The sequence below is a fragment of the Prionailurus bengalensis genome, chromosome E2 (genome assembly GCF_016509475.1).
Source record: "Prionailurus bengalensis isolate Pbe53 chromosome E2, Fcat_Pben_1.1_paternal_pri, whole genome shotgun sequence".
Classification (NCBI taxonomy): Eukaryota; Metazoa; Chordata; class Mammalia; order Carnivora; family Felidae; genus Prionailurus; species Prionailurus bengalensis.
Genome location: NC_057352.1, coordinates 13522813 through 13798718, shown reverse-complemented (window position 1 = coordinate 13798718; position 275906 = coordinate 13522813). Strand labels below are relative to the sequence as shown.

Here is a 275906-nt window from a genome sequence, read left to right as displayed (position 1 = left end):
AAATCACAGAAAGACAAATAGTATATGATTTCACTCATGTGTAGGATTTAAGAAACAAAGCAAATGAGAAAAGGAAAAAAGACAGAGACATAAATCAAGAGACAGGCTCTCAGCTAGAGAAAACAAACTGATGGTTGCCACAAGGAGGAGTGGGGGGATGGATGAAATAGGTGAAGGGGATCAAGAGTACACTTATCATGATGAGCCCTGAGTAATGTAAAGAATTAATAAATCACTATATTGTACACCTGAAACTAATATAACACTGTATGTTAACTATAGTAGAATTAAAAATATTTTAATTAATGGGGCACCTGGGTGGCTCAGTCGGTTAAGCGTCCGACTTCAGCCAGGTCACGATCTCGCGGTCCGTGAGTTCGAGCCCCGCGTCAGGCTCTGGGCTGATGGCTCGGAGCCTGGAGCCTGTTTCCGATTCTGTGTCTCCCTCTCTCTCTGCCCCTCCCCCGTTCATGCTCTGTCTCTCTCTGTCCCAAAAATAAATAAATGTTGAAAAAAAATTTAAAAAAAATATTTTAATTAAAATAAAAACACACATCTTAATGCAAAAGAAAGAAAGAGAAGAGAAAAGAAAAGAAAAGAAAAGAAAAGAAAAGAAAAGGAAAGAAAAGAAAAAAAAAGAAGAGAAATAAAGTCAACTGATTCAGTTCTCCTGGAGCTATTGACATTTGGTCAAGGAAGTCCTTGTTATGTCAGACAGTCCTGAGCCTCTTACTGCATTATTCCCTCTTGTCCCCACACTCTAATTTCCAGAAGGCCTGTCAAGTCACTTATGGAACCAAAATACTGTCCCCAACTCACATTTCCAAATGCTCTGAGTGCCATCCCCAGTTGAGAAAACCTTCTAAATCTTTAACAGGTCTGTGAATAAAGAGGGGTCTTCCCTGCATTTGTTCTTTTTCTTCTGCTCATGGGGATTTTCTCTTAGCAGGAATTCACCTGAAACTCCAGGCCTATTCTTTTCTTGGGCACACAGGGAAAATATTATGTCTAAATTATCCCAGCCCCCCCCCCCCCATCCCTATCTCCTGGGAGCGAGTTGTGGTGGTGGGATACAGTGGGGGGTAATATCAACAGGAAAAGATGAGATTCACAAGAGACCCTACCCACCCAGCCAAGAGAGCGCTTGGCTGTCCTCACATGGCCCTGGGGACCATGGGACCACGGACAGTTCCCAGCCTTTTTCCCTTTGCAAACTCAAGTAGGGACACAGGAAAACAGAAAACGGGGCCAGCTGATGTCCACACAAATATGAGCAAAGAAGGAGACACATCGTGGGTGTGTCTTCTCTCAGCCCCCTCTCCCAGTGTCTTCAGCCCTCCAGTCCAGGCTCTGATGGAAAGACCCAGAAAACACACCAACTCTTCAGAAAAGCCTCCATCTTGCCTCACCCCGCCCCTGTGACCTGCTCCTTGTAATCCCATCTGCACACATACTGCCCCTCATAATTCTTGCTCCTGCCTCCATGTATTCGCTCAAACAGTCCCTGCCTGGGGTGCCCTCTCCCCCTTTCTTTATGAATCTGCTCCTTCCCCTTCTCTATAGCCAATCTCATTGGCCATCTTGCCATAAGGTCACCCCAACCTCTACAGGTGGACACAATAAACCCCCTCTGAATTCTCACCTCTGACTCTGTTCTTTTGTGCTGTGATAACACAGTCAGGTACAGTTACCTACGTTCACATCCTATGTCCTACAGATCCCCAATTTCCCAAGAGAGAGACAGGGCGAGCCTACTTTCTCAATGGCCCCATCACAGGAAAATGGCTATCGTGTTCAGAGAATGAATAAGGGAAAGAAGGGTAGATAAACGGGGGGACACCTGCTTCTGCTCTCACAAAATCACTATGGGCATGCACAGCAGATGAAGAAATGGACACCCACATGCATTCCCAATCGTGGATTGGTGCCAGTTTTATATAAGGTAATGTGTAGGTTTGTTTCCTAAGTTTTTTGCTTGTTTTGAGATAAAATACATATAACCTAAACTTTGCCATTTTAATCACTTTAAAGTGTGGGGCCAGGGGAATGTGGGCCATCCAGTCCTACCAGAGTTCTACTGTGCTGCACAATAGACCCAGGGTGGCTGGAGTCCTGTACTGATTGTCCCTGCAGGAGAGGGGTGAGAGCCCATCTCTGCCCAGGGCTCAACGTCCAGAGCAGTGATCTGAACCCTAGTCAGATGCCTGGTCCTAAGCCTGACAGAGAGTACAGAATCCCTCATGTCCACCACAGGGCAACATCAGGACAGGCACAAAATGTGGTTCTCTCTCTCTGTCTCTCTGTCTCTCTCTCTCACTTTCCCTCTCTCACTTTCCCTCTCTCACTTTCTCTCTCTCTCTCTCTCTCTCTCTCTCTCTCTCTCTCTCTCTCACACACACACACACACACACACACACACACACACACGAACCACATGTCCTCAAGTACCCTTGTGCATGGAGTCAAGGAGTCAGGGTGATTTGGGGAGGAGAGTGACCACCATTCCTAGACAAAACGATAGACGTGCCTTTGGTAGAAAGATGACCCTGAGCCCAGGAGAAATGACATCACGTTCCAGGTGTACTTCCCAGGGAGAGCTATGCTGAGGAGTCATGCATCCTGCCTGAATGAAGTAGAGGCGAGTCTCCTATTAGTGAAAACACTGTATATTTCATTCTCCCTGTTCTTCCCCCACAGATGGGCCCACCCCAGGAGCCTTAGCAATTTATTCCTGATGGGGCCATCATGGGCATCGTGACTGGGGCCCGGGGTGAGCTGACTCTGAACTGGAACCCCTGGATATCTTCTGCATCAAGAAACCAGTGGGGGTAATGGAGCCCTTCAGATCATGTTCCTCCTTTGCTTAGGGGGAGACAGAGGGCTTCCCTCATCTACAGATGAGTCTCCCTTCCCCTCCTCATCCCTCATCCACCATTCTGACATTTTCCTGCCCTCAGCTAAAGAGGATGACTTTTCAAAAAGTCTTTGGCCAAAGCAACCCCAGACACCCAGAACTTCCCTTAACTCTGTCTGGGGATAAGGGCTCCAAGGACACCCATGTCCTCTATCACTTACCTCCCTGCACTGGCTCCTCTCTCACCTGGGTGTGAGTTCCCTTCAAATCAAAAGCCTCAGCGCCAAGTACCTCATGCTCATGCCAAGGCATAGGACACTCCCAAGGAACACAGACACCCTAAGAGAGGACACCCTCCAGACTGACCATGTCTCGCCTGACCAGAGGGCCCATATCCCTGGGTATTTCCTCACCTGGCTCACTCCCCTCAGCTCCCTGGGAGAATATGAGACTCCATGTGGAATATTCTCACCCTCACCTGGGGTTCCATGGGCTGGGACACCTCTCTGAATAAAAATACCTCCAAATACTCCCCCACTCAGCTCACCAGGTCACTGTTAAGTTTTACATCTGTATCTGTTCACCTTGACAGACCCATGAGGTCTCTGCATCAGAGAATAGCCCTGAGACTCAGAGAAAGAGGAAAAGATCCAAAGACTAAGGGAAATTGGAATGTGGTATGGACTTATCATTTAAGACCTACTCATCCACCCTGGGAGAGTCCAGAGGACACACCTTTCCCTTTCATGACTGAGGTGTGAGCTTATAAGGGAGCCCCAGCACACTTAAAGAGCTCTGTGATTGTTCTCCTCTGTAGGTCAGAGGGAGCTGCTGCCAGTGAACTGGGAAACGTATATGCAAGGAGGGAGATTGGATCCCAAGGAGGTAGGGCCAAGAGGTCATATTAATCACTGAAAGTGACTTGGGCCACAGTCATCATGAAGGATAACAGACTCAAAGCAGATAACAGTCTCATTCACAGAGACCAATGACATTGGCTAGTTGATCATGGTGTTCCTAGAAATGAAACAGATGGAAAGCCTACTGAATTCTTACTTAGTCTATATAAGCGGGAGAGTTCTAGAAAGTCCATCTTGAATCACAGCAACTGAGTGTTATTGCCCCTCAATTAATTCCCAGACTTGAGCCAATTTAAAGAGCCAGAACCCCTTGAATAAAGGAGAAGCTGGGTCCCCTTGAGGAAGGACCCAGTATGCTGCCAAAAATTTATACAATGAACCTTTCTCCCACCCTTCCCCAGAGGGACCTGTGGCCTTTTACCAGGATGACTGTGCACTGGGGAAAAGGAAATAGTCAGCTCTTTGGGGCATTACTAGACATGGTCTCTAAACTGAGGACCCAATGTCACAGTGTGGCCCAGCACCAATCAGAGGAGGGGCTTATGGAGCTCAAGTGGTCAATGGAGTTCAGCACAGGTTCATCTCACAGTGAGCCTGGCGGGGTGGGGGGGGGGTGTCCCTGAACCAATCCTGTTGTTTATTTCCCATGTTTGGCATAATTAAACTAGTCATACTCAACAGCTGGCAGAATCCCCACATTGGTTCCCTGCCCTGTGGAGTGAGGGCTGCTACAGTGGGGAAGGCCAAGTGGAAGGCACTCGAACTGCCTCTACTTAGGAAAACAGTAAACCAAAAGCAATACCACATTTTACTGGAGGGACTGCAGGGATTAGTGCAGCATCAAGGACTTGAAGGATGCAGGGACCTTGGAGAGTGACAGTGGATTATCATAAGCTTAAGCCGGTGGTGACTCCAAGTGCAGCTGCTGTGCCAGATGTGGTTTCCCTGCTTGAGCTGATTACTGCCTACCATGGTACCTGCTTTGAAGCTCTCCCTCTGGCAAATACTTCTTTCTCCATACCTGTCAGCAACGACCTACCAGAATCAGTTTGCTTTCAGCTGGCAAGACCAGCAAGGCACCTTCACTGTCCTAGCCCAGGAGTACATCAACTCTCCAGCCCTGTGTCCTAATTTAGTTCACAGGGATCTTGGTGGCCTTTCCCTTTCACAAGACATCATTCTGGCCTGTTGCATTGATGACATTATGCTGACTGAACCTAGTGAACAGGAAGTAGCAACGACTCTAGACTTACTAGTAAGACATTTATGTGTCAGAACATGGAAAATAAATCAAACAAAAATTCAGGGGACTTCTCCCTCAGGGAAATTTCTAGGGATCCAGAGGTGAATGGCATATCAATCTACCTCTTCTAAGGTGAAGGATAAGTTGTTGGATCCCATCCCTCCTACAACCCTGCTCCTCCTTCATCTGTCCACGGATCCAACTCCCAGCATTCCAGCCATACACACCGCTGCCACCCAAGGGCACACACAGTTTAACTTACTGGAGACAATATGCACTGATACACATCCTGTGAAATCTGAGTTTGGTGACATTTCATTGAGGGAAGAGGTACGGACAATGCACTTAGAGCAACAGATATTGGGACTCTCAGAGCTGTAATATGATGGAGTGTTAACATGATATGTGATCCATGTAAAATGTCTACAGATTGATGATGAATAAACATGCAGAGCGGCTGAGCACGGTGACTCTGCCTTCTACACTTCCCTCCTTTTCCACCAGAGGGCAGCAGAGATACTCCGCAGCCTGGACCCTTGGGGGGGGGGGGGGGGGGAGGCGCTGCTGATCCCCCTCGGCGCGCCCACTCCCCAGCAGGGTCTGACCCTCCCCAGCCTCACTCAGTCACAGTCCTCCTCGCTCTCCAGGCTCCCCACACTGACCTCCGTCAGCCCCTCCGGCCAGTCGGGTGTCTGCCCGCTGAGACAGGTCCCTCTGTAGGCAGCTCAGCCCTCCACACCCTCTGTCCTTCCAGGGGCAAAGGCCCACTCACACTTCTGGTCTCAGCCAAAAGATTACTTTGTCAGGAGTGCTCCATGTGACAGCCCCTCCCCGACCAGCTGAGACCTGTTACATGCTCCTGTCACACCAGACACTTTCCCTTCATGGACACTTTCTCTATTTTATTTTATTTAAAAAAATTTTTTTTAACATTTATTTATTTTTGAGACAGAGAGAGACAAAGCATGAACAGGGGAGGGTCAGAGAGAGGGAGACACAGAATCTGAAACAGGCTCCAGGCTCTGAGCTGTCAGTACAGAGCCCGACGCGGGGCTCGAACTCACGGACCATGAGATCATGACCTGGGCCGACTGAGCCACTCGGGCGCCCCCCTTTCTCTATTTTATATGTTATGTTATGTTATGTTATGTTATGTTATGTTATGTTATGTTATGTTATGTTAGAAAGAAAATGGGTAAGGGGCAGAGGTGGGAGAGAGAGAGAATGAGAGAGAGAGAGAGAGAGAGAGAGAGAGAGAGAGAGAGAGAGAGAGAATCCTAAGCAGGCTCCACACTCAGCAGGCAGCCGACAAGAGGCTCAATCTCACCGCAGAGAGATCATGACCTGAGCTAAAATCAAGAGTCGGACATTAAATCAACTGAGCGACAGAGGCTCCCCACCTTCCCTCCATTTTAAGTGTGTCCTCAAAGCCATGATTTTCTCTGAGTGCCTGTGGCCCTGTTTCAGGATCCGTGTCTGTCCTGTTCTCTTTGGAGTCCCCAGGACTCAGCGCTGTGTCCCGTGCCTGACCCTGTGCAGGATGGGACAGGAGAACCCAGGATCTACATTTGTTTCCATCTCAGAGGGGCTGAGGGTCTCCTCCCCTGTAACAGAGGAAGCCCTGGGAACCCTCAGCTGCGTCTCCAGGTGGGCTCTGTGGGGAGGCCTAGAGCAAAAGCAGGGACACAGATGACACGGATGCAATCCCCCCCCTCCCACCCTGTGCTGTGATGAGGAAACAGGGCATTGTGGTGTCCAGCCCCCTCCCCCCAAGCCAGTGCCTCTTCCAAAGTCTCAAGAGACTCTACTGAGTCATTCCTTGAAACCTCAAGGACAGAGTTCCTCCTAAGGGAACACATCTCTCTGGGTGGACAATTCTCCTGACTCAGGATCTGGAATCTTCTGGACCGTGCCTGTCCACTCCCTGGGCTCACCCTACCCTGAAATGGAGTCAGGCAACCCAGGACCCACAGGGACCAGGACCCAGGCTGCCCAGGGCTCAGGGCCCACGCATCCTTTGGAGCCCGGTCAGGATCCCTGACCCAGCATTGCCTCCAGGGGGCAACACCGGGACATGCAGGCAACACACAGGGAATTAAAATGTGAAGCTGGCTTTGTTTGCCTAAGGAGGTAGAGGAGCCTGATTTCGGTCTCTTTCCCCAAGAGACCCTTCTGAGTCCCTCCCATGTGGCTGTTCTGTCCTGCCCACTCCTTCTAGGGGCCGAGGAGCACCCTGATCTGTCAGGGGTCCCTGTGCAGCCCCCACTCCTTGCCTGGCACCAGCCATGGGGGAGACAGGGTGACCACAGGAAAGTCCCTCAGACAGAGCACACGGGCTGCCCAGGACGCTCAAGGAGCACACGGTCAGCCTCTCGGCCACAGTGCAGCCAGCAGACACGTAGAGGAAGGGTCTCCTTACGATCTTCCCTCGAGGATCAGGGAACCTCCCGCCACCGGACCTCCCCCCACCTCTTCTCTTCCCGGGACACACAGGAAACCGCCTGCACACCTGGAACCTGAGCTCCTGAGACACTTGGTCCCGGGTGTCGGTCCCTGGAAGCAGAGGCCGGGCTGGGGACACCCAGGGATGGAGAGTGGGTCCCTCACCAGTCATCTGCAAGCATCCCTCACCCTGCTTGCCCTCTTCTCACCCTCAGAGCATTACTGTGACCTTGCTGCCAGGAGTCAATGCAACTTCCCCAGAGCATTTGAGAACACTGGGGGGACCCCGTGCCCCGCTGGGCTTCTCTGATACAGATGGAAAGAATCCCCTGGGTTTGGGGCCCCTGGGGCTCTGTGTGCGGTGCTGACAGACTGGAGGCCAGGACTCAGCAGAGGCCAACTCGGAGTAGGGAGGAGGCTCGTCCTCTGAGAGAACCAGGTCCCCGTCAGCCTGGCTATTCAAAGTGTGCCTGGCCCAGGACAACCAGCCTCACCTGAGAGCTTGTTAGATGCGGACTCTCAGGTCCCCACCACACTGCTGAGTCAGAATGTGCATTTTACAGGCTCTGCAGACCCTCTGTGGGTGCAGGAAAGGAGGAGGTGGCCCCACTCCCACATCCTGGGGTCTCAGCCTGGCTGGCCATCTGCTGAAGCAGCATTTCTAGGGGTCACCAGGGCATTCGCGATCTTTAGAAAGTTCCACAGGTGATTCCGATGCCCGGTGCGGGTAACATCCCTGTGACGAGAGTTCCTGGGGTAGCCCCTCGGGCTCCTGCTCTGAAGAGAAAAGCCACATGGGGAGGAGAGAGGGCTGCAGGGGGCTGACTGTGCGCCCCGACCCTGAGCTGCGGGGAGCGCCCAGGACACCAATGCCACAGGCTTGGGCTTGTGCACACAAGGGCATTGTGTGCGCACTCGCATATGGTGGGAAATCCCAGCTGAAGAGGGAGAGGCCTCAGCAGTTCGCAGGGAACCCAAACGTAGACGAAATGAAAGGGGAAAGAGACCAGGAGGGCAGGAGTGAGGGGAAGGGAGGGGAGGGGAGGGGGAGGGACCGGGCAGAGACCCCGCCCCTGCCCACGTGACCCGGCCAAGCGCTCCTGCCCCCAGAGGCGGCTCAGCACAGAGGGAGGAAGGACCACAGAGCCAACTTGTCGTGACAGCGGTGCTCCTGAGCATTTCTGGAGCCGAAGCTCTCCTCACAGAGGGAAGGACAGAGCAGGCAGCAGGCGGCATGGAGCCCCCCTCGGCCCTTCCCAGAGGAGGGCGTGTTCCCTGGCAGGAGCTCCTGCTGGCAGGTGAGAGGGACGATCCCCTGGGTTAAGGGTCAAGGGAAGAGAGAGACTGGCTGCAGTCTCCCAGGGGAGGATGGGGCGCCGAGAGGGGACATGGGAACAGGGCAGGGCAGGGCAGGGCAGGACAGGGGTTCCCGGCTCAGCAACAGGAAAATCTCATGATCTGGAAGAGGCGAGCGAGTGACGACGTGTTGTGTCCCAAGTTACTCATCACTGAGGACTGAATTTTGGAAACGATGTGAGCAACCAGGGACCCTAAACGCTGCCCCTCCCACCAACCTGAGATATTGACAGATCAATGCTGGGCCCTGGGAACACTCATTCATTCATCCACAGGTATTTGCAGCCGGCCCCACCACTGGGGCACAACACAGATCAGAGTCCCTGCCCTCCCTGAGCACACTTCTCTGGGGAGGAAGACAGACGAGCAAAGACACAGAATGGGAGGTCGGGCATTGACAGGCCATGAAGGGAACAGAGCAGGGAAAGGTCAGAATGTGAAGACAGAGGGTCTTTAGAGGAGGCGGTGTGGGCAGGCCTCTCCCAAGGACCCCCTGAGTGTGAGCAGGTACCTGAGGGCAGTGAGGGAGTGAGCCCACGGACATCTGAGGGAGAGTACTGGAAACAGAGGAAATCACAAGTTCAGAAGCACTGAAGTCATGGCGGTCGTGCCGCTGACCTTGACCAGTAGGACACACACACACACACACACACACACACACACACACACACGCTCACCCCTGGGCCCAAGGCTGAGCGATTAGGACCTGCTCAGTCTCCAGGGCCACATCTTTCCGTCCCAATACATAGGCCAAATATTGATCCAGGTCTTCTCTCTTCCCTCCTAGTCTCACTCCTAACCTTCTGGAACCCTCCCACCACTGCCCAAGTCACTATTGAATTGGTGCCGCCCAATGCTGCCGAAGGGAAGGACGTTCTTCTGCGTGTCCACAATCTGCCTGCCAATCTTTTAGGCTTTGGCTGGTTCAAAGGGACAACTATAGATCCCCGTAGGGAAATTGTATCATATGCAGTAGACTCACAAGAAATTACCCCAGGATTTGCACACAGCGGCAGAGAGACATTATATCACAATGGATCCCTGCTGTTCCAGAACATCAGCCTGGAGGACACAGGATACTACACCCTACAAATCATAAAGAGGAATGTTCAAGTTGAAAGAGTAACTGGACAGCTCCGTGTATATCGTGAGTAATTCGTCTGTCACCTCTGATGTCGGGTGGAGTGAATTCTACCTCATACACACAGGATTGACAGGCCTGGACTGTGCCTCCCTTCCCTTCTGCACTGTGTCCCATGTGGGGTTTGAGCATTTAGTGCAGGACATACACAGTGGACACAAACTTCATAAGATCGGAATTCCTTCCTGGATTCTACCCCTAGCAGACATTCACTGCAAAAAGAAGGACCAGTCTGATGGGAGTAACTCAGCAGAGCCAGACTGATTCAGTCCAACCCCTTGGGCTCCTCCCTGTGATCATGCCTCTGAGAAAGACCCTGCAGGGCTCAGTCCAGGCCAGGCCTGAGGGGCCTCCTGGGTTCCTCATAGAGAAGCTCAGCTCAGAAAGCCCCTGCCCAGACCCCTGTCTCAGGGCTCCTGATTGCAATGATCATGGGGAGTCCGTGCCAAGGTTGGGTTTTGGCTTCCTGGCAGGGCTGACTGGGAGCAATGATTTCCTGCTGCCTGAGTCCTGAGATTCCTGAGCTGGTCACGAGCCAGGGCTCAGTCCCAAGAGCCACATCTGGGGAGGGGTAGAGCCTGGTCTTTCACCTGAGAGTTGGGGTGGAGAGCAGAGGTAGGCAAGGTCCCTAGGCCATTGTCTGACTGCCCTGGAGCTGTAGGAGACTCCAGAGGAAGGTCAGCACCCCCAGGGAGGAACAGAGGAGAGAAGATGCTCCTGGGTGCTCCTCCCGCACCAGGGATCAGGCCCAGGAGCTGTCTCTCATGAAGGCAAATAATAATAAATGTTTATTTGGGAAGCTCCTCTATACCAAGCCTTAGGCCAGGTAAGTGTGAAATATTTAAGGTTAATTACAGACAACATGGCAAGCCTGAGACCATTTACTTGACTTTATTGAGGGGAAACTGAGGCATGGGGTGATGCAGACATTGAATCAGAGTCACACAGACCATGAGCGGCAGGCAGATCACAATCCTATGAGGTTTGTCTGTAGCCACAGCCTGGACTTATCCACCCAGGGGGCCTTATTAGGCATCTGTGGACCCTGAGACCAGCTATTGGATCAGACCTTTCTTAGGGATCCACAGCTCAAAGTAGATTTTCTGGTCTGGGAAGTGAGAGCAAATGAGGAGTTAATCTGTTTTTACTCAAGAACTAAATTACCTTCATCAACAATCAGAGTCAGTGCTGGGAATGCCCAGGCCTCCCCTCAGGTGGCCAATCCACAGCTCCCTACTTTGGACTTGGAATCACTTATTTGTTTCCTGTTATGTTGATGTCACTCCCATTGGAGTGTGAGGGAAAGGACTCTGCCTTCTCCTCCTACTGTATACCCCTAATTGGTACAGGCCCAAGAACTCCATTGCTGTTTCAGGAAGGAAGGAAGGAAGGAAGGGAGGGAGGGAGGGAGGGAGGGAGGGAAGAAGGAATGATTATTAGTCTCTTCAGAGTCTAGAGCCTGGATGCAGAGTCCTAGGAGGTTCTGGACAGGTTCTATTCCCTGTCCCTCTAGGGGCTGAGACCCATGTTCTATCCCTCTGACCACCAGCCCCCCGGGGCCACTCCCAGAGAAGAGTCTTTGGTGTTGCTCAGCCATGAGAGTGTTTGCAGGGATATGCTGGTCATGCCCCTGGGTCAGCTGTGGACTCTCAGTGCCTGGAGTCTTTGAAGTCACTTGTAACCCCCACTGCTCACAGCCTTGGATATTTCTGGTTCTCTGTTCCTTCTATGTCCCTCATCTTCTTCCTCTTCCTCCTTTCAGCTGGGACTCCCCCTGATCTGCATAACTTTCTTTACTCTTAAGCCTTCCCTGGATTCTTCTGCTAACATCTGTGGCCAGGCCCACCCTCCCAGGCAACAGTAAAGGATGCAGAAATCAGTCAGAACAGCAGCCTGATCACCAGGAGAAACGAGCTTTCACCGTTCCCTCATCCAGGTCTCTTTCTCTCCATGATGCCAACAAGTGGAACACACCACATGTCAGGGACGTGTGACCCCTTGATCTACTTTCTTCTACATGACTCAACCAGGAAGTCAAAGACAGAAGGGCAGGTCTGCAGTCCCCAGCTCATGGGCTCATTTCACACTTTTTACTCCTGACTCACATCTTCATCCTGGTGAGGCTCCCGTTCCTCCCAGTGCTTCTTCCCAGGTGGGGCTGGCCAGACCCTGTGCCATCTGACTAGTTTACTGCCTATTTCACATGCACCTGGGTGCTCACGTGACACTTTTACCGTAGGGTGGGACCCTCTCACACAGCGAGACCTACCAGTCACTGTCCTTTCACTTGGATGCTGCCCAATTTGGATAAATTTGATCAAACTTATGTTTCCTGAGATCAAAAGAAAGCCACATGCAAGTATGGGTTTCTTTCCATTTTGCCTGACTGTCCATAGAAATTGGTGGCAAGGACCTCTTTCCTAAATTTACTAACATAACACATATCATTTCTACTAATTTCGTATCATCCCTCCCTTTATATAAGAGAGACACCGCAGACTGTCTCCCAATCAATTCTGTTTCTTACCAGGACTCACATGCCTTTCTCTACCCAGGGAGTCACTGATTTTGAACCCGCTAGAACATCTTCCTTTGATCATGATGCGACCCTGACTGACTGCAGAACTTGGTCTACAACGTACAGTGCTCTCTAGAGAGATATTCCTAGAGAAACTGGTCTTAGATTTTTCGGGTATTAATAGTGATTTTCATATATGAAAACAATTTAACGTCTCAATTTTCCAACTCATAACTGTGTTTACAAATGGTCCATGGGGCCAAATACCCCCACCTCCACCCCACCATCTCCTACCATTCACCCCTTCTGCATTCGAAAACATCCACTTATATTTCAGGAAAGACCAATATGGTCCTCACTGCCCTCTGCAGTGGGAAAAAAAGACTTTAAAGACTGAGGGCAGAGCACATAGTTCTCTGCCAAAGCCAGCCAGGTCCTGCCTGTCCCCCCTTACTCTTTTCTGGGTCATTTCTAGTCTTGACTCTGCTCTACCCTGTGTGGAGTCACTGTCTCATGCCAGTCACCATGGAGCACTTCAGCAGGACTGCCTAACTTTGTGGCCCTGCAGCCTTAGTACTGGGCTGACCTCCAGGCTTGCCCCTGGTGTCCCTGGGTGTTACTCTTCTCAAATACCCTGTTCCAGGCCATGCTGCCCAGTGTTCTCCAGGGTTTCAAATTCTGGGAAGGCCCATAATTACCCATCTCCAGGATAACTGTGGAAAGCACGGCCTTGTGGAAAACACACGTAGGTTGGTTGGTGTGGGTCTGTGCAGTAGAAAGGGCCTCAGCACCTGTACTTTCCAGGTGAGGCCTCTGAGGTTGGTCAGACAGTCCACTGGTTAGGGAAGAACCAGGAGAGATCTGGGGTGGTCTCTGACTCCCTATCCTGTGTCTTCCACAACCAAACCCTGAGAAAGTCTGTCCTTGCTCTCAGACAGAGAGCAGGGGCCCTATGTTCTCTGAGCCCTCACATCTTCTTGCATTTGTCTTGAGATACACAGATCTGCTTTATTCTTAAGGACTCGGGTTGGCAGACAGATGAGAGAAGGCAGCTCTGATTGAAGATGCCTTTGGAGGAATCACAGGTACCACACAGGGCAATGTTCTCTCTGTTGTCTACACAGCGGAGTTACCCAAACCCAACATCACAAGCAACAACTCGGACCCCGTGGAGAACGTGGATTCTGTAGTATTAACGTGTGAACCTCAGACTCAGAACACAAGCTACCTGTGGTCAGTAAACAGTAAGAGCCTCCCGGACAGCGCCAGGCTGGAGCTATCCCTGGACAACAGGACTCTCACTTTACATGGTGTCACAAGGAATGACACAGGACCTTATGAGTGTGAAACCTGGAACCCAGTCAGTGCCGGTCGTAGTGACCCATTCACCCTGAATGTTCTCTGTGAGTAACTTGTATTCCTACATGGCCCAGGCTGCCAGCCCAAATCCACGCTGCCAGAGGCCAGGCCACATCTGTCCTTCTGGGGTCTGAGTACCTGACTCTCACCTAGACACCCAGGCTGGCCATGGCTTCTTATCTCAGGCAAACCTGGGAAGGCCCAGCCTAAGCCAAGACTAGGAGGGAACAGGCTGCTCCTCCCTGGGAGGGTCGATAGCCTATGAGAGGGAAACAAGTTAATATCTCAGACTCAGGCTCAGTGAACACAGGGGGCTTATGATTAGGACTATTTATTTATTTATTTTTTAATTTTTATTTATTTTGAGAGAGAGTACATGAGCATTAGTGAGGTAGGGTCAGAGGGAGAAGGAGAGAGAATCCCAAGCAGGCCCCACCCTAACAGCACGGAGCCCTGACATGGGGCTCCATCCCACAAACCATGAGATCATGACCTGAGCTGAAACCAAGAGTAGGATGCTTAACTGACTGAGCCACCCAGGTGCCCTGGTTGGGACTTTCTAAAACAGGGTTATGACCTAGCTCAGAGGGATACTGTGGACATTATACAGACCAGGATCTTCCCCTTCCCTTGGATTACATCACGTGTGGCTTTATTCTGTTTGCTCCAGATGGCCCGGATGCCCCCACCATTTCCCCCTCAGACTCCTATTACCGTCCAGGGGCAAACCTCAGCCTCTCCTGCCACTCAGCCTCTAACCCGCCTGCACAGTATTCTTGGCTTATCAATGGGAGCCCCCAGCCATCCTCACAGGAGCTATTTATCCCCAACATCACTGTGAATGATAGTGGATCCTATACCTGCCTCGCCTATAACCCTGGCACTCGCCTCAATAAGTTCACGGTCAAGACTATCACAGTCTCTGGTAAGTGGATCCCTGGAGCATTTGCATCAAGCACTGTGGTGGAGATCTGTCTGGTTTTCAGAAAAGAGCCTAGAAGAAGTTAATTTGCATTTGCTTGCGACACAGATCTGTCCCTGAACTCTCCCATCACGTCTACAGATACTTCCTCCCCTTGCTCTCTCGTTTCTCATGGCAGATTTTGAGTCCAGCCTGGTATGTGGGAATAGGGTTCTCTCAGCCCCATGTAGTGGAGGGGGCTTACAGAGGGAGAAGGAGGGTTCTTTTTGCTACTGGCTCGTCCAGTGACTGACTCTGCTGTAATGTCATCTGTGGTGGGACAGGAGAAGGTAGGTACATGAGAAGCCTCTCTGCAGTCTGGCCAAACTGTGCCACCAATTGCTCCAGAACCTCCCTAAGGTGAGGCTGCAGGGAAATGAGACAGAGCGAGCCTTGGTGCAGACGCCTCTGGGCTGTGTCCTGGTTCTGAAGTCTACCAGCTACATAACACTGGGTGACACCAGCACGTATGATACACCAAAGGAGGACAGTGAATAATGGTGCATAATTGAAAAGTAGGTGGATGAAGTCCCTACACGGGACAGAAGGAACAGTGCAAAAGTAGATCTTTATACATACAGCTAAGAGTACCAGCCTTTTGTTAACATGTAACCATTACTCTAAACGTCTCCTCCCTGTAATATTCAACCCACAGGCCAGGAAGTAAAAATCTTATTCAGACTGAGAAATCCTTTAGGTTGGAACTTTTCCAGGTCCTAAGCTCACAAAGACTAGCTAGGCTGTTCTCATTTTCTAATTAATTATTTAACAAAAGGGAAATATCTTCCCTTTCTATGTAAAGCTCCCATACTAAAAAAGGTGCCTGATCTTTTCAGAAAACTCTAGAAAGGGTCACACAAAAGCCACTGGGTAAAAAATTCCACCTGCTGATGGGGATGCTGGACATGGGCTAAGAGGTGTGAGGTGCTGATGTCCAGGCAGACCAGACAGATGACTGAGGGCCAGAAGGGGACCTGAAGGTCAGACGGGGAGGCACGGCCCCCTCCTTATAGATCGCCACCTGAACAAAGACACTCATTCTTCTGCAGACATCAGGGCCATCCTCTGGGGCACCTTTACAGAGCCCAGTGGGGCCCTCGGAGTGGCCGAGATCTTGGAAGAAGGAGCATGGCCCCAGGCCCCCTCTCATTCTGTCACCTCCTCTGTTTCTCCACAGAGCCAGTGTCCCAGCCCTCCATCAACATCAGCAACACCACAGCCACAGAACATAAGGACTCTGTGGTCCTGACCTGCTCTACAAATAACACAGGGGTCTCCATCTGGTGGTTCTTCAATAACCAGAGTCTAAAGCTCACGGAGAGGATGAAGCTGTCCCCAGACAACAGCACCCTCACCATAGACCCTGTCAGGAGGGAAGATGCCGGGGATTATCAGTGTGAGGTCTCCAACCCAGTCAGTTCCAGCAAAAGTGACCTCGTCAAGCTGAATGTGGAATGTAAGTGACACCTTACATCCGTAAGGTGAATGTAAGTAACACCGTGTTCCATCTTCCTGGGAAGAATCCTCACCAATGATGTGCAAAATGGATAGAAGTCACAGGGGGCAGAATAGCAATCAAGAGAGCATTTCAGTAAACAGAATGGCAAAGTGGTTAAAAGCTAAGTGTCTGAATCAAATATACTTAGTTTCTTATCCTGGGTCTGGCATTTACTCTTGTGACCTTGCACAAGATTCTTTCTTCCCCTCTGTTACCATTTGTGTGTGTGTGTGTGTGTGTGTGTGTGTGTGTGTGTGTGGCAAAATATACGTAAGGTTTACCATTTAACAATTTTAAGCATACAGTTCAGTGGCATTAGGACATTCATATTGTACAACCATTACTACTACCCATTTCCAAAACTGTTTATCTTCCCATATGAAAACTGTTCCCATTAAACAATAATGTCCCATGCCTGACCTTAACCCCAGTAACCACTATATCCTACTTTCTGTCTCTATGAATATGACTATTCTAAGTACCTTGTATAAATGTAATCATAACAATATTTGTTTTTTGTGTGTCTGGCTTTTTTCACTTAGCATAATGTCTTCAGGGTTCATCCGTTTTATAGCATATATCAGAATTTCTTTCCTTCTTTAAGGCTGAATAATATTCCCTTGTATGTATGTATCACATTTTGTCTATGATTTATCTGCCTGTGAACTTTTGCATTTTTCCACTTGTTGGCTGTTACAAATAATGCTTCTATGAACATGGGTATACAAATATCTGTTCGAATCCCTGCTTTCATTTCTTTGGCATATATACCCAGAAGTGGAGGTGCTGCATCAAATGGTAATTCCTTGTTCAATTTTTTGATGAACTGCCATTCCATTTTCTACAGTGACTGCACCATTTCACAAAGAATGCAAAGAAGTTCCAGTTTCTACACACCTTGTCAACACTTGTTTTCTGTTTTGTTTTGTTTTAAATAATAGCCATTCTAATGGGCATGAGGTGGTATCTCATTGTGGTTTTGATATGTATTTCCCTCATGATGAGTGATGTTAAGCATCTTTTCATGTGCCTGTTGTCTATCTGGGTGTCTTCTTTGGAGAAATGTCTGTTCAAGTCCTCTGACCATTTTTTAAATATTTATTTATTTTTGGGGAGAGCGTGAGTGGGGGCGGGGGGTAGAGAGGGGGACAGAGGATCTGAAGGAGGCTTTACACTGACAGGCTGACAGCAGTGAGCCTGATATGGGGCTTGAGCTCATGAACCACAAGATCATGACCTGAGCTGAAGTCAGACACTCAACCAACTGAGCCACCCAGGTGCCCCATCCTCTGCCCATTTTTTGAGTAGGTTTTTTGTTGTTATTGAGTTGTAGTTCTCTATTATGGATATTAACCCCTTATGGCCTATATGATTTATAAATATCTTCTCCCACTCAGGGGGTTGTCTTTTCACTTTGTTGATAGTGTCCTTTGATGCATAAAAGGTTTTAATTTTAATTGAAGTCCAGTTCACTTATTTTTTCTTTTGTGGCCTGTGCTTTTAGTGTCATATCCAAGATGTCATTGCCAAATCCAGAGTCATGAAGCTTTCACCCTGTGTTTTCTTCTAAGAGTTTTTATAGTTCTAACTCTTACATTTAGGTCTTTGAGTTAATTTTTCATATATGATATTAAGTTGGGGTTCAATTCTTTTGCATGGACATCTAGTTTTCCCAACACCCATTTGCTGAAAAGACTGTCTTTTCTCCATTGAATGGTCTTGGCACTCCTGTCAAAAATCCTGTGACCATGTATATAAGGGTTTATCTCTAAAATTTCTGTTCTGTATTATTGGTCTATTTGTTTGTCTTTATGCTAGTACCACACTGTTTTTATTACTGTAGCTTTGTAAGCTTTGTGGTAACTTGAAAATTGGGAAATATGAGTCCTCCAGCTTTGTTCTTTCTCAAGATTGTTTTGGATATTTGGGGTCCTTTGAAATTCCGTATGAATTTTAGGATAGATTTTATGCAAAAAAAATGTCACTGGGATTTTTTTATCAGGATTGCATTGAATCTGTAGTCACTTTGAGTAGTACTGTCATCTTAATAATATTAAGTCTTCCAATCCATGAACATGAAATGTCTTTCCATTTATTTATGTCTCTAATTTCTTTCAGCAATGTTTTGTAGTTTTTCAGTGTATGAGTCTCTCACCTCCTTGGTTAAATTAATTCCTAGTATTTTATTCTTTTAGATGCTGTGGTAAATAGAATTATCTTAATATCCTTTTTGGATTATTCATTGTTAGTATATAGGAATACAACTGATTTTTGTGTGTTGATTTAGTATCTTGCAACTTTGCTGTATTTATTAGTTATAACAGCTTTTTTTGTGGAATCTTTAGTGTTTTCTACGTTCATGTCCTCTGTGAACAAAGATCATTTTATTTCTTTCCAATTTGGACACTTTTTTTTTTTTTTTGCCTAACTATTGCTCTGGCTAGGACTTTCAATGCTATTTTGGATAAAAGTGACAAAAGCAGGCATCCCTGTCTTGTTCCTAATCTTAGAGGAAAAACATCTTACTCAATGTCTTTCACCATTGAGGAAGATGTTGGCTGTGGGTTTTTCATATGTGGCCGTTACCATATTGAGAAAGTTTCCTTCTATTCCTAGTTTGAGGGTTTTTATCATGAAAAGATGTCAACATCTTTGGCTGAATGCTTTTACTAATTCAATCTCCTTACTAGTTATAGATCTATTCAGATCTTCTATTTCTTCATGATTCTATCTTGGTCAATTTTGTGTTTCCAGGAATTTGTCCATTTCATCCAGGTTATCTAATTTGTTGGCATACAATTATTCATAGTACCTATAATATTTATTATTTTATAATACTTATTATTTCTATAAAATTGACAGTAATTTCCCGCACTTTCTTTTCTCCCCCCAACTTTCAATTCTGATTTTAGTAATTTAAATCTTCTTTTTCTTTTAAAGTCAATCTAGTTAAAGGCTTGTCAATTTTGTTAATCTTTTTTGAAGAAACAATTTTTGGTTTCATAGATTCTCTCTATTGTTTTTCTACTCACTATTTTATTTTCCTCATTCTAATCCTTATTATTCCCTTCCTTCTGCTAGCTTTGGGTTTAGTTTGTTTTTCTTTTTCCAGTTTCTTACACTGTACAGTTAGGTTATTGATTTGAGGTCTTCTTTTTTTAATGTAAGTATTTGCAATTACAAATTTCTTGCACAAGATTCTTAATTTCTCTGAGCCTAATATTCCTCAACTGAAAGTGGTAATAAGAGTACTTGCTTCATGGTATTGTTTTAAAGATTTAACGTAACAATTAAACCCTTAGCAAAAATGCTATGCCCAGAGGAAATGTTCCATAAGTGTTAGCTGCCATTATTACTACTATTATCATTAGCTTCTACAAAGTCAGGTAGTCCTAAAGTCAAATCCCAGATCCATTTTTTACTGGCCATATGACTTTGGATAAATTATTCACTACTCTCAGCCTCAATGTTTTTAATCTGCAAAATGGAAATAGTGTCTATCTGAAAGGGTTATTATATGAATCAAATGAGTCAATAGTAAAGTACTTACCACAGAGCCTAGCACATAGTAAGTACCCCATAACAGTAGCTAACATTTATATACAGGCTTGAGTTCACTGGTAAGGACAACAGAAATAAAAAAGAAGAAACAGATGTGAACAGTACTATATATGGGTATGGAAAGCATTATGCAAAAAAGCCATTGGGACATAGTTACTGACTGAACATGGAAAAGGAAAAAAAGGAGTTGAGTGCAAAGTTTCAAGCCTGTTATGTTAGTTTTTATCCCCTGAGATGCAGCTAAAGTGGGACTACTTATTTATTTATGTTTATTGAGAAAAATATTTACTTATTTATTGGGGAAACATGCCTGTGAGGGAAAAGTAAGCAGGAGTGGGTGGAGTCTGGTGCCACACCTGAACACAGAAAAATGTGCGACCATGAAAAGATGGGAAGTTATACAAAAATAGCAATCAATCTTTCTCACATTTCCAAGGCCTTCACAATATCTGAGTGCAGAAAGGCCAGGATGGAATTGAGGCAAGCCTCATCACCAGCCTAGAATACAGTGAGAGAAAAAAAAAATGACGGATGAAGTCAGCTAATCACTTCACAGCAAACTTCCCACAGAAAATGTATTCCTTGAAGGAACGAGTGGAGACCACTACATGTTAAGAGTTGTCCCCTGGGGGACCCCCACTGCCAAATAATGTCACCCTCATTCATTCTTCTCTCTTCTTTCCCTGACAGATGATTTCACACAACAAAGTTCTGGCCTCTCCGCTGGGGCTATTGCCGGCATCGTGATTGGAGTCCTGGCCGGGGTTGCTCTCATAGCAGCCCTGCTGTACTTTCTGTGTAACAGAAAGTCTGGCGGGTATGATGGCCCTTCCCCATTGTTCTGTTTTCTCCAAGGCTAACTGCCATGCTTGGGAGAGGGAAGGAGACTTCACCTCTGTCTCTGGGCCTGGATCTACTCCTCCTCCTTTCTAAACCCCTGCTTCTGGGCACTAATTCCTGTGGATCTCTTCTCCATGCTTCCTGCACCCCACTCTCTCTCGGACATGGTAATTCCCATCCCCATCTTGTTTAGAGGGGGCAGATCCCATTATACTTCTGTCTCCCAGTCAGGGAAGCCAAGGCCCAAGAAGGAAACAAATGAGAAAATGAAAGGAGGAACAGGAGAACGGGAGTCACATGCTCTGTTGACAGTAGTAGGAGGGAGGGATAGGACAGGAGGACAAGCTAAGAAGAGGTACAAACAGCCAAAGGCCTCTTTGGGCAATAAGTGAAATGAGACAGAAAACAGCATCTACCTACAAAAGAAGAAAGGTGTCAGCGTACAGGTAGGCTCATATGCAGTTGATAAAGAATGGACCTAAATGTGGACATCCAGCAAACAGGACAGGAGTAAAGCCTAGAGGGGACCGTGGGTACACAAGAAAGAGGCCCTAAGAGGGAAGGCAGTATAATCCAGGTATAAATGAACACTGAGGAGCCCCAAGGAATTACCTGCTGATGATGTCCTTCCTAATTCAAGGAGCAAAGATCCTATGCTTGGGAATAGCAGTCACACTGTCTGATATTTATTTAGGACAAGTGACCTGCGTGATCTCACAGAGCACAAACCCTCAGCCTCCAATCACAGTAAGTAAAGCCACTCACCCAGTGAGACCTGACATGTTCCACCACGTGCCCCGCCCCATCAGTGAATCCTGGATTCCCGAACTACTCAGTACCTTCTGAATTTTTAGAAGGGATTTCCATTTCCCAACCTTAGGTTGGCATAGGTCCTCATACCCTTCTAGCCACAAAAGATTCCCCTGAGACACAGCCCTGGGAGAGACGCTCACTTCACCTGGGCCAGGCAGGCCTGCATAAGATGGACATGTTTCCAGGAGCCATTTCCTCACCCATAGTCCTCCCCCTCCTGCCTCTATGATGGATGTGGGCATTCTCCTTTGGTGAGACTCTCCCTGTCTTGTGGTGCTCTGGGTACTGTGGGCCTCGACGTCCCTCCTTGCCACTGAAGCTTGTTGCTGAGAAATACATCTGGGCAAAAATCAAGGCCTTGTGAACTGGAAGAAATTTTCAGAAGTGAACTAAGGCCTTCTGGGCTCTACTCTTGCCCCCCCTCTGGTACTAATGCCCTGGGTGTGGACCACAGACACTGAGGAAGTGAATTCCTCAAGCCATCATAGGCTACCTCCTTGCCCTACCCTGCTCCCACCTGCCAGCTCCTTCAGCTAGAAATCATGAGAGCTTAGGAACCCCACACACATCTCCACCTTCCAACCCCTGTTCCAAGGCCATAAATCAGCTTTGCATTTTCATGGATTGATAACTCTTCCTTTGCTTCCCCAGGTCAGGACCACTCTGACAATGTGCATAACAAGGTAAGCACAGCCAGTTTCACTGGCTCATTTTCTCATGGAAATATCTCTGTGTAGAATAGGTTATTTTTTGTAATGTTCATTTATTTTTAAGAGAGAGAGAGACAGAGTGTGTGTGCACGTGCGTGCACTTGCCTGCACAAGTAAGGAAGGAGCAAAGACAGAGGCAGAGAGAGAAAATCCTAAACAGGCTCCTCGCTGTCAGCATAGAGCCTGACGAACCTGTGACGTGAGATCATGACCTGACTCAAAATCAAGAGTCGGACACTTAAATGAATGAGCTACCCAGGTGCCCCTAGAATGGGTTATTCTTGAAAACACAAATGTGAGATCAAGTTTGGGTCAAAATTCCTCAAAACGGTAACAAACAAAGGAGTACTGGTTAATTATTCCCTTGAGTCTACCTCATTGCCAGAACGTGGACTTTGGAATTAACCTCATCCTCTGTTTAAATCCTGGCTCTGACTCTCAGTAACTCTGTGACCTTGGACAAGTAACTTAAGCTCTCTGAGCCTTGGCTTTGTCATCTGTAAAATGGGCATGCTGCCTACTTCAAAGAGAAGTTGAAGGAATTAAATGAGATGGCAAATGGAAAGCACCCAGCACAATGCCCAGCATAAGTCACTAAGCCGTTCTCCCTCCTCTACCTCCACTGACCCTGCTCTTACCAACAAAGTACAGTGTCCATTCTGGTGGGTCTGAGGTCTTGGTTCTTTACTTTATAATAATTTTACCACATTTTTCTCATCTTAACCCTTCAGTAGAATATACACATATATCAAAAGGTGCTTAAAATCATAAATGCATTTTAACCATGTGTAAATTTTCATGAGTTGAACACAAGCAGCACCCAGATCAAGAAACAAACCATCCCTACCCCCCCCAAACACCCTCCAGCTCTGGACTTCTTCCAGAAAGTAACCACTATCCTCACTTCCAGTGCACTGGATTACTTTTGTCTGTTTATGCTCTTACATAATGAACAACACAGTATATCCTTGTATGTGTCTAGCTTCTTTCATTCAAAATTGTTTTGTGAGATTCATCCATATCCTTTTATGCATTTGTAGCTTGTCCATTCTCTTTGCTGTATCATCGCATCTCACTATGAATATTATAATCTACCTCTTCTAATGATCACTCCACAGGATGTTAGCAAGCAGAGTAGTAATGGGTAATAAAAGCCCTTCTCCAAAACTAAAGGTTTCAAAGTGGTGATAGCACGTGGTGCTCAATCACACGACACAAGGTGAGAGCCTGACCTATGACACTGGTTGAACTGACCACACTGTTCATGCCTTTCAGACTGATGAAGTTGCATATTCTTCCCTGAACTTCAATGTCCAGGCACCAAAGAAATCAGCGTCAGCCTCCCCACCCCTAACAGCCACAGAAACAGTGTATTCAGAAGTCCAAACGAAGTAATACCTTCTGTCCTGCTCTCTGCGCTGCTGACTCCTTCCCAAGCTCCTCATCCCCATCACTAGGAGACCCTTTTCCCCTCAGGGAAAAGGGGACGAAGCCTCTTTCCCCATTTCACTCCCTAACTGAGGCACCTGCAGGCTGCCTGGTTATAGCCCCTCCCTTCAGTGTCAATAGACGAAAAGGTACATCCGGGATTCCTAGGAAACCCAGCCTTCCTAGTCATTGAAATTTGGCAAAGCAGATCTTGGGCGGTTGCCAGAACTTTTGCCCCTCCCAAGTTTTCCTGACCTAAACTTGTTTTAAACTTACTTATTCAGGGCACAGTCATTCCTTCCCACCCCAGTCCTGTCCTATTGGAGTCTAACTTGAATTTGCCGTAACCTTGTGAATTATTTCCTGATCCACTGAAATGCATGTGCCAGAAAAGAAGAGAGGAAAGAAGTAAAAGTAAAAGCTTCTATCTCCCCAAAGCCCAGTGTGAACCCACCATACACGGGCAAACGAATATATAACCAATGCTGAACTGGCAAATTCTCCACCTTTGTCTACTATCAGAGTTGTCTACCAGGGCCTAAACACCTTGCTGCTTGACTAGAATGCCACCAAAGCCATTTGGCAAGCCTGTTTTCAGAGAACCCACTGGAAGCAATTAGGGAAATTATTTGCCAAGGTCCACAGGCGATTCCTAATGAAAATGCCCCACAAATGCAATATGTTTCACAACTTTATGGGCTTTATTCAAGGAAATATTCACAGAAGGAGGGCTTATAGCTTCAGAGAACATTCGCCTCTTAACAGACAATCAGCTGGGAATTTGGGAGAGGAGTCAGAGGAGCCACCCTTCAGAGATTATTTAAATAATTGTTAAAGAATGCCCAATTTGGCATATTGGGTTTTTTTTCCCTTTTCTCTGAGACATTCTGCCATTTTAGTTTTTGCATCTGCTAGTTTATGTGAAAGGGGCTATTTTTACTTAGCTTATCTATGTAAGCCAATCTGCCTGCCTTAGGGGAAAGAAGCCGCCAAACCCACAAGTCCCCTTGGCCAGGAGTTGCTCAAGGCATTTATGTCTGGGGCTCTTTTGTGGCTAGATGGGTCTAACTCAGTTTCCCCATCTCAGGCCAGTCTTCAACCACCATTCCATTCCACGGGGGTCTCTGCTGTGCGTGGTGTCTGTCCCACTCACTTTCTCAGGAGACCCGGCCTCTGCTAAGGTGCGTTTGGTCCTTGACAAGTGGGGATGCCCTGAAGGGAACACACTCAAGCCCCTGCTGGCATTGTTTACACCCTGGAAAGCTGCACTTGTGCTGATGCTCCTGGGAACCCGGGCTGTGAGAGGTTAGGACAGGGGAGGGTGGTAACTGGGCCAGAGGCTTCTTGAACAGCCTCTGAAATGTTTTCTCCCATGGGGTCAAGTCCCAGTGTGCAGAACAGAAAAGAAGAGCCGGAGGAGAGTCAATGCACTTCCCATCCAGCCTCCCTCTAAGCAGACGGGAGTCTCTTTGGGGCTGTTGAGAAAAGGCTTTTATTCTGTATTGATTACTTGATGTCATGCTGTGTCTCAGATGCCCCTCAAAGAGGGCTAGTGGGGAATTCTCTGTACTCAGGTACCTCTTTCAAGGGTTTTCTAACCCTCACACAGTCTATTTATACTTCCCCTCATCTATGCTACTCTGTGTTATTTAATTTTGCCTGGCTAGGGCCACTTCTGAATTATTTGTGAAACTTGCTCTATATTTATAATAAAAATTATCAATTAGACAAAAACATGCTGCCGTTGATACTTCTTGAAATAATATCTTCTTTACAGGAGGAAGAAAGACAAATTGCTGAGTCAGAGCAAGCCCAAGTCTATAGATATTTGATCTAGTGATCAGAAAATTAGCTCACGTCATTTGCATGCCTGCTAACAAAGTGAGTCTATCTAGAAACAACAAGCCATAGCTTCAACCTTCCCAGAAGAAACTGCCTATTTTCTTCTGGGTAAGAAGATGATTTCATGAGTCAAAGATCTCCCGGCCTCTTTATTAGGGACAAGTAACACTTCCTGCAGGGGTGTCTCCGGTGAATCAGAAGCAGCTGAATACAGCTTTTACTCACAGAGTCTCCACAGGCCCAGGCACACAGGCACCTCCAGAGTCCCTACTTCCTTCTTTCTGCCCCCTTGGGAGGTCAGAACTCTCCTAACCTGAATACCCTTCATTTACTAATCCCACTAAGTGTTAGCCTATTATCTCATTTCCTTCACTTCCAAGCCATGGAAACATGTGCTGCACTCCCCTTTCCTCATCATCTGGTTTCTCCTGGCCCCTCTGCACCCAAGACCTCTAGAGGCAGCATGAAGTCAGTGTCCATCCTTGGACAACTTTTCACTGTCCTCACATTGTTCACTTCTACAATGTCTAAGACCCACTTTTCTACAACACCTAAGGCATCACAGACAACTTTTCCTTCTTGGGCATTCTCTTCCTCCCACCCCCCACCCGTGCGTTGCACCCCACACCAGATCTAGTAGTGGGACGCCAACTGTCCACCTCCACACCACCCTCTTCCACAGCCTCGAGGACCTCTCCAGAGATGGCTCCTGCATCTGTCTCTCTAGCCCCTACTAGGGAGGGCTGTTTCCCAGATCTCATGACACTAACATCCAAACTCCTTATGAAATTCCCCCTCATTTAAACCGGGTCTCCCCCTGCCAACCCCACAGCTCACTCACCTCTCTCTGTGCCACCCCTATTTCCTCAGACCTTGCTCTTTTATTTCCCAGATTCGATACATCATCAAAGCCTGATGATTCTTTAACACCTCTCCATACCTTGTTCGCTCCATTCCCATGACCCTGAACAACCCAGACCATGTGAGCTCTGTTCATGCTCTTGAGGAGCTCCTTCAGGATCCCTGTTCTGAAGAAATAGCAAAAAAGCCAAACATGGTCCGTCCAAACTCAAAGTGAGATACCAAGAGACTAAGAACAAAAAACAGACAAGAAAGTCTGGCCCATTTCCTTCTAGCCTGTAGATGTCTGAGTCACAGATACTCTGATTGTCCTCACACCTTTAGTAACATTCACAAGCACTGATAGCAGCAAGCATCTGAGTCAGTCCCTAACTAAGGGGACCAGAAACCAAAAGCCACCCCAAGAAACCAACCAACTATGGCAGTAAGGTTACACGAATTCTACTTATGTGCATAGATTTCTTTTTTTTTTTTTTTTTAATTTTTTTTTCAACTTTTTTTTTTTTTTATTTTTGGGACAGAGAGAGACAGAGCATGAACGGGGGAGGGGCAGAGAGAGAGGGAGACACAGAATCGGAAACAGGCTCCAGGCTCCGAGCCATCAGCCCAGAGCCTGACGCGGGGCTCGAACTCACGGAGCGCGAGATCGTGACCTGGCTGAAGTCGGACGCTTAACCGACTGCGCCACCCAGGCGCCCCTCTTTTTTTTTTTTTTTTAATGCAAACTGTTCTTTTTTTTTTTTTTCAGACAAACTAGATTTTTTTTTTTTTATGAAATATATTGACAAATTGGTTTCCATACAACACCCAGTGCTCATCCCAAAAGGTGCCCTCCTCAATACCCATCACCCACCCTCTCCTCCCTCCCACCCCCATCAACCCTCAGTTTGTTCTCAGTTTTTAACAGTCTCTTATGCTTTGGCTCTCTCCCATTCTAACCTCTTTTTTTTTTTTCCTTCCCCTCCCCCATGGGTTCCTGTTAAGTTTCTCAGGATCCACATAAGAGTGAAACCATATGGTATCTGTCTTTCTCTGTATGGCTTATTTCACTTAGCATCACACTCTCCAGTGTGCATAGATTTCTGATGAGTCATTCATTCAGTAAACATTTATTGAGGTTTTACTATATGTCAAGCACTAAGCCAGGTGCTAATGAGAACACGGAGATTAAAAACTAAAGCCCTTATTTGGATTTTTATTCAAACAACTCTGCTTTAAAAAAAGGGGGGTGGGCAAAGGAAGAAATAAAGGAACAAAAACAGGAGAAGCAAAGAGAAGGAAAGGGAGAGAGAAAATTAGGAGATAATTACAGAAATCTGAACAGTGAATATTTTATGATATTGAAGAAGTACTCATTTTTAGTGCAATAATGGTATCGTGGTTATGTTTTTTGTAAAGATACCTTATATTTTAGTAATATAATTGAAATCTTAATAAAATTATTTGATGTCTGAAATTTGCTTCAAAATATCCCAGTTTGAGGAGGGGAGTATAAATGAAACAATACTGGCCATGAAATAATTGCTGGAGCTGCACAATGAGTACATGTAGATACATTTTATTATTAGCTTTATTTTTGCAACTATTTGAAATTTTCCATAAAAAAAAAAAAGTCCCTGCTCTCCAGAAGCTCGTAACACAAGGAATCAGATATTCCAACAAATACACTACTGTGTAGTTTAACAAAATTTGACAGAGTGCTATTCAAACTCCAAGGAAAGTGACTGCCCCCCCTGAGATAGGCAACAGAAATCAGAGAAGATGTCAAAGGAGCATCCTCTGCTTGACCAGAGTCTTTTAGAAAAAGTATTAGAGGCAAAAGGGCAAACAAGTGGTACAAAGGCATGCAAATGTGAAGCAGCAGAATTCCTGCGTACTCTTTGGATGACCATGTTACTTAGGAGCACATATTCTGGAGCCAGACCACCTGGAGGTCCTGCTCCTGAGGGCCTACTCTGAGACATCGGTCAAGCTACTTGTAATGTCTCTGTGCCTCAGACTCTTTACCCATAAAACAGGGATTATAACAATACATACTTCACAGGGCTATTGTCAGGAGTCAATGAGTTAGTACATGTGTAAAATGCTTAGAAGACAGTAGGCAAACAATAAATGTTAGCTGCAAGATATAAAATTAATATACAGAAATCTATTGCATTTCATTATAATAATAACAAAGTAGCAAAAAGAGAAATTAAGAAAATAATCCTATTTACAATGGCATCAAAAGGAATAAAATACCTAGGAATAAATTTAACAAAGGAGGTGAAAGACCTGTACTCTGAAAACTTTAAGACACTGATGAAAGAAATTGAAGACACACATAATTGGAAAGATAAACCACGTTCGTGAATTGGAAGAATTAATACTATTAAAATGTCTATACTGCTCAAAGCAATCTACAGATTCAATGCAATCCCTATCAAAATACCAATAGTATTTTCCATAGAACTAGAATACATAATTCTAAAATGTGTATGGAACCACAAAATACCCCAAATAGCCAAAGCAATCTTGAGAAAAAAGAACAAAGTTGGAAGTATCATGATTTCAAACAATACTACAAATCTACAGTAATTAAAACAATATGCTACATGCACAAAAATAGACACATAGATAAATGGGATGTAGTAAAGAACCCAGAAATAAACCCATGTTTATATGGTCAATTAATCTACAACAAAGAAGACAAAAATGGGGAAAAGACAGTCTCTTCAATAAATAGTGCTGGGAAAACTGGACAGCTACATACAAAAGAATGAAACTAGACCACTTTCTTACACCATACACAAAAAACTCAAAATGCATTAAAGACCTAAACTTAATACCTGAAACCCTAAAACTCCTAAAAGAAAACATAGCCAGTAATCTGTTGGATATTAGCATTAGCAATATTCTTCTGGATCTGCCTCCTTGAGGCAAGGGAAACAAAAGCAAAAATAAACTGTTAGGACTACATCAAATCTTTTGCACAACAAAGGAAACCATCAACAAAATGAAAAAGCAATTTACTGAATGGGAGGAAAATGATATATCTGATAAGGGGGTAATATCCAAAATATATAAAGAACTCATACAACCCAACATCAAAACAAAAACAAAAACAAAAACAAACAAAAAAAAAGTAACCCCATTAAAAAATAGGCAGAGGAAGGGTGCCTGGATGGTTCAGTCGGTGGAACATGCGACTCTTTTTTCTTTTCTACGTTTATTCATCTTTTTGAGAGACAGGGACAGTGTGAGTGGGGGGAGGGGCAGAGAGAAGAGGAGACACAGAATTTGAAGCAGGCTCCAGGTTCTGAGCTCTCAGCACAGAGCCTGATGCTGGACTCAAACCCACGAACTACGAGATCATGACTTGAGCTGAAATCAGACACTTAACCCACCAAGCCACCCAGGTGCCCCTGGAACATGTGACTCTTGATCTCGGGGTCATGAGTTTCATGAGCCCCATGTTGGGTGGAGAATTTACTTAATAAAAGAAAATAAAAAATAAAATGGGGAGAGGATCTGAATACGCACTTTCCAAAGATGGCATACATATGGCCAAGAATCACAGGAAGAGATGTTCAACATCACTAATCATCAGAAAAATGCAAATCAAAACCACCATGAGTTATCCCCTCATACCAGTCAGAATGGCTAGTATCAAAAAGACAAGAAATAACAAGCGTTGGCAAAGATGTGGAAAAAATGGAACACGTGTACTGCTGCTGGGAATGTAAACTGGTGCCACCACTAGGGAAAACAGTATGGCGGTTACTCAAAAACTTAAAAATAGAAACACTATATGACCCAGCAATTCTGCTTCTGGGTGTTTAGCTGAAGAAAACAAAACGTGAATTCAAAACGATATATGCACCCTTATGTTTATTGCAGCATTATTTATAATAGGCAAGATACAGAAGCAAACCAAGTATCCACTGATAAATGAATGGATAGAGACAATGTGATACACACACACACACACACACACACACACACACACACACAATGGGATATTACTCAGCCATAAAAAAGAATGAAACCTTGCCAGCGTGGATGCACCTGGAGGGTATTATGCTAAGTGAAATAAGTCAGACAGAAAAAGAGAAATACCGTAGGATTTCACTTATGTGTGGAATCTAAACAAACAAAACAGAAATAGACTCGTAAATACAGAGAACAAACTAGTGGTTGCCAGCCGGGGGAAGTGTGGGGATGGATGGGTGAAATAGGTGGAAGTAATTAAGAAGTACAAACTTCCATTTATAAAATAAATTAAGTCACAGGGATGAAAAGCACAGCATAGGGAATACAGTCAATAACATTGTAATAACTTTGTATGGTGACAGATGTACACTTGTAAGTGCACATTTCATAATGTATATAATTGTCGAGTTACTATGTTATACACCTGAAACCAATATAATCTTGTATGCCAACTATACTTCAATTTATAAAAATGTTACTGCTAGTAATGGTAGCAGTATCCCAGTCCACAATACCACACGTTTGAAAGTCTCATCTAATTTGTACTTGTTTTTGTTAGACTGTACACTTGTAAAGTAGGGACTATATCTATTTATCTCTATATCCCCAGAATCTACCCTGAGGCCATGCCCATAATAGCCACTAATTAAGCAACTGTCCTTTCAGGCACTAGAGAAGAGACCACCAAAATCCTCTGCCTAGCCTCCCTCATTCCCCTATAGATTATATCCTCAGTTCCTATAATTCTTTGGCTTCCTTTGGCTCCCTTTCTTGTTTCCACCTCCTCCCTTCCTCTGCTCCAGGGATGTTCATTCACTAATGGTGATCTCTGGTCTCATCCCTGGCAGGTGTTCCAATGCTTCCTTTTGCTCTCTACCCACAGCTATATTATCTAACCAGCCTCTGCATCACTTATTCTGCAATTAATAGAAGGGTGAACAGAGGCTGTATTTCTCGGCCACTGGTCTCATACCTATTTGTGAGAAGGAGAATTCTCTGGAAAAGAGAAAAACAGGTAAGATGGTAGCAAGAACACAAAGCCTTCAAACACAGCTCCCTCGTTAAGGGAATCCTGTAGATATATTTGTACAACCAACCAAAATCTCACTGGGGTTTGGGGAGGTTCAGAAACTGCTGGGGGGAAGATGGAGGCATGATGGGCAGGAAGCTCAGCTATATGTTAACTTTTATTTTGCAAATTTCAGGGTTTATTTTCCCCCCACTAGTAAACATCTTCATTTTCTCCCCAGAGCAGAAACTCAAAGAGGAAGAGAATATGAAAATCCTCAGAGCTGAGAAGATACAAGATCACAGGCAGCTACAGACTCGAAAATAAGAATAAGGTCCGATGCAGGCTGTTCTCAAATCACAGCTCTGTACAAAGTGCCCTCTACCCTGAGCAGCGGGGTGGGGCCGGAACATGATCCTTGTCTCCCCTAGAGGCGAACGAACTGCTGGTAAAACGTTAACTACCCAGGATGGAAGGAAATGGAGCCCTTGGAAGTACTTCTCCCTACTCATTTCTCCCCCTGAGAGGAGAACAATTCAAGGCCATATTCCCAGCCCTACTATTTTATGGGTTTTTTTTTCCTCTGAAAAAGGCTGAGGAGGGGATCACAAAGCAGAAATGGAACACTGGAGCATCTTAAGCATGCTTTGTTTAAAGGTCAAAGTCTTGTGAAACATACCAATCTCCCTTCACTGCGTCTCTGTGTCCCTATCTGAACCCAGAACTCCTCTTATTGGGGGGACTAGAGCAAGAAAGGAAAGAGGGAACTGGGAATAAATACAAGCAAATAAATACAAGCAGAGTGGGAGGCCCTTGCAATACTAGGTGTGATTATTAAGGGAAATGAAACTAGTCTTCTTGTAGGGATCAGACTGGTTTTGAGAGCAACTCTACATAATAAATAACCAAAATAGTTTAAGTAACAACAGAAGTTTTGGAATAAATGTACAGCCACCCAGGACAACTACTTTAAGGTGCCCGTATTTATCTGGATATGATATACTTATAAAAGGAATCCTAAAACTCACATGAGTCTCATAACTTTATTGTCTTAAATAGGACCAAGGAACAGTTTGACATGACCAGGAGAGTGAGGAAAAAACGAAAGAGCAGGGAGAAGACAGGAGTACATATGGTGGCAGAGATGATGGAGATGAACAAAGAAGAGCCAGAGACAGATGTCATACAAAAGGAACAGTAAGTTCTTATCATAAATACAGAGATGGAAGCAGTGATCTAATTACGGCGAAAATCAGTTCCTAGGCCAGCTTTCCCAGTTGAAGCTTTCCCGGGTGACTCCATCAGCCAGCCCTGTGTGGTCCAGGAGTATGGCAGAGTGGGAGTAGAAATGGGCAGAAACAGATACTAACTTCTCCCACTTCCGTTTAAACCCAAGAAGACCTTTATTCTCCTACACAGGAAAACTGGACTTTGCGCATTCGTTGGCTACTTTGTATCAGATAGAGAAATTTGATTAATGCCAATTCTTCAAAGAGTCAGCTGTAAAACTTTGCCTGTCAGTAAATAAACAAATTAAAGAGCAAGAGTTATTAGTGCTTCATGTGTTTTTGAGCTCATTGTGTAAAGCAGCCTCCGTTCTTAAGAATCCTAAGTCCTGGGGTGCCTGGATGACTCAGTCAGTAGGACATCAGACTCCATATCAGGGTCATGAGTTCAAGCCCCACATTGGGTGTAGCTGAGAAGGAAAAGAAGGAGGAGGGGGAGGGGGAAGGGGAAGGGGAGGAGGAGGAGAAGGAGAAGGAGAAGGAGGGGAAGGGGAAGAAGAAGAAGAACCACAAGTCCTCCATATGACCCAGCAATTCCACTCCCATATATATATATATATATATATATATATATATATACCCAAGAGAAATAAAAACTACGTCCACATAAGAGTTTGTACACAAATGTTCATAAACACCATTATTTATGCTAGCCAAAAAGGTGCAAACAACCCAAATATCCATCAACTGATGGATGGATAAACAAAATGGGGCATGCAATGGATATCATTTGGCAATAAAAAGAAATAAAATACTGATAAATGATACGACATGGATGAATCTTAAAAACATCATGATAAGTGAAAGAAGCCAGTCACAAATACCACAGATTGTATGATTTTATTTATATGAAATATCCTGAATAGTCAAATTCATAGAGACAAAAAGTAGATTACTGGTTTCCAGCGGAGGAGAGAGGAGATGGAGATGAGGAGCACTGCTAATGGGTATAGGGTTTCTTGTTGGCGTGATGAAAATGCTCAAAATTGACTGTGGTGATGGTTGTTCTACAATTCTGTGAACTTACTAAAAATCATTGAATTATACACTTAAAAAAAATTTTTTTAATGTTTATTTTTGAGAGAGAGAGACAGAGCATGAGTGGAGGCGGGGCAGAGAGAGAGGGAGACACAGACCCTGAAGCAGGCCCCAGCCTCTGAGCTGTCAGCACAGAGCCCGATGTGGGACTCAAACTAGTGAACCATGAGATCGTGACCTGAGCCGAAGTCAGACGCTTAACCGACTGGGCCAACCAGGAGCCCTGAATTATATACTTTAAATGGATGAATTGTATGGTATATGAATTGTATCTCAATAAAGCTGTTCTTCAAAAAAAAAAAAAATCTAAAGGTCTGGAATTGGACTATGTCAGCTAGCTGGAGTCTAGGTTTAACTATACTATCCCATAACCCCATTAAGACCCATAGCCAGCCAGTAACACTGCAAAAATCCAAACTTTTGCTTTAATTAAAACAAAACAAAACAGGGATGCGTGGCTGGCTCAGTCAGTAGAGCGTTATGAATCTTGATCTCGGGATCATGTATTCAAGCCCCATGTTGGGCATGGAGTCTACTTAAAAATATAATAAACAAAGAAACAAACAAACAAAACAAAAACTGACATTAAGGCCTTGGACCTCATTTGTGCTCTCTCCCTATGAGCTCTATATGACTTGTTCAACTGATTTAATAAGAAACATGTCCAAAGTAATTATGGAAATCATTCAATGATATCACAAATATTTACTGAACATCTATTATGTGAAAGGTACTATTCGAGGGCCTGGGAGTTTAACACGTCATCCCTGCCTACAAGATGCTTACCGTACATTCACCAGTCTCAAGAGAGCATGGTAAGTGGTACAAAAGGGGTAAGTGCTGGGGACGTTAGGGGCATAATCCCAGGTTGGTGTGTTAGTGTAGTAGATTACAGAAGTAAGGTATAAACCAAAGCCTGAAAGCTAACTAAAACTGATATGAAAATAAAGAGGCGTGACAGGAGTGTTCTAGGCAGAGAGAATAAGTACAAAGGCCCAAACTCATAGAAAGCAGGGAATTTCAGGAATTAAAGTAGTTTGGTGTGGCTGAGGCATCATGTGCAAGAACTGGGGAGGGGTGGAGGGCAGGACTGGGACAGTGGAAGCTGAAGAATACTGAGGTCTTTTACATTTGTAACGTGACAAAAAACCGGGGAGCCTTGCTGAAGAGATCAAATTGCAGCCTGAGGGCTGCTTTAGAGAAGGATGGAAGGAATTTAATTATGGAAAAGGATATGATCAGAACTTTGTTTGGCAAGGGCCACTTCGGCTGCACTGTGGACGGCAAATGGGAGGGGGCACGGAATTAATAGGCTGGAGCAAGGAAGGGGGTCAGAGAGAAGATGTAGCAGGAATCCAGAGGAGATGATGGTGGCCTGAGTTAGTAGCATGAATCAGGTTGGAGAAGAGGGGACAGGTTAGAGAGTTACATAGGAGTTGGCATTGTCATGACCCCAGACTGACCAGATGAGGGAATGCCAAAGGGAAGGAGAACGGTGGCAGGTTTGTGGCAGAGATCACTGTGGGCTACCAGCCCACATGTATTATTATAATAAGAATTATAATAATAACTATTATTATTTTTAAAGAACCAGGTTTGGAGGTAAGGTAAGTTCAGTATGGGACATGTTGCACATTCAAAAGCAGATACCCAACAGACAGTAGAGATCTACAACTCAAGAGTGATGGATTATAACTGAAGTTACAGACAGGAAGGCATAGAACAGGTCAGAACTCTAGAGACCAGTGACATTTATGGCACGAACAGATCAGAAGAGGTGGCAAAGAGAACTGAAGAGGAATGGTCAGATTGGTGGGGAACCAACAGAGTGAGGGCCATGGCAGCAGTTTGAGTGAAGTAGTGGCCAAGAGTGGCACCTGCTCTGTGACATTAGGTAAAACAAAGGTGCGAAGTACAAGGGAGCGGGGCGGGGCGGGGTGGGGGTGGGTGGGGGATCAACTCTCCAATGCTGAGGAGTGGATGGGAGATAAACAAATGGAGATACTGGCTAAAAACAAGTCCCTTTTTTAAAAAAATATTTACTTATTTTTGAGACAGAGAGAAACAGAGTGTGAGTGTGGGAGGAACTGAGAGAGAGGGAGACATGGAATCCGAAACAAGTTTCAGGCTCTGAGCTGTCAGCACAGAGCCCGACGTGGTGCTCAAACTCGAGAACTGTGAGATCATGACCTGAGCCGAAGTCAGACTCAACTGACTGAGCCACCCAGGCGCTCCCAAAACAAGTCTTTTTTTTTTTTTAAGTAGGCTCTGAGATCAAGAGTCAGACACTTAAGCTACTGAGCCACCCAGACAACCCTGAAAACGACTCTTTTAAGAAGTTTGTCTATACAAAGGAAGACAGTGATAGAGTGGAAGTCAGCAAGAGGAATAGGGTTCAAAAAAAAAGAATTTTTTTTAACATGAGAAAGATCTAAATATATTTAAACATGGAAATAGATGCAAGGAGTTTGTAGTTTCATATTATAATCATGATCTTTCCCCTAAATCCTCCCCCTCCTTCTCACAGGAAACCTGCAGGGAAGATCTTACAATATGCTAGGTGCTAAGTATTTTAAGCCAGAGCAGTTTCAGTGCAGATCTGACTAACCAACATCCTTGAAAACAGGGTACCTCTAATGCCTCCGCTGACATCTGCTCTCCTGCCAGCTCTTTAGCTCTTTATTTATAGCCACACATAATATAAGACTTCTGATTTTCTCATCATCTTTAAAACAGTCTAATTCTTCTAAAAATTTTTAATGTTTATTTATTTTTGAGAGGGAGACAGACAGAGAGCGAGCAGGGGAGGGGCAGAGAGAGAGAGAGGAAGACACAGAATCCCAAGCAGGTTCCAGGCTCTGAGCTGTCAGCACAGAGCCAGATGTGGGGCTTGAACCCACGAGCCATGAGATCATGACCTGAGCCCAAATCGGACACAACCAACTAAACCACCCAGGCGCCCCAGTCTATATTCTTCTAAAATGGGCTTTCCAAAACCATAAGTATTTGCTAACTTATAAAGATCCATCAGAGACATGCACATGGTTGCCCCCTCCCTCTTTTCTTGTGTCAGCAGCAGAATCTCCACTGCTATTTCTGTGGGAGCGCTTATTTGTTATTGTTTTGGGAGAAGCTGTGGTTTCAGAAATGGAAAAGAGAAGAATCTGTCAAAGCAGCAAGGGCATAGGAGGTGCCTACCCTCGGACTGAAGGTCAGGAGGGTTGTTCTGCCTGCCCACTAGGCAATTACTCAAAATGTCATCCCCACTCTGCCTACAAACCTCACCCCATTTTTTTAAACTACTTGATATTTCATCCAAGTCATTTAGCAAATAACTCTGAGAAGGTTAGAGAGCTTTCAGCTACACATGCATCACTTGAATAGCAGGCTGCTTCCCACCCCCCCCCCCCCCCCACTGCCCCGACCAACCTCAGACCTATGACACTGAGTTGGGGCTTTGATGGGGTGAGGTTGGCAAGAGGACTCAAAAGCAAGGAAAATGTGGGCCTTAAGTGAAGGACAGGGTGGGCGTTGGTCAGGTACTACAGTGGAGGGCTGATGGAAGCGTCCAAGTCCTATGAGCCTGAAATCTTGGAAAAGGAAGAAGAGTTTAGATGAGAAGCGTCTGGGAGATGAAAAGGTATCAAAGGGTAAACATCATTTTAAAAGCATGTCTCATGTTAATCCAATTCCAGGAAAGGTAGATCAAACTCTTTTCCTTTCTCTAGAGTATTTCTAAAATCCAGGACTTAAGTGTATTAGTCAGGGTTCTCCAGAAAAACAGAACCAATAGGACGGATATATCTAGATACAGAGGTTAGATAGACAGAAAGAAAGATTGACATAAAGAGATTTATAAGGAATTGGCTCACTTGATTAAAGAGGCTGACAAGTCCCCAAATCTGTGGGCTAAGTCACTAAGCTGGCGACCAGGGGAGCCAAAAATGTAGTTCTAATCCAAAGGCCAGGAGGCTCCAGACTCAAGAAGAGCCAAAATTTCAGTTCAAGTCTGAAGGCAGGAAAAAGCTGATGTCCCAGGCAGTAAGGAGGAATTCTCTCTTACTCAGAGAAGGATCAAACTTTTTGTTCTATTCAAGCCATCAACTGATTGTATGAGGTCTACCCACATTAGCGAAGACAACTTGCTTTACTCAGTCTACCAATTTAAATGTTAATCTCATAGGAGCACCTGGGTGGCTCAGTCCATTAAGTGTCCCACTTGGGCTCAGGTCGTGATCTCGTGGTTTGTGGGTTAGAGCCCCACGTTGGGCACTGCGGTGACAGCTCAGAGCCTGGAGCCTACTTTAGAGTCTGTGTCTCCCTCTCTCTCTGCCCCTCCCTGACTTGTGCTCTCTCAAAATAAATAAATATTAAAAAAAAATTTTTTTGATAAAAATAAATGTGAATCTCATATAAAAACTCCCTTATAAAAACACCCTCACAAAAACACCCAGAGTGATGTTTGACCAAATGTTTGACCAAATATCTGGGCACCCCATGGCCCAGTCAAGTTGACACATAAAATTAACCATCACACTAAGCTAGTAATACAGTTCTGTCACATGGTTCAGTCAACATTTACAAGTCCCTGTGCTATGAAATACACATAGCTAAATCAGATCCCTTCCTCCTAGTGGGAATAAGGCTGATAACCCATATATAATTATTGTAATAGCATTAAGTACCATGAAGGGGTCTAAAAGCCAAAAACATTCAGGATAGGGAGAGACTATTTCTTCCATAGGGTTTCAGGGAAAAGAGTGTAGCATTTCAGCAGGGAATTGAAGGATGATGATAATGGCATAAAGGAGGAGGGCATTCCTAATGAAAAAAAGAAACAAAAAAAATAATCAGGAAAACATGGTGAGTCATCTAGTTTAACTGTATTTTAAAGTGTATGAGGAGAGGGGCGCCTGGGTGGCGCAGTCGGTTAAGCGTCCGACTTCAGCCAGGTCACGATCTCGCGGTCCGGGAGTTCGAGCCCCGCGTCGGGCTCTGGGCTGATGGCTCAGAGCCTGGAGCCTGTTTCCAATTCTGTGTCTCCCTCTCTCTCTGCCCCTCCCCTGTTCATGCTCTGTCTCTCTCTGTCTCAAAAATAAATACACGTTAAAGTGTATGAGGAGCTGGGGCGCCTGGGTGGCGCAGTCGGTTAAGCGTCCGACTTCAGCCAGGTCACGGTCTCGCGGTCCGTGAGTTCGAGCCCCGCGCGTCAGGCTCTGGGCTGATGGCTCGGAGCCTGGAGCCTGTTTCCGATTCTGTGTCTCCCTCTCTCTCTGCCCCTCCCCCGTTCATGCTCTGTCTCTCTCTGTCCCAAAAATAAATAAACGTTAAAAAAAAAAAATTTTAAAGTGTATGAGGAGAAACCAAAGCAATCTGTATAACGGGAGATGGTAAAGAGAACGCAGAGCTTCCCAATCTTCCTAGTAGAACTTTCGAAGAACCTACACCCTTTGGCCAGAATCTTTCTGAACTGTTTCAGTTCAGCTTTCAAATATTTCTGGGAAGTAACTTACTTCCCATTCTGCTAACTCCTCCCATCTCCTCGAGTTCCTCGCCTCCAGTCTTCAGTATGCCCAGTTACCCATTAGGCTACAGGTTTAAAAGGCTTTTTGGAGTACCTGGGTGGCTCAGTCGGTTAAGCACCCCGACTCTTGGCTTTGGCTCAGGTCGTGATCTCACAGTTTGTGAGTTCAAGCCCTGCGTTGGACTCTGCACTCTGTTCCTGAGTTTGAGGCTTGGGTTGTGCTGACAGCGCAGACCCTGCCTGGGATTCTCTCTCCTTCTCTCTGCCTCTCCCCCACTTATGTTCACCCCCCCTTCTCAAAATAAATAAACTTAAAAAAAATCTAAAAGGCTTGTGAGGAGGAATCAGAACCTAATCAACATTTATTAACATGTTTCATAAAATACATTTCAAGTCCAAAACAATGAATCTCAAATTCATGGAACAAATATCTACCATCACCTACTATCACCTACTACTATCATCTATCATGCCCTATGATAAGTCCTGGGGATATAAAAATATGTTTCATGCCCTAAAGTGACTCACTGTCTGCTTTAATGTTTTTTATTTTTGAGAGAGGGAGACAGACAGAGCATGAGCAGGGGAGGGGCAGAGAGAGAGGGAGACTTAGAACCCGAAGTAGGCTCCAGGCTCTGAGCTATCAGCTCAAACTTGTGAACCATGAGATTAGGACCTGGGCTGAGGTCAGACGCTCAAACGACTGAGTCACCCCGGCACCCCTCTCTCTCACTGTTCACTTTAGAACAAAGACTCTCAGAAGATGGAGAATGTCTTTGGAGACATCTTGAGAAGGGCCATGCGAAAGATATCTTCAAAGTCAGTTCTAACCCAGAAAGCAATTTTGCCTGGTTTGTGACCACAGGAAGAAGGGTACCCACCCTATCTTCAAATTAGTGCTCAGCAGCTGCTAGCACAAGTCACAGTGGTGGAGCCAACCAATGTGCACCGAGCACCTCCAAGTGTCAGGCGTTGTATTAGGCTTGTGAGATACAAAGAGGAGGGAGAAGTATTTCTGAAGTGCTTCCTGTTAACCAGGTGCTATGGCAGGTTCTGGAAACACAGTCCCTCAAGATGGGAAGGAGTAACCTAGAGAAGCAGGAAGCAGCAATCACCTAGCTTACCTATCCTGTTCCCTGAATTGCCCTGGTTCATCTTCCTCCAACACTTTGATTCAACTTGTTCTCCACTTTGATAGTCAAAGTGATCTCCCTAAAATACAAATCTGATCATGTCAATGCCCGTACCATTACCTTGGGGATAAAATCCAAACTTCTTTACCTAGTATGCCAGGCTCTTCATAATGTTCCCTGCTTATTGCTAACCACGGTCCCTCTGTACTCCCTGTTATAATATACTCAACCACTTACAGTTCCCTGAATATACAGGTAGCCCTCACACCACTGACTTTGTACACACTATTCCCTCTGCCTGGGAGGCTCCTTCCTCAATTTTTATTCCTCCTTTAGAATGTTGTTCTTGAAAAGAGAAAAAGGGAAAAAAGCCTTGTCTGACTGATCTCAACACCTCCACCCTCATTCCAGATGAATTATGAGACCCTCCTCCTCTGTGCTCCTATAATACTCAATCTGTCCCTGAGTCATGACATTTGTCATCCTGCTCTGTAATTGTCTGTTTATTTGACTCTCTCATAAGACCATGAGCCCTTTAAGGACCACTAAAATCCTTAGATTTTATTCCCATTAGATGCCCAATATAATGCTTAGTATCTAGTAGTCATTCAGGAAACTAAATACCTCTTAAGAGACTGAATGAATGAATGAATGAATGAATGAATGAATTAAAATGTCAAGCATTTACTGGATTCTGTGTGTGACACACATGTTAAAACCTACAATTTAATGAATATTTATTGGATACCTATAATGTAAGTAGTTTCTTGACAGGTACTTTAATAAAAGTCCGAAACAAAGACACAGTTTCTAACCTTAAGTTGCTTTCAGAGGAGTGAGAAAAGTTAAATATGTACTCAGATAAAGAATAGGGCATACTAACAGTACAATCATGCTACTAAAGTTATCAAAAGGGCAATGGATGTCCATGGCCACCAACACATTGTTTTCCAGAATTGTTCTTACAACAACCCTAGTTAGACTGGCTAGGTAAGAATGAACCTTTTCTACTTAGTTCAACCAAGACTAAGTTTTCAGACGAACTAACAATAGGAACAAAGAAAGAAAAAACACAAAGGAATTTTTTTTTTTAAAGACAGACATTTTCAGTCAAGGATAGCCAGAGCCTAACAAGGAATTCTCAGTGGATACCACCTGCTGACATCTGAACTTCCTTGGACATCAGATCCAACTCATCAGGCCCCTAACTGGCTCACCAAGGATTTGGCCTGACTTAGTTTTCACTCCCTTTCAGGAAACCTTGGGTGGCACTTGCTGTGTTTAAGCTGACAAGTCCAGATCCCTGGGGAAGGAGCCCTTCCTTCCCTTTCTGCCGCTTCAGGCTCCTCTCCTGAACTTAAGCCTGGCCTGAGGTTAAAGGTGGCCACCCCTTTTGCCCTACCTAGAGATCATTCTAATTTTGAGACCCTAGAATTTCTCCCGAAATTCTGCCTGAAACTCACCTTTCTCTGTCTTCTTTTATTTTCTTATTTTAAAGTTTATTTATTTATTTTGAGAGAGACAGAGACAGCATGAGTGGGGGAGGGGCAGACAGAGGGAGAGAAGAATCCCAAATAGATTCTCAGTGTAGAGCTGGACACGGGGCTCATAAGATCATGACCTGAACCTAAATCAAGAGTCAGATGCTTAGCGGGGTGAGCCACCCTGGTGACCCTCTGTCTTTTTTTAAAATCCCATCTGGAATATCTGCCTCAGCCTGACCTTTGTCAAGGACGGTTTTACCCTTTAGGGTATCCAGCTGGTTTCCTCTCCTTCCGCTCAACTTATGCTACTTGGCCTCAACTCAGATATTTCCTGGAATGCCCCTCCACCTTCCTCCCAACCTTTGCAGGTTTGCCCAGTTCACTTGTTCAGGAAGCCTTCCCTGAGCAGCGTAGTCCACAGGGCAGCTCTCCTGCATATGAACTCCAAAAGCTCTGTTTGCTACACTCAGTGCTCTGTGTTTCATTACATGCAGTCCCAACTCTGATTTATAGGTTTACCTGTCTTATTACCTCTGACCACACCCAAACTGTAACCTTCTTAAAGGAAGGAACTGTATTTTATATTTCCCTCCTCCCCCAACTGCACCTACCCACGACTGAGAACAGTTACTGAGCACCTACAGTTACGTAAGTTACCACTCTGGTGCTTTATGTATGTTATTTCACTTGATCCTCACAATTTTCTCACACATGAGAAAACTGAGGGTCAGAGAACATGAATAAAAGGCCAAGGCTACACAACTAAAAAGTGGCAGAGCCATGAAGGGAATCCAGGTCCCCCAGCCCCCAAAGCCTTGTGGCTTCCAAACCCAGCTGGCACCGTGCGGGGCAGGCGTTGCTGACCAAGCTGTTCCCAGGCCCAGGCGGAGAGCCAAGGTATACAACCCAAGACAGCAGAGCCAGCTTGATACCTCCCTCCTCCAAAGCCCACATCTGGGTCTCCCTGGGTCCCTGCAGGGTCTCCCTGGCTTCCGGCACTAACACTCCACCCTGTGCCAATTCAGGCAACAGCCCCACTCTGTTCCACAGGTGGCTTATTGGAAGCCCTGATCAAATGCATAAGATGTCAGGAAATGAAAAGTCAAACTCCTCTGAAGCAGATTCAGAGAAGTGATCCCTGAGCACTGGCTTGCTGGGAGGGAGCCCCTCCCTATGGCCATCCAGTTTCAGCTCTTGTGTTTTCCTTTTGGGGCCTGTCAGGCAACTTTGGGATTACAGGAACAAGACTTTTGCCAATAAGCCCTGTCTAAAAGAGATAGGCTGGGGGGACGCCTGGGTGGTTCACTTGGTTAAGAGTACTCTTGAGTCTCTCTCTGCCCCTCCCCGCCTAGCTCGCTCCTGCATGTGCATGCTCCCTCAAAATAAATAAACATTAATTAATTAATTAATTAATTAATTTAAAAGATAGGCTGGAAGAAACCCTGATACTGTGTAAACCCCAGGTCAGCAGGAACTCCTGTCTCTTCTCCTGCCTTACCCTGACCCAGGGCCACACCTTCCACACGCCCACATGGAAGGAGGCCTCTCCACTTTGGTAGTAACAGGTACCATTTACTGAGTGCCTATTATGTGCCAAGCACTATACCCAGTGCTTTATTTTTTTTTTCAACGTTTATTTATTTTTGGGACAGAGAGAGAGACAGAGCATGAACGGGGGAGGGGCAGAGAAAGAGGGAGACACAGAATCGGAAACAGGCCCAGAGCCTGACGCGGGGCTCGAACTCACGGACCGCGAGATCGTGACCTGGCTGAAGTCGGACGCTCAACCGACTGCGCCACCCAGGCGCCCCTATACCCAGTGCTTTAAATGTTTATCTCAATGAATTGGTTTTTTTAACATGGATTTCTTGGGGCATCTGGGTGGCTCAGTTGGTTAAGCATCCGACTTTGGCTCAGGTAATGATCTCCCGATTCATAAGTTCGAGCCCCGAGTTGGGCTCTGCACTGATGGCTGACAGCTCAGAACCTGAAGGCTGCTTCACATTCTGTGTCTCCCTCTCTTTCTCTGCCTCTCCCCAGCTTGTCCTCTCTCTCTCGCTCTCTCTCTCTCTCTCTCTCTCTCTCTCTCTCAAAAATAAATAGGTAAACATTTTTTAAAAACATGGATTTCTTACCTTTTTAATTTTTTTTATTTTTGAGAAAGAGAACATGTGTGTGCACACGTGAGTGGGGGATGGGCAGAGGGAGAGAGAAAGAGAGAGAGAGGGAGAAAGAGAGAGAATCCCAAGCAGGCTCCATGCTCAGCACAGAGCCCAATGTGGGGCTCGATCCCACAATCCTGGGATCATGACCTGAGCCAAAATCAAGAGTCAGATGCTCAACCGACTGAGTCACCCAGGCGCCCTAATCTCAATGAATTCTTATTAACATTCTGTGAATACAAGGTCTAGTGCTGTAGTTGAAGACACAAACTCTGGGGTCAAACTGTCCAAGTTCAGAATCCCAGCTCCACCACTTACACATTGCATGGACTTGGTCCTGCTACTTAACTTCTCTGTGCCTCAATTTCCTCATCTGAAAAATGACAACTACACCAGCACTTAATTCCTAGAAATGTATGAGGATTAAATGAATTAATAACTGTAAGATGCTCAATGAATTTTACTGTTATAATAACTATTATGGTAGGCATCATCTCCTTTTGACAGGTGTAGCAACTGAGTGTTAAGAGAGCATAAATCACTTGCCAAGGTTCTTTGCCAAGGTCAAAGAACAAAGCACGAACTTAAATCCAGATCTGGTCTATCTGACTCCAAAGGCGCATGTACATCTAAGAAATCCCAGTGCTTGAAGTCTCTCTCACAGAGAGTAGCTGGGATGATGAAAGAGCTACACAAGGACCCAGGCTAGAACTAAGTTCCCAGGGCCCCATTGTTGCAGGGCCCAGAGGCAACCCCAAGAATGTAGGGTCTGGAAACATTTCACTCACTCTAACCCCAGTAATTTTACACAAGTGACCTCAGGCTGAAATGAATATATGAAAGGCAGTATTGAAGAGGCAAAAGTCACAAGAGGACATCACAAAGCCTTAGCAAAATGGTTTTTCCAGGGAGGGGAAGTCCTACCCAAGTTCACTTGGTGCCTTGCTAGGGTAGAGGGGATCCAAACTTAGTGTGAGAGTCTCAGAAAAAGTTTTGGCACCAATCAGTCCGAGCATTTTTGCACCCTGGTCTCTCTACCCCATGCTTTGCTACCACTAACCTCCTGGTCTGAATGGAGTGAAGTAATAGTAGTTCCCTAAAGATAATTCTTCAGGACCTCAAATTGCCCTTCCTTCTCACTGATGATGTTCTTAGAAGTAGCTAACAAATCTTGTTTCCAGGGCCCCAAGGCACAGACACTCATGCCCATCTCTGGGAATGCTTGAGGGCATGCTCTCGTGTCATGAGGAGCTGAGAGACAGGTGAGGGACCATCAGAGTTGCCATCCCCACCACCTTGCCCATCACAGGATTTCCGAAGGAGACATTTCCTACTTCCCATGGTCACTATGTCCTGAAAAGGAGAGTCAGACACTGCAAGGAGCTAGGCTCCTGCCCCTGTCTCCTGCATCAGCCATTTCCAGGATCAGCCTCGCTTGTCCGGTTCTGAGAGAGCTCTCAAAAGCGGCCTAGTAAGAGAGTTGGGTACTGAGGGAATTGGGCCCAGAGAGCCTTGTCCAAGAAAAGACCAACAATTAATAATCGGAACAGGGAGTGAATTTCATTTATCCTTGAAAATTCAGCACCTTACAGTTGGTAGTTAGGTGACAGTATCAGTGAAATTAAATTGTTCTTAAAGGTCAGAATGCCTAAATATTGGTTAGAAACAAGCCCCAAACTTGACCTGTTTCCTGTTTGCCAACTTGTCTCTAATTGTCCCAGGACAGGATAACACCTCTGTCATAGAAGCGCTCCGATCCTCTGGATCCTGCTCACAAATCCAAGGGTGGTGATAACTAAATAGTCAACATCCAATTTCTGAGAACTGACCTCGATTGCTCAGGAAGGTCTGATGTTTCATCCTCCACTTCCTCACACCCTTACACATTTCACATCAATAATAAAACAAAGTGAATTTCAGACCAGATTAAGGAAATTTCTAACATCTTTTTAATCAGCACTCTGACAACACATTACCACCACATTGCATTAAAAAGCAGAAACAGAGAGCAAACAAGCTCCTAAATCACTTCCTCTCAGCAACAATCACCTTGACCCCACATTCTGATCCGCATGCACACACAAGGCACTTGTAACACACACGTGCACTTTAAACTAAATGGCAGTGACACACAAGCCATTAGCATTCCACACACAATTCACAGAAATGTGCCGTGGGCCCCCAGGCAATATTAAGAATATAACCCCACCCACCCATCACTGCAGAGGAGCACTGGGAGCTAAAGCATGCACATGCATCTCTGTGCTCTGTGTGTTCTGTCAGGTTCTGCAGGGAAAGAAGAAAACATGAAGCGGGACCCTGATGGCTATGAAAACAATTTCCTGCTATTTGTTTCAGGGAACCACAGGCAGGAAAGAACCGGGAAAGTTATCTAAACAATCAGCCCACTATGGAAACCGAATGTGATGCTCACGGGAAAGTTGTGGAAGAGGTGGGAGAACAGGAAGGGAAGTCATATCAAACCAAAACATGAGAATTCTGTGCAACGGTAAGGAACCCCCCAACTAGGCCCTCCTTCCCCAGGGCAGAGGGGGGCTCCTGACTTCAAAGGCTGTCCCTACCACACCCACAGTGGACATCTTCGGGCTACTGAAATAATTCTCAACCTGCTCGTTGGGAGAAGGCAGGCACATGAGACAGAAGAAGCTTTCAGGGCTCTGCCACACCCGCCCTGCCTCCCAGCTGCTAATCACAGCATCAGACCTGAGGACAAGAAGGAAGGTAAAAGACTGTATCAGCCAAATTCAACTCCAGATAAGAAAACCCACATCCAGGGTAGGGGAGTGACTTTCTCAAGGAGTACTCAGCTCACACAGAACCAGCTCTCCTCACTTCTGGCTCAGGGCTCTCCCCTGACCTCTGGATCTCCTTGAGGCCACCATGTGGGAATATCTCCCAAAAGTGAACTGTATAAAACTCCCTTGTCCTCACTCACGGTAGGGGTATTAACTGGATCAGCCCTCCAAACTCATTAGTGGATGAGAGGAAGAATGGTATTTCCTCCTGTTTATCTACACTGCCTGGCTTGGAGCCCTTAGGGAAATCAACCCTCCACTTCAAAAAAACCCACTGCTATGGGTGACGGGGTCTCCACCTCACATCCCAGGCTGCAGCCCCACTGTCTGCACCCTCACAGGGTGAAGCAGCTAAGCTTCGTGGAAAACTCTACCTTCGGTGCAACTGCCCCTCTCAGGGCACAGCCCCCTACAGAGCCCTGAACCCCTCCCTTGTTTCCCATACTCCCCCAGTCTCACCCCAGAGGACAGACAAGAGAAGTGAAACCCACCCTGAGGGGAGAGAAGCAAATGAAGGGTGAAAGGAAAGTGTGAATAAAGGATGCTGCTTCAAAATGCCTCCCTATCATAAATGTCAGCGTGATTTCATCCATTCCCGGGATGGAATGTACCCTTCCAACAGCCCAGAGAAAGAAAGCAAGCTTAGGCTACATTGTCGATGCACAGGGGGATGACACCCAAACTGTGGGTGACTAAAGAAACCAAGATTCCACTGCCTTCCAGAATCCACACATCCGGCCCCCACTATCAGTGTTTGAGAAACTCTGCTTTTGCCAAAAAACTGCTAGAACTGATCCATGAATTCAGCAAAGCCACAGGATATAAAATCAATGCACAGAACTGGTTGCATTCCTATACACCAATAATGAAGCAACAGAGAGAGAAATCAAGGAATCGATCCCATTTACTATTGTACCAAAAAACCATAAAATACCTAGGAATAAACATAATCAAAGGGGTGAAAAATCTATACACTGAAAACTATAGAAAGCTTATGAAACAAATTGAAGAAAACACACACAAAAAAAGGAAAAATATTCCATGCTCCTGGATTGGAAGAACAAACATTGTTAAAATGTCAATACTACCTAAGGCAATCTACATATTCAATGCAATCCCTGTCAAAATAACACCAGCAATCTTCACAGAGCTAGAACAAACAACCCTAAAATTTGTATGGAACCAGAAAAGATTCCAAATAGTGAAAGCAATCTTGAAAAAGAAAACGGGAGGCATTACAATCCCAGACTTCAAGATGTATTAAAAAGCTGTAATCATTACGAGTATGGTACTGGCACAAAAACAGACACTCAGATCAATGGAACAGAATAGAAAACCAAGAAATGGGCCCACAAATGTATGGCCAACTAATCTTTGACAAGCAGGAAATATCCAATGGAATAAAGACAGTCTCTTCAGCAAATGGTGCTGGGAAAACTGGACAGCGACATGCAGAAGAATGAACCTGGACCACTTTCTTACACCATATACAAAAATAAACTCAAAATGGATGAAAGACCTAAATGTAAGACAAGAAGCCATCAAAATCCTCGAGAAGAAAGCAGGCAAAAACCTCTTTGACCTCGGCCACAACAACTTCTTATTCAACACGTCTCCAGAGACAAGGGAAACAAAAACAAAAATGAACTATTGGGACCTCATCACAATAAAAACTTCAGCACAGAGAAGGAAACAATCAGCAAAACTAAGAAGCAACCGACGGAATGGGAGAAGATATTTGCAAATGACATATCAGATAAAGGGTTAGTACCCAAAATCTATAAAGAACTTATCAAACTCAACACTCAAAAAATGAATAATCCAGTGAAGAAATGGGCAAAAGACATGAATAGACACTTCCCCAAAGAAGACATCCAGATGGTGAACAGACAAATGAAAAAATGCTTAATAACACTCATTATTAGGAAAATACAAATCAAAACCACAATGAGATACCACCTCACACCTGCCAGAATGGCTAACATTAACAACTCAGGCAACAACAGATGTTGGCAAGCATGCGAAAAAAGAGGATCTCTTTTGCACTGCTGGTGGGAATGCAAACTAGTGCAGTCACTCTGGAAAACAGTATGGAGGTTCCTCAAAAAAGTAAAAATAGAACTACCCTATGACCCAGCAATTGCACTACTAGGTATTTACCCAAGGGATACAGGTATGCTGTTTCAAAGGGGCACATGCACCCCAATGTTTATAGCAGCACTATCAACCATAGCCAAAGTATGGAAAGAGCCCAAATGTCCATCGATGGATGAATGGATAAAGAAGATGTGGTGTGTATATATACAATGAAGTATTACTCGGCAATCAAAAGGAATGAAATCTAGGGGTGCCTGGGTGGCTCAGTCGTTAAGCATCCGACTTCAGCTCAGGTCATGATCTCACGGTTCATGAGTTCCAGCCCCACATCGGGCTCTGTACAGACAGCACAGAGCTTGGAGCCTGCTTCAGATTCTGTGTCTCCCTCTCTCTCTACCCCTCCCTCACTCACGATCTGTCTCTCTCTCTCTCTCTCTCTCTCTCTCTCTCTCTCAAAAATAAATAAACATTAAAAAAAACAAAGAATGAAATCTTGCCATTTGCAACTACATGGATGGAACTGCAGGATATTATGCTAAGCAAAATTAGCCAGTCAGAGAAAGACAAGTATCATATGACTCCACTCATATGAGGAATTTAAGATACTAAACAGATGAACATAAGGGAAGGGAAGCAAAGATAATATAAAAACAGGGAGGCGGACAAAACATAAGAGACTCTTAAATATCGAGAACAGAGGGTTACTGGAAGGGTTGTGAGAGAATGGGCTAAATGGGTAAGGGGCAGTAAGGAATCTACTCCTGAAGTCATTGTTGCACTATATGCTAACTTAGATGTAAACTAAACAATAAATTAATTAATTTTTAAAATGTTTTTTTTAATTTTTTTTCAACGTTTTTTATTTATTTTTGGGACAGAGAGAGACAGAGCATGAATGGGGGAGGGGCAGAGAGAGAGGGAGACAAAGAATCAGAAACAGGCTCCAGGCTCTGGGCCATCAGCCCAGAGCCCGACGCGGGGCTCGAACTCACGGACCTCGAGATCGTGACCTGGCTGAAGTCGGACGCTTAACCAACTGCGCCACCCAGGCGCCCCTAAAAATGTTTTTTAAATAAAAAGAGAAATTCTGCTTTAAGTTGATTCAGGGTGAGACCTATAGATACTCAGTTTTCAACAAACATCCCAGATAATTCTGGTACAGATGATCAAGGACCATCTAAGAGAAGTCCTACCTCCCCACTGCCCCACCTGACACTGAGTGGCTAAGAGCATGTGTTGTGAAGTCCCCAGGACCTGGCTTCCAACCGACTCTAGTGCATGAGCTGCAAAGCCCTGAGCAGATGACTGCACTTGAGTCCCCTGCATCTGTAAAATGGGGCTTATGAAAGTACCCACCACATGTGCTGTTGTGGGGATCTAGCTATTTAAAGTGCTTAGCACACTGCCTGGCAGGTAGTACACACACAATATTTGCTGGGTACGAGTTTTGTTCTAGTTGTCAGTGGTATCATAATTGGTAAGCATACCATATTTGTGGTCTATTAGTATTTTATATTGCAATATGTACACATGAAACGCATTTCTCCCAAGAAATGGACAGATCAACTGACTTCTCAGGGTTTCTAGAGCTAGCAGCTTCATTATTAGCTTAATCCTAATTTACCTCTACCCTATGCCCTGCTAGTCTGAACAACCCCTTTCTGCCCCTGAACACTGGGCTCTCAATGAAAGTTTAAATTAAAAAAAAAAATTTTAAGTTTATTTATTTATTTGGAGAGAGACAGAGCAAGTTGGGGAGGGTAGAGAGAGAGGGAGACAGAGAATCCCAATATGCGCTGTCCGCACAGAGCCCGATGCAGGGCTCTAACCTATGAACCGTGAGATCATGGTCTGAGCTGAAATCAAGATTCAGATGTTTATCTTGACTGAGCCACCCAGGCACCACAAAGTCTGAATCTACATTGTGCTTTTTTATGTTTTATAATGATGCTAAGTACTTTGTAGGGTGTGTTCTGACTGCCTGCTCTTCTCTGTTAACTTTCTCCAAAGCCCTTCCTTGCCTTCCCCCTCTTTCTACTTTCCCCTCATCAACTCACAGCCCCCACTTTCCAGAAGACCTGTAGGCAGTTAATATGTGACCCCCAGTTTAAGAACATCCATCTGGGGGCGCCTGGGTGGCTCAGTCGGTTGGGCGTCCGACTTCGGCACAGGTCATGATCTCGCGGTCCGTGAGTTCGAGCCCCGCGTCGGGCTCTGTGCTGAGCGCTCAGAGACTGGAGCCTGTTTCAGATTCTGTGTCTCCCTCTCTCTGACCCTCCCCTGTTCATGCTCTGTCTCTCTCTGTCTCAAAAATAAGTAAACGTTAAAAAAAAAAATTAAAAAAAAAAAAAAAAGAACATCCATCTGGCGGAAACGTTGAAAAATCACTCTGATCAACAGAAAAGGCTGATGGAGAGTAGAGCTCAGGCCTGCGCACCCATGGCCTTGTGCTGAGGAGAACAGGGCCGAGCCGAGGGACAGGCTCTGGGCATGCTCCCTCTTCTCTGTCACTGCCTCCACCACTTCCTCACCCCAGCCTGGCCTCCCCCTATAGCTTCTCCCCATTGCCCAGACAGTATTTCCACCTGGACCATCCACAGCCACCTCATCCAAACATACCCCAAACTGTGTTTAGCATCTCAGTCCCAAGCCAGCCTATCCCTCAACCTCATCTCAGGGCTAATGGCACCTGAGCCGCCCAAGAGCCCAAACCAGACGCAGCTCCAAGTCATCTTCAGCACTCCCACCAACTACCACCCTCTTGGTCACTCACCAAGGCCTGCCAGTTCTTCAAATGGCTCTCCCACCCCTGCTCTCCCAGCTCAGATCTCAGACTCCAGGCCAGGCTCCCAGCGGCTGCAACAAACCAGCTGCCAGAGCGCGTGTCCTGCAATACAATCTGACCAGGTAGGTCACTTCCCACCGAAATCCTCTGAGAGTTCCCCGCTCACAGGAGTCCAAATTCCTTAGACTGGGTGTCAAGACTTTCACAATTTGGGAGGGCTCTACCCCTCCTGCTACCAAAGAGACCCCGCAAGTAAGATGAGGCCAAAAATACCCAACACTCCACTCTAACCTAAGAGGCCAGCCACTCAGGGAACATGACATCTGGGGGTCAGTTGCCTCTCACACAGACGTCAGCTAAATTTATTTTTATCTAATGGTAGATCCCTGGGCCCTGAAGGGATGATACACCACCACCACAGCCCAGGTCCCCCCGGCCCACAATTCTGCTTCTTTGCCAAGAGGCCTAAAAGACTCTCCCAAGCACAACTGTGTGGGATTCCCACAACCTGCCCTTTTTTCTGGAAGTAACTCAGGACCCCTACCACACAAGTCTGCAGATTCCCAGGTTACTTGGAAAGAACAGAAACAGGAAGGTTAGAGCTTTGGCACCAGTTCAGAGTGGAACCCCTAGGGCCAAACACAACGGCCTTTGACTATAGGGGGGGAAAAAAGGCCCCATTGTCTTGGTGGGTGGAACCAAACCATAACAGGAGCAAGGAAACCAGTTTTGTGGCCAGAGATGAGGACTTGGCCCTCAAATATCAGGGTGGAGAAAGGGAAGGGAGAAGAAAACAAAGGCAATTGCAACAGTTCTTACTCACTCCTGGTTTTTGTTTGTTTGTTTGTTTTCCCTCACAGAGAGCTCTGCAAGGCCTCTGAGTCCCCCAGGATCTAGGGGGACCAGGAAAAGGCGTGGCTCCCTAGGGGGTGGAGGCATCAATATGAGATTTAGATGGCTCCATTATGAGACTGTTGGTAGAGAAAGGAGCCGCTCTACCATTTCCCTAATTGCTGGTGAAAGAAACAAAAAACAATAAAAAAAAAAAAAAAAAAAAAAAAAAACTCAGAGCTACACATTCACCCCTCAACAAAGGAAACAAACCCTTCCTGAAAAATACAGGGGATGTATCAGGACAGGGAGCCCCTCCCCACCCTGGTACTGCAAGAAACAGGAGGAGGCAAAGAGCAGAAAAGCCTGAGCCTTAAACAACAAACATTTCATGAGCATGTTCTTCCCCTACAACAAGTCCAAAGCTACTTGATACAATTCCGAGCGGCTGGAATGTCAGTTTGCCCCATGAGAGGTCCCTGACCATATTCCTTGATGCCTAGAGATTCCTTCCTTTGGGTTTGATCCATTGAGATGACAGACCATTTAGATTGAAGTACAAAGTCTCATGCTTATCCTCAACACAAAGTCACCATTTCCAGACCGGGAGGGTTGGGGTGAGGGGCATCTACTGTTTCTCCCTTCCTACCCTTGCACCTGCTGTTCCTCTGCCTGTAACACCTTCCTTCTCCTGCCCGTGCACTCAGCAAACTCAAATGGTGTGCTCTCTCACAAACCTTGAAGGGGCTCCCACAGGCAGATGAATGCTTCCCTCTCTGTGCTCCCACGCACATTGAACTTACCTGTATTTGTAACTTAATGTTTTTATTTTTGAAAACTAAGCATAGAAGAGAAAAACATTCCCCATGTGTAATGTAGACTTATCATTGTTTAACATTTCAGCATATTTCTTCTGGTCTTTTCTTCCAGGTGACAGGCTATAACTTTCCAGAATGCAAAGACCAAATACTTTCTTTTTCCAGTTCTTACAGTTCTGGAGGTCAGAAGTCCAAAAGTCCCAGGTCCCACTGGAATAAAATCCAGGTGTTGGCAGGCTGGTAATCCTTCTGGAGGTTCAAGAGGCGGATCTGCTTCTCCACCTGATCCCATTTCTAGGGGCTGCCCGCATTCCTTGGTTCATACACCACCACCACCCCTGGCCCTCAAAGCCAGCAAAGACAGGTGGACTCGTTCACATTCTTGCTGCAGGTCTCTAACACTGGCTCTCCTGCTTCCTTTTCTCACTGACAAGGACCCTGTTGACTGCACATGGCCCACCAGGATAACCCAGGATACTCTTGCCGTCCCAAGACCTTCATCACATCTGCAAAGTCCCTTTTGCCAAATTAAGTAACTCCCACAGCATCCAGGGGTTCAAATGGGGACACTTGGCGGAGGCCATTACTCTGCATACCACATTTACCTTCTCTAAACTCTATGTAGAAATTTGCTTTGCCTTCCATCTCTTTCACTTTTCTTCTGACACACAGGCAGGAGCCCAAGCTTTCAGGGGAAAACACACCAGTCTGTCGTTAACTGGCTGGATGACCCTGGACCAGTCACTTCGCCACCCTTACCCTCTTTTGTTCCTCATCCGTAGCACAAGGATAACTCGCAGTACATTAGGAAAAGACAGTGAAAATGTAGGCTAAACAGTGTCTGGAATGTGATGAGCCCACCGTAACCATCCCTTTCATCCTTGCCTTCACCACCCCACTGTCTCCCCCTTTGTCTCCTTTCTCATCATTTAGCAAAGAAGGCCACACTACCCACTTCTTGTGATTCTGCTTCAGTGCTTCTTGGTATCTGATGATGGGGTTTTGAGGTGACGGTGGGGTTCAGAGCCAAAGGCCAAGAAAGAATTCTTGAAAACGTCTTAGGTGCAAAAATGTGATTTTATTAAAGCACAGAGACAGGACCCATGGGCAGGAAGAGCTGCACTGGGGTTGTAGAGAGTGGCCGCTTACATACATAGTGTGGAGTTTGGGGGAGGTAAAGTCAAGAGGAAGTTTCTTAAAGGGCTTTCCATAAGCTAAAGAGAATTTACAGATTATTGGAGGCTTAACTATTGTCAAGCGAAGGTTGTTTTTCCCTCTAGCAAAGCATTATCATTAAGACAGTAGGGAGTTCCTGGGGTGCCTGGGTGGCTCAGTCGGTTGAGCATCTGACTTTGGCTCAGGTCATGATCTCGAGGTTTGTGAGTTCGAGCCCCGCATCGGGCTCTGTGCTGACAGCTCAGCGCCTGGAGCCTGCTTCAGATTCTGTGTCCCCTTCTCTCTCTGCCCATCCCCTGCTTGTGCTCTGTCTCTCTCTGTCTCTCAAAAATAAATAAACAGGGGCGCCTGGGTGGCGCAGTCGGTTAAGCGTCCGACTTCAGCCAGATCATGATCTCGCGGTCCGTGAGTTCGAGCCCCACGTCGGGCTCTGGGCTGATGGCTCGGAGCCTGGAGCCTATTTCCAATTCTGTGTCTCCCTCTCTCTCTGCCCCTCCCCCATTCATGCTCTGTCTCTCTCTGTCCCAAAAATAAAAAATAAACGTTGAAAAAAAAATTTTTTTTAAATAAATAAAATAAAATAAATAAATAAATAAATAAATAAATAAATAAACAAACAAATGTAAAAGAAAAATTAAAAAAAAAAAAGATGGTAGGGAGTTCCTGATTAGGCTATTGATGAGATATTTGTAAACTGATGGAGACTATCAGTTTAACCATTTGTTTTCTGTCATTTCCTTTGTTCTTGGGCAGCCAGGAGTGCCTGAGGAATATCACACATATCCCACCTTGGTGGGGGTGTGGGGGAGGTGGTTGTGCTAGATTGTGCTTGGCCCTCAGCTTGCCTTATGGTCCCTCATCATCTGATATCTACTCAAGGACAGGTCTGGGCTTTTTAAAAGTCCATGTTTGGGGCACCTGGGTGGCTCAGTTGGTTAAGTGGCTCAGGTCATGATCTTGCAATTTGTGAGTTCAAGCCCTGCACCGTGCTCTATGCTGATAGCTCAGAGTCTGGAGCCTGCTTCGGATTCTGTGTCTCCCCCTCCTCTTCATGCTCTGTCTCTCTCTCTCTCTCTCTCAAAAATAAATAAACGTTAAAAAAAAATTTTAAGTCTTTTTATGTTCACATAAAACTTACACAGAATTCCTCATAACTTTCACATGACAGTCCCAATTCTCCCCTGTTAATCTATACATTCAATTCCTTATTTCATCCTTCTTCAGTCTTTCTCCTAACTCCTTCTAAAGGAGACAGTGCAGAGACAGGCGCGAGGCCCAGCCACAGCAGGGAATTCCTCTGGCAGAATGAATGCTGTTTGCAAGATGTCCCCTAAAGCCCCCTTCTAGGCTCAGCTTACAGAAAGACCACTGAACCCTAGGAAACATTCCCAGACCCCCAGGGACAATAACTGTGACAGAAGCCACACACCCTCTGGGGATCTTCCATCGGATTAAGACATTTTCCAGAATGTTGTTCATGAGTTATTGTGACCCAACCCTTCCACTCCCGGAAGTTGACTTTCTCCTATCATTTTCATCTCCAGCTGGCCTTCCAGGACGCTGGCTAAAAAGTGCCTCCCCACCCAGGTGACCAGGGTGGCACCTTTGCCTAATCCCATAATTGTAATGGCTCATACACACTCAACACTCATCCTGAGGGTTGTTACGTAGCCACAGTCTTCACAAAAAATCTCATGTTTTAACAGGTTAAAAAAAAAAAAACTGAGACAGAGAAATTAAGTAATTTATCCAACATCCCACAACTCATATTTTACCCTCACCTCCCACCCAAATAAATGTTAATAATTTAATCTGGGAAGAGAACACCTGAAGATTTCGAGGTCTCCTGAATGAAATCTACCTTCCAGAATGATTTTTGCTCCCCCACCCCATTTGCAGGATTCAACAGTCAGTATTTTGTTTTCTGTCTTGCCCTTCACTTATGCACATATTCCCTCACACCACCCTTGCAATGCACATCCCATAAAAGCATGCTTTTATGCACTTCAATCTCTTTGGGGAAGAAACAGAGTCAGGTTCCTGGCCCCCATGACAAGTCGTTCTTACTGAATTGTCAACCATTTGCATAGCTTTTCTCTGGCCACAAAAGTGGTGCAATAGGGAAAGAAGATGTAATGAGAAGCAGGAGGCTGGGAGAGCTCTTAGAGTGGTCATGAAGGGGAGGAGAGTCCAAATGCAGAAACAGTCATAAAACACACCCAGAATTTGTGGCCTTTGAACAATGGCAGCCCCACCTGTCTCTTTCCGTGCCTGTTGGCATCTGACTTCCTTCTCGGCCTGCCCCTCCTGGGCTTGTCTCAGACCAGTACTAGAGACCTGGGAGTGAGGTCAAACCACAGCACCCAGCACTGAGCTGTGTGGGTGGAGAGGGCAGAAAAGGAAGGAAACCATTCACTGAACAGGGGACCTGACACCTCTGTATACAGCACTTGGGCACGGAATGGATTAATAAGGGCTGCTTGGCAGGACTGGAGGTTTAAGGAGTTTAGTAGAGTCATACTTGCCCAGTGCTGTCTGACTGAGAGCAGAGGGGTGGGTGTGGGAGGCATCACAGCAATCTCCCATTTAGAAACCCATTGTCCCTCCCTTCTCCCTTGGTTGGGTTACATTCCTCTACCCAAAGGTCACTTGTTCACTGAGTTGGGTTCCAGGAAAAACAAATCTCCGTTGAATCTTAAAGACCCAAGCACTCAATTCAGCTCAGGAGTGTCTATCATCTTAGTGATGACCAGATGCAAATATGTTTTAAAGGCCCAACAGAACATTTTGACTAGAGCCTTTGCACTCAAAATCCCTTTGAGGATTGCTGAGCTACACACCAAGGGAGGAAGGAACCTGGGGACCTTTATGTTTATACCTCATCCAATACTCAGAATTGCCCTTTGAAGTAAGTGCTATATCCCTTTTTTTGCAAATGAGAAACCAAAACTGCAAGAAGTCAATTAACTTGTCTCCTCTCCAAGAACTGGTTTAGAAAAAAAAAAAATGGAACCAAGACTCAGACTCATATTTCTGAAATCTCATGACTTCACTCCACACCATCCTACCTACTAGAACTCAAAGAAAGGAAAGATGACTGCTTCTAGCAGAGATATTCACAAAGGGCTTCAGTGAAGAGACAGGGTCTGAGATGGGCTTTAGGATTGAACAATAATTCAGGAGGCTGAGCAGGAAGGCAAGGGCACTATAGGAATAAGGGAAAGAATTAGGATAAATTCAGACACAAGAAAGTAAACTGCAGTTGAACAAGGTAGCAGATTGGGGCCATGCTACAGGGGCTCTGAATGGCACTCTAAGGAATCTGAACTTATCCTACAGATGACAGGAGTAACTGGGAAGCTTTAAGAAAGTCAGCAACATCACAGGGGCACCTGGGTGGCTCAGTCGGTTAAGCGTCCGCCTTCGGCTCGGGTCATGATATCACGGTCCGTGAGTTCGAGCCCCACGTCAGGCTCTGTGCTGACAGCTTAGAGCCTGGAGCCTGCTTTGGATTCTGTGTCTCCCTCTCTCTCTGACCCTCCCCGTTCATACTCTGTCTCTCTCTGTCTCAAAAATAAATAAACATTAAAAAAAAAAGAAAAGAAAGAAAGTCAGCAACATCACAAAATAGCATTGCCAGAAAGAAGATTCTTGCAGGCAAGACGGGAGGCAAGATGACTTAGGGAGATGGTTCTCAACTCTGGCGACTCATTACTTCCCTAGAAGTTTTCTTTCTTTAACTTTTCATTTTAACATACTTTCAGACCTTCAAAACTGTTCCAAAAACAGTCAAAGTTCCCTCATACCCTTCACTCAACTCCCCCAAATATAAATGTTGTAGATAAGCACAGAACAATTACCAAAATCAACAAATTATCATTGACACAACACAATGAACTTATTTACAGATCTTGCTCAAATTCCATCAGCCTTTCCACTAAGGCCCTTTTTTCTGGACTAGGAACTGATCTAGGATCAAACATTGTATTTGGCATTTTTTTTTCCTTAGTCTCCTTTAATCTGGGTCAATTCCTGAGAATTTCTTTTGTCTTCATTAACTTAACATTTTTAAGAGCTTTTGCCAATTATTCTGTGAAATGACCCTCAGTTTGGGCTTCTTTAACATAGCCTCATGATTAAACTTAGGCTATGTACTTTTAGCAAGAATACCACAGAAGCGGTCCTGTGCCTTCTCTGTCAATCGTATCAGGCCCATGATATTGACATCTCTCGCATTACTGGTGATGCTTCGAACATCTGGCTAAGGTTTCTCTGTAAAATAACTTTTACTTGGGAGATTTTAAAAACTACAAATGTCTGGGCCATACCACAGACCAATCAAACCAGACTCTGTGGGGATAAGTCATAGACATTGGTAGGTTTTAAATGCCCTTCATGTGATTTTAACCAGCGATGAGGGCTGGAAACCACCAGTTTAAACAATGAAGATTAGAATACCGGAAATCAGTAAGGAAGCCATTCCTCAGGCCTCTCTTGTTAAAAGAACAGCCAATTCCAGGCACAGATAAATATATTTGGACTTTGGCATGGACTCATGGTAGGAGAAAGGAAAGGCCAGAAAATCCCCTGATTGAGAAAGTGATGGGTGAGTAGACTGGTCTCTAATTAAAAAAAAAAAGAAGGTGGGGAGCACCTGGGTGGCTCAGTCAGTTGAGCATCCAACTCTTGATTTTAACTCAGATCATGATCTCACAATTCATGGGTGGAGCCCCGCATCGGGCTCTGTCTCCACTGACAGATTGGGACTCTCTCTCTCTCCCTCTCTCTCTCTGCTCCTCCCCTGCACTTCTCTCAAAAATAAATAAGTACACATTAACAACAACAACAAAAAAGTCAGGATGCTAAGTAAAGTGTCCAGCCCTTTATATGTGCCCTATAAAGGCACCATATAATTTTACTGTCTTGAGCCTGACATGAGTTCATAACTGTCACTGAGGGAGGAAACTATAAATCATGTAATATAAATATACGACCACACATGAAAGTTGAGCACTTCCGGGTACAGTTGAATGGATTATTCACAGAATCTAAGTGACAGGTGCATGATCTCCCTTAAACAACCTTGCCCTCCCCACTTGGTCTTTGTCCTTAATCTCTTCTGAAGCAAGTAAGGACCCTGTTGTAAATTTCGTGAAATAGGAAAGTGTACAAAGCTCCTGTCACCAGGCTGTTGAAGCAATGATATTGTGCTCAACTTCCTTAGCGTTATTATCTTGAGGTTTCCATAAAGAGATTTCATCAACCCTCCCTTGGAGGGGCCATCTGATAACATGCAAAGAGAAACACAAATTTAACCCAAATAGAGGGTCAGGAAGGACCCCAATGAGAATTATCCCTAAAGTATTCACAAACTACCAGGATCTGGGGCTGCAGGAGGAGCTGCTGCTAGGCAATAAGTGACAGAAGAGAGGATACCTCTAACACTCAGGGAGGACTAGCTCTAACACTCAGGGAGCGCTACAAAAAGATTTAACTCAATTATCCCTCAACTGCTACAAAACCAGGTATCCCTCAAGTCTTTCTATGGGATCTCACTGAGAGGCTGGCACATAATTAAATGGTGAAATAATTTATAGAAGGGTGGGACAACTAGGTCAGGAATGGCTGAGAAAGGTTCCTTCCACAAAAGAGGCAGGATTCAGGTTAGGCCTCTGAATGGTCAAGTCTTAGGGAAACAGAGACAGGGAGACATGCAAGCATGGGGAACCAGGTGTCAGGCACTACTGAAGATGCTAATTTCGAGGGGGCTTTCTGGAATGAGAGCGGGTTTGCATGTTATTTTATTTATCGCTCCCAACCTCCCACCATTTATTTCAGAGGATGCTGAGCCTCAGAAAGGTAAAGTAACTCGCCAAGGTCAGTGGTGGATCTGGGATTAGCAAGCAGGTATGTCTAACTCCGAAGCCCAAGCCAATTCCACCACCACTGAGAGAAGACTGAACATAGTATGTTTTGGGAACAGGAAGGAGCGAGGAGAACTATGGTGGAAAAATGAGATTAAGAAATAGGGAAGTTAGGTAAGCTTGCTAAGATGGGACCATAATGTTGTAGAGCCATGAAAACTAGACAAGAGACATATGAATTTGATCTTGTAGTTACACAAGAGCCACTAAAGATTTTGAGTAAGAGAGTAATCCAAAGCGGTGCCTTGAGCAAAGACTGAAGGGGATAGTGGTGAAAATAGGGGTTCTGGGTTCTTACACCAAAGAGATGCCACTAACAACAGCAAAGAGGGCCCTGAGATACAGAGGAGTGAGAACTGAACTAAGCGTCAGAAGCTTGGGTTTAAATGTAAAAAGTTATGCGATAAAGTCATGACTTCATTAGGCAAGTCACGCACTCTCTCTGGACTTCAGTTTCTTCTCAACCAGAAATCAGGTGAAGTGAGAACTAATCCCTTAAATGACCTCTAAAGCTTTGCTACTCAAAGTGTGGTCCACCAACTAGTAGCAATGCATCATCCAAAAGTTTATTAGAAATGCAGAATCTCGGGGCGCCTGGGTGGCTCAGTCGGTTAAGCGTCCAACTTCAGCTCAGGTCATGATCTCATGGTCCGTGGGTTCGAGCCCCGCATCGGGCTCTGTGCTGACAGCTCAGAGCCTGAAGCCTGCTTCAGATTCTGTGTCTCCCTCTCTCTCTGACCCTCCCCCGTTCATACTCTGTCTCTCTCTGTCTCAAAAATAAATAAACATTAAAAAAATTTTTTTTATAAAAAAAAAAGAAGAAATGCAGAATCTCGAAGAGAGAGAGAGAGAAAGAGAGAGAGAGAAATCTCAGGCCCCACCAGAGGAATCAGACCTGTATTTAAACAAGGTGATCTGTAAGCAAATTAAAGTTTGAGACAATTCTCTAAAGTGTGTTCCAGTTCTAAAACGCAATGGTTTCTCTCACTTGACATGAAAAAAATTACCTATTTACTTCATTTCTGTCTAACTGATTTTTTCACTTTATTGTTTCCTAATTCTAACGCTGCCGCCACTACACACACACACACACACACACACACACACACACACACACACTTGCCTGAGCCTGAGAGTTCTTAGGCAACACCAGTGAGGCAGCGCTGCCATCTTGTGGCCATAACCAGTAAGTGCACTTAGTCCTACCTTCTTGCCAGGCAAGGGGGTGAGAGTTGGCAGACAGGGTGAAGTCCAAGTCACAGATTAGATAAGAGAATCACAACCACTCACAATGACTGGAAGGAACTATCAGAAAGAGGTCAGCCTGCATCATACAGTAATGTCGCATTTCAAAGGGTAGTTTTTGTAACACCTAATAAAATGTATTAGTGGGGAAACTGGGTTCCAAGCCAAGCTCTGTCCTTGTAATCTTAAAAAAAAAAAAAAAAAAAAAAAAAATCACTATGACACATTTTCAGACACATTTCAGACATTTACTGCCTGAACTCTGCCAGTAAACTTATAATTTTCCAAGGAAATTCACTTTGCTGTGATAGCTTTCTCATCCTGAGCCAAATGCGTCTGATGGACACTCACCAATCTGAATCCTACTCTCTGTAGGCACTGAAATACATTAAATACCTTTCACATGACAGACCTTTCCCAAATGATGATTCTGAAGTCCGTACACTCTCCTGCCCCTTTCCAACGGGCAAAGGAAGTAGTATCCAGCACAGGGGAAGTGTGTCCAGCACAGGAGCGTTCTAACCAGAGCAGCAGAGCCACAGGACCACCCACTTCCCCATTCTGGGCACTAGACCTGTGTTAGAAAGCCATGTACTACATCAGTTGATTTGACGACACTGGTTTTTCCTACTTGTGCAGCTGCTCAGTTACCCCACAACTTTGTTGGTGTATACATTTTACTCAGTTTTATTTTTTAAGAAATATTTATTAGAGGCACCTGGGTGGCTCAGTCGGTTAAGTGTTCGACTTCGGCTCAGGTCATGATCTCACAGTTTGTGAGTTTGAGCCCCGTGTCAGGCTCTGTGCTGACAGTTCAGAGCCTGGAGCCTGCTTGGGATTCTGTGTCTCCCTCTCTCTCTGCCCCTCACCTGCTTGCTCACTGGCTCTTTCCCTCTCTCTCTTTCTCAAAAATAAATAAAACATTAAAAAATTTTTTAAAAAGAAGTATTTATTAGAGCCTGCTATGTACTATCCACTAGAGACACGAAGATGAACCAGACCTGGTCCCTGCCCTCACTGAGCTCTGGGTTATGGAGACAACCCAATTCAAAGCCAAACCATCGGGGTGCCTGAGTGGCTCAGTCAGTTGAGCGTCTGACTTGCTTTTGGCTCAGGTCATGATCCCAAGGTCATGGGGTTGAGCCCCACATGAGGCTCCATGCTGAGAGTGGAGAGAGCCTGAGAGTCTCTCTCTCTCCCTCTGCCCCTCTCTCTCCTGCTCTCTCCAAATAATACTACTATTACTACTACTACTAATAATAATAATAAAATCTGGGCACCTGGGTGGCTCAGTCAGTTAAGCATCCAACTCTTGACTTCAGTTCAGGTCAGGATCTCACTGTTTGTGAGATCGAGCCCTTCATAGGGCTCTGTGCTGACAGTATGGAGCCTGCTTGGGATTCTCTCCCGCCCCCCTCTCTCTGTACCCCTCCCCCACTTGCACATGCTCTCATTCTCTCAAATAAAATAAACATTTAAATAATAATAGTAATAATAATAATTGGGCGCCTGGGTGGCTCAGTCAGCTGAGTGTCCGACTTCAGCGCAGGTCATGATCGCACAGCTCGTGAGTTTGAGCCCTGCACGGGCTCTGTGCTGACAGTTCAGAGCCTGGAGCCTGCTTGGGATTCTGTGTCTCCCTCTTTCTCTGCCCCACTCCACTCGTGCCATGTCTCTGTCTCTCAAAAATAAACATTAAAAAAATTAAATAATAAATAAATAAATAAATAAATAAATAAATAAATAAATATTTGGATGTTAAAAAAAACCAGACCACCACAGTTCAGCAGGAAATACCTCAATAGAGGTAAACAAAGACTTTTGGGGACCATCTCAGTAACCCCCTGTGAAAATCTTCCACTCTTGGTTTCTGGGCTCAGTTTTCTTCATTTCAAACTCAAAGTGAAAGAAAAAGAGTAATAATGCAAATGTCCCAGATGGTCCCATATGGTCATGGTTGGGCCAGGCATTTCCTTCTGGTTAATCCAAGGCATCTGCGGGCTCTTTCTAAATGTCCACTCTCTCCTGTTACAGTTGACCACAGCTGCACACAGACAGAAATTCAAGGAGGTCGAGAAATCTGAGTGTTAGTCCTGTGGCTTTGCAGCTAACTGACTACATGATGTTGTACAAATCATATAACTTCCCTGGGCCTTAATTTCCTCTCTGAACTGGAGCAGTTGGGTTAGCTCCCCGTGGGTCTCTAGATCTAGTGAGAGCCCCACAGAGACAGTTTTACACTTTCTTCTCAGTAGTCACCACCTAGCAAACACTGGACACACATTAGGTGCTCAAATGTCTACTGAATATATGAATGAATAGACGATTATTACAGCAGCATGAATCATGGAATCAATCAACAAATGATTCTGAATGTCTACTAAGTATACTGTGGAGTAGGTAAACCAAATAGTGACAGAATGGTATTTTCTCCCCACTTTCCCCTCACCTTCTTCCTGAAAGGGGAGCTTTGTAAGTTAGAGACACTGTGTTAACACAAATAATGTTCTCGAGATGGGCTCTAACTGGTTGCTAAAATGAACAAGAAACAATCTGTTTGTCTTGGGTGTGTTTTATATCAATGGACCTGACGGACCCAAAGCCCCCTCCATGGTACACAGGACCCGACACCACACCCCAAGTCCTTGGAGGGGAAAATCAGACAGAGGGAATGACAGGGAGCCAGGACAGAGGGGACCTAGAGGAAGAGCTGAGGAGGAGCTTCACTCATTCCCCAGCAGCCTGAGAGTGGACTGGTGGACAAATCTACAGGCAAAGGAAAGTACCCCCACAAGGTCCCTTGTAGTGCGTGACCATTCATAAGTGAAATTTTCTTTCTGGTAATGGACTGCACTTTCACATGCTTCCTACCATGCCAGTCCTAGTTAAAGTGTTACAAGAATATCACTGAATTCAACATTGATTCAACAAACATAGGCCCAAAGTGTCAGGCCCTACATAAGTTCTAGAACAAAAAAATGAACATAATAACCCCTGCCCTCAATGATCCCTGTCCAATTAGCTCCATGCTCCTTCTCTGCACTGCCCTCCTCTTGGCCCTCCACCAATCCAAATCCCACCCCACCTGCGAGAACCCCGTCCCCCAAGCCCCACCTACCCAGAGTCCCCGAGTGACACTGAGCCCACAGTGAACTCCTGTCACTTCTGAAATTTGGTTCCACTCCCACCTCTAGGTTTTATGAATATATGTCATTTCGCTAGTTAGATTTGAGCATCCTGAGGACAGAGACCATTGTTAGAATTTTCCAGAGAAAGGCGCCTGGGTGGCTCAGTCAGTTAAGTGTCCGGCTCTCAATTTCAGCTCAGGTCATGAGCTCATCCTTCTCCAGCTCCCCACTGGACATGGAGTCTGCTTAAGTTTCTCTCTCTCCCTCCCCCTCTGCCTCTTCCCCAGTCATGGGTGCACTCACTGTCTCTCAAAAAAAAAACCTTTTTTCCAGGGAAACCACAACAGTGCTTCATATCTGACCAAGCTCAGACCAAGCCCAAGCCTTCAACTGGAGGACAATCCCTGTTGTGCCTGGCTCCAGGCAGGTGCTTTATAAACTTTGTAGTAGCAAAGTCTACAATCAGCTCTCCAACATGTCGATAAGCAGTGATAATATGAAAATTGAGAGGGTAAGAATGATCATACAGAAATCAAAAAGGGTTTGACTCATGCCTTGCCTCTTCCCTCCTCTTAGGTAAAACAAAATCATGCCAAGTTTTCTCACTCCTGCCTGGGGGGTGCCAGAGAGGACTTCCTTGTTAATCTTCCCCACAGCCCTCACAAATATGACCCAGCATTCAAGCCCAGCCTCTCCTCTTTCTTTGAGCACATTTCCTAACGTCTCTGAAAGGAGTCAAGTTTAGTAAGTGCTGATGTTCCGTAACGAATGGTTACTCTAAGTAGTATTACTTTCTTCCCTCCTTGGGCTGTTTCCAAACAAGGTCTGGAGTCAAGAACCCTAAGGGCCTGGGCAAACACCCTTTAAGGGCTCCTTCCCTCCTGTGGTTCCCGTTTCTCAAACCCTCTTGGACCTGAAGCCCTGGGGATCTTCCACCAACACAGTTCCCTATACTTCAGGCTGCAACAACTAAGCCACAGCCACCTTCCTGATAAACTTCAAGGAGGCCGAGTTTGACCACTGCTTCAGGGCCAATGTTTTGAGCAGGGGAGAAATAACCTCGTCTCTAGTCACCTCTACTTCCCACCTTACTTCTGTGGCCACAGACATGGGAGGGAATTGCAAACACAGTAAAGACAGACAACTTCTCGAGCAACACTACTGTTGTGTGTACTGTGCCAAGGCCGGAGGCCCGGGGGACAGAGGGGAAACAGACCATGTCATCCTCTTTTCTGGCAACCCTTAGTATTCGCTTTCCTGGCAGATAGTAAGCTAGAAAGCACTGCCGAAAGATATAAGGAAATTCAAAGAACAAAAAGACCTGGGGAAGAAATCATAACATACTAGGGGGTAGGGAGGCGGGAAGGAGGAGGGAAGGGAACCAGTATTGTGGCCAAGTTATCAGTCACCTTCTTGTGTTCTTAAGAATGCTTCATTTCTTTTGTTTGCCCAGTTTTTCCTCCCAGATTCCTGTAAACCTGTTACCCAACAAGGTCAGCGTCACTTAGGTGTTCTCACCCTCTAATGGGAACACTGGCCAGGGATTAAAGCCCAGACCGCCATCCTAAGAAGTCCGGGAGCCTCCAACTGGGAACCTTCCACACTTTCTTCAGGCGACCTTACAGCAGCACCAACAATCGCAATGAGAATTCTAATCTCTTCCCTCCTTCTGTTGCTGCCACTAATGCTGATGCCTATGGTGTCTAGCAGCCGAAATCCAGGTAATAAGATTAATTTTCTATAAAGGGGAAACGGGGGGGGGGGGGGGATGTGGCAAAATAGAGAAGAAAATGTGGCCAAAAAACCAAAACAAAACATGCATTAAAATGTAGCCCCTTCCAGGGGCACCTGGGTGGCTCAGTCAGTTAAGCACCCGACTTCGGCTCAGGTCATGATCTCACGGTTCGTGAGTTCGAGCCCCACATCGGGCTCTGTGCTAATAGCTCGGAGCCTGGAGCCTGCTTTGGATTCTGTGTCTCCCTCTCTATCTGCCCCTCCTCTGCTCACACTCTCTCCCTCTCTCTGTCTCTCAAAAATAAATAAACATTAAAAAAATTAAAAAAAAAATGTAGCCCCTTCCAGCCATAGGGATTTGGGGCAAGTTAGCCTCCTCATCTACAAAAAGGAAAAAACTATACTTACATCCAAAGAGTGTTGTGATAGTGAAATGAGAGAGTGAGTATCAAAATGTCTGAACTGTAGCTAGCAAAATATATACATGTTGGCTCAATAAAGATTTGCTCCCTGGGACACCTGGGTGGCTCAGTCGGTTAAGCATCTGACTTTAGCCCAGGTCATGATCTCACGGCTCATGAGTTCAAGCCCCGCAATGGGCTCTGTGCTGACAGCTCAGAGCCTGGAGCCTGCTTTGGATTCTGTGTCTCCTCTCTGTCTCCCCCTCCCCCTCTCATGCTCTGTCTCTCTCTCTCTGTCAAAAATAAACATTAAAAAAAACTTTTTTAATAAAAAATTTAAAAATAAACATAAAAAAATTAAAAGAGGGGTGTCTGAGTAACTCGGTTGGGCATCTGACTTCGGCTCAGGTCATGATCTCACAGCTTGTGAGTTCCGCGTCAGGCTCTGTGCTGACAGCTCAGAGCCTGGAGCCTGCTTTCGATTCTGTGTCTCCCTCTCTCTCTGCCCCTCCCCTGCTCATGCTCTGTCTCTGTCTCTCTCTCTCTCTCTCAAAAAATAAACATTTAAAAAAAATTAAAAGATTTGCTCCCTTGACTTCTCCCTCTAATCCCTTTCCAGAAGAGCCAGTCTTGGTGATGGTGGAGTAAAGGTGTTGAAGGCAACTGTACATTTGAGGAAGAGAGAAGTCCTTGCTTATATTCTTTTATAGTGCACCAGATATGCCACCAACAATTTTTAACGCTATTTAATGATAAAGTAATAAACTAGAAAAATCATATTACCAGACAGCATTCACATTGGAAGTTTTAGCCATACTAAGCTCATCTCTTGGGAAGCAGGTCTTAGGTTAAGGGCTCCAAATAGGCTCCAGCTTTCACTACATCTCAAGTGCCTAGCCCTTAGCAGAACAACTGTGCAGAAGAAAGCTCATCCCATATATGTTTCTACTCGAGAGAACCATCTCCCCGAAGGCTACTTTGAGAAAGATAGCTTTGCTGCATACTTATCATCAACTTGGTCCTTAAAATAAGAAGTTCACCTCAGTCCACCCCAATTTCAAACTTCCCCTCCCTTGTAGAGAGAGCTCTCTGGAAGGTGCTGGGCCAATAGCATCAAGGTCTAGACCACCAGTCTGGAAGGGAAGGCTTTTCCATCATTGCAACAGACACCAAGGTTAGAGTCCTCAGCCTTGATTCAAAGCTCTAACCACAACCTGCCTTTCCCAATCCACCCCTCCACTCACTAACAAGTGCTCTAGGCTCCACCTAAACTAGACTGTTGGCTGTTCCCTGAACAGCTCTTATGCCTTCCTACTAGTTTGGCTTTGTTCATTCTCTCAGCTCAGAATCCACCTCCTCCTCACGGCCTCCCTGATTCCTCTCAAGACCAGATGTGAGCCCTCTGTCCTGTGAATGTGCCTGGCCTAAACTTGACTCTCTCTTTGCACTTGCCACATACCGTCTTATACCGAAGGTGTTGCTGTGCCTTTCCTACCTTCACCCCCCTGCCCTTCTAGACTGTAACCTCTTTGGTGGCACAATCTGGTATATTGTCTCCATATCCGTCACACTATCCAGCATAATATTTAGTAAATATTTGCTAAGTGAAAGAATAAAATGCTCATGGGGCACCTAGCTGTCTCGGTCACAGGAGCATGCAACTCTTGATCTCGAGGTCATGAGCTTAAACCCCACGTTGGGTATAGAGATTACTTAAATAAATAAAACATAAAAAGAAAAAAAGAATAAAATGCTCAGGTTTCTAAGTTCAAAGTGTTGCCCTTTAAAGACTCTACACCTGGATTTGATAGCAGTTCTGTTGACATTTGGGGCTGGACAGCGCTTTAGGGCAGGGTGTTATTTTGTGTTGTAGGGTGTAGAATGTATTCTGTGCATTGTAAGATGTTCGGGTAGCATCTGTGTGGTCTCTACCAACTATATGACAATAGCAGCCTCTTCACCTCTGTCCCCAATTAAGACAGCCAGAGTTAACTCCAGACATTGCCGATTGTCCCCTGGAGGGGAAAACCACTCCCCAGCTGAGAGTGCTGCTCTCAGCAATAGTTGCTCTATAGCAATAGTTCTCAAACCTGGCTACGCGTTCAGACTTACCTGGACCTGTAAACTCAGCCTTGAAGCCCAGAGAACCTAGACCTGAATCCTGGCTCCACCACTTATTTTGAACCCTAGACAAGCTGCTTCGCTTTCTGGAGCCTGTTTTATCATCTTAAAAGGAGTAAAATGCTACTTAGAATATATCATTGTTGTGAATATTATCTGTAATGTGTACCTAGCAAGGATTCAATAAATGGACTGAGTAAAATTCCTACAGTAGCTCCTAAAGAACAATGGCAATGAATTTGGAGAAAGCTTTATGTGCCACGAGGTGGCGCTATTACAGACACATCCGGCTCAAATTCATGTACCCCTGCCAAGGAGTTTTGCAGCACCCAAGTCTGGCTAGAAGAAATGACACCCCCCCCCACCTTCCCCTGCCAAAAAAATTCTCAAAATAAAATCTGATCTTACTTTATCTCAAAATAACCACATACATGTACAGTGTGTTTTTCACAGAAAGGGAGGAGAACAGATAAGAATATATGAAAATGTTAGGAAACAAATCACTTATAATAATAGATTAATTACTCATAATATCATTATTAACTATAAAATTACCTACAATAATAGCCGAAATGTATTAAGCAATCCTATGTGGCAGGTAATATTTAAACACTTCACACACATTGCCTCATTGTGTCCTCACAGAAATCTAATATATTTTTTAATTAATGTTTCATTTTTCAGACTTAAAAAAATAGATAAAAATAATGAGAGTTCCAATATATGCTCCATCCAGTTTTTTTCAAATAACATCTTACAACACCATAATATGATGATCAAAACCAGGAAATAGGCATTGATATAATACTATTAACTAATGTACTAATATTTAGATTTTGCTAATCATCCCATTAATGTCTCTTTTTGGTCCAATCCAGGATGCTACACTAAATAAAGTTATCACATCTCCTTTGATTTCCCCAAACTACGGTAGTTTCTCAGCCTTCCTTGTCTTTCATGATTTTGATAGTTTTAAAGAGTACTGGTCAGTTATTTTGTAGAAAGTCCTTCAAGTTGGGTTTGCTTGATGTTTCTTCTTGATTAAATTCAGATTATGCATTTCTGGCAAGAATACCACAAAAGTAATGTGTGCCTTCTCCATGCATCACAGCAGACGGCCCGTAATACTGAATTCCCAACTACTGATGTTAATTTTGAACATTTGGTTAAGGTGGTGTCTGCCAGGTTTCTCTAGTGTAAAGTTACTGGTTTTCCCACTGTAATTAATAAGTATCTTGTGGAGAGATACTTTAAGACTATGCAAATAGCCTGTTTCTTCTCATCATACTTTTGCCCATTAATTTTTAAAACCCATTGAGGATTCCCACCCACCTTCAACAAGTGTTAGTATGGTATTAGCCAAATGATGATTTCCTATTTCCATCATTCCTTCCACATTTATTAACCGGAATTCTACTATAAGAAAAAGCTGCTCCAGGCACCTGGGTGGTTCAGTCAGTTGAGCGTCTGACTCTTGGTCTCAGCTCGGGGCTCGATCCCCATGTACCGTTGAGATTCTCTCCCTGCTTGAGATTCTGTCCCTCTCTCTCTCTCAAAATAAATAAACTTAAAAAAAAAAAAAAAGCTGTTCCTTCTCTCCCATTTATTTATTGAATTTTTAATTTATTTTTTAATGTTTATACATTTTTGAGAGACAGTGGGGGAGGGGCGAGACAGAGGGAGACAGAGGATCCAAAGTGGGCTCTGTGCTGACAGCTGAGAGCCCAATGCAAGGCTCGAACTCACTAACCATGAGATCATGACATGAGCCAAGTCAGAGGCTTAACTGACTGAGCCACCCAGGCACCCCTTGAATTATTTATTTATATGAGTAAAGACTCATGGACATTTATGGATTATAACCCATTGCTACCATTATTTATTGTGTTGTTCATATTGTCTCAAAATTGACCATTGAGACCTCCTTCAAGCAGGCTTCTGTGTCGTTTTGACATATCATTTTTTAGCAGTTCTGGACTTTCTGATACCACAAGATGTTCCAGGCTTATCTTGTACTTCCCTGGCCCGCCTTGGAATCAGCCATTTCTCCAAGGAGCCCTGGTTCCTTTCATTGGAGAATGGTCCTCACAAACCATGAGTACTAAAGTATTGCCCATGGCTACTAGGTGCGAGTGCTTCTAGGCCCTCTAGTGGACAAAGCTAGGAAACAGATGCATGCATACACACACAAATGGACTATTATTAATCCTGTTTTACAAATTAGGTAAATGGGACATAGGAGTTATGCAATTTATCCAAAATAATAAAGCTAATATGTAGTGGAACTGGGAAGTCAAAATAATGACAGATCTACCACAAGTCCTAACAAGTGTACTAAGTAATTTCTTTTCACATACAGGTCACCAGAAAACAACAAACCTAACATTCTAGCATAGACACTCTCTTTGGAACTGAGTGATAGAAGTCCACAATAATAACCACCACAATAATCGTCATATACTGAACACCTACTTGGGCACTGGGCATCGGGCACCACTAGTAGCTCATTTATTCCTAACTCTGCAAGATGGATACTATGATCCTCATTTTACAAGCCAGAGAACCAAAGATCAAAGAAGCTAAGTGACAGAGAAAGTTGTTGATCCCAGATCATGTAAAATTGATGCTTATTCAACTATATCAGTATTTCCCAAAATTGATTTTAGGTAGGGCATAAATTAGCTTTTACTTTAATAGTTACACGTTTATGTTAATGCATGTTAGAAAAAAATCTACTTATGTAACAAACCCATAACCTCACAGATAATACTGCATAGGATGAAGCTGTTTTGTAAATTAAATGTACTTAAAGAAAAAGTATGAGGCAAATAATAGTAGAGGTGGTACAAGCTACAGCAAAAATTATAAAGGTGATCCAGAAATGTCTGAGGTTTGGGAGACATAATACTACAGTAACATGCAGCTTCATTTTAAGTCACACCGTGAATTAGGATTCTAAAGGCTGCAGAAAGAACAACAGACAAAGAAACTTGGACCTGGGTTTTAGCTTCAGATGTATCCCCATTACCTTTGTGAACCTGGGCATTCCATTTGCTCTCTCTGGACCTCAGTTTTCTCATCTGAAAAAAAAAAAGGCAGACAGTGATTTAGTTAATTCATGAAACCCTTTTAAAAGCAACTTAGTAATAATATCAGGCAACATAAAACTGTTCTTAACTCTTGACCCAGTAATTCCACTTTGGGAAATCTTGCCCAAGACAATAATCTAACATTTGGAAAACAGTAACAAACAGAAAGAATTTATCAATATCCAAAAATAAACAATCTGAATATTCAGCAACGGACAAACAGTTAAGTAATTTGGAGCACACACACTAGTTGGGAATGTTATGCAGCCATTAAAAATGTCTGTTATGGGGACCCCTGGGTGGCTCAGTTGGTTAAGCATCTGACTTTGGCTCAGGTCATGATCTCACAGTTCATGGGTTCGAGCCCTGCATTGGGCTCTGTGGTGACAGCTGGGAGCCTGGAACCTGCTTCGGATTCTGTGTCTCCCTCTCTCTGTTCCTCCCCTGCTCGCACTCTGTCTCTCTCTCTCTCTCTCTCTCTCAAAAATAAATAAACATTAAAAAAAAATTTTTAAGTGTCTGTTATGGGGGTGCCTGGATGGCTCAGTCAGTGGAGCATGTGACTCCTGATCTCGGGGTCACGAGTTCGAGCCCCACATTGGGTGTAGAGACTACTTTTTTAAAAAGTGAATAAAAATGTCCATTATGGAGATGACATAGCAACATGCTTATAAGATGAACCAAAAAAAAAAAAAGTGTTCACATACTATGGTTATCACTGTATAAAGAAAATCATATGTAGGAAACACACCAAAATACACCCAGATGATAAAAGTAAAGATTTTTCCAAATCATCTCTAAAATAGGTATATTACATTTAGGGTAGAAACACTTCTCAATAAAGGGATCTAACTAAATAATCTCCAGAATTCCTTCTGACTCTAATATTCTGTGGCTTTCCTCTGCAACTACAAGTAAAGGTCACATGAGAGTAAAATATTAGAAAAGTTTAGATGGCAGGGGCTATATTTGCTTGTCTAAATTATTTTAACAGCACTCAAAACAGAACATGAGAACATTTGAAAACTAGCACTTGGGGAAATGATGCAACACCTTCCATCTGTGTGGCAGAAAGGGCACAAGTCTGGGAAAGAGACCTGGATTGAACCAGATGATCTCTGAGGGCCCTCTCTAGACAACTCGTTCATTCACTCATTAACATTTACCAAGTGCCTACCATCTGTCAGCTGTATGTAGCTGAATGACTACTGAGCCACTGGTTCAGAGTCTGGTGTCGGAGAAAGATTTTTAGTTTGCTAGGGCAACCATAACAAAATGGCACAGAATGGGTGGCTTAAACAACAGAAATTTATTTCCTCACAGTTCTGGAGACCAGAAGTCCAAGATCAAGATGTCAACAAGTTTAGTTTCTTCTGAGGCCTTTCTTCTTGCTCACAGATGGCCACCCTCTTGCTATACCCTCACATGATCTTTCCTCTGTGCACATATATCTCTGGTGTCTCTTTGCCCAAATCTCTTCTTCTTGTAAGGACTCCAGTCGGACTGAATTATGTCCCATCCTAATGACCTCATTTTAACTCAATCATCTCTAAAGACCCTATCTTCAAATACAGTCATACTGAGGTATGTACCAGGGGTTAGGGCTTCAACATGAATTGGGTGGGGGTGTGTGGACACGATTCAGTCCACAACAGATATCAAACAACAAACTATATTGTATAACTGTGCATTAAGAGAGCTGCATGCAGATACAATGGGGAACCATGGGAAGGCATAATTAATTCTTACAGGAAATATCAGAAACTACTGTACAGACAAGCATCATCCGGGCCCAGTTCTAGCTCCAGAATCTCAAGTCTACAATCCACCATCCTTGATAGTCATAAAAATATTTTAAGTATCACAAAATTGGAATAAGACAGCATCAGGTGATAAGACAAACTTGACTAGAGGCCAAAAGAGTAATGGATTTGTTCCAGAGGCACAAAGGTAAATACCATCCTCTTATAGCTGAACTGGGATTATGGATTCAAATACAGGGAACTTAAAGGTCAGGTGAAGATCCCAACTAGTTTATATAATAATCTGCTCTTTGTTCTCATTCCTTAAGTCATGAGAATTTTAATGCATGTTGGGGTGGGGAGTATATTGTCAGGTCTTGATTAAACGCCCACCTTTTGTCCTTTTTTCCATCCAGGAGCCATTCTTTTTCCACCTACCTCCAGCTAAGCTTTCCAGATTTTATTTTATTGTTTTAATTTTTTTTTAACGTTTATTTATTTTTGAGACAGAGAGAGACAGAACATGAACAGGGGAGGGGCAGAGAGAGAGGGAGACACAGAATCGGAAACAGGCTCCAGGCTCTGAGCTGTCAGCACAGAGCCCAACGCGGGGCTCAAACTCACGGACCGTGAGATCATGACCTGAGCCGAAGTCGGACGCTTAACCGACCAAGCCACCCAGGCGCCCCGCTTTCCAGATTTTAAACCTCATTTCCTTATCCATTTAAAATAGTCGTCTCTCGAAGTACCCTAGGATCCCTGACTAAAACGGAAGGGAAAAACTCCACTAGGTAGCACAATGCTGGGGGAGCATTTCTGTTGGCCCCTTCCCTTTCCAGTGCCTGGAAGTGACCAGTTTCCTTCCACCAGGGGTCGCCAGAGGCCATCGGGACCAACGCCAGGCTCCTAGGAGGTGGCTCCAAGAAGGCAGCCAAGAATGTGAGTGCAAAGGTCAGTATCAACAATAGCAGTACACAGGTCACAATCCAGCTCTCCCCTGAGTCCCCCTGACGCCAATGCAGATATCTTCTAGGATGACTTCACCCACTGCCCTATCCACCAGCCCACCGCATGCAGCACCAACTCTTGTCTTCTTGAGTCTCAGGCAAGAGCTGAACCCCCAAGGTCCAGGGGGAGCTGGCTGAATCTCTGGCTGCCACTTCCCCCTTACACTTTTCCCCAAGAACCCAGGGCTGCCTTCCAAAAATTTCCTGGATCTTGTTTTCAACCTTGTTATATTCATAAATAAGACTGAAATTAGGCAAAATGCTTGGCCAAGGCAGACACCTAGATCTTTTCTTCACTTTTTGGTCTCCTTAATGATATCCTGATGCCTCCTCCAAACCTGCCATCAAATTCTTGCCAATACAGGTCAGGCAAAACAAGTCAGAAATCCTGGTGTTCACATAAATGGGTATCTCTACTGTTCTGTGTTGACTCTTTTCCCTGCTCCCACTGCAGTGTGATAAACTGGAAGGCAAGAAAGATGGCAAGTAAAGCCCTGCCCTACTCCCTACTCTGAAACACATTAATCTTCCCGTCTAAGCAGCAACCCTGTTATTTCAGACTGGTTCCTGAGAGCTCCTAAAAGAAAACTCATGACAGTGCCCGGGCTGCCAAAGAAGCAGTGTCCCTGTGACCATTTCAAGGGCAGTGTGAAGAAAACCAGTAAGTTTCAAAAGAATGACCTTCCTTAAACGAGGGTCACTGTGGAATCAACTAGAGCCGAAGCAGGGGTTGAGAACAGACAAGAGAAGTGAAATGAAGACCAAGATAATCACACCTCTCAGTCCTTTCTACTCAATGTCAACTCGTGGGGAAATAGGAAGAGGAAGGAAAGCAGGATACAATTTTCCTAATACTAGAAAGTTTCAAACAAATTCTTACATTTTGGAAGCCCACTGCCTATCAAAGTGGAAGGAGACAGGGCTATTGGAGACCTGGCCATTGATCACTGATCTCTGAAGATGACACCAGTGTCAGTGTCAAACAGAACTTGATTCCTCCCTTGAGCAGTTTTTAAATGTCATATTAAAAGTAAATTAGCGAATTAAACTGATTAGTATTATGATATTATTAAGAATGAGAGAAATCAGCATCCTTATCACTGCAGGTAGAAGTCAAATACAACTTGGTAGTATCTACCAAAAATTGAAATGTGTGTACCTTGTAACCCAGTAATCTCACTTCAAGAAATCTCCAGCATAGAATACTAGCATGGATACTCAAAGATATACACACAATATTAATTAGAGCAGTATTTGTATTGACAAACTGATGGAAATAAAAAATATTCATCAAAAGAAAACTGGGCAATTCAGTAGTTGTCAAAAATAATGAGTTAAATTGTTATGTGTTGATCAGAAAGATAACCACAATATATATAAAGTGAAAAAGAGATATTCCCTACTTCAAATGCTTCACGAAAATAAGTTTTAAGTACATTAAAGATATAAATTTGAGTAGCAAATTTACAAGGGAATATGAGAGAATATATTCATGATCTTGGGGTATGAAAGGATAAGCCATAAAAGAAAGGATCAATAAATATGATTTCACTGAAATTAAGAAATTCTGGTCATCAAAAGAATGAAATGACAATCTAAAAGTAGACAGTATCTGCAGCATATAAAACTGACAAAGGGATTAATATGCAGAATATATAAAGAATTCTGACAGACCAAGGAAAGGAAGTCAGGCAACACTACAGAAAAATAGGCAAAATATTTGAATAGGCATTTCAGAGACAGGGAAATCTGGTAACTGGAAAAATGCAAATTAAAACCAAAGAGATGTCACTATACATCATCAGATTGGCAAAAATTTTAAAGTCCTACAATACCAAGTATTGGCAAAGAGTAGGACAGAGAAATTCTCATATCCTGCTGATGGGAATAATTAATTGATAAATCACTTTGAAAAAGTGCTGGCAGTTATCTACTAAAGTTTAAGTTCTTTGACCAATAAATTCCACTCCTCGGTATATGCTCAAAAGGAAGGTACTCTTTTTTTTTTCAATTTTTTTTTACATTTATTTATTTTTGAGAGACAGAAAGAGAGCACAAGTGGGGGAGGGGCAGAGAGAGAATGAGACACAGAATCCAACAGGCTCCAGGCTCTGAGCTGTCAGCACAGAGCCCGATGTGGGGCTCGAACCCACAAACTGTGAGATCATGACCTGAGCCGAAGTCAGATACTTAACCGACTGAGCCACCCAGGCGCCCCAAAAGGAATGTATTCTTATATACACCAGGATATATGTACAAGAATTTCATAGTAGCATTGTTCATAACTACCCCAAACCAAAAACTAACCAATGGGGGCATCTGGGTGGCTCAGTTGGTTAAGCTTCCGACTCTTGATCTGAGCTCAGGTCTTGATCTCAAGGTTTTGAGTTCAATCCTGCGTTGGGCGCCACACCGGGTATGAAGCCTACTTAAAAAAAAAAAAGAAACTGACCAACAAATAAATGGTGGTATATTCAAATATCATATATCAGTGAAAATGAACACATAACAATGTAAATGAATCTTACAAATACAACATTGAGTGAAAAATTTTTTAAAAAGACACAAGACTTCAACTCAGGTCATGATCTCATGATTCATGGGTTCAAGCCCCGCGTCAGGCTCTGTGCTGACAGCTCAGAGCCTGGAGCCTGCTTCAGATTCTGTGTCTCCCTCTCTTTCTGCCCCTCCCCTGCTCACGCTCTGTCTCTCTCTGTCTCTCAAAAATAAATTTTTAAAAAATGTTTAAAAAAATAGGCAAAATTAAACTGAATTATTTAGGAATACATAATTAGGCAGTAAAACAAAAAAGAAAGTGTTTACTATAAAAGTCAGGATTACCTCTGTGAGGGGGAAAAGGAGGATAGAGATCAGAAAAGGAGGGGTATTGCTGGCAATATTCTATTTCTACTCTATTTCTTAGGCCTAGATAGCAGTTTCATGGATATCTGCTTTAGAACTATTAATTAAACTGCACATATGGGGCACCTGGGTAGCTCAGTTGGTTAAGTGTCTGACTCTTGACTTGGGCTCAGGTCATGATCTCACCATTCATGGGTTTGAGCCCCACATCAGGCTTACACTAATAGCATGGAGCCTTCTTGGGATTCTGTCTCCCACTCTCTCTGCCCCTCCCATACTTGCTCTCTATTTCTCTCTCTCAAAATAAATAAAAATTTTAAAAAAAGAAAAATCAAAGAAATTTTAAACAATAAACTGCACATGCAAGTTTTTATGGATTTGTATTGATATGTATATATAATATTTTGCAATAACATATGATTTGTTAAAGGTGCAGAGCAAAGCAATATGTATAGCCTAATCTCATTTTTGGGTTTTTCTCATTTGTTTGGTTTTTGTTTTGTTTTTAATGTTTTATTTATTTTTGAGAGAGAGAGAGCCCGCGCATGCATGAGAGAGAGAGAGAGAGAGAGGGAAACAGAGAATCCCAAGTAGTCTCGGGGCATGGTCAGCACAGAGCCAGACAAGGGGCTTAACCTACTGAGCCACCCAGGCGCCCCTCCTTTTTGTTTTTTAAAGTAAACTACTATGTTTACATACAAAAAGATATGGAAGGCTATATAGCCAACTATTAACAATAGTTAGCTCTGGGGAATGGGGACTGAAGGATATATATTTTTTATTTTCAATTTTAATGTTTTCCATTGGATTATCATTTTCCATTTTATATCATTTTAAAATCATTCATCAAAATTAAATTTTTAAGGGGCACTTGGGTGGCTCAGTCGGTTAAGCATTCAGCTTAGGTTCAGGTCATGATCTCACAGTTCGTGAGTTCAAGCCCCACATCAGGCTCTGTGCTGACAACTCAGAACCTGGAGCCTGCTTCAGACTCTGTGTCTCCCTCTCTCTCTGTCCCTTCCCCACTCATGCTCTGTCTCTCTCTCTCTCTCTCTCTCTCTCTCTCTCTCTCAAAATTAAACAAACATTAAAAATTTTTGAGAAAAAAACTAAATTTTTTAAATGTTTTTAACATTAGTCTTTGTTTTAACCCTAGGGCACCAAAGGCACCACAGGAAACCAAACAAGCACTCCAGAGCCTGCCAGCAATTTCTCACACGATGTCAGCTGGAAAGCTTTGCTCTGCCTTTATAGGAGCCCTGAGGGCCCACTCTCCCAATGCAACTGTCTCAGTCCAGAAGGCAGTGAGTGCACCTAGACGATGTTCTCCCACTTGCAGCTCTGCCTCCTTGTCCCCACTCTTGTTTTCACAAAGCATTTTCCCCAAGATTACTGTTCTCTCTAGTGCCCTCTTCTCTTCTTAGTCTTTTCCTGTACCCTACTGATCCCCGCCCCGCCCCGCCCCGCCCAACGCACACCTATTCCCTGGGCTTAACCTTAATTACCTGAAAGAAACCTGGAAACCTCAGTTTCTTAGCTGGTCCCAAATGACCCTAAACATAACCAGGCAAGTAGCAAACAGAAGCCAATAAATATTTTTAAATGCAATAAGTCAAATCATTTCTTTCAAATGGGGTCTGGCAGCTCATTCAATCCCCCATTTTAGCCTGTCTACTGCAAACTCTACCCACATTCTACACACACTTCTCCCCACCACCAGTCTTACTCTCTTCCTCTCCACTGCCCAACTTTTTATTTTTTCACTCATTCAACAAACCTTTTTGGGGTAAGAGCTAGGTGGGGCCAAGAAAGCAGGTATAGCAGGGCACCTGGGTGACTCTGTCAGCTAAGGGTCCGACTCTTGATTTCAGCTCAGGTCATGATCTCACAGTTTGTGAGTTTAAGCCCCACATCGGGCTCTGCGCTGACAGTGTGGAGCCTGCTTGGGATTCTGTGTCTCCCTCCCTCTCTGCCCCTCCCCTGCTTGCTCTCTAGCTCTCTCTCAAATATAAATAAACACTTTAAAAAAAGGCAGGATCTACTACAAAGCTGTAATCATCAAGACAGCATGGTATTGGCACAAAAACAGACACATAGACCAATGGAATAGAATAGAAACCCCAGAACTAGACCCACAAAAGTATGGCCAACTAATCTTTGACAAAGCAGGAAAGAATATCCAATGGAAAAAAGACAGTCTCTTTAACAAATGGTGCTGGGAGAACTGGACAGCAACATGCAGAAGGCTGAAACTAGACCACTTTCTCACACCATTCAAAAAAATAAACTCAAAATGGATAAAGGACCTGAATGTGAGACAGGAAACCATCAAAACCCTAGAGGAGAAAACAGGAAAAGACCTCTCTGACCTCAGCCGTAGCAATTTCTTACTTGACACATCCCCAAAGGCAAGGGAATTAAAAGCAAAAATGAACTATTGGGACCTCATGAAGATAAAAAGCTTCTGCACAGCAAAGGAAACAATCAACAAAACTAAAAGGCAACCAACAGAATGGGAAAAGATATTTGCAAATGACATATCAGACAAAGGGCTAGTATCCAAAATCTATAAAGAGCTCACCAAACTCCACACCCAAAGAACAAATAATCCAGTGAAGAAATGGGCAGAAAACATGAATAGACACTTCTCTAAAGAAGACATCCAGACGGCCAACAGGCACATGAAAAGATGCTCAACATCGCTCCTCATCAGGGAAATACAAATCAAAACCACACTCAGATATCACCTCACGCCAGTCAGAGTGGTCAAAATGAACTAATCAGGAGACTATAGATGCTGGAAAGGATGTGGAGAAACGGGAACCCTCTTGCACTGTTGGTGGGAATGCAAACTGGTGCAGCCACTCTGGAAAAGAGTGTGGAGGTTCCTCAAAAAATTAAAAATAGACCTACCCTATGACCCAGCAGTAGCACTGCTAGGAATTTACCCAAGAGATACAGGAGTACTGATGCATAGGGGCGCTTGTACCCCAATGTTTATAGTAGCACTCTCAACAATAGCCAAATTATGGAAAGAGCCTAAATGTCCATCAACTGATAAAGAAATTGTGGTTTATATACACAATGGAGCACTACGTGGCAATGAGAAAGAATGAAATATGACCCTTTGTAGCAACGTGGATGGAACTGGAGAGTGTTATGCTAAGTGAAATAAGCCATACAGAGAAATACAGATACCATATGTTTTCACTCTTATGTGGATCCTGAGAAACTTAACAGAAACCCATGGGGGAGGGGAAGAAAAAAAAAAAGAGGTTAGAGTGGGAGAGAGCCAAAGCATAAGAGACTCTTAAAAACTGAGAACAGGGGCGCCTGGGTGGTGCAGTCGGTTAAGCGGCCGACTTCAGCCAGGTCACGATCTCGCAGTCTGTGAGTTCGAGCCCCGCGTCGGGCTCTGGGCTGATGGCTCAGAGCCTGGAGCCTGTTTCCGATTCTGTGTCTCCCTCTCTCTCTGCCCTTCCCCCGTTCATGCTCTGTCTCTCTCTGTCCCAAAAATAAATAAACGTTGAAAAAAAAAATTAAAAAAAAAAAAACTGAGAACAAACTGAGGGTTGATGGGGGATGGGAGGGCGGGGAGGGTGGGTGATGGGTATTGAGGAGGTCACCTTTTGGGATGAGCACTGGGTGTTGTATGGAAACCAATTTGACAATAAATTTCATATACTGAAAAAAAAAAAAAGACTTTAAAGTTTCAATAGACCTCTCCAAGTAAATAAAGTATAGAAGTTATTATTATCCATAGGAGAAACCAAAGCAGAAGTACTGGGGAAAAGAAAAATAACCAAATTGTCAAATTAATAAAAAATTATTTATTTTTTCAAAAAAAAATAAATAATTAAAAAAATAAAAAATTATAAAAAAGGCAGGTATGGCAACAAATCAGACACGATCTTACAAAAGATAATACAGATTAAACAACAAGAAAAACAACCCTTGCACAGTTTCCCAGCACACAGAATGCCTTTAATATTTATGATTATTCTTATCATCAGCAGCAGCATTAATGGTCATTTTACCCTGTGAGTTTCCAGTCTAGTACAGAAAACATATACGCATAGCCATAGTTCAAAGCTAGAGACATGGTGTGGAAGATCTCAAATGCCACTGAAAAGGGCTTCAAACTGTAAAAATGGGAGGACATCATTTTTTTTTAATATGGGAATGAACTGATCAAAGCAGCAACACAGGATGTTAAACTGGCAGCCATTTTAAAGAATGAAGAAAGAGGAAAAGATTATTACAAGGGCATGAGGGTCTCCCCCATGACCCTTTCCTGAAACATCAGAAGTGTAAGGGAAAAGAAAAAAAAGCACTCATCCAGAATCTGGCTTCTGTCATCTGAGTTAAAACAAAAGACTAAGTTGGGATACTTGCCTTAAGAGAAAAAAACATTTTAACTGAGTGGTAAGTGGGGCGGGGTCCTATTTATGACACAAGAGGGCAAGCCCCTCCCCTCTGGTAGGAGAGTACTGGGCACACATCCTCCCCCTGTTCCTAATCCCTCCTCCCACAGCAAGAGGCACAGAAGTGCATCACTTGGCACAGAAGTGGAGGTCAGCAGTGCCACTTGCCAACTGCCTTAAAAAGGAAGACCAGGGATGCCAGGACGAAGGAGTGGGATCCAAAGGGAGATGCCATCATGAGGAATCAATGAGGAATCTGTAACAAAGGAGGCCTGGGGGGCGGAGGGGCCAGAAGGATGAAACCTGGGAAATCAACATCTCCCGAGAGGGAAATAACAACAGTGAAGCCAGGTTCTAAGTCAGTATCTAGTCCTGACTGGGAGCCTAAGCCACCCCAGACACCTATCACCCAGACAGAGCCCGGGCCAAAAGCGACAGCCACAGCCCAGCCAGAATCTAAGACTCATCAGGAACCCAATACTCAACAGGACCCTGCTCCACAGCAAAGACCCCTCACTCAGCAAGGGCCCCTTGCCCAACGTGTAGCTGAAGAGCAGCACAGACCTAGCATCCAACAAAATTCTGCTTTGTGGCAGGAACTGCTTGTCCCACAGGAACCTGCACCACAGCAGTCACCTTGCATTCACAGGGTGCCCTTCACTCAACAGCAAGCTGCCTCACAACAAGGACCTGGGCCACAAAAAGAATCTGAAACTCAACAGGAGGCAGAATTGAGAGGGGCACATGTAGCCGAGCCAGTACCTGGTCCAGTAGAGCAACCTCCAGAGCAACAAGAAGCTGGATCAACACCTCCAGCCCAGCCTACACCTGGACCCAAAAATGAATCACCTGCCCAGACTGAATCTATACCCCAAGAGAGACCAGAACAGTCAGACCCTACAGTCCAGCAAACAGATCCAGCCCAAGGGGCCAGATCCCAAGAGAGATCTTCAACCGACTGGAGATTTCTATCAAAACTGCACCAACTATCCACACAGCAACCAGCCTCAGAATGGAGGACATCTTTTGACTGCGTCACTGATTCTGACTTAGAATCAGATTTGGGGTCTCCAGTACAGAGCAATCTACCAGCCAAAAGGAGTAGAACAGTGGCCCTGGGAACGAAGCTGACCTTCAAGGGGAAGCATGAAGTAGCATCAGGATATGGTGGGAAAACAGCACACGGGAAGAAAACCACCAGCCAGAATCCCAGGGACACAGGTGAGTTTGAGGCCGGAGGAACCAGAGCCTCCCAGGGATGGTCATTCCTTCAGTCAGGGGTAACTAAGGACTGCCAGTATGTCCGGTTGGCTCAGGGGATCCCTCAACAGTCCCTCCAGACAAAGATCAAGAGCCCCACCTGATAGATGAGGAAGCTCAGGCGTGGAGATGCAAAGGCCCTTGCAGGAGGCGGGCAGATGGGGAGTGGCAAAGCCAGGGTGGGACTTCTTCCCCTGCACTAGGCTACCTCTCCAAGGACGATTTGGGAGGAAATGAGACAGAAGCGGGACAGGGCTCTGGGCCAGGGGCCAGGAAATGGAGAAGCCGCCTCCCTGCCAGTATTCAGCCATCGGTGCCCGAACACAGCCCTTAGGCCCCCGCCACACCGTGCTGCACATGGACACTTACCCCCGTGGCCTTTCCATGCCCACTAGGTGGAAAATACCTGCCTCGGCTATATTTGAGCTCTCCAGGTCGGCCACGGGCGGGCAGGAAGGCTCCTCTGCCAGGCCGTCCCCCTCACCCCAAGAGGCGGAGTTCAGCTGGGCTCGATGGCCTGGAGGTTATGTTCTCAGGAAGGGTGCCGTGGGAGAGGAACTGGGCCGTGGGAGAAGGGCTGCGCGGTCTGCCGAAGTCCCGGGCAAGGTTAAGGCTGGATGAAGGGAGAGTTGCGTGGAGCCGTATCGGAGGCGGCTGGGCCCCAGGCTCCGCCGGCCGCCATCACTGCCCCCTCCTCTGACGCAGGCAGCCGTGCCCCTGGGGTGGGGCGGAGGGGTTCCAGCTCCTCGGCGCTCAGGCCCCAATCCAGTCAGGCCGAAGCGAGCAGGCGAGTCTCATCCATGAAATGAGGGGCTACTTGTTGAAGCAGCCTGAGGGGAGGCCGTGCAGCCCCAATCCAGAAGCTGGGGGCTCCCGTGAGGGCCAAGTAGTCCCGAAGGGCCGGCCATGGTGGCTTCAGCCCAGAGGTCTATCCCTCCTGGAAAGGCTGGACCGTCTCTCTGAGGGCTGAGAAGAGGGTGTCTCTCAGGGCCACAGCTGGTCCTGTGCTCTAGGGGGGAGAGGAGGAGGAGCAGGATGGAAAGGGAGGGTTTGAGGTCTGCTTTTTCTGTCGCTGAGAATGAAGAGCTGCTTCTCTAGGCTCCAGAACCCAGTCTCAGGGGACGCCCTCCCCACACAAGACAAGGGGGCTTCTCGCGCACCCGGTAGGTAGTTGACTGTGTGCGCATGCCCGAGCCTCGAGCCTCTTCGGCTTCCCGCCATTCCCCAGGCACGCGTGGGGCCCTCTACCGCCGCTCGCGGCGGGCCCGTCAGCGGCTTCCGGCTAGTGCGCAGGCGCCGAGCATTCTCCTTCCCCCCCGCCCTTCCGTTCTCTGGAAGAGGGAGAAGGCAGAGAAAACCCCCCAGAAAAAGAGCAATAGGAGACAGGTGGGGGGGGCAGGAAGAAGGCGGGGCTTCCTCCTCAAACGGCTCACAGGCAGAGCCACGCCTCCAGTGCTGGCGCCCCGCCCTGGCTTTGAATTGCCAGGGGACCTGTCCGGCCCCGCCCGCCAGGCGGAGGCTCTGCGGCGCCCCGCTTTCCCCTTCCAGCAGGTGGGCCGGGTCGCGTTCTAGGGGATCCCTACGTGGGAAGGTGAGTGGGGAAGCGAGGCTGCGAACCAGCACGAGAGAAGATCGGAGCTTCCCTTCTGGGGTGTACTCCTGCAGTTCTCCCAACTAGTCTTGCCCGAAGGACACTTTTCGCCGCCTCTAGGGCTGCATTTTCGTTGGTCACGGGCCCTTTAAAGCGCGTGAAGGGGCGGGGCCAGGCCTTAGGCCCCAGAGGTTGAGGGCGGGACCCGGCTGTGGAGTGAGGCCCCGATTGCTCAGAGGGCGGGACCCAGAGGGGACCAAGCCCAGGATTGGGTGGTATGGGGGCCCGGCGGTGGTGTGCGGCAAGGATTGGCACTCGGGGCGGGGCCTGGCGGCTGGAAGAGGCCCCAACGCGGGGACGGCGGAAAATTGATGGAGTCAGTTTGGGGAACGGGGCCCTCCAGGGCGGCTGGGGCCCCGGCCTCGAAGAGGGCCAAAGACGAGTCCAAGAGTCGTAGCCGCCGGCGGTGGCGAAAAGGCAAAACCAAAGGTGAGCGCGCGGGGGCCGGCTGCAGAACAGAAGGAACCTTGGACCTCCTGCGAGGAAACTGGGGACTGAGTGGACTGACCCACTGTCCCAAGAAGTGGGGGAGCCCGTGGGCTGGCCCACTGCCGCCCTGCGAGGGGGTGCGGGGATGATCCATCGTGAAAATGGGTGATGTGGGAGCGGAATATTACCCTCAGCATAAAGACTACCGGATGCCCCAGTACCGTCTTGGGAAGAGTGTCCAGAATGCGATCCCCTAGACCAGGGTTCCCGGTCTGGCTCCGTACTCGCTGTGTGACCTGGCCTCAGTGTTTCCTACCAGGGAATGGTTCAAGCGCCTATTTTCAGGTCCCCAGCACTCATGAGAGGATAATGGAGACGCTTAGAAACTGTTGCCCAAAGAGGAGGTTTAGGGGTGAGTCCGGGAAAGGTAGGAGGAAGGGGTGCCCGATAGTAGGAAATGACCCAGGGCCAGTACGGCTCAAAACAGTCCATCCTGACATCCTTCATTCAATCGGTGCACCCATTCCTTGTCAGCCCACCTGCTTCAGCCCAGCACCACTGGGGTCTAACTTCCTGACCGCCACTCCTAGGACTAGGGGTCCCCGGGTAGACTTCAGACTGCCACACCCTCCCTGGGACAAAGAAAGGAGGGCTGTCAACTAGGTTCCTGAGGTGTCACATTATTTACAGATCTCAACAAGCTGGAGAAAGACTGACAGACCAACAGAGATGCTGAAAGCCTCAGGCAGGGGCACACATTAAGTCCTTGCTAGGTTATGAGTATTTGTGAATCCGAATGAGGACCTAGGGGAAGTTCCTGTGAAGGGAAGAAACTGACATAGCCCCAAAGCCTGGAGACCCCAGACTGCCCCTAGGCTATGTCATTAACCAAGGACAGGACTAGAGTTGGCTACACAAGCACACACCTGCACAGACTCAGACAGGCTAGGAGCTCAGATTGGGACCTGAGGGCATTCACCGTCACAATGCCAGACACAGCCTCACAAGCAGGATGGTGTGCCCAGAGGCAGTACAGACCAAAGTTAAGAACACGGGCTTTGGAGGCTTGGTTCCTGGAGTCATAAACTGTGGTGCTGGGCAACAGGCTTCCTCTTTCTGTTTCAACTTTCTGAGCTATAAAATGGACACAGTGATAGGACTCCCTGACTGGTAAGAGCAGTTGTGAGGTTTGAATGAGTGTGGCACATTTGGCACTGGCACACAGCAAGCGTGCATGAGAGGTGGAGGTTATTATTACTGTTACTCCCCATTACACAGTGAGTTCCCTAAGAGGGGGACTGTACCTGCCTTGTTTACCCGCACTTTCATAGCCTGATATCCCAGTCACAGAGGCACTGAAATATTTATTGAAGTGAAGGAATGTGTGAACTGTAACACTGGGATAATAATAATCGTGCTGCCTTGAGGGTTGTTGTGAGGAGTCAGAATCCTCCTGGGTAGGGCACCTTGCACAGGGCTGAGCCAGTCCTACTCACAAACCCAAAGGCCCTTATTCCCACAAAGGCTCATTCCACAAGCCCTGAGAGTCACCTGTCATTTCCTGAGGCTCTGCCCTGGTGCCAGGCCTCAGTAGGATGAATCAGACCCCGCCCCCGCCCTGAGGGCATCCAGGCTGGCTGGAGCAATCCTAGTCATCAGTTTGATCTTGCCAGTAATCAATGGTTCTAGTGTCATTATGATCACCCCATTTCTGAGGTGACAAAACTGAGACTCTGAAGAAGCAAGGTCACCTGGGCTTCCTTATCTGGCCAGTGAGGCGGAGGGATGGCCAGCCCAGCTTCCTGAGGGCAGGGGTGTGCGAACTCAAAACTGCTCTGTGCCCCCACCTTGATTATGGACCCCAAAAGCTCCAATCACATAGATTCATTCAACAGACATTCACCGAATGTTTACTTATGTCAGGCCTGGGCTCTCAGTGGTGAGGACAGACTCACATTTGAGCTGGGGACACAGTCATTAATCAAATAATCCCACAAATCATATATAATTATAAACTGTGGCAAATACGAGAGGGAAAGTGCTGAGAAAATGTGAGAGGGAGGCTTCCCAGGAAGGTGACATTGGACCCAAGGATGAGAAGTGTTGACTGCGGGCAAGAGGGGCAGGGAGGCCAAGGGGACAGCACAGGCAGAGACCTTGAGGCCCAATGAAGTGGCTCATTACAGCACAGAGAGAGCTCAGCAAGGGAGGGAGGAAGTGGGGGCTGGGTGGGCAGAGGGCCCAGATGGCACCTGGTTTGGGAGGCTGTGTCCAGGATTTGGGGCTTTATCCTGACAGCAAGGGTGGGGGTGTTGCAAGGTTAGGAGTATGTGCCCAGATTGAAGTCCTAGAAAGATCCTCTGGATGCTATGTGGAGAAGAGACTGAAGAGGGCAAAATCAGAGACACACAAAGACTTGTTACAAACATGTAGATGAGGGGTCCATGAAGGTGGGAGAAAGGCTAGATTCCAGAGGTTTCTAGAGGGGCAGAGTGGACAGGACTTCGTGATGCATTGGATAGGAGTGGGAAGTAGCCACACACACACACACACACCAGGACGCACACAAATATGAGTATACACGTCCACACATATACAGACACTTGCCCATGCAATCCCACAGGCCAAGAAAAATGCAGACACAGATAAACTCTGGGGCCAAGAAACATGGGCCATGACACATACATACAAACATGCCTTCAGACATACTGAGAAACATAAAAACACACAGACTGGGAAAAACATCAACACATCGTGCCCATCCACAAACACAGGCCAGGCAAACCCTAAGCATGACATACGTGTATGGACATACATATGTGCATCTGTCTGAGCCTCAAAGACACACTCACACCTGACCACCCAGAAGGTGGCCAGCCGAGACACGACAGAGAGGAGAAACACACACTCTGCAGAGACAAGCTGAGCCATCTTTGCTGGCCCTGTGACCGTGGGCAGTCATGGCCTTCTCTGCATCTCTGTTTTCTCATCTGCCGTAAAGGGGCTATGATGGTCCCTACACCATGGGTTGTGCAGAGAATGAAATGTGTCACTTCCTGAAAAGCACACGGAGGACCGTGCCTGGCGCACAGTGGTCAGGCTATACTTGCTGCCCCCCAACCCAGCATGTGCCCTGCACGCCTCTCCCCTCCAGAAGCCCTTGCCCCATCCAGGCCTCAGACCTGGCCCTTCCTCCTCCATCCTCCCCGAGCTTCCTTCTCTACCACGCTTCTCACCGCTGCTCAGTCCCTGGGGGCCCAAATCCAGGCTGGGTCCAGCTGTCCTGCGGCTCTTTGGGGCGAAGGGCTGGTGCCCAGGCAGCAGAACTCCTCAGTCCTACTTTTGACCCAGTCGGTACCCACAGGCAGGCCATGTGCCCCTGCCTCTGCCCCAGTGCCCTCTGCCTGAGATTCTTGGCGAGTTTCTGGCAACCTCAACATCCCGTCCTCCTGGTTCCACCCAGCTTAGCCCCCAGGGAGCTGCCTAGAATGGGGCGAAGGGCAGGGCCCTGAAGTCCAGAGGGCCTGGGACTCAGCCTTCTCCCCACCGCTCATCGAGGCTCATCCCCGCTCACCTAGGCTCATCCCCGCTCACCTGGCCACCAAGCTTAGAACCATCTCCAGAGGCCTCTGTCCATCTGTTTGTCTGCCCTGGGGAAGGGTGGTCCTCTCCCAAGCTCCCATTCACCTGCTTCTGCCCCCACTTTGACTTTCTTCCCTACTATGCACCAGACCCCCATGATGAGCCCTGGGGCCATCCCCTGCCCCAGTGGGGATGATAATCAAGGAGGAGAGACCCAGGGTTCACCTACATGCAAGCAAGTGTCACTGAGGCCTCAAGGCCTCTCGTTTGTGCAGACCCCTTCAGAGCCCTCTATCTAAGTTTGTGTTTGTGATTTTCTTTTTTTTTTTTTCTAAAGAGTTCCACCTCTACAATATAAGCTTCACAGCTCTGTGAAGTCTGGTTCTTGCCTGGGGGGAGACAAACAACAAACATGAGTAAACAAACATGTATAATTGCCAATGTGTAAATCCTAGGCAGAAAAACAGGTATGATGGCAGAAAGTAATGATGGGGGCGTGTGTTGTAGTTGGGGAGGAACGTCCTCTTTGAGGATGTGGCAAGCTGAGGCCTGAAGGGCCGGAAAGAGCTGGCCAGGCAAGGAGCACAGGAAATAAGATAGGTAAAGTATTTCTTGGAGCCTCAGCCTCCCATACGTGAGGTGGGAATGACAGTCAGAGCAGAATGGCCTGTGAAGGGGAAGTGGCAGGTATGGAACACCACACAGTAGGACCTATGGCGCAGAACCCCCAGCTGAGCTTGGCACTGCCCTTAATCGGCTTTTGTCCTCTCCAGAGTGCCAGGCAGAGCCGGCTACCCTATGTCTCCCCCCAGCAGCCGGGGCCGGCTGTGCCAGGGCCAGCCTGGGGGGTGGTTGCTGAGATCACTGGGCCTTTGCTCCCTGAATCCACCCTGGGGAGAGGGAGGGCAGCCTGGCTGGGTGAGCGGGGTCAGCTTGTTCAGGACTGAGGCAAAAACTCCTGGCTCCTAAGAGAGAAGAGGGTTGACAAGCTAGATAACTCAGTTTCTAACTGTTGAGGGGGTTGGGTGTGTGGACTCCTGGGTCCAAGGGAGGAGGGGCTGGGGCCTGGACTCCTGGTCTCCAAGGCAGAGGAGCCTGGGACAAGGACTCCCATTTGAGCTGGGCCTGGGAACAAGCAGAGGGGACAGGGAGTTGGGCTCCCTGCTGTGTTTACAGCACGTGGTCTCACTGTCCCTTCTGGATGGGAGGTGGAGCAAGTGGCCACACCCTAGGAAGGCTTGGCCTCTCCCCAGTTTATCGCCCCAGGCAGCTACCGGCACTAGCCACAGTCCGGCACTAGCCACAGTCCGTCGGGCCCAGCCGGCAGCTCAGCCTGGGGGAGCTCAGAAGAGGTCTGGGAGGGGTGAGTGTACCCTCCTGCTGAGAGACAGGAATGGCCACCATAAACTCCAGGGCCTGGAATGGAGGGGAGACACCTTCTTCTGGGAGCGGAGGGGGCCATCCACCCAGAAGCCAGGCAAGGTGCTGAGTGGGCTTCAGGAAGGAAATCTCTGGAGCAGAGGGCACCATTTCCACCAAAGGGGACAAAAGTAGTTGTCCAGGGCCTGAGTGACAGTACAGGGGTCCCAGAGGGAAAATCACCAGGGATCCTGAAGTGTGGGGAGTCGGACCTAGTCCAGGGCAAGGTTCGGGTTTTTTTCTTATTTTTTTAAACATTTATTTATTTTGAGAGAGAGAGAGACAGAGTGCAAGCAGGGGAGGGGCAGAGAGGAGGGAGACATAGAATCTGAAGCAGGCTCCAGGCTCCGAGCTGTCAGCACAGAGCCCGATGCTGGGCTCAAACTCATAGACTTTGAGATCCTGACCTGAGCTCAAGTCGGATGCTTAACCGACTGAGCCACCAGGCGCCAGGGCAAGTTTTTGAGGGCCATAACTAAAGGCCCAGGCTCCAGAGCCCTGGGAAGGAGACCAGTGTAAGTAAAGGCCCTCCACCCAGAGATCTGGGTTTGAATTCTGCGCTGCCACTTTCAATGCAAGCTTCAGCTCCTTGCTGAACACCTCTGAGTCTCGGTTTCTTTGTAAAATGGGGATGCCACCAATAATACTTGAAACGCAAACGGAGGCAGTCTGGGTCTCAGGGTTAACAAGCACTAAATGAGCACACACACACAGAAAGTAAGAGCAGGCCTGGCACAGAGTGGGCCCACAGCTAATGGCAGCGGTGAGTACTGCTGTTCCAGGCAGGGGAGTGGGGTTGGCCCGTGAAATCTAAGCCAAGCGGAGAGGACTGGAGGCCAGGGGACCCAGCTGGGGAGGAGCGGGACCAAGTTGTGGATATCCCACAGAGGGACAGAGAGGCAGCTAAGTTTGGAGGGGGTTCCACAGCCAGAGTTGAGGCACCAGGAGGGGGCAGGAGTGACTCCTCAGCTACAGGTAAGGCTAGAATTATGAACTGGGTTCAGGAAGAGAATTGGGCTTGAGACCAAGGTCCTGGGACACCACCAGGTAGATGGGGGGACAGAGGGCTGAGCTCTCTCAAATATTGGTGGAAGGGAAGGGTCTATGGGTGATGCCTGGGGCCTGAGAAGGAGGCGGGAAGGGGGCCTGAAAAAGAAGGGGATGGGGCCCCCGACTCCACCCTTGGGTCCGAGGGAGGAGGGGTGGTCCAGCCCTGCCTAATCGGGCCTCCCAACTGGCCCACAGCCTCACGGCTCACGCACAGCATGGACCTGCACACGATGACACAGTCGCTGGTGACCCTGGCCGAAGACAACATGGCCTTCTTCTCGAGCCAGGGCCCTGGGGAAACAGCAAGACGGCTGTCGGGAGTCTTTGCGGGCATCCGGGAGCAGGCGCTGGGGCTGGAGCCAGCCCTGGGCCGCCTGCTGAGCGTGGCGCACCTCTTTGACCTGGACGCAGAGACGCCAGCCAATGGGTACCGGAGCCTGGTGCACACAGCCCGCTGCTGCCTGGCGCACCTGCTACACAAATCGCGCTACGTGGCCTCCAACCGCCGCAGCATCTTCTTCCGCACCAGCCACAACCTAGCAGAACTCGAGGCCTACCTGGCTGCCCTCACCCAGCTCCGGGCCCTAGCCTACTATGCCCAGCACCTGCTGGCCACCAACCAGCCCGGGGGACTCTTCTTTGAGGGCGACGAGGGGCTCACTGCTGACTTCCTGCGCGAGTACGTCACTCTGCATAAGGGCTGCTTCTATGGCCGCTGCCTGGGCTTCCAGGTGAGCTCCCTGCCCTGTTCCTCTGGGCCCACAGGCCCCTGACCTGGCCCAATGGCATAGTTCGATACCCACAGTGGTCAGTATTACTGGGTTCTGGAAATAGTAGATTCAGAATGGGGACACTGTCTAGGGCTCGGACACGGCACTGGGGGTCTCAAACTTGTGGCCCCCGGGCCAATTCCACCGTGCGGTAAGAAATCTTTAACTCACATAGCTTTTTGCACCAGGATCCCCACTGCTCTCTATTGTCCCAAACTCAGGAGATTCGTTCACTCTTTTCCATGACCTATCTGGCCCCTGAAATCATTTGAGACTCCTTAGAAAGGTAGTTAATAATGTTCTCAAAGGCCTATTTATAAGAGCACACCCCGTTCAGTCATCCCCACTGGAGGCTGGGGCAGGAAGGAGGAAGCGCGCTAGCTCCCATTTTACAGAGGCTCAAGGGGCCTTTGTCACAGCTGTTCAGCTGGACCCTGGTTGGCCTGGGCTTTTTGGCTCACCTAAGGAGCTGTAGAATCAGGATTTTCAGGCCACAGGGAAGGCCGAGGAGCACATCTAAGTTGGTGACAGCAAGGAAGATCTCTCCTCCCTGAACCAGGGCCCTAACTCCCAGGTCTTCTCCCACCCTCTGCCCACCCCAACCAACCCCAGGGAGATACCACTCATCTCTGCACTGACAGGAAGGCAGCCTGGGAGCCTTTAGACTCATAGGAAAAATAGTTTGGGGACTGAGAATTGGGGGTCCTTGGGGCTCAAGAACAACTTGCTACTGTGTGAGGTCAGTACAGGGTCCCTCAGCCTCCAGATCCTTCAGATCCTCTCTGTGCCTCCCCCAAACCTGCAACTCCCCAGCTGATCTTGGCCGACCCTCAGCCTTCATCCCACCCCACCTTTCCACACTTCCCCACAGGGCGGCCTGTCCTCACCAGCCCGGCCTGGGTGTTCCTGGGAAATTCCTTTCACCTAAACTGACCCCACAAATATTGATCAGCCCAGCTGAGCCAGCTGGCTCCTCCCTGTGTCCCAGCCAGGACCTTGGAGTCACGGGAGAGAAACCCTGGGGCCACACAAGTCAGCATTCCAGCCACAATGGCCAGGCACCACTGTGCCCTCTGGCCCACTGGGCCCCTGGCCAGGGGCAAGGTCATGCCTGACAGCTATTCTCTAAGGGCCCAGCTGCTGTGCTGCAGGACAGCTCCCCCCCCTGTAAAATGTCAGCCCAGCAGGACAGAGGCCTCCTGTGTGGCTCTTGTTCAGCTCCTGTTCAAGTACTTAGCACACAGTAGGATATAGGCCAATATTTGTTAAATGAACAAAAGAACCCTGCTGGCCCCTTGCCCAGCTTCCTGTGGCTTTTTTCCCTCTGATCTTGTACCCAGCCACCCCCACCCCCATCTTGTCTTGGCTGCCCAGCTCCTCTCTCAGACGCATTCTCCATTTGGCTGTCTTTCTGCCTCAAGATCTCTGGCCCTTTCTGTCTCTGACCATCTCCTGTCTGTCTTCCTGCTGCCCAGGAACTGGTTCCCATCTGCCTGGCCTCCTCTCTGTCCTTGCTGACTTTCAGGAAATCCCTGCATCACCTTACTCCCAGCCCTCTATGGCTCCACCCACATCTGGAATAAATACAAATTCCTTAAGCCCTAAGTGAGCCCCCTTTGTTTCTCTGACCTCAGCCACTGCCCCTCTCCCCTGGTTCACTCTGCTCCAGCGACACGTGTTATCCACGCCAAGCACAGACAGCCTCAGAGCCTTTGCACTTGCCGTGTCCCCTGCAGGGAACAGCATTCCCTCACTTCCTCTGGATCCCTTCTCAAGTGCCCTCCTAGATACCCTAGTCATCACTCCATGTCCCCTCCACCTACTGTCTTTTCAAAGCATTAGTCATTAAACATAACATCATAAAACATATGCCTTTATTTGCTTATTGTCAGCCTTCTCTTTGACATCAGCTCTGTGAAGGCACCTAGAGCAGTACTGGAGCTCACTAAATGTGTGTTGAATGACCACGCCTCCCCCCAAACCACGTCTCTGCCCCTCACTCCTGCCTGCCTCCGGTCCCTCCTGGGCAGTGGGTGACACAGCGGCATCTCTCCACAGTTCACGCCCGCCATCCGGCCATTCCTGCAGACCATCTCCATCGGGCTGGTGTCCTTCGGGGAGCACTATAAGCGCAAGGAAACAGGCCTTGGTGAGTCCTGGCCGGACCCTGCCTGCAGCCTCACCTCCCTCCCTGTCCCTCCTCCTGCTTCCACTTCTACCCCTAACTGCCCCCTTCCCGCCAGGCTCCCTGACACCTCTCCCAACCCCTAGGTGTGACAGCCAGCTCCCTCTTCACCAGCGGCCGCTTCGCCATCGACCCAGAGCTACGCGGGGCTGAGTTTGAGCGGATCATACAGAACCTAGATGTGCACTTCTGGAAAGCCTTCTGGAACATCACTGAAATAGAGGTGCTCTCGGTGAGCACCTGTTATAAGATGGGCACACGGGCACACTGGGGCCCAGAGACCCATCCCAGGTCACATCAGGCCTCTGCAGGGCTCTAAGCCTGGGATGTGATGTGATGGAAAGGATGGGATGAGGGTGGGGGTCAGAGGGGAGGCATGAGAGGAACCCCCGCAAGCAGCTTCTCCCCAGTGCCCCTCCCGTCTCCTCCCGCCAGTCTCTAGCGAACATGACATCCACCACCGTGAGAGTAAGCCGCCTGCTCAGTCTGCCACCAGAGGCCTTTGAAATGCCGCTGACTGCTGACCCCAAGCTCACAGTCACCATCTCACCCCCGCTGGCGCACACGGGCCCAGGGCCGGTCCTTGTCAGGCTCATCTCCTATGACCTACGTGAAGGACAGGTAGGAGATACAGAGCCAAGGAGCACAGGCAGCCCCCTCCCCAGATGCCCTCCCACCTTTCACTGCTTACACCTGCCCCCCATCCTGTTTCTCTGAGCACACCCCCTTGGTGGGTGAGGCCTAGATGGGCCGCCCCAGCCTCACCCACATCCTCCTCCCTCACCCCCCAGGACAGCGAGGAGCTCAACAGCCTGGTGAAGTCCGAGGGTCCCCGGAGCCTGGAGCTGCGGCCACGCCCCCAGCAGGCTCCCCGTTCACAGTCCCTGGTGGTGCACATCCATGGCGGCGGCTTCGTGGCCCAGACTTCCAAATCCCACGAGCCCTACCTCAAGAGTTGGGCCCAGGAGCTGGGCACCCCCATCCTCTCCATCGACTACTCCTTGGCCCCCGAGGCCCCCTTCCCCCGGGCACTGGAGGAGTGCTTCTATGCTTACTGCTGGGCTGTCAAGCACTGCGCCCTCCTCGGTGAGCCCCAGCCCCTCACTGCACCCACCCCTGTCCCTGCTCCCACCCCAGCCTGCTGCAGCCCCCACCCCACACTGCGTGGAAAGTGGGCCATGTATGTGCCCAGGCCTCAGTCTTGCACCCCCTGCCTCCCCTCTCCTACCTGCTACCACCCTCCTACTCCTGCTACCTGTTCGCCCCCCTCCTGCCCCACTGCTCCCCAGACCCTCCATCTTAACCACTTCCTCCTTCTGCTTCCTGCTCCCTGCTTCCAGCCCTGACACCCCACCCCACCCCCCACTTCTCCATCACCTCTGATCTTCTCTCTTCTCCTGCTGTTTCTCCACCCCCCTGTCCTGCGCTGCCAGCCTCCTAGCCCTTGCTCCAGCCCTTTCTTCCATTCCTCTGACCTCCTGCTTCTGACATCTTCAGAGGTACCAGGCAGGGTGGGGTCATGCCCCAGGGCACAGGGATGTGGCTCTTTTGCAAGGTCAGCTGAACCCTGCCCTTCCATCTCCAGGCCTCAGCTGCACCCCTGACCTAAATGGGCCTTTGGTCTCCCCTTTCCCAGCATCTGGCCTCCTTGCTTCTGACCTCTAGCCTCTTAAGCTTCACAGAGCTTCCCGATCTCCACATCTCAGTCCACCTGATCCCCTGTCCACTATCCCCCCAAATCCACACCTCAGTTTACCAATCTCTAAAATTGCAGTTGGCTAGACTCTGGGGTTGGGGCCCCCATACCCCACTTCTGACAGTCCAGTGCTCCTGGCTCAGAGCTTGAGTTCCTCCCTGCCAGGCTGACCAAGCCCTCTCCAACCCAGGCTCAACAGGGGAGCGGATATGCCTCGCAGGGGACAGCGCAGGTGGGAACCTCTGCTTTACCATGTCCCTGAGGGCAGCAGCCTTCGGGGTGCGGGTGCCAGATGGCATCATGGCAGCTTACCCGGCCACAATGCTACAATCTACCGCCTCTCCCTCCCGCCTTCTGAGCCTCATGGACCCCCTGCTGCCCCTCAGTGTGCTCACCAAGTGTGTCAGCGCCTATGCTGGTAAGGCCACTACCCACAGAGCTGGGGGGCTGGAGGGCTGCTTGGATCCTGCAGGGACAGGGGCTAGAGCCCAGTGTCCTGGGGCTGAAGAGAGGAAATCTGAGTCTCCTTGTCCCTACTGAAGCCATCAGATATTCTTGGGTCCCTGGGGGCAGAGATGCCTCAAGTTCCGGGTGTTGAGACTAGGCCTCAGCCCCCGCATATACTCCACAGGTGGAGAGATAGAGGACCACTCCGACCCGAACCAGAAAGCGCTGGGCATGATGGGGCTGGTGCAGCGGGACACAGCCCTGCTCTTCCGAGACCTCCGCCTGGGTGCCTCCTCATGGCTCCACTCCTTCCTGGACCTGAGTGGGCACAAGTCCCACACGAACTCAGTGCCCATGGCAGGTGAGTAAAGCCCTCCCCTCACACACACATTCAGGGTGGGCAGCAGGGGCAGCCTGGCACACCAAAAGTCCTAGGGGAGGAAAGGGGCTGTGTCCTGGGGTGCTCAGGGAAGCAGAGATCACCTTCTGGCTCTAACCCCCTATTTATCCCTGGCAACTACCACAAAGCCTTGATTTTCCATGACGGTCCACATCCTAGAATTGCTAGGACTTCTGGTCTACCGGGTTATCTCAGAACTCCCGAGAACTATAGCATTTAGCTTTCCAAACAGTCCATCGCAGAAAAGAACACTGGGAAATGACTCAGAAGGCCTGCCACATGTGCTGATTTTCAATCCAGAGAATGCCACTCAAATCGCTTGGGCCTTGAGCTGGGAATCCAGCCTTCCTAGATTCTTTCCAGACTTTTAACAGAGACACATGGGGGTAATACCTCGCTCCAGGGGCTGGCCTAGGAGCCTGGGGTGGGGAGATCAGCAGAGGTTCCCAGCCTTGAGTGCGTGGCAGGATCCTCAGGCAGCCAAAACTCACTTCCATCCAAGGATCTATTTTTTCCCACCATTTTTTTGTTTAAACATTTTAATGATTTTAAAGTATAGCCAACTCAACTTATTTTCTATCTCCAGCAAACCAACAGTATTTTCTGAGTAACAGCGCAGATTCAAAAGTAGATACCATTCCTATTCAGAAAAGTATTCCAATTGAATGTGTTTTACTTTAACCTTTTAAATTTTAGGATATTCAAATGGATGCAAATAAATACACACAAAAACAAAAGAGATCTGGGACCACTGAACCCTGAGGCTTTCCTGGTAGGGTAAAGGAGACAAGTGCAGGCCCTAGAGGGACAAGCACCAGCCTAGCAAGCTGCTGTAGTGGGAGCTCGCTGCTTGCTAGGTGACCTGAGTGACCGGAGCGAGGTTCACTGTGAGCCTTTCTTTGCTCCTCCGTGAAATGAGGCACAAGAGTACCTGCCTCAAGAGGTTGTAGGGACTTCGCGCACCGGTTTGTGCCAAGCTCCCAGCCCAAACCTGACACACAGTAGGTGCTCCTAGAAGAGCCCAGCACCCCTGACAGGCTGTGCCCTGTGACTCTGGCCAGTAGTTCTGTTCCAGTGACCCCCCCCCCCCTGCCCTCCCCCGGGTCACAGAGCCCTTATGCAATCATTCTTATATCATCTCACATTGTGCCTTCATGGATTTATAGAGACAAAAAATAAGATAAAATAGAAACCTGAAAAATGCAGGGTCCCGGCCCTAGGGGCAAGCAGCATGGAGATCCTCAAATTAATGGAGTTGAGGCCAAGGTGGGGCGTACCACGTGGGTCGAAACGCACCTCGGCATCATCTGGGCACTTGCTAGGCTGGCCATTCAAAAGGAAGGGGTAAAACTAAAGGACGTGAAGGAACTGTGGGGAGCAGATCTACACGGCTATAGGTGTGGGATCCCTGGGAACTGAACAGGCTCCCAAGACTCTCTTTAGCTCCTCGTGAACACGGCCTCCTTTCAAGTCATGTGGGCCTGCTCACTACTCTAATTTTGATCTGCTCACGGCCTCCACGTTGAGTGGCTCTAACAAGTTGGCTGGGCCTCACGCTGGGGTCAGGGAGGTGGTTGGAACCAGGCACCAGGCCTAGTAATAAAACATGATACAGCACGACCTCCCAGCGGGGAGCAGTACCTCATCCCACTGAGTCTTTACTGCCTCCTAGTAGGTCAAGACTATTTTTGCTCTTTTTTTTAAGTTTATTTATTTTGAGAGAGAGAGAGAGTGAGAAAGGAGAGAGGGAGAGAGAGGATCTGATCTGCTATCAGTGCAGAGTCCCACACGGGGCTCGATCTCACCAACCATGTGATCATGACCTGAGCCAAAACCAAGAGTCAGTCACTTAACTGACTGAACCACCCAGGCGCCCTACAGGCGAGGACTATTTTTATTGCCTCTTTGTACAGAAGAGGAAACTGAGGCTCCCAGAGGTAAACTGACTTGCATTTAACCTTCCCAGTCACCACACACACCTCCACCTCCACAACCACGTGACTCCTTTCACCTCCCCCTTGGAGTTGCAGCTTGGGGCGTCTGGGGCTCCCTACCCATCCCCAAGGAGGGAGTGTGGGGGAACAATAGGCCTCCACTGCCCTAGGATGCGGCTCCTCCTCCAGAGGCCGCTGCCCTTCCCGTGATCTTCCCTGCCAGCCACTCACACACGCAGCCCACAGAGCCGGGCTGATACACATGGCCCCGCTGGCCACCTGACCCTGCCCCTCTTGCAGAACCAATGCGGCGCAGTGTGTCTGAGGCAGCACTGGCCCAGCCCGAGGGCCCGCTGGGCACGGACTCCTTCAAGAGCCTGACACTACATGACCTGAGCCTAAAGGGCAACTCTGACACATCGGGCAGCCCTGAGCTGTCACTGTCTGCAGAGACACTGGGCCCCTCCATGCCCTCCAATGTCAACTTCTTACCTGGCCCTGATGTACGCAAAGACGCTAAAGCACCAGGTGAGCTGAGGGCCAAGGACAGAGGCCAGGGCGTGCTTGCCAACTTCCCTGAGGGTTTCCACCCCAGGCGCGCCAGCCAGGGCCCTACTCGGATGCCCATCTACTCCTCACCCATCGTCAAGAACCCCTTCATGTCGCCGCTGCTGGCACCTGACAGCATGCTACAGAGCCTGCCGCCGGTGCACATTGTGGTGAGCGCCACATAGGGACTGTGTGCCCGGTGGGGGGGAGGGGGGGCGTGGCAGGTGGGTGCAGGAGCACTCGGGGAGGAGAGATCCGGGAGGGGAGCGGGGAAGAGGGGCAGGTGTGCGCAGGTGCACCTGAGGAGGAGAGACCGGGAGCAGCGGGAGGGGAAAAGTAAGCTGCCTGGCATCTGAAGGGAGAGGTGTGCCACCAGGAGGGCATGCCTGACGACGGGAGGGCTGAAAGGGAGTCAAGGCTGCCATTCCTTCTCGAGATCTTGTGGAGCGCCTAGGGGCAGCTGAGTAAGGGGAAGAGAGGGGGTGTCTCTAGGGGAAGGGAGAAGCTGGGCAGCAGCTCATTCTCCCATTCCCCGCCTCCCTCCCGTCTCCTGGCTCCTCCCCTCATTCCTCTTCCTCTGCCCCTTGCTGTGCCCCACAGGCGTGCGCGCTGGACCCCATGCTGGACGACTCGGTCATGTTCGCGCGGCGGCTGCGCGGCCTGGGCAAGCCCGTGACCCTGTGCGTGGTGGAGGACCTGCCGCACGGCTTCCTGAGCCTGGCGGCGCTGTGCCGGGAAACGCGGCAGGCCGCGGCGCTGTGCGTGGAACGCATCCGTCTCATCCTCACTCAGCCGGCCGCGCCCGCCGCACCCACCGCGCCCACCGCACCCACCGAGCCGCGGGTCTGAGCCAGAGCCGGCCGCGCGGGAAGATAGGGTTGCGGGGCGACACTAAAGGCCTCTTGTTTCCATCTAAGCCGGCCTCCGTGGTGAATACCCCCCTCCCCCCCCCCCCCCTTTAGGCGGCGGGGACCCCCGCGAGGGGCTTTTGGCCCATTCTGTCCTCCCTCCGGGTGGGGGGTGGGGGGTGGGCGGGAGGGGCAGGCTGTGCCTTAAGGTGGGGGGATGGCTGGGGAGGGGAGAGGGGAGGCGGGGCCGCAAGCTGAGACCCTGGCCAGGGGGGCGGGGGAGGGGGCACACAAACCAGTCTCCGTAGACAGCCAGAGCTGCACTCCATCATTGCCTTCTACTGCTGCTGTGGCCGACGCAGGGCGGGGGCCTGGCCCTACCTCGCCCGTCGGTTTGGTTTTGTTCCTTTGTAAATAAAAATGTATTTAATTAGTTTGGCCTCTTGCAAATAGTCGGGTGTCGCCCACCAGGGGGCAGCATCAGATGCTGCTGCTGGGAACCGAGAAACCTGGCAGTAGAAAGCTGGGTACACAACGTCTGGGTCCTGAGGAAGGGCCTGGATTCTCGGGTGCAGAGGGATTGGACGCTCTAAGCACGGACCCACCTCCCCTTCAGACTTAGTCCAGGTGGTGTGCCAAAGGGCTCTGGGTTCTCAGTGACTCCCCTTTACAAACCCTGTCTCAGCACCCACCACAAAAAGAAAACCCAAACTCCCTAGAGAACTGCAGCAAATAGAACAGGATACCAGAAACAAACCAGTCATCCCCAAAACTGGAAGCCCAAGCCCTGCCCAGCTATGACAGTCACTCAGTCCCTCAACTAAGACCCTGAGGCCTTGTCCTTTTGTAGGCCCTAGATTTGGAACAGAAATGATTTCTATCCAGGGCCTGCCCTCAAGGGACTCAGGGAGGGTAGGCAGAGAAACGCAGACACAGGCTGTCACAGTCCACACAGGCTCCATCTGTGGTAGACAAGGAGGGCTTCAGAGAGGAGGTGATTTGACCTTGACCTTAAAGGGTGAGCACAAGTTTGCTATGCAGAAGAACCATGCAAAGTTATGAGAGCCAAGGGGCAGTTACCAAAGCCTCTGCCTGGCCAGAAGGTTGGGTGCAAAGTAGGGAATGGCCTGAGAGGCTCGGGGTTGTCAGCAAGAGCAGATCTTTGAAGGGCCTGGGGTACAATCTGGACTAACTGGAGGGCAGTAGAAGTCACAAAAGGGCTTTGAGCAAGGGAGGGACAGGATCAGCTAGGGCACTGAAAGAGCCTGCTGGGACATTGGGGGATGGACTAAAAAGGACAAGACTGGGACCCTGGAGGCAGAGGAGGCTGAGGACAAGGAAGAAAAGGCACGAGCTGGGGCAGAGACCATGAGAGTAGGGAGTAGGAGTAAGAGCCATAACTGAGGCTGAAAAGGACTTATTGAGGGTAGAACAGATGTTACAAGAAACCAAGGGGATGAAGATGGCACTTGGACCTAGCCAGGGAGCAGATGGACAGTAAAACTGTGTCTTTACTGGGAAGAGGCTCAGGTATGTACAAGGGGAGTGGGGGAGAGGGGCGGGTACTGAGAGCTGTTTTGCACAAGGAGAGATCAAAAGGTCTTTGTGCGACACTTGGTGGGGCGGGGGGGGGGGGGGGGACATCCAGGAGGCAGCAGGAGGCAGGAGAGCGGGCTGGGTGCTCCCTTCTGGCAGGAACTGAGGAACTAGAACCTTTCTGGGAAGAGTGGATAGGTGGGATGAGCAGAGGGCCAGGACAGAGAGAGCCCTGATGAGCATGGTCCCCAGTAAAGGGGTAGGCAAGAAAAGGTGAGTCCTGGAGGTTCTAAGGAGCAGCCAGAAAGGAAAGAGGCTAACCAGGAAACAGGATGTATAGCGAAGGGGATTTGGGGTGGGAGGGAGTGGTCTGAGTCAGATGAGGATGGAAGTATCATCATGCCTCAGCAGGGAGGAGGGTCCTTGGTGACCTTGTCCAGAGCAAGGCCATGGGATGTAGGCAGCCAGACATGGAGGGCTCAGGAGGGAGTGGAAGGTAAGAGATTTAGCCAGTGGGTACCATAAGTCTTCAGCTGTAAAAGGGATGAGAAGTAATTCAAGGGAACTTGATATAGGTGTGTGTGTGTGTGTGTGTGTGTGTGTGTGTGTGTGTTTAGAGATGATAGAACATGTTTTTAATGCTTCCAAGGAAGGAAGGAAGGAAGAGAGGGAGAGAGGGAGAGACTGAAAATGCAGAAGCACACACACAAAAAATTTCCTAAGAGGATGGGCACAGGGGGACCCTAACCTCGGAGGCCCTCATTCACCCAGTAAGTGACTTCTATGATGGGGGAGGGAGCCATAGCCCAGAGTTCTCCCTGAAGGTCCTGTTCCCCCTGCTGAGCTCACAGGACCCCTTGTTCATCTCTCCCAAAACAGCCTTCCACCCACCAACCTGCTCCTGTTTCCTGTCCCCATGTCAGGAATGGCTCCATCGTCCCCCTGTATACCCCAGGTCAGAACTCTGGTTCTTGTCCTGGACACCCCCTTGTCCCATAGCCCATCAAGCCCCATATTCTGTAGTTTCTGCCTCCTGAATCTTGGCCTTATGCCTTCAGCCTCTGGCCTCATCCTCTCCTGCCTAGGTCCCTGCCCAAGCCACCTTGTGGGCTACTGGCTTCCAATCTCCTTTCTCCATTTCTGGCTCCAGCTCTGACCTGGTCTTCCCCTGCTCTAAATCCTTCCATGGCTCCCCACTACCACCCCACCCCAGGACAAAGTCTAAGCTGCTGAGGTTAGCCTTCTTCATCCGCTTCCAGTCTTACAGTTACCCCACCACAACATGGACCTGACAGGCCTTCTTCTTGGGCACCTACACATAGTAATACTCCTGCCTGCCTCCCTTTCTTTGCTTGTGCTTAAACACCCTCCCACACGCCCTTCACCTTTGCTTGACACTTCCTGTTCCTCCAAGATCCAGTGCCAATGTCCCCTCCTCTGGAAACCTCTTCCGGATCCAGCAAAGCCAAAAAAGACGCCTGGACTCCCCCACCTCTGGCACACCCTGCCCATCAACGTGTCTGTCCTCCCATCTGACAGGGGATCCTTGAGGGCAGGGCCTGGGCCTGACTCATCTTGGTCACCACCATCGCCCAGCATAAGGCCTGGCACCCTGGAAACCTCAGGAAGTGTTTAAGTAATAGGTGGCTGAGTGTGTGATGAGCGAGTGAGTGAGTGGCAATAGGAGGAAACTGGAAATCAGTGGGAGAATGACGGCAGGAAAGACACACGGATGCGTGTGTCGGCCGGGTCGGAGCAGATGAGAATCAGGTTTAGGGTGTGAGGAATGGAACGGAGGGACGAATGGGGCTGTGCATCCCGGACTCAGTTTCTCCAACAAGGCAAAATGCACGGTGAGGCAAAATGCCAGCTAAGCTGCCCCTTCCGCTTCGAACCCCACAAAGCCTCCCCGTTTCCCTTCCGAACTATGTCCAGAACCCCAATACTGGGCGTGCTGGAAAGGGCTTACCGACTGGACACGCCGAACCTGTTTCCCTCGCGAGCAGTTCCAGCCTCTGCGGTGCGCCGTGGGAATCCCACCCCGCAGCTGCCCGTCCTATTGGCAGACTGGCAGAGACTCGCGGAGACTGGCGTCTCCCAGAGCCTATCGCTGTCCGATTTAGTCTGTGGGCCCCGCCTGCCGCGGAACGTGCCTTGAGTGGCCCAGGGAGGTAGAAGGCGGAGAGTCTACTGGCTGGAGGATGGTGATTGACGTCAAGGAGGGCTTATCACAGCTAGCGTCCTTCAAGTCAGGCCCGCCTCGGGGGAAAAAACGCAGAGGGGTGGTAGCTGAGGGCGTGGTGGATTGCAAAAGGGCCCAGAATGTGGTTTCTGGCCACGTGCACCCGCGTCTGAGGGAGGAAGGTCTGAAGAACCTAGACTTCTGAATGGTTGAATCTTGAGGGAGGAGGGAGCTGGGAACCTGAACGGTCGGGGTGTAGGGACGGGTACTCCCAAAGAGTCACGGGCCTGCCCAGGGATGACAGATTTGGGGTTCAGGATCTTACGTGGCTATCTATGGGATTGGAGCCAGGCCTTGTCCCCAGGCAAGAGTTGTGGGTCTTGAAGTAGGGCTTGGAAGAGAGATGAAGAGGAGGAGGCTTAGGGGAAGCTCTGGCCTCAATAGGGCTTTTCCACATCCCCTAAAAGGGAACCCAGAGTGGGAGGAGACACATGGAGACGAGGAGAAAAACATAGATACCAAGAGAGATTAAAGTATTGAAAACAATAATTATAATAGAGCTCTCTTGTATGGGGTTCACTGTGACTCCGGTTCTATGCAAAGCATTTTATATAATTATCTCCTGTCTTTCTCGTTACAGTTCTAAGAGATCAGATTATTATTACTATAATCCCCATTTTACAAGTGAGAAAATTGATGCCCAGTGAGGAGGAATCAAGATGCAGATGTAAAGAAACAGGAGAGACACAAAACACACATGGAGATTAATAGACAAAGAGATAAAAGACAGGCCCACAGAGATTAGAAAAGGTAGACAGCAAACAAAGGAGAGGGGCTAAGAGCAAGGATTCCTGGGGGGAGGGGGAGGGGGCTGGGGCCTAGGACTCCTAGGTTCTGGGATTGGAAGGACCAAGGACTAGGACTTTCAGGCATTTCCTCTCCTGATTCCAAAATACCAGACTTGTCTAACCCTTCTCACTGTGGGCGTTGGGCCCAGTTGGGGTCAAAAATAGTGATTAGGAAGGGGCAGGTGTGTCATTATCCTATTAGGAGAGGATAAGAAAATGATTCATGGGGGTGCCCCCAGTCTGGGAGGGGACTTTCCCCCCATGGCCTCTGTTCTTTCATCTGGACAGATGAGGCCTCAGGAAGGACAGGGGAGGGGCAGGGTCCTCTCGGTCCCTCTCCATCACTGTGTCTCCATCACTCAGAACTGTCACTAAGCCCACTGTGGACACAGGTGGGCCACCCTGGGGCCAACAGCTTTCTTGGTAGGTCTTCATCTCTCTGGCTCTCTCTGCTTTCCCTCAGACCTTGAACCAATGCCCACCAGAGGTCTTGGCACATTGCAGGAGCTCAGCGAATGCCCCTCGAATGGATGGACAAACATCTCTCTGTGCAGCTCTTCCGCTGTCCCCATCCTGGCCATCTCTATCCCCATCATGTTTCTCAGCCTCTCCCTGGCCTCACCCATCTCCTCCCACCTTCCCTTTCACATAGGCATTTCTTCGGAGGCCACTGAGACCTCCCGCCCATCCCTAATAAGAAGAAACTGAGGCTCATTTTGGGAGGAGTCACCCTCCCAGGGTCACCTGTGGGACATGGAAAGGAATAGCTGGAAGAGGGGTTCTCAACACCCCAAATACAGACACGGACACATCCTGGCACCTCAGAGTCAGAAATGCAAGATCACACCAAACATGTGCCCTCATTACCTGCTCAGTGTGACCTTCATTTGCACCCACACAGTCAGAGAATCACAGGCACCACGCAGAGTCACCTACAAACACAAACATAAACATAAGCACACAATCAATCACCCTTACTGACAACACAGAAATATTCTATTTCACATGCAAAACAGACACCCCAGGTATGCAGTTACACGCCCATCCAGCCACCGAGAGGCCACTCACTCAGTCCCTACCAGGCCCACGAGCAGATGCAGACGTGGTTTCATTTCCTACTCCGTGACTCCAGTATCTCCAGAGACTAGAACAGCACCTCACCATCATCACCAGCATAAACACAAAATGCTTCCTGTGTGCGAGGCACAATTCTAAGCACTTTGCACAAGTTAACTCGTCCAGTCCTCTCAACCACTTCATTTGCAACAGCTCATTTTGCAGATGGACAAATGGAGTTCCCGGGAAGCTTAGTGATTTGCTGAAGGCAGGAAGAGGCTGTCAGAATTTGAACTTGGGTTTTCTGGCTCTAGAATCCATCACACAATCCATTCAATAAAGAACTCCTGCCTTCATCCAGTCAGGATTGGAGAACCATGACAACTGACCACACCTGAACAAGATGGACAGTGGGTAGAATCATAGAATGACAATATAGACACACAAATAGAAAAGACCCCCTCACGTGTCACGCCCCAGAGCACACTGAGACATCGTCACAACCCCCAAAGACACACAACACCCAGAAAGAGAGGCACATGCCACACCCAAACCCAGACACCGTGTCCCACCCTGAACTCCACTGAGTCCCTCCTGTTCTGCTCCCAGCCCCCTGGGCTGTTCCCTCGAGGAAGCAGCAGGAATAGGATGGGAAGAGGGGGCAACCTCACTTGTCCGCTCTGCCTGACTGGTTCCTCCAGGGCCATGGATGGCATCACCCGCCTTATGAAACCCACATTGGGCAACTGGACCCAGACCTGACCTGGTCGCTTGGATGCTGGAGAGAAAGGGGCTGGGAGCCTGGACTCCTGGGCTCTGAGGGAATAGGGGCTTGGTGCCCCCAATATGGATTTTAGGGGAGAACAAGAGGGGAACCGGAACCTGGACTCTCAGGTCCTGAGGAGGGAGGGCTGGGTGCCTGGGATCCTGGGTTCTGGAAAAAGAAGGGCCAGGGACTTGGATTCCTCTCCTCTGTCTTTGAAGGCAGGGTTCCAGATTTAGCAGATAAAAATACAGAACACCCAGTTGAATGTGAATTTCAGATGAACAACAAATACCTTTTCTAGTATAAGTATATCCCAAATATTGCATGGAACATACTTATGCTAAAAAAAAAAATTCTTGTTGTTGTTGTTGTTTGCCTGAAATTCAAATTTAACTGGGTGTCCTATATTTTTCTGGTGACTCCATTGAGGGGACGCATGCCAGGTCCCTGGAGACCACCATGGTCTCTCGTCAGCCCCCAGGCCTCTGTTCCTGCTCCCACCCTCCTCCTCACCCCTAAACAGGCCACCTCACAACTTCCCCACCCGATTTCCTCATCTTAGTGAGTTGCTGTCTAATTGCAGCCCCCACGCTGTGTCAGAGTGGAAGAGGAGACTTGAGGACAACTCAGGTTGTCATCCTGGGAGGCCTGAGGTCCTCAGAGATGACTGCCCCTGAATCACCTGCAGCCCATGGTCTGGACAGTTGGGGGATGGGGCCCTCTGGCTGCCTCCTTGCGGGGGGGGGGGGGCGGGCCTGAAGATGGAGAGAGACACAGAGATGGGAGGCAGAGACCCTGGCATGAGGGCAAGAGACACAGAGCTTGGGGAAGCAGAGACTCAGAGGTGGGGAGACAGAACCAGGGAAACTTGGAAACAGATTTGCAGAGATGAGGAAAGGGAGATCCAGAGCTGGCGAAACAAAGATGCAGAGATGGAGGCACAAGGACAATAGACCAGAGGTGGAGAGATGTTCCCCAGACAGTCAGCCTCCTGGACCAAGTGATGGACACATACCAGCAAAATGCTGAGTGCCGCCCATAAGTCAGGGGACAAGGACAGCAAGCCACCTGGGTGGTGCTGGGAGACCAAGGCTTGGGTCCTGGCACGTTGAATCAGGAGGTGAGGGAAAAGCTGGGATCCCAGGCGGACAGGGTGATCCGCTTGCCATCACTCCATACCCATTCCCAGTGGGGTGACAACACCACCTTCTCTGGAGGTGACACCCCAATTTTCCAGTGCCTCCTACATTTTTTGGGTGACACCCGTGCTGGAAACCCCACCCGGCTCTAATGCTGTTTCCCTCACTGAGTCACTTCCAACCACGCCAGGCCTGTTGGGGGCAGACTTTGGTGACTCAGGCATCCAGGTCCCTCGCTCTTTCACCCCTTAGGAGCCCAGCAGCCAAAAATGCCAGGACCCTGCACACCCCTGCGGTTTAGCCTAACCCAAGAGTCTGCACCCCCAGCCCTCCTCCCTCAGACCCAGAATCTGAGCCCCTCTCTGTCCTCTGTTAGGGGCCTGGATGAAGACCCCCCCCCCACCTGCTCTGTTAGTTACCCCAGTGTCCTGGGTCACATCCTTCTCTTTCTGGAACCACATCTTCTCAGTTCCCAGCCTCCTCCCTTCCCAATTTGAAGGTGGGGTGAGTTGTGTTTATTTACTTTAGTTTCAGCATGAGTCACCCCCAAAACACACTGCTCCCCCCATGTGCATGGTGGCCCCGAATGGGGGGACAATGCCCCCTCTTCCAGGAAAGTGGGAACCTCACTGAGGATGACAGCAGAAGCCCCCACGGCACTCTCCCGCATCCCCATCCCCTCCTCCACCTCCCTGCCCTTCCACCCCTCCACCTCTGTGCCTCCCTCTGAATCTGACTCCCCTTTGCCTGTTTCTCCACAGATGTCCTTCTTTGTCTCCGCATCTCTCTCTCCATCGCTCTGTCTTTATCTCTCATCATCTCTCTGAGTCTCCTTCTCTCTCCCATCTAGGCCTCCCCTTCTGTCTCTGTGTCCCCCATTCCCTCCCTGTCTCTCTGTCCTCCCTGCCTGTGGGTCTCTGTACTGTGGCCCCTTGCACCTCCCCTCTGCCTTTTCTCCCTACCCCCCCCCCCCATCTGTCTCTCCCTCTCTGCCCTCTCCCCTTCCAGCACCCCTGGCCCCCTTCCTGATTTCCTAGGTCCCACAAGAGCTTGAGGGGGAAGTGGGGGGATGGGGGATGGAGAGGGAGGGAGGGGAAGTTCCTGGGGGGGGGGGGAAGAGGGTCAGCCAGACCGGCTTGGCTCCCTGGGCACCTCTGTCGGAGCCCCGCCCAGGGCCACGTGGCCCGCCCCAATATAAGCAGCTACCAACCTGAGACTGAGAACTCAGTGTCCAGGTCACCCACACCTATCTGCCTCATCGCCATCGCTGTCCTGCAGGTATGAGCATCTGCCCACAGCCCTCTGCTCTGTTCTCTCTCTCCACTCCACTGACATCTCTGTCTCTTTGCATATCTCTGACCGTCTCTGTGGACATTGCTGTCTTTCTCCATGCCCTCAGTGTCCGTCCACCTTCTCAGTGTGAGTGGTGCCGGGTTGAATTTGGAAGCCCTGGGGCCCAGCACCCTTTCTACTCACCCCTTTGGTCTGGGCCATCAGATGTGGGGTTTTTCTCTTGACCTGTGGGAGCCTCAGTGTTCCATCTGTGAAATGGGCTTGCAGAGAAGTCAAAGCGCTAAGCAGGTGTGAGTGTTACTGGCGGCATCTCGATGGGCACCTGGCTCTGATCTCTTTCCCCCTTGTCTCTGACTCTGCCTGTCTCTGTTTCTTGGCCTCTCTCTCCAGCTCTGCCTCTGGTATGAGGAAGGTCCTCTGGGGTCTGTCGGGCAGCTGTACAGAGATGGGCGAGTTTCTCGCCCCTCCCCATACATCCCTACTCCATGTTTCTCCTAGCTGGCAGGCTGACTTGGCCTCTTTCTCCCCAGCTCCCTTCCCCCTGAGAACCCAGCCCCCAGTGCCCCTACTCCGTGCCTGCCCCTCCCCCAGTATCCAGCCTCCCTTGGACAGATTCGGCCACTGTCACCGCCGCTACCTCTGCCGCCCCCAACGCCACCTTCCCAGGGCCGGCAAGATGCAGTTTGAGATGCACGACAACGTGAAAGGCAAAGGTGGGATCACTGGATGAACCAGCAACCCTTCCAGTCCCGGAACCCGGCAGCTTCCCTCCCCTGGGCACCCTGGCTTCGAAGACAGATGGCGCCTGATCGCACCCCAGAGGCCCCTGGAAATGCAGGAACCCAGCACCCCAGGCCCAGACGTGGAGGAGGCAACACCACTTCTCAGCCCCACCCAGATGTGGCACCCACCCTTCCCCAGACGTTCATGAGTTCCCCACCCACAGCTCAACCAGATGTGCAGAAGGCAGTGGCAACGGGGACAAACTGGGGTGTCAGTGCCCAAATGTAGCAGAGAGGACCGGGGAGGTGCAGTGGTGTCCCCTCCGCGGGCGGCCTGGTGGCCCCGCCCAGACTGCCCGGCAGAGGAAGGGGCTCCGGGGGCAGGGATGTGGGGAGAGGCTGGCAGCCTCCCGCTCACTCCTGCCCGCTACCTTCCTTCGCAGCCATGTCCTACCCAGTGACCAGCCAGCCCCAGTGTGCCAGCAGCTGCTACCAGACCCAGCTCAGTGACTGGCACACCGGACTCACAGACTGCTGCAACGACATGCCTGTCTGTGAGTGCCTGCAGCTCCCTCCAGGAGAGGGGGAAGGTCACCTCCAACCCCTTCCCCGGCCCTACTAACCCCACTCCCCGCTCCCTTCCTTGGACCCCGAATTCCCACACTCTAAACCTCACCCCTAACTCCCACCTCCGACACTCCCTAGGATCCTAACCTCACACCTTCCAGCTTCCCCTCGGACCCTCAACCCCTTGCACCCTCAACTTTCCTTGTTGCGGCCCCAGCTCCCTCTCCAAACCCTATCTCCCAACCTCTAAACCACTCCCGCTGGGTCCCCGGATCCCCTCTGGGACCCTCGATTTGGCGGATTTGGCGCCGCGGACCATCAGCCTCGCCTCTCCCCGAGGCGGAGGGGGCCGGGGCGCCCGGTGGGCCCCCGCTCTGACTGCCCCGCGCCCGCCCCAGGTCTGTGCGGCACTTTCGCCCCTCTGTGCCTCGCCTGCCGCATCTCGGACGACTTTGGGGAGTGCTGCTGCGCGCCCTACCTGCCCGGAGGCCTGCACTCCCTGCGCACCGGCATGCGGGAGCGCTACCACATCCAGGTGCGCGCGGGGGCGGGGGGCGGGGCGCGGAGCAGGGGGCTGGGGGACGGGCCTCCTGGGACCCTGGCGGGACTCCTAACCTCTCTCTCCCACCCTCTAGGGCTCTGTCGGGCACGACTGGGCGGCCCTCACCTTTTGTTTGCCCTGCGCCCTCTGTCAGATGGCGCGGGAATTGAAGATCCGGGAGTAAGGAAGCCCCCCATCCCTCCTCCTTTTCTACCTGTCGCGCTGGGCCTCCTCTGCCCCTCCGCCCTATCCCGCTACCAGAAATACACCCACAATAAAAACCTGAAAACCAACTCCGCCTACATTATTTGTGTCCCAGGGAAGGAATCTGGGTGGAGGAGGTTTGGTGAGGGGTGTGGGGACACAGGGAAGATGCCTACGTGTGGAAGGAGGAGTTCCAGAGTCAGATCCTTGCCCCCCACCCCACCTGCTGCGTGTGACATTGGCAAGTCTTACCCCTCTAAACGAGTGGGTCATTAACAAAGTGAAACCACTAACCCCTTCAGCCGCCCAACTGAAGTTGTGTGCGGATCCTTAAAATAAGCAAAACCAGAAAAAGCTGCCTTGGTAGAGGTTACACGCCCAAAGGAAAAAATTGGGAGACCCACCCCCCTTCAAGTCAATACGTATGGATTCTTGGCCTATATACAATTCTAACATAACAGATATGGGAGTTCCGGGGCGGGGGAAGAGGGCTTAGGCTTTGTCTCCAAAGCACAGAACTGCCTGGTTTCGGGCTCTCTAGAGCTGAATAATCCTTAAAGATCATCTAGTTCTCTTTACACGAAAGCAACTAGCAGATTAGAAAATCTGGTCTCAAAATTGGGCAGACCTAGGATCCGATGTTGACTCTTGCCATGTTATTAGTGTTAGTGTCGTGCCGGGTTACTAGCCGTGTTGTCTTAGTGAATTAATAAACCTCTCTGAGCCTGTTTCCTCCTCTAAGGACAATCCCTAGTATGTCATGTGGCTACTGTGAGAGCAAGTGATGGAACAGATGGAAAGACCAGAGTGAGCTTAATAAACTTGTTAATAGTATCATTAGGTATAATTATATTATACTATCCTGGTATTAATATATCACTTATATTCTTTGCTGTTACTCTTTCTCTTTCCATTCATGTATCCAACCACCAAGTGACATCTTTGCTTGGAATATCTAATGGGCATCGACAAGTTAAAACCTAACTCCGGATTCCCTGCCCCCGACCTCCTCCTCCCAGTCTCCTCCTCTCAGGAAACAGCAAACCCCAGCCTTCCAGCAGCTCAGCTCCGGCTCCGTGGCTTTCTTACCCAATGGCCCATCTGTCAGCACTCTGTTGCTTCTAGTTTCAGAATATATCCAGAACCCCACTTCTCCCCACCCCGTTCTCACCTTGTTCCAGCCACCCTCCTCCTCAGCCTAAACTAAGGCAGTGGTTCCTCACTGGGCTCCCTGCCGTATCCCCACCTCTTTAGTTTCCTCCCGCAGAGAAGCCCTGCGAACACCTGAGTTAGGTCACATGCCTCCTGTGTTCAGAACCTTCTCACGGCTCCTCCTGCACAGAGCTAAAGCCAGAGTCCTCACCGTGGCCCGAGGACCTGCACAATCTGCCTCCGGCTTTTCCTTGATCTTGTCTCCTCCTTATTCCCACCCGCTCCTACCTGCGTGAGTCTCTTGGTTGGTTCTCTAAAATGCTAGTCGTGCTCCCACCTCAGGACCTTTGCACTAGCTGTTCCCTCAACTTGGAATTCTCTTCCCTCAGATGTCCCTATGGCTCATTCCTTCCCGTCTGCTCACAAGTCATCTTAGGAGCAAGGCCTTCCCTTCTACCTTATATTACATGGCAAGGACCAACCCCTCTTCTCCTTCACCGCCTTGTTTTTCTGGTCATATTTCAACATACCACATCATTTACATATTTATTTTCTGGCTCCCTGCTGGTTTGTCAGTTCCATGAGGGCAGGGACCCTGTTCCCTGCTGTGTCCCTAGTACCTAGAACTGCGTGGAACCCCTTGTGGGTGGAGATAGTGAATGATCACAGGTGGGAGACACTGATGCAGAAAAGGGACATGATTTTAGAGGTAACGGTGGGGGGCAATGGAGAGTCAGACAGGCTTGCATCAGAATCTGGGCTCACCTGTTAATCTGCCCTGAGTTCTCAGGCAAGGGACTTAGTTTCCAAATCTGCAAAATGGGGGAATAAACCTGTCCCTCCCAGCATCGGTATCAGGAAGACTAAAGGACTCAGGCTAAGCACCCAGCACACTATCGGAAGTGTTGTTGGCCCTTGGTGAAATTTCTCCCCTTTTTCTGAAGTCCCTAGGGCATTGATGGCCATACACAGACTAGAATCCAGACCTTCCACGTCCAGTCTTTCTCTCACACTCCCTGAGCCTCTTACATTCAGGTACGTGGATACCAGGGCGAGGAGCCAGCTGAGGAGCTAACGTGGAGGGAGGAGGAACACGTGCCTCATGCTATGGGGCATTTGTATAAGGGCATCTGCAAGGTATGGACAGGAGTTGGAGAGGCTGGCTCTGTGTAGCAGAGCAAGGGGCCAGTCACAGTGCAAACGCTCTGCTCAGGAAGGCACAGTCACAGGGTGGTGGTGGGGAAGAGACCTTACCAAAGATCTGATCATAATGCAGACGAGTCTTAGCTCCTTCCTGGTCATGCAGGGTGAACTCTCTCCTGGCTTGGACTCCCTTAGGCAGCATGTCCTGCTTCTGGTTAGCATCCCGGGTGGGAAATTGTGCCTTATCCCCAGCAGAAACCCGCCGTTTTGAACACCTGCCTCTAGTGCCTGCTCTGTGCTGGGAGAGCTCTCAGCTAGGTGGGCTAAGCACCCGCATGATCTCCCTTGTGCTTTCTCCCTTGTCTCCTCCTCCTCCCCCCCCCCCCCTTATTCCTGGGGGTTCCCTCCTCAGGAGGCTAGAGGGTCTGTGGTCAGGCATGTGGATTTGAGAGTCACATGGCCTGGGTTCAAATTCATTCAATGACTCAATGACATCTATGAACTTCTGTTTTCTCCCCTGCAAACGGGGATCACACAGTTACCTACCGCATAGGGTTGCTGGGCTGTAACATGGCAAGCAAACTGTCTAGCGCCGGTACTCAGTAAATACAAGTTCACAGTCACGTCTCGGAGGTTAGGCACTACCAATGGCTCACAAAGGCAAAACTCATGTGTGGGCAGAGTAATCCTTGAAAATCCCTTAAACTGCCCATAAATCCGAAAATACTAGGATTTTCGTGGACCACAGTGAAGACCCAACCCCACCCACCTCCCCCGGCCCCACTCCCCCTAAGTCCACCTCACTATCGTGTCTTGGGCTCACATCAGATGAGGCCTCAGGCGTGTGCCCATGGGCGGGCTGAAGAGGAAAACACGTTGTTTACCACTCTCGGCCAGACTCCCACGCTGCTGCTCGCTGCTCACTGCTCGAGGCCTACCGACCGAGGGCACACTTGCACCTTCTTCACCACTGCTCTTGCTTGCCCTGGGGGCCTGGAAGATGAAGCCTCCTGTGCTGCTTCCGGTTTGGGCCTTGGAGCCTTCTGGGATTAGAGAAAACTCAAACTCATCACGTTAGGGCATTTTGGTCTCCGTGCTGCCTCACTCTTATGTCAGAGGCCAGAATAAAACCCAAGCCTGGGACCAAGGCAACGTTTTCCCTCCGGAGACGAACTGGGGTCTTTCTGCGACAGGGATCCGAGGAAGGGCCAACAGTCTCGGTGCCCTCAGCTCCTCTAGGTCTGTCCCTTCTGAGGAACGAGGGCTTCTATAGTGGTCCCATCTCACCCCTGCTCAGGAGGGGCAGGGAGGAGCCAGGCCCAAGCTATACAGCTCGGAGGGGGGCCAAGGTAAGGGCACTGACTCGATTTATCCACATTTGGATGCTGTTCAGAGAAGCAAGACACCCATCTCCTGCAGGCAGACGGTGCTCAGACATTCGCCTTCCCCCCACTCTTTATTTGCTGCTTCAACCACTCCTCCCTTTCAGACGGCCCCTGACAGCACACATGGCCTCTTAGACTGAGGCCCCCAGCAGAGGAAAGGAGACGGGGCCCAGCTCCTTAAGGCCCCAAAGTACAGCTGGATGATGGAGTCTTGCAAAAGGAGTCCCAAGTTCAAGATGGCTAGGATGGGGGTGCGAAGTCCTCAAGGGGGAGAGGAGCTCAGAAGTCCAAGGTGGTGGCTGAGTGGGGGAGCGGCCCCTAGAGGGAACCCACAAGTCTTCAAGGCAGCACTGTCTGGGAAGAGAGATGCGCAGAGGACTCCACCATTTCCATCTCCAACACCCAGCGCCCTGGGGCAGCATCTGAGGCTTTGTCTCCTTGGATTCCTGCTGAGCCGGGTGGCCCTGGTCCTAGCATCAATTACACCATCTGAGCTTTGGCTTTGTCTGTCCAGCCTATAGGTGACAGCTGGCTCCTGGACTGCCTCACTGTCCCACCTCTGATCGTCTGCGTCCCTCAACAACACAGCCAATCCCCTGCGCTCAGTTCCTTCCGCTAAAGTACAGCAGTCTGTTTCCCTGGCTGGACCTGACTGAAGAGATGCCTAAAGAGAGCATCTTAAGAGTCTTAGACTGGACTCCTGGTTTTCCCCACAAGACCCAGGCTGCCCATCATGATAAACCACCCCAGTATCCGCCCACAGTTCAGGCCACAAAGTTGGGAGTCATCCTGGACTCCCCCCTCCCTGATCCCAACATCCACGCCATCGTTACCTCCTCCCACACACATCCTGCACCTGTCCCTGACCCACGCCCCCACCACTGCCCTCATCCTAATCATCGTCTCTTGTCCCTGGTCGCCTCTCTTGCCCCCTCCGAACCATCCTCCACACCACAGCTGAGTGACCTCTCGAATACGTACCTCGGATCCTTATGAAACTGTCCTTTGGCTTTCCCCGAGAATAAAATTCAAAACCCTATCTGGGACCCACACAGCCCTGGGTGATCCCATTGCTGTCTCCCAACTCATCTCTTCACACGCGGTCTGGGTCATGCTGGCCCTTTCTGATCCTTCCAATGAAGCAAGCGGGTCCCCACCTCAGGGCCTTGTCCTTACAGCTCCCTCTGCCTGAGACCCACTTTCTGAGAATTTCCCCACGGCCAGGTCCTTCTCAGGCTTTATTTAGGCCTAGCTTCTCGGAATGCCCAACAGACTCTACCTCGAAGTCCCTCACAGCCACATCCTGTTGATCCCTCGTGGCACTTCTCCCTCCCGGAAATGACCTTCCTCGCCTTTGTGTGTGTGCGTGTGCGTGCATGTGCGCGCGCGTGGGTGTGCACAGGCACTGGTGCACACTGATTGTCTCCCTCCACTGGAACCTAAGTCCCACGAGATCAGGGAACTCGTCTGTCTCAGTTCCTGCTTTGCCCGGTGACTTCAACAGTGCCTGGCATACAGTAAGTATTCAATAAATAATTGTTGAATGCAGAACGTCAAATGCCCTGTCTGGGGAGCCCCGGGGAAAGGGAGCCAGAGGTCTCTGAGGACACGGTGTCCAGGGGCCGCCAAGTGGAGGAGCCCTGAATCCAGGGTGGCGTTATCAGGGTACTCAGTCGCTGTGGCTGAGGACCACACCGTGGGTCAGAGGGACATGCTGGTGAGATTGTCCTGGCTCAACAGTCCCTTCCGGCCTGCGCCAGCCCCGTGCCCACTGCCCCCAGCACCCCCACCACCCCCACAGTATTCGTGCAGCCTGTGCCGCAGCGTGACGAGGGCCGACCCTAGGCAGGCGCCGTTGGGTGCTTGGGGTCCTCCGGGCAGCTGGAGCAGCAGAGTGGCCACACCGGCCATGCCATCTTCGGTGGGTTCAAGGGTGATGGGCCCGGCTCGCAGGCCGGCAGTGGTGGCCGGGACAGCGGGCGGGCAGCAGCCTCCTCCCACAGGTCCCCAGGGCCCCCCGGCCCCCGTCAGCAGCAGGGGTGCCAAGAAGGGTTCCGAACGGCGGAAGGTGGGTGGTGGGAGCCCAGCTGGCTTCCAGGCAGGGGCCGGGGCGGCAGGGTCAGGCGGGAAGCAGACGGTGACCTTGGCAAAGGGGCGGCTGGCCATCTTGGTCATCTCTTGCAGATGCCGGCGCTGTTCCTGCCGCTGGTCCAGGGCCTGCTTGGCCTTCCAGAGGAGCACGCAGAGTGAGAGGAAGAGAAAGAAGCAGGAGAAGAAGACAGAGAAGAAGACAAATAGGTCGATGTGGGCCTGGTCCTGCCGGAAGAAGAGCAGGCCCTGCGAGTCAGCTGAACCATTGGCGCCGGGCCCGCTCGGGTCCCCCACGCCCAGCAGGAGTAGGTAAAAGCGGCTGGACTTGAGGGCATGGTGCTCGTGCGGATAGGTGATGACCAGCCGGTCCCGCACACCACGAACCACGAGCACGGCCGACGGCTCTGTCACAGTCACGTAGGTGATCAGGCCCCGTGGCCACACCTCCCGCACCCTGGGCTCCACTGGGGCACCTGGCCCGCTCCCGGCCCCGGGTCCTCCTGGATCCCCGGCCCCCCGGGGTCCGCCGTCGGCAGGGGGTGGGGGAGGCGGTGGGGGTGGAGGTGGCTGGATATGCACGGTGTGGACGCCCGTGTCAGGGGCCACACGGACCACGAAGGTGTCGTAGGAGGTGGAGACATAGAGGTCCACAGCACCGAAGGTCACATCCAGCGTCAGGCGGATGTCCACATTGGTAAACTTGGGCTGCACGCCAAAGAGGACAGTGCGGCCGGGGCCCAGAGCCCGGCGCTTGGGTTCGTGGAAGCAGTTGGTCTGGGACGTGGGGTCCAGGCAGCACTCCTGCTCCACGGAAATGAGGCGGTAACACTGCTGGCCGCCCAGCGGGCTCCCGTGGAAGGACTCCCGGCACTTGGCGCACTGCGGGCAAGCGGTGGGGGGGGGGGGGGGGCAGTCAGGGCTGGCTCGGTGCCTGGCCACCCTCCACGCAGTACTGACGTTCAGTACCAACTGGTGAGCAGTCACTGCCCCAGGCTCTCTCAGTCCCCAGCAGCTTCCTTGTGACTGTTCCCCCTGCCCCCACACCTCCCTGACACAGTGTGGAGGCCACCAGGACCCTACCCTCTAGCACTGCTGTCCCTGGTGTCACCCCATGACCACAGCACCCTGATGTGGAGGCCTCTGGAACTCTGAGGCACAGTGATGAAGAGCTCTGCTGAACCTGGCTCTACCCCCTCACTGCCTGTGTGGCCTCAGACTAATGACTTGACCTCGCTGAATTTGAGATCCTTCCTCCTTACACAGGCAGTAAACAGAGCTCGCTCATGGGACTGCCGAAGCCACGGGCACAGCACGGGGCTGGGCCAGCCTCACCTGCCAGCCTTGCTGTTTCCGTAGGACGTTAGGTACGTCCTACCTCAGGGCCTTTGCACTGGGTGATCTATTGCCTGGCTGACTCTCTACTCACCCACAATCCCCATATGTGCCTGTCCTGACTTCCATCAGGTCTTTTCTCAAGTGTCACCTTCTCACGAAGGCTTTCCTTGGTCATCGTGTCTACTATTCCCACTCCACAACACTGGCCCTCCTTTCTCCTTACTGCTTATTGCTAACATACTGTGCATCTGACTTCTTCATTTGTTTGTCGCTGGACTCCTTAACGGGAAAGTAAATTTCCTGAGGACAGAACCTCTTGCCCGTTTTGTTCCCCGCTGCGTCCTAATGCCTCACACGCTGCCTGGCACACTCTTCCCAACTGTCAGGTGCTCAGTAAATATGTGTTGAATGAGTAAGTGGACCTCTGAGGGCGCGGGGCCCTTGGCTTATCTGCAACTCGCTTCTCCAGCCGCACCTGGTACTTGTAGCAGTCTCGGCGGTCACTGGGCGAGCTACCCTGGCACGTGCCCGTCTCTGTATTGTTCTGACACGGGCAGCCCGTCCCGTCCTGCTCGTTACATGTATCTGCATGGCCGTTGCACTGGCATCTGAGGAAGGGGGAGAAGACAGGAGTCAGGGGGCTCCCCTGACCTACCGGGATCCAGGCTGGATGCTGCCTATGTGAGCTCCGATGTGAGCAACAGGCCAGAAGAGGAGACGGGGGCTCACAAATGGTCAAGCCATTTGCCCAAGGCCACAGAGCCAGTAAGTGGCAAGGCCAGGATTTGGAGCCAGGTTGGAATGACTCCAGAGTCTGCTGACCATTCAGAAGGAAGGGCTGGAATGGGAGGCTGTCCTGAGGCCACACCCTCGGCAGCTCTCTCTCTCTGCCTGCCAGTCTCCACGGGGTGGTGCTCTGCGGCCTGCGTGTCAACACTGGCCTCTGAGGCCGGGGGTCTCCCACCTGAGTCTGGCTCATCGCCCCCAACTCTGCCTCAGCCTGGGGCCTCCCTGAGGATATTGTCCGCTTCTGATTGAGGGCGGAGAACTGGGGAGGGGAGGCTGGCTCCCAGAGCTATTCCCAGTGAGCAGGGCAAGGGTCCCAGGCCCCCCTTCTTCTCACTTGGTACACTTCCCATCCAGGAGGAAGTAGCCGTGCAGGCAGCTCTCGCATTTGTCCCCATAACTGTTATTCTGGCAGTTCACACACACAGCCTCGTCTTCACTAGGCCCCTCTGTCACCCAGTTTTCAATCTGACCAAAGAAAGACAGAGTGATCACAAAAAGGCCTGGACTATTCCCCCTCCTCCCCGAGACCTGGCCCAGAAGCCCTGGACTCCAGCCTTTTTACCTCCTCCGGATCCAGCGAGTACTTCTCTGGTTCCTTCCTGGCCATTTCGAGCTCCTTCCTGGAGACGCAGACGTGGCTATTGCCACGACAGAAGGCGTGGCAGGGCCGGCAGGTCCCGCCCCCCACAGCCGAGCCCACGAACAGAGGGAGGCACTGCTCGCAGTGGCTGCCCTGGAAACCAGCGACAGGGTGGTCAGAGTTGGTGATCAGTTGGGGGTGGGGGGACACTCTGAGAGCACCATGAGGGTGCAGCAGGGGCTCAGGCACTCGGTTTGGGCAATCCTAGCCTTTCTGCGACTTAGCCGCCTGCCTTCACTTGCACACCTCCCGTGACGGGGTGGAGGGTGGCTGAGTTCGTGCCCCTCCAGCCCGCAGTGGGGGGCTCAGAAAGCCCTTCCCTACACCATCCTAAATCCTCCTGCACGTGACCAGCCTCGCCAGTCCAGCACCGACTCTGTCCACGATGCTGGGGTAGCCCCTCTCTGACACAAATTCAGACAGCGTCCCCAGAATCTCCTCACACCTCCCTGGGTTAGGGCTAGGCCTCCTCCTCCCTGGGCCCGGCTTATCAGGGCTGGGGAGGAGGCTCAAGATGCCTGAGCGAGAGCTGAAGGCAGAGAAGGCCCTGTCCCTGGGGGGAGGGCCTGAGACCCCGGGAGGCCCACCTTGGTGTGGTTGCGGCACAGCAGGCAGTGGTCACGGGCGCCCACACCCGCGCATTCGCTGTGGCGGTTGCAGCGACACTCTGTGGAGCAGTTGCGGCCAACAAAGCCGAAGTGGCAGCGGCAGTGGTCGGGCTCCACGCATGAGCCATTCACGCAGCCCTGGGCGCACACCGGGCGGCACAGCCCAGTCATGCTGCAGGGGTGGAGGGCAGAGGGTCAGGGCGGAGCAGGGGGCTTCGTGGCTCCCGCCGGCCCAACACCCACTACACTGCCCTCAACCGGTCGCTCACGCCTGGTCTGTTCCATGGTCCTCATCCAGGGTCCAGCCTGCCACCCTCTTCCCAGGGTGCCCCATTTAACTCACCAACCCCTCCCCTCCACGACTGAGCCCCCACCTTCACCGCGTCCCGGATGAGTCCCACCACCTCACGCCCACTCTGGTTCCTGCCTCACCCTCTGCTGCTCCCACCCCACAGGTGCCTGGGCCACCGCCCTCGCCCCCTCACTTGTCCATGGTGTAGCCCGCCTTGCAGCTGCACTCGTAACCGTGTGGCCGGTCGTGGCAGTTCTGTGTCTCATTGCAGTCGTGATGTCCGTTTGCACACTCGTCTTCAGGGGGACAGGACAGGAAGGCCCAGGAGGCCCCAGGTCGCCCGCATGTCAGCCCTGGCCCGGGGATACAGAGCTTCACCTGGGTGCCACCCAGGCCCTCGCTCCACCTGTCCCTGATCCCCACCTCTGAGACAGCCTCCAGCGCCCCCCACGTTCTCTGTGCCAGACCCCCAGCCAAGGGTCAGTCCCCTCACCCCACGTCCTAACCCATCTCACCATCACGGGGACCGCTGAGTCCACCCTCCAGGCAGCGGCCACCCCCATCTTGGCCCCCCCAGGCACACCAGCCACAGTGGGGGCGCCGCAGGCACAGGGCGCACTGGGTTGCCTGAGCACAGCCCAGGGAGCAGCTCTCTGGTCCCCGGAGCAGCCGCCCACAGCCTCCGGCCATACATCGCAGGGGCAGGTAGGAGGGGCTCAGACACTGTATGGGGGAGGGGAAATGAGAAATGAGGTGGGGGTGAGAAAGAGGACCAAACACATCCTGGGTATCCTCCCCAACTACACCCCTTCCTCAGAGCTCTCGTCCCTCTCTGGCCACAGTCGATGGACCAAAGCGGACACCAGCTGACGTCATCACATTGTTCCCGTCAAGCATTTGCAACTAGGAGTCCACACGGGAAGTCAGGCTAGGGGCAACCTTGAAACTAGAAGATTCTGGAGACTGGGGCTGGCAGGGACATTTGAATGAGCAAATCACAGCAAATGAAGAGACCAGAGGGGCAGGAAAACAGAGCAGATGCAGAAGGAAGCACTGATGAGGACCACACACCCAAAGCCGGGGTGGGCAGCTTTCCAGGCTCTGTCTCCAATACGGCCTTGGCTGCATTTTCCACCCTGGGCTCCAAGAGGTACCACTGTGTTAGTGTGATTGGCCGCGGCAGTCTACCCACCCGGCTTAGTGGACACGGCTGTTTCTTACAACCAAAGGAAGGCAACAATCCCAAGTGGAGATAGAAACTAGTGACGGGAGGCGGGGAGTTACAAGCCACGGTCGCTTAGAAAAATGTGGACCCAGCTGCTGGGGCAAGAGGGTCCTCCCACCCTAGGCTGGGAAGGTGAGTCTGCGGTCAGGGGCTGCACAGGAGTTTGTACGCCATCACTTATCACGTCCTGGGACCCAGACGAGGCACGCAGCAGGGGTCAGACTCTTGGTGTGTAAGAGTATTTTATCCACTGCTCGGGCCTTAAGTATAAGACAGCAGAGATCAGTCTGGGCTGTCTGACAGCAATTAGCAACCATATAATCCTGAAATAGACACCCTGGTTGCTGTGGCCGGAGCTCTGAGGGTTACCGCCAGCAGTGAGCTGAGCCTTGCCGAACTGCCAGAGCTAGGCTTCCAGATCTAAATGTAGTGCACCCCTTGGCAGATGGTGGGGCAATCTGGGGGGTGGGAGGGGGAGACCAAGTCTCAAGTCTGTCCAGCGTTCTTTGTGGTAACCTCCCTAATGGCCATATGCAATGCTGCCCAACACCATAAACTGCGTATCCTGCACTCCTGGAAGAAACATACGAATGTAAGTTCGGAGAGCAGGATTCTAGCTCATGTTGACACAGGCCCACAACCGAGCAAAGTGCCTGGCACGAGGAAGGGGCTCGATAAAGAATGTGATGAAGAGAAGCCAGGGAAGAGAGCCCTCTTGCCTGTCCCAGGCTCTGAAGCCAAAGTCATTCAAGAGAACGATGCCCGATGGTTCACAGCACAGCTGCCCTTGAGCCAAATCGTAACGGGTCTGGTCTGCCCATCTCTTACAGGTCTGGTGTGTACATCTGTGATGTCTGGTCTGCGCGGTGGTGGTTTTTAAAAGCCTAAGCCAACACTTTAGAGCTAGGAGATTTCACAGAAATCCGAAGATCTGGCGGAAGTACTCTTGCATCTGCGGGCGACGCCCGGAGTCTGTGCTGGAGTCTCCCGCCCCACAGCCTCCTCCCGCCTCCAACCCAGCCCCTCCTCACTCCCTGAGCAGCATAGAGGGGCCAGGGGAGCAGCAAGTGCCTGGCAACAGGCTCTCTGGCGTTGCCTTCTGGTCCCTGGGGTTCCCACAAAGACAAATGATGAGACCCTCAACAATACAAGGGAAAAGCTTGTATCACCAGAAAGCCCCCAGGCTTGGGGATGAGGCCTCCGTGTGTTAGAGACGCACACTGCAGGGTCACATGGAGGACACCCACCCTACTGTGGTGACCCTGTGGGTGTGTCCCGGATAGGGGAGGCTGGGAATCCTACCAGCAGGCAGAACTTGAAGCGTTACAGAGTTTTTACCGAACGGCAAGCATGGCCCTGTGTTCTAAAATACACCCTCCCATTTAATTTATACAACCTGCCTATGGGATGCTGTGATGTAACACAAGAATATATCTTCCCCGTGTCCCGGTTCTTCCTGAATGCTGGAATGTCTTTTGTTATTCATAAGAAGCTGATTTCACACCCGAGTTTATGCTAAAAATGGAGGGAGTCACCAGAAGGACCAGAGGTGGGAGGGGCGCTTGCAGCCCGCTCCCCCCCACCCGCCCCCCAGTGAGATGGGGGTGGAGTTGGAGTCTATACAAACTCACGAGAGAGGAGATTCGGAAAGCTCCCCTGTTGCAAGCATTGTGTGCCCGGAGAGGGCACGGAAGCTTTGCATGGCCACCCCATAGCTTGCCATATTTGTCTCTTCCACTTGGCTCTGAATTGTAGCCTTAAAAACATTTTTTTAAGTTTATTTATCTATTTTTTGGGGAGAGACAGAGATTGAGAGTGAGCGGGGGAAGGGCAGAGAGAGAGGGGGAGACAGAGAATCCCAAGCAAGCTCCTTACTGTCAGCCAAGAGCCAGACATGGGGCTCAAGCCCACAAACTGTGAGATCATGACCTGAGCCGAAACGAAGAGTCGGACGCTTAACTGACTGAGCCACCCAGGCGCCCCTGAGTTGTAGCCTTTAAAGTAAACTGGTATTCATAAGAAACTGTTTCTTCTGTGAGCCATTCTAGCAAATTTTTGAGCCTGCAGAGGGGGTGGAAAAACCCCTGATTTATAGCTGGCTGATCAGAAGTATGGGTGGTCTGAGGTCGGCAGGCTTGTGGGACTGAGCTCTTTAACTTTGTAGGATCTGACTCCATCTCTAGGTAGACGGTGTCAGGAGTGAACTGAGGTGTTAGACACCCAGCTGGCGTCTGGAGAATTGGAGAAGGGGCTGTTGGTGTTAGAATACACCCCAGTGGGTCTATTTTACTGAAGATTCATGTAGACTCATGGGTTGTGAGATGGTGAGTGGTCACACGTGGGTTGGCTGTTCCACAATAAAGGTGAATAAGAAGTGGCCATCACTGGGAACAAGAGACCCAGAACTCTGGCCCAATGACACTGCTTCTGGATGTGACCGCCAGAGGTGAATCTTTCTGGTCTTCCCCCTGGGGTGGGGTTGGGGCTTGAAGGACTTGTGTCTGCCACTGTGATGACCAAAGACGCATCTCTGGAGTGGACTCCAAGAGAGAGCCATGAGCCGTTCAAGGGGCAGACTGTCACCGGCAAGTAAATGCCTGCCCAGACCACGCCCACAAAGAATCACCTCCCCAGCCCACAGCCAAAATGAGGGGTAGGTCTGAACTGCCGTGTCGGAATCGTGTGCTCCTACCCCTCCCTGGCCACGTCTCACTGGACCAAGGCTGGACATCTCACTCATGAGCTGAGTCGAAATCTCCCCTTGAGAATGTGAGCTAACCGATAAGCACAGAGATAACTGTCATCTCGAGAATTAGAAAGTCACATAGACTAAAGGCCAAGGGCTGCCATTTGAGGCCGTGTGTGTTGATGATCTAGCCAAGAGAAACCAGGGGATAGAGGCACCCAGAGAAGAGCGGAGACCCTGCGGCCCGAGAAGGATGGAACAGCACTTTCTACCCCAATTCATTATAATAAAACCAGCTCTAGGGTGTTTCTGCTTCTTACAACCAGAAGTTCCAAAAGCAGAGAGCGAGAGATGGAGGAAGGAAGTGCAGAAGTTTAGGAGGGAGAGGACAGATGGAATCAGAAGTCACAGGAAGGTCAGGGAGGAGCATGAGCCCAGCTGGGTAGTCCGGAAGGTCGGGTGGCAGTGCCTAAGCAGCCACGACAGGGAGGTTCACAAGGCCAGGAGGGAAGAAAGAGGTGCTGGTAGGAGAGAAGAGAAAGTAGCTGGACAGGGAAAGTGCCACGGGAGAACCAGAGCTGGGAAACAGAGGAGGAAGCAGGACAGAGGAGGAGGTGCAGGGCAAAGAGCCCCCCACCCCCCATCCACCGACACCCAGCCAGTGCAGTACCTGTTGGAGGCTGCTGCTCCAGACACAGTGCTGCCAGCCCCCATCTGCACCTTTGGAGTCCAGGCAGGAGGTGCAGTTGGGCAGGAGGTGACAGGGAGTGGGGCAGGGTAGGGGGGCGATGACTCTACCGGCATTGGGGACACATTCAGCAGAGAGTGGCTGAAGCAGGTCCAGTCATAGGTGGGCTGCACCGAGAGGATGCGGCGGGTCTCCCCTGGGGTTAGTGGCACAGGAATTAGAACTGGTCTCCCCTCCCCTCCCCTGCCCTCTCCCTCCCTTCCTTGGGCCCAGGGGTCCAGGCCCCCACACGCTCCTCCAGGGGACCGAGCGGGCCTCACCTGTCCTCTTGAACTGCCTCGTCCACATGCACTTGCCCTCCCGGGTGCACTGCTCACAGTCGGCGGCCCCACATACAGCCTCTGAGCAGTTCCCGGCCCAGAAGACCTCTCGCTGGTTGATCCGACAGTCATTCTCTGAGGTGCAGGACCCATTCCGCCCGATGCAGGCGCCCTCGGGGCAGTTGGTACACCACTTACAGCGGGGGGCAGATGCCTGGTGGAGGAGCACGGGCTCCGTGGGGTCCTCAGGGTCCCCCAGCACCCCTCGTGACCTGGCTCTTCCCACCCAACCTCAGCTGAAGCTCCTGAGGTGCTCCCAACCCATCGCCCCCGCCATTCACCTCTCCATCTCCAGGCTGCAGGGTCCGGGGGTGGCGGGCCAGGCACTCACTGCAGGTCCGGAGACGTCGACATTCCTCCGGAGAGCGAGGCATTGGGGAACATGGGGGGCCCCCACAGCCCAGCCTGGGGAGACATGAGGCCTGGTTCACCACACCAGCCAGACCCCATCCCTCCTCCTCCTGCCCTTGCTACTTCCTGGTGCTTCCTAGACATCGTCCTGCAGGCCCCCCAACGTGCACCCCAAACTGGTCTCAGCACAGGCCTCCCAACCTGCTCCTCTCCCATCCTACTTGGCAACGGTCTCACGTCCCCATCACCCCAGCCAGAGATACTGGACAATACCCCACACCTTCCTGCCCCTCCACTCACCAAGGCGTCCCCCTGTCTCCACCCCTGCAGCCCCTTGCCCAGCTCAGGCTTCTCCCTCTCACCCCAGCCTCCTCCTCCTCCTTGGCCTCCTCCAGGGCCTCCACCGACAGCCTCCTTCACCACTCTCTCCTTCCCAATAGTCCCAGGGCTTTGTGCCCAGGCCTGTTGCTGCCCTCCCCTGCTCAACCTTCCCTGGCTCCCCATCACCCACAGGGGAGGTTCATAATCCCTTACCCCGAATCCCTGAAGGTGTACATATTTCAGAACTTTCCAGATTTTAGAAAAGCAGTAGGTGTACCCACTGCCACATAGCACTCCTAGTGGAGTCTGGGAAACACCCCATAAATCAAACCCTTTAATAATTCAGTAGTAAACATGGTGACATATTTAATGAGCCAAGCCAAGCCCGTTAGTAGTCCCATACCAGTTCAGAATAATTGCGGAGCCAAAAGAGTTTGTGCTGAACCTGGGACAGCCCTTTCAGCTTCCTGAGATGTCTGGAGTCCAAACTACAGATGAGGAATCCGTGGACCTGGCTGGAGCACAGCGCCACAGCCAGGCACGGGAAGCACTTTCTGAGATATCTCCACCCACACTTCCAGTCTCATTTCCCCCCAACATAGACGGGCTCTAAAATACACCAGGCACAGCCCCACTTCTGAACCTCTGCTGGTCTAAACTCTACTGGTCCTTTAGGAGCCAGTTCAGACCCAGCTACTTCAGAAAACATTCGTGGATGATACCCCAGCCCCCAAGCAGGGCTTCTCACTTGCGGGTGCCCCAGCACGACCCTGTGATGAAGTCACCCATTTTCCCATGTGAGCTGATATCCCAACCAGACAGTACCCTTCTGTGGCCTCCCCCCAAGCCTGGCCTGGCACAGAACCCCTTTTGGAGGGCACCTGTACCAGCTCCCCGTGTGATGTTCAGTCACCATGGTTACCTATGAGCCTGGTCTCCGGACAAGCAGGCCCCATGGCACCAGGTGCAGGCCCCAGACTGGTTACAAGCTTCAGGTGAGGGCAGCAGGCGGCAGGGGTCAGGGGGCAGGGTCAGGGCCAGCAGGCGGCCCAGGGCCACTCCCCCGAAGCCACCTGAGATGTACAGGCGGCCTCCTACCGCCGCCACGGCATGGGCCACAGACTCCTCCATCGGGGGCCCCACAGACGCTGGGCCTGGAGAAAGACAGAATGTTCAAAGAGATCATCAGAGAAGAGAGCCTCATAAAGATCCCAGTCAGAGGGGGATGCTGAACGGAGCAACAGGCTAAGGAGAGCAGAGACGGACCGGGAAAGACAGACAAGATACGTAAGGCCAGGCAGGGCAAGAGAATCGGACACAGACAGCAAGACAAAAGAGAGGGAGGGACAGGGGCGCCTGGGTGGCTTGGTCGGTTAAACGTCTGACTTCAGCTCCGGTCGTGATCTCACAGTCCGTGAGTTCGAGCCCCACGTCGGGCTCTGTGCTGACAGCTCAGAGCCTGGAGCCTGTTTCAGATTCTGTGTCTCCCTCTCTCTCTGCCCCTCCCCTGTTCATGCTCTGTCTCTGTCTCAAAAATAAATAAACGTTAAAAAAAAAGAGAGAGAGAGAGAGAGGGAGAGACAAACAGAAAAGGGAAACAGAAAGAATGAATGGAATGAGAATGGAGACAAAGGTTTTGGAACCGGACAGAGGCAGTGGTTGCACAACATCGTGAAGGTACCAGACACCACGGCATTGTTAATTTTATGATGGTTAATTTCCTTATGTGAATTTCGCCTCAAGTTTTTTAAATCCTCCAGAAAAAAAAAAGAAGAAGAAAGAGAGAGAGAGAGAGAGAGAGGCAGTCACAGAGAATTAGATGGGGCGCCTGGATGGCTCAGTCAGTTAAGCGTCTGACTTCAGCTCAGGTCATGATCTCATGAGTTCGAGTTCGAGTTCATGAGTTCGAATTCATGAGTTCGAGTCCCACATCGGGCTGTGCTGACAGCTCAGAGCCTGGAGCCTGCTTCGGATTCTGTCTCCTTCTCTCTCTGCCCCTGCCCCACTCATGCTCTGTCTCTGTCTCTCTCTCAAAAATAAATAAACATTAAAAGAAAATAAATTTGTAAAAAAAAGAGTAAAAGGGAATTAGAGACAGAGAGTCAAAGAAAGAAGCAAAAAGAAAAGGGAGGAAGGCCCAGAAGCATACACAGTTATATACGCTTACATACATACCACTTAAAATGGTAAGTGAAATAGAAAGGCAAGGTACCAGCCCCTTTCCAGCCTCTGAACAGCAGAGCCCCCCCCCCCCATATAATAGTACCGTCTCCAGAGAGTGGGATTCTGTGGGATCTTTTTCTTCTCATTTCACTAATTACATACAATGAATATTATTACTTTTATAATCATAATAAAAAATACAAACTTTCTAAGAAAAGAAAGGTGGGCATCTCCATGGGTGTTTATTTTTTATTATTATTATTTTTAATGTTTATTTATTTTTGAGAGAGAGAGAGAGAGAGAGAGACAAAGTGAGAGTAGAGGAGGGGCAGAGAGAGAGGGAGACACAGAATTCAAAGCAGGCTCCAGGCTCTGTGCTGACAGCACAATGCGGGGCTCGAACTCATGGACCGTGACATCATGACCTGAGCCAAAGTTGGACCCTTAACCCATTGAGCCGCCCAGGCGCCTCTCCATGGGTGTTTAGATGATAGAGGGGAAAGAGGCTTTGCCGGTGGGTCTGAAGGGACCCAAGGGACCCTGGATGACGAGGCTCCGAGGACAGGGCCGGGACCCCTCCAGGATGTCCCCAGGCCTCCCAGGGAGAGCACTGGACTTACGGGTGAGGTCGGGCAGGAGCCAGGCGTTGCAGTTGACCTGGTAGAGTAGAACGTCACTGCTGAACTCATCAGGGTCCGAGCGCCCCCCAAGGACCACCATGGTGTCCCCTAGCAGGGCTGCGGCATGGAAAAGCCGGGGGCGTGGCTGTTGGGATGACACCCGCAGGATGGCTGGTCAGAGCCCACACTCCTCTGCTCTTCACGCTCCCTCTCAGCCCACCTGCCACCCTGAACCCCATACCTCAGCCCCCAGCAGCCCACCCAACCCCTAATCTCCTTCAAGTCTCAGCTCCTTCCTCCAGGAAACCTCCCTCACTCTTCAGAGCACCCCCAGGGCCATCTCCCTTCCCCGAACTCCCCGAACCCCCATGCCCTGTTCCCTGGGAACCTGGCACTGGCTGCTTAAGATGAATCCCACATTTCTTGTGTGACCTTGCCAGCTGGGCTGGGGGCACCCTGGGGGTGAGGCTAAGGCCCCAAAAAGGGCTTGGAAATACGTTTGCGGATGGAACGCTCAGTTGTCTCTAACCAGCACATCCAGGGTCCGCCTTCTCCCACATACTATCTCCTTTGGCCTTGAATGCAGGAGGTTCAAGTAGCCTCAGTCCCAGATTTTTTGGATGGGGAGGCTGGGAAGTAGAGGGACCTGCCAGGGCTACACCAAGAGAGGGGCAGAACTGGAGCAGAAACCAGGCCTCTGACCTCCTGGTCTAGGATTCTTCCCTCCCAGTGAGTGATGGGAGAAGGGGAGACGTGGGGTGCCACAGGCCAGTCTAGGGGACTGGAAAGGAGGGAGGGAGGAACCCAGGCTTGAGCCAGGCAATGGGGCACTGGAAAGGGAGGGCCCTCCTTCCTGCTCCCCTACACCCGGCTGTGTACAACTCTTTTCCTGACCTTTGCCCCCTGGGAAGGGGCCAGCAGGCTCCAGGTGCGGTCAGGACAGTGCAGGGAGTAGAGCTCAGGGGACGGGGCTGCCAGCTCCACGTGGAAGCGGAAACCCCCAAACACGTAGAGGGAGTCAGTGGCCTCGTGGTACACGGCAGAATGACCATAGAGACCTGGCGGGGGTGGGGGGGGAGATGAGTAAGCAGAGACTGGGGGGAAGGGCTGGTGATTAGGAACGCCCCCTGCCACACCTCCCTGGGCTCCCCTTCCTGTGACCACACCACCTAGGAGCTCTTCTCAACCCCTCCTTCCCCCTTCGGCTTGAAAGGACAACCACTAGAGACCCTGGACAAGAGAAGACAGGGAGACGGGGTACCTGGATGTCCTGGAGGGCAGTGATCAAAGAATGGAAGAAGAGAGATAGGAAAAGAATACCTAAGGGGCGGTGATCTAGGCCCTGGGAGAGGAACATGGTGGCCCAGTGTCATGGGGCAGAAGGTGGGCAGCTTATCATGGACTAAAGAGAGAGACTGAACTTCCCAAGAGATGGTCTCCTGAGAATCTGGTGGGCGTGGGGGGGAAGACAGGGAGACAACCAGCTATAAGGGACAGTGACCATAGGGTGTGGCAGTGGACAGAGAGCCTACACAGAGCCCTGGATGGCCAGGCGTCCAAGGTGCTGTGCCCTCCCTGTCCCCAGCCTGACCTGTGGGGGGTGTCCCGCTCTGGGCTCCGGACACCCAGGTGCCAGTCACCAGCTGGTACTCAAACAGCTGCTGGTTGAAGCCATTTTCGGGGGAATAACCGCCCACCAGGAGCAGGGACAGGCCGCGGCGGGCAGTTAGGGTGTGACCGGCAACTGCTGGCAAGTCCACAGTCTGAGGAACCTGGGAGACACAGGGGAGAGGTCACCAGGGAGCAGGGGGTTAGGGGTAATCTTGCAGGTAGAAGACTCAGAACTCCTGACACCCCCCTTGAGCTGCTAAGGAGGTGCTGAGCTGCCCAGAGCCGGTCAGACCCCAAGCTTCCAACATGCCCAGCCTAGTCCCAGCAGGTGTGCATGGGCATCGAGTCATTTCTGCCTGCTCGGGGTCACTGACGCAGGCAGGGGCAGCCTTGTGTTTCTTCTGGAAGCCCTTGCTCTTCTCTCTCACTCTGGCTGTGTGGGGCTGACTGTACCCGCTCCACACAGTGGACAGGAGGATCACATCCGCTTGGCCACGGACTGGGTTGGGAATACAGCGTGACCCAGGATGGCTAGTAAACTTCAACTTTAGGACGTGTGCTGGAGCCCGGAGGGGCGGGGCGGGGGGTGGAGCTACATCCTCTGGGGGTGAAACGGCAGGAGCGGCTCTGGTCACCCCTGCTGGAGATGGACTGTGGGGGCTGGAGGAAAGGAGACAGGCTCACCTTCTCCTGCCGCCACTGCAGGGTGGTGAGGTTGAGGACCCAGAAGTCGTGGGTGACACCCCCGGCCGTGAGTCCCCCCAGAAGGTACATGGCACCACGGCCAGCGGACACATAGGCAGCCGCGTGGAAGGAGCGAGGGGAGGGGCCCGGGCCCCCATCCTCGGCTCCCGCCAGCATCTGTGTCCACCGTCGCTCGCTCACGGAGTACCTGGAACCAAGGTGCAAAATCCAAGTCTTAACTTGAGTCATCCCAGTATCCTCTGGGGTGACCCCCTCCTCAACACACAGTTATCCCAACATCCCCTAGGGTGACCCCCTATCATCTTACCATCCCCCCCACCCGGGGTAGCACCACCCAAAACAGTATCCCAGACCCTGAGATGAGCCTCCTGTGACAAGTGCCCCATCATCTTTTGGGATGTCTGCCTGCAGAGGTTTGTTTTGTTTGTTTTTGTTTTACACCAGGTGGTTTTTTTCTGCCCCCGAAGGGACTCTTATGTGACAGACATCTCAGCATCTCTTCAGGTGACCTTCTCTCACTCAGGTATCCCACCTCCCGGAGGCATCCCTCACCTGTACAGGTTTCCTAGCAGCCCCTGGGGCAGGCCCAGGCCCCCAAACATCCACAAGGTGGCATCAGGTCCCTCCACCATGGTGTGCCCCAAGCGGTGTAGGAATCGGCTAGCAGTGTCCTGGGGGTGGAGATGGGGACAGGAGGGGTCAGGCTAACATCACTATAAAGTGTCAGGCTGCATGTGGGGTCTGGGGGCTGGTCCCAGGAATTGGGCGGGGGGGGGGGGGGGCAATGATCCAGGAAGTAGGCTGTGTGGCACCTCCTTGCAGGAGTGGCATCCACAACTCACAGCTGAGAGGCGGCTGTCCATGAGGGTCTCCCAGACCAGCTGCCCGCCGTCCAGCTTCGTGGCACAGTCAGGACCCCCGAAGCCCTCAGCACAGATGCACACACCCAGGCTCTGGGGAAGAGCAGATGGGGACTCAGAGGGAGCCCTGACCACCACCCCTGTCCCACACGGCTTGTCCTGTCCACCCCCGCCCCCCCCCCCCATACCTGGTTACAAGTACCCGCCCCGCTGTGGGCGTTACAGTTCTCGGGACACAGAGCCATGCGGCAGTGGGGGCCAGCCCAGCCCTGAGGACATCGGCAGAGTCCAGCACCTGCGGCCCCATCCTGGGCCACACACTCCTGGGGGACAGGGCAGCTCCCCGGGCCCCCTGACCCGCAGCGGGCAGAGCCCACGGAAGCGTTGAAGCCCCAGGACGAGGAGCCGTTGGCCTCCCAGTGCAGGACAAGCAGGCCTGTGGGGGAGAGAGGCCAGAGACTTGTGGCAGGGCTGGGCTCCAGGACGCTGCTCTACCCCCAGGTTTAGAGAAAATCCAGTGTAACTGGGCAGGGGAGGAAGGCACTCCTTGTAACTTATAATCACTGCCACGCTTAGCTGTTCTGCACCCTGCACACTCTCTCCCTCATCCAACCCATCAAATTCCAATCCCAACCCCATCACCAGCAAGCTCCGAACCCTCCACAGCTCCCTACAGCTCTGACCGAAGACCGAGTCTCCTTACAGAATAGATCAGTGGTGAGGGAGAGGGGCAGGAATTCCTCATGGGTGTAAATAATGTCGGGGGTGGGGAGGGCGTTGGGTGGCTCAGTCGGTTAATGCATCCAACTCTTGGTTTCCGCTCAGGTCATGATCTCACGGTTTGTGAGTTTGAGCCCTGCATTGGGCTCTGCATTGACAGTGTGGAGCCTGCTTGAGATTCTCTCTCTCCCTCTCTTTCTCTGCCCCTTCCCTGTATATGCGCACGCTTTCTTCCTTTCTTTCTCAAAATAGATAAACTTTAAAATAATAATAATAAGGGGCGCCTGGGTGGCTCAGTCAGTTGAGCGTCCGACTTCGGCTCAGGTCATGATCTTACAGTTCGTGGCTTTGAGCCCCGCATTGGGCTCTGTGCTGGCAGCTCAGAGCCTGGAGCCTGCTTCAGATTCTTCCCCTCCCCTGCTCATGCTCTGTCTCTCTCTCTCAAAAATAAATAAACATTAACAATATTTTTTTAATAATAATAATAATAATGCCTTGATAAAGTTATGTTAATAGTGGAGATGCCATAGGCCCTCTGACCTCAAGGCCTCCCACTCTCCCAGCCCTCTGTGCTCTAGCAGGGCAGGTCCCCAGACTGCCTCTCCAGCCCTGGGCACCTGCTGCTCTTCTGGCCTCCAGAGCCTGGAGAAGAACCCTCCTCCCTCTCCCACACCGCCCCCTTCAGGCCTCAAGTGAAATCTCACCTCTAAAAAAAGCCCTCCCCAACCCTCCAGACAGGCCAGGTGCCTCCTTTCTGCTTCCTCTCATCCCTTAGCAAAGGTATCACTATTCTGACTAAAATGTGTTGATGCTGTTTGTTACCCTCTTCCTCCCCACCTGCGTCCCTTGTCCTGCTGTACGCCCCGGGCACCCAGCTCGGGTGGGGCTCACGGAAGGTGCTCAGTACACATTTGCTGGGTGAAGTGAAATCGAGGGCCCCTAGCTCTAGTTGCTCTCTGTGGAGGGCTCCGGGGTCGCGTGCAGTCCCCAGCAGGCCAACTACCACTCCGCCCTCTCTTCCAGCCCCGGAACCACTCCGATTTACAACGTGAACAGGAAGTATTTCCAAACTCGGGCCCTTCAGCCGCCACAGGTAACAAATTATTTTTAGCGCAACTCCATCAGACAAGGCCGGTTTCCCAACCTCTCGGCACTGCTGATGTAACGGGCCTGGTAATTCTTGGTTGTGGGGGACCATCCTGTGCGCTGCAGAAGGCACAGCCGTATCTCCGGCCTCCACCCGTGACACGCCAGCGGCACTTGTGACAATCGCAATGTCTCCAGACTTAGCCAAAAGGCCCAAGGGGCAAAATCCTCCCCCACCCCCGCCCTGTTGAGAACCACCAGGCTGAGGAGACAGTCAGGGGCCTTCACGCCAGCCACATTCTGCGTACCCCAAAGACTTGTCCCACACGGGCCTTCTCTCAGAGAAGCAGCCCAGCCAGGGCAATCCTATTAGCCTCTCAGCTGAAGAAACTGAGGCCCAGATGTAGCAAGGGACAGCATCACCCAGGAAGTCAGGGGCAGTGCTGAGGGTGGGCTGGGTCTTGAGCCCACCTCAGGGAGCAAGGTACAGGGACAAGGGCTCCATAGTCCAGGACAGGGTCCCGCTTTCCCCAGCCACCATACCAGACAGGGCCTGCACAGTGAGAGGCCTGTCCCGCCGCTGGCCACAGAAGGCAGCAATGAGGCTACGGTCCGACTGGACGACACCAGTGTCCAGGAAGCGCGGGAATCCATCAAAGGCCAGGACATAGCTCAGCTGGAAGTGAAGGATGCAGAGTGAAGGATCAGGACAGTAAGGCTGAGAAAGAGGGACGCTTGGGGATGCTTGAGGAGGAGGAGGAGGAGCTCAAAAGGAGAGGGCAATCTGAGACCGGGAAACGAGCTGCTTGAAACTTCTGGGCAGACTGTCAAACTGTGGCACGGAGGCTACCCTTCCCCTCCCAAGCTCACAGCAGACATGGCTAATCGATGGATCAGGCACTCTGCACGGAGCCTCGTTCTCGGTGCCCAGCTCCTGGCAGCCCCTACCTACTGGCCAGAGTTGGCACACACACATTGTACAGATACTGACCATGCCTGGACCGAGGAATGGGGAACGGGGGGCTCAGGAAGTAGGAGGTGATCTGGGGAATGGGAGGGTCTGTGGGCTTAGGAATGAAGGTCTGGGGTCTGAGGAAGGGAGCTTAGGGTTTGAAGGATAAAGAAAAAGGGATGTAGGGTCAGGGCCTGTCTGAGGATTCAGACTGGGTGGGGGAAACACGGGCCTGAACTCTGGCACCCTCGGCACTCACCGTGCAGGGGGTGCTGCTGTCGGGGGAGAAGGTGAGGGTGAGGGGGGGACAGAGGGTCCCAGGGGCACAGGGCTGCAGCACCTCGGTGGCTGAGACAACCCACACGCAATAGGACAGGCCTGGCCCAGCTCTCGCTGCCCCACCGCCTGGAGGCAGCAGCCCCCCAACCCGGCGTGAGCCCAGCGCCACTGAGGACACGTTGGTAAGGAGGGCACGCCCCCCACACTCCCGGAAACAGGAGCCACCAGCCCTGGGGAGACGGAGGAAAGAACAGCGTCAGACCAGCCTTGCCCTGTCCTACCACATCCCTAACCACACCCTGGCCCACCTGGCTGGCCCCTGGCTCACCGAGGGTCCCCATAGTAGCCGGGGGAGCAGAGCTGGCAGTGGGCACCTTCGGTGTGGTCCTGACAGAAGCAGAGCCCGCTGAGGTTGTCACAGTGGCCACGGCGCGGGTCCCCATGCCCGTTGCACTGGCAGGGCCGGCAGCCGCCCGAGCCCGTGGCGTTGCCAAAGCTGCCGGGCCGGCACCGTTCGCAGTGCTCCCCCCACGTCCAGTCTGTGGGGGCCCCAGCAGGTGGGACACAGAGTCAGGGCAAGGGCAGGAGGGGCCCGACAACTGGCTCAGCTGATCCCTGACCCCACCTGGCTGCTTCAAAGGAAGGTAAGCAGGGGCCCAGACTGGGGAGGAATAGCCAAGTCCCAGGATGGGGGGTGGCACTGAAACCGTTTGGGGTCAGAAGCAGGCAATGGGACAGGGGGATCCACAGCTGGGAGAGGAGACCCAGAAGCCCAGGCAGAGAAAGGAAACTGGAGCTGGCCCCGGGGGTGGGGATGTGGCCGCTCACCCTGGCACTCATCACAGAAGCCAGGCCCCCGCCGGCGGCAGTGGCTGTGGAAGTTGCAGCCGCAGTCCCGGGAGCAGCGGGGCGCGGGGGGTCCCGGGGCGGGCGTGGGCGGGGGCAGGTCTGACGTCCAGCCCAGGTCACACACGCAGGTGAAGTCAGGGGGGCCACTGCACACACCGTGGCCACAGTCTTCCAAGCACCTGAGGGCGTGGCAGGAGCACGGAAGGGCTAGGCAGGTCCTCGGCCCCCAAGGCACCCCCCCACACACACACCCCATTCCAACCCATCATCTCCACGGCAACACCATCACAAGCGACTGCCTGTTCCACGGTCCTGGGCTCTGTAGGCGGCCCTGTCTCCAAGGTAACCCCATTGCACGTGGTAACTTCTGTCTCTATAGTAACCACGTATCACCACTGGTGATCTGCTCTCTGTGAAAACCCCTTTCAACTTGGTCCTCCTCCATTTCCATGGCAACGCTGAAGACTATGGCCCGCAGTCCATGGATGACCCGTCTCCACAGTAACTAGTGTCACACTGGGGACCCTGTCACTCTAATGAGGGCCTACCCCGCAAGGTAAAAACCCCGGGCTCACTGGGGATGCTGGTTCCAGGGAGGCACCCCAGCACCATGATCACCTCCTCCCTCCATCTCCACGTGCCCCAGCCCTGGGGCGACATCTCCATGGAAACCCGCACCCACTCACGTGCGGTTGCAGTATGTGATGCCATCGCCCTGGTAGCCCCGCTGGCAGTGACACTCGTAGCTGAGGGGTGTGTTCAGGCAGGTCGCCCGCAGGTGGCACCGCGCCAGGCCCAGGCGACACTCGTCCACGTCTGGACAGCGGGCATATGCCCAGCGGGCAGGGAGGGCCACAGACAGCCCCAGGCCCTCCCCCACCCACAGGGAGCAGTTACCCCCACCCAGAGGCCCCGAGAAGTCCCCCTGAAGGCACCTGGGGCGGGGGGGCAGGAGGTGAAGAAGGGGGTGGGGACAGAGAGAAACAAGAGACAGAGACAGGGAGACAGTGAAAGGGAGAGAGAAGGAAGGACAGAAAGAGAAAGACAAGAAGGAAGAATGAGAACAAAAGAGCCACAGAGCCCGGGTAGGAGTGGAGGAAAGAGAGAGAACCGGAGAGAGAGGGGAAGGGAAGAAAAACAGAGAAAAGGTGAAGGAGCAGAGAAACAGGCCATTAGAATTAGGGCGGGAGGAGAGCCGCATCCCCCGCCCCACCCTCTGGCCTCACTGTCCCCTGCCTCACCGTCCCAGCGTGGGGTTGTCCTCATTGCCGCACCAGCCGCACTCATGGCTCTGCAGACACTCGTGGCAGGTCAGGAAGCGGTCGCAGCTCTGGCACCGGGGCTCTGAGTGCACGCTGCAGGGCGACAGGCGTGGTGGGCGTCCCACCGCCCCCCACCCCCCCGGCTCCATTCTCCTCTCTGGGAGCCCCGCCACCCTGACAAGACTGTACCTGTCGTCCCAGCCACGGCAGCCCCCGTGCGGGTACCGTGCCAGGTAGGCAGCGAACAGGAAGCAGGTGTGGGTGGACTGACACCAGGCGCACTGGCTGGAGTTGGCCAGGCAGTCGTCACAGGTTAGGCGTCTGGGGGCAGGGAGCAGGGACAGGGTCAAACCGGCCCCCACAAACCCTCCCCATACCCTCTCCCTGGGCCCAGGCGGCTCACTGGCTGCAGAGCGGGGGACACTCCTCTGGGCTCTTCAGGGCGCCCCGACTCCGGCCCCGCCGGCTGCACGCTGCATCCCCTTTGCGGCTGGTGCTCTGATGCCACTCGCAGAAGGGGTCCTGGGGAGTTAAGGAGGAGGAAGAGCCCAGCTTAGCCGTCTCCCTTGGGCTGCCAGCACAGGCTCCGTCCCCAGCTCAACTAGCAGCTGCCTCCCTCACCCACCCACCCCCCAGACCACCCCTCCAAGCCCACCTCCCTCCCCAACTGCCATCCTCTCCAGACTCTCCCCTCCAGCCACGGCTGAAGATCCATGGGAACTGCCTTCCCAACAGCCACTGCCTTTTGGGGCAACAGAACCCCTACGTGTGGTCCAGATAGGGCTGATCTATCCTTAAGATTCAGATGTGGACAGGGCCACACGTCCTCCCCCTCAGCCTCACAGACGGGTCTGAAAGTCGGCACAAGACCCAACCAGAGCCAGTGAAATGTCCTTCTAGGACTTCCGTTGAACTGGGGGGCGAGAGTGGGGTGAGGACGGAAAGTTGCTCTCTTCCACTTAGGACTCGGGTAGCTGAGTGGGGGGGACAACGGTCTGGAGCCCTTGTGAATCCCTTGCAACCCCTGAGGAATGAACCTCCAGGGAAGCAAGGGTATAGAATGAAGGGAGGTGGATGCCTGACGACAAGGTCTGAATCACAGGCCTAAAGACCTACTCCTGGACTCTGGAGCCTGAGCCCATAAATGCTCCTCTGGTAAGGAGGTACCAACTTGGGTTTCTGGCAGTGACAACAGAGAGAGTCCTGATTGCCGGGAGCCCATTCTCCAGCCCCTCTCCTCTGCTCCCCACCCGGCTCTCAACTGTAGATCAAAGACAACAGCTCCACCTGCCTCCTGCCACTGCCCCCAGGGGGACCCCTCGGATGCCGTACCAACTCCAGGGGGCCCTCCCCCTCTCCCAGTCGCCCAATTTGGCTGCTTTTGTCTCGAGACCTCCCCTCTGTGGCTTGGCAGGCACCTGGGTACAGGCGTGACAGTCACGATGCTCCTCGCAGAGCGGGCAAAGGGCAGGCACCAGCACCAGCAGGGACCCGCCGGTCCTGTCGTCCCCGCAGTGGGCCCCGCTCTGGCGCAGGTGGCAGGTGGCGCTGGTCAGGCACCAGCCGCAGCCCTGGTCCGCCAAGCAGCCCAGGCAGGAGGAGTAGGACGAACAGGCTGAAGAGCGGTAAGGCTCCAGAAAGAAGAAGGAGATCTCCTGCGGGAAGTGCTCACGTTAGGATCAGGGGTCCACACTCCGAGTCACAGGGCAAGAGTCAAGGTTGGGAGTAGGGGTCAGGGTTTGGGGGTTTGGGGCTACAGACTTCAGTGTCTGCAGACAAAGTTGAGAACTTCAGCATGTAGAAAGTCAGGATTTAGGATGAGCAGACAAGAGGGCATCAGGGTTTGAGAGAATCTAGAGATAAGAGGTCAAAGTAGAGAGGGCAGAAGTCAGGGCCAGTGGGGTCAGGGCAGGAGTCAGAATGTGAGATCAGGTCAGAGTCTGGGGGTCGGAGGTTGGGGCCTAGAGGGCTCAAGGTGAGGCCCAGAGTTCAAGAGTCAAGGGGTAAGAGGTCAGGTCAAGAGGGTTAGAATTTGTGCTCTGGCATTCAGAAAGCTCCGGGGAACTGAAGTCAGGGCCTGGGTGAAGGGTCAGAGGCCAGGGCCTGGGTACTCACACTGCCACCTGGCACGCCGGTCCGGTCCCACAGCAGGGTAAGTTCACTGTGCCCAGGGCCTGCCGAGCCATTGAGCTGGCCCCGGATCTCGACCGCATACTTGTGGCCCCGGCCAGGCAGTGGGAAGAGGCGAGCAGACCCCGGGCGCTGCAGCCGCCTTGTCTCCTTCTCCTGCTGAGCCACCCAGCGCCCCACCTCCTCCTGGGTAGGGTGGGGGACAGACAGGGGCCTCAGAATGTTCCAGTGCCGCCCTAACCCCTGAAACCTCCAAGAGCCCCAAACCCACCTAGCACTCACCTCCATCCTGGGAAGAGGGCCTCAGAGTTCCTTAGACCCCCAAGAACCCCTGCGAACCCCTAAACCCTCCAACAACCCACCTCAGGGAAATCGGATTTAATAACTCAGACATTCCCCACCTTCTTCAAAATTCCCCCCAAACTCCACTCATAACTGAAAACCCCAGGGCCTCCCTCCACTAAGGATATATCCCATGCCTCTGATTTTTCCCTAGTCTTTCCCTGGCACTATATACCCCAGCCCCCATACTTATAACTAGCAGCCCCCCTGAACGTTCAAGCACCCTCACCATGTTCTCTGTGTCAGGGCCACGGGCCATCCGGGCCAAGACATGTAGACGCTGGGCCCGGGCCCACACAGCTACATCCTCAGCCCCCGGCCCCCCGGGCCCTCCTGGCAGCAGTGGGTGGATGAAGCCACGGTAGACCAGGGACACGTCGGTCTCTGGGCTGGGCGTCAGAGTGATGGTCGTACTGCGGACAATCAGGACCTGTGCCAGCCAGGGAGAAGGGGATGTGTGAGTGTCTCTTTGCATGGCCCCTCGGTGTCCACACCCAACCTCCTTCCCTATTTTATGAAACATGAGACTGAGGCCAGGGGCACTCTGAGTTGGGACTTCAACTCAGACAACAGACAACAGGGTCCCGGCCTCTGCTCATCACTTCTCTCAGTAAAATCCAGGACCCCAGACCTTTCAGGAGCCTCTTCCCTGACAGTTCACCTTTCCACCTAAACCCTTAAAGAGTCCAGATTTTTTTTTTTTAAGTCCCTTAACTACAGGGTTTGGAGAACTTCCAGGTTAGTGAAAACATCCACGCCAGCGAGGAGTGGCACCCCAGCTCCATGAGGACAGAGCTCCTTCGCTCACAGCCCTTCGGGGCCTCGCCCTCTGTAACGTGTTCTCTGTTATACAACAAACCAGTACATAAGTTTAAAAAAAAAAAAAAAAAAAAGAAGAGTCCAGATCCAACATTCAAAGTGACAGACACACTGCGTAATTTGTTAGCGTGTGTTTTATAATTGCAAAAGAATGGAATAACCCATGTGTTCGTCAATGGGAGGCTGTTTAAATAAACTGCAGCACTACGGCCCTAGAACCTAAATGGACTATTACAAAGCTTTAAACGAAACAAAAAAATGAGGTGTTTTCTAAATTCTAAGGAGCTTGCCAGGATATGTTAAGAAACAAAAGGAATGGGGTTCCTGGATGGCTTAGTCGGTTAAGCGTCCGACTTTGGCTCAGGTCATGATCTTGCAGTTCATGAGTTCAAGCCTGACTGTGCTGAAAGCTCAGAGCCTGGAGTCTGCTTCAGATTCTGTCTCCCTCTTTCTCTCTCTGCCTCTCCCCAACCCAGGCTCTCTCTCTCTCTCTCAAGAATAAATAAACATTAAAAAAAAATTAAGAAATAAAAGGAAGGAGCACCTGGGTGGCTCAGTCAGTTAAGTGTCTGACTCTTGATCTCAGCTCAGGTCACAATCTCACGTGAGATCAAGACCCGAGTCGGGCTCCACACTGACAGTGCGGGGCCTGTTTGGGAGTCTCTCTCCCTCTCTCTCTCTGCCCCCTTCTTGCTCGTGCGAGTGCGTGTGCTCGCTCACTCTCTCAAAATAAATAATTTTTTTAAAAAAAGAAATAAAAGATAGAATATTACTTTTTGTGCAAGAAAGAAAAATAATTCAATGTCACATTCACATGTATCTGAATAGGCAGACTCTGCAAGGATATAAAAGAAATCCAAAAGGATCTTCCAGGAAGAGTCAGAGTGGTCTTAAGTTGGGGAGATGCTAGGGAGAGCTTCCCATACTGCTCTAGATAGGGAGCAGGATAGATGGAGACCCTTTTTGCTTAACAACTTTTTACATCATTGTGATTTTTTAACCATACAACTTTAAAATTTTTTTTTCAACGTTTTTTATTTATTTTGGGGCAGAGAGAGACAGAGCATGAACGGGGGAGGGGCAGAGAGAGAGGGAGACACAGAATCGGAAACAGGCTCCAGGCTCCGAGCCATCAGCCCAGAGCCCGACGCAGGGCTCGAACTCACGGACCGCGAGATCGTGACCTGGCTGAAGTCGGACGCTTAACCGACTGCGCCACCCAGGCGCCCCTAACCATACAACTTTTAAAAATCAAGAAGTAGCCACTGCGGAAAACAATTTGGTGGTTCCTGCATAAGCTAAACATTGAATCACCATATGACCCAGCAATTCTGCTCCTGGATATAAGCCCAAAAGAGCTGACAATAGGTGTTTATTGCAATACATACGAATTTCAAATCATTCTTTTCTACGTTAAAAACTAACATAATATTGTATGCCAATTATACTTCAATTAAAAAAAAGAAAATATTTTTTAAAAGCAAACATGGGGGCGCCTGAGCAGCTCAGGGGGTTAAGTGTCTGACTTCAACTCGGGTCATGATCTCACGGCTCCTGAGTTCGAGTCCCATGTCGGGTTCTGTGCTGACAGCTCAGAGCCTGGAACCTGCTTCAGATTCTGTGTCTTCCTCTCTCTCTCTCTCTCTGCCCTCCCCCATGCACGCTCTGTCTCTCTCTCTCAAAAATAAATAGACATTAAAAAATGAGTTGAAAAAAAGCAAATACGTATGCAAAATGGTTTATCCATGAATGCTCACAGCAGAACTATTCCCAATAGCCAACAGGTATAAACAGCCATCAGCTGATGAATGGATTGGCACAGTCATACAAGAGGATATCATTCACCCATAAAGAGGAACGAAATTCTGAGGCATGCTACAACATGGATGAACACTGAAAACACTACTTTAAGTGAAAAAAGCCATACACAGAAGACAACGTGTATGATTCCATTTATAAGGCATATCCACAGTTGGCAAATCCAGAGTTAGTAGACTGTCAACCACTAACCAGTAAAAGGTTAGTGGCTGGCCAGGGGCCAGGGGGAGAGGGGGAATAGAGAGGGATTACTTAAGGATCTGGGGTTTCTCTTCAGGGTAACGAAACTGTTCTGGAACCAGGTGGTGATAGTTGCACAATATTGTGAATGTGCTTAATATCACTGCTGGTAAATTTTACACTATGTAAAATTTTACACTGTGTGTTTTAGCACAATTTTTAAAAATCGGACCCTTGAATGTAGAGACTTATGAGGCAAACACAAGAGCTGTATAGAACCATTTGAAAAACGAAAACCCCAGGACCAGACCCTCCAACACTCCACGCTGGGCCCCACCCCCTGGCTCCCCACCTTGTCGGGCTGGGAGGCGTTGGGCGGCTGCTGGAAAGTGAGCAGGTGCAGGCCAGGCAGGAAGCTCTGGGTGACGCAGGCCTCCAGGGATGTGACGAAGACAGGCGCAGGCCCCCACCAGCCCACGGTGCCTGAGATCTGCTCCCCTCGGCAGCGGGCCTGTTCTGTGAGGATCGGGGCGGGGGGGGGGAGGGAAGGTCAGCATGGGGCGCTGTGCCGCCCCCTCCCACACTGCCAATGGGCACTCACCAGGCCGAGGGAGGCAGCTCTCATTATGCACGCACCAGCCCAGAGCGCCGGGCCCCCGGGGAGGAGTTGTCGGGCCGCTGAAGGCCAGGCAGGCCTGGCAGTCACCCAGAAGGCGGCCCAGGCCCAGGCAGCTGGCAGCTGGACACTACAGGGAGGGGAGGGGACAGGGGTTACTGTCCACAGGGGCTTAAAGGATCTGGAAAGGACTGTAGATTCAGGAGTAGTGGGGTGGAAGGCGCCAGGAAATTAGAGAAGGGACTTGAAAGCCACTTGGAATGAGGAAGAGCAACAGGACAGGAGCTAAGGGATCTGGGGACAGGGTCACAAGCTCAAAAGTGCTGGGAGGGGTCAGAGGTTGAGGGGTCAGGAATGCCAGTCTTAGGTGTGAAAACAAGTGTCCCAAGTGAGAGAAAGTCCTTCTCTGCTTGGTTTAGACAGGGGGAGATGCTGACGGCCGTGTCTCTGCACTAGGAGACAGAGCTGGGACGGTCACTCACAGCCCCAGACGGGGTCCCAGGAGGTGGTGCAGCTTGGCAGGCCCCCTGACACCAACTGCATTCAGGGTCTCGGGAGCAGACGCTGTGGTCCGTGTACATGGAGCAGTAGTCTAAGTGGTACTGCAGAGACGGGGAGTGGGAGAGGGGGCTCCTCAGACCTGGAGCCTGCTCCCTCATCCCCACTCCCTGTGATCATCCCGGGGAGCCTCCACTGCTCACTCAGCACCTTGGGGATCCCTATCTGCTCTGCCCTCAGCCCCAGGGACCTCCGTTCCTCCCCCCTTGAACCTGGGGACCAACCTCCCTCCTCTCATATCCCTAGGGACCCCCGTCCTTCTCCCAGGGGCCCACCCCACCTTTCTCCCTCATCCATGGGAACCATGCTACCTCCTTCCCAGCCGCCCTCTCCCTATCACCCCAGTGCTCACGTCCGGAGCAGGCGCCTGGAACACAAAGGGAGGCACCTTGTAGGCCATCAAGTCCCCACGAGGCCGGCCACTGTACCCCCCAGCCACCAACAGGACACTGCCACCAAGCACAGCCGCCACATGCGAGTATCGACCACTGGGAGGTGCTGCTCGGCCTAGGAGAATACAGATCCCCCCCCAACAAGGACATGAGACTATAACCAGTCTTCCTTTGTCCCTCTAACCACGGCTCCCTTGTCCAGAGGACTACCCGACTCTCCTATGCTTCAGCCCAACCTCCTACTTCCCGCTTTAACCCAGCGTGCCCAAGGAAGCTCTCCTAGCATGTCTGGCCCCACACCTGCCAGAGCTTCCACACCACTGTGCAAACCACCTTGAAGACAGAGCATGATCTTGGGGATCAGAAAAACTTGGCTTCGATTCCTATGTCTACCACCTACTTGAGCTCAAGTCATAGATCAACTACTAACTTGCTGAGTGGCCTTGGGCAAGAGACTCAACTTCTCTGAGTTGGTCTCTTCCTCTGTAAATGGAACTGTCCTCTTGCCCTCAGGGAGCCACGAGGCAGGGTGCCTGGCTCTCTCCTGGTATTGTCTATCTGGCACCAGCCTCCCTTCTGGTGACAACTCTGATTTTCCTCTGGAAAACCACCCTCTCCCACTAGAGTCCACAGGCTCAAGTTGAGCTGACCCTGCCTCTGGCAGCAGTGGGGCTTAGCCCAGGCCCATCAGTGTCAGTGACAAGTTCTAGAATAGGACCCAGTTCCTTCAATTCTTGGGGAGAGAGGCACCCTCTTCCCTCTGAGCATTTTAAACACATTTTTTTAAACGTTCTTTACTTTGAGAAAGAAAAACAGAGAGAATGCGACCAGGGGAGGGACAGAGAGAGAGGGAGAGAGAGAGAATCCCAAGCAGGCTCTGCACTGTCAGCACAGCGCCTGACACAAGCCTCGATCTCACGAACCACGAGATCATGACCTGAGTGGAAATCGAGAGCCAGACGCTTAAGCGACTGAGCCGCCCAGGCGCCCCTTCCCTCTGGGCATTTCAAAGGAGTAGATATAGTCCCAGGGCTGCTGGTGACCATTTACAAATGACAAACCTGCCACAGAATGAAGTGAGCTCAAACAAGGGCTAGCTGATGCCATCACGTGAGCACCTAGATCCAGACCAGCCTGAAGCCAGTTTTCACTCACATGAGCCAAGAACTTGGGTTTTGCTCGAGCTGGCTGGGTTGGATTGGTCACTTAGAGCCAAGGGTCCTGACTGACGTGTAAGTGGTCAGTGACCGGTGATCCCTCACCCTCTTACGGAAATGTATGCTCTGTAAACACGTGGGACTTGGCCTGGGGGCTTGCAAACTACAAAGGAGGAAGAGGCCTTTGGCCTAAAAGAGAAACAGGGACAGGCAGATGAGCCCTGGATTCAAGGCCTCGAATGCCAGCCCAAGGCTTTATTGCTGATGGTCAAATAGGGTTCCGTGGGCAAACCCTTCACCCAGCCTACTCCTTAAGTGTCAATGTCCCTTCCTTATGCTTGTTCTCTGTCCTCATTCTTCGGGGGGGGGGGGGGGCGGGGAGAATAGATGGGCCCCCTAGAAGTCCACAGCCCCCTGAAATAATATGCCCAGTTTGTGTTACAAGCGTCTTTCTGAGGAGAGGGCCTGTGGCTTTCTTCTGATTCTCAAAGTAGTCGGATTCAATGAGTTTGAAGGTTTCTCCACCCCCCCTCCCAGGTAAGCCCTGGGGCCGGATTCTGACTGTACAAGACAACATACTGAGCTCTTGGCTAGGCTGTCTCCATCTTTGAGCCATCTCAATTCATTCTCACCACAGCCCAGTGGGTTAAGTGTTACCGTCATCCCCACTTTACAGATGGGGAAACTGAGGCATGGGGTGATTAAATGATATTTTTGCACAGATGGTTGTTTGGGGACAGCCATCCTGGTTCTGCCACTTGCCCATTACAGGACCTGGAAAAGGTCCCGCGTAGGTAGGCACTTCGCTGGGGCAGCTGGAAACGGGTAAAACCTGGACTGGAGCCTAGACCCGCGCTGCTGTAACTGCCTCCGGTCTCCATGGCAACGGTGCCCCTGCCCTGCCTCCAGCACAGGCTTGCCCCCCGAAGCCAGCTCCAGAGGGACGTCTGGCTCACCCTACAAGGACCGAGGTGGCTCCTGCCTGAAGCCCAGATTCACTGTCAGGGAAGCGCGACTCTCAGAAGCCCCTCAGGAAAACGGACGGGCCACTCACCCTCAGGGGTTCCCGGGGGGGCAAGCTCGGCCCCCGACACCCACTGATGGCAGCCCAGGTGGTAGAAGAAGAGGCCATCTTCATAGCATTTCTCCTCCTGGTAATGGGTGTGCACGTTGCCCCCTAGGAAAGGAGGAAAGGGGCACAGCTGGCAAGCCTGGCGGACATGGGGACACCCGTGCAGGGAGCCTCAGCTCAGTGCGGGCTTGGGGCCCTGGCAGGCAGGCGGGATCAGGGAGCCTCCTCACCATAGACCACCATGTAGTTGCCCAGGACGCTGGCTGTGTGGAAGGCTCTCTCCCGTGGGCCCTGGAGCCCATCCCGGCCCTTCAGGGTGGTCCACACGCGCCGATCCACGTGGAAGAGCTCTGTGGAGTTCACCCGCACAGAGAACCTGTAGGGAGCAGCAGGGGAGGAGCTCAGGGCAGGAAGGGCTTCTCTCCCTCCCTTGGGCTCTCAAGAGCTGTGAGATCACCCAGGGTGAGACCGGCTGTGACGGGGTTTATGTCCCCTTGGGACGAGAGGCTCCTGCTGGGCAGGACACAGCTCTGGTTCATCACTGGGTTCCGTGCATAATCTAGCCAGGGCTGGCCCTCCAAGCAGGGTGTGGCTGAGGGGATGGATGGGTGGGAGTGTGTGGGAAGGAACTGGCCAAGACAGTGAACGAAGGGATGGAGAATGAGTGAGCGGGCGGGCACGTGAGGGACTGAATGACCTAGTGAGTGACCGAATGACTGCAGAAGTACATCAGTGGGCGAAGACCAGCAAAGACTGGAGGCCCAGGGGACTGGGCCAGGCTTGGCCCTGCAGGGCAGGTCACTTACCGCGCGGTGGAGGGCCGGTGTCCACCGTGAACCAGCAGCGTGCGCGAGGGGGCATGGAACACCATGGAGTGGCCCGTGGCGGCAGGAGGCCGCCCGCCTGCTGGAATCACCTGCTCCCAGTAGCCCCCACTGGTGCTGTCGAGACGGAAGCGGAAGAGGCCAGAGGAGAAGAGGTCGTGCTGGGTGCGGCCGCCAGACACGTAGAGCCAGATGTCATCCACTAGGGCGGCGGCGTGACCTGCCAGGCCTGGTGGCCCCGAGGAACTGGAGCCAGGTGGTGCGAGCAGCTCCCAGTGGCCCCCGCCCAGGGGGCTGAAGGCCCACACGTCGCTGGTGAGGGAGCCATCAGCCAGCTCACCACCCATGAGCACCAGGGAGCCGGCCCAGGCCACGGCCACATGGGAGTGACGGGCAGCCTGTGAGAAAGAGACCGGGAGGCAGATGGCGACACACAGAAAGAGTAACAGAGACAGAGACACAGGAAAAGACAGAGACACAGAGAAAGACAGACAGAGATACACAAAGAGAGGAAAGAGAGACAGACACATGCAAATACAAAGCAGAGGTGAGACAGAGGAGGCAGGAAACAGAGATGGCGGAGAAAAAGAGAGACACATAGCCCAGAGGGAAGACACAGAGTCCAAGAGAGAGCAGAAAACCAAGAGGCAGGGACAAAATCGGAGAGAGAAACCAAGAGAAAGAGACAGGAGGTCCACAGAAGAAGATGCAGAAGAGGAGATAAAGGAAGCAAAAAGGAAATTAGAGCTAGAAAAGCAGTACCGGGAGGAGTAGGTGGGCCTGTATCAAGCTGCAGGGGTGGGGACGCGTGGGATGAGGGTGTCGCTCTGTTGGGGGTGGGGTGGTGGCTGGCTGGGTCTCACAGAGTGGACAGGCACCTCTGAGCAGGGCAGGGGCGAGGCGGGGTCCATACCGGGGCAGGACTCAGGTCCCAGCGCTCCCAGGTGTTGGCAGAGAAGTTGTACAGGACGAGATCACCCAGGGCTCTGTTGAGGTCCTGGCCTGCGGAGGGGGAGATGGCCTCAAGCCCTGGCCACAGGCTGCAGGCTGCTGGAGCCAGACACGCACCCCCTCTGCTCACCTCCAAAAACAGCCAGCAGCCCCGGCGGGGACAGGAAGGCACCAGCTGCCCCAATACGAGCCGAGAAGGCAGGGTCCCCGGCACTCACGTTGTGCCACCAGCCAGCCCCCTGGTTCTCCCACAGGTGCAGGTCACAGGCGCGTCCCAGGAAGCCAGGCTCACAGCGGCATGGTCCCAGGGGCTGGAGGGGAGACAGGACACAAAGGCAGGGATAGAGAGAGGAAAAAAGAGAGACGGGGGAGGAGAGCCAGAGCCAGAGTGAGACATAAGGGGTAGAAAGGGAGAAGGAAAAAGATGGACAGGAAAGGAGAGATGGAGTGAGATAGGAAGGAGACAGGCCAACAGACAGAGAAAGAAAGGGACACAGTGACACATCAAGAGGGAGGAAGAGAGGTAGAAAAAAGCAGACAGACCAACAAAAATAGGGGAATGGGAAAGACAGAAGGACCCGGAGAGGAAAATGAGGACAGACAACAAGAGGAGAGGTTGGAGAAGAAGGACAGTGGTGAGGTCAACGTCAGCCTGGGCTGGAAGACTTCAGTCTGAGGCCCGAGGTCAGTGGTCAGAAGTCAGAAGGTGGGGCTGGAGGGGGTGCCTGGGTGGTTCGGTCAGTTGAGCACCCAACTTCGGCTCACGTCATGATCTCACAGTTCGTGAGTTCAAACCTCGCGTCGAGCTCGCTGTCAGCACGGAGGTGCTTCTGTCCCCCTCTGTGCCCCTCTCTCTGCCCCTCCCCTGGTTGTGCACTCTCAAAAATAGATAAACATTTAAAAAGAAGAAGAAGAAGTCGGGGCTGGGGGCCCAAGGCCAGACAGAGTGCCTGGGTTAGGGGATGGAGTAGCATCTGGCAAGCAGAAGGCAGGTGGGTTCACAGGTGGGAGGTAGGTCACGGGCAGGACGGGAGTGGGCTCAGGCAGAAGAGGGGCTCCAGATGAAGGTGGGGTGGGGCAGGGTGTGGAAGGAAGAGGGGAGTACTGTGGGTGACGGGAGGGTCCCTGGCGGGGTTGCTGTCATGGGAGAGGGCAGAGTGGCAGGGGGGTTTCAGGCAGGGGCAGAGTCAGGAGATGGGGCGGTAGGTGTGGTCACAGATCAGGGCCCCAGGGGGACGCAGCGGGGGCTGGGCTCACCGAAGCGCAGGTGCCATGGCCGCCACAGTAGGCCGGGCACTCCTGCAGGCTGCAGTCAGGGCCCCCCCAGCCGGGCTCGCAGGCGCACACGCCAGGGGGCTGGCACTGCCCGTGGCTGCTGCAGTCCCCGGGGCACAGGGAGAAGCGGAAGGAGGCATTGAAGCCCAGCAGGTTGTAGTTGGCATCACTGAAGAGGTGGAGGAGCATCTGCAGGCACAAGACGGGCAGGGTTCCGGGGACTGGATGGCAAGGGGGTCCGCTCCTGTCCCCATCCCCCCCAGGAGTCCCCACCTCCTGTCTTTGTCTCTCTCCACCCTTCTTTGTCCCTGTGTCCTGTCTGATGCCAAGTCTCTCTGGCTGCCTCCGCCCCTCCCCATCTGTTTCCTTGTGCGTCTCTATCGCCCTTTCCTCCAAACTCCACCTAGACCTCCGGCCAGAGCCCCACGGTCCGGCCACACCAACCTTGCCTGAGGAAGCCTCGATGGGCGGAGGCCGAGTGCTGCCACTCAGACTGGCAAGCAGGGGCCCTCGGGGAGAGTCGCCGTCATACACAAACAGGTAGTCGTACGTGCATTCCGTGTCCAGGAAAAGAAAGTCTAGCAGGATCCGATGCTGGGGGCTTGGGGCTGGGCAGCGAGAACAGAGGGGCTGGGCTCAGATGCGGACCCTCTCCCTGGGCCTCCATGCAGCCCAGCCAAGAACACCAAACCCTGCTCCACATGACGCTGGGGACCCAAAGGGGAGTCAGACCTGAGCCCTGCCTTCAAGGGGCTCTTGGTCTCACAGCCCAGGGAGGTCAGACCTGTGACAGCAAGAGGACCAGGAGCCAGAGAAGGAATTACAGTATCACCCCTGGAAAGGGCTCCTGATACCAGGCTGAACACCTCCCACCATTCAGATGGGAAAACTGAAGTGCAGAGAGAAGAACCCCATCCCCGTGGTCACACAGAGTTGTTCTTGTTTATTTCTGAGCCTCGGACACTAAGCCTGAGGGGCAGGGTCCAGGCCTGAGCAGAAAAGCCTACTCCCGGGTGGAAAAGGGCCTCTGGGAGGGTCCCCCGTTCCAGAACTGATCAGAACTCCAAACAAAGGGGCCAGTTTCTTGCCCCATGGACAAAGGCTGAGCCTTGGAGCACCACAGATCCTCTCGGTCCCCGCCCAGGTCTTATCTCTGTTTACTGTAGTGGCTAAAGGCACAGACTTGAGCCAGACTGCCCAGGCTCACATCTTGGTTCTGCCACTTACTAGCTACTGGCTGTGTGGCCTTGGGCTAACCTCTCTGGATGTGTTCCTTCATTTGTAAAGTGGGGTTTATAACAGTACTGAGGTAGATTCAAACTTTTTGGCCACTCCTATCACTGAGAGGTGAGGACTGACTCCTTGCCCCTTCTATCTGGGAAGAGCCTCAGAGAGACAAGCTGTGAAAAAGCCAAAGCCACATGGAGGGGCCACGTGCAGGCATCCCAGCTGACAGCCCCAGCTGAGCCTCCAGCTGGCGGCCAGCAGCAACCGCCAGCCCTGTGAGGGAGCGTTCTTGGACGTCTGGCCCAGGTGAGTGTTTGGATGACTGTAATCCCCGCTGACATCCAACTATGACCACAGGAGAGGCCTAGCGCTTCCTAAGTGCCATTGCCCTAGCCACTGTCACTGTTCTTGCTCTCTGCCAGGTCTTGATTCCAGAAGGTTCTCTCATCCCACATCTCACACTAGGGGGCTCAGGAAACTAGACCTGGGTTCCAGCTCTGCTCCTGAACTGCTGGGGGACCCTGGGCCAGCCCCTTCCCCCATGCCCCTCGCCACACTCATCAGCATACTGGAGGGGCTCACCCACCGCTCACTAGCTGTGTGATCCTGCATTCGTTCCACGGGCTCTCTGAGCCTCAGTTTCCTTGAAGTAAAACGGAGATACTCTCCCCACCCACCAAGGCTGGTGGGAGGATTCAACACGGTGATTCTAACATGCCTGCCTAGGCCTCGGCCTCTCTTACCAGGACCACTGATTCAGCCTCCACCTCGGCCTCCTGTCTTGCCCTGACAAGGGTCTTAGGTCGTCCTAACTTCGCATCTGGCCCTGGCCCTATCCTGTTCAAAAGCCCTCCATGGCTCCCCACCATCCCCAGGAGAAAGTTCAGCTCCCTAAGCTACCATTCGAAGCCTCACCTGGTCTCACATCACCCCACTGCTTGCAACTCCGTCAGGAGCAGGGCCTTTGCACAAGCCTCTCCCTCTGTCTGGAGCACATATTCCCTTCGTACCAGCAAACTTCCCCACCTCCTCCAGGAAGCCTTCCCTGATGCCCCCTGGCTGGCTTAGGTGCCTCTCTTTGGCCTTCTCACTTTCCATTATAAGCCTCATTTCTCTGAGCCAGGACCATCTATGTCTGGGTCTGCCCCTTCTGCAGCTGGGGAGACCCATAGGACAGGGCCTGGGCCTAAGTCATCTTGGGGTACCTCCCTGACCTTGCCCAGCACAGGACCTGGCACTGAACAAGGGCTCAGGAAACACTGGATGAAGGAATGAAGAAATGCACAAAAGAAAGAATACTAAAGTTGGCAGCTCTCCCTCAGGCTCGGACCAGAGCCCCTGAGAACATCACACAGACCCCAAACCGTGGTCTGGGGAATGAAGAACGATTCAGCCAGACCAGGCAACCAGTCCTCCCAGAGCTTGCCAGCCTCAACCAAAATATAAGCTTGGTTCCCAGAATCACAACAAGTGATTTTGTCAAGGGCATGCCAGAGGCCAGTCACCATCTGCTTTCTCCAAGTTCCTCCCTAAGTTCAAGATCTCCCCCTTCCACCCATCATGGGCCCAATCCCCATGGCATCCTGGACAGAAATCCGACCCCCAAACCCCCTGCTTTTCAAAAGCAGAATGCCTCTCATTCAGGAGGATGTTATGAGGACTGGTTACAATAAAGGGTAAATGTCGTACAAAAGGAAATAGGTCACCTGCTTATTGTTTAAAAGATGGGGGAACATGTTGGTTCTCAAAGGTGATAGGCATTGGGAAGCACGAGAGATCAAGGGGGATCTGGAAGTCGCCTGGACTCCTCCCTACTCCCAACGTCCAGCCAGCTGATCCCCAAGTCTCATTGGTGAAACTTCCCAAACATGCCTCAGAGCTCTCTGCCCCTTCCCACCTCCTCCATTCCCGCCCCAGTTCAGAACTCATTCTCTCCTGAAAGAAGCACATCAAGTCTCCAATCCACCCCGCACTTGGCCAGAGGTTCAAAATCCTGCTCAAAATCCTTCTGTGGCTCCCCATTAATGCTCAGCATGACTTTTAAGGCCATTCTTCCCCTGCTTGTGGCGCCCTCATTTCTCAGCCAAGAGTCCAGCCAGACCAGACAAACCGAGACGCGGCTCCAGAGACACACCAGCCTCTTTTCTGTTCCCTTTTCTCACCCCGTAAACTCCTACGCATACTTCAGAACCCTATTTCAGTAGCTCCTCCTCCTCTGTGACCCCCAAGAGAATACTCTCATCCCCCTAGACCCATCTACCCAACTTCTGCACCTCCTCCTGTCTCGTGGAATGAATGTCTCCATCCGTCCTTACCATCCCCGACCAGGTTGGCACTCCTGAAGGTCAGAAAACCATGTATACATAGAACACGTACTTCCCATTCTGTGCTCACCCACACCCCCAGACAGGAATGGCCCCCAAGCTGGGGACAGACACACTCATCCCCAAGAAACATGCTTCATCCGTACCCCATATAACAGCCACAGAGATCTAAAATATAAATCAGATCATGTCCCTCCCTGCTCAAAACCCTCCCACACCTCCCCAGTGTCCCTAGGCAAAGACCATGCTCTGCGGCCTGCAAAGGGAGGCCCTGCATCATCTGGGCCATCACACTTCTGGCCTTTGCCCAGAACCTCCTCTGGGGGACCCCTCTCTCCTTGGAGGCCAGCTTCTACATCACCTGCCGAGAGGCCTTCCGGGACTTTTCTGGCCACTGCCTTTGGACTTCTCTTCCACCTCCCTACTGCCCTTGAGGGTACAGCTCAAAACCACAAGGTCCTCCACCCTCTAGTTCACTCTTTGTCTATTCTGTGTCCTAGCTCCTCAAAAGCGTCACACCCTCCTGCTTCCAGGCCTTTACATGGTCTATTCTCCTTGCCTAGAACACCCTTCTGTTCCCTCCTACACATGCCTCTGATCTGAGCTATAGGCCAAGCTAAGTCAGATATCTTCTGGGCTTCCCATTCCCTGGGGGTGAGTTTGCTTCTCCCACTGGACTAAGAGCCCATAAAGATAGTGATGGGGCCTCTACATAGACTGTTTCCCTCTGGAACGTTCTTCCTCTTTCCTGGCTGACTCCTGTTGGTCTTTGAGGGCTCAGCTCAGACATGTCCTCCCCCAGGAAGCCCTCTCTGTTCTCCCAGCCACCAGGCCAAGTACCTCTTCTGGGCTCCCCCAGGCTCCAGGGGTTCCTCTGTCACAGTCCCAACCTCTCTAGGCAGTCACTGTCTGTCTATTCATGTGTTTTGTCTTCCCCACTGGATTCTAAGCCCCAAGTCATCAGGGATCGCTAGAGTTGTCTTAGTCACTGTTATGTCCCAGTGGCAAGTATGATGTCTGGCACATGCATGACTGCAAAAAATGCTTTTATTGAAGTACTTTAAAAATAACAACAGTATAGGGGCACCTGGGTGGCTCAGTTGGTTAAGCGTCCGATTTGGGCTCAGGTCATGATCTCGCGGTTTGTGAGTTCGAGCCCCATGTCAGGCTCTGTGCTCACAGCTCAGAGCTTGGAGCCTACTTTGGATTGTCTCCCTCTCTTTCTGCCCCTCCCCCACTGACGCTCTGTCTCTCTCAAAGATAAACATTTAAAAATTAATAAAAAAATAAAAAATAACAACAGCATAATTCTAATGCCATTTATTGTGTATTTACTATGTGCCAGGCACATTAAATACTGTTCTCGTTTAATTCCAACAATCCTATGAGGTCGGTACTATTATTATCCCCACTTGGGGAGAGGGGAAGCCGAATCTCAGAGAAAGGAAGCTGCCTGCCCAAATTCACAAAGCTACTGAGAAGCGGGACTCAAATTTGAAGCAGGTGGTTGGGCTCAGAGCCTGAGTTGCTAACAATTATTCAGAATATCTCTCATTGATGGCTCTTGGCTTGTAATTGTCCATCTGGGTCTGGGTGCGACTCCCCCACCAGACTTCAAGGCCTTCCAGGGCAGGGCCCAGGTTGGCTGCATTTCAGAGCAAAGGACCTGGACCAGAACCGGAGTCTGGGAATGCGGTGAGTGGATTAATGAGTGTACAGATGAGTGAATTAGCGAATGGGTGAGTGTGTGACCCACGCGGCCCCACTCACCCTCGATGAGCCACTCGCAATTGCCATTGACGCTGTAGTTGCCCGCACCATCGGTCACGAAGCCTGGCGCCTCCCGCAGCACTTGCCGCTGCCCCTTGCAGTCCCCTGCCTGGGCCCCGGGGGACAGCGGCCCCAGCAGGGCCAAAGATAGAGCCAGCGCCACGGCCAGAGCCGGGCGCAGGGCCATATCCGCCTCCCGCACTGACTTACAGACGGGACAGGCCGTAAAGACTGGAGAGGACCCTCCACGCGGCGCGAGGCCCTGCAAATGTGACCTCTATAGACGCGACATGGCCTTGTAGACCAGGGAGGTCCAGGAGTTGCACTCCCCCAGAAGGGAGCCGCCGCTGTAGACGGGCTGTGGAAACCGAGGAGTAGATCCTATAGACCCACGAAAGGGCCTGTAAATGGGGTCGTTGTGGATGGGGCCAAGCCCTAGGGACCGTGGGAGTCGCTTATAGTCACGGGCCCCCATAGGCTAGCTGACCCCATAAACGGTGTCCAGCAGTAAAAGACGCGAGGCGCTGCAGGCCGAAACGGACCTTATATACGGGTGGGTCCCCAGGGAGCGAAGGGCTCCACAGCCCGGCGGAGGCCTCTATAGAGGGTGCGGGTCTTGCCGGGCCAGACCCGGAAGGTCCGGGAGAGACCCCTCCAGCCGGGGGCGGGGCGCGAGCGGGTGTCGGGGGCGGAGCCCGTCTTTAGGGGCTCAGGCCTGGACCCCATAGACGCACTCCCTGGCTCACCCACCCGCGCCTCCCTCCGGAGCCGGATGGGCCAGATCAGAGAGACGAGGGGACGCTCGGGCCAGAGCGGCCTGGGAAGACCCGCTGGGAGGGCGAGGGGGCGGGGGCCGAGCGGCCGCTGTGGGAGGAAAGATGGAGAGGAGACGAGAAGTCGCGGAGCCGCAGGTCAGAGCGGCCCTGGGAGGACTGCAGAGCATCCAACCCCACCCCTCCACAAAGGGAGACTTCCGGAAACTTCCCCGCCCATTTGTTCCCACACGCGTGCGCAGCAGTGGCCTCCTTGGCCTGCGAAGTGAGAGAATCACACATGCGCAGTGCCAAAATCGTAACCCAAACTCGGGGTACAGGTGGTTGAGCAAAGCTCGTGCCACTGGAGGGCGCCTCTAGCTCTGACTGGAGAAGAGAAGGTGAAAATAAAGGAGCGGCGCAGTAAGAGGGTTCTGTTAGATGATTCGTATCTTCAGTTCTCCCAGATTCTGGGCCAACGTGAAGGCCCCTCCCCAAATGCCATTTCACAGATGGACACACTGAGGTCCAGAGCTTGGAACAGTTCGTGCTCAGCCCCGCCTCTGAGCACCATCGAGATATAAAGAGGCCATTTTATAGATAAAAACTTAACGAATCCGCTTTATTTTGGCAAGAGGGGAAAAAGTCTTTCTGCCGGGGACCTGAGGGAGGGCCCCCGGATGGAGACAGGGTGGGCAGAGCACGGGTCCGAGGTCACAGAGATCCAAGGGAAGGTTTCAGAATCGAGACAGATTCACAATATCCGTCCCAGTAGCAATGGCTCGGGGTCGCGGAGTCCTGGAGAGTCACGGGCAGGATCCCGACGATCGTCCCTGGTGTTCCGGGGTCCGGCGGGATCAGAGGTCTCGAAGGGGGCCAGGGGGCCGTAGGTCTCGGAACAGCGGGAGCCCAGAATCCGGCGCCGCTCGGGGCAGGGGCTGAGGGAGGGGACGGGGAGAGAGGCTCCCGCGGGACCGTTTGGCACAAGAGTCGGGGGTGGGGGGTGGGGAGTGGGGTGAGCGGGACAGTAGGCACCCCTACCTGGGCGCGAGGGGTGGGGAGGGTCGGGAAGGCCTGGGATGGCAGAGCCCTGGGGCCGGGATAGAGCGGGGATCCGGAGCCCGGGCGGGGCCCGGCGTGCGGCCCATGGGGCGGGGGTGGGCAAGGGTGCTCAGACCGGGGGTGCGGTGCCCCCGGCCGTGTGCATGCTGAAGTATTCGGTGAAGCCGGTGTGCGGCGCCGCCGTCTGGGGCACGAGCGGCTGGTAGGGCGGCGTCGGGCCATCCCAGCTCGGGTCGGCCGCCTTGGGGAACCGAGCGGGAAGGGGCGGGGAGGCCGCGCCCCGCTCGGCCGTGGTCACCACGCGGCCCCTCGGGGCCACCGCCGCCGCCACCGCCGTCTCCTCCACCTGCTTCCCGGCCTGGGAGGGGGGTCAGGGTCAGAGGCCGTCCGAGACCCACGGGGGGCAGATGCGGCCCCGAAGGCCCGTCCCCCTCCCCGCAAAGGAGCCCCCCCTCCCGAGGTGCGGGCGCTGGTGTCAATCAGGGAAGGAGCGGGCGGCTGGGCGCCTGGACAGCGGGGCCAGGTACTCTAGGGGCGGCGTCGGAGCGCGCCGGGCGAACTCCGGCGGCGGCCGGGGAGTGGGTGGAGAGCCGCGGAAGGCGGGTGGCGGGGGCACGGCGCGTGGCGTCTGCGGGGGCGTGCGCAACAGCGCCAGGACCCAGTCCGGCAGGGTGGGCGCAGGCGCCGGGGGGTGGTCGCGGCGCGGTGTTGGGGCTCGGGGCGTGCGAAAGGCAGGGGGTGGGCTCAGGCGCCCGGGCGAGGGGGGCGGCGGCGGGGCCGGGAGCGGGGTCAGGTACTCCAGGGGCGGCGCCAGCAGCTCCTCGTGCGCCGGGGGCGCGGGGCTTACGGAGGAGGCGGGCGGGGGGATGGAGAAGAGCTCCGTGAAGTTGGGCACCGAGTCGCTGATGAACGTCACGTTCCCATAGACGTGCTGCGGGAAGGGCTTGTCCGTGGACTGGCTCCCTCCCGGGCCGGGGGCCCCGGCTGAGGCGATCTGCGACGTGCGCACATGGTACGGGAAGTTCTTGTTGGCCGCCGACGGGCGTGTCATGATCTGGGGCGACAGGCCAGGTGCTGGTTGGAGCAGCACTGTCCGGGCCTCAGGCTGTCTCCTTAAACATGGGGTCGTAAGGATTCCCCCTCACTGGACATCCCCCACCCTTCCCTGCAGTCCTTCACTCCGGATTAGGCTCTCCTACTACAGGCTCTCACAGTTCGCTGAGTTCTGACCTTTTTCCTCCGTCACAACCCTGACTGCCCTGCGATGCTTCCTCCATCAGAGCCCTGATCACTGACATCACTGGGTAAGTTTCAGTGGCCTTCACTGTCCGGTATGATACCCACTAGCCATATGGGGTTATTTACATTTAAATTAATCCACATTAAACCAAAATTTTTGTTTTCAGTCACACTAGCCACATTTAAGTGCTCAGTAGCCCCACGTGGATAGTAGCTATTGTATCAGAGAGCACAGAGTATAGATAAAATATTTTCATAAACACAGAAAGGTCAATTGGACAACAACACCTGACAAACTCTAGAATGTTAGCTCTGTGAGGGCAGGAATTTGTTCATTCCCTGCTGAATCCCCAATACCTTCTAGAACAGCACCTGGCACATAAGCACCCAATAAATATTGGTTGAATGTAGAAGTGTGTCCCCAGCTAGTCTAGTAGATCTTGAGAGCAGGGACTGGGTGTGACTCGAGCACTGCACACGGGAGCCCAGCGCAACCCCTCTAAGGTCATGGGAACAAGCAGCTGAAAGCAGTAAACAGCGGAATGGGGCTGTGCTGAGCTAACTGCATTTTTACAAAAGAAACTGGCTGAAGATGAAATATAGCTAAGAGGGCACTGCACTTGGGGGCCCGGGGCCTGCACCTCACCTCTCGCCCCCCAGTTTTTTGAGTATGGGACCTGGGACATGTCGATAAAGCTCCCTGAGCCTCACTAGGGGAAAGGGATGGCAGCACCTACTCGGAAAGATGAGGAGAGGGCAGAGCTTGGCCCATGATGGTTCTCAGCATTTCTCCTGTTTCTGTCCCTTTCTGACTTCCTGCAGAGCTTCAGGAAGGGCTGTCCTGGGAAGGTGACTCTGTACCTAAGTCAGGCTCTGGGGTAGAAGATGGGGGACCAGGCCATCTGTGACTGAGTACATTCGCCACCCAGAGCACATTGTGGACCCCTGCGGTCAGAAGCCTGGATCCTCATCAGTGCCTATGCTCCTGTCTGGCTCCCTCTTATGGTTGGCTGTGGAAGGACTGGGCGCAAAGGCCCTGCCCTCCTACCAGAGGCCATGGAGCCCTGGCAGGTCACCTCTCCTGTTTGGACCTTAGCTTCCCCTTTCTGTATAGTGGGTGCAACGACCATTATCCATCCTGTCCTGGGGCTGCTCTGACACACAATTAAACAAGGTATATGAACTGTCACCCAGAAGCCCAGATAGGATATAAACCACGGCAAAGAAGAGGTTTAGTGCTGATCCCCTCCAGATGTCATTCAGATCTAGGCCCCCTGGAGCCCCAGCCTGGCCCACTCCACCTGCTTCTTCCTGAACAATGGTCTGTGATGGTGCAGCAGATGGAAGAATGTGTCGGCGAAGGGTGGAGTAATGACCAAGGGGTTTGGGAAAGGCAGTGGGATACAGAAGGGAAACGTGAGGGGGCGGGGGGCAGTGCACAGGGTCAGGAATGGGGAGGGGCTGAGAAAGAGGGTGGGGTTCAGTCAGTAGAGCATGAGACTCTTGATCTCAGGGTCACAAGTTCCAGCCTCACATTGATGGTAAAGTTTATTTAAGGAAAAGAAAGAAAGAAAGAAAGAAAGAAAGAAAGAAAGAAAGGAAGGAAGAAAGAAGGGTGTGGTCAGTGGAAGAGGCTAGAACACAAGGTGGGAGAGAATAGAAGAGGCTGGCTTCTTGGGGGGACAGAGTAGAATAGCCTGCAGGAATCCAGCAGGCTCTTGGTAAGTGTCTGTTGAATGAGTAAAGAATGAAGAGACGGAAATGGATGGAGAGCTCAGAACAGAAGGTCCAGGCAGTTCAGGGGTTGGGGAGTTTCACCCACTCTCCGCCCATCAGGCTCCCACCCCCACCTGGATGCCCTTCCTCACCAGGAACACGCCATGGGCATACAAATGGATCCCCAGCTGGATGCCATTGACAATCTTCTCCCGGGCCCACTTGGGGATCCCGAAGTTGGCGATCAGGGCCATAACAGGAACAGCAAAGAACCTGCAGGGGAGGTGCTGGTTCAGTAGAGACACTGCCTCTGCCCTCTTCCCCACCCCATGGCCCCAGCCCCCCTGCCACGCACACACGTAGGGCCCAGGTGTGTCCCAAATTAGAGAGAAACCAGTGTAACCTTCAGAAGCCAGAGATTAAAAGGGGGCAGGAATCCCACTGGCCTGGGAAATTCTGGAAGGCAAAGACTAGGTTGAATTTAACTCCATTCCACCCCACCCCAAATCCTGGCACCTGATAGGAAATCAAAAGATGTTTGCTGAATGCATTAACATATGATAATAACAATTAAGGACTTAACTGCAAGCCAGACCTGTCTCTAAGCTTCTCACGATTGTAAACTCATTAACTCACAATGACTCTTCGAGGCAAGTACAATTTCCATCCCCATTAAACAGATGAGGAAACTGAGGCAGAGCAAAGTTCATTGATTTGTGTGAGGTCATACAACTTACAAGCTTTAGAACTGGGATCTGAACCCAAGCAGTCAGGCTTAGAATCTGCCTACCGTACGACTATGTTATGTTGAATGATAAAAAATTACAACTAGCTTTTACTGAACACCTACTACGTACCAAACACAAGGCCCTTCTATAGTGCCCTAGGCATGCTCAAGATAACTCTTTATGGGTAAGCAACCTGAGGCACTCTCTCTCTCTCTCTTTTTTTTTTAATTTGGGAAAATAATTTTTTCCAGGTCACGAAGTAAGTGGCAGACTGGGTCCGCTGCCTGACTTGCAAGCCCATCAGCCTCACTGAGGAGGGTCTGAGAAATGGGAAGCCCCACAAGACAGGGACAGCTTGGGGGCCCAGCACGTCTCACCAGAGGGTGTAGGCAGCAAAGAAGGGCACGTAAAAGGGCTGCTTCTCCGGGAAGTGACGCAAGGAGATGAGCACAGCATAGCAGAACCACACGTAAGCCGCCACCTGCAGCCCAATGAGCCCATAGCCCGCCGGCGACTCGTACGTGTATAGTACCTGGCCTGGGTCAAAGAACTGCACCCAAGGGAAAGGGTTCATCATAGCTTTGACCTCCTGCCCTCCACACAAGGACCCCAGACCCTAGGCCCCTCCCCCCACCGGCACCCAGGGAGCAGAGCTATTGGGTCAGGACAGAAGCAGCAGGAGAGAACAAAATGGAAATAGAAGGACATAGAGGTAGAGTGAGGGTGAAAAAGAAAGAGAATACATTCTCTACCAGGGGTCCAACATGGGGCTAACCACCTACCATGCGTAAGTTTTTCCATTTGCGTCAACCCAATGAGGTGGGTCTTCTTAACACCCCCACTTCGCAGAGGGGAAAACTGAGGCTAAAAGGGGCGGCTTTTGGCCAAAGGCAAAGCCAAGGTGATATAAAGCCTTAGAGGAGCCCTCTGGGATAAGTAAGACCCTCCCAATTTTACAGAAGAGGAAACAGGCTTAGAGGGGGTGGGCATCACCCAAGGTCAGCTAGCTGGGAAGTGGGAGAGCCAGAGTGGAATCCAGGTCTGTGTGACTCCTGAACTCTCAGTCATGACATTGAGTTTAAATGTGACAGACAGTGAGAGACAGAGGGAGGAGGAAGAAGGCTCCTCAGAGATGGTGAAGAGAGGAGGCATGCACTTAAAGAGACAGATGGGCAGGCAGAAATCGCAGAGTGGGAGAGAGCGAGCCAGCTAGAGTGCGATGTGGGGAAGGGCTGGCAGACAGGTGGAGGAGGTGGCCAAAAGCTTGGGGAGGGGCGGAGAGGCAAGGCCTGGGCAGTGGGAAGCGGCACTCACCTCGGCCTCGTAAATGAGCAGCACCACGTGGGTGAGAGTGTACAGGGTCATGTAGACAGACAACTTCACGGAGCCCGAGTGGCTGATTCGGCCCCTGGCAGCAGGCCATGAAGGGAGACAGCAGGGGTGGGGGCTGTCAGGGAGAAGCGGGAAGCCATCCCCCCCAGATCCACCCCAGTGTCCTGTTCCCTAGCCCAGCCACACCTCCCCCCAGCGCTCCCTCCCGCCCCAGCCTGGGCACCGTGTCACTGTGAATCCCTTCCCCAGAAGGATGAGCATCAGCAGGAAGATGAGGAAGCTGGAGGAGAAGAGCAACTTGGCTGGGAGAAGGGAGGAGAGGGCGTCTCAGACATAGGGCTCAGAGGGAGCCCAGGCACCCTCCCCTGGCCCACTTCATTCTCACCCAAGATCTTCAGACTCTCGTTGCCAATGCCATCAGTGGCATACTGGCCCCAGTAGATGCAGAAAAACAGGAGGCTCAGGACTGAGGGGAGAACGGGCAGAGGGAGGAAAGGACAGAAACCAGCTTTGGGGCATCACTGTCCCCTAGCATTATGATCCAGATGGCCAGAACCCCTCCTTCATCCCCATCAGGATTCTAGACCATTTACGCCCACTGACGTCCTAGGAGACTGGAGCCCAGGCCCCAGCCCCTCTTCTTCAGGATCCAGATGTCCAGGCCCCCAGCCCCTCCTCCCTCAGACCCAGGGGTCCTGGCCCCCAGCCCCTCCTCCCTCAGACCCAGGATCCAGGCCCCCAGCCCCTCTTCTTTTCCTCAGACCCAGGTATCTGGACCCTATGTCCCTCCTCTGACAGAACTCAAAAGCTGGGATACTCTGAACCTCACCCTCCACTCCTGCTGCAGCCATGAACATTTTGTAAGTTGTGTGGAGCAACTGACGACCTTTCAGTAAATCTAAAAGAAAAGTAGGGGAAGGTGGTTCACAGACAGGAAGGGAGACTAGCTCATTCCCCCAACCCTGCCCCCCATAACTGCTAACCCCACCACCACGTACTGGACTTACATCCAAAGTAACAGGAGAGGAAGAAGATGAGGAGGAAGATGAGGAGGAAAGTCACATCTGTCTCCAGGATCCCTGCCAATTTTGTAGAAGGAGGAAATGATTCAGTCAAAGCTGGGTGTCCCTCGGCAGTGAGCACCCAACTCTAGACCGCCACAAAGATTCTGGTTTCTGGGTCCGCAATGCTCACCAAACTCATCAGCCGAGAAATGCCGTGTCCAGAAGGACTTGCCATTGGTGAGGACCATCTCATACTCCAACTGCAGCCCATCTCCCTGTGGGAAGTGGGGAGGCCTAAGGGGGGGGGGGGGCCTGGGCAGGTAGAGGGTCACCAGGAAGGCAAGGAGGAGAAGGCCCAGGTGGCCGGCCCAGCCTCTTACCCCACACTTGCTGAGTGCGATGTACCACCACCTTTCACGAACCGAGCGGAAGCTTCGGCCACTGGAGCAGCTCAGGTAGCGGGTTCCGTCCTCTGACACTACCTGGGAAGGAGCAAGAAGAAGGTTGAAGCCTGTCTGTGCAGCCCTCGGGCCCTTGGCCTTCAGCATCTGCCCATTCCCCCATACCTGACAGCCTGACCAGGCATACTGGGTGGTGAGGTTGATGACCTGGTTGTTCTCAGGCCTGATCACTGACTCCTTGGCCAGGCAGTCCTGGGGCAGGCAGGGACATGGTCACTCCCTGGCCAGCCTCGGCCTTCTTCCCTCTCCCATGCACCCTCCTCACAGCCTTCACCTTGTCCCCTGCCTTGTACACAGCCGGCCACTGGGATGGGTCGTCGAAATAGAGGAGGATGTTCTGACAGCACTTGGCCTGCAGACCCAGAGATTTTGAAGTTTGAGGGTGTACAGGGAACTGGGGTAGCCCTTGCCTTGGGAGGCCAAGGGAATATCTAGCCTCAGCATGGAGAGTGGTGCGGGAAGGCTCACCTCAGGGTATCGGAAACGGAAGTCCAGTCGGCCATAATCCGAAAGAAAGCAAAATCTTGTCAGGAACACCCAATCCTGGAAAAGAGGCCCAGTCCTCCTGAATCCTTGAGAACTCCCCAACTCCATAGACCCCCCCCCAACTTTCCTTCCCTACTCTTGGGTACCTGATTTCCAGAGAAGCTTAAGGGGACCAAGTTACCTCCAAAATTCTTGTGATCCCTTTACCTTGGGTCCAGGATTCTTGTCTCAAATGCCCCCCACATAAGTTTCTTCTCCTCCCCTCAAACACTTTTCCCATTTTCCAAGTGCACTGAGAAAGGACCTGGAGGGCCAGGTGCCCATCCCGGCCACCTTCAGTCCCAGACACCATCTGACTGGCATCCCCCGGTTATCCACACGAATGCCCCACGGTGGTCCCAGAGACCACCTCCTACTGGGTAATATTCCAAACGGCCCTCTCCTGGCCCTGAGCAGCAGTGTGAACTCCAGGCTCTCTACGGAGTGAAAAGTGCTGTCCCTTCAGCACCACCTTGGCGTTCTCCCAACCCCCACCCCAAACTCTCACTCTCCCAACCCGTCCCTCCTCCCCGCCCAGCTCTGACCTCAATGTCCCTCCTACAACCCTCAAGTCTCTTCTCGACCCCACGGCGCCTCTCAGCCCCAACCCTGACCCAGTCCTCCCTATTATCCCCAGCCCCAATCCCACCGCGGCTCTCAGGGACGGCCTGGGAAGGGCGGCAGGGGGCGGGGCGGCACCCTTCTCCTTCCCTTCCCTCCGGTCCCCAGGGGCCCGGCGGGTGGCAGAGGAGGGCCCAGCGCGCTCACCTCCTTGGAGCTGAGGTTGCCCCGCACGTACTTGGCCCGGGCGCGGGGGGACAGTGGCAGCAGCAGGAGCAACAGCGGCGGCAGCAGGCGGCACAGAGCGGGCGCGCGCGGGGGCTCCATTCCGCCCGCTCCGGGCCCCGGCCCCGGCCCCAGCTCCGCTCCGGCTCCCGCTCCGGCCCGGCGACGGCGGCGAGAGCGCGCGGGCCGGCCAGCGCGCGCCCCCGATTAAAGGGGCCGCTGGGCGCCGCTCTCCCCGCCCCCTCCTCCGGGATAGCCCTGCCTGGCGCCTTCTCCATCGGCATGGGAGAGGACGACCCCTCCCCATGCTCTCTACTCCGCCCCAGCCTCAGTTCTCCCTTCTAGGACTCTCCCTGATACCTCTTGCTCCCCTTGTCCTACCCTGAACTCACATTCCCCAGAGCCGTGCCTCCTCCTCCAGACAGCCATCTCGGGATGACCCCCAACGTACAGACCCCAGCTCTGCCCTGACCTCCCCGCCAACTTAGACCCCAAACTGCTCTTTGATGGCTCATTCCTGCCCTCATGACAGCCATCCCCAGCAGTGTCCACCCGAGATCCCATGGGCTCTGTGAAGTGCCCACAGAGACACGGAGGCTGGAGAGGGTGAACCATTTGTTCTGGGTCACAAAACACGGAGATGGCAGAACGCTGGGCCACAATCACTACATTCCATTGCCTGACCCTGTCCAGTCACTGCTCACCGGGGTGTGAAACCGGGTTGCTGCCAGAAGAGGTGGTGTTGTGAGAAGCCCAGAGCAGACCCAAATCAACCCTCTGGGTTCAAAACCCAGCACTGCCACTTTCTCATTAGACTTCAGCCAAGTCGTGTGATCTCCCAGTTCAGTCCCCTACCGGCTGGTACCAACCTTATGGTTTCCCAGTGGGCAATGAGGATCCCTGGAAGGCTTTACAGAGCAGCGTCCAAGTCCCTCAGCTTCATTTCCCCTGATCAGATTCCAACAAACATTTCTAGCTTCATTCCTCCCCCTCCACTGGAAGAAAAAAAAAAAAAGTGCTGCTCCTCAAAATATCATTTAAAAAAACTTCCTAAGCCAAGGGGCCAAGCAGAAAACATAAGTGCACAGAACACTTTCAGTGGAGAGTGTGGGACCCATGAAAAGGCAGCCTCTGCTACTTGGCTTGAGCCAGTTGTTGCCAGAAGGGATAGTAGGTCCGCTGCCAGATTCTTTTCCTTCTCTCTCTCTCTCTCTCTCTCTCTCTCTCTCTCTCTCTCTTTTTGTTTTTTTGTTTTAGAGAAGCCAGAAATGTGTTAGGCTTTTTTTGTTTTGCTTTTGTTTTAAAGCAAACTGATTTGTGACAGTAGGCAATTAATTCAAAAATTTTAAATGTATGTTGGGCCAAAGTTAAAAAGTCTGTGGGGTAGATTCAGGCCTCGTCTCCCATTCCGGTCGTGATCTTGCACACACGGTTCCTATGTCCACTGGACCAGGAGCCCATCGAGGGCTGGACCTGGACATGACTCACTCTAAGTCCCAGGATATCCTAGGAATATGGACTGAATGAAAATGGTTCCACATCCCCTATTTGCCCTGCTCCAGGCCTTGCACATACTGTCCCATAAAGCAGCGTTTCTAGAATTCCCTGAAATGTTCTTTTCTTCCTCTACTAGTAAGTTCTTACCAATCTTAAAATGTGTAAAGGTCTACATCTGCTCCTTTCTGAGGAACTCCCTCATCACCAGGGACGAATCATCACTCCCCCCTTGGACTCCCTCAGCCCCTGCACCTCTCTGTCCCCAAGATGCAACCATTGGGGCTGGAACTGTCTGTGCCCACCACTGGACTGGGAATATTCTGGGGACACAGCCACAGTAGCACTCCCTCTGGGGCCCCAGCATCACCAGAGCTGAGCCTGGCACATAGTTGGCTTCAGTGGGTAGATGCATTGGACTGACTGAACCCCAGGTTTCCCCAGCCTGCTGGCCCTCAAATCCCAAGAAGGTGACAAGTGATGGTATCTTCCCCTCCATCTTGGACCCAGAACTCAGAGCAAAGCAAAGCTGCTTGCTTGGGTCAGCCACTCACTGAAAATCAAGGGGACCATGAAGAAGGTACTTTATTGAAGTGATCAGGAGTGCGGGTTTCCTGCCCCTAGCCCAGCCTCAGTCCCCTCAGTACAGTCTCATAGGTGGAAAGGACCAGGCCTCTGGGCTGCTCTGGGCCACCACCCAGGAGAGGCTGGGCAGTGGGGCAGGAGGGCTGGGGCTCCAATCCAGGGCAGAGGTTCGGGGCAACAAGGGTGATGGTGGCTGAGGCAGGGGTTGTTGTGGGCCGACCCCCCAGGGCCGGGGAGGGGGAGGTGTGGCAACCAGCCAGATGCTTTTCAGTAGGTCAAAGGCTGTTGGGGGGCCCCAGGCTGCCCCAGATGGCGAAGGCAACAAGGGCAAAGGCGGTGGCCAGGGACCTTTTGGTGGCGCCAGGCTCACCCTGTGCACCAGGGGAGTGCTGGAGGTGTGAGGCATGGAGAAAGTGAGCTCCTTTGTCCTCTGTTGCCTCCTCTGCCTCCTCTCCCCTGGGGCCTGCTCCGGGCTGTTGATCCAGGAGGGTGTCATCCTTCGTCTTTCAGGGCCCCCAGGCTTGGTCCCTGGCACAAAGGAAAAAAGCATGGGAGACAGCTGAGCTACAGCAGACAAGGAGAAAGGGATCACAGGAAGTAGGAGGTGGACTCACCTGGTAAGGGTGGCTGGCAGTCACGGAGCACCAGGGTAAGGTCAGGCACGCAGCCATGACAGGCCTGTAAAGTGCCCACGATGGCATCCCTGGCCTCCTGCACTAGGTTCCTCCTGGGAAAGGCCTGTGGCAGAATCAACTGGCACTGCAGCTCCTCCAGCAGCTGCCCCAAGCCAGGGAGCTCTGGGGGACTGGGTGGGCCTGGGCCTGAGCCTCTAGGCACCTGGTTCTCCTTGCCCCTTGACTGGGGAGCTGGTTCTTGGGCCCAGCTTGGGCTTGAGAAGCGTTTGGTGGGGAGTGAAGAGGTGCCGGGTTCCAGGGACCCACTGCTAAGCAGCCGTGCCACATCCAGAGATTTCACCTCATGATTAAAGAGACCCCGGTGCTCCCGGCTCAGCCGGCCCTGCGTTATGACCACGACCTTGGGAACAGTAGGGGCCACAGGTGGATCCTGACTGGTCACAGGAGGATCCTGATGGGTCAATGGCCGGCGGCTGCCCATCAGGGCCTCGTTACGCTCCCGCCTTGTCTTCCGACGACGGACACGACCAGATTTCTCAGGCTGCTGGAAAGGCTGGGGGCCTGGCCCCCGGGGGTCCATAATGTCCTGGAAAAAAAAGATAGGACAGTCATCATCATGCCGATAAATCAGGGACCTAAAAGTGAATAGTGAGAAGAGAAGATAGTTTGGGGTGAGGTGGAAGGCCTATTTACAGAGACAAGATGAGAATAAGATAGTGGGTGGGTAGGGAGTGATTGGCAAAGACTTGGTCAAGGAAGGAGTCGTGGGGGTTGGATGGGGTCAAGGGAGTCACGGTGAATGGGGAGGTGTGTCAGAATAGAGAATAGACAAGGGGTTACAGGGTACTGAGACATGAGAAAGTAGCTAGAAGATGGGGGATGTGGACGGGATCATGAGACCACAGGGTCTGGTGAACTAGAAGGAATTATGGACAGAGGAGAAATCCAGAAGTAGAGAAGGTACTGGAGAATGCAGAAAGTGGAGTGAGATGGTAGAGAGAGAAAGGCAGAAGAGACAGCAACAAAGAAGTAGGAGAGACAGAGAAGACCTCGGGAAAACAGAAAAGGCAACGGAGGAGCTACCAGGAACTGGGCCTAGTCATGGGAATGCGGTGGACTAGGGTAGATGAGGCAAAGGTGGGCAGTTGAGGTTAGGAAAGGGGGGTATGGTTGGTGGGGGCTAGGTAAGGGTGGAGAACCTCACCTCCTGGCCCAATGAACCCGGTCCCCCACCCACCCCACGTGGCTGTGGGGTGCAATGGCTTCTTTTCCACGGTGACCCTAGTTCACGACGCCCTGTGGACTCTTCGGGGCCTCACGCACACTACACGCATGCGCGTGCACCGCCCACGCCCTTTGACTTCCTGCTCTCGTGAGGCACGAGGAACAGAGTGCCGGTTATGGTCCCACCCTTTCCATCCTTACTTCCAGAAATCTCTCTCATTTGTCCTTAGGCATGTCCCATACACCAATCTGCTGTGAGACTCGCTGGGCCCGCCCCCTTCATGAATGCTGATTGGCTTAGACTGTCTCTCGGGGAAAGCCGTGAGGCGAGGCACAAGGGGAAAAAAGGGCCATGGCAGTCTCCACTTGCAGCGGGTCCCCAGACAGTCACAGAATTCATCCCTAGAGAATCAGTATAGAGTCGTCATTCAGAGCTAGGATCTGGAGTTAGACTACCTAGGTTTAAACAACCCAAATTGGCACGTTTGAGGTGTATGACCTTGAAAAGTGTGTAACTGCTCAGACCGTCGATTTCCTAATTTGTAAAATGGAGCTGATAGTGCCTCCTTCGTGTGGTTGCTGTAAGTATAAAATGAGCCAATACATCTAACTTGAAACAGCACTTGGTTTGAATGGAATGAATGCCTCGAAGCTGTTTCTCACTAAGCTTTGCTTCAGCAACGGCTTCTCTACCTTTTCAACTTATCTACCGACACTAGTCCCCTCAGACTTTAAAATCAAGCTATAGGGGCACCTGGGTGGCTCAGTCGGTTAAGCCTCTGTCTTCCATTCAGGTCACGATCTCACGGTTGGTGAGTTCAAGCCCACACACAAGCCAGCTTCAGATCCTTTGTCTCCTTCTCTCTCTGCCCCTTCCTTGCCTGCTCTCTCTCACTCAAAAATACACATTTAAAAAAAAAAAAAATAAAGCTATGGCCAGAGTTTCCCCACGCCCTAATCAGCTATATTACCTGTGTAATACAGCTTACCCAGACTTCCTGAGTTTTCAAAGCCACACTCAAATACTACTCCTAGGAACCCCCTACTCTGAGTCCTTCTCTTTCCCCTTCCCCTTCTCCACCTCTCTTAATCACAACCTTGATCCTTTCCTCATCTCTGTGTCTGGATCTGTCTTCCCCAACACACTGGGACAAGGCCAGGATCTGACCCATTCGTTTAATAATCATTTAAGTTCTTGTGAACAGCCATAGTACTTGGTACTATGAGTCAGGCCCTGTTCCAGGCAAGTGAACTGAAGCAAAACATGATAAATAAGACCATATTTCAGTATCAACCTACCTAGAAAGAATGAATAGATGGGAAGGTCCCATTTGGAAGTGGAGCTACGGGAATATAACCAGGAAGTTTAGGGGAATGTGGGACTCCCACCTGGTCCCTGAGAAGAGGAAGAGTTGGGAAGACTTGACATTTGAGATTAATATGGGCCGGGAGGGGCCGACCTTAGGTGGCCTTGGCTATGGATGTAGGCTTCAGAGCTTTAGACACACCTGTGGGTTTAGAGAGAGGAACAGAGGCCACAGATCTGCAAGATGAGCTGGGTGGGAGGGGTGCCAGGCTGGACCTGGGCCTTGCAGCATCTCTAATTTCCTTTTTCTTTCTGTACCTTCTTCTGCCCTCTTTGCAGGGCCTGTGATGTTTGTAATGCAAAGATGTGTAGTTTAGATTTTATGCCACAAAAACTGGTATTTTTGAGCAGGGGAGGCCTTTGAGCAGATAGGATCACTTAAGTCCTGGCTCTCTCTTAGGATGTCTCCTTACAACGGAGGCTCTATTTTTCACATTTTGCTATCTTTTTTTCTACCCACATCAATAGAAAATGGGAGCGTCCCCACCTAGCCAGGTGCGTACGAGCCACCCCCTCAAGGGATCCAGGAATGGACTCGTCCACTCATTTCCCTCCCCCACCACCACGTGAATGACACGCGCGCGCGCACACACACACACACACACACACACACACACAGCTGGCGATCCCTTCCGCACATTTCTCGCTCTACAGCAAACGGATTCTTCCCCCAAGGAAAAGCTCTAGATTTCCCCCGCCCACTCTCGGCCTTTCAGGTAGTTCGCCCCTCCTCCTGACGCCGGTGTGGCGTGTGGGGTTCTTCCCTCCCCTATGGGTGCTGGATGATCTCGCCTCCCCGTTCCCAGGTGCCCGGGTGCGCTGGCCGCCGCCGCCCGAGCTTGAGCGGCCCGGGCGGGAAGCGCCGGACGAGCCCACTGCGCGTCCGCCGCGGGGGAAGCATGGGTTCCCAATTCCACCACCCCTTTTGAGTGAAGGTTTCCGCTCCTGCAGAGGAGGCGGTGCCCGGGATCGGCAGTAGTCCTCGCTCGAGTGCGGGCGTCGGGACCGTCCATTGTTGCCTGGAAGGGAGGGGTGGGCGTGGCGGAGCCACCTCCTCGGCCGACTCTCCCGGGTCGACCTCGCTCGCCAGTCCTGCAGGAAGGAGCTGCGGCGCCAAGATGAGCGGAGAGGAGAACCCAGCCAGCAAGCCCACGCCGGTGCAGGACGTGCAGGGTGACGGACGCTGGATGTCCCTGGTGAGCGACCCGGCCCGCGATACTCAGGAGTCCGGGAGGGGCCTCAGGAGAGCAGTTGGTTGGCGCCACTCTCTCTGTGGGATTAGGAAACTGAGAGCAGTTGGGGTGGTGGAGGCGAAGCGGGGAAGCAGAGTGGGGCGGGCCAAGCAGCGCGCGTGCCTTTGACTCCCCTTGTACGTCCCCGAAGCACCATCGGTTCGTGGCCGACAGCAAAGATAAGGAACCCGAAGTCGTCTTCATCGGGGACTCCTTGGTCCAGCTAATGCACCAGTGCGAGGTGAGGCCCGTCCCCCATCCCCTTGCCCCACCCAGGCCTGTGCCCTCGCTGACACATCTGGATCAGAGCCCAAGCCAGACAGGGATGAGGTACCCGAAATAGCCTCAGGCAGCACCCACACCCAAACCTCCGTGTAAGATGCAACATTCTACTGAGAAGGAACTGTGTGACCAGTCTTTGTCACATGGGTTTTTGTGTAGTGAGACTTAAAATCTTAAAATGAGGCTTTCTTGCAAGAAGATTGCCTAAAGTGAGATTCTATTGTTTGCTTAAGGTAGTGCACAGCCCTAATGGATGTCCACAAAGCTGTAGTCTTTCCACCAAGTGAAAGTCAACTGTAATAGCTCTCCACAAAGGGGACTCAATTATGTTACGTTTCCACTAAGTGAGGTCAAACCATGATGGCTTTCATCAACTGTCAATGCTGTTGGTTCAATGCATGCATGACTCAAGCAGAATAGGTTTCCATAAAGTGAGTCTCGCTTCTGTGGATCTCCATGAGAGTGAGACTGTAATAGGTTTGCATAAAGCGAGATTCGACCAGACTGCCTCCATAAGGCAGGGCTCTTCCATTATATGTGGCTTGGACAGAGGGTGGTGGTCCTTGTTGCCAATGCCCTTGTTGCCAATGTACCCACACCACTTCTCGTCTGCAGATCTGGCGGGAGCTCTTTTCTCCTCTGCACGCACTTAACTTTGGCATTGGCAGTGACAGCACGCAACATGTGCTTTGGCGACTGGAGAATGGGGAGCTGGAACACATCCGGCCCAAGGTGAGCAGAGCTTCGGTGGGCAGCTAACGCGCCCCAAGCCTCCCTCCTGACCGCTGCTTCATGCCTTTCTTTCCACAGATTGTGGTGGTCTGGGTGGGTACCAACAACCACGGGCACACAGCAGAGCAAGTGACTGGTGGCATCAAGGCCATTGTGCAACTGGTGAACCAACGGCAGCCCCAGGCCCGGGTCGTGGTGCTGGTGAGAGGGTGGGAGGGCAGGGAAGAAAGAATGGCAGGTGTAGCTGCAGCCGGCACAGTTCTGGGCAGCATGGCACAAAGCAGTGGTTTTCAGGCAAAATCTCCAGTTGAAGCTTGCTACATACCCAGCAGCTGTTGTTAAGGTGTTCAGGGACCAGGTAGCTGCTGTTGCCCAAGAAATTGCTGAAGATTCTGGGGGGTGTTGCAAAACTCAAAACAATTAGCCACAAATAGGCGTTCCTGGGGTGAATCCAGGCTCCATCACTTCCAGCTGGAATATTTCCTCCTCTGAAAGAGGGGTTGACCCTTTGCCATGGTGTCATTTTTGTGATGGATACTTGGAAAGGGGCTGGCACCCAGAAGGTACTTGCTGAAGGGAGTCTCGGACATGGTATCAGGAATTACCCTTCTGATCCCCCACTACTCCATCCCTAGTATATTCTACACCTGGCAACTTCCTGGTGAGGGTGAACAGTTTGTCCCAGAGAACAGGATACCCAGATGTTGGTAGGATGTCTCCTCACAACTCTTGGTGGCCTTTCTCAGGGCCTGCTTCCGAGGGGCCAGCACCCTAACCCACTTCGTGAGAAAAACCGGCGAGTGAACGAGCTGGTCCGGGCAGCACTGGCTGGCCACCCACGGGCCCACTTCCTGGATGCCGACCCTGGCTTTGTGCACTCAGACGGTACCATAAGTCACCATGACATGTACGATTACCTGCATCTGAGCCGCCTGGGCTACACACCTGTCTGTCGGGCCCTGCACTCCCTGCTTCTGCGTCTGCTGGCCCAAGACCAGGGCCAGGGTGTCCCCCGGCCAGAGGCTACACCCTAAGCATCCTTCTTCCCCATTAAATTCTCATTCCTTAGTCTCCCGTTTCTTGCTTTATGGCCAAGCCCTTCTGGGTATCTCAACCTTAACTATGATCTCTGCGACCCTGCAGCTCCAGAGGATGCTCTGTTTCTGCCTGAAGCAGGCATCACCAATCCATCAAGGCACTCAGGTTCTTGCAGGGTCTAGCAGATTTTTACTCTCAGTAACACTCCAGGCAGGCACCATCAATCAGTAACACTAGGTGAAACCAGTTTGCACACACTACCCTGCAAGATCAAAGTCAAACAAGAATTCTGGGAACATACTGACCTAGGAGCCAAAGCCCTTCCAAAACTGCCTTCCCCGTTTTGCCGAAGATTTTCCCCTGGCTGGAGCTGCTGGTGCTCTGGTTGTACCTTAGATGCCATTTCCTACAGAAGCTTCCTGACCCTCCCCATCATAAGCAGTCGTGCCTCCACAGGGAATCTATCTGTCTCCCCCGAGGAGCACTGTCCACACACCGTGAGGGATGTAACCCAGGAGGCTCCTTTTGGCCTGGGTGCAGTGCTGGCTCAGGCCATGTGGGGGCAGCAGGGGTCACCGAGAACAGCACTGTATCTGGGTTACTGGGCAAACCCAGCCCAGTACCACCTAGGCTCAGACCTCTCAGGCCTTCCTGAGCCCCCAGATGTTGGGACGACTGTGAGAGGCATAGTAGGGACAGGGACTTCCAAGTGCCAGGGCTGAAGACCGGCTGTTCAGTCCACAGTGAGTCAGGGTTCTCGGCCCACAGGGTCCCTCTGATGTGGGGAGGAACTGCATTGGGAGGAAGTGTATAAGCTCCTTGACCGTTTGGGGATAGTACAACCCACCCCACCCACCCCTTCTCCCTTTAGAGTGGGCAGCCACACAAGTGTGTTAAACAGCTTTAATTTCGGCTTCTCGGCACAGTAAGAAATATTGCACATGATCAACATGTTTTGTTCTGGGGATGGGGACAAGGGTAGGGGGAATCACCTTCTTAGAAAGTACAACCCAAGTTGGGAGGGCAGAGGGGGTGGGGAGAGAACCCTCCCCATGCCTGTGGCAAAGTGCAGGAGCCCCCACCCCAAACTAACCTGAGTCCAGCCCCTCTGGGGAAAAAAGGGGTGCATGAACTCCCCCTACTCCACAGGCACCTCTCCCTGTGGCCCAAGGCCCGTGCTACCCTCCAGCTTGTAGCCCTCACATGAGCCATTTTGCATAAAGTACAAGTGAAAAGGTCTGAAGGTAACACACTCCAGGTTATATACAGGGGCTCCGTGGAGGCAGACTGTGCCCCTGCTTCCCCTCAGCTGCCCCCCGTCACAGGGAGAAAGCTGTGGGGGGACGGGGGATAGACAAGAGGAGCAGGCCTCATTCCGCCCCAAACTAGAAAGGACGAAATGGCTTTATTGGGGAGGAGGTAACCATCCTGCCCCCCCATTCCTGCCACCTACATACTGTCCATGTCCTGAGGGGGGTACTGTGGGTCCTGGGATCTTCTGGGGCCCCTCACCTGCCTGTGGCAGCTGTGGAGGGGCCAGGGGGTGGGGGGGAGGGCTGGGGGGGGCCCTCCCAGCCAGGCTGTCCGGGACCTGGCTCTGGGGGTGGAGGCAGTGGCGGGGCAGCCGAAGCTGTGCCAGAGTCCGAGCCAGGTGAGGTGGGGTCGGGGCCCCCAGCGGGGCTGGGAGTGGGGACAGGGGCAGCAGCAGTGCCAGTGGGGGGTGGTCCGGGGAGGGGGGCCTCAGCTCCAGGGGGCTGCTCCGTGGGAGTGGCCGCCTGCATGATCTTCTGGCGCACCTCTCGGATCTTCAACTGCAGACAGACCTTGGAGGGGAAGATGTCTGCGTAGCGTGCCTGGAAGGCTGCCGTGGCCTGGGCTGGGGACAGAAGGACGATGGGGGGCGGGGAGGGCAGGGTGAGATGAGCAGGCAGGTCCTCTTTAGGGGCCCCCCAAGACTCCAAGATACACTCACCCGATGGGAAGAAGCCATGGTCCTGGAAGAGCTGCATGACCAGGGCCCGGCGCTGGTCCAGGGTGCGCCGCAGTGAGGAGTATGGCACCTTCTCGTATTCCAGCTCCCCGAGCACATCCTCGGCTTCCGTACCTGGGAGCAGCACAGGGAGGACAGTCAAGGCTACGGCAGCAGCCTGCTCCCTGCCCCCGCCACGGTCTGGATGTCTGTTCAGCCCTCACTGAATTCTGTAACACAGCAGAGTTCAGAGAAGGCACCTGCCTCTGGACCCCACCAGACCCTAAAACCCACCCTTCCCATCCGTGACCGGCTGTCCTTCCCCATCACCACCGTGCATCTGTAACTCCATTGCCAAGACCCCGCCCTTCTTAAAGGTCCTAGGTCCCCCACAGCTCCGCCTGCCTCGGTGCCGGCACCTGTACGGTCAAAGGTGAAGATGTCCCCCTCGCACTTGGCACTCTTAGGGGTGTTGGGCTCTGAGCTGCAACTGGAGCGTCTCCTCATCTTGCGCTTGGGCGAGGTGGGGTCCTCGGGGGCCGAGTCCAGGTCTGTCCAACAGAAGCAGGCTCAGCGGAGGCAGCCCTGGTCTGCCCCCCACTTAACCCAGGTGCCCCACACTCGCCTACCGGTGGAGTTCTTCCTCTTCTTGCGGTAGGAGCCCAGGATGGCCCGGGGGGAGGTGGCCAGAGACTGCAGGGTAGGCGAAGGCAGCACCTCCTCAGGCCGGAACTCAGGCAGCTCAGCAAAGCGCTCTTCGAAGTCCACCTCTGACAGGACCCTGCTGGAGAGCCGGCGGGGTCACCTCCCCTGCCTGAGACGGCAGCTGCCTCCCTCTCCCTCCCGCCCTACACACTCTGCCACGGAGCCCAGCCCATGCTCACTTGTCCACAGAGTCAAAGGTCTTCTTCAGGGGCGGGGGCCGCACCTTCACCTTCTTGCCGGTACCAGCCGCCTCCTTGCGCTCGGGGGTGTCCCCAGCTGCCCTCCCACTGCTGCCCTCGCTGCTGCTGCTGCTGCTACTGGGGGCTGGGGCCGGAGCTGGGGCCGGGCTGGGAGGGGTGGGAGGCTCCCCACGGCTCTCCAGGCCTAGCCCAGGGACTCGCCAGTCTGAAGATGAGCTGGGGAATTTGCTGGCCTGGGGTAGGGACGGCAGGGAGACGGAGGACACTGGATTCAGACTCACTGGGGCAAAACCTCGAACAGAGAGCTGGATGCCAACCACCCAAGATGTACAGCTCTGGAGAAGACCCAGCCATATAGACAAGCAAAAGGGACAGAAGAGCTCCCCTACCCCAACACCCCCAACCCCTGCAAACAAGGCAGGTGTGCAGGTAAGAAGGATGGAGCAGAAAAGCAAACAATGGACTGAGACGCCGAGCTGTGTGGCAGCACGATCTGCCTGGCCTGCTTCACACTTACCATGGTCTCCGGGCCCTTGGTGCCTGTCCGCTCCTCAGCAGGCGGGGGTGGTGGGGGGCTGCTCCGGGCTGTGGGAGCCCAGGTCTCTGGGGGCGGTGGAGGGGCTGGCGTTGTGGGCTGACCCTCAAGCTCAGACTCAGGGACAGGGGGCTCACGGGCTGGGCCAGGCTCCAAAGGCTGCCGGGATGCAGGGCCTGACCGCCCAGGGGCACCTGCCTCAAAGGAACCCACAGGAATGCTGGCGATGGCCGCCTTCACTTTCTGGGGGGCCTTGGGGGTAGGCCGCTGGGCCTTAGGGGCCACTAAGCTGTAGGTCATGGAGCCTGCTGGTGGAAAGAAGAGCATTTGCTGAGCCAGGCCTGTCTGGAGCCCACCTTCTGGGTCCTCCAAATCACCCCACCCTGGGTTGGCCTGACACCCACCTGTGGCATTAGGAAAAGGACTGGTAGGGGCCGGGGTGGCAGTGGCAGGGGCCGGTGGGCCCTTGGGCAGGATGGTGGCAGCAGGTGGGGTGGTGCTAGTAGCCACAGTGTAGACCAGGCCCGGGGGCGCCTGGGATGGCTGGGCCAGGGGTGCTGAGGAGGTGGGTGCAGGGCTGCCAGGGTAAAACGCCGTGATGACAGGACCTCCGGGGGCTGTGCAGGTGGGTGGCAGCTGGGGGCTGGGCACAGGTGACACGCCCACCTGGCCGGGAGCCAGCAGCGGGGCTTGGCCTGCAGAGACAAAGAGGAGAGGCGGGGGCCCCAGTTAGGGCCTGGGCCACCTCGGCACCACCCTGGGTCCCCAGCTCTTCCTGCCAGGCTGCCCCTCACCTGAAAGCAGGGGCTGCACGAAGGCGGGTCCGCTGGGCCCCAGTGAGGTGAAGCCTAGGGCTACCGAGCTCGTGGGCCCATACGAGGTGACTGTTCCAGCCTGGCTGGACGTAGGGCTGGTGCCCAGGGGCAACGCGTGCCCACCCGCCGACTGCACGTAGGTGATTCTGCCGCAAGGAGAGGAAGGGGGGAGTGAGGTAAGCTGGCCCCATCTCTGGGCTGGCCTCCAGGTGAGGGCTCAGCTGCCATTACCTGGTAGAGGAGGGCAGCAGGACCTTCTGAGGCTGCGAGGTGGGTCCGGAGAGCGTGGCTGGGCTGAGGGGCGGCACCAGGCCGCTGGGTGTGCTCACGGGCACTGGAGTCAGCTGGATGATCTGTGGGCAAGGGCACCCACAGGCTGAGGTGAGGTGGGGACCCAGAATGGGGCAGGGGAGGACCAAGACCTAGGAAGGTGGATCTCAGCAAAAACAGGGAACGCAAAATTTGGAATCCAGACAGAAAAGAACAAAGGAAAAGAAGACATCGAGCAGTACAAGACACAAAGAAAGAAGAAGATGCAGACGCCAAGGGCAAAATCAAGATGTACGTATATATTGAAGAAAAAGTCCTAAAAACAAAGTTCCAGACACAGACAAAAAGGGAGAAAAGGAAAAGTGACTGAAACAAAGGCACACACAGAAACCGTGGCACGGAAACCTACACCCAGGAGGGGAGGAATGAAGAACAGGTGGAGCCAGGATGCCCTTACCTTGCTGGGTGGCTGGGCACCATTCTGCACAGGTACTGAGAAAGGCGGGCTCACCAGGGGCAGTGGCTGGCCAGCCCCGCCACCCCGCACGGACATGCTAGGGGCCGCCAGGGGCACCAGTACCTTCCCGGGTAGCAGCTGGGCGGAGCCACCCGGGGGCGGGGCCTGCACAGGAGAGACTGACTGGGCTGCAAGAGAGAGAAGAAGTTACAAGAGAGCCAAACAGGCCTGAAGCCCCTCTCCTCCGCTGCTCAGCCCAGGCCTCACCTTTGGGGGGTGGGGCGGAGGGTACTGACTGCAGGATGGGGATGCCAGGAGTGGGTGCGGTGGCAGCCAGAACTTTGCCGTTGGTTGAGGTGCCCGGCGGGAGGGTGAAACGGATGCTGGTGGTGGGTGCGGGGCCGCCAGGAGCTGCTGCCTTAGTCCCAGGGGCTGGTGCCGGGGCAGGAGCCACCTGAAGCTGCTGGGGCAGCGTGGGCAGGATGTACTGCACCTGGGTGATTCCCCCAGCTTTGCCCAAGGCACCTGGCTGCAGGATGCCCAGGGGCACTGGCCCATTGGGACCACTCCCAGCACCTGCTCCTGAGCCTGTAGCGGCCCCACTGCCAGGGGCCCCCTGGGCTATGAACTGAACAGCAGGGGGCGCCGGGGCCCCATAACCAGGTGTGCCCACGAGCAGGTTGGTGACTGTCGCAGGAGCCTTCCCCACAGTGCCCAGTAGGGGCCCAGCCACCAGATGCGGGGCTGGCGAGGTGGCTGCTGCCGACTTCTTGTCCGAATACACTAAGCTTACACCCAGAGGGGAGCTCCCAGGTGCTCGGGACCCAGCGACTGGCTCAGCCCTGGCACCTGCTGTGTCACTTGGAGATGCCTCAGCCCGGCCAGAGGTGGGAAAGGGCTTAGAGGCAATGGGCACAGGAGTGCTACTGACAGGCCGCACCACGTTGGTGACCATGGTGGCAGCTGGGCGGGACAGGGGGGCTGCTGGGGCCCCATAGGCCAGTGATGGGGCTGGGGCTGAGGGCATGCGGGCTCCACTGCCTTCCCGTTCCTCCTTATTCGGGGGCAGGACCAGTGTCTGCAGGACACTTCCTCCCCCTCCAGGAGGTGCTGCAATGACCGAGGGGCCTGGTGGCTCCAGGCCCCCCACACTTTCAGGTCTCTTGCGCCGGAAGGTGGCAGGATCCGTTGAGAGGAACCGGGTGGCCTTGGAAGGTGTTACTGGGCCCCCTGCCCCAGGGAGTGGGGGCCGCAGTGGGCCTGCTGTGCTGCCCTGACCTGACTCCTGGGCCTTGAAGGTCCCTGAGCCCAGTGGGAAGGAGGTGGCAGCTGAGGCTGAGGAGGAGGCAGGTGAGGACGAGGAGGAGGATGGGGTGGGCCCATAGCCTTTGCCAAAGGCTGCAGGTGGATCCGGGGGCCCTGGGGGCTCAGGGTCCAGCGATGGGCGGCAGTGGGTAAAGGAAGAACGAATCACAGGCGAGAACACCTTCCGGCCAAAGCCCTGGGTGGAAGGAGGAGACACAACCACATCAAGGAAGCCCGGATACTCACACCCTGCCCATCCCTGTCTCGCCCGGCAGCAAGGCCAGCTGAAGGCCTCAATTCATCCAGGCCGTGACCCTATTCACCACACGGCAAATAGCTTGCCCTCTGTGGGCCTCAATCTCCCTGTGTCAATGCACACGAACAGGTATTTCCTCTTCCTAGGAAGAGTGAGTGCTACCAGACAACACCAAGTTCCAAGCTCTCACCTTGCTGCCCTCTGGGTCCTCCCCAGAACTGTCTCCGCTCTCGCTGTCGGTCACTCGCTCCTTGCACTTGAGGTCAATGTCAGTGGTGCCGAAGCCATCGTCAGCTGAGGGAGCAGAGAGAACAGCACTGGCATAAAGGCTGGGTGCAGGACTACCCAGGAGGGACAGCATGGAGCCCAGGCTTTGCCCCAAGTCGGCAGTGAGTGTTGTCCATGAATGCTGTTCCTCAGCCTAAGGTGTGCCCACCTGCCCAATGGGGAAGCCTAAGAACATGCAAATAACACCACCTAACCCTGTGCCCGATGGCCTGGCCATCCATGCCCCAGTCTTCCCAGTTTCCTGCCTGGCCAGGAGCTCCCCGAGGGCAGGGCTGGGTTTACTCAGTAGAGCCTGAACTGAATATGCCTCCAATCATAAACAAAGAAAAGAGGGAGCCTGAGGCCTAGATCAAATCTCTACCCACCCCTCAAACCTCAGCCTGCTGTTCTCTGGGCAGGACTCTGGGCCCTGCCACTGCTCACCAATGACATCATCATCTCCCTCCTCCTCACAGATGACCATGCGTTCCTCATCACTGGTCATGTCCTCGCTGGCGGCACGCTGGGAACGGGAAGCCCGGGTGGGCAGCAGCGAGGGTCGCCCACTGGCCGCCAGGGCACCTCCCTCACCGGAGGCCGAGAAGGGGCCTGGAGTCCCATATTGGGTGGAAGGCTTTGTACCAGAATAGGATGCAGGGCCAGACACCATCTGCAGGGTAGGTACCAGGAGAGTTCAGAGGGGGGCATCACCTTGGGCAACTCTCCCTGCCCGTCTCCCCCACCCATCACACCTGAGTCAGTTCCTGTAGCGCCTGGCTATCTACTTCCCCACCATCCAGGCTGTGGACCCCACTGTGGGAGAAGGCTCGGGGCCGGGCCGAGCCAGGTCCCCCCACTGTGTGCAGACGCTCAGCCCCACACGAGCCACTCCCTGGAGCCTTGGTATCCGAGCTCAAGAGTGTCTGGGCTGCAACGGACAGGAGCTCCGAAGACACTGCAGAGTAGAAAGAGAAGAGTACTGCAGAGTCCAGAAGCCTTTTACCAGCCCTCAGACTGGCCAAGCCATTCACAAGTATTTCTAAATAATGGACAAAAGGAGTTTGGAAACCCCGGGCCACCTGGCAGAAAACAGATACCACCCACCAGCCCGGCATTTCCCAATGGATTTTGCCCTCTGGGATTGCAAGGAGCAAGCCCGCTGCTCCCTGGGAGGCAGGCCTTCTTTGAGTACGAGACTAAAAACAAGTAATGTCGTCCTGCCTAGCTAATAACCAATGGCCGGTCCGAGCCTCCAACCCCTCATCTCAGAGAGAAAGGAGAGCCTCATCCTCAGAGAGCTGCAGGCCGGTGCTCACAGAATCACTCCAAAAAAGTGCCTCAGAATGGCGCCATGCACACCAGACACGCTCAGTTGGGAGAAGTAGCCAATGAGGGGCTTCCAACTTTGGTTCTGGGAACCAGCCAAGCTGGAGCTGAGATTCTGGCTCCACTGTCTACTAGTTTCCTGTAATTTCCAGCAAGTGATTTTGCCTCCCTGAGCCTCAGTTTCCTCATCTACAAAGCGGGGCACAGCTTTCAAAATTAGAAATTACACTCTCCTTGACGTGCACTACGTGCTCACGAACTGATAACGAGATTACTGTTTGGAAACTATCTCTCTGGACCTCCCTGGCTCCTTCACATAAAACAACTGCCACTTTCTTTATGGATAAGGGTCCTCAAACAAAACGACAGGGCAGAGAAAGGCTTATGGGCCAGGGGTTGAGCAAAAAAGAGGGTAGTTGGCACCTCTCAGGGAGGGAGGTGACAGGGCAAGAGAGCCAAGGGGCTGACTGACCTCCAGGGGCAGCGGCAGTCCCCGTCTCTGACATGCTCCGCTCCCGAGTCTCTTTGTGCCCTCCTGCCAGCCCCAGGCTGGTGGGCTTGGCCTCTGAGCTGGACTTCTTCCTGTCCTTGTTGCACCACTTCCAGTCCGGGTGAGCCTTAAAGTGGGCCTCTTTCACCTGGCAGGAGAGAGCGGAGAGACCCTTCACTCACCCACCCCACCAGAGGAAGCTGGGAGGAGCCAGGAGGAAAAAGCGTTACCTGGAAGGCCAGGTCATGGTACTTCTGCTTCTCCTTGGGCCCCAGGGCGTACCACCACTCGCCCAGGATCTTGCTGACGGTCCGGTTGTCCTGGTTGGGGTGACGCTGGTGGACCAGGGCCCGGTGCCGCTTGCTGAAGATCATGAAGGCATTCATGGGCCGCCGGATATGGTCCTTCTCCCGCTGCAGCAGATACAGGCCCAAGTGGGATGGTTAAAACCAGGAGACAGGCTCGGGCAGCCACAGGGTGAGCTGGGGACAGGTAGAGAGGAGGCACCTTGTTGGGGCTGCGTCCATCCTTCTCCGAAGAGGAGTCTCGTTCCTTTGGCAGGGCACTGAGAGACTGGGTCCGGCGTTTCCCGGGTGGCAGGGGCAACTGGATCTCAGGAGACATGATGGAGAGGAAGCTGTGGTGGGAGCGGCAGGGACAGTGAGGGCCACATCTCCAGCCACTCCACCCATTAGCCCCAAGCCTCATGGCACTCACGCATCATCATGGTCACTCTCCGTCTCACTGTCCAGCCGGGGCTCTCCTGGAGGGCCAGGGGCCTCCTCCTCAGTGGTGGGAGGGGGACCCTTTCCAGGTTCCACCACCCCCAAAGTGTGGGGGGGTCCAGGCCCTGGGCTCTCAGGGCACGTGGCTCCAGGTGGCCGCCCAGGATCAGCATTCCCTGTCCCACCTGGTGGCTGCTCGTGAGCAACAGCCGCCGACTCAGCAGGTTCTAAGAGCAGAGAGGCAGATCAGAGGGCTCCCGGGCCATCTGGACCCTAACCCCATGCCACCCCATTTGTGGCCCCCCATTCCTCACCTTTGCTCTGGTTGGAGGCCACTGGGTGGCTGGCAGGTTGCTGGGCCTCACTTGGTTGCACAGAGGGGTCGGGCTGGCTGGGGGCCAGGAAGGGGACTAAGGAGTGCCAGGGGAACACAGCAACAGAGCGAGGTTCCACGTTTGTCCACACTGTGGGAAGAAGCCAGCTAAGCTGTGCAGCAGGAGACCCGGGCCTTGACCCCCAACTCAAGCTCTTTTCCACCCTGGATGAGGTGGCTCCACTCCTCCTTCACACCCCCTTCCTCTATCCCAGAGCCTCGTGGGCTCCTGCGTGCGACATCACTCGAGAAAAACTCCTCCCTGAAAGGTTTCTAGGTTTATAAAAAAGAAAACAGAAGCTAGGAAGGGAAATAGGCCTCACACCCCACTCCCTCCCCCACCTCCACCAGCCCTGCCACCAGGGACCAGGCCAGAGGAATGACTGGCTCCTGTCACAAACCAGGCCATGTTTGACTGCCACCTCATACTCCCAAGGCCCCAAAACCTCAGCAGGGCTAGGAACCCTCCCCAGCCATGCTCCGTTCCCAGCACCCATGCTGGCACCTGACGGGGCCCCTCATCTTGGCCTCGCGCTCCCTTTCTCCTTCTTGAGAAGACCGTGGCTTGTTTTCCCTTTCTCTTCTCTGATACCCACAGAGTGGGGTATCAGGTCTTTCTCCTGGCCTCCCTCCCCCTAGTACAGACCCCAGGGAGCCAACCTGCCTTTCCGGGGCTAGACACAGGTGGCTCCGGCATCTCCCCCACCCCCTAACAAAATCTACTGCCCTCAAAGAGGCCTCCCAGCACCCCTTCCCTCTAAACCTCTCAGCTTATCTTGAATGTAGCATCTAGCCCCCTTGCCCAAAAAGAGGGGAGGGTGTGGTAAACTCATTGGAAGAAAAGGCACAGACAATGGGGCAGACAAGAGAACTGTTACAGGTCTGTGCCCAAAGAAAGCAAAAATGCCAGGTGTTTTCTTGAGAATATGCACAGGAAGGCACTTCCCTGCCAGGAGGCCAGTCCTAGGGTTTCAACCTTCTGCCCCAGGACCTGGGTAGTAAGAGGGTAAGCACAGGGCCGTGACCCATCCCTGGCGGGACTCCTGGGGCAGGCCTGGGCTAGAAGTGGGCTTCCCTCTCACTGCTGGCTCCCTGGGGGAAGTGGAACCAGCAGAGGCCCCTGTGAGGGAAGACGATGAAGAGAGAAGGGAAACGCCCTAGCCTTGGTCTCCATCATTCCAGGCCTCCCCCTGATCCAGATCAATCTGACCTGGGGTGACCCCTCTATGCCTTCAAAAGCCTGGACTAAGAGAGCCACTGGCCTCGAGAACGGATTGTGCAAGGGGCTGACAAAAGACAAAGTAGACACCATGTCAACAGAAGAGGGATAAGGAAGCCAACACCGGAGGAGGTCTCAAAACGCTCTGAGGACCCCATCCTTCATCCCTGGGGCACTGGGGACCCAAAAGCCTACTCGGTCCTCCAACCCCAAGGACCTGGACCTATCTATGCCCCTCTTCACTAGGATCTTTCTCATCAGGCCTCCCCCTCTGCTGGGTGGGGAAGAAAGGGACCAGCAGACAATGGGGGAATAGTCCTTTGGTCCTGCCCCTCCTCAGTGCACTGCCCTCCAGGTTCCTGACTCTCTCTGTCTCCGCAAAGCATGCCACAAACACTCCAGCCCATCACTCAGTTCTAAGCAAACAGTGCTTCACTCACTTCTTAAGCCCTGTTCTTAGCCCCACTACTCGATCACAGTCCCTTCCCCCTCTCTTCCACACCTAGGGCCAGCAGGTCTCATGCCGCCCCTATTCTAATACACGCTCCCAAGCCAGTTACTCTGCACTCTTCACCTCCGGTGACAACGGACCTGTTCCACCCCAGCATCCAAACACCCACAGCTGTGCCCAGCTACTCCCCTCTCCTCACTCCCATCACTCCCGCTACACTCCCACCTGCCGTCACTAAACGCTTGGCCCAGCCAAGCTCTGTAACTTTCCCGTCACCCCTGTACTCTGCGTCTATCACTCTCATACTATACCCCTATCCCCGTTACTCCGCACTTAGCACCCCGACACCTTGACCCCGGCAGTCCCAGGGTCCAGGCGCTACTGACCGAACATGCCGAGGCCACGGGAGGCCGCGCCGGACGCGGGCACCAGGGGCCTGTGGGCTGAGTACATGGTCCGGCGCGGGGGGGCCCGGCCGGGGCTCGCGCCTCCTCAGCGGCCGCCGCCACTCCGCCCGCCGCCGGCTCCTCGGCCGTCGCCGCTCGGGCCCGGGGGGAGCCGGAGGCCGTCGCCGCATGCCCCCCCCCCGCCACCCCCCTCCGGCCGCCCCACGCGGGGGTCTCCGCCGGGCGCGCCTGCGCACAGCGTCGCCTGCCTCCCGCCGCCCGGGGGGCGGGGGAGGTCAGAGCGCGCCGGCCCCGCCCCGCCCCCCGGCGCGCGCGGGGGCCGTCACGGGGCGCGCGGCACAGGGGCCATCGGCGCCGCCCCCTCCCTCTCCCTCCTCCCGCGCGGTGCCCGGCGGGCGGGGCAGGCGGGGCGGGGCGCGGCGCGCGTGCGCGGGGGCGGCCCCCTCCCTTCGCTCGCTGGCTCGCTCCCTCCCTCCCTCGCAGCTCCGGCGGGTAACGGCTCTGGCCCCGCGCGCCCCGGCTGCCGGTGCCGCCGCCCCGCCTTTCCGGGCTCCGGGCCCGCGGCTCAGCGCCGGGTCGACCTTCGGCTCCGGGCGGGCAGACGGACCAGCGTGCGTGCGTCCGTGCGCTCCGAGCGAGCCCCGCGCAGAGGCACCGCCGCCTCCCCGCCCCGCCACTACTACGCGCTCCCCTCCCCCCGCCGCACCTCCCCCCGCCCCTTCCCCGCTTCCCCCGCGGCCTTCCGCGCAAGCCCGGCCCCCCGCGCGTGAGCCCATTGGCTGCCGCCGCCGCGCGCGGGTCAGGCCCCGCCGCGCCCGCCCCCATTGGCCGCCCCGGGGGAACGTCAGTCATATGCAAATAAGGGAAGGGCGGGGCGGGCTCCGGTTGGCCTCAAGCCGGCCCGGGGCGGGACCGCGGGAGGAGGGTGGCAGGGAGGGCGCACTGCAGTAAAGGCAGCGAGCCAGGGGGGCGGTTCGGGGCACCGCGCTGCGGAGGCCCCGGGGTTGTGTGTGGTGCTACGTGTGTCCAGTCCACGCGAAGAACACGCTCACGCGCGGCTTGGCCCGCCGGGGCGCGCACGGCGCCGCAGGACAGATGAACTGCGCGGTAGGGCTACTCAAGCCACCTCGAGCCCTCGCCAACTCACACCAGCCGACTCTCACCCCCACCACACACACACACACACACACACACACACACACACACACCCCCCTCTCATAGAAAGACTTTTCCTGCCACACCCATTATCTCATACACACTCCACAGTCACATGTACCGTGGTCTTATACTCACACTGCCACACACGAAGTCGCACACCTCGAACACCTGTTCACATGTACCTCCCACACCCCCGGCCAATCACTCCCCATCCATCATCATACACACTCGTTCTCACCCATCCTCCACATCACCCATTGCATACACGCCTTGTCATACATGCTTCACCAACGCATATTCTCAATGCCAGCCCACATGAATCATCATACAAACAACATATCAAATAAGCAGTATCATCTCACACACCTCATCACAACCACTGTCCATCACACACACACCCCACATCCCTCCCACACAACCGCACACACTCTTCCATCTTCACACCCTCTCATGTGGCCTTCCTGGCACCTCCGATCCCGATGCAGGCTACCTCTCACAGATGCCACTGTACTGACCCCACACATTATATAAACTTATCCCAGCGAGCACTACCTCATTACCCTGTCCCATCAGGTATACAGAGTGCCATGGTCATTCATCATCATTCAGCTACACTGCCTGACACTTAGCAGCCACCTGGGACCCTCTAACTGACAGTGTAAGGCAGGGTGCCATGAGCATTACTGTGGGCTGGCCCTACCACTCTAGGCTGGGAGCCACCCCTTCCAGAAAAGGGCCAGGAGGAAGAAAGGAAACTAACACTGGGGCTGCAGTGTGTTGGGACCCAGTATGTATTATACTGTTCACTGAATCTTCACAGCCACTAGGGAGGTACACTTTATTATGCCCATTGTTCAGATGAGAAAATGAGGTTCAGAGAAACTGAATAAATTGTGCAAGATCATGCCTCCAGAACATAACAGCCCAGAGCTCCAAATCACCTGCTCTTTACTGAAAATTCAACCTGGGGGTGGACCCAGGCAGACATTCCCAGAGGTCGGGGAATATAGTAGCACAGTGATACAAAGAGAACTACACAACTGGTGAACTATGAAAAGGTCAGAGAGCACACATAGAGACACAGGCAAGGGTCTGGGGCCCACCGGGGAGAGAGGCAGAGGTCTTGTGTCACCCAAGATGGCCCCGGGGTCACATCCAGTAGAGGCAGAGGCCTGGGGTCACACCTGGGCAGGTAAAGGTTGCACAGGCTCAGATGGACAAAAAATGGGCCCCTACACAGGTGGAGTCAGGGACAGGCACAAACAAAATCCTTTTCCCAGCCTATCCCATCCACTGACAGAGCTGAAGAAATGGAAAAGGGGCAAAACTGGTAATCGGAGCCCAGAGGGGAAGGGAAGGTCCATAGCCCTCTGACCTCCAGAGACTGCAGGGCCAGACACTTGGCTGTGAGCCTGGAGGGGGTCACTGGAGGGACTATTAGGTGACTGCCCCCTCCTCCCTATGCAGCCCCAGACTCAGACCCTCCATTACCTCACTGCCCCAGGGACTGCAATGTGAGGCAGAAATCAAGGCTGAAATCAATGTGTCCCGCTATCTCCCCACCGCTGCCCCCTCCTCTCCCCACCGGTGAGTCACCTACTGGCAAATTAACCCCTTCCCTACTGCACTGCAGCCTGGGACACAGCTCAGAGAAACACTGCCCCCAGCTCCCCCACTTCTGTAGGGTGAGAAAAAGAGCGAGGTCCTGGCACAGCAGGGAAAGAGGGCCCCACACATCTGGGAGGGTTGCACATCTGGTAGAAGACACAGTGCCCACATAGGAGGGATGGGAAGAGGCCCCTTACAGGGTAGGGTACAGCCAAGTGGGGGCCTAGCCTGGCAGGGAGGGGCCGGATTCCGGGCGGGAAGGGCCCCCCTGCCCTGGGCACTGGGCCAGCCCTATACTTAGCTTCCATTGTTCAGAGTGGAGGAACCCTGGGTGGGGGTGATTAGGGGTGGAGAAGAGAGAGCAGGTCCCAACCCCAGACAGCTCCATCTCTCCAGCCATCCCCAACCCTAACTGGGGCCTCCCTAATTGGAAAAGACTGAGGGGGTTTCCCAAACCAGGGCCCCAAGCCCCATGTGAGTGGGGATGCAACACCACCCTTCGCTCAAGGCAGGTACTCAGGCAGAACTATGGTGCAGCCAACCCCTGCACCACCCCATTACCAATTCCACAAAAGGTTTGGCCCCAAACAGCCCCGCAGCACTACCCCACCCCCAGCCTGGGGACAGGGAGCCCAGACAGAGACACCAACTGCCACCCAGGGTGGCACAGGCTGAGGCCTGCCCAGAGGCCTGGGGCGTACAGCCAGGGATGCTGACAGACTGAGGGACAGGCAGACACACTCTGAACTCACCGGCCCATTTATTGAGCCCAAGAGGCACCACGCCCCTGTCGCCCGTGGCTCCCCACCCTGCTCTCCAGGCCTGGGTCCCCGCCTCGGCTCACCACCCCGGTGTCCCCAGCTCCCCTCACCCGCTCTCCACATACACACCCACCCACCCACCCACCCCGTGCGGCGTCGGCGACGGCCAGGGTTGCCTGGGGAACGAGCCCAGGATTGGGCTGGTGCGGCTCGGGAGGGATGGGGGCCTAAAAATAGCGCCGGGGTGAGTCAGTGTGAGTGGGGCTGGGGTAGGCAGGGGGACTAGGAGGGAAAGAGGCAGGCGAGAGGTGTGGGGGAGGGTCCCCAGGGATTGGGAGATGGACGGCATAGGACGGAGGGGGAATATGGATTTGGGGGTGGAAAGGGGCGGAGGGTGGGGGAGTGTACAGGCACCAGGACTTGAGAGGGCTGGTCGGCGCGGACTGGGGGAGGCGCCCCAACCCGGGCGGAGGAGGGGGCGCCGCCCTGCCTTCTCCTCCCCTCCCCGCGCTCACGAGATTTTCCACTCGCCGCCTGGCCCCCAGCCAGCCCCCGGCGGGCCCCACAAAGCCGCTTTGTGCTGGGAGGGCGGGCGGGCGCCCGGCCGGCCTGACACCCACGCGGGCCGCGGCGGGGCGCGGGCCAGCTGGCACCCGAGCTGTCTGCGTGGGGGGGGGGGGGCGCCACCCAGCCCTAGGGCGCGGCCCCTTAGGGGTTAATGGCGCAACGACGAGGAAGGGGGGGAGGGTCTCGGCCAATCAGCGTCAGCAGGCGCGGAGGCGGCCAATGGGAAAGACCGAGGCCCCACGCCCGGGGCCTACCCCTGGGACGCGGGTTCCCGCGCCCCTGGGTGCCGGCGGGGGCTGGGCGCGGCCCTCACGGGGTACCTGTCCGGATCTGCAAAGCCCCCGGTACACCCTGTTTCCCCGGCTGCTTCGCAAGAAAAAGGATCAGAGGAGAGTAGGATCTTGCAGTCAGGAGGTGGCACGGTTGGGATCTGAACCCAGGTCTGCCTGGCTTCACAATCAGCTTTTCTGCGGAAATGGGGAGACAGGAGTTCCCTAGCCCAGGCCCCCGTGGGGAGCGGGAACAGGGGACGGGGTGCGGGCGGAGGAGGCGGCGCGGCGGGCTAGGATCCAGCCGCCTGCGGTGCAGCCGCTGCCGCCGGTGGTAATGGGAGCCAGACGCCGTCGCCGCCGCTAATGCGCCTCCCTCCCGGCCACTAATGGAGCCATTAATGCCCGGGCGCCGGGGGCTCCGGGCCGCACCCCCTTCCCGCGCGCGCTGCGCATGCGCGCGCCGGCTACCCCCGCCACTTGCCGCCCGCAGCCACCAGGAGGCAGCCTGACCCCTCACAGCGCCTGGTGCTGGGGTCTCTTCCACGAAGTCGCTTAAGATTAACTCCAACTGCCTCAAAAAACGCCCCTTCCCTTCTCTCCCCTAAAGTCATCCAGTCTTCCCAGTATAGGCCTCCTTCCTCTCCAGGGCAGTCTCCAGGGATCTCTGACACCCAGATCTTAACCTTTTCCCTCTCCTACTCTAAACTCTTGGCTCTTCACGGACTGGCATTCAAACCTAGCCTGGCTAGATGCGTGCTCCTTGGCACCTTTCTGCCAATCCTAGGCTCTAGTGTCAGCTCCAGCTTCAACCAGCCACTGAGAGGTCATGCACTTTCACCCCTCCTGGCCTTTGCTCCTATGGCTGCCTTGGCCAGGAACACCCTTCCCTTTCTTTCACTCTCCTGAAATCCACTCATTCCTCATGCTTCAGCTCAAAGGTCATTTCCAATGAGAAGCCTACCTGTACCTCCCTCATCACTCTGCATTGAGCCACAAAGTTGTCACTATCCTCTGGCTTCCCCAGACTCTGTACCTCCCTCTGCTCTTTGCCTGAGCCTGCATCCATGTCTGCCTTCCCCACCCATTTCCCCCAGGGCTGCTCAGCTTGGGCCTGGTGGAGGGGAGGAGAGGCTTCTGATCAGAGAGATGGAGTTCACTGTTTGAGACAAAATGGAAATTCTGGTGGGCAGAATCTGGATTTGGGGAGTCAGGAGAACCTAGACTCCTCTTTGGGCCTCATTTTCCCCACCAGGCCAAGCATAGTTGGTGGGTACTGCCTGGTCTCTGAGGTCCCATTCACTGGGGTATAGTATGTTGGGACTCCATCAAATGGAGCTGGCACCAAATGTGTCTCCTGCAAGGCTTTGAGGGGGTGGCAAGGGTGGTCTGGGTCATGCCCTCTAGCAGGTGGGTGGGCACAGGAGCTGCTTTCCTGTTGTTCCCCCACAGCCGGATCTCCTAGCTTGGCCCATGCAGCCCCCGCCTTCCTGCCTGACTTGGGAACAGGTGCTCGAATGTAGATAGGTCTGCAGGAGGCTCCTGACACCTCTCAACACGTTTCAGAGACAGTGGTGGGCAGGAGGGGGCTCCCAGGCCTGTACAACCTCCCAACACTCCCCAAGAACAGAGTAAGGGACCTAGTACTTGGCACCTGTCCACTCACTTAAAGGGAGGGAGCACCCGATGTGCACAGAGTAGTGGTGAGGGGCTATGATGGGGGCAGCAAGTCTGTCTAAAGAGTGGGAGGAGGGCCAGGGGAAGCCCAGAGACACAGGATCCCAAGACAGGGGGCCAAAACAGAAGGTGGGACGAAAGCTCAGACAAGGACTGATGTCTAAGGGAGGGACAAACCAAGAAAGATATAGAGAGACAGACAGAGAGACAGAAGTCCAGTGAGAAAGACTCAGGCCCAGAAATAGAGAGCTACACAGACAGATGTAGGAACCCAAGGCAGAGACAGATAGACATACAGTGGCTCAAAGAGAGGCGGAACAGGCAGACAGAGGCCTAGAGAGGGGGCACTGCCTGTCAGTACAGCGAAGCCAGGCAGAAGCTGGGAGCTAGAAAGAAGGCCTTGCCAGGAATGGGGCTGAGACATCTGGCCTCCTGGGCTGGGGCTGCAGGCCCTGGGGCGGCTTCCTCTCCTGGGGAGCAGGCGGGAAGAGTCAGAGGGAGGTGGCAATGGCAGCTGGCTGGCCTGGCCACGCACAGAATGTGGAGAATGCCGGCCGCCTGCCCCGGCACGTCCCCCAGCGGAAGCAAATGCCTGGCGGGGGGCAGGAGCAGGCAAGCTGTCCCAGGCCGCCCCCTCACACCTGCTGCCCTGAGTGAGGGTCAGGCCTTGGCATGAGTGGGCAGAAAGGGACAGGACCACGGCCTCACTATGCCACCGGGCACGGTCTGCCCTTACCTAGGCCTCAGAGGGAAAAGGCCCCAGGTGCCTGCCTACCAAGGGTTTGGGGAGGCCTCTGGGACAAGAACAAAAGAATCTGCTGGCTGGGAACCTGAGGGCAGCCTGGATACCTCAGCATGGGTGTTGTCAGAGAGGCGCTGCTCAGAACCGCCAGGACAGGCACTGGACAAGTTCTGACGACCAGATGGCCTGCAGCCTCCCTTCCCTGAACCTCGGTTTCCCGCCACCACCGCCCCCGCCCCCCCACCCCATCCCCCCCAACGCCAGGCTGATAATCCTTTCTGCATAGCATCAGGTGGATTTGGCGAGATGGCCCAACGCCTAGGGCTGGGCACATGGTAAATGCTTAATAAGGAGTGGTTACTATTATCGTTATCATTGTTACCGAGACTACTTAAGAGCCTGGGTTCTGGAGCTGCACAGGCTGGGTTCAAATCCTGGTTCTTCCTCTTCCTAGCTGGGTGACCTTGGGAAAGTCACTTAACCTCTTGGGGTGCTCTTTCCTCCTCTGAACACTAGAAATAATAATGGTGCTGACCTCCTGGGGTGTTGTGAGGATTCAGTGAGTAAATGCTCAGCCGGCACTTAGCAGTGTACCATGCACACACACGGGTGGTGCTTGAGAAATTAGGACTTCTGTAACTTCTGACAGTTAAGAGTGCTCTGATCTGGAGATTGGGAGACCTGGTCCAAGGCCCATTCCTGACCCTCCCTGGCTGGATGACCTTAATTAGGACTCTCCTGCCACTTTTCCTCATCTGGAAAAATGGCGGCAAGTAATCCTGCTGGGACTGCCCTTGGGTTACCACCATCAGTGCCACCCCTCCCCTTGCAGCAGCAGTCAGGGTCACATGACCCAATGCTATGAAGGCAATGTTGGGGGCCGTAAGCATGTGGGGGGGGGGGTGAGGGGGATAGTTAGAGTCCTTCTGCTTCACTCTCTTCATGTGGCTAAGGACAGAAATCCCTGCTGTGCTCACTTCTGTGGAATCTTGCTCCTGTCAACGACAGTAACAAATATAAAAGATGCTGGGGCAGGGCAAAAATACACAACTCATAACCTCAGTATATGAGCATGAGGGGCAAGCATAGCCCCTGTGTCCCTGTGCTCTGGGTCTGGACTGGAGCTCCATGAGGTCAGGGCCTGGGTTCCTTCCTGCAACAGCCTCTGCTGCAGTCCCAGCTCCCACCCAGATCCCCACCCCGACCTCCTTCCTCCCTGGTCCCCCTGCCTCTGGTCTCAGGCACTGGAATTCACCGTCCACGGTCAGCCACAGTCAGATCGGCTCAAAACCTTCCATGGCTCCCTAGTGCCCTCAGGATAAAGTTCACAAGTCTCCTAAGAGCCCTCAATGATCTGACCCTTGCTGATGAATATAGCTGCACGTCCCCACACTCACCCATCCTCTAAAGCCCTTGACTTCGCAGATTCTACTTCCCTCAAATACTCACTTTGGCCTCAAGGCCTTTGCCCAAACTCTTCCCTTTGCCTGAAGGTCCCCCTTGCCAGGCTCACTTAGAACAGCCTGCATATCTCACTTTAGAGACCCTGGCCCTTTCTGCAAGAAGCCCTCCCTGACTTCCCATAGCCTCCTAGCCTTCCCCCACCTCAGCTTTAACCACTCTGGATGCTCACTGTCTGAGGACAGATCTGTCTATTCCAGGGACTGTGAACCCTGTGAGGGCAGGGCTATGTCCTCAGCACCAACCAGCACAAGGCCAGGCACAATGGCACAGATTGTCAACAGCAGATTAATAAATAAGTAAGTAAGAAGAGGCTAGGGAAGGGGCTGGTGACTGGTCACCCTCCCTGACAGTTGCTCTGACAAGGATCAACCTGGCCTGGCCTCTGGCTCTCTGGCACAGTCTCAGAAGTGTCACTCTCCCTGCCTCTGGCCTCAGCCCTCTGGCCACCCTGGCTTTCCTGAGCTGTGCTCCTCTGGCCTTGGAGTCTTCCCGTCGGCCTCCTAGGAGGCTCTTCCACCCCATGGTTGCTGGTTCCAACTCATCCTTCAACTCTTGGCTTACACGCCCTTTCCTGAGGGCAGCCAGACTAGATTTCACACCTGGAGGCCTGCCCAGCACACCCCCAGCTCCCCTCCATGGCACTGGCCGCACCAGTGATATTTACTGGGCACAGGCGTGAAGAGGAGGGCTCCCGTCCTGATCCTGCCACCCTGAGGCAGAAGGCCCTGTTGGAGCCTCCGTCTTCCCATCTGTAACCCAGCACTACAGCCGAGCAGGGATGAACTAGCCTGCCTGGCTTTGAAGGCTGGTTCCAGGATTTGCTAGCCATGTGACCCAGGGCAAGTTAGTGACCTGGCCTCAGTTTCCTCTAAAGGAGCATAATCATAGCACCCACCTGTTAGGGTTATGAAGACTAAAGGAGCTAATATTTCAAAAGGGCTTAAAACAGGCCCCAGTACATTACAAGGTGGATGGGAGGGCTTGGCGAGATAACTCACACGCAATACTTAACATGGTGATGCCCCCACCAGTCCAGTCCTCCAGACATGGGAGCTGTCATCACAATTATCACCTCTGTTACTCTGTTACCCCATCAGGATTGTGGCGGCCTGGCTCCAAAGACTCAGGAAAGGTTTGCTGACAGACCCCTGAGGATGCATTCCCAGCAGGAGGCCTCTGGAAACACTGCACTAGCCTTCAAAGTCCAGTCCCTTGCCCACGTTAATTCCCACTGAAACATCTATGCAGAGAGGAGGCTAATCTCCCCTTAAGCCCCTCTCCAGGTGGGGAGCTCACCTCTCCCGAGAGCCAGTTTGCAAGTGGCCCTGTTCAAAATGAGCCCTCACCCAGCCCGCCCATCCACATCTCTTACCTGTCCCAGGCCGGCCCATGATGACTTCCTTTTTGGGGGCAGGATGGCTGGTGTAGCTGCTGGGCACCAGGACGGGCAATAGGGCAGCAGGTGAGGGGTGGAAGGCCACCGGCTGGAAGGGTGAAGAAGCCAGGCCAAAGGTGGGCATCGGTTGGGCCACAGCAGTCGGCGCGGCTGGAGGCACGGTGATGGGCACGGGGGCTGGCAGAGGCGGGGGCAGGCCAGGCTTCCCACTGGCCACCCCAGGGGGCACTGGGGTCTCTCGGCAACCCCGCCCAGGTCCCGCTGCCCGAGCCTCACCAGCAGTGCCCACCTCCCCTGGAAATTTGGAGGGCAGCGGCACGTCGGGGTTGCGAACGATGACGGGTGAGTCCCGCTGCACGGCAGGAACCCTGCGCACAGAAGGCCCAGGATCCGAGGTCAGGCCGGCAGGTGGGGGCAACAGCAGCAATGGCGAGGGCTGGCGGGAGCGGGAAAAGGGCACGGCGGGTGACACAGCCCGGAAGCCAGCCGGTGTGGAGGGTGTAGGTGTGTGAGACACCGAGTCCACACCAGAGTCTAGGTTGTCGCTCTTGGGGAAGTCTGGGGTGGCTCCTCCGCCCCCTGCGCCAGGGGCCCCCAGTGCCCCCGGGTGGGGCAGCAGCTCTGTCTTCCTCCGCCCAGGGCTGATGGGCACGGTGAAGGTCAGGTTGGTCTGGAAGGTGGGTAGGATGCCAGAAGAATGGCGCTCTCTGGGGGCGGGCGGTGGGGGGTGGGGGCCCAGGTCTGGTGGCGTCAGCACTCCTGCCTTCGGGGTGCTGGCACTTAGGTGGCGGCTGCGAACAGCAGTGCGTTGGATGACCGGTGAGGCGTTGATGGGGCTGAAGTTGGCGGGGCGGAAGCCAAAGAGCGGTGAAGGGGAGGGTGACGGGGCAGGTGAGAAGGGCGACTGTGTAGAGACTGGAGAGAAGGAGGGTGTGCCCGAGCGGGAGCTGCCCAAGGACACAAGCATCACAGCCGCCTCACACTCATCGAACTCAAAGCGTGACAGGTCAGCAGGAGCCACCAGGCGTGGGCGTGAGTCCCCACGGGCCGCCACACTGCTGGCCTCACTGTCCCGCGATGTTTCGTCACCCCAGTCAAACTCGGTGCTGCCCTCGCGTGCCGCCACGCCTGCCGGCCGCCCAGCCCCACCTGGGCCACTGTCCGCCAGGCCCTCCATCTCCTTGGTTCGCATGGACAGGTGGCGCGAGCAGTAGCCCCGCCGCTGCGACTCCTTCATGCAGCCGTCTCGAGAGCACAGCCGCCGCCACTGCTTGCCATTGAATTTCTTGCGGATTCCGTTGGGTGTGCAGACCACGTCGCCCTTCTTGTACTTCTGCTGGGCAGCTGTCAACGGTGTGCGGGCCCGGGCGGCTGGCGCAGCCCCCTTCTCCAGCGAGGCCACGCTGCTGCTACGGCTGCCGCCCTGGCTTCCCTCCTGGCAGGGCGAGGGCTGCTCCCCAGGGCGGCCTGGGCCTGCAAAAGCCGGTGACTTGGGTGGCGGTGACAGGAGCTGGGGCGGGGGCAGTGGGAGCAGGGCCGGAGTGCCCAGGGCTGGCGGGTGCTTCTCCTCGCCCTCCTCACAAGCCCCCAGGTTGCCACCAAAGCTGATCTTAGAGACCTCAGCATCCTCAGGCTGCTTGGGGTCCAGGGCAGCAGGGCAGGGTGGCAGGGTACCCCCTGGCTCAGCCTGCTCCTCCTCGGGGCCCGCGGGGGGCTTCCTCGGCAGGGCCTCAGGTTCCCAGGGGGGCCGCAGCAGGCGGAGGCTGGAGCGGGCCACCCACACGGCCTCCTCGGGCTCACGGTGTGGCAGCTGTGGGGGCTGTGGCAGGGTGGCTGGTGGGCCCGGCTGGGAGTTGGGGCCAGGGCTGAGGCGGACCTTGTAGGAAGCTGGCTTGGTGGCCACTTCCACCACCACACCTTCACGGTAGGCAGCCACACCAGGCTCCACACAGGTACACACGGCCGTGCCCACCGCCAGGGCGCCCGGCGGCGGCGTGGCATCCAAGACCACATCTACACCGCCGCCAGGTGCCCCCTCGTAGAACGTCAGGGCCCGGTCCCCAGGGAACTGTACCCCTAGGTCCTGGCTTCGGCGCACCTGGCGCACCACGGCCGGCAGGAAGAGGCCATCTCCACGCCGAGCCAGCACCCGCTGGGACCTCAGCTGCCGCAGGTCATATCCACCACTGGTTCCACTTGGGGGCCAGGGACCTGGCCCACAGGCTTCGGCTGGCTCATCCTCCAGATCAGCTGAGTGCTCGCTGGCCGTGTCGGTGGAAGAGGAACGGGTGGAGGTGGGTGGCCGTGGAGGTACACCCAGGGTGCCGGCCTCCTCAGGGGTCCGTGCCCGCTCTTCAGGGGCCCCAGCCGCCCCAATGCTACCGCTGCCAGCTCCATGCTCCTCCACATACTTCTTCTTGGGCGCTCGAGACTTGAATGTGGCCGTCTTACGGCTGAGCGAGGGCTCCCAGCGGCTTGCCTCCCCCTCTACCTTGGGGTCCTCGGCTGGGCCTGGGGCTGCCGAGTCGTCAGGATGCAGCTCCGGGAGCAGCCCCTCAGCCCCAGGGCCCCGCTCAGACTCCTCCTCCTCACCCTCCTCAGCCTCTTCTGGCCCCGGAGGCTGCTGCTGCTGCTGCTGTGCCTCATCGTCTTCCTCCTCTGGCTTGTCGCCCTCCCCGGCCCCTCGCCGTCTCAGGGCCTTGGCCCGGGTGGCTGGTGGGGACTTGCCACCACTGCCAGAACCTGGGAGGCCGGCACATGCCTTCTTCATTGGCTTCATCTTTTGTCCACCTGCAGATGGGAAGGCAGACAGGGATCATCGGGAGCAACTCAGGAAGTCCCCAGACCCAGTGTCCCCCAAGACTTCCCACTTGTTGAGGCCACTGCCTCAACTGCATGATGCCCAAAGCCTCTTTCCTGGCTGTCCTCAACTCGTGTGGGCCCCTGACTGGCACCCATGTCCCTTGAGTTATATGCTCTGGCTGCTTGGGGACACTTACACATATCTGCTCTCTCTACAGAGGCCACAGCAAGTGTGTGCACACCCTGTAACTGCCCGAGGGGACACAAGAAGCAGTAACAGTTCACGCCTGTACAGCACTCACTCTGCGCCAAGCCATGGGCCAAACTTGATTTTATTAACCCATTTCATCCTCATGACAGTCCTAAAAGGCAGGTGCTACTAATGGCCCTACTTGAGGAAACCGAGGCACAGAGAGCTCAAGCAACTTGCTCAAATTCATCCAGCTAGGAAATGGCAGGGCTAGGGTCTGAACCCAGGCAATCTGGTGGCTCCCGAGTCTGTGCTCCTAACCATTTCAGTGTGCCGCCTGTCACATGATCCAGAGGGCACGCTTCCTTGCACTGTCACTGTCCAGAAAGCACACACACTCATACACACACATGCACAGGAACACAGTCACAGAAAAGGAGGTGACTGGGCTGTGATGTGAGCCTCTCTCTACCCCCACCCCCACCCCTCTGAGCAGCCTGGCATGGCCAGACATTGTGGGAAGGAGTAGGCAGCTGAAAGTCCTGAGGGACGGCTGCCCACTCTTCTCTGCACCCCGGGCCTGCCAGGTATAGCCATCTCCCCAGATCCTGGCAGGGAGCAGGCAGGGGCACGTCTGGGGCAAGAGCTTATCCCCAGTGCTGCCACGGGGCCGTGCATGAGCACACGCACGCGCACAGAGACACACACAGAGGCACACACACACGTCATCACACAGTGGGACACAGAGCTACACCCCAGGGTTTCGCTGTCCCACTGGATGGGAGCCTGCCCCTCCCCCCACAGCACCCAGCGTGATACCAGCAAGCCCAGCCCCCCTTCTGGCCTGCACGCATCCCCCGCCCTCACTGGGCTGCCTCTGGCAGGGTGGCTGAGCTGGCCGGGCCCCCTGGGGCCCCCAAATATGCCCTCCGACTCCAGGTGGGGTAAGTGGGAGAAGGTCAAAGAGAGCAGGGCAAGCCCAGCAGGCCAACCTCACCCACTTCCTGAACAGTCATTACTGCCCGCCCCCTTTCAAGCTGCCCTGAGAAAAGAAAAGGGAAAAAACTTTACTCTGAAGTGACTAAGAGAACCTGAGAGGCCAAAAGGGGGCCTCTGGGAGGGTGGGGGGAGTCCAGGACCATAAGTCAAACACAATCAGAGACACCCCTGACTCAGTCTTCAAGCTCCCCCAGGACCCCTGATCTTGTGTTCTCCTACTTGGGGCCTGCTCCTCCTGTGGACCCTGCAAACCCTGCCTGCTCCTTCTCTGGGCCAAACCTGGGGTCCTCACAGGCAGAGTCCGTAGGGCCCGGGGCTTCTCACACTGGGGCAGGCATTCAGGTGCCCAGGACTTGGCCAGCTGCCACCACCTTCTCCCCACTGACCCGCTGGGCCACCGTCCTGGGGACTGAGATGCGGCCCCAGTCCTGCCCAAACACAAACCTTTGCATACCCCACCCAGGGCCTACAACCATACCGGCTGGCACCCTTGGACCTTGCTGCCTGGTCCAGTCTCTTCACCCCAGAAGCCAAACCTTTTTCTTTCCCCTGGGGCCTCCTCTCTTCCTGTCCACCCCACTTTGGATAACTCCCACCCAAGGCCCTGTGGGCCCTCACCTCCTTCAGAATCTGAGCAGTAACTCCTGAAGCCCAGGCAGGCCCAGGCTCTGGTTCTTCAGGGTCTCATGCCCTCTGCTCCCATCAGCCCTCCTGGCGCTAGCTTCTCTGCCACTCTCTCTGCCATCCTGTCACCACCTCTACCTCTGCCTCTCTCCTCACAGGCCCTAGCCCCCCTCCTCAGTCACCCTCTCCTTGTCACCCTCATCTATCTTTATCACCTCTTCCTCCCAGTCACTCTCCGGTCAGCCATCTCTGGACCTGTCACCTTTTCTCTCCATCACCTCTCCTTGTCACCCCTCCAACTCTGTCCCCTCCCTCTCCCTTGTCACCCTGATCTAGTCCTGTCACCCCTCCATTCCTGTTACCCATTCTCTACCCACCATCCCCTCTCCGTCACCCCTTTTCTAGCACTCTTCCTACCCACCACTTCATCCACTCTATCCCCCTTTCCCACCATCCAAATCACCTTTTTTCCTCTGTACCCCCTCCCCGTCCCTGCCACCTGTCCCCTCTCGGCCCCCAGCACCCCAAATCCCCCCTGCCCGTGTCAGCCCTGGCCCCGCCCCTCACCTCGGGCTCGGCGGGGTTTCGGGGCGGGGGGCCGTGGCCCCGGCTCGGTCCGGTCCGGTCCCTCCCCGCCCCCCCTCCGGCTCTCCCTCTCGATTCTCCCTTTTTTTTTTTACTCCAACACACAAAATGGTGAATGGACCTGCAACAGCTGGAGCAGCCAGCCAATCACCGGCCACAACCCCGCTGACCGGCGCCGTCCTAGACCAATAGACATTCGCAGCTCAGTCGGCTCCGCCTCTCCACGACGAGCGACATTCGCCAAGGCCAATCCCGCCCACCCGGCAGCGCCAGGGGGAGGGGCCAAAGTCCAAGACCGGCCTCCCTCTGGGACCGACACCAACCTGAGCCTACGACCGCCTGATCTGCCTAGGGCCCTTCCCCACAACAAGTGATGGACTTCAGCCTTGGCCAATTGCAGGCCGTCTTAGTGCAGACTGACAAATACAGTACCCAGTCGCCCTGCACTCTAGGCCGGAACCCAGCCTCTGTGAGGGACAGTAGCCAATGAAGTGCAAGAAGGAAGGGCTTAGGGATAGGCTGTCCAATAAGCAGGCTTAGAAGGCGTGGCCTGAGCGTTTGTTGACCGGCTCGTCGCAATTCCTGCTGGGAATGGTAGTCTTCTTACGTCTCCGGCCCATAGTCGATAGTACAAAGCAGACTACAACTCCCATGTGACAGAGTGCTGTAGCACCAAAGAACCCGGGAGAGGAGAAAAAGTCGGACAGGGCAGTTCCTGTAAGTCTCACTGCACACCAGGAGCATCTTAGACCCAGGGCCCCGACTCACCCCGATTCCCGGCTCTGGCGTCGCCAGTGGCTCCTCTCAGTGGCGGCGGTAGCGGCACGAGGGGGAGGTGCGAGGAGCAGCCAACCGCCACCCGCAAGCCCCGCAGCCAATCAGCAGCGGGCGGGGCGGTGCAATGACCTCACCGGGTTTTACTCTGTTACCCCTCCCCCACGTGGTTGTTGCTGTCGGTAGCCGAGAGTAGGGAAGTTTGGGGTGGGGGGAGGGGAGGAGAACGAGTGATGTCACCTTTCCCCCGCTTGATTGGCTGTAGGGTGGCCGGGACTGTGACCAATCAACAGCCTCAGAAAGTCCGGCGCGGCCCCGCGGAAAGCCCTGTTGCCACCGGGAGGGGAGAGAACGTGCGCGTGTGGGGTGGCGCGCGCTGCAGTGGAGTGAACGCGCGCGGCCTGGGGCTTGGAGGACCCTGGAGACAAGTCCCCTCTTCGAAGACTTTGGCGTTTAGGGCGGTGCAGTTTTCTGACAGCCTCCCCCCAGGCTCGTGGGGGTACAAGATGGGAAAATGTAGCGCTTCGTGGCGCTTCACACCACATTCCCTTCACACTACATTCTGTAGAGAGCTACTTTGTGGGTGTTCGCTCTTGGCGGGACCGAGATTTTTTTAAGGTCTCAGGTTAGGGGGTGGTTCACACGGGGTAGGGAGGAGAGGGATATGCCCTGTCTGTAGTAGATTCCGGCAGCCCAAATCTGGGGCTTACACCAGGTATGGGGCTGTCTGCAGGGCATCCAAACTCTCCACGTTGGATTTGCCCTAAATAGAGGGTAATGGAGAGCAGTGGTCACTGGCCTTAGGAGAGGCTTTTGCTGCCTGTGATGGGTTCCCGGTATCCACACAGGATTCCCATCACTTGAGAAGCCAATGCACCCAGTCTATTGCAGGTGCACACGCTACAACATTCCCACTACCGGTGCGAGAATGTGCTGTGACATAGGGCCGGTTAACCCCGGGGGCTAGGAAGAAATCTCAGTTGTCCAATGGGGTTCACTGAGATTGAAGGAGATTCACATTATCCACTGTCCACAAAAGATTTGCTTTGAGAGTGGGGGAGATTTCACTGTCTACAACTTCACGAGTGGGGGAAGGGCAGAGAGAGAGAAGAGAGAATCCCAAGTAGGCTCTGCGCTGTCAGTGCAGAACCTGATGCTGGGCTCAAACTCATGACCTGTGAGATCATGAGCCAAAGTAGAACGCTCAACCAACTGAGCCTCCCAGGTGCCCCTCAATTTTTATTGACGTTCATTTATTTATTTTGAGAGAGAGAGAGAGAGTAGGCGTGCAGGGGAGAGGCAGAGAAAGAGGGAAAGAGAATCAATGGGAAGGAATCTTACACTATTATTTACACTTACACTATTACACTAGTGTATTATGACTTACACCATTTCATACTATCATGCTATTTTATACTGTTTTCATAACATTCTAGAAGAGTTTGCACTGAAAAACTGAGTGGGCTTTGAGGGAGCTTTTACAGGGCAGGTTAGACCATGTACATTGGGTAGATGCTGGGTCTGAGGGAAGTTTATACTCATCAGAGAGTTCCTATTGCCTACTTAGGTAGACCCTCGGAGAATGGTTCACGCTGTTACAGAAGGGGTTCACAGCAGCTGCAGAAGGTCCCCCATACATGGAGATGTGCCCTGTCCTTGTTAATTTTGCCATGGAGATGAGACATTATAGTGTCCACGGGGAAGTGCGTGCTGGGTGGGAGTTCACACTGCCCAGAGATTATATTGCGTTAGAGACTTCCGTTGATCAGGATGGTGTTTCACGTTCCATAGTCAGTTGGCATCAGGTGTGGGGGAGAGTTAGCCTGTCAGTGGGGAGGGAGGTGTGCACTGTCCGTGAAGGAACTCACCCTGCCCAGGGAGCCCTCTGATGTAGTGAAAGGGAGCCTCTCCTGTCCCTTCAGGATCGTCTTGGCTGTGGTCAGTTTACAGTGTTCACACAGGAATCCTCACTGCTTGTTGGAGTTACACCATGCACAAAGGAGACCTGTCTGTGGGAATTCACACTGTCCAAGGGCCTATTTTTCCTGTCATCCTGTCATCAAGGAAAGGTGCGCATAGTACCCTGCCCCTGAGAGAATTACATAGAATGTAATTAACTTAGTACACAGTTCATTGACATTACACTGTCCTGCAAGGTGGGGGGTGATGTTGCCGGAAGCGGGATAATACAGGCTTAGCCAGGCTACTGGGGTCAAACCCAGCTGGGCTTCTTCTCTGACTGTGTGACTTCGGGCAAGCCATTTAATCCCTCTGTGCCTCCATTTCTGCATCTGTATGGGGATAATTAAAAACAAACAAACAAACGGAAGCCCTTGGCCTAGGGTTACAATGAATTTAGATGTGCAAGGCATTTGGGACAAGTGGCTCCAGCAGAGTAAACCCGCAAAGATCTTAGCTATTGTCGTGATTGTTGGTATCCAGGGGGTTATCACTACCTGAAGCGTTTATGCTGCCTCAGTCTTAACTGGCCACCTTCTGCACACTTTGTACGTGTGTGCCGCTCCTGGTGCTGGTAGTTGTGGCGGCGGAAGTGTTTGAAAGGATTCCAGGGTTTGGCCTATCTCTGGAGCATTTGCCGAGCTATCAGGAGGCAGCGTGGTCTAGCACTTGATGTCCCAGCTGTAACAATGTTTAGTGTGGGCCTGGAACCTCTCTGAGTCTCACTGTTCTCATCTGAAAAATGGGGATCATCGGAGTACCTACCTGATAAAGTTGACGTGACGATGAAATGAGATGCCGAGTCCAGGTCCAGGGCCTTGTATATAGTAAGTGCTCAGTAAATAGGAGTGGCGATTTTTTTTAATGTTTGTGTGTTTATGTATTTATTTTGAGAGAGAGAGAGAGAGAGAGAGAGAGTGTGTGTGTGTGTGTGTGTGTGTGTGTGTGTGTGAGCAGGGGAGGGGCAGAGAGAGAGGGAGACACAGAATCTGAAGCAGGCTCCAGCCTCTGAGCTGTCAGCACAGAGCCCAACATGGGGCTTGAACCTACGAACCGCAAGGTCATGACCTGAGCCAAAGTCAGCACACAACTGAGCCACCCAGGTGCCCCTTTTAATGTTCATTTATTTCTTTTTGAGGAGTGGGGGAGGGGCCGACAGAGAATCCCAAGCAGGCTCCACACAGGGCTCGATCCTACAATCAAAGAGATCGTGACTTAAGCTGAAATCAAGAGCCAGATGCTTAACCGACTGGGCCACACGTGCCCCTAGAAGTGGCAGTTTTTATGTGCCCTATCCTGTGCTGGGCCCCGGGAAATCCCTGCCGCTTAGGAATTAATTCACCATTTCTAGGTCTTTATTTGGGGCCTCAGTGTTCGTGACAAGTTATACTACCCTCTGGGGAGTCATCCTGTCCTCATACCTGTGTGTGCTGCAGGGGAGTTAGGTAACTTTTAAAATAAAGTTTATTTATTTTTATTTAGAAAGAGAGAGAGAGAGAGAGAGCCTGAGCAGGGACGGACAGAGACAGAGGGAGAGAGAAAGAATCTCAAGCAGGCTCCACGCTGTCAGCGCAGAGTCCGGTGTGGGGCTCAAACTCACTAACTGCGAGATCATGACCTGAGCCATACCAAGAGTCGGTCGCTTAACCAGCTGAGCCCCCTGGGCGCCCCAGTTCCGTAACTTTCTTTTTTAATGTTTATTTATTTTGGAGAGGGGGGGGGAGCGCGAGCACAAGCCTGGGAGGGGCAGAGAGACAGACAGACAGACAGACAGAAACCCAAGCAGGCTCCAGGCTCTGAGCTGTCAATACAGAGCCCCACATGGGGCTCAAACCAACGAACTGCGAGATTATGACCTGAGCCAAAGTTGGATGCTTAATTGACTGAGCCACCCAGGCATCCCAGTTGTGTAACTTTTTATGGGAGAACTAGGATTTTTAGGAGGAGGGTGGATAATAGAATGTTATGATGGTTGTTACAAAGGCCCAGGGAGTTTAAATGGAACATGGGGTTTCGGGCTACATTATCAATGACTTAATAAAACTGACATAGTGACACTGAAGTGTGTTGCAACCATTGTTAAGTCCGTACACTGCTCACAGAGTGCTCCCCTGAGGTGGCACTGTCCACACGGGGGCCCAGTGTCCTTGGGTTACACTCATGAGGCCAGGTGACGACGGGGCTACCCTGTTCACATGAAAAGTCACACTAGTTACAGAAATGACCCTATTTATGTGCTTGTCTCCACTGTGCATACAGGTTTACACAGGTTGTAGGAGCTGACCCCATTGATGGAGGAATTCACACAATGTTAAACGGGCCATGTTGCCTCTAGGGTAGAGCACACTAATGAGGGAACACGCTATTTGTAGGGGGGGCCCACCTTGTTTATTTGCTGTCTCACCACGTATATGGGGCTCACGCTGTTTATGAAAGTTACACCACCTATATGGGGTTACACCGTTTATGTGGGTTGCCTTTGTATACGAGGCTCACAAAGTTTATGAAGACTGTGCTATTGGATGGCACTTGGGTCATTTATGAGGGCTACCCTGTCTGTATGAGGTTTATGAGGGTCGTGCTGCCTCTGCTGGGGTTCACGCTGTGTTTGAGCATGCCCTATCTGGGGTTTACACTATCCATGCGAGAGCCACCCTGCAAATGGGAGTTTATATCAGTTATGGACTTTGTTCTGTCTGTAAGATGGACGCTGATTGTGGGCTTATACCAGTGTATGTGGACTCAGTTCATTTTAGCAGATATGTATTAGCAGACTGTTCTATGACCAACCTTGGGGTAGGCCCTTGGTGTAGAGCAGTGAAGAAAACAGACCAAATCCCTTTCTTTGTGGAGCTGGCCTTCAGTAGGACAAGCACACCTTTGCAGAGTTTTTCCTTGTTGACGGGGTCCACATGGGGTTGACACTCTTTAGGGGGTTGAGTTGGCATCAGCTGTCCGTGAGAGTTTCTCTGTGTGTACGGGGCTACATTTATTGGTATTACATTGGGTACATGGGGATTCACTATCCAGAGATGAACTTATTCATTCATTCTTGATTGCCAGGCATTGTGCCAGGCTCTGGGGACACAGTAGGTAACAACACAGGCAAAAATCACTACCCTCGTAGAGCTGACATTATAGAGGGGGGATTCAGAGGAAGAGCAAATACATTACAGAAATACATGTCACATGAGGATAAGTGCAATGGAGAAAAATAGTGCATAGAAGGGACATAGGGGTCCAGGAAGGGGGCTTCAATTTAAAACAGAGTGATCAGGAGCACCTGGGTGGCTCAGTCAGTTGAGTTTCTGACTCTTTTTTTTTTTAAGTTTATTTATTTTCGAGAGAGAGAGAGAGAGAGAGAGAGAGAGAGAGAGAGAGACAGAAAGTGCCACAGAATCTGAAGCAGGTTCCAGGCTCTAAGCTGTCTGCACAGAGCCTGATGCAAGGCTTAAACTCATATATTGCAAGATCATGACCTGAGCCCAAGTCAGACGCTTAACCTCCTGAGCCACGCAGGCACCCCGAGTTTCTGACTCAATCTCATTTCAGGTCTTGGGGTCATGAGTTCAAACCCTGAGTTGGGCTCTGTGCTGGGCATGATGCCTACTTAGAGAAGAGAAAAGAAAAGAAAAGAGGAAAGGAAAGGAAAGGGGAAAAAAAGAAAAGAAAAAGAGAAAACGAAAAGAAAAGAGAGTGGTCAGGTAGGGCTTATTGGGAAGGTGGTTTCTGAGTAAAACCCTGAAGGGGACGAAGGGCAGAGCTATGTAGACTTCCACGGGAAAAGCCTTCCAGGCAGATGGAACAGCACAGGCAAAATCCCTGAGGCAGGCATATGCCTGGCCTGTTGAAGAAATAGCACAGAGACTGGAGTGCGGCTGGCAAGGAAATGGAGGGGAAAGGTGGGAGGTGAGGTCAGGGAGGAAGAGCCTTGCTGGCCACTTCAGGGAGTTGGCTTTTATTCCCAGTGAACAGATGATTTGGGGCAGCAAAGGGATATCATCTGATTTACTAGAACCCCTCTAGCTGTAGGTGGGGCACAAGTGGCAGCCAGGAGGCCAGCGAGGAGTCCCCAGATCAGTGGGGTGGTGATGGTGAAGAGTAGCTGATTTTGAAAATTTTTTTTTAACGTTTATTTATTTTTGAGACAGAGAGAGACAGGGCATGAACAGGGGAGGGTCAGAGAGAGAGGGAGACCCAGAATCCGAAGCAGACTCCAGGCTCTGAGCCATCAGCCCAGAGCCCGACGTGGGGCTCGAACTCACAGACCGCGAGATTGTGACCTGAGTTGAAGTCGGACGCTTAACCGACTGAGCCACCCAGGCGCCCCGAAGAGTAGCTGATTTTGAAACAGCTGAAGGTAGAGCACATATGGGAGTTCCCTTCAGACTGGGTGATGGGTGACAGAAAGGGGTCAAAGATGACACCAAGGAATTCAGCCAGGGCAACTTGCAAAATGGTGTTTCAGGTTCCCAAGATGGGGGAGACTAGGGTGGGGACAGTTTCGGGGAGCTCAGGGAAACCATTTTGACTTGGCAAACTTGAGAAATCAAAATGGAAGCACTGGTGAGGCAGTTTGATGTGTGAGGTTGGGAAGCCAGTGGTGAGTCCTATGCTGGAGGAAAAAGATTTGGGTGTGATCAGCACAGAGATGGCATGTGAAACCATGAGGCTGATAGAGATCACTAAGGGAACCAGCAACAGATGGAGGAGGGAAGAGGGGGACTCAGCTCTGAGCCCCGGAACCCTTCAGCATTTCAAGTAGGGGGCTGAAGAAGGGTGATACGCTAATGGGGTTATTACATTTTTTGTTTGGGAGTAGTCACGCTGTTTAGGTGGCTACAGTCTCTATATATGGTGGCTCATATTATTTCTAAGGGAACTACAGTGTTCAAAGAGTAGTAATGGCCCCTTGTTGCTTGTTATAGGTGATGGGTAGGTTGTGACAATGATTATCGCCCATACGGTTTTCTTTCCAGAAGCGTGGGGATAGATAGGTTCTGTCCATGCCTTAGCCTGACAGCAACAGCATAAATGTCATCTACTGTCAGGACAGTAACTTGGAACAAGAAGAGCTACGTCCATGGGAGTGAGGGTGTCTTCCACCGTCTGGACAGAGTTGTTTTCTCCCTGGAGAATTACACTGTTCACTGTAGCCATGTCTTAGGTCTATGAGAGGTTGCACTTTTCACTTAGCTTCAGGGGCCTTCAGGTGGAGTTTTCCCACAGGGAATGAGAGGGTGGGAGGAAGTGTCCCCTTGTTCACTGGAATTGATATGGCCTTCCATATGCCTTCACTGGATGGCATGCCTTTAAGGAATGATCAGTGGTGACGAATAGTCTCTCTGCCAAGTTTGTGATATGTGAGTGTTTCATACAGTAACGGTGGGGTTCACCTTCCCTGATTGGCTCTCAGTGTTCACAAGGCAAGTGAACTATCCAAGAGGGTCCACACTTCTGTGGTAGAGTCACATTGACCCCCTGGAGGTTACATGATCTGTGGATAGGTTTTCATAAACCGCCAGAGGTCACACTACTCAGGGGGCATTTTCACCAGGGACTCCCACTCTCTCTGACGGCTCAGTCTCCACCATGATGCCTGCCCGCTACCCATGATTGTATTTCATAGGAACAGCAGGACTGAGTTATGCAACTGGGTCAGGGTGGGACTTATGCCATTAAGAGGCAATTTCTGGGATGATACAGAGAGGGTTAGAATCATGGGCCCTGCACAAGGGTGACACTCAAATTTGTGAATTGTTCCCTATTTTAAAAAAGGGGGGGAGAGTTGTGCCTGGGTGGCTTAGTCGGTTGAGCGTATGACTCTTCAACTTTTATTTATTTTTTATTATTATTTTTTTTTTTGCGAGACAGAGAGAGACAGAGTTCAAGCAGGGGAGGGGCAGAGAGAGAGGGAGACTTAGAATCCAAAGGAGGCTCCGGGTTCTGAGCTGTCAGCACAGAGCCCCACGCAGGGCTCAATCTCACGGATGAACTGTGAGATCATGACCTGAGCTGAACTTTGGCTTGCATGCACATGTGCTCTCTCTCCCTCTTAAAAAAAGAAAAAAGGCAATTTCACACTGTCAGTACCCTGTATTTATTATCTAGTTGGAGTCTGTAGGGTAAGGGGTGCTTACATTATCCACAGGGTATATAGCTCATTCTGCTAATAATTTATTACCAGTATTTACTACATACTTACTTCATACCCCCAATTTCTTACAACAACCTGGTCATGTAGGGTCTAATAATATCCCCATTTTACAGATGGGGAAGTTGGGGCTCAACGAGGAAAATTCACTTGCTCTATGTCACAGACAAGAAGTAGCAAAGTTAGGGTTGCAACCCCATCTGTGTCTTGTTGGTGGGAGTGTGGGATCACTAAAGTTGTTACAGACCTATTATTGTTGAAACTTTGCATTGTCTTTTTCTGAGGGGAGGTAGACAGTAAAGGTGTCAGTAAAGCTGATGGTGAAGGATGTGGTTTCAAATTGGATAGGTCTAAGTTTAAATCCTGACTCCAACACTTCCTGGCTGTAGGACTTTGACGGACTGATTTCCCCTCCGAGCCTCACCTTCTTAATCTGTAAGTGGGGATAACAATAGCAATTTCCCACTTTGGGATTTTGTGAGCATCAAATGACAAGATGCCCCAGACAATGCTTGGCCCAGTGCCTGGCACATCATGAGCGCTAGGAATTCGGGAGCTGTTATAATAACAATGATGGTGATTATTATTGCTGGACCACACTGCTCCCAGAGGGTTACAATATCCGTGGGGGAGCAGCACTGTCCGTAGGCAAGGTTACATAATTCCCCAGGGAGGTGATGCTTTCCCCGGGAGGCTCTGGTCTCTACGGAGGAAGAGGCTAGAGACTTCTGAGGCACAGGTTAGGGGACTGCTCTAATGCATCTAGGCACCCAGCAAAGGGTTGAAGCCCTAAGAAGCCAGAGTCACCCTCCTGGCCTTCCCACCCTGTGGCTTGTCTCTCCCTGCCCATTTTCTGTTTCAGTTTCTCTGAGCATCACCCCCACCCTGCAATATTCCCCTCCTTTGGTACCTCAAGAGTCTTCTCTGAAACTCTGTCTTCGGGCTGGGTCTGTGGATATTGCTTCTATTTGCCCTCTACCCTGTGCCGGCTCCCGCTAGCCATCTGATCAGCGCTTATTTCCTGTTTCCTGAAGCCTCAGGCTCCATCCATCCCTCCCAGCTGCGGAGAACAGACTTAGCACTGCCCTACGCACTGGTCTTCATCCTTAAGCCCTACCTTCCTCTCTCCTGGCGACCCACCAGTGCCCCTTGGGAGCACATTTGTTCAGACTTTGGTCGCCCCCTCGCATCCTGGCCCACCTCCGGAACCCCCTGCCCTGGTGGTGGAGGTGGGGGTACCTCCGGCGCCGGCTGTGTCCCCAGGACAGCTGCAGCGTGGGGATGGAGTTGGGGGGGGGGGATGCTCCCAAATGCATTCTCTTTGGTCACTTCCTCCCCAGCTGGGATTGGGGCTATCTGGAAGGCCAAGACCCCATCCCGGAGGAGCGGAGGGCACAGCCGCCTCCCCATTTCCGATGCTGGGAAATGATTCCCACCCATTCCACCCCACCCCTGGACAGCTGCCCCCATTCAGGCTCAGGGCTGTGTGGGGGGGGGGGGTGGGGGGGGCAGGGTAAGGCCAGGGTGAGAAATGTGGTCTTGATCATCCTCCAAGGTCCTGACCCTGCCCCCCTGCAGTGAAGATTCTGCCCCCTCTCGAAAGGTCCATGCCTTTCAAAAGTTTTTGACCCCTTCCAGAGCCCCCCCTCCCCCCCCCCCCCACTTACAAGCTCCCAAAAGAAACTCTGGATTCCACAGTGGGCAGGAGAGGAGGAGGGGCGACAGGTCACGAGTGCGGAGGACTTAAGTTATCTGCAGACTAGGAGCCTCGGAAAAGGGTCATGACCCCCAGGACCCTATCCCACCCCCACCCCCTCCTTCCTTCCTCCCCTGTCGCGCGGCCCCTTTAAGCCCAGAGCCGGCCGGTCCTCAGTGGCTGCGCGCCGGCGAGTGTGTGTGTGTATGTGTGTGTGTGCGTGCGTGCGCGCGTGTGTGTGTATGTGTGTGTGTGAGTGCGCGGGGAGGGGGCGGGCGCAGTGTCTCCATGGCGACGCGGCGGTGACGTCGCCGGCCGGGGGGCGTGGGCGTCCCGGCCCCGGAGTGCGATATTAACCCGGGAGGCGGCGGCGGGGAGGGGAGAGGCTCTGAGAGGCGAGGCCGGGTGAAGCGCCGAGGGCGGCCCGACGGGCGCGGGACGGGACGGGGCAGCGCGGGCGCCGGGAGCTGCGGCCCGGAGTCGGGGCGCCTAGCCCCGGGCCCCCCAGCATGAAGACCCCGGCGGACACAGGTGGGGGCGGGGGCAGCACGTGTGGGGGAGACTTGTTGCCCGGGGAAACCAGGCAGAGAAACTTTGGGGGGGGCTGAAGGGTTCCGGGGCAGCCGGAGTGATCCCCAGTTCTGGGGGGACCCCAAGCACTCGAGACCTGTTGCTTCTCGTGGCGCGAGCGAGGGGTGCTGCATGGGACCCCCAATTTCTGGGTCCGGGCGGAGTGGTGTGGGCGCTGCGAGTCCTGGTCCTCTCCCTACTGGACTCCCGAGAGCTGGGTTCTCCCCCACTCCCGGGATCACGGGGGTGGCGGGGTCCCTCCCCGCCGCTCTGTCACGTTGCACTCTGGGGGCCGGGACGTGTGCGGGGCGTGGGGGGGGGCTGTCCACGGGGCCCGCTATTCCCGGTTCTGCGCTGCGCGGTCCGGCCCATGACCTTCACCGCGGCGCGTGCCCCGCACCGGTTTAGAGGGGATACGGGATGGTTTCTAGAAGGAGGGCGTGATTGGGGAGCCCAGGACTCGGGGTCCGGGCTGCGCCGCCCCTCCCCCGCCCGTCTCCGCCGGCTCCTCGCTCCCCCGCCCGCGCCGAGTCGCAAAGTTCCAAAGCGCAGCCCGAACGTTCGAAAAAGGAACTTTTTGTTTCCGACCTTAGAACGCGCGGCTTTAAGGTGGCTCCGGGGAGACCTGGGTACCCTCCTCCCGCGCGGCCGGGGCCCCGGGGTGGAGGAGGGTGGGGAAGGTGGGGGGGACGCGGAGGCTCCCCCTTCGCCCCCCCTCCCTCATCCAGCTCTTCTCTTTCAACCGGCCGTCTTTTCCCTCCGCCCCCCTCTTCCCCGCCAACTTGCTCCTCCTTAAGGGGCCAAGGTTCCCCTCCCCCCCCTGTTGGCGGGCGGGGGGCAGCGGGATTAACCCCCCTCCCACTCGGACTTTCCCCCCTCCCCTCCCCCGCCGCCCCCGGGCTCGCGCGGGCTGGACTTTGCGCCCGAGCGCGCTGGGGGGAGGGGTCCCAGCCGCCCCCTGCCCGTCTACCCCGTCGGAATCCGGCCCGGGGCGGGGACGGGGGAGGGGGAAGGGGGCCGGGCGCCGCTGTTCAAACTTGTTTCCTTCCCCCGGCGGCGGCCGCGGCTAGGGCTCCTGTGTGCGGGTGTGTGCCCCGACCGGCCCACCCACCCCGCCCCCCCGCTCGGCGGGTGGGGGCGGCTCTTAAAGGGCTCCGAGCCGGGCTCCGGCGCCTGGGGATTGGGGCCGAGGAGGGGGGCAGGGGGGTGGGGCAGGGGTGCGGAGTGCTGTAGGGTCAGTCACGTGCGTCCCACATACTCTCTGGCTCCCACAGGCTCCAGGGCTGCTGGGCCTTGGGGGCAGCAAGAGCCTCTTCTCGCCCGAGGAGGGGGCCTAGGCGCCCAGACAACCCCGCCTCGTCTTCCCTCCCTGCTACGGGCCTTTGCCTGGTGGGACCGGCTGGGCCGCTCCCCTAACCCTGTCTTGGGGCCGAGCCGCGTGTGGGTTCTCCGCCTGGGGGAAGGGGCGGGGGCCTGGAATGGCCTCCCGATCGGTCCATCGGTGCGTCTGTCCGTCTGCACGCCCCTCCATCCGATCCTCCATCCCGGCCCCTCTCCTCTCTGCCGCGGCTGTTTCCCACTTCCTGTTTTCTTCCCGGCTCTGGCGCCACCGAGGGCTGCCTGGAGTGTGGGGGAGGTGGCAGGGCCCCCCAGGAGGTCGGCGTGTTCTTCCTCTACCACCACCACTCCCTTCCGACCCCCATAGTCTCTTTAAAAAAAAGTTTGGCCAGTCATGTGAATTTGGGGGGTGCCCAGGAGTTATGCCCCCCGCCCCCCAGGTTTCCAGTCTGTCTAGGAGAATCCCTACCCCACCTCTGTGGGACCCAGGTGTGCCTTCTGGGTCCCTGCCATCCCAGCCCTTCCTGTCTGTCTGCTGCTACCTCTCCACCCTGTCTCAAAGTGTCTTGAGCCCCTCTCTCAGTGTCAGCTGCTTGCTCCTTCTATCACTGTCCCCCATGCTCCAGAGGTCCTCTCCCCCAAGCTTTCTTGGTGCAGGCCCGGTGGTTCCCTGTTTAAGCACGTGGACCCATACACAACACACACTCACACATGCTCCCCTTGCCCGTGCCTGGCTCCTGGCTCCAAGGCCTGGGGAACAGAGCCCCATTGAGACACCCTGACGTCACCCCCGCTCTTCTTCTCCCCCCAAAGCCAGGAACAGGCCCTCATGTATGCCATGTCCGAAGAGGAAAGCCTGGTAGGGGTGGTCCTGGGAGTGGGGAAGTCCCTGCCTGGGTTGGGATCCAGGGTCCTAGCCCCAGAGGGAGCTTGGTCAGGGAAGGGGGGGTTAACAAGGCAGCCTGGGACAGCCCCCGGAATGCAGCTTGAGGCCTTTCCAGAGCCCCCCACCTCCCTTCCGAGTTCCCTTTGTGTTGCATGTAGTCTCTCTCACTCCTCTTCTGCAAAGTTTATTTTTAGCCTCCTGCTCCCCCGCTCCCAGGACTGTCGCTGCACACACGTTGCCTGGTTACCGGGACAAGGAGGCTGGGGCGGGTGGGCTGGAAAGGGTGGCTTTAATTTGGGGGGAGGGTGAAAGTCAGTACACCCCCAACCCCAGACTAGTGTCTCAGGGGCTTTGCCCCCCACCCCCCCTTTTGGGTCTGAGAACCAGATTGGAGCTTAGGTAGGAGAAGCATGGAGCTTGGTGCTCTGAATGGGGGGTAGGAGCATTTTGGAGGAGGTAGAGGGTACATGGAGCTAGCGATTTGGTCACTTGGGTTCTCAAGGGCCTCTGGCCCCTGAAGAAGACCCTGGGACCTGCATTCTCCAGCAGGGTGAGGATAATGGGATGAACACCTGGATTCCTAAGAGAGGAATGGGGCTACGGATGCTGCGATCTAAGGAAGGCATTGTCAGGGGCTGTCACTTTGAATGGAGCAGGGGCTGTTGTTGGTATAGGACTCTGGGTCTGTGACCAGCTGGAGGTCATATCCTTGGAGCCCTGAGGGGCTTGTTTGAGGCTGGGATTTCTGAATGGGGCAGGGACTATGAGGGGAATGCTGGCCATCCCATTCTACCCAAGGCCAGGGCTCAGGAAGCTGGGTCGCTGTGGGGGATAGACTCAGCTCTGGATTTAGAAGAGGTGGTCCCTGTGGGAGTAGGAACTGCTGAACCCCTGTGTCCCCAAGGGGAAGTATCCCCTGTTGGATTCCAGACTGCAGTGGTGTCTTTGAGGGAGGCTCAGCATTGCCCTGGGCCTGGTTCGTACCTGCTTGAGCCGGGGCCAGGGGCCAGAGGCCAGAGGCTGACCAGTGCAGCCTGACTGTGACTTGGGACCCCGCCCATTTTAGTTGTCCACCTTGGCCTTCTCCCTCTGGTGGCACCAGGGCCCCTGCCCTGCCTCCCTCTCCTTCTCTTCTTCCCCTTCCCTCCTCCCACCCCTCCATTACCGGCTGCCTAGTGCTGAATTATTGATGTCCCCTGATTACCCGGGGGTTTGGGAAATGACAACAACCGCAGCCCCCCCCCATCGACCCCCCCCCCCAGGCTGCCCACCCCCTCCAGGGACCAGCCAGCCCACCACCAACCTCTACCCAAGGTTAATGCTGGGGGCGGGTAGGCAGGTGGGCAGGGAAGAAGCTGAGGATGAGAAGGCGGAAGGGGGAACGGGCTGTAGCATTGCTTGTTCAATCTTCAGGCCTGGGCTAGGGCCTTCCAGCCAGGTTGGGTCCATGTGCCTGGGTCTGGGGAGGGCAGTGCAGCACAGAGGGTCTAGGGCTCGTTGTGGGGGGGGGGGGGCAGACAGTCTGGGTTTCACTCTCCAGGGAAGACAGAAGCCTCTGTGTGTGCAAGCGCTGACCTCATCGTCAACCAGCCACCCCACCCCACTCCTCCTGGTCCTTTTAAGAAAAAAAAAAAAAAAAAATCATCAGGTCCTGGGGTGGGAGTAAGGCTCTGATACGTTTTGGGAGGGAGACAGTGTTATGTTCCCAGGAGGGGACTGGAACTGTGGGGTGGGTTGGGGGAGGGGTATAACTGGCCCTGAATGGGAGTGTGGGGGTTGAGGGGGGGCTCGCCCCAACCCGCTGGCCACGTGTGCCCCTTCCTGCCCCTCCCCCACTGGCAGCCCTGCCCGCCGGCCTGGCTTGGTGCCTGGCCCCCTGGCACTGGCCCCGGGACCCGCCGCCGACGGTTTCCTGTTTCTCCCGGTGTCGCTGGAGCAGGCTCCAGCTTCCCTTCCCCCCGGCTCCCGTCTAGCCCCCTTACACACAGACACACACTGTCTCTCTCTAACCCAGGTCCTGACTTGGCAGAGGGGAGACAGATTTCCCCAGGTTGAGGGTGGGGTAGGAGGGTGGACCCCGGGAGGGGACCTGGAGCCCTGGACTCTGTGTCCTGACCCGGGGCCACTCCCCTGCCTCCTGTCCTCAGGGTTTGCCTTCCCAGATTGGGCCTACAAGCCAGAGTCGTCCCCTGGCTCCAGGCAGATCCAGCTGTGGCACTTTATCCTGGAGCTGCTGCGGAAGGAGGAATACCAGGGTGTCATCGCCTGGCAGGGGGACTACGGGGAATTCGTCATCAAGGACCCTGATGAGGTGGCTCGGCTCTGGGGCGTCCGCAAGTGCAAGCCCCAGATGAATTATGACAAGCTGAGCCGGGCCCTGCGGTGAGGAGGGCAGAGACCCCTGAGCAGACATGGATAGCCCCCGCTAGTTGGGGAACCTGTAACCCATGGGAATAGACTTTGGGTTTGATCCTTTGCCAAATCATAGCTGTGTGACCTTGGGCAAGTCTTAATCCTTCTCTGAGCCCATCTGTTGTGTAGAGGTGTCCTGCGGAGAGAATACAGTCTTGGGTGTGGCGTCTAGTTTGGCCCCAAGCCCGAGGGGAGAGCTAGTTTTCATTCCTTCCGGGCACTTGATTTCTCTTGTGTGGCCCAGGTTTTTTGGTCCCCCTTTGTGAGCAGCATGTAACGCATGTCAAGGAATGGGGTCTAGACTCTGGTCCCGTTGACTGATCATTCGATGGGTTTCTACATCCACAGCTATTATTACAACAAACGCATTCTGCACAAGACCAAGGGGAAACGGTTCACCTACAAGTTCAACTTCAACAAACTGGTGCTGGTTAATTACCCTTTCATCGATGTGGGGCTGGCTGGTGAGTATGGGGCTGGTGGGCATGGGTTCAGAAGAAGCAGAGGGTCTGTGTGTATGTCCAGGCTGGGCCAAGGGCCTTGACACCACATCTCCCCTCTTCTGCCAGGGGGTGCGGTGCCCCAGAGCGCCCCACCAGTGCCATCGGGTGGCAGCCACTTCCGCTTCCCTCCCTCAACGCCCTCCGAGGTGCTGTCCCCCACCGAGGACCCCCGCTCACCACCGGCCTGCTCTTCATCTTCATCTTCCCTCTTCTCGGCTGTGGTGGCCCGACGCCTGGGTCGAGGCTCAGTCAGTGACTGTAGCGATGGCACGTCAGAGCTGGAAGAGCCACTGGGAGAGGACCCCCGGGCCCGACCGCCAGGCCCTCCAGAGCTGGGTGCCTTCCGCGGGCCCCCACTGGCACGCCTGCCCCATGACCCTGGCGTCTTCCGAGTCTACCCCCGGCCCCGGGGTGGCCCTGAGCCCCTGAGCCCCTTCCCTGTGTCGCCTCTGGCCGGGCCTGGCTCCCTACTGCCGCCTCAGCTCTCACCAGCTCTGCCCATGACGCCCACTCACCTGGCCTACACTCCCTCACCCACGCTGAGCCCTATGTACCCCAGTGGTGGTGGGGGCCCCAGTGGCTCAGGAGGAGGCTCCCACTTCTCCTTTAGCCCTGAGGACATGAAACGGTACCTGCAGGCCCACACCCAAAGCGTCTACAACTACCACCTCAGTCCCCGCGCCTTCCTGCACTACCCTGGGCTGGTGGTGCCCCAGCCCCAGCGCCCTGACAAGTGCCCGCTGCCGCCCATGGCACCCGAGACCCCACCGGTCCCCTCCTCAGCCTCGTCCTCCTCTTCCTCCTCCTCTTCCCCATTCAAGTTTAAGCTCCAGCCACCCCCGCTGGGACGCCGGCAGCGGGCAGCTGGGGAGAAGGCTCCAGCAGGTGCTGACAAGAGTGGTGGCATTGGCATTGGTGGCGGCTCAGGCGGGCTGGCGGAGGGGGTGGGGGCGCTGGCCCCACCGCCACCGCCACCACAGATCAAGGTGGAGCCCATCTCGGAAGGCGAGTCTGAGGAAGTGGAGGTGACTGACATCAGCGATGAGGATGAGGAAGATGGGGAGGTGTTCAAGACCCCTCGTGCCCCACCTGCGCCCCCCAAGCCCGAGCCCGGCGAGACACCTGGGGCAGCCCAGTGCATGCCCCTCAAGCTGCGCTTTAAGCGGCGCTGGAGTGAAGACTGTCGCCTGGAGGGGGGTGGGGGCCCCACTGGGGGCTTGGAGGATGAGGGTGAGGACAAGAAGGTGCGGGGGGAGGGGCCTGGGGAGGCCGGGGGGCCCCTCACCCCAAGGCGAGTGAGCTCTGACCTCCAGCACGCTACAGCCCAGCTCTCTCTGGAGCATCGAGATTCCTGAGGGCTGTGGGCAGGGGGCCCTGTTCCCCCCACCTCCCATGCTTCTTTTGCTGCCTTAACCCCCCCCCCCCCAAGCCCTGGAGGTAAGGGCAGCTCTCTGGTGTCTTCCCTGCCTCCTCCCCTTTCCTACCCCATGTTTTGTATAAAACTTTTAATTTCTTTTTTTTAATGGTGAGGGTGGGTGGGTGTCCAGGGCTGGGGGCTTTCCCCTATCTGTGGGTTTCTAAGCTCCAGGCAAAGTGGTGGGGGGGGGGGTAGGGTGGGGGGAGTTGAGGGGGCCACCTCCATTCTGGGGAATTTATATTTGAACTGAGGCTCCAGCCTCAATGCCCAGGAACGTTTTTTATTACAATCGCTTAGGAAGTAAAAGCCTTGTCTCCCTCCCTGTTCTCTGCCTCCTGTCCCTGTCCCTCTCCACTCTCGTCCATCCTCAGTCCTGATCCTGCCTTCCCTGCCCCTCCAGGGGCCCTGAGTGCCTGGGTTTCTCATACCCCACAGGGTTGCAGCAGGGGAGGGAGGGACATTTTATGATGAACCAAAAATTCCATGTTGGGGGGGTGGGGGGCAGAGGAGGGGGAGGGGTGCCGCCCATAGGCCACAAATCTCTACAAGTGCCTGCTATCCCTCTCCCACTCCTCCCCCCTCATTCCAGCACTGGTCCAACCCCTTCACCCCCAGCTGCTCCTAGGACTAGCCCATAGGCAGGCGGGTGGGGGGGGGGGGTGGGAAGGGGGTGCCCTGAAACCAAACTGGAAGCCCCCTCTGCCTCCTAGCTGGGGCCCCTGGGGTGGGGGTCTGTGGTCAAGCCTTATTCTGTATTGGGGACAGTGGGTGGGGGGGGGGAAGGGAAATTGGGGGGCTGCTGGAGAATGTATTCAAAACAATAAAACTTTGGACCTTTGGATGTGGTGATCTGTCCTGGGTGTTGGGTAGAACAACTAAAAGGTCACATACAGCCTTTGTTTGATTCTGAAAGACAGGAACCTACACTGGCTCTCCAACGTATCTATGGCCAGAAGGTCTGACCCTATCTGAATGGGTCAAATCGAGGCCTGGAAAATGATCTGACCTCAGGGGCATATAACCCCCAGGACCTGATGATAAACGTCTCAGGTATACTCTTGCCCTCTGACAGCTCCCCTATTCTGTGGGGATCCACTTATCCTTGGAAGCGCTTTAGATTCCACCACCCTATTGTCCTTGCTTTTCTGATCACCTGAAACGCCTTTCCTTTCTGGTTCTGTGTATTCCCCTCTCGGTGTCCCCATGGCCTGGAAGGGGACTTTGGCAACAGGCCTGCAACAACTCTCGAAATGCAGACCTTGCAAGGTACCTCAGCGGTCTCTGTCAAAGCAAGGGAACATCCCCTGCCAGCGAGTTAAGGGACAGGCTTAATCCTGGTTGTTACTGATCCACGACGTGCTATGTACCAGGTACCTAATACCTAGTTAGCTGCAGTGCTTTATTTCTAACACCCAGCAATGTGGGGGCAAGCAGTTCAGTTAAATGACTTGCCCAAGGCCCTAACCCCAGCCAGGACTTTAAAGAGGTCTGTTTCTGAAGCCTGTGTTCTTTCAACAACTCCTTTTCCTCAGGCCAGGACAGTTGGATCTAGACAAAGGTTTCAATCATAGGATCTGAAAGGTGAGCTCCTAAAGCTAGAAGTTCAGGCTGGAGAGCTTGCTTCAGGGATGAAAGAGCCAGGAGAAGGAATCCAAGCTGAAAGGGTCCTTAGAGACTGCCCAACCCCTACAGTGCAGGTGAGGTGCCTGAGGCCCAGAGAGAGGAAGGAGTTTCCCCAAGGCCACACAGCTAAGAAATGAGGTGGGAATTGAGGGCTCAGGCCTGTTGGACTGGCTTCATGGAGAAACCCCACCCTGTGCAACTCTGAGGGGGAAGGAACTGGCAACTCTTATCTACTCAGGCTTCACCCTCATTTCCTGCCAGCCCGGGGTGGGTGGTCCCAGATGATGTCGATTGGCAGTGAAGAGAAGATCCAGGGCTGGGGTACTGGCAGGAAACCCAGGCTCCCTTGGCAGCCTGCGGGCAACTGCTCCCTCTCCTGGGTGATGTAAGTCACTCCCTGGGGTGGGGGCCACTGGGCTATTTCTGGAAGTTGGGATGAGGCATGTCTCCTGGCAACATAGATGCAACTGAGTTGCTGGTGGTGGTGGTGGTGTGATGGAGAAAGGGGGGTGTTATCACTGCGGGGAGGGGGGGAAGGACCCAGACGAGTGTCTCAGTTCGATTTCAGTGCCTTCAGAACACCAGGTCCAATATGGATTAAGAAGTGCTCGGCTTTAGAACTGCTCTCTAGGTCAGACTTCTTGCCCCCATTTCTGATCTAGTGGGGTGTCACAGGTGGAATTTAGTTTTGTAAACTCCAGCAGCTCCGCCAATCTTTAATGACCCACCCAAATCTAGAAATCTATTCAATTTCTGCAAGACCACACCCTCGATGTCTTCCACATCCCAGTAGAAAGCCCTTTGTCGATCTCACAATTTTTCATCAATTAATTCATCCTTCAGAGACTCTCTTCAAGCCTATAATCCCCAGACCCAGACCCCCCCCCCCCCCCCCCCCCCGCCCCAGGCGCCCGATTCTCCTTCCTGGTGCTTCTTAAACATTGCTCACCCCTTCGGGTCCCTCAGTCTGGAGTAGTTTCTTGGCATCCCACAGACCTTTTAAAGACACCTCAAGTCCCCTATGACTTCTCCACTGGTCCCCAGTAAGACCCCTTCACTTCACAGACTCCCCTGGACACCTCCCGACACCACAGGCCCCTCATAGACACAGACAATCTGTCCTAGCACCCCTCAACAAACGTTCTCACCCCTGCAAACATCTTGTTAAAATTCCCTCAGACGGTCGCCCTCAGACTCCCACCGACCCCAATCCCCTCCTGTCGGTTGCCCACGCATCGTCCACTGCGCATGTGCTATGAATTCTGGCAGTTAAGTAACCGCCGCCATCCCGCCCCGCTCCGCTGTCCTTTTGGGCCTTGTTGGTCCAGTGTAGGATTTCCCAGGCTTGGGGCTTGCTTGATTCAGATTTTTGCTTTTCATCTTTCGAGCTGCCGTCAGAGGGCAGCAACCACCATTTGGCTGAAAAACTACGACTCCCAGACTCTGAACTGTTCGTAATGCAGTTGCATTCATTGAAAAGGGAGCGGAAGTATGTCCGCGCTTTGCCTTCTGGTTAATGTAGTCCGAGAAGGCCTGAGCGATACTGTCTGCTCTGTGCCCGCTGAGAACTGCAGTTAGATCGAGTGTATGAAAGTTTCTTCAGGCTTTAGAAAGGGCAGGACAGTTAGTATGAACACTGGCTCAGATTAAAGTGAAGGTCTACAGACTCCATTTCCCATTATTCTACGAGGCAGGAGGGCTGAAGATGATTTCATTCTAGTTCCAAGTATTTCCGGGACACACACACACACACACACACACACCCTCACACGAACTCCGTTTCCCAGCGTCCTTTGGGGATAGAGTCCTCCCGGGTATTAGTCGATAAATAGGGCGACATAGTCCGTGCACAAAACTTGAGGCTACTCCTAACAGTCGGCTTCCTTGATTCCTTGATTTGGGCCCTCCTGGATCCTGTAAACTTGGGAAGCGGGAGAACGCAAAAGGCTGAAAGAGGGTTCAAATCAGAAGTTCTTTTTTCACCTCTTTTAATTATCCTCTCAGCCTCTTGGTGCAACCCACGTTGGTAGAAAAAGCTAGATTGTATCTGAAGGCTATTGTTCTGAGAGACCACTAGGAACTTTGTTTCCCGAGTCGTTTGCGGGGGATTTTTCCTCCCTGATTAGTGGAAACTTGGAATTTGTAATGTTTGGGCTCCCATTTTCCCGCAGCCCCTGATAGACTTCGTCACTTTCTTGGGACCTGGGGGAGGGGAAGGAGGCGTTGAACACTCTACAGTCTCCCGGGGGGGATTGATGTCTTTCACCTTCGGCTCTCGCTTTCCCAAAAGTACCGGCTGGACTCCACTTCCCAGCAAGCCTCTGCAGTCTCATCTCACAAAGGGTCAGGATCCTGACTGGACTATTCCCCAGCATGCTTCGGGTTCCTCGTAGATCCCTCCCGCTCAGTCAAACGGGGAGGCCGCCTTGAACTTCATTTCCCAGAAGACACAAAGTTCACTGTAGCAACTACTCTGAAGCCTTGGTGTTGACTACATTTCCCGGTAGGGACTGCGGCATAGCGTAGGAGATGCAGAGGAACGCCGTACCTATTTTATTTCCCAGCCTATCTCCATAATTGCAGTGTCCACTTGGGGCTTAGGTAGTACCTGGGACTCCATTTCCCGGCGTGCTTTGGAAGTCGCGTTACACCTGCAATGCGGTGAGGGCGTGGCGACGACTCCATTTCCCGGCTTGCTTCACGGTCCGGTATCTGCGGATGCACCGGCGCAGACTCTATTTCCCACCGTGCACTTGGCACGGATCGGCATACACGGCCAATAGACTAAATAAGCGTCTGGACTCCATTTCCCGGCGTGCATCGGCCTACAAAGCTCACTGAAAGAGTGGCTGCGACTACATTTTTGAAGCACATTTAGGGGTCACAGTTGCTGCAATGGAGTGAGTGTGTGAGTGTGCGACTCTGACTCCGCTTCCCAATGTGCTTCAGAGTCCGCAGTCGACACAGTTGGCTGACTTATTGCCCAGAACTCTTTCCTGACGTGCAGCGCGATCCGTCATCCCCCGCGGTGGGCTCTGAGGCCTTTGCAGACTCCATTTCCCGGCGTGCCTCGCGGCTCTCTGTGCGGACCGAGGGCGGCGACGGCGGCGCGTAGGGCAGGCGGACTGCATCTCCCGACGTGCCCCGCGGCGGGCGCTGGGCCGGAGCCGGAGCCCGAGCGGCGCGGCCTGGAAGAGGCCAGAGCCCGGGGGAGGCGGCGGCGGCGGCGGCGGGGGCAGCCCGGGCAGCCCGAGCCCCGTGGCCTGGGCCTGCGCTCGGCGCCATGAGCGGCGGCGGGCCTTCAGGAGGCGGCCCTGGGGGCTCGGGCCGGGCGCGGACCAGCTCGTTCGCGGAGCCAGGCGGCGGAGGCGGTGGTGGCGGCGGCGGCCCCGGGGGCTCGGCCTCCGGTCCGGGCGGCAGCGGCGGTGGGAAGGCGTCAGTCGGAGCCATGGGTGGGGGCGTGGGGGCCTCGAGCTCCGGGGGTGGCCCCAGCGGCAGCGGCGGAGGAGGCAGCGGCGGCCCCGGTGCGGGCACTAGCTTCCCGCCGCCCGGAGTGAAGCTGGGCCGTGAGTATTAGCGGCGTCCGTGGAGGGTGGAGATCAAGGTTCCCGAAGCCCTTCAAACGTCGATCAGCTTCTTCCATATGTCCAGATAGGAGGTCCAGCTCCCTGTGCTTCCAAAGATGGGATTTGAGCGCTCCCCTTCCCAGAGAAAGGGATTTGAGGGGTTACCATCAATTGGAGTTTAGGACTGGATATTAGGATTAGATTAGTGGTCCTCAAAGAAACAGGGGTCGCAGGTCTCTGTTCTTCTAGTACTGAGATGTTGGGTCCCTGAGCCTTAAAAACAGGAATCTGATGTTGCCATCCATTAGACAACAGGATCAGGAGTCATCCTCGCTTGCAAATGGGGCTAAAGGGGTATTGTTCCCAAAAAGAAGATCACCGTCACCCCAAAAAGGGGATCGAATTTGCTCCCCTTTAGACGATGGGGGTTTGGAGTGAATATCACATAGGAATGGATTTGAGGTTACTGTGTCCCCAGAAGGATAGGGCCAGGGCTTCCCAAACTGGTACCCAGGCAGTCTTTCCTTTTAAAATGCAAGACCTGTTACCATCATTTGTCCATAACAGATAGAACTGTACCCCCAATGGTGGAAATTAATAGTTGGTGCTTCTTAGAAATGAGGACAGACTGGGAATCAGTATACCCTGCCAAACAAGTCCATAGGCACTTTTTTTCCAAAAACTTGGCTTGGGGTGCCTGGCTGGTTCAGTTTGTAGAGTATGCGACTCTTGTTCTTGGTGTCATGGATTCGAGCCCCACGTTGGGGGTAGAATTTACTTAAAAACAAAACAGAACAAAAAAAACTTGCTCGGTAAGTCTCCTTCCACAAAAAATGGAACAGTGTCAGGGAGGGTCACAGTTCCCCATTGAATATGGATCTAAGGTTCTACCCTTATCATTGTTCTGAGGTATGGTGTCATTAGCTCTGGAAGAATAGCCACATAGGATCATCTTCCTCCAAAAGAAGGTGTCAGTGCCCCTGAAGACAAATTTGGTTCATCAGTGACCCCTTTTCTTTGGGAAATTGATGAAAAGTTCACCAAAGAAAAGAGGTCACTATTCCCTAAGAATGCCACAAAACTTTGCTGCTGTTCAGAGAATGGAATTGGAACTTACAGCTTTCCTTCAAAGGACTGAGGCTGGGATGGCCCCTTGTTAATGGAGGCCAGGTTCATCAGTCTCACGACTTAGTACTTGTCCATTGGGGACCACCCAAATACAGGAAGGGGTCTGGAACTCTGGACCACACAGATGAGGAGGCCAGGTCAGCGCCTTTTCTAACTCCAGAGTAGTTGGGGAAGGGCTTATTGTGAAAGTCATGACCTTGTCACTCATACCTGGAGGAGTCCTTTCTGCCACTAAAAAATAGTGGTGGTTATCAGCTCTAGCAAGGGGGACTTAGTGGTCACTGTCCCTCAAGCTGTGAGAAAGGCTAGTGCTTTCCTAAAGTAGAAGTGCCTCAGGGTCACTGCTCTGGTAAGTGGGAGAGGTTAGGTCAGGCTTTTCCCAGTCAGGAGTGGGGCCAGCAGGCAGGAAGCTCAGAGTGGATACAGTCATCTGAGAGTATGAGGATGCCCTCAGACCAAGCGGGACCAGTGATTTGCTGCTCACTAGAGGTAGAAATTCTGGGTTATCAATCCTTGAATAGCAAGAAGTTTAAGTGTCAGTGTCTTCCCACCCAGAGAAGCAGCAGGATTTAGGGTTCCCTGAAGGGAAGAGGAGAAAGGGCACCCAGAGGCATCCAGCAGCCACCTTTGCTCAAAGACAGAGAAGAGACAAAGGCCCCCAGTGAGCATCCTATAGAGATTTGCCTCCCTCCCCACAGCCCTGTGATTGGGTGGTGGCAAGAGGGGGAAGGTCAGTGGATGTGTGTCCCCTTTGTTCCCCAGGTGACAGCGGGAAGGTGACCACAGTGGTAGCGACTCTAGGCCAAGGCCCAGAGCGATCCCAGGAGGTGGCTTACACAGACATCAAAGTGATTGGCAATGGCTCGTTTGGGGTCGTGTACCAGGCACGGCTGGCTGAGACCAGGGAACTGGTGGCCATCAAGAAGGTTCTCCAGGACAAGAGGTTCAAGGTAGCTTGGGGCAAATGGGGACAAGGAGGTGTGACCAGGCATAATGGGTGAGAGCACCCTAGTGAGGGTGCTGGATTTGGGTTTTCACGGGATCTGAACATGAGCCAGAAGAGAAAGGAGTGGAAAAGTGTGTGGAAGATGGGAGTGTGGGTTCCAAGAGAGCCCAGAGCTGATGTTGGGCTTTTGCTCTGGGTGAAGTGCTTTGTTAGGCGAGTTGTTATTTAATTCACATGAAGGTTCTCTGAGGGTGGACACTGGTGTCTTATCCTCATTCTAAGACTGAGACTCAGATAAGAGAATTGACTTGAGAGCAAGACTAGCCTCTGGCTTGTCTGATTCCGAAGCCTTCCACCTTACCTGCTAAGTTACGCTTCTGCCCAGAGGAGAAAGGAAGCTGGTAGAGGGTGATGAGTGTGTTTGTGAAGGTCGTGCTCTGACCCAGGTGCTTGGCAAGTGCAGGATGAAATCCAGACTGTACTCTGCTCACCAAACCATGTGCCTTGGTGTGGGCATCTGTCCCCCTGAGGACAGATGTGCCCTATAACCTAGTGGAGGTCCAGGGAACCAAAAGGAGATGGAAGAGGTAGAAGTCGAGGGACAGTTGGTGTTGCAAGGACTGGCATTTTGGAGCTTAGGCTGGCCTGGATATAAACGAACTGAGCCTAGGCTGGGAGCGAACCAGTTCAGGGACTGGGTCTTGGCAGTGAGAACCCTTGGGCAGGAGGAGCTCCAGGGTGTGGGCCAGAATTTGATTAGTGTGGAGTCCCAGAAGTGCGAGGGATCTGAGGGTGGGAATTCTGAGGCCAGAACTCATGGGAACAGAGAATAGGGAAAAGACTGAGGCTCTGGGAAGATGGAAGTCTGGAGTCTGGGACTTAAGATCCAAGTCAGGGTTCAAGGGCCCAGATGCCTCCAGGGGAGGCAATAGAGAGGAGTGGGGACCAGGGTGGACTGGGTGGCCAGTACTTGTCTGTTGGCACTCGGGCCTTGTGTGGCCATATCATCCGATTTTTCAAGACAAGCAGGAAACGTGGATTCATACATGGAGACCCCTGATTTTCAAATGTTAGCAACGCATTGGGGATTTTTCAACAGTGGGCTGAAGAAAGCTGATCTGTAGGTTGGGTTTAGTCCACAGGCCTTCAGCTTGTGGGGGAGGGAAATGGGTAGTGGTAAGGAATTAGGGTCTGTGCTAGAGGGGCCCTGGAGCTGGGACGCAAGGAGTAGCCACCTGGCTCTGTTGGCAGGAGTAGAGGAGCAGGGCTGTGGTGAGGGGTGCCAGGGAGGGGAGGCGGGGAGAGTCGGCCGTTGTCTGAGGCACTTTCCTTTTGCTTCCAAGAACCGAGAGCTGCAGATTATGCGTAAGCTGGACCACTGCAATATTGTGAGGCTGAGATACTTTTTCTACTCCAGTGGAGAGAAGGTGAGGCCTTGCCCATGCGGGGGAGTCTTCCACCTTGACTCCACCCGTGTTCCTGCCTGCCTTTCTCGTGACTGCCAGTCCTTCCCCCGTTATCCCCCACAAGCCTCCCCCCCCCCCCCCTTTCCTCACAGTGCCTCACACCTCTCCTTTGCTCTCTGCAGAAAGACGAGCTTTATCTAAATCTGGTGCTGGAATACGTGCCCGAGACAGTGTACCGGGTGGCCCGCCATTTCACCAAGGCCAAGTTGACCATCCCTATCATCTATGTCAAGGTGGGCAGGCGGGCAGGCTGCTGGGACCCAGGCCTACAAAGCCAGGGGCTCTGGATCCTCCTGCCTTCTGTGGGTTCCTTCTTCCTCCCAACTTTATGTTGGTCTCTGCAGGCTGTGTGTTCCCTGCTCTTGACTCCATAACCACCATAGACAGAGCTTGCCAAATGCAGGGCAAGCCAACCTGAGGCCTGACCGAATCAGGGAGGCAGGCTGACTGGGGTCTGGGGAAGACTGCACGGTACCTGCTCGGGTCCACCCTGGGAGCCCAGTGGCACCAGTATTGTTGGTGGAGTTAGAATTGGGGTGGGGACCGAGAATGTGAAGGGAGAGATGCTGAAGTCAGAGTCCTGGCCTGCAAAGCCTTGGCAGAGGGGAGTAGGAAGGAGGCAGGGTTGGAGGAAGGTTGCTGTCCACAGAACCTGGGTTCATTCCCCAGGGCCTGGTGCTGTGCCCCGGGTGTTAGTCTCTTTCAGGAGGTGTTTGAATGAATGGGTGAATGAATGAATGAATGAATGAGCCTAGGGATGTTGTGGAGAACAGAGGCCGGAGCAGCTTTCTTTTTTTTTAATTTTTTTTATTTTTTAATTACTATTTTTTTAATGTTTATGTATTTTTGAGAGAGAGACAGAGAGAGAGACAGAGTGTGAGCCAGGGAGGGGCAGAGAGAGAGGGAGACACAGAATCCGAAGTAGGCTCAGGCTCTGAGCTGTCAGCACAGAGCCTGGCGCGGGGCTTGAACCCACGAACTGTGAGATCATGACCTGAGCCGAAGTCAGACGCTTAACCGACTGAGCCACCCCGGAGCAGCCTTCTGCGCTGGGAGGAGGTGGGTGGGTTCAGGTTGGCTGAAGATCCTCCTGCCAGCTTTAAGAACCCTGGGTCTTGGTGAGCTACAGAGCTCTATCAGGGTTTGGTGCTGGGGGACTGCGCCTCCCAGGACGGGAGTCCTCTGGTTTTGTGAATTCCTTCTGTGGCTACCTGTGTGCTGAACCCAATGCAGTTCCAGAGGCCTAACTGACTGAGACCCAGGCTTTGTTCCTGAAGAGCTCTCAGTTTAGTGGAATAGATAGCTGTCGTTACAAAGAACTATAAAACTACTAGCAACTGCCATAGTAGAAGGAACACAGGGAATTCTGGAAACAGGAGGCCCCCGGCCCTGCCTGCTTTGGGGGTGAGAAGGATCAAGGAAGGCTTCTGGGAGATCATTAGGTGCAGGGTGAGGAAGCGGCATCTCTAGCCAAGGGCAGTGGGAATGGAGGAGGGGGGCCCAGGAAGCCGGCCTGAGCAGTTGCTATGTGCTGGGCACTGGCCTGGGTCCTGGGGGACACAGCAGCGATGAACACACAAAGATCCCTGCTCTCTTGGCACTTATGTTCTAGCCAGTGGGAGGGAGAGTGGCAGGAAAATCCAGCTGGAGGGAGGCGAGCCCGTGGGTGGTTTTGACTGGCAGCTGAAGGAAGCCGAGCCCTTCCTATAGCCAGTGGTTTTGGAGCTGAGTGACTGGCTCCCGCAAGGCCTTCCTTGTGTGTGTGTGTGTGTGTGTGTGTGTGTGTGTGTGTGTGTGTGTGTATGTGTGTGTGTGTGTGTTTATCAGGCTTTTGCTGAGGTGTGTGACTGAGGCAGTATTCTCAAGGTGCGGGGCAGTGCCAGCCCTGAGGGGGTCTGTCGCAAATGCCCCATCCCGAACTTACTGAATCAGAAACTGGGAGGGGGCCCCAGAGGTCCCTTTTTTTTTTTTTAATTTTTTTTTTTTCAACGTTTGTTTATTTTTGGGAGAGAGAGAGACAGAGCATGAACGGGCAAGGGGCAGAGAGACAGGGAGACACAGAATCGGAAACAGGCTCCAGGCTCTGAGCCATCAGCCCAGAGCCCAACGCGGGGCTCGAACTCACGGACCGCGAGATCGTGACCTGGCTGAAGTCAGACGCTTAACCGACTGCACCACCCAGGCGCCCCCAGAGGTCCCTGTTTTAACAAGCCCTCTAAGTGGGCCTGGTGCAGAGTAAGGTTTGAGGACCCAGGGGCAGTAGAAGAGTTTATGAGTCAACTGGAGAGGTGCTTGGGAGGGCTCTTGAGGCCAAGAGGGTGGAGCGCTGGCAAGTTCCGTGGGCAGCCCTGGGCCACAGTTGTGCTGTCCCTTGCCTGTCCCAGGTGTACATGTACCAGCTCTTCCGGAGCTTGGCTTACATCCACTCCCAGGGCGTGTGTCACCGCGACATCAAGCCCCAGAACCTGCTGGTGGACCCTGACACTGCTGTCCTCAAGCTCTGCGATTTTGGCAGGTGGGTCTGACCTGGGGTGCGCTGGGTGGCCGAAGGGGCGAGGAGGGACCCCAACCCTGGCCTTGCGTTTACTCCCACCCATCTCTTCCCACAGCGCAAAGCAGTTGGTCCGGGGGGAGCCCAACGTCTCCTACATCTGCTCTCGCTATTACCGGGCCCCGGAGCTGATCTTCGGAGCCACTGATTACACCTCGTCCATTGGTCAGACTTCCCGGAGGGTGGGGGTGGGCAACGGCAGTCATGGCAGTTTTTGAGTTCTTTCTGTGTGCTGTCTGCCAAGCTCGGCGATAAAAGCTTTTAACGTGTGTTCTTTCATCCAGTCCTCACAAACTTTGGAGGGCGATGCTGCCGTATGTTCGGTTCACAGATGAGCAGTCTGAGGCTGAGAGCGGGGAGGCCGCCTGCCTGCATTCGCACTGCTGGGGTTGGGCAGGGCTGGGCTTTGAAAGCTGACCTGACTCCAGAGTCCATGCGGGCTCTGGAGCCTCCCAGTCAGCCCTCTTTTCTCGCCTTGGGGGGGAGGGGCTGACAGTGACCTTGGGGGAATCAGTGGCTCTCTTACCGCGAGGGTGTGACTTGCTCACAGGGCCTTGTGTCTTTCCCCATTGGTGGGGATGGCAGCACTACCTTCCAGGCAAGAGGCGGGGGCATGAAAGGGTTTGGAGAGAACATTCATCAGCAGTGTGGAGAAACTGAATGGTCCTTAGGTGTGAACTTGTGCCTTGGGGGTCAAGTACAGACCAGGGAGTGGGGCAAGACTCCCAGGTTGCAGCTGTTCCTGTGGGCAGGATAAAGGCTAGGCCTGGAAATTAAGGCTTTATCTTCCCGAGGCCCGAAGAACACAGATGCCTGTTCTAGGTATGTTGGGCCATCTGGAGGCCAGAGGTAGAGAAGGGGCTTACTGGGGTCACCGAGGGGAGAGAGGCAATTAAGGCTGGAAACACTTAGATTGGAGAGTGCGGCACAGTCAGTCAGACCTGGAGGTTTAACATCAGGCTCCGGCGTTCTAAACTGTAGGACCTTGAGCAGGGTGCTGCTTCTCAGGGCTGAGAAAATGGGCTCCTGGCACCCTCGGGGTGACTGTGGGGGGGATTGGAAGCACTTGTGAGGAGATGGGTGGAGGAGCCCTGACCCTCCCCCATTCCCCCTTCAGATGTGTGGTCAGCTGGCTGCGTGCTGGCTGAGCTCCTCCTGGGCCAGCCCATCTTCCCCGGGGACAGTGGGGTAGACCAGCTGGTGGAGATCATCAAGGTGAGGGCACGGCACAGTGTGGGTGGGGGGGGGTGGCTAAGGGAGAGGGGCTTTGGCTCAGACCCCTCCTTTTCTCTGCAGGTGCTGGGAACACCAACCCGGGAACAGATCCGAGAGATGAACCCCAACTACACGGAGTTCAAGTTTCCCCAGATTAAAGCTCACCCCTGGACAAAGGTGGGGAAGGGCTAGGGGCTCAGGCAGCATGGCTGAGGTCCCCTTTGGAGGCCAGCTGGCCTGGGGACCTGGCTATAGAGTCAGGGCTTGGGAGTGGGTTAGTAACTCATCCCATTTCCAATTTTATGGCATCTCCCATACTCGAGAAGGTGAGGATTGACGGTAAGTTCGACAGTGCCATTTTTCTGGTGGGGAAACAGGCTCCCAGCAGGGCCCGTCCAGTGATGGGACCTGGGGGAACTGCTCACCTGAAAGAAGGTGACTGCCCCTCAGTGGTGGTGCCTCAGTTAGAAAGTGGGTGTGCGGGACCCAGTCACGTTTGCTGCAGGCCCCGTAGCAGCACGATGCTGGCTAACCCAGTGCTGGGGCATTTCACCCTGGTGACTTCTGTCCCCTCCCCCTAAGGTGTTCAAATCTCGAACGCCGCCGGAGGCCATCGCGCTCTGCTCTAGCCTGCTGGAGTACACGCCGTCCTCAAGGCTGTCCCCTCTGGAAGCCTGCGCCCACAGCTTCTTTGATGAACTGCGATGTCACGGAACCCAGCTTCCCAACAACCGCCCGCTTCCCCCCCTCTTCAATTTCAGTCCTGGCGGTGAGGGCACAGCCTGGGATCTGGGGAACCGGAGGGGCAGGCAGAGAATGTGGAGGAGTGCTTGGTGTTACAGACAGGAGTGGGGCGCTGAGGGTGGGCTACAGGAAGGGCCTGGGGGCTCAGGAGATGCCTCCAAGACAGGAGACTTGACCCTGCTTAATCCATGCCCTGTGATCACCTGTGCGAGGCTCCCTCTGGTTTTTCACTTAAAGCATTCAGTGGCTACACCCTTGCCAAGAGCTGGGTCCCTACCGGGTGCCCCCTCCTAACCCTGACCCTGTCTCCCAGTGCCCTGCCTCCTGACTGGGCATGTCCATTCCTGTCCCTAGAACTCTCCATCCAACCATCTCTCAACGCCATTCTCATCCCTCCTCACTTGAGGTCCCCAGCGGGCACTGCCACCCTCACTCCATCCTCACAAGGTAAGTCAGGGGCCATCTGTGGCAGATGAAAGCCTTTCTCAGCCTGGGAGGCGGGCCTGTTCCCACAGCCCCAGAGTTTCCTGCACATGTGTGGAAACTGTTGACACTTTGATCGTATACGCCTTGATGGTCACCTTTGTAGGCTATTATCATCTATATCTGTGTTTAAGTGCTAACTGGAAAGCCAAAGGCAAACGTTTGGCATGCACACACAAACAAAAAGTTAAATTTGTTGTCTACGTTTAAAAATTGAGGCCACTGCATGTACAAATTCAGATTTCCTGTCTCTCTTGGGGAAGAAAATCCGACTGGGCAGTGCGGGACTGCCTTTCCTCCGGGCGGTGCTGTCAGCGGGGCCAAGTTCCAGCTGCCCTCTTTTATGTGGGGCCTGGCTCTTTGGAGTCCGTCCATGACCAACCTGGCCCTTTGGCATTTGAGCATGCAACCCTGGACCCAAAGTGGCAGCTGTCTGTTTCCGATGTAGCATCCCCCACCGAGTTCCTGCTCTTGGAGGGATGGAGGTCTGCAAGGCAAAGGGTAACTGTCTGCTTCTTCCTCCCCCTCAGCTTTAAGTGAGGCTCAGACCGGCTCGGAATGGCAGTCGACCGACGCCACAGCTCCCCTCACTAACTCTTCCTGAGGGCCCCACCAACTACCCTTCCATCTGGGAGCCTCCAGTGGGGCTGGGAAGGGGGACCATAGCCCATCAAGCTCCTGACCTGGCTGGGCCCCTAGACTAGAGGGCAGAGGTAAATGAGTCCCTGTCCCTACCTCCAGTCCCTCCCTCACCAGCCTCACCCTATGGTGGGCTTTTTAAGAGGATTTTAACTGGTTGTGGGGAGGGAAGAGAAGGAAGGACAGGGGGTTGGAGGCATGAGGACCTCCTGCCCCCTCGGCCCCCTCCCCTCCTCCCAGGCCTACACTCCTCCAACCCCCTTCCCCTCCTGTGTCCCTTGTAAATAGAACCAGACCATCCCGTCTACTCCTCCTCCCTTCCCTGCTCCTCCTTCCCCCTCGGGTGTAAATAGATTGTTATAATTTTTTTCTTAAAGAAAACGTCGATTCACACCGTCCAACCTGGCCCGTCCCCCTTCTACAGCTGTCCCCCCTCCTGTCCTCTGCCCCTAAGGTCTCCTCCCTCCTCTCCCAACCCTGGAGGGCTGGGGGTGGGTGGGTGGGGGAGCTCCTGATGTCTTAGTTTCCACAGTAAGGTTTGCCTGTGTACAGACCTCCGTTCAATAAATTATTGGCATGAAAACCTGCTTCCTGTCTGGCTGCCTTGTTTCCACAGAGGTGAGGGTGATGCCTGAGGGGCTGTTCTGGGACAGGACCTCTCAGGCAGGGGAACAGGGCTGAGTGAACCCACCATGCTGGACTGTTGGAGGCTTGAGTCCCGGCCCTGCCTCACAGGCCCAGCTTTCCTGTGCCTCAGCTCCCCTCTGCACATGTGACAAACTGAGTCTGGCTTATCCACTGCAGAGGCCTGGTGGGAGCCTGCCTCATGGACCCAGCACTGATCTGGAGGGAAGCAGGCACTGTCATCCCCAGGCGACAGTTGAGAGAACAGGATCAGAGGTCAAGGCCACAGAATGGAAGTGGCGGAGTCGAGACTTTGAACAAATGGCTCTATGTCTCATAGCCTAAGCTACATGCTGTTTCACAGGGACACTGAATGATGAGGGGTCACTCAGGCCAAAACAGCCTAGATGTAGACCCTTAGTGGGCACAGACAGGCAGAGTAGCTGTCCTCAAGCCCTAACAGATCTCCAAGCTTTCGTTTCTGTTTTAAAGAGGGCACATAGCCAGCCCATACCTAGGGATGCTGGGAAGCGACAAGCCTGGGAAGGTTGGCACAGACAACTTGGTTTCTTTCCCTCCTCCATGAAAACATGGTGGGGCCACGGGCAGAGGGAAATGGTCACTCCTCCATGTGGTGCCAATGATATGTGAGGGCAGGAGGCCTCAAAAGTGGAAGGAGGAGCAACTGATACGTCCTCCACTGGACTTCACTTGTGAAGAAAAAAGGAAGTTTTTTTTCTTGGTTACTGTGTAATCTCTACGCCCACCGGGGAGCTCGAACTTACGACCCTGAGATCAAGAGTTGCGTGCTCTACCGACTGAGCCCCAAAAGGGAAGGGGTTTTGAACATGTCCCAAAGAGTTCAGGGACTGTTCCTGTGGCATCTGAACTCTCCAGTTTGTTTGGGCCAGCCCCACGGGCACCTATAAACTATTCAGAACAATCCTTGGCCTTTCCTGCCCAAGACCCTCTGGATATCACCTTGTTTGTAAGATAAATGCATCTAGCAAGGAGACCACAGCAGGACAGAAGGGCTGGTCTGGGCAAGGGGCACTCCCGGGGCCCCCCTACCTCCCTACTGCTCATATCTGTTCAGCCGTGAGGTCAGTGAGGATGTGCCTCACCCTCCTCCCACTCCCATGGCCTCGGCCCTGGTCTGGCCCCATCCTTTCCCCTTAGACCATCTTCAGCCAACCCCCTGCCCCACCCTGATGCCGGGGAGCCCTAAGGCCCACTTTTGACCGTCCCCGCTACCCCAACTTAGTCTGACTTTCACAGCCTTCCCAGGTCCAGGCCTCCCCACCTGAGCACTTTGGTCTGTAGAGGCCTGGTGGGAGCCTACCCCAGGAACCGGCCATAAGTCATCTATTCCTGTTTAGGGAGGGAAGGACTGCCACTCTAGGTAGACTTCAAAAAGGTTGGGGATCCCTTCTTGTTCCTAAGGCCTCTGATCTTTCAAGGCCTCACCAAACCCCAACTGCTCGGTGACACTGGCTCACCTCTCCTCCAGATGTAGCAAATCCCTGAACATCCCTACCCCTGCACCGGTTTCAAACGTCGCACTCGCTCAACGGTGCTGGTTACAGATGTGGGCTGAAGGCACCACCTGGATTCAAATCTCAGCGACACTGCTGCCTAGTGTGAGACCCTGGGTGAGTGCCTGTCCCTGTTTTCTCATCTGTACAGCAGGGCTAATGCTGAGATCACCACATGGGCCCGCCGGGTCACAACCCATGTGCAGTGTGAGCTGTGGTGCCTGCCACGGCTAGGCGGTCATGTGTGCTGTCATTGTGGCTGTAACTGGACGGTCTCCAAGTACACCAAGAACTCACCCTCTCTGCAGTGTCGTCTGCCTGTTACGTTTTCTTCCTCTTTCACTGGTGGATTCCTAAGTTTTCCACAAGGACTACCTCCTCCAAGGGGTTTGTTCCCTGCTTGGGGATACCACCGTCCCTGTGCATCCCCAGCACAGTCCTGAGGATCCCGGGACTGAGATCTGCCTGCTCCCCAGGGGCAGGGCAGGAGCCTGACTCCTCTCTGGCCCCCGGCATGGCCCGGCATGTGGGAGGGAGGCCCGTGGACTCCCAGGCTGAATGAATCAATGACACACACTCAGAGAGCAAGGCCATCTGTACTTGTGTGAACTCCACTGCCACTGAGCGTCTCCTGGGGTAGAGCCTGGGTCTGGGTCTGAGTCATTCCCGGGGTTCCAGCATCACCCAGCCTGCAGCTGAGTATGTGGGTACCTAGAGATTTCCTTCCATATTGTCAAAAGTGACCTTAAGGAAGCCCAGAGAAGTCAAGTACCTCTCTCTCCACCAGGCAGAGCCAAGTCCTGTATGCCCAGGGTCCAGGGAAGGTGACAGTCTTGGGGACAAGCGAGAACCCGCAGAGGTATGCAACAGTGCCCAGCACAGGTCTGGCACGTGGTCGGGGCTCAGGAAAGGTTACCTGACGTTGCTGGGCACCAGGGTGACAGGTGCGGAGCAAAGAGCCTTGGCAAACGCTACTCTGCAATGCACCGGGGGGACCCGGGACAGATCACGTCCCGTCTCAGGGCTTCAGTTTACCCTGAGGCAGAGAAAAGTGACAAGACACACCCGGCAGGGCCGTTGTGAGGAGTCAGTGGGTAAGAGGCCAGGGTGGATCCTGGCACCCAATCAGGTGCCAGAGTGGCTTGCCAGGGGGTGGTCCCCTCTCTCCCGGAGGTGCCCACGATTGTTGTTGCAACCAAACTCTTTTATTGCTGCTCTTCGGCTGCGTCACACGAAGGCCGCGTCCAACTGCAGCAGCCCGCTCGCCTCCCCGGCCCCCAGGGCGGCCTGGCACAGCTGCAGTGTGTCCTCAAGTGCCAGAGGCTGGGACGTCTCGATGATGGCAATGGTCTCCCCCAGCTCCGTACACATGATAGTCTGCTGAGGCTCAGGGGGCGGGGGCGGGGCAGGAGGTGGCGATCGGGGCGGCTGCAGGGTCAGGGTCCGGGCTCGGGCGTGGACACGCTGGTGCAGTCGCAGGCCTGCCAGGGCGTGGAACCAGCGGCCGCAGGTCCCGCAGTAGTAGGGGCTCTTGTTGTACAGACCGGTGATGGGGAGGCGGGGTGCGCGGGCGAAGGCCACGGGCCGCAGGTGCAGCCTCCGGTGCTGCTGCAGGTTGGAGCTCTGCGTGAAGCGCTTGCCACAGTCCAGGCACTGGTAGGGACGCGCACCCGTGTGGGTCAGCTGGTGGCGGCTGAGGTTGGCCAGAGAAGCAAAGGTCTTGCCACACGAGTGGCACTGGAAGGGCCGCTCGCCCGTGTGTGTCCGCAGGTGGTTGCGCACGTGGACCAGCTTCTTGAAGCCCTTGCCGCACACTCCGCAGCGGTGACGCCGCTCGGGGGGCCCGTGGACGGCGCGCCGGTGCCGGGACAGTCGGGAAGCCGAGGCGAAGGACTTGGAGCACTGTGGGCAGGGCAGCTGGGCGGGCGGGGCGGGGGGCGGCGGTGGTGGTGGCGGCGGCGGCGAGGGCTCGGCCGGAGCCGGGGAGGCGGCCGCCAGCGCGGGGGGCGCCCCGCTCTTGCCCGCGTGGGTGCGCCGGTGGTAGAGAAACTTGGTCATGTTGCTGAACGTCTTGCCGCAGCGGCAGCGATGTAAGGGGTTGGCGGTGTGTGCCCGCCGGTGAGCCACCAACGTGAGCTCCGTGCCAAAGCCGCGGCCGCAGTCCACACAGAGGTAGCGGGCTTCGCCGCGGTGCAGCCGCAGGTGCTGCTCGAGCGACGCCGCTTTCTTGAAGACCTTGGAGCAGGTCGTACACTCGTGCGTGCCGCCGACGTGCGCCCGCCCATGAGCCAGCAGCCGGTTCGCCGAGCTGAAGCTGCGCTGGCACTGGTCGCAGTGGAAGGGGTGGGCTGCCGATGCCGGGCCGCGGGATGCCCGCCGGTGTCGCCGGCGTGCCTCGGCTGACGTCCAGCGGGGGGGACAGTCCCCACAGCCCCGGGCCCGGCCGGCTGTGGCCCTGTCGCCTCCCGTGGCGTCATCACCAACCTCTGCCACCACCTCCTCCTCCTCCTCCGTCTCTTCGTCGTCTTCCTCCTCCTCCTCTTCTTCCTCCTCCTCGAGCCCATTGCGCTCTTCTTTCTCGAGGGAGTCAAAGTGGGTGCCCTGATGCTCCAAGAACTCCTCGGGAGTGGCACAAAGGGTGGAACATTCGGGACACTCGTAGGGCTCCATCTTCACTTCGGGTGGAGCAGGGAGGGGAGGTGCCGGGGGAGGCAGAGGGGGCAGCACCGGTGGTTCGGCTGCCGTAGCAGAAAGGTGCCTGGCCTTGCGATGAGCCACCCACAGCTCAGGAGAGGGGAAGAGCTCCTGGCAGTCCCCACACTGGTACTGGATCTGGCTTGCAGACTCCCGGAGGTGGGCGTCCTGGTGGGCCAGGAGCTCACCAGGGGACAGGATGAGCTGGCTGCACTCCCCACACTGGAAAGGCCCATCCTCGGTGCCCGCCATGAGCTCTGGCTCCAGGCCAGCATCCTGGGTGACCAGCGCCTCCTCCTCTGTGACAGCAGGCACATGCCGCTCCTGGTGAGAGAGAACTTCCTCCAGCGTGTTGTAGAGGCTGCCGCACTCAGAGCACATGAACTGGTGGTGCTGGAAGAAAAGGGAGGAGGCGAGGGCCTCCCCAGGTGTCATCTCGGTCACCTCTGTTGACATCTCCGTCACCTCTCCTAACATTGGTATTGACGTCTCCATCGCCCCTGGTGACATCTGTGTTGGCATCTCGGCCGCCTCGGCCACCTCAGCCGCCACCTCTGCCATGGTGGGGAGGGAGAGTAGTGCCTGGAGAAAAAAGGGGAAGCTGGTGAAACATCGAGAACCTGAGAGAAGCAGGGATGTCTCAAGAGCTTCCTTGCCCATCCTGTCGCTCACCGGCCTCTGTCAATCGGCAAGCCTGCATCCAGTGCTCACGCCTCAGTCTTCAATGAACCTGTGGTTCTGTAGCCGACCCCTGCCCCAGGGTGCCGGGCATCTGTGAGAGAGACAGCCTCTTTCAGTCTGGCCTCAGACGTCACCCTCCCTCCTTACCCGCAGGGCCAGTTGCACCCTTTCTAAGGACACCTCTCTTTATGCCTCTCATCGTCTGCCTGTAGTTTCCTCACTGTTCAGCCCCGTTCCTCCTACTGTATGTACACACAGACATGCAGCAGTGTTTGAGAGCGCAGGCTTCTGGACCGGACCGCCCTTGGCTTGAATCTGCGTTCCACCACTTACTTCCTCCGAGACTGTTTTGTCACCTGTGAAACGGGGTAAAAGTACTACTGACCACAAACACCCTGGTACTTGAGAAAGGTTAGACAGAACCATGACTTGGAGTTCTCCAGAGATGCTGTTTTTGAGTCCTAAGTCTTTGCGGTTGCCAAGAGAGTTCTCTCCTCTTCTTGTCCAGCAAACTCCTGCCCAGCATTTCCTTTGTGAAGCCTTTTCTGACAACATCTCTACATTCTCAGGGTGATGTCCATCCACTCCTTCCTCCTTTGGGTTCCTATGGTAACCTGTGCCACCTCTATCATAGCAACTATCATGAGTCCGGGTTGAGGTCTGTGCTCCTCTCCAGACTGAGCATGCAGGCAGGGCAGATCCGATTCACTGTAGGGGCTGATGTCACCAACAAAACCACGGACCCGGGCCAGGGATTTTTAACTTCTGAACTTCCGCCTATGTCCCCTGTCTCCCCTTCTACATGCGTGGGCTCAGCCCAGGCCTCTTTACACAGCAGGGGCTCAGAGGCACTTTAGTAAACGACTGCCCTCCCACCCCCTGCTAATTTTCTGAATCCAATCTCCACTGTCTCAGTCTTTAACTCATCTGTTAGTGCCAGAGGGCTGGTGGAACTCAGCTTACACCCAGGCATGCAAAGTTGCTCATATTAAGCTCCCGGAGGGATGTTAGTCTCTTCATCACTGATGTGGTTCCAGCACCAAGAACAATGATTAGCCCACAGCAGGTACTCAGTAGATACTCTGTGGATGAATGATGCTCCCTCCAGGAAGTGAGGCCATGAGAGCTTAACTCTCCCTGTGCCCATTCCACTTCTTCCACCAGGCCAACTTTCCTATTAGACCGTGAATTTCCACAACAACACAGCCTAGCACATGACTCTGTTTTCAGCTGATATCCAATAAATGTTCCTCGAATAAATGATTCACTAAAGGCCCAGGAGTTACTTTTTCTTAACTACAAATCCCAACTCCCTCACTAATATACGAGTCGCCTGGGCCCTGCACACAACGGCCACCCAGTAAGGTATCTTCCTGAAAGTAGTCAACCCGGAGCCCAAGAGTTCAGTTCTTCCTTGTTTACAGCCCCACACTCCAGAGAACTCCCATGGGGCGAGGCCCAAGGCCTGGGGTAAGGCTTACGCAAAGTAGGCACCCAGTGAATGTTCTTCCAGAAGTCTGCCTCGAGTAATCTAAAATTCGGACTTTTCGCCCACATTCCTCCCTTCCCAATTATGGGACTGTGTATTATCGGTAGGGAGAGACAGGGGCTTTTTATACCATAGATCAGTAAGTCCTTCCAGGAAAGAACCCACCAGGGGCCTGGAAGTTCAACTTTTCCGCTACACATCCCATTTCACCGACCGCACTTCTCAACTCCGTAGCACGAGAGTACCCTGTAAGGGCTGGGGGCGGCGGGCTCAAGGGTAGGGTCCTGCACGCCGCAGAAGCTTAATCAATGCTCTAGGGCACATAGGAAGGAGCGCTCTCCTTCCACTCCGCGCCGCTCCCGCCCTAGCGCAGGCCCCAAGGCTCTTCGTCCCTCAGTGTCCCCTTCGTTCTCCCTCCGCCCCCTCCGTACGCCCAGTGCTCTCTTCCCCCGCCCGCCCCGCGGCGCCCTCACCCGTCTCTCTCGCCTCCTGCAGCCCCCGCCGCTCTTGACACAGACCCTCTCTGCTCCAGGCGTGCGAGACCCCTCACTATCCACACCTACCATTGGGCGGTGCCCTTACCCGTGGCAGCCAATCAGAGCTGGCAGCAGAGGGCACGCGCCCCCGCGCCTGCGTGTTGACGCTCAGGCGGGGTTCGGCGAGTTTCTCCACGCACACAACTGTGCCCTGTGGGCGGAGTCGGGCCTCAGACAAGCGCCTGCGCAGTTCTCCTGGGCTGCTCTGCCAAGAATCAGAAAGTTAAGCGGTGAGAAGAGGGCATCATTGGAAAAGAGGGCCCAGGGAGTGGAATGGGTGGCGGGAGACCTTGACAGAGGTGTTATTTCATGGCTGAAGAGGCTGAGCATCTCCGAGAGCACAGCTTTGGAGGCAGACACAGCTTTGGAGGGTACTTCCCCTCTCTGGACCTCACTTTTAGTAGTGTGTAAAATGGGCTTGACTCACCTCAAAGGCTGTTGAGGGGATTGGATGAAATCAAACACGTAAAAGCTCTCAGCACAGGGCCTGATACACCGTGGGTGCTCCCTATAACCCATGTAACATGGACAGAGTCCTTCCCAGTTTGTAAAACTGCTTTCCCTTCCCTCCCACTCTTCGGTTGATTTAAGGATATTCACCGGGCTTCAGTAGGTGACAATTGCCATCGAAGGGAGGGACTCTTTCGAGGTCACTGCTGCAGCCCAAGTAGAGCCAGTGCTAAGCCAGTGCCAATCAGGACCCAGGTCTCCTGCCTTCTAAGGAGAGATAATCCCAGGGATGGGAACCACTCTGGGTAGGGGACTTGTTTCAAGGCACGTGCGGGCCTTGGCCTTGACTCACCAAGGTGTGTGTGTGGGGGGGTGTTGGGGGGGTGGCCACCGCGCCCAAGGCCCTGCCCCGGGGAGCTGCTCAGACACACAGCCTGGACTCCAGTTCTCTTGCTAGAGAGAGTGCAACTTGTAGGTGCAGGTTAGAAGAGGGGGTATTGGAAGGCCCTGTGACCTTGGAGGGCAGAGATTGGAAAGGGTTTCAGAGGGAGGGGTGTTTGAGACGGGGACAGGGTGTCTGACTGTAATGGGGGACTGTGATGGATGACATCAGGAGGTGCACGGCCAGGATGGAGGGGTCTATTGCAATCGGGAAGGAGGTATTGGTTCCTAACATGAGATGCGGGAGCTTCCTGGTCTTGATCAGGGGAAGAACTTAGCTATGGGGGTTTGTGTTGGATGAAGGGAGATTTCAGTCGGGGGCACGAGATGGCACAGTTGTGATGTAGGTTGCCATTAGGAATAAGGGGCAGTGTAATGGGGGAGTGTCCAATTCCTGATCATAAAGGGGCCTAGGCGCTATTTGAAGCCAGGACTGTCGGGATTGTGGTCCTTTGCCATGGGCAGCTAGGAGCAGTGGTAATGTGGGCGTCTAGGTCGTGATTAGGATGGAACTGTAGTACATGAGATGGATTTGACATGGGGGGCAACGAGGACCCGACGGGTTAAGTCACGGGCTCACAGAAGAACCCTGCAACCAGGTACCAGATCCAGTTCAGAGGCGGAATCGCTCTCGCTTTGCGCAGGCGCAGCACTGGCGAGCTAGACGCTACGGTTGGAGGCGGACCCGGAGGGGTGGGGCTTAGAAGCTTCACTCTGCGCTTGCGCCGAAGGGGCGTGGCGGTCGCACCTGCGCGAGTTGGGGGAAGGAGGAGGGGCGAGGTGACGCAGGCGTAATAATAGAGAAGGTGCCAGAAAGATCCAAAACAAGTGGCTGCGGCCGTCGCCCAGGAGTCGTCAGACGCCGGAACCCGGTGAGGATCCAGAGAGGCCTGAGGGCGACTGGTGGCGGGTAGATGGAACCACTTGGGTGTTGGGGAGAGAGCGGTACCGCCCTTGCAGGGCGAGAGGGTCGGGTTAGGGCAGCACCACCTGTGTGGGGCGAAGGGCTGCTTTGGTAGGCTCCACTTGTAGGGGGCAGAGGGTCGCTTTCGGAAGGTATGATTTGGGTGGAGTCGCGGCTCTGATCGGACAGTACCACTGGCCGGAGCCAAGGGGCACGTCCGGACAGTGCCACCCAGAGTCAAAGGGCAGTTGGCAGGGTGCCCTGGGATGGGCCCCCGCGCTTATTCGGACCGAATCACGTAGTCGGGTCCGGAGGCTGGTTCGGGACATACCACCTGAGGAGGGGCGTTCGGGCTGGGTCTGGGAGGACGAGCGGGGTCTAGCGTCTCGACCTGTTACTAGGGGACCTCGGGCGATACCATTCCTTTCTGGGGGAAGGGGGAGGCAGAGACGGCTGGGTTGTGAAAATAGCCTTGCCCAGCGGATCGAGGTTGGGGAGACGCACTGGCGGGGGTGGGGTCCGGGTCCCCGCGTCGCTGACCATTGCCCCCTCCCCTCTGTGTGGGTTCTAGGCCCTGGTTCTGAGCTTGTGCCGCCCCCCTCCCCCGGGTATGGCGCTGTCCGGGTTGACCCCGGCCCCGAGCTGGGAGGAGGATGAATGTCTGGACTACTACGGGATGCTGTCGCTTCACCGTATGTTCGAGGTGGTGGGCGGACAGCTGACCGAGTGCGAGCTGGAGCTGCTGGCCTTCCTGCTCGACGAGGCCCCCGGCGCGGCCGGCGGTCTGGCCCGCGCCCGAAGCGGCCTGGAGCTGCTGCTGGAGCTGGAGCGCCGCGGGCAGTGCGACGAGAGCAACCTTCGGCTGCTGGGGCAACTCCTGCGCGTGCTGGCGCGCCACGACCTGCTGCCGCACCTGGCGCGCAAGCGGCGCCGTCCAGGTAAGGTTGAATGGGAGGATGACAGACTTCCGGTGGGGACAGGGCCTTTCTCTCTCTAGGACTCTATGGTTGCCAGCGATATGGACAGCACCATATCAGCCTATGTCCCAACCCGCGCCGCCCCTCCTCCCAGAGTATCAATGAGGAACACAAGAGGGAGGAGGCATGGCTTTTTGGGACAGGTGAACTTGTGGAATTTGGCCACATCAGTGAGGTTTGTGGGCAGTGTTTATGGAGGGCTTATTTCATGCCAGGCACCATGGTAAGCCCTTCGTGTGAACTATCCCCTTATATCCTCCTAGTAATCCCATGAGGAAGTTCTTTTAGTGTTCCCACCATACAGAGAAAACCACAGGGTTAAGAGGAGTTAAGCAGCTTGCTTACATATACGAACTGAATCCTGTGTGTTGAGCACAGAAGTTACAAGGTGTTGGGACTGACAAAGTGTGTGTTCCATGAAGCTTATATTTAGTGTGTGTGTGGGGGGGGGAGGGGAGCAGCCATTAAGGCAGGTAATTTATTTTTAGGTTTGGTTATAAAAAGATTAAAGCAAAGTTAACAGAATATAGAAAATAGGCAGCGGTTTATAGCGAAGGCGGCCTTTCTCAGATTGGATAACCAGTGAAGATTTTCCTGAGAAAGCGACGTTTGAATGGAGGCTGTACTGCTGATGTGCATAGATCTCACAGGAGAATATGCTAGGCAGAGGGAAAGACAGGCTTTCACCCCTTGGGTCAGGAATGAATTTGGTATCATCAGAGACCTGTGTGGCAGGAGCAGAGAGGGAGATAAGCCACTTTACACAGGGACATGCAAATGACACATGTAGAAAGTGTGGGAGTCAAGATTCAAAGGCAGCTGGCTGGGCTCTGAGGGCTTGGCTCTGCCCTTAATCCTCTGAGGGAAGTACTCATGGAGGAGCAGTTCTAAGAAGATGAGGAATTCAAGGATTTAAAGGACAGGAGTCCTTTGTGTGTCTTGGGATTGAGTTGTTGAGCTCTTGGCTGGGTTATTAGGGGTGCAGTGGATAGTTGGGGAGGGGGATTGTGACCTTCCCCTGCCTAGAGATAACCAGGAGAAAGGCAGCACTAGAGAAGAAGAGACAGTGTTTTTGGAAAAATGTGTTTGGAGGTTAGGCTACGGAAGAGAAGATTTGGGGACCGTGCTTACTCCTTGGGGCCTCAGGGAGAGCTGGGGGCAACATTGCAGGGGCCTGACCATGACTTGGCTTACAAAATAACCCTGACAGTTGGAGCTGCTGTAGATAGGGGTGGGGTGGCCCCGGGAGGTCTTGAGTCTTCTCTATCTCTGTAGGCATCTAGCATCCACCGGGCAGGAAGCCTTTGAGAGGGAGCAGATGACTGGGCTCCGACCTCTGGGGAACCTGGGCTCCCAGTGGAGCAGTAATCTATCTCCAGGTGGGAATTGGAGGCTGGGCCTAGGAGGGTGCCAGATGCTGTAAATACTTCTTTCCATTTTTCTCTCCGTGAAGTGTCACCGGAACGTTACAACTATGGCACCTCCAGCTCTTCCTCAAAAAGGACAGAAGGCAGCCGCCGTCGCCGTCGCCAGTCAAGCAGTACCTCAAATGCCCAGCAGGGCCAATGGGAGACAGGTGAGCCTAGGCGGGTGGGCACGATGGCAGCGTCCCTTTCTTCCTTCTGAATCCTGATGAACCCGCTCTATCCTGGCCCATTAAGGAAGGGGACCAAGGGGCCCTTCTGTCTCCGCATTCCTTTGTGTGTATGTGTGTGTTTATTCTACAAAAGTATGTGTCCAGAAGCAATGAATGGAATTGTTTGTTGTGGTTTTATAGTTCATCCGAATGACCTCACATGGTGGGTATTCTTCACGTGGCTGTCTTTGCTGGATACCTTTCTGAGATTTACTCGTGTCGAGGACCTTTAATTGGTTGCTTTTAATTGCCGTGCCAATTCATTTATGCAGCCTTCTCTTTCCTAGTTCCTGAATTATTCAAATATAACTTCAAACATACAGAGAAATTGAAAGATGGATGCAGTGAACACGCTCATATCTTTCACCTCGATTCAGTAATTTTAACATTTTTGCCACTTAAGAAAAAAATTTTTTTTAATGTTTATTTATTTCTGAGAGAAAGCACGAGCAGGGGAGGGGGAGAGAGAGAGGGAGACACAGAATCTGAAGCAGGCTTCAGGCTCTGAACTGTCAGCACAGAACCTGACTTGGGGCTCAAACTCATGAGCCATGAGATCATGACCTGAGCCAAAGCTGGATGCTTAACTAACTGAGCCACCCAGGTGCCCGTACATTTTGCCACTTTTGCTTTATGTGCATGTACACGTAACGATGGGTTTTTAGTTGAACTCTTTGAATGGAAGTTACAGCCATCGGGACACTTTCCGTCTAAATAGCAGGCATTTCTTGAGAATAAGGAGAATGTTGTAGACCACTTCCAGACCGTTATCACACCTGAGAAGGTAAATACTAATTCTCTGATATCCTAATGGTTCATTTTCAAATCTCCCCAAGAGTGACTCTACTTTCAGGACTCACTCATAGTTGAGTTTCTCTGCTTTGAATTATTATGTCTCCTTAATCTCTTAGTTTAGAACCCAAACTTCTCCCCAACTGTGTATTTGTTTCTTTTCTTCCCATGACATCCGTCACCTTATTGACCTGGTCAGGCCCGTTGTTTTGTAGAATGTCGCGATTATTTCAGGAAGTGCCTGATAATTTCCTGCTGGTGTCATTTAACTGGTTCCTTTGTCCCCTGTATCTCCTGTGACGTGGGAAGCCACTCTTCCCCCCCCCCCCCCCCCCCCAATACTCACACCAGGAGACAAGTGTGGCAACAGCCACTGGGCATTGTTTATAGTTTATAAGTTGAAACTTGGGTAATTTCCAGGAGTAATAGCTTAGTGAGGTGAAAGTAAGGTGCAAAAAGAAAAAAAAAAAAAGTGGGTCAGGAGGCTTGGTTAGATTCAGGTTACATGTTTTTGGCAGGAATGTTCCTCAGTCGATGCTGTGTGCCTCACTGTAGAGTGCATCAGGCAGCTTAAGGTCTGCTTTTCTTGCTGTGAGGGGGAAGTTTGATCACTTGCTTAAGGTGCTGTCTGCCATATTTGTCCTTTATAAAGGCACATTTTTCCCTTTCATGGTTAGTAAATAACCTATGGGGTGACACTTGGGCACATCCAGCTCCCCAGTGGTATCGCCTGTGGGTTTAGCATGCACTGTTGATCTCTGCCTGAACTGGTCATTACATTGGTGTTCACAAAAGGGTGATTTTCTTACTGTTTTTTCAATGTCTATCAGCTGGCATGTAGTCTTTCAAGAGTTTTTCTGGGGCGCATGGGTGGCTCAGTTGGTTAAGCGTCCGACTCGATCTCAGCTCAGGCCTTGATTTCAGGGTCGTGAGTTCAGGCCCTTTGTTGGGCTCTGCACTGGGCATGAAGCTTACTTAAAAAAAAAAAAAAGTTTGTCTTTTCTCTCTCTCTTGTCCTGAGGGGTGGGGGAGTGTCACTATGGACTCGTGTTATTATTTATTTACTGGGTTAGAATATGTTAGTCATTCTTCCTGATGTTCAGATTGACTAGCTCCTACTGTCTTTTTGATTTGCTTCCATCATTCTTTGGGTTGCCTGCTCTGTGCCACTGTAAGGCGTCCTGGACTCAGCTTGTACTTTTCTCTCTCCAGCCCTGCAATCTGCTGTTTCCAGAAGCCTGGTTTCTTTTAGAGGCACTGGCATGTAGAGACCAAGACTTGGGTGCCGAGTAGGCACATTTTTCTGGGTTCTTTTAGTGAACAGAGTTAAAGACTGCTTTAAAAAAAAATTCCTATTTGGGGCAACTGGGTGGCTCAGTCAGTTAAACGTCAGACTTCATCTCAGGTCATGATCTCACAGTTCATGAGTTCGAGCCCTGCATCAGGCTCTGTGCTGACAGCTTGGAGCCTGGAGCCTGCTTAGGATTCTGAGTCTCCCTCTCAGTCTGCCCTCCCCAGCTCTCTCGCACTCTGTGTCTCTCTCAGAAACAAAAACAAAAACAAGAAACAAAAAAAAACCTATAAAACTTAAAAAATAAAAAAAAATTTCTATTGGTGTTTTCAATTCAAAATTAACATTACGAGGATTTTTTTCTTCACATTAAAAATTTTGTTTCTTTGTTTTCAAAAAAAATTTTTTAAGTTTATTTTGAGAGAGAGCGAGTACAGGAGGGGCAGAGAGAGAGAATCCCGTGTAGGCTCCATGCTGTCAGTGCAGAGCCCAACTCGGGGCTCGATTTCAAGAACTGTGAGATCATGTCCTGAGCCGAGATCAAGAGTCGGATGGACGCTGAACAGACTGAGCCACCCAGGCCCCCTTAAGAATTTTGGTTCTTTTTTTTTTTTTTTTTTTAAATTTTTTTTTTCAACGTTTATTTATTTTTGGGACAGAGAGAGACAGAGCATGAACGGGGGAGGGGCAGAGAGAGAGGGAGACACAGAATCAGAAACAGGCTCCAGGCTCTGAGCCATCAGCCCAGAGCCCGACGCGGGGCTCGAACTCCCGGACCGCGAGATCGTGACCTGGCTGAAGTCGGACGCTTAACCGACTGCGCCACCCAGGCGCCCCAAGAATTTTGGTTCTTAATAACATTGGGAAAATGGATTTATTTGCTTCATTTTACAACATTCATAAAATAGCTTTGAAAATATGACGTCAGTACCACTGCTGACTACATCTACTGAACAAAACATACCATTTATTTGTGGTTCTTCCTGTCCTAGGAGTATATCCCACTGAGAGTTTATACAGTCAGAATGTTCTTCCAAGTTACTTGAAATAATTCTCTCGTTCGTGTTACTAATTATATGTATGTGTGTATATATATATGTGTGTGTATATATATATGTGCGTGTGTATATATGTATACATATATATATACATATATATATGTATACATATATATATACACACATACACAGCTAGATTCGTTTGTTTCTGTTTAATTTTATGGTTGGTGTTATTTTGGTCTCTTAAATTTTTAGAATATGTAAAACGGTTATATGACTCAAAAGTCAAAACTAAGGTACATAGGAAAGATGTTCTTAGAAGTATCATTTCCAGTGTTGCCCCCACCCCCTAGTGAATAGGTAACCAATTTCACTATTTCCGATTTATCTTTGGTGTTTTGTGTTATAAAAATAGCAAGTATGTATGTATTCTTGTTTTCTCTTTTTTTAATGTAAAAATGTGGCAAATTATAGCCACTTATATTATATTTTACTTTATTTCACTAAACAGGCTACTCCGGGAAGTTACTCTGTACTACTTGTCAGATATTTACATTGCTTTCACATTTAGATAGTTATAAACAATGCCCCAGTGGCTTGTTTCCTGGTGTGAGTGTGCAGGGGTTTGTTCAGGGTCAGATGTGGGACTGCTGGGGGGTGGGGTGTGCTCTTCTGAATGATGCTAGGTTATACTTACTGGTTATGTATTTTCCTTTTTTAATGTTTATTTTATTTATCTTGAGAGCAAAAGAACACAGGTGAACACGGCAGGGGCAGAGAGAGAGGGAGCGAGAGGATTCCAACCAGGCTTCGCGCTGTCAGTGCAGAACCCGATGCGAGGCTCGAACTCCCAAACTGAGATCATGACCTGAGCGGAAATCAAGAGTCGGATGCTTGGGGCACCTGGGTGGCTCAGTCGGTTAAGCATCCGACTTCAGCTCGGGTCATGATCTTGCGGTTCGTGAATTTGAGCTTCGTGTCAGCCTCAGACCCTGGAGCCTGCTTCTTCAGATTCTGCGTCTCCCTCTCTCTCTGTCTTCTGCTCATACTCTGTCTGTCTCTCTTTCAAGAATGAATAAATAAGCATTAAAAAAAAAAAAGAGTCAGATGCTTAACTGAGCTACTCAGGTGCCCCAACTGTTCATTTTATGGACAGGGCCACTGAGGTTCAGGAAGCAGAGGGGCTCACCCAGGGTCTCATGGCATGGAGACCAGCCTTGAGCTCTTCTCCAGGCGCCTGCCTCAGTGCTCTGTTATCCTGGTTTCAGCATGCCCTGTCTTTCCCTCCTCAGGTTCCCCACCGACCAAGCGGCAGCGGCGGAGTCGGGGCCGGCCCAGTGGTGGTGCCCGACGGCGGCGGAGAGGGGCCCCAGCCACCCCCCAGCAGCAGCAGGAGCCAGCCAGACCTGCCTCAGAAGGCAAAGTGACCTGTGGTAGGTGTCTGCGGGCCTTGGTGAATGCATGCATGGAGCCTGTGACAGGCTGCACACAGGGTGGGAGAGACAGGCACTCGTCTGGAGTGTGGCACACCTAGTGGGTAGGCAGTGGCTTCTGTCCTTCTGGACTCGGATGTCCTTTCTGTTATTATCTTGCTTGTTTATGTCTGGTCCGGAGTTGAAAGATCACAGGTGCTACCTTCTCCAGGAAGCCTTTGCAGACCACTCCCTGCTCTCAATTTCATTTGCTTTTTCAGTAAATGTTTTCTTGGGTTTATGTATTTTATAGTCTTTTCTTCTGCAGTGGTGGAATATCGCACAGGGAAAAATGAGGATCCTGGGACAGGCTGCCAGGTTCATTTCTTGGTCTTGGCACTTAAATAGCTTGTCTGACCTTGGGCAGGTGGCTGAAGTCTTTTGTGTAAGATGAGGCTGACAGTGGTGATTTTCAAGTAGGGTTGTGGCGAGAGAAAATGAGTTAAGCCGGTAATACATTCACAGCAGCGCCTGGCCTGGGGCCCGTGCTGTGCGCTGCTTACCAGTTTGTGCCTCTTCGTGCTGTTACTGTGCAGTGTGCTTGGGACAGGAATAGCGGTGAGGTCCCTGCCCTTGGGGAGGCGACCTTCTAGTAGGGCGACAGATCAGTGAAACTGAAGCTCACTTTATAGATAGTGCCATGAACAGAGGGTGGGGAGTGGGTGGAGGAACCCGGCTGGAGCCGAGATGCTGGGCCCGGCAGGCCTTGGAGTAGATGGGAGTTGGGATTTTATTCCATACGGCGAGTGTTATGTAGGGTTTTCAGCAGAGGATTGGAGTGCCCTGATACTTGGTCTTGACGGAACTCCGACTCCATCTGGAAGATCAGTTAATAAACAACTTACGATTTATAAAGGACTTAGACCCGTGCTAAGCGTATAGGGCATGCTCTGCCAGGATGTGTTAAGTAATTTGAACAAAGAGGAAGCAGAGAATCGAGTAAAGAGGCTGCACAGCCTGAGCAGGTGAGGCCGAAGGTCTGGCCTGGGGAAGTTCTGTTACGGAGAAGGGGTGGACTAACAAGGCTGCATGGGCCTGCAGGTGTGCTGGGTGGGATGGGGTGTAGGGGGGAGATTCGTGCTTAGACTTTGGCTTTGAGAAAGTCTCCCTGGTCCTAAGGGGAGTAGACGGGTGCGGGTGGGCACGCTCTCTCTCTCGCTCAGCCCACACCACTCTGGTTCCTCCTCCCCCGAGTGTCACATGAGGCTACAGATACCTGTGCTGAGTGCTGCCGGGAGGAACAGACCAATAGAGCCAGCCAGTGTCCTTCAACAGCCCCCAGCTTGTGGGGGTGGCTGCCCGGTGTGACTCTTCCTCGAGGCAGGCAGTAATTACCAGAGCCCCCCAGAGCTACCTGGCTGGCAGAAGGAGTCACTGCCTCCTAGGGAGCCTGCTGAGTGGAGGCTGGGGAAGGGTCTCTACTTGGCAGCAGAGGCTTCGGGTCTCTTCCCTGAGGGCAGGGCTGTGGCAGGGAGGTGCTTACATTGGGTGTGGCTGGGGCTTGCTGGGAGGACTGTAAGCAGGTCTGACTGCTGACTCACTGGGCAGGGTGGGGCTGGAGGGAGGCCCTCCCCAGTAGGGCCCTGGTTGTTGGTTGTTTCCTCTGAAAAAGCAGGGATGGCTCACCTTTTTTTTTTTTTTTTTTAATGTTTATTTATTTTTGAGAGAGAGAGAGAAAGACAGCACTACTCGGGGAGGGGCCAAGAGAGAGAGGAAACACAGTATCCGAAGCAGGCTCCAGGCTCTGAGCTGTCATCACAGAGCCAGAAGTGGGGCTCGAACCCTCGAGCTGTGAGATCATGACTTGAGCCAAAGTTGGTCGCTTAACTGACTGAGCCACCCTGACGCCCCCAGGATGGCTCACCTTTAACAACGTCTAATACCAAGGGTGGAAGGAGGCGCCTCCAGACCCGAGTGATCTGCCGTTCTTGTCCCCTCCTGTTGTGTGAGAGTTATGGGGGTTAAGCCCTAGTCAGCTGCCCTCCCGAGAGGGGTAGAACTAGACTAAACTCTGTTTCCAAAGGGGAGGGACATCTGGAGTATCCTGGGTTTGGACACAGGACCTCTTTAGTTTCCATTCTTTCAGAGACATCCATTGGGCGCTGTGCTGGGCATGCTAGTCACTTGGCCCTGAATTCTCAAGACAGCCTTGAGGTAGGGGTGATAGCCCCGACCGTGCAGAGTGGCAGGGTCAGTTCCTTCTCTTCTCCCACGTGTGTTCTCAGAGCATTTACTACATGCTAGGTACGGTGGGGATGGCAGACGCTTGTGCTCACAGGGTGCATGGTTTGGTGGCAGGAGACAGAAACTTCAGGTGGCGACTGAGAGAAGGAAGGGCAAGGGGTGGGGAGTGATGGGAAATGCAGTTTAAGAGGCATTTTCAAGGTAGGGTCGTCTCAGAAGCCCCCTTGGAAGAGACCGAGTGAGCATGTAGATGATTGGAAAGAGGGTTATATATACAGGACAGCAGGTGCCAAGGTCTGAGTAGGAGTGAGCTGGTGGTGATGAAGGGATGGTGAAGAAGCTGGCGAGGCTGGAGTCAGGAGCAAAAGGAGACAGCTAGGAGGTGAGGCCGGGAGAGGTGGTGGGGCCCATCCTGCGGGGCCAGCAGCCATGGGCCAGGGCTTTTTTTTTTTTTTTTTTTCATTTATTTTTTTTTTAAAGAACATTTTTTAATGTTTGTTTATTAATTGTTTTTTAATGTTTATTTTTAAGTGAAAGGCCAAAACACGAGTCGGGGAGGAACAGAGAAAGGGAGACACAGAATCTGAAGCACGCTTCAGGCTCTGAGCTGTCAGCTCAATGGCCCTGTCCATAAGATGAGCAGTTGGGGCGTCTGGGTGGTTCAGTTAAGCATCCGACTCTTTAAAAAAAAAAAAACAACAACTTTTTTTTTTTTTTTAACGTTTATTTATTCATTCTTGAGAGACAGAGTGTGAGCAGGGGAAGGGCAGAGAGAGAGGTAGACACAGAATCTGAAGCAGGCTCCAGGGTCTGAGTCTGACACAGGGCTCAAATTCATGAACCGCAAGATCATGACCTAAGCCGAAGTTGAAGTTGAACTCTTAACCGATTGAGCCACCCAGGCGCCCTGGTGTTTTATTTATTTTTGAGAGAGAGAGCACAAGTGGGGGAGGTGGCGGGCATCAGCGGAGGGGGGGGGGGGGGGGCGGGACACAGGATCTGAAGTGGGCTCTGTGCTGACAGCCGGATGCGGGGCTTGGACTCATGAACCGTGAGATCATGACCTGAGCTGAAGTCGGACGTTCATCTGACTGAGCCACCTTGGTGCCCCTCGTTTTTTTAAATGATGGAAAGCAACCAGAGGATTTGAGTGACAGGATGAGCTTTGCTTTTTTCCCTGTTTTCTGTGGAGAAGGTACAGAGGCAGATACGCCAGTGTGATGAACCTTGTCCCTCTTTCACCTGGTTTCAGCAGCTGTCAACTCATGGGTGATCTTGCTGCATCATCTGTGTTGTTTGGGAGTCAATTTCAGGTGTCTTATTATTTCATCTGTAGATTTTCCACTGTGTACTTCTAAAAGATCAGAATTCCTTAAAAAAAAAAAAACAAAAAACCACACCAAAAAAACCCTGTCTAATTAGCGCTCTTAAGATCTAGTTGTCTCATGAGTGCTGGCTCTCCTAACCCTCTCCTGATCTCAGAGATTTCCCCATCTTGCCGTTTTCTCTCCCTTGTCCCCCTTGCTTTGTAGTTGTTGAAAGTAGTTCTGTAGTTTGCCAATTGCATCCTGCGGTAGAGGGATTGAATGTGTTCCCCTATTGTCTGTATTTCCTGAAAATTGGTGGCCAGGTCTGGAGAGGTCTGATCAGATTCTGGTTTGATGTTCTGTTGTATTTTCAAGCTCGCTTCCCAGGTGGTATCATGGCCTTCCATCAGGAAGCAGGTAGCGGCTGCTGATTTTGTCTCTGCCATTGGTGGCAGCCTCTCCTTATTGTTCAGTAGAATCTTAATGTTTGACATGTCTCGGGGAAGAGACTAAAGCAAGGGATGGGGTGCCACTGTGTCCAGAGGAGGATGGTGCTGGCCCTGGAGTCTGGTGACCGGTCTGAGGTGACCACACCCCTCTGCATCTCCAGGGCCTCCTTTGTAAAACCAGCACCTGCTGGGAGTCCCCTCCCGTTTCCCTTGGCGTCTCATTCTGCCCCAGAAGGGAGGGGCAGGGGGACCAGGGGGTGCTGGGGCCCATTTGCGTGCAGGAAGCCAGAGCATCTCTGCTCACTAAGACAGTGTAGCCACAGCCTCTGCCCTGGGGGCAGGGAGCCTCTGCACAGCTGCCCTAGTGGAGAGGGACTGTGGCCAGAGGAAACGATTTGGCCGCACGGGTGCCAGACGCTCTTTGAGCCTTGCTCCTCCTCAGTGGCGCACCTGGGCCAGGCAGTCCGCTTCTCTGCACGTCTGCTTCTTCTCTTATGGCCCAGCCACCTTTGGCCTTCCCTGACTCCTGCCCTGGCCCTGTTCCTGACCCCCCTGCTGCTTCCGCAGTGCAGCTGGAGTCGTCTTGGCGTGAGGTCACGTCCTTCCTGAGGCCCTCCGAGGGCTCATCATGTGCCAGTCACTGGCCTCAGCTCTTGACTTTCATCCAGCTGTGTCATCCCCAAAGCGGCCCCACGGAGAGCAGGTGCTGGTTTTACGTAGGAGGCCCTGGAGGTGCGGAGGGGTGTGGTCACCTTGGGAGGCCCCGGACTCCCTGCTCCACCGGGTTCGGCCCCACCCCTTCAGTCGTGCCCTAGTGCCCTTCTCCTCGAGGTCCTGCCACACCGACCCCAGCCTGCGAACACCTCAAGTGCATTTCCTGCTTCCGGACTTGGCGTGCAGGCCATGCTGTATTCCGGGAATGCTGCTCTTCACTCCCCTGGTTTTTCTCTCTCGACCTACTTGTTCTTCACATTTTATTTCCAGTGTCATTTCCTAGAGAGGGCCTGTCTGATCACTGCCATCTAAATTACACCTCGCTCGCTCTAATTTTCTCTTGTGGCCCTTGGCATGTCTTTTAATTCCAGGTTTCTGTATGTCGTTGTGTGAGAGGCAGCAAACAGGACAGGGGTAGTTAAGAGCTCAGGCTCTGGAGCCAGGCACCCCAGTTGGAATTCCAGCCCTGCCATTTCCTGTCTGTGTGGCCTTAGGCAGGTGATTCATCCTCTGTGCCTCAGTTTCCCCATCTGCAGAAAGGAGGTAATAGCACTGCCGTATGAGGTTGCAGGGATAATCAGAGGCTTAATAAATGTGACACGTGTGTGCAGGCTGTGATAAATACTATGTATGTGTCAGCTGTTGCCCTTCAGTCATTTTGGTGAGGGCTAAGCTTTGGTGAGAGACTGAGCTTGGTGCCCATGATTCAGGGCCAGGGACAGAGAGGTGGCTCACATACTGTGTAGGTCTTCTTTTTCCTCATGGAGTCTCCTTGTCCTCTTTCTCTGTGTACCACACTCTCGGGTTCCAGACCCGAGGTTGGACTGTGGTCTGGTGAAGGATTTCCTCACTTGTCAGTGGGGATGAGGAAAGTGCTGTGGGGGTTTGGGGCCCATGATTGGGAGAGCCCTTGGGTAGGACCTGGCCCATGAGAGGTGCTCTTTAACTGGGGTTCCATATCTTCCAGGCCCACTTGTGGCGGGGGGGATGCACATCACGCCAGCATTCCTGGCACTTTGTAAATATATCTGTTGAATGAAAGAATGGATGGGACAGACACTAGTCCATCCTGGTCCTGTTGTCCTTCTACCCGCCATGGGTGGGGGATAGGCTCTGGGTGAACAGTTTCTGCCACGGGTTGAGTGCCGATCTGTGCTGAGGAGAAAGGCGATCTGGGAGGATTTCACCTGTATAGGGTGTGCCGTTCTGTGGGCTGGGACTTGCTGGGCGAATGGGTGTTGCAGGGCGGAGGAGGTGGACAGGTCGTTGTGTGAGTAAGGCTTGTGTTGGGGGCACTGCCCTTGTGCCTGGAGGGCAGGGGATGGGGGAATGCAGCTGGGACCGAAGGAGCAGAAGAGGTTGACTCGGGTCCAAGTGAGAGAGGCCAGGCCTGGGCAGGGGCTGTGGGCTAGAGAGGTGGGTGTTGCAATGGCAGTTCCTGTTTCTGGGTGCTTTCTGGGTCCTAGGCCCTGGGGCAAGTGCTTCATGAGTCGCCTTATTTAACCCTCATGACCACATCGTGCGGCAGGGGCCTCTTGTTTGTCTGTTTATGTTTTTCAGATGGGGAAACTGAGGCTCAGAGAGGTGAGGTCACATGTCCAAGGCCCCACAGTTAGAGAGTGGCAGAGCCGGGACTCGCCTCAAGGTCTGTCGGACTCCGCCACCTGGTTCCGTGCCTCTGCCACTGAGCTTCCCTGTGTGGCCTTAGACAGGTGCTGCTCCTGCCAGTCCCCTGCTCCCTGGCCCCCACCGACTGAAGGCATGGTCAGACACTCATGGGAGGCAAGGATGTGGGCCCAGAGGTCTTAGGTGGTTTGTAGGTGGAGGGGGCTGGGTCTTGGTGCTGTGGGAAGTCCTAGGGGCCGAGGCCAGGTAGGTTTCCTTGGGCCTTGAGCTGAGAGGGTGAGGTTCCCCTCCAGGCCGAAAGAGGAAGGGTTTGGGGTTTGGGGTGGGAAGAGGAAGTGGGTGGTACTGAGAAGTCATCTGGGGGAGCAGAGACCGGTCTTCCACCTTGTGCTCTGTGGCTGACACTGTGAAAGGTAAAGGGAGTTGGGGACATGGCCCTCCCCCTTCCAGAGCTTCGGTTTCCTCATCCGTCAAATGGGTTGACAACCCCTGCCCCCCAAGGCTGATCCTGCTCAGTGGCCTGGCCTAAAGCATTTGGCACATTGGAGCTTCTGGCGGCTGCTGTTCTTGGAGCACCTGTCAGGCATGGCTTACTGTGCTAGCTGGTCCTTTTCCATCCATTGCTCTCTTTTTAATCCTTTTAACAATCTTTCAGAGTCAGAATTCCCCGTTCAGGTAAGAACCTGGGCTCAGAGAGACTGTGACTTGTTCCAGGTCACACAGGGGGTGCCTGGAGGCTCTTGGGTTAGAATCGTCTCCATTGACCCGAAGCTGTCCTCTGGGGCACCAGAGGCTCAGTGACCTCCGTGGAGGGCTGCCACTCCCTGGCCAGGTGACCTGGGGCAAATCACTTCGCTTCTCTTTGCCTCCATTTGCTCACCTGTAAATTGGGGTGATAGCAGGGCCTGCTACATGGTGTGTTTGTGGCTTAAATAAATTCGGAGTGCTTGTTGTCTTTTCCAGCTCCTAGCTGATCCTCAGGGCAGCCGTGTTGTGTGGGGAGGAGGTTCTGTTAGTAGCCTGAGTCACGGGTGGGAGTTCAGTAATCCCACAGGGAGGTGACATGCCTCAGGTCACATTTACAGGGCCAGTCTAGGAAGTCCCAGGTCCTGTGCCCTGTGCGGAGCTGCCACCTCATTTGGGCAGATGTGGGCGGGGTTCTAAGCAATAGCAGCGCGACTCAAGCTGGCCTAAGCACAGAGGGAGTGGATGGTAGCTGAAAATCCAGGTGTTCCCAGGGCTCGCATGGGGAGCTCCGTTTTTCCCTCTCCTTCTGTGATTCTGAGTAGTCCTCGTGCTCTCTCCCCTCTTGGCCAAGTGACCTCCCGCAGCTTTGGGCTTACGGGCCACTATCTCAGCCACTTCTGAGGGAAGACAGCGCCTGCTACCAGTCGAGCCAGCCCAGTTTCAGCCTGGAGATTCCTGGGCGGTGCTCACTGGGTGGATGGGTGCCGGCGACGTGGCTGGCCCTGCAGGAGTGTCCCTGAAGGCAGGAGGGGGTGAGGCTGGTTGTCTCAAGGCAGGTCCTTTAGTTCGTGTGTTGATTCTTTCACGAATATACATCGAGCACCCACCGTGTACCACAGGGCTGCACAAGTGAATGAAACAGTCCCTTTGGGGACTCAGGGGCGGCAGGGAGACAGGTGGTAAACGTGACGGTATAAAGGAAAGTGCAGAGGAGGTTAGAAAGTGATATGTGCCTTGGGAAGAAATGGAGCAGGGTCTGGGAGACTGGACATGTTGGGGGCCAGGGTGATGGTGGTAAAGTTTTAAGTAGGTTAGATGAGGCCTCAATGGGAAGGTGGCACTTGAAGGAGGAGAGGGAGCAAGTCCTGTGAAGACGGGCAGAGCAGCTCCAGCCAAAGGAGAGGCAGGGCTGGGCAGAACCTGCCTGGTGGGGGGGCGGTGCAGCAGGGCACTGAGGCTGGAGCGGAGCACGTGAGGGGAGAGGAGGTCGCCAGGTCAAGAGGTAACAGAGGCCAGGCCACAGGAGGGAAGCCATATGAGGGTGTCACCCGTACTTGGGTGTGGTTATCAGAAGGGGGAAGGATGTGGGGAGGTGCAGTGCAACCCATGGCGGGGTGGGAGGAGCCTGTTGGAGGAGGCTCGATGGTGGGAGGAAGGGTTGCGGTCCCCCTGGTCCCATTGCGCAGTATGTCGTGTGTTGGCTCCTCCCTGACCAGTCGTTCCTTCCTCCGCAGACATCCGGCTCAGGGTGCGAGCAGAGTACTGTGAGCACGGGCCTGCCTTGGAGCAGGGCGTGGCATCCCGGCGGCCCCAGGCGCTGGCCCGGCAGCTGGACGTGTTTGGGCAGGCCACTGCAGTGCTGCGCTCCCGGGACCTGGGCTCCGTGGTGTGTGACATCAAGTTCTCGGAGCTCTCCTATCTGGACGCCTTCTGGGGCGATTACCTGAGTGGCGCCCTGCTGCAGGCCCTGCGGGGCGTGTTCCTGACTGAGGCCCTTCGTGAGGCCGTGGGCCGGGAGGCTGTCCGCCTGCTGGTCAGTGTGGACGAGGCCGACTACGAGGCTGGCCGGCGCCGCCTGCTGCTGATGGAGGAGGAGGGAGGACGGCGCCCAACTGAGGCCTCCTGATCCTGGACCTGGAAGGACTGAACCCACCTCCCAGCCTCCGGGCCACTTTCTCCCCCGGAGGACATCCATCTCTGCCCCTAGAGGACTGTCACTCCAGCAGCTCTGAGGACTGGACAGATGGCCTGGCCCCTTGACAGCCTCTCCCACAGGATGTGGGCTCTGAGGCCTAAACCACTTCCACCTGAGTTTTCTTCCCAGCCTTCCCCCAACCCTACCCCCAGGTGTGTTCCCTCAGCTTTAGGAGGCCAGGGGCACAGGCATGCAGACCGGAAAGGAGGGAGGCACATCTACACATTCACCAAAGGCCCCCTGCACACCGTGTCCCTGACCCTGGGCTTTGTGCACACATGCACACTGCCCCCTCTGGAATTTCCCCTGGCTGCCCTGGCCTGCTCCACACATGTCTTTGGCCTCAGGGCTTCTCTCTCAGGATCTCTGATTTTACTGCCCCCAACCCTGGACTCCAGCACCGCTGGGCCCTGGGGCTAGGGTGCACGTGGGGCCTGCTCACCTTGCCCTCACATCTCCACAGCCGGCCAGGGCTCTGCCCAGCTTCCATACACAGACCTGGCTCCACATCCTCCTGCCCCCCCAGAGTTGGACGTGCAGACTTGGACATGGACCTGCACCCAGCGTGTCACACCGCAGTGCATGTCACACCACAGTGCAGCAGCATTAGACCAAGTGTGTTGCCTATGGGGCCAGGATCAGAAACCCAACTTCCTTCTCAGAAAGGGAAGGCAGAGGCTTGGGGCTGATGGGAAAGGCCTTTTATAAATGGCGCCAATAAAACTGCCCTGGACTGGGGCTTAGGGTGGGCATCGAGACTCCCTAGGACTCTTTTCTTTGTGGGCTGGAGGAAGGAGCTGATGAGGTCCTGGGCCCAGTACCCATCCTGGAGTTCCTGGCCCAGTATCAGGCTAGAGGAAGGGCAGGAGGCTGGAGTATCATCTGCCGCTGCTGCCAGAGGCTTGCCCACCTCTCTGGGCCTCAGTTTCCTCATGTGTCAAAGGAAATACTGCCTTGGGGTCATACCTCTCTCAACCCCGTTTGCACATGCTTGGCTCTTGGATGTTCCTGGGAGTACTAACCAGTGTTAATTTTATTCACTGAGGTGGGCTAGATATCTAGCCCAAAGCAATGGAAAGCGAGTGGATCATGAGCCACAGTTCTCTGCCTGGAATCCCTGTCCAGATGGCGCCTCATGCCTTCTGAACAGTCCTCTCCTAAATCTGGACCTGCATGCTTCCACCTGAGGCCCAACACTTCTTCCTGCTGCTTGTGGCTACAGGAGGTTGTGGTCTCCTGTTCTTTCCCCACCCCTTGTTTAAGGGCTTAGGAACTCAGGTTTCTTAATACCCCATGTTTTCCTTACTGCGTGGGAAGGGAACCAGGGATGGGGGTGGGGTGAGAGGGGGTGGGCAGGGACTGCTAACATTTCATGGGGGGTGGGGGGCTCCTGTTAACATTTGGGAACCTGGACCCCTGGCCTCTGTTGGTGTGTAGGAGCAGAGTGGCAAGTCTAGGAGTTGAGTCCTGTCCAGGAGTCAAGACCTGGTCTAGCTAGTGGCTATGTGACTTCAGACTGTCATACCTCTACCCTCTCTGAGAGGGAGCTTAGGTCTGCTGGACACCCACTCAAGATCTTTTATCCCCATTTAAAAAAAAACAACTATTTTTGAGAGTGTGAGTAGCGGAGGGGCGGAGAGGGGGGACAGGATCCTAGTGGGCTCTGTGCTGACAGCAGCGCCCCCTTCTCCATGCGGGGCTTGAAATCATCATGAACCGTGAAATCATCTGAGCTGAATTCTGACGCTCAACCGACTGAGTCTCCCAGGCACCGCTTTACCCCCATTTTTGACAGAAGAGGGCTTCAGGGAGGGGAAGTGCCTCGCCTAGAGGATAGAAAACAACTCCTCTAGTGGACGGCAGGTTGGGGAGACAGGTGGGGGGATTTCCACACCCCTTCCCTCCGGTTCGGGGACCCTCCTTGGTCTGGGCGGGAGTAGGTTCTCCGGTATTTGGGGCTTTCCGTACTTGGGAGTGGAAGCTGCTGCTGGTCCTGCCTCTGCTGCGCCAAATCGCGGTGTGCCTCTCCATCAGGGTTTGAAGCGTGTGTCTCCGCCCCTTATGAGTGATGGACCCCGCCTCCTAGCTGGAAGAGATTCGGGCCCCGTCCACGCGTCAGTTCCGCGGCACAGGCCCTGCCCATGCTCCGCCCATCCCTATTCTTCAGGCCCCTCCCACTCCACTCACGTCAGCCGGAGGTCCGCCTCCTTCGCTGGCACGCGCGTGCCCGAGGTAGGGACGCCTAACCGCGAGGCCTCTGGAGCCCGCGCAGGCGCAGTGCATGCTAGGAGCCGGCGGTGGCGGGAACCTTGAGCTGTCTCGCGCCTCCTGAGCCTCTCAAAGCGCGTCCGCTGTGGAGCTCGCCTGGACTTGCCAGAGCCAGCGCCGGGCACCGGTGGTGACCGACACACCCTTGAGGCCCAGAAGTGAGTCAGACCCAGGCCATAAAGACAACCCAGGGAGATCAAAGAGCTTCAGGAGTGGAGAAAGATTCCGTGGGGCAGGGCACGGACAGGCTGCGACCAGGCGAAATAGGGGCCTGTGGGAGCTCAGAGGAAGGTAGTCCATGGTTTCACAGACGAGAGGAGCCTGGAGCTGGCTCATGAAGGATGAATAGGAGTTCCACCGAATGACAGAGAGGTAGCGTTCCAGCAGAGAGAACAGGCCCTGTGAAGGCCTTTAGGGAACATTCCTGAATGGGATGTAGAGAGACAGATGGACACAGTCAGAGGTAAGTGGCTGTGGAGAGTCAGTCGCCCCTTCATTTTCACAGCTGCCATCTGCCCCTCCCCCCCCCTTCCGCCCAGGCTTGCGGCCGATGTCAATTACAGTACAATTACAGCGGAAGCTGGTAATGTGAGGCGGGCCCCGTGTGCCTGGGGCGTGGTGGCGCCCGTGTCCCTGGCCCTGCGCCGACCTCCGCCGGGGCCCCTGACGACGCTCTGGCGGGGTGGTGGCCCCGGGGAGCTCCTGTTCTGATGGGGGTGGGCAAGCCACACCCAGAGCGGGCAGTGACCGAATGAGCAGCAGAGGCTGGGGGAGCCCAGAGGGCCCTGAGTGGAGGGCCTCAGGAAGGCTTCATGGATTGGACCCCGGCTCATTCTATTAAAAATGACCACCACCACGATACATTTCAACTGTGAAAGATAACATTCCGAAAAGTACATACAACAGGTAGGTGGTGTTAGGAAGTTGTACAACACCTGCGCCTCTTACACTGAGAAATACATTGCCAGCACCCCAGGAGCCTCCCCGCGCCCCCCCCCCCCCCAGGCCCCTGCTGTCATGTGCTGCCTCCTGATCACAACCCCCTACTTCCCCCAGCTGGGAACACTATCCTGGGTTTTACAGTCATAATTCCTTGCCGTTTTTTTGTTTTTGTTTTTGTTTTTGTTTTTTTTTGCTAGTTTTATGCCACTCAGTGATGTAGTTAACTTTCTCTCTTCTTGCACTTGATGTAAAATGGAATCGTACAGTATGTCTTCTGTCACGTCTGATTTCTTTTGCTCAGTGTTGTTTGTGAAGTTCTTCCACGTGTTTGTAGTTGGTTCAGTTTTTATGAACATCCCACAAATAAGTACTTCATGCGTTGCACTGTTGATGGACATTCGGGTTATTTCCAGTTTGGGGCTGTTATGAATAATACTGCTGTGAACATTCATGTGCATGGTTTTTGGTGAACAAATGCTGACGTTTCTGTAGGGGTATACCTGCAAGTGGAATTGCTGGACATGGGTATGGTCCAGCATAGACCTTGGTTTGGTAGATCCTGCTTATATGAGTTTCCTACGGCTGATGTAATAAGTTGCCACACATTTGGTGGCTTAATACAACAGAAATGTATTCTCTCTAGTTCTGGAGGCCCAAGGTCTAAAATCATTTTCACTGGACTGAAGTCAAGGTGTTAGCAGACCCATACTCTCTCCAGAGACTCTAGGGAGGAGTTTGCTTTTTGCCTCTTCCAACTTCTGGTGGCTGCCAGTATCCCTTGGCTTGTGGCCACATCACTCCAATCTCTGCCTCTGCGGTCACATTGCCTCTTCTTCTCTCTGTGACACATCTCCCATGACCTCCCTTTTATAAGGACACATATGATGGCATTTAAGGACCATCCAAATAATCCAGGGTAACTCTTCATCTCAAAGTCCTTACTTAACCACATCCGCAGTCTTTTTGCCACATAACATTCACAGATTCCAGGGATTAAGCTGTGGATACCTTTTGGGGACATTTTGCAGCCTACCATATCACCAAACTATTTTTCTAAAGTGTTTGTGCCAGTTTACTCTCCCACCAGCACTGAATGAGAGTTCTTTTTGCATCCTCTCTCTCTTTTTTAAAGTTTATTTTGAGAGAGAGAGAGAGAATCTGAGGCAGGCTCTGTATTGTCAGTGCAGAGCCTGATGTAGGGCTTGATCTCATGAACTGTGAGATCATGACCTGATCTGAAATTGAGTTTGATGCTTAACTGACTGAGCCACCCAGGCACCCCTGTCTTTGCATCCTCTCTTTACTCATCCTCGCCAACACTTGGTATTGTCAGACACTTTAATTTTGCAAATCTGATGAACAGTGTGGTGTCATTGTGGTTTCTTTTTCTTCCCCTTGATGGCTAATTTCTGCTCATTCTTGAATGAGGAGTAGGGAGTCTTTAGGTGGATAGAATGGGCAAGGGTATTCCAGATAGGTGAAATAGCATGTATGAGATCTCAGGGAACACGTGTTTTGTTTTTTTTTTTTTAATTTTTTTAACGTTTATTTATTTTTGAGACAGAGAGAGACAGAGCATGAATGGGGAAGGGTCAGAGAGAGAAGGAGACACAGAATCCGAAACAGGCTCCAGGCTCCAGGCTCCGAGCTGTCAGCACAGAGCCCGACGCGGGGCTCAAACCCATGGACTGCGAGATCATGACTTGAGGCCAAGTCGGATGCTCAACCGACTGAGCCACCCAGGGACCCCAGGAAACATGTGTTTATTTTTATTTATTTATTTATTTATTTTAATTTTTTTTTCAACGTTTATTTATTTTTGGGACAGAGAGAGACAGAGCATGAACGGGGGAGGGGCAGAGAGAGAGGGAGACACAGAATCGGAAACAGGCTCCAGGCTCTGAGCCATCAGCCCAGACCCCGACGCGGGGCTCGAACTCCCGGACCGCGAGATCGTGACCTGGCTGAAGTCGGACGCTTAACCGACTGCGCCACCCAGGCGCCCCAGGAAACATGTGTTTAAATTGAATAAGAGGTCTTTTGTAAGGCACTAGGTTATTAAAAGAGAGTGCAGAGAAATGAATGGAACAAGGTCGAATAAGATGGTCATATGAGGCTCTGGCTGGGCAGAGAAGGGAGAGAAACCAGGAGGGGTCTGGTCAGCTGGCACCAAACAAAACAGAGGGATCAGGGGAGTGGAGCTCTCTGTGAGTTAATGCTGCCAGTGTGATGGCAGAGGGGGCCTGTGGGCCTGGAAGGCAGGTTCTGGGATCAGACTGCAATATCCTGGATTCTGAACATGGAAAACAATACTGGGTTGTGGTTAAAACCAAGGCTTTTAAATTTGGGACCCAGAGAGTCCTGGGTGTTAGCATCTCCCTCGACCTCCTGGCCCTGCCACTTTACTAAATGTCACCCAGGACTCTGTTCCTTTCCAGACCTCCCCAGTCATTCAACAGTCATTTACCAGTGTATACTTCTGTTCTAGCTACTACGGGATGGGTCAGATCCATTGCCTCCGTTGACAAGCTCTGGCTTAGTGGCGGATATGATCACTGGGGGCATCTCAAAGGGACATACAAGGGGCTATGGGAGCTTAGGTGTGGCAGACACTGACTCTAATCTGGCTTCACAGAACTTGGGCTTCCTTGAGGCTTATGCCTTCAGGTTCCACCATCCTCTGTGCCACTTCCTCATTGACATCTCTTGGCTCTCTGGTCACTTGCCCTCATTCCTGAAGACTCTAACACCGCCTCATAGACTGTATCTCTACCCATGCCACCATCCTGCTGGGATACTTAACCTTCCCGTGATGACCCATCCTTCCAGCCTCTTGATCTCTTTCCACCTCATCTCTGCTGACCTTGATCCCACTCCAGCCATTCACTCCCGTGACCACACCTTGGACTTAGTCACTACTTAGAAGTGCAGTGCGCATAGTGAACATTTGCTGAGCACTTATCCCACATGCCAGGCCTGGTGCCAAGTGGTTTACATGTGCTTACCCCTCACAAAAACCTGTAAGGTTGGTATTAGTAGCCTCATTTTAAAGGTGAGGATACACACTCAGGAAGGTGAAGTCACTTCCCTGGCTGACACATAGGGCTGGGATGCTAACACAGGACACTCTGGGTCCCAAATTTAAAGGCCCTGGTTTTAGGGGTGTCTGACTGCCTCAGTGGGTAGAGCATGTGATTCTTGATCTCAGGGTTGTAAGTTGAAGCCCCACGTTGGGTGTGGGGATTACTTAAAAAAATAGTATCTTTTTTAATTTTTTTTTAATTTTTTTTCCAACGTTTATTTATTTTTGGGACAGAGAGAGACAGAGCATGAACGGGGGAGGGGCAGAGAGAGAGGGAGACACAGAATCGGAAACAGGCTCCAGGCTCTGAGCCATCAACCCAGAGCCTGACGCGGGGCTCGAACTCATGGACCGCGAGATCGTGACCTGGCTGAAGTCGGACGCTTAACCGACTGCGCCACCCAGGCGGCCCCCAAAAATAGTATCTTTAAAACAAAACCAAGCAGGTTGGATGGGGGGGGATGGGTGATGGGCATCGAGGAGGGCACTTGTTGGGATGAGCACTGGGTCTTGTATGTAAGCCAATTTGACAATACATTATATTAAAACAAAAGAAAACAAAAGGCCTGGTTTTAACCACCACCTGGTGCTGTTTTCCATGCTCAGAATCCAGGATCTTGCAGTCTGATCCCAGCACCTGCCTTCCAGGCCCACAGGCCCCCTCTGCCATCACACCTGCAGCATTAACTCACAAACAGCTCCTCTCCCCTGATCCCTCTGTTTGGTGCCAGTTGGCCAGACCCCTCCTGGTTTCTCTCCCTTCCCTGCCCAGCCAGAGCCTCAGATTAGACTATCTGATCTCTCTCACTAGCTCTCTAACAGTCAGGGTCCCAGCAGGAAACAGAGGGCATCACAGCTGGGATTTTGAAGATAATTTAATGAAGGAACTATTTGCAGAGGTGTGGGCAGGGCTGAGGGAACCAACAAGGGAGGAGAAAGCAGCAGGAAGCTGTCACCACCCTTAGGTCTGCAGGGGTAAGGAAAGGAAATGGTATTACCGGAGCCTGGTGAGAGCCATGGAACATGCCTGAGAGGTGCTGAAGTTGTGGAAGGTACAGCCACTGCCGGAAACAACGGTACTGACAGAGATCTGGGAGCAGGAGAAGAAATAGCCAGAATGATGCTTTCTTCTCCCACTCTAACATCCTGCCGGTGCTTCTATGGAGGACCCAGTTAGATGTCAGGGGGCAGGGGAGCCCAGGTGATGTTGTCCATATGGGTAGAGAAGGGTGGAGAGTGGACCTGGAAGGGTAAATGACCAGCACACTCTTGATGGCCTTACACCTTGGCCTCCTGCCTCATCTAGCAGCAGATCCCCAGCCTCGGTCCAGGCGATTGACACTGGCTCAGAGAAGGATGGTGGCAAAGTAGTGCATATGGGTGCCAGTCCAAATCTTGGTCAGCCTCTCTGTCAGTCACCACTCTCCCATGAGTATCCCCTGACCCTACCCTTCCAGTCTCAATAAATACAATGAAGGCAAATCAGTTGTCATTTCCTTCAGCTTCCTATTCAAACCTATAGGTATCCACACCCAGATTTACTTCACTTCTCCAGGCTGTGTTCCAGCCCAGCTTCTCCACCTGTGCATCACCCAGCCGTCATGACTCCCAGGATATTACTCCGTTTTTCCCTTCTGTTTTCAACTGCCCTTCCTTCTCTCTCCTCCCTCTTAGCCTATAAACATGTCCAAGTTTCTGCCGCCTTAAAAACTAACAAAAAGCCTCTACCTCCAGTGCCTGTCCTTTTTCCTCCTCATCCCATCCGACATTCTTGAGAGAACACGTATGAGTTAGGGTTCTTTGGCTGCAAGCAACAGAGACTGACTCCTGCGAACTGTAAGCGAGCAAGGAATCGATTAGAAGGAAATGACGGTGGCAAGCACACATGAGGGAGGAGAGACTGCAGAGCCTCGCTTCGGAAAGGACTCGAATCAGGGCTGTGGCAGGGATCGAGATGGCAGGAAGGAATCACCGTTTCCTCAGGGCCCTGGCTGCTGCATGAATCAGCCTCCAACCAGGATCCAGCGTCAGGTCACGTAAGCTCATGATTCAAATTCCAGGGGAGAGCCTCTGATTGGTGCAGCTTGAATCACATGGCCTCCCCTTGGCCTGTGGACAGCTGGGCACCCTGACGGACAGTCTCATGGAATCGTATCTGGTAGGCCATGGGTGGTTACTCAGAGAAAAATCAGGGAGCTGTCATGGATGAGGGGGAAATGGATGCTGGACAGGTAGAAACAGTGGATGTCTGTGACATCCTGCTTTTGCTCACCAGCCCCAGCCTTCATCTCCCACTTGAGCCTCAACTCACTGAAACCGTTTGCACTGAACTTGTTAGTGACATTCTCTTGCCAAATCCAAGGACGTTTTTCAGTCTTTATCTGCAGTGTTTGACTCCATTGACCAGTACCTCTCTCTTGAAAAGCTTTCTTCCCTCGGCTTCTGCACAACAAATCAACCTGTAAGACAGCGTTGCAGAACAACAAACATTTATTATCTCATAGTTTCTGTGGGTCAGGACTCCACGAGCGGCTTAGCTGAGGGGTTGTGATCTCGTCTGAAGGCTCGGGTTGTGTGTGGGGCGGATAGCATGCCATAGTTTCCCCTCCGGGTGGGTGATCCAACAGAGGGATCAGGGAAGGGAAGGAGAGAGAGAGAGGAGAGAAGGGGAAAAAGATGTGCAAGCATGCACAGAACTTGTGGTCTCTTTATAACCTAATCTTGGAAGTGATAACCCATCACTTCTGCCATATTCTGTTCATTAGAAATGAGTCACTAGGTCCAACCCACACTCATGGGGAGGGGATTATACAAAGGCTTGATTGCCAGGAGGCGGGGGTCACTGGGTGCCTCTTTGAGGCTGCTATCGCAGCTTCTATGATGTGGCATATTCGTGGTTCTTCTCTCTCCCTGACAGCTTCTTCTCCGGTCCATATAGGGACTCCTCCTCTGCTACACATCTTTGAAATGTGACTCTCCCCTGGCTCCTTTCTCGGCCCATAGCTCTTCTCATTCCACATGTCCTTCCTGAGAGACATCATCCACCCACAAGGGTTTAGCTATCACCAGTGTGCTGATGATGTCCAGACCTTCAGCCTAGATTCTCTCCATGAATATTCTGCACTCGAAAATATCCTAATATCGACTGCAGAACTGGTATAGACCACCGGACCCAGCGCACGTCCCATGGGCACCTTAGATGTAAGAAAAGAACCTCTTTGAATAAGTTCTCTGCCTCCTTGTATTTTCTCCTATCTCAGTGAATGGCAACTTCATCCACCCAGTCATCCGGTTGAGAAACATGGCCACCATCCTTGACGCCACCCTCTCCTTCACCCTCATGTCCAAATGTAAAGCCTTGCTGACTTGATCTACCTCAAGGTTTTTCAAACCCGTCACCTGCTCTGTGGTGCTGGTAACGATGTCACAATATCAGCCCTTACCACCTCTGGCTTCCGTTATTGCAACAGCTTCCTGGTTTTCCTTGCCTCTACTCTTGTCCCCTCACATGCATCCTCTCAGAAACACAGAGCTGTCCTTGATGAAAACCCCCATGGCCTCTGAGATCAAAAGATGCTTAATGGTAGGGTACCATCCAGCCTTTCCAGCAGCATCTTTCTGTCACAGTTTTTATGTTAGCAACCTCACTGCCTGCCTGCCCGCAACCTCCTCTTCCTCACACCCATGCTTTTGTTCATACTGTCCTCTCTGATTTTAATGCCCCTCCAACTTCAGGAGCATTACTTCCCCTTTAAAACTTAAGAAAATTTCTCCAGGCTGGTGTGTCCCAGCACATCATGTGTTTTGATTTATTGATATGCTTGTCTCTCCTACGAGACCCTGAGCTCTTGAGGGCAGGAATTGTATTCTCTCCCTCTTGGAATCCCCAGCACCTTCCATAGAGGCCGTACTTATATGGGTACTCCAGCTCTGCATATTAAATGCATGAATGTAGGGGCGCCTGGGTGGCTCAGTCGGTTAAGCAGCTGACTTCGGCTCAGGTCATGATCTCGCGGTCCGTGAGTTCGAGCCCCGCGTCGGGCTCTGTGCTGACAGCTCAGAGCCTGGAGCCTGTTTCAGATTCTGTGTCTCCCTCTCTCTGACCCTCCCCTGTTCATGCTCTGTCTCTCTCTCTCTCTCAAAAATAAATAAACTTTAAAAAAAAATGCATGAATGTATAAACTGGAGATTTATGATAGCCTAGGATATACGAAATGGTTCTTCTTCTTAAAAAAAAAACAACAACTTTATTTCAAGTAGGCTTCATGCCCAGCGCAGAGCCCAACATGGGGCTCAAACTCATGACCCTGAGATCAAGACTTAAGCTGAGATCAAGAGTCAGATGCTTAACTGCCTGAGCCACCTAGTTGCCCCCAAAATGCTTTATTTTTTAAAGTAATTTCTATACCCGATGTGGGGCTTGGACTCAGAGATCAAGAGTCACGGGCTCTACCAACTAAGCCAGCTTGGCACCCCCTATGAAATGGTTCCTGAAGTCAAATGGAAGTTATCCGGGGGGAGAAGCGTGAGAAGGATATTCCAGTTATAGGGAACTGCATGTGCAAAGGGTAGGAGGTCAGAGGAAGCCAATTCTAGGAAGTCATGGTGGTCTGGTGTGGTTGGAGTATATGGTGTGTAGTGGGTGCTGACTGAAGCAGGAGGGGAGCCAGATACTGGGAAAGGCCTGAAAAACTGGTTAAGGAAGGTTTTGGCTTTCATCCTGTTGGCAATGGGGAGCCCTGAAAGAGTTTGAAGCAGGGAGTGAATTCATCAAAGCCATGTTGTAGAAAGATCACCACGGTGGCCAGTGTGGAGGATGGACTAGAAAGGGCAGCACTGGAGGCTGGGAGACCAGGTAGGAAGCAGGTCATCAGGCCGAGCAGGAGGTGTGGAGGCCTGAATGAGGGCCTGGAGGCAGGGATCACTGGAAGAGAAGAGGGGACAGATTTGAGAAATAGGTTGAATTTTGTGAAACTGTTGTTTTGTAAGAAACAGCCAGTTGACTATTGGCAAGTTTTATATGGCTCATCTTAATATTAAGAAGATGAATGGGGGCAGCTGGGTGGCTCAATCGGTTAAGTGGCTGACTTCGGCTCAGAGCATGATCTCACGGTCTGTGAGTTCAAGTCCCGTGTCGGGCTTTGTGCTGACAGCTCAGGGCCTGGAGCCTGTTTCAGATTCTGTGTCTCCCTCTCTCTCTCTGCCCCTCCCCTGCTCATGCTCTGTCTGTCTCTCTCACACATAAATAAACATTTTTTTTTTTTTTTAAAAAGTAAATGAACTGGATGGGACTTTGACTTGGAGGTGAACGTGACAAATTGGCTGTCAAGGCTGGGGGCCGTTTTTCTGACTTGACTGCCAGGTTGGATGGAGGTGCCAGTATGGAGAGAGGAAACCCATATCAGGGTGGGGGTGGGGCATGGTGGGGAAGGCAGGGTGTTCAGGTTGGACATTTGGATTCTGAGGTGACTTTGATATCTGGTTCTGAAACTTAGGAGACAGGGATAGGATGGAGACAAATTTGGGGTTACCAGCTTAGAGAAGGCAGTTGTGAAAGGGGGAAAATTCACCCTGCCTGAACAGACACAGAGCAGGAGAACCAAGAGAGTGAGCATCTTAGATGAAAAGAGGATTTTTCAAAGATGGTTGTGCCCGTGTGCTGCAGAGAAGGCAAGTCACATAGGACTGAAAAGCATCTGCTTGATTTAGCAAGAAGGAGGCAGTATGAGAAGGGGACAGTGATGGGAGTGGCCTGGACTGGGCTCTGGAGGGACAGAGTCTAGGCCTGGCTTTGGGATTGTCCCTTCATCCTCAGTAATGCATGGCTCTAGCCACCAGGGGGCAGTGGCCACACGGAATCCAGGTTGGAAGGATTTACTGTGACCTGCAAGATTGCTGGTAGATGTGGGCTGTGGAAGGAATTAGGGGGGTTGGCCCTTTGCAGACGCTGTTTTCTAGCAGGAGAGACATCCCGATGTGAAGGGAGTAGGGAAGAAGTTCTGGAAGGGCAGGGGAAGGAAGTCCTTTTTGTAGGGTAGAGGGACAGATTCACAATTCCCCGTCCCATCTTACAGTTTCCCTCTTGTGGGCCTTTAGGGGTGTAGGGGGTACTTATCCAACATGGTACTCCCAGTAGTTGTGGGGTTTATATATTGGACCTTGACTTTCTCTACTCTCATTAGCCCCAATTTTCTTTTATTTAAAGAATTTTTTTCAATGTTTTTATTTATTTTGGGACAGAGAGAGACAGAGCATGAACGGGGGAGGGGCAGAGAGAGAGGGAGACACAGAATCGGAAACAGGCTCCAGGCTCTGAGCCATCAGCCCAGAGCCCGACGCGGGGCTCGAACTCACGGACTGCGAGATTGTGACCTGGCTGAAGTCGGACGCTTAACCGACTGCTCCACCCAGGCGCCCCAAGCCCCAATTTTCATTCTGTGCTCAAGACATACAGAACTTTTGGGGCATCTGGCTGGTTCAGTTGGTGGAGCATGCAACTCTTGATCTGGGGGTTGTCAGTTTGAGCCTCACATTGGATATAGAGATTGCTTAATTGTAAAATCTTAAAAAAAAAAAAAAAAAGACAGGGGCACCTGAGTGGCTCAGTCAGTTGACTGTCCAACTTTTGATTTCAGCTCAGGTCATGATCCCAGGGTCATGGGATTGAGCCCTGCATTGAACATGGAGCCTGCTTGGGATTCTCTCTCTCTCTCTCTCTCTCTCTCTCTCTCTCTCTCTCTCTCAAGAAAAAAAAAAAGACATACTGAACTTTTCTTGTTCTCACCTGCTTCCATGTGAACGACTCTCCTCCATGGAAATGTCTCACCCCTCTCTCCCATCCTTCAGGTCTTATCTCAGGCATCACTTCTTCCTGGAAGCCCTCTCTCACTGCCCCCTCTACCTCCTCTTGGCCCCTACAGAGTACTCAGTTTTCCTTAGTGAGTTTTTTTAAAAAAAATTTATTCATTTATTTTGAGAGAGAGAGTGTGTGTGTGCGAGCAGCGGAGGGGCAGAGAGAGAGAATCCCAAGCAGGCTCCACACTGTCAGCACAGAGCCCAACACAGGGCTTGATCTTGAGAACCGCAAGATCATGACCTGAGTGGAAATCAAAAAGCAGACACTTAACCAACTGAGCCACTCAGGTGCCCCCTTATTGTGAGTCTTAATGTTCTGGCTTATAATTGCTTATTTGTGTATTTATTTTTGGTCAGCTTTACTTCAGTGTAATCTTTTATACTTAATATTGTACTTATTTTTTTAAGTTTATTTACTTGTTTATTTTGAGAGGGAGGGACAGAATACGGGAGAGGGGCAGAGAGGGAGGGAGAGAGAAAATCCTGCAGAGCCTAATGCAGGACTCGAACTCATGAACTATGAGATCATGACCTGAGCTGAAATCGAGAGTCAGATGCTTAACAGACTGAGCTACCCAGGCGCCCCTATTGTATCTATTTACAATAGGGTACGAGAGTACAATAGAGTACGAGCAGGGGAGGGGCAGAGAGAGAGACACACACAGAATCCGAAGCAGGCTCCAGGCTGTGAACTATCAGTGCAGAGCCTGATGTGGGGCTCAAACCCAAAAGCTGTGAGATCATGACCTGAGTCAAAGTTGGACACTCAACCAACTGAGCCACCCAGGGGCCCCTATTGTATTGATTGATTGATTTAAAAATGTTTAATGTTTATTTATTTTTGAGCGAGAGAGGAAGACAGAGCATGAGCAGGGGAGGGGCAGAGAGAGAGGGAGACACAGGATCTGAAGCCAAGTCCAACCTGTCAGCACAGAGCCTGATGGGAGGCTGGAACTCACAAACCATGAGATCATGACCTGAGCCAAAGTCCTACACTTAACCAACTGAGCCACACAGGCATCCAATCTATTGCATTTATTTTTAACTATATTAAGTATATTAAGTATCTCTACTCCCAGTGTGGGGTTTGAACTCACAACTCCGAGATCAAGAGTCAGATTGAGCCAGCCAGGCGCCCCTATTGCAGTACAATTTAAACATAGCATTCATGAGTTTTGAGTGTATTGTGAGTACACACACACACACACACACACACACACACACACACACACAGTCATGTAACCACGACCACAACCATGATGCAAAACCTATCCATTACCCCACGAGCGCCCTCCTACTCTCAGCACTTCCAACCACTGATCTGCTTTTTGGTCGCTGTAGTTTTGGTCTGGGCAGAATTTCATATAAATGAGATCCTACATTATGTAGTCTTCTGCGTCCAGCTTCTCTCACTTTGCTCTGGGGTTCACTCTGCAGCTATCAATAGTTGAAGATTTATTGTCTGTTTCCCGCCCCCACCCCTACCCTCAGACAAGGTCTCTGTGAAGGCAGAGTTGTGCCTCGGGTCACCTTTGTGTCTTCAGCTCACAACACAGTCCTAGCCCATACTAGGACTTGGTAGATGTTTTCTTAAATGGGACTGAACCGAATGCTCTGGGGGAGACCACCTAGGAGAGCCTCTCAATCTTGGATGTGCATCAGACCGGGCTCATTGACCAGGTGCCCATGGCCTTCGCGGTGCCTTCCAGCTGCTCCTCCATTTGCCCTGGCCGTTTCCAGTCCACAAGTCCTTGCTCTTCCACCCCTTGCTAAGCTTCGTCCCTCCACCTGACCCTCTGCACCCCCCTCTCCAGCCCACTCCAGCCTACTTCTGGCCTTTGGAAATCTCTGTTGAGGCTCTGTTGAGCCCCCAGTCCCTCGGCTCTCCTCCCACCTTCTCCAGGACACATCCCCTCAGAGGCCTCTATGCCAGTCCTGGCCTGTTCTGTGTACCTCTTTCTCTGGGCCTCAGGAACCCCTCTCTCGAGACCTTTTTAGGATGCTGGTGGCAACTGGCTGTTCCATGCTGGGGAGCTACATTATGGTTTCTCTTTCCTTTTCTCCTCTGCTTTCTGCCACTCCCCTTCAGCCCCCACTTAGACACCTGCCTGTGGGAGGCCCTTGGGGGAGTCTCTAAATTTTGTACAGACCAGAAGAACCTCTGTCTCTCTTATTTCCTTCCCTCGCCTCCCTCCTTCCATTCCCAGGCCCCTTCCTTTTCTTGTCACCTTCCTCTGTATTCTTCTTGCATTCTCCAGTGGGTCCCATTCGCCTCCCTTTCTCCTTCTGCCAGCCTCCCTCCTTTCTCCCAGCCCATTCTCCTCCTTCCCTGTGCTCCTCCTTCCTCACCTATCCTCTCCCACTGGTTCTTCCTTGGAGCCTCTTTTCTCCTTCTCGAGGCCCCATTCACGTGCTGGTTCTTTTCCTCTTCCCCTCTCCCTCCTCCTTCCCTTCTGTGTGCCTCTATTTCCCTTATCTTACACCCTTTCTCCTCAGGTTGTAAGGGAGACAGAAGACTGGGGACCCAGACACAACGATGTCCACACCCGCACACTTACACAGATTGTTGGCCGCGGCTGAGCAGACAGACGCGTTGCATTAGTGAGCACGTGTATCCATCTAGACGTGTGTTCAGATAGATGCACACACACGATTTATCCATAGCTTACAGTACATTGCAGTTAGCACACACCAGGTACTGTTATGCTTACACACACATTTCTGAAGAGCTAAGCACACAAGTTCTCTAGCAGAGGCAGAGTTGCACACCCCTCCCCAGACCCAGCCTCCATCAGGCTCACATGTGCGCACACTCTTCAGAGGAATCCAGCGCTTCTGGATTCGGGGCTCCTTCAGAAGCAGGGGGAGCACACAGTTTCCCCATGTTGTGAGCAGTGTACCGTGTGCATCTTTGTGTGCGCCTGGTGGCTGCCGCAACCCTCACGGGGGTCCTGACTCAGGACCTGGTGGAGCCCTCGGAGCAGTTAAGGGAACCTGCCGCTACGGCTCGCTTGAGACTCCTGCTGGACGTGCCTGCGGGATGTGAGCGGTGTCAGCTTGTGCTTCGTATGGACACCCTGGATCATTAAAAGGCACCTTTCCTGTGTAGGCAGCAGACCATCACCGCTCAGCACACTGTCCAGTAAGCATTTGATGAAGGCTTTGCATGTATCAAATCAACATTTTTGGAGCTTGAGTGCTTAGTGTGTACTTATCATCCACATAATTATCACATTCTTGGGAGGGAGGAGCTCCCGCCATGTGTGTTTCCTTTTAGGTGCTGGGGGCGAGGTAGAGAACAGGATATCCTTGGCCCTAGTCCTGGCCAGAGCTTCCCTTCTAACAGGCATCGGGGTGTCTGCAGTGCCCCTGTCTGTGCACGCACACAATGGGGTGCTTGGGAGTCTGTTGGGTATACTCATGGCAGGGCCCACTGTTCCTTCTGGATCCTTCCAGGGTGGGCCATTCTTGTGTTGTCATCACACACACCCCTTTTGAGTTCCCTCCTTATTAGTGGGACCCGTGTGCCTTTGTATGTGAACAGGGTGGGTATTTAGTTTATTTCCGTGGGTTATATGCAGCCTGTGGGTCCCCAGAACCTACTTTTGGGTGTCTATCATGTTCATACCAGGGAGGTCAGTGAGGTGTGCGCCTACTTTATAGGCACGAGCCATAGGGTACTTCCTGCATTTATTTGCGTTGTGCACACACAGTATGGGTCCCAGGAAGTTGCTTGTTATGTGATTCTGTGTCCCTTATGTTCATGGCCTATAGGTCTTGTGTGCCTAGCTTGTGTGCAGGTGGGGCAGGTGATTCCTGTATTTATTTGTATTGTGCACAAGCAACGTGGGGTCTGGGGCCCTGCTCTGTATAGGGGGTATTAAGTGGTTCCACGTCTCTTATGCACGTGCTGCCAAAGTCCCTGTACCTACTTTGTATGCGCATGGGATAGGTGTTTCTTGCATTTATTTGTGTTGTGCACACAGTGTGGGTCCCAAAAGGCTGCCGAGTACAGGGGTTAGTAGGTAGTTCCGAGTCTGTTATGCGCTGCACATGTCCCGTGTACTTACTTTGTACGCCCGCGGGGTAGGTGTTTCCTGTATTTATTTCTGTTCCGCGCTTGCAGTGTAGGTCCCTGGAGCCTTCTCTGTACACGTGGGCAGTTGGTGATTCTTGTGTTTCTCTCACACACATGTCACAAGGGTCCCGTGTGCCCACGCAGTCTGTGCGGGACAGCAGGGAGGGTAACAAAGCGCTGGGCAGCTGTGGCTGCTGAGCTGAGACTACGCGCGATGCTCCTCCTCCTCCCCCCTCCCCCAACCCTGTCAGTCTGGGTACCACTCACAGCCCCATCCTCCTCCCCGCATCGCAGTGCCCCCTTCTGACTTGGGGTGGGAGCCACGTACTCTCCCCGGACCCAGAGCACACCTTCTCTTGCCCAGGGTCCCTTTCCCCTCAGCCCCCCTTTCCTTCCTCTCCCTCCCAGCCTTACAGTGCCTGGCACAGGGGAGGTGCTCACTGAGCGGATACTGCCCTCCTCCCTCCCCTCCCCTTCTTATCCCTGCTGTTCTCCTTTCCCCCCACCTGCTCTCTCCCCCTGGGTGCTCCCCTAGACCCACTTGTCACTCTCCTGGTCTCTGCTCTCACCCCAGCCTGCCCCTTTATGCTTTCCCTAGACTCTGTCTCTTTGTCCCCCTTCCTCTTCCAAATCTTAGTCTCAATTTCTGATTCTTCATTTATCTCTTACTATCTCTGTCTTGTATCTCCCCATGGATCTCTGTCCACCAGAAAGCCTCTTCTAGTGTCTGTCTTCGTCTCCTTCTCTGTCTCCTGCATTCTCTGTCACTGTCTCTCTGTGTATCTCTGTGTTTCTCTGCTCAGCACTTTCTCTGCTCAGACCCTCAAATCGGTCTTTGCTTCCTGTCTCTCATGGTCTCTGTCTCTTCCCATCTTGACTTCTGTGTCTCTCTCTGTATATTTCTTTCTTTCTTTCCTTCTGTTTCTTAGGTTCTTTCAGAATCCCTGTCTATTTCTCTGTCTACTTCTCACTAATCATCTGTCTTCTTGTCTGCCTCTGTCTCTCTGTGTGTCTCTCTCTGCCTTGTCTCTGTATCTTTTGGTCTTTGCGTGTGTCTATCTGGCTTTGCCCCCCCCCCCCATGGCTCTTTCTTCGTACTCCCTGATTTTGCATGTCTCTCTTATCTTCATGTCTATCTCTCTGTCTCTGTCTCTCTGTCTCTGTATCTCTCCAACTCTGAGTGTAGTTCTTTCTCCTATCTCTGATTCTTGCATGTCTGTGTCTCTTATCTCTGCGTCTATCTCTTTGACGCTCTCTCTTTATGTCTCTATATCTATAGATAGAGATACATAATTCCATCTCCTGTCTGTGTGTCTGCTTCTCTGTGGCTGTCTTTCTGGCGCTTCATCTCTTTTCTCTCTGCATAGACCTCTTCCCCTTATCGCTTTGTCTCTGGGTGTCTCTGTGATTCTTGGTGCCTCTCTGCTTGCGTGCCCCCGTTTACCGATCCCCACCTCTCTTTCTCACCCCCTGCACTGTGCCTGTGTTTATATGTTTCTGTGTATCTCTGACATCTCTCTGCCTCTG

General features: G+C 52.9%; 13 protein-coding genes, 3 long non-coding RNA genes and 1 pseudogene across 47 annotated transcripts; 10 read left to right on the top strand and 7 right to left on the bottom strand.

The window, feature by feature from the left end:
• The first annotated feature begins 8479 nt into the window (after positions 1–8479).
• LOC122493992 (carcinoembryonic antigen-related cell adhesion molecule 1-like) lies at positions 8480–25318 on the top strand. 3 transcript variants are annotated; one of them, XM_043598821.1, is made up of 9 exons: positions 8480–8697; positions 9543–9902; positions 13539–13817; positions 14444–14698; positions 15912–16190; positions 20484–20610; positions 21328–21380; positions 22098–22129; positions 23432–25318. In XM_043598821.1, the coding sequence occupies exons 1-9, from the start codon at positions 8634–8636 to the stop codon at positions 23549–23551; spliced, it is 1569 nt and encodes a 522-aa protein (XP_043454756.1). In that variant the 5' UTR covers positions 8480–8633; the 3' UTR covers positions 23552–25318. The 3 variants fall into 3 exon arrangements, 2 of the variants coding, with proteins under 2 accessions (XP_043454756.1, XP_043454757.1); XR_006300078.1 differs by having other exon boundaries at positions 8498–8697; positions 21274–21380; positions 23432–23514; XM_043598822.1 differs by lacking the exon at positions 21328–21380 and having other exon boundaries at positions 8498–8697; positions 23432–23514.
• LOC122493993 lies at positions 25090–35522 on the bottom strand. The gene is made up of 2 exons (XR_006300079.1): positions 35358–35522; positions 25090–25209 (listed from the first exon to the last, which is right to left on the bottom strand). It is a non-coding gene; the product is annotated as an uncharacterized LOC122493993 (long non-coding RNA).
• LOC122493994 lies at positions 30648–32829 on the top strand. The gene is made up of 2 exons (XR_006300080.1): positions 30648–31602; positions 32328–32829. It is a non-coding gene; the product is annotated as an uncharacterized LOC122493994 (long non-coding RNA).
• Positions 35523–66039: 30517 nt separating the features above from the next.
• Positions 66040–79279, top strand: CXCL17 (C-X-C motif chemokine ligand 17). The gene is made up of 4 exons (XM_043598820.1): positions 66040–66436; positions 74673–74753; positions 75369–75470; positions 78828–79279. The coding sequence occupies exons 1-4, from the start codon at positions 66358–66360 to the stop codon at positions 78923–78925; spliced, it is 360 nt and encodes a 119-aa protein (XP_043454755.1). The 5' UTR covers positions 66040–66357; the 3' UTR covers positions 78926–79279.
• Positions 79280–82205: 2926 nt separating this feature from the next.
• LIPE (lipase E, hormone sensitive type) lies at positions 82206–100748 on the top strand. 6 transcript variants are annotated; one of them, XM_043598809.1, is made up of 10 exons: positions 82206–83316; positions 91682–92217; positions 94315–94405; positions 94528–94673; positions 94877–95062; positions 95233–95527; positions 96328–96555; positions 96769–96945; positions 99219–99637; positions 100068–100748. In XM_043598809.1, the coding sequence occupies exons 1-10, from the start codon at positions 82392–82394 to the stop codon at positions 100314–100316; spliced, it is 3252 nt and encodes a 1083-aa protein (XP_043454744.1). In that variant the 5' UTR covers positions 82206–82391; the 3' UTR covers positions 100317–100748. The 6 variants fall into 6 exon arrangements, with proteins under 6 accessions (XP_043454744.1, XP_043454745.1, XP_043454747.1 ...); XM_043598810.1 differs by lacking the exon at positions 82206–83316 and adding an exon at positions 84846–85435; XM_043598812.1 differs by lacking the exon at positions 82206–83316 and adding an exon at positions 90235–90380.
• On the bottom strand, positions 100373–105439 carry LOC122493990. Its single transcript, XR_006300077.1, has 2 exons — positions 103821–105439; positions 100373–100721 (listed from the first exon to the last, which is right to left on the bottom strand). It is a non-coding gene; the product is annotated as an uncharacterized LOC122493990 (long non-coding RNA).
• Positions 105440–108990: 3551 nt separating this feature from the next.
• On the top strand, positions 108991–111258 carry CNFN (cornifelin). 4 transcript variants are annotated; one of them, XM_043598815.1, is made up of 5 exons: positions 109005–109120; positions 109666–109848; positions 110301–110411; positions 110823–110959; positions 111060–111258. In XM_043598815.1, the coding sequence occupies exons 2-5, from the start codon at positions 109812–109814 to the stop codon at positions 111147–111149; spliced, it is 375 nt and encodes a 124-aa protein (XP_043454750.1). In that variant the 5' UTR covers positions 109005–109120; positions 109666–109811; the 3' UTR covers positions 111150–111258. The 4 variants fall into 4 exon arrangements, with proteins under 4 accessions (XP_043454754.1, XP_043454750.1, XP_043454753.1 ...); XM_043598818.1 differs by having other exon boundaries at positions 109055–109120; positions 109802–109848; XM_043598817.1 differs by having other exon boundaries at positions 109057–109120; positions 109727–109848.
• A 3643-nt stretch (positions 111259–114901) lies between these two features.
• Positions 114902–155762, bottom strand: MEGF8 (multiple EGF like domains 8). The gene is given in 42 exon segments (XM_043598808.1): positions 114902–117819; positions 118751–118883; positions 119399–119529; positions 119627–119797; positions 120292–120484; positions 120798–120957; positions 121120–121327; positions 125186–125295; positions 125298–125399; positions 125524–125737; positions 125865–125988; positions 127178–127409; positions 129039–129183; positions 129933–130096; positions 130630–130810; positions 131334–131541; positions 131907–132025; positions 132197–132307; positions 132403–132650; positions 134564–134696; positions 135232–135481; positions 135580–135790; positions 136080–136279; positions 136787–137035; positions 137342–137455; positions 137552–137683; positions 137766–137884; positions 138781–139017; positions 139478–139678; positions 140064–140264; positions 143004–143167; positions 143253–143397; positions 143750–143869; positions 144178–144332; positions 146429–146551; positions 146677–146822; positions 147253–147668; positions 148184–148272; positions 148352–148532; positions 149479–149685; positions 149941–150104; positions 154818–155762. Coding segments are annotated over 42 exon segments (8367 nt in total). The 5' UTR covers positions 155005–155762; the 3' UTR covers positions 114902–116550.
• Positions 155763–156172: 410 nt separating this feature from the next.
• On the bottom strand, positions 156173–164596 carry TMEM145 (transmembrane protein 145). Of its 5 annotated transcripts, none has more exons than XM_043598803.1 (15): positions 164405–164595; positions 163580–163654; positions 163386–163463; positions 163217–163303; positions 163031–163132; positions 162841–162925; positions 162654–162725; positions 162476–162544; positions 162032–162112; positions 161870–161948; positions 161629–161722; positions 160692–160864; positions 159739–159859; positions 157479–157685; positions 156173–156989 (listed from the first exon to the last, which is right to left on the bottom strand). In XM_043598803.1, the coding sequence occupies exons 1-15, from the start codon at positions 164522–164524 to the stop codon at positions 156741–156743; spliced, it is 1692 nt and encodes a 563-aa protein (XP_043454738.1). In that variant the 5' UTR covers positions 164525–164595; the 3' UTR covers positions 156173–156740. The 5 variants fall into 5 exon arrangements, with proteins under 5 accessions (XP_043454738.1, XP_043454741.1, XP_043454740.1 ...); XM_043598805.1 differs by having other exon boundaries at positions 156318–156507; positions 164405–164594; XM_043598806.1 differs by lacking the exon at positions 160692–160864 and having other exon boundaries at positions 156173–156507; positions 164405–164594.
• A 1887-nt stretch (positions 164597–166483) lies between these two features.
• Positions 166484–168431, bottom strand: PRR19 (proline rich 19). Its single transcript, XM_043598798.1, has 2 exons — positions 167116–168431; positions 166484–167029 (listed from the first exon to the last, which is right to left on the bottom strand). Exons 1-2 carry the CDS (start codon positions 167714–167716, stop codon positions 166557–166559), a joined length of 1074 nt encoding a protein of 357 aa, XP_043454733.1. The 5' UTR covers positions 167717–168431; the 3' UTR covers positions 166484–166556.
• A 277-nt stretch (positions 168432–168708) lies between these two features.
• PAFAH1B3 (platelet activating factor acetylhydrolase 1b catalytic subunit 3) lies at positions 168709–173040 on the top strand. 3 transcript variants are annotated; one of them, XM_043598801.1, is made up of 6 exons: positions 168709–168941; positions 170817–170922; positions 171110–171199; positions 171856–171972; positions 172051–172173; positions 172719–173040. In XM_043598801.1, exons 2-6 carry the CDS (start codon positions 170845–170847, stop codon positions 173004–173006), a joined length of 696 nt encoding a protein of 231 aa, XP_043454736.1. In that variant the 5' UTR covers positions 168709–168941; positions 170817–170844; the 3' UTR covers positions 173007–173040. The 3 variants fall into 3 exon arrangements, with proteins under 3 accessions (XP_043454736.1, XP_043454735.1, XP_043454734.1); XM_043598800.1 differs by lacking the exon at positions 168709–168941 and adding an exon at positions 170313–170442; XM_043598799.1 differs by lacking the exon at positions 168709–168941 and adding an exon at positions 170313–170442 and having other exon boundaries at positions 170678–170922.
• An 859-nt stretch (positions 173041–173899) lies between these two features.
• Positions 173900–200509, bottom strand: CIC (capicua transcriptional repressor). 9 transcript variants are annotated; one of them, XM_043598789.1, is made up of 21 exons: positions 200391–200509; positions 194399–197212; positions 182645–182794; positions 182323–182557; positions 182113–182242; positions 181836–182018; positions 181588–181753; positions 180542–180744; positions 180234–180459; positions 179713–179816; positions 178229–179462; positions 177962–178149; positions 177466–177587; positions 177214–177380; positions 176824–177114; positions 176402–176727; positions 175864–176117; positions 175609–175763; positions 175399–175530; positions 174983–175114; positions 173900–174886 (listed from the first exon to the last, which is right to left on the bottom strand). In XM_043598789.1, exons 2-21 carry the CDS (start codon positions 197199–197201, stop codon positions 174519–174521), a joined length of 7569 nt encoding a protein of 2522 aa, XP_043454724.1. In that variant the 5' UTR covers positions 197202–197212; positions 200391–200509; the 3' UTR covers positions 173900–174518. The 9 variants fall into 9 exon arrangements, with proteins under 9 accessions (XP_043454724.1, XP_043454726.1, XP_043454723.1 ...); XM_043598791.1 differs by having other exon boundaries at positions 176402–176724; positions 200391–200508; XM_043598788.1 differs by lacking the exon at positions 200391–200509 and adding an exon at positions 199605–199779.
• A 7519-nt stretch (positions 200510–208028) lies between these two features.
• On the top strand, positions 208029–208127 carry LOC122495341 (annotated as a pseudogene).
• Positions 208128–210554: 2427 nt separating this feature from the next.
• On the top strand, positions 210555–218167 carry ERF (ETS2 repressor factor). Its single transcript, XM_043598784.1, has 4 exons — positions 210555–210736; positions 215147–215381; positions 215760–215875; positions 215981–218167. The coding sequence occupies exons 1-4, from the start codon at positions 210715–210717 to the stop codon at positions 217267–217269; spliced, it is 1662 nt and encodes a 553-aa protein (XP_043454719.1). The 5' UTR covers positions 210555–210714; the 3' UTR covers positions 217270–218167.
• Positions 218168–222185: 4018 nt separating this feature from the next.
• GSK3A (glycogen synthase kinase 3 alpha) lies at positions 222186–232279 on the top strand. The gene is made up of 11 exons (XM_043598785.1): positions 222186–222520; positions 224411–224598; positions 225938–226021; positions 226183–226293; positions 228445–228575; positions 228670–228776; positions 229729–229826; positions 229908–230003; positions 230409–230595; positions 230925–231017; positions 231584–232279. The coding sequence occupies exons 1-11, from the start codon at positions 222238–222240 to the stop codon at positions 231655–231657; spliced, it is 1452 nt and encodes a 483-aa protein (XP_043454720.1). The 5' UTR covers positions 222186–222237; the 3' UTR covers positions 231658–232279.
• Positions 232280–234428: 2149 nt separating this feature from the next.
• Positions 234429–239369, bottom strand: ZNF526 (zinc finger protein 526). 7 transcript variants are annotated; one of them, XM_043598780.1, is made up of 3 exons: positions 239189–239291; positions 237218–237582; positions 234429–237127 (listed from the first exon to the last, which is right to left on the bottom strand). In XM_043598780.1, the coding sequence occupies exon 3, from the start codon at positions 237104–237106 to the stop codon at positions 235079–235081; it is 2028 nt and encodes a 675-aa protein (XP_043454715.1). In that variant the 5' UTR covers positions 237107–237127; positions 237218–237582; positions 239189–239291; the 3' UTR covers positions 234429–235078. The 7 variants fall into 7 exon arrangements, with proteins under 7 accessions (XP_043454715.1, XP_043454717.1, XP_043454714.1 ...); XM_043598782.1 differs by having other exon boundaries at positions 237218–237317; positions 239189–239272; XM_043598779.1 differs by lacking the exon at positions 239189–239291 and having other exon boundaries at positions 237218–237317; positions 237407–239133.
• A 4-nt stretch (positions 239370–239373) lies between these two features.
• DEDD2 (death effector domain containing 2) lies at positions 239374–257906 on the top strand. 2 transcript variants are annotated; one of them, XM_043598787.1, is made up of 5 exons: positions 239374–239481; positions 241618–241984; positions 243477–243599; positions 248033–248173; positions 256694–257906. In XM_043598787.1, the coding sequence occupies exons 2-5, from the start codon at positions 241657–241659 to the stop codon at positions 257083–257085; spliced, it is 984 nt and encodes a 327-aa protein (XP_043454722.1). In that variant the 5' UTR covers positions 239374–239481; positions 241618–241656; the 3' UTR covers positions 257086–257906. The 2 variants fall into 2 exon arrangements, with proteins under 2 accessions (XP_043454722.1, XP_043454721.1); XM_043598786.1 differs by lacking the exon at positions 239374–239481 and adding an exon at positions 240863–241014.
• Positions 257907–275906: the final 18000 nt, after the last annotated feature.

Coding starts and splice junctions, on each gene's coding strand:
- LOC122493992 (XM_043598821.1), top strand. CDS start 8,634: ATGGAGCCCCCCTCGGCCCTTCCCAGAGGAGGGCGTGTTCCCTGGCAG. Junction 8,698..9,542: donor GCAGGAGCTCCTGCTGGCAG/GTGAGAGGGACG, acceptor CTTCCCTCCTAG/TCTCACTCCTAACCTTCTGG. Junction 21,381..22,097: donor ACCCTCAGCCTCCAATCACA/GTAAGTAAAGCC, acceptor TTGCTTCCCCAG/GTCAGGACCACTCTGACAAT.
- CXCL17 (XM_043598820.1), top strand. CDS start 66,358: ATGAGAATTCTAATCTCTTCCCTCCTTCTGTTGCTGCCACTAATGCTG. Junction 66,437..74,672: donor GTCTAGCAGCCGAAATCCAG/GTAATAAGATTA, acceptor TCCTTCCACCAG/GGGTCGCCAGAGGCCATCGG. Junction 74,754..75,368: donor CCAAGAATGTGAGTGCAAAG/GTCAGTATCAAC, acceptor CTGTTATTTCAG/ACTGGTTCCTGAGAGCTCCT.
- LIPE (XM_043598809.1), top strand. CDS start 82,392: ATGAAACCTGGGAAATCAACATCTCCCGAGAGGGAAATAACAACAGTG. Junction 94,406..94,527: donor GCGCAAGGAAACAGGCCTTG/GTGAGTCCTGGC, acceptor CCCAACCCCTAG/GTGTGACAGCCAGCTCCCTC. Junction 96,946..99,218: donor GAACTCAGTGCCCATGGCAG/GTGAGTAAAGCC, acceptor CCCCTCTTGCAG/AACCAATGCGGCGCAGTGTG.
- CNFN (XM_043598815.1), top strand. CDS start 109,812: ATGCAGTTTGAGATGCACGACAACGTGAAAGGCAAAG. Junction 109,849..110,300: donor CGACAACGTGAAAGGCAAAG/GTGGGATCACTG, acceptor CTTCCTTCGCAG/CCATGTCCTACCCAGTGACC. Junction 110,960..111,059: donor GGGAGCGCTACCACATCCAG/GTGCGCGCGGGG, acceptor CCCACCCTCTAG/GGCTCTGTCGGGCACGACTG.
- TMEM145 (XM_043598802.1), bottom strand. CDS start 164,524: ATGGAGCCCCCGCGCGCGCCCGCTCTGTGCCGCCTGCTGCCGCCGCTG. Junction 163,304..163,385: donor TGTACAAGGCAGGGGACAAG/GTGAAGGCTGTG, acceptor TGCCTGCCCCAG/GACTGCCTGGCCAAGGAGTC. Junction 157,686..159,738: donor ATGCCCATGGCGTGTTCCTG/GTGAGGAAGGGC, acceptor CTGTCGCCCCAG/ATCATGACACGCCCGTCGGC.
- PRR19 (XM_043598798.1), bottom strand. CDS start 167,716: ATGGACCCCCGGGGGCCAGGCCCCCAGCCTTTCCAGCAGCCTGAGAAA. Junction 167,030..167,115: donor CTGCCAGCCACCCTTACCAG/GTGAGTCCACCT, acceptor CCTTTGTGCCAG/GGACCAAGCCTGGGGGCCCT.
- PAFAH1B3 (XM_043598801.1), top strand. CDS start 170,845: ATGAGCGGAGAGGAGAACCCAGCCAGCAAGCCCACGCCGGTGCAGGAC. Junction 170,923..171,109: donor ACGGACGCTGGATGTCCCTG/GTGAGCGACCCG, acceptor ACGTCCCCGAAG/CACCATCGGTTCGTGGCCGA. Junction 171,200..171,855: donor AGCTAATGCACCAGTGCGAG/GTGAGGCCCGTC, acceptor TCTCGTCTGCAG/ATCTGGCGGGAGCTCTTTTC.
- CIC (XM_043598789.1), bottom strand. CDS start 197,201: ATGAAGCCAATGAAGAAGGCATGTGCCGGCCTCCCAGGTTCTGGCAGT. Junction 180,460..180,541: donor CGCTACAGGAACTGACTCAG/GTGTGATGGGTG, acceptor CCTACCCTGCAG/ATGGTGTCTGGCCCTGCATC. Junction 175,531..175,608: donor GAAGAGGAAGAACTCCACCG/GTAGGCGAGTGT, acceptor TCTGTTGGACAG/ACCTGGACTCGGCCCCCGAG.
- ERF (XM_043598784.1), top strand. CDS start 210,715: ATGAAGACCCCGGCGGACACAG. Junction 210,737..215,146: donor GAAGACCCCGGCGGACACAG/GTGGGGGCGGGG, acceptor TCCTGTCCTCAG/GGTTTGCCTTCCCAGATTGG. Junction 215,876..215,980: donor CATCGATGTGGGGCTGGCTG/GTGAGTATGGGG, acceptor CTCTTCTGCCAG/GGGGTGCGGTGCCCCAGAGC.
- GSK3A (XM_043598785.1), top strand. CDS start 222,238: ATGAGCGGCGGCGGGCCTTCAGGAGGCGGCCCTGGGGGCTCGGGCCGG. Junction 229,827..229,907: donor AGCTGGTGGAGATCATCAAG/GTGAGGGCACGG, acceptor TTTTCTCTGCAG/GTGCTGGGAACACCAACCCG. Junction 230,596..230,924: donor CTTCAATTTCAGTCCTGGCG/GTGAGGGCACAG, acceptor TCCTGTCCCTAG/AACTCTCCATCCAACCATCT.
- ZNF526 (XM_043598777.1), bottom strand. CDS start 239,281: ATGGTAGGTGTGGATAGTGAGGGGTCTCGCACGCCTGGAGCAGAGAGG. Junction 237,128..239,188: donor GCAGGAGGCGAGAGAGACGG/GTGAGGGCGCCG, acceptor TTTTTTCTCCAG/GCACTACTCTCCCTCCCCAC.
- DEDD2 (XM_043598787.1), top strand. CDS start 241,657: ATGGCGCTGTCCGGGTTGACCCCGGCCCCGAGCTGGGAGGAGGATGAA. Junction 241,985..243,476: donor GCGCAAGCGGCGCCGTCCAG/GTAAGGTTGAAT, acceptor CTCTCCGTGAAG/TGTCACCGGAACGTTACAAC. Junction 248,174..256,693: donor AGAAGGCAAAGTGACCTGTG/GTAGGTGTCTGC, acceptor CTTCCTCCGCAG/ACATCCGGCTCAGGGTGCGA.